The sequence below is a fragment of the Poecile atricapillus genome, chromosome 29, assembly GCF_030490865.1.
Source record: "Poecile atricapillus isolate bPoeAtr1 chromosome 29, bPoeAtr1.hap1, whole genome shotgun sequence".
NCBI lineage: Eukaryota > Metazoa > Chordata > Aves > Passeriformes > Paridae > Poecile > Poecile atricapillus.
Genome location: NC_081277.1, coordinates 2,723,154 through 2,988,716, shown reverse-complemented (window position 1 = coordinate 2,988,716; position 265,563 = coordinate 2,723,154). Strand labels below are relative to the sequence as shown.

Genomic DNA, 265,563 nt, shown 5'->3' with positions numbered 1-265,563 from the left:
TGATGAAATACCCTTCATCTCCTCTTGAACAGAGGCCCATTCTCCTGAAAAACCTGATTCAGCTCTTTCTTCCCCCCCCTAAGAAATCCCAGCAGTGTTTTAAGTGATGACTTTGGTGATAAAACCCCCAGTTCCTGTGAAAGGGATTCTCAGTCTTTAACAGGGCCCTACTGTTGGGTTCCAGAGAGGAAATGTGCTGGGCAGATGAAAGCTGGAGATCTGCTGTTCCACTCCTGCTTTTATTACATCTCTTAAGGACTTGGTGATGGACAGACACAAACATGAGCCTGGGATGTGTCACCCTCCGAGCCAGAGCCTGAGCAACTTCCAAACAAAATGCTGAGGGAGGGAAGAAGGAGATGTATGAGGGTTTCAGACCAAAAAAATCAACTTCTTAACTCAAATAAGCACATAGACAACTCCCTCCAAGCACAAGTAGCTCAGGTTATCAAGGATCATCTGCACAGAAATGTCTTTAAAAACAAAAATAAATCTCTAGGATCATTGCCATGAATGTATTTCATTACCAGTCTTACTCCATTCTTTAAAAAAAAAGTGTGAAAAAAGGTTTTTTTGGTCAATGTTAAGACCAAAAAAGGCTTGAAACCTCCCCCCACACTAAATCCTTGGCTCACCAGCTTTTACAGGAAGATCAGATGTTCAACCTTCCCTGCAAAGTTGCTGCCACAATTTGGAAGAGTTGAATGACCTTGGTCACATCAGACATAGAAAGCAGCTCTTTTCCAAAGGCAAAAGTGTCTGGGGGGCTGTGAATTTGTAGAATATCAGGAAGAGCAAAGGAATATTCCTCCTAAGGGCAGTGAAAATAGGAATTAATGATCCTGCAGGTTGTCCTTCCCCAGGGAGGGGGCAGCCACACCTGGCACGGCCTGCTCACTCTGCCTCGGCTCAGAAAGGCCTTCTAGAGTAGCTCATCTTCTCCCAGCCCAATTTTTGTTTCTTTCCAGGTATTTTCTAGATTTAAAAATCTGAATTTCACTTCAATAAACGGTGAAACAAAAGCCACTCCTTTAGCCACTGGTGCAGGACAGGCAGGGAATTGCCAGCCCGGTTCAAATATTTATCTCTGTGACAACACACAGCTGCTGAGGTGCAGGGAGCTGAAGCTTTAATGGCAGCAGGTTATTTGGGCAGGAATGTCTCATTAACTCCAGCTGGAGATGGAGCTGAGGGTGCCGACAGAGCAGGGGAACAAACACCCCCGAGATCAGGGGAAACCCAACACTTCTCCATCCTGGAGGGAAAGGCACCGAAAAATTTCCAGCGGAGGCAAGAGGAGAACGCTGGGGGAAGCACAGCAGGGAGGGTGGGAAGGGAAATCTCTTGTCCTGTGCTGGGTCTGGACAAAGTTTCATGAGAAAACACAAGCCTGGCCCTGGAGATGCAGATACAAACCTCCAGCCTCTGCAGGCACAGGAATTGGACCTCCTGAAGTCACTTTCTTTGGCAAGGGAAGGTCCTTGAAAATATGGTGCAGGTTTTCAGACAGGCATTTTACACTGCTTTTACAGTGTGACGTTAATAATTTTAATGGTGGTTATTCCTAATTGAAGTTGCGATTTTTAAGATATGACTCAGTTATTTCTAAGAGTAATAGAGGGAAAAAAATATTTCAAACAGCAAGCAGCCTTTTGAGAAAGCTTTGGATCAATTTTCCTAACCTGGAAGAGAAATTCAAGCACCTCTCCTTTTCTCAAGACTCCCTGCAGCAGCAGCACACCACGAGAGTGGGGTTTGTGTGGGGTTGGGATGGAGAAGGACTTCTCCCAACACTTCCCTGCCATTGCAGGGACTTGATTGGAATTTACCAGCAGGGTCCCTTTGACACTGAAATTGCTGCAGTCATTTCTTTGTCTTTAAAATGCCATATAATTGCTAATGTAATTAGTGATGTATACAGAGGGGGCCCGTGCAATTACCAAGTCCTAAGATCAAGTAATTAATGTTCTGTCAACAAAACAGCAACTGTTTCATTAACAACTGTCTGGGTTTGAAAACAGATCAACTCAGAACATACCCACTTGGCTGAGTTTGGCAAGAGCAGTGAATTCCAGCCCAGAACACACCAGCCTGGATCAGCAGGGTGTGGAAAAGGGGATTGTGCCATTCCCACCTCCAGCTCCAGTTATTCCTCCCCCAGGAAGATGAGGATTAACCACCACTGCCCATAGGGACAGCTGGAGGTCCCAGTTTTAGGGATAATCTCTGGTTTTAAAAAATTTGCAGAGGGTTTCTAGGACCTGCAAAGGTTCATTGGATTGCAGGACCTGGAATTTTGATGAGGCCTATGATTTTGCTGACCTCTGAATTTCCTTTGTATTCCCAAGGTTTTCTGAGCTACCACCACCCCAAGCACCTCCCTCTAAGGGACAGGAGTGGGGTGCCCACCCTGGTCTGATTTCTCACTCTCCTTCCTTTACGAATTTGAGTTTTACAAAGGTTTTTTACCCAGGTTTTCACCTGATCCTTTTCCTGCAGAGCCCATTCTGCAGGGTGAGACCCTGAAAGGTGCAGCCTGGAAGGAGCTGTGCTGGTTCCTCCCCAACTCCAGCCTCTGCTCCATCCCCCTCAGCACCACCCACTGCTCCTGCACCTCTCACTTTGCTGATTGAATTGGGTATTTGGGGTCTGAATTTGGTATTTGGGGTTTGAATTTGGTATTTGGGGTTTGCATTTGCAGTTCAGGGAGGAATCCCAGGACACAGCTCAGACTTGGAGTCCTGATGCATCACCTCCAATTTCCAGGACTGGAATGCTCCCTGTGCCCCCAACACCACATTTGCTGAGCCTCCAACCCAGGATGAGCTCAGTGCTCCACCCCATTCTGTCTGTTTAGGGACTTTTTGATTTGGGTTCTTTTTCCCTTTGAACTGAAGATTGATGAGAGGGAGGCAGTTTTTTCTCTCGTTCGGTCTCAGTTGTTTATTTTTTCTTATCAGCATTACAAGGTACAAGGAGCTATGTGCACTATGATAGAAAAGGGGTAAAATGGCTAACAAAGATCTTCTTCAAGGTCTTTTATATGTCCATTTACCCAATTAACAGGTGCCAACTAAATTATTTTTCTTAGTGACCCAATGACCCAACACCTGTGTGCTGCACTGTGACATTTTCTACCCAATCACCTACTACTACCCAAACACCCCTAGGAGAAGAACATGAAGAAGAAAGAAGGACAAGAGACAACACCCTAAATCCTCCATCTTGTCTCCTGTTCTCTAAACTACTTTTTCACCCAGTGATTTAAGAAACTTTCTAATCTACACATTTACACATTTCCTATCTAACTTTAACATTTGTTTTCATGTATCACCATGAAAACATGCACATGAATTTCATATTATATGAAATTCAGTGTTTCTTTGAATCCTGGAACTAAATATTAAAAGCAAGGGCACACAGTCTGTATCTCAGACTCCAACACCATTCCTCAGAGGATGGAATTCCCAATCCTCCAGCTGCCGTTCCTGCTCTCCCTGCCCACTTTTCCCTCAAACAGCACAGGGCCAGAGCACAGCACAGGAGCTGTGGCAGGCTGGAATTAAACAGCAGGAGCAAGAGGGATCAGCGAGGATTTCCGGGGAGATTTGAAACATAAACAAGCATGAGGAACTCTAAAAGTACACAATTTTTTCCTCCCGCTCTGTGCGTGTCGTTTTATTACAGGGTAATTAAAGAACACTTTAAAATTGTGATTAATGGGCTTTTTAGCTTCAGAGAAATCACATCTTTGATGTCAGTTGCTTAAACATTCAGTTTACTTTGCCGTTGAAGAATGGAAATAAATAAAGAATGTCGAGGATGCTTTTTTCCCCTTTCCCTCTTTCTACAGGGAAGGTTTGTAACACTCACATGGATAAAAATGGGATTTATGCAAGAAAAAAATGCCTTCCCAGTCTGACTGAAGGAAACCCTGGTAACAGGGCTCAGCTCTGGTCCCACTCAGTGTCACAGTGGGACTCAGCTGCACTTGGTGTTTACACAGAATTTGGAAGTTCCCTCTTCTGGGAAGCTCCACACAGCAGCAACAATTCAGACTATTGGATTTTAAAGTGGGTGGGGGAAGCAACTGTCGTGATGCAGATCCCAAACCAGCACCAGGTACCTTCACAGCCCATTCCCTGGGGAAAAGACACTTCCCTGGATGGAGGGAACAAGCTGTTCTCGGTCTCTTTAGCAACACCAGCACATCTCAGGCACCCAAAACCTGTTTTGCTGCTTAGTTTGAGGAACTGATTGAAGCAATACCCCTCTAGGGTGATTGTTTTTATTTCTTAGGACTATTTTTAACCACAGGTGCATTTGCACAGAATGGGGAGTTAAGGAAGTGATCAGTTCTAATTGCTCTTATTTCTCCTCCCATTTAAGATCTGGGCTCCAACACCACCCACAAACCCTGAACCCCACACTTTTTATCATAAACCTTATGGAGGTGCTTAGTCCCATAGTATTTTCACCCCCCTGGCAGCCTATTTAGGCAATATTTTTTTCTTAAAGACTAATTTCCACCCTTTTTTCTCCATTTCTCCTCTCTCAGCCTTTCCCTTTACATCCATAATTACAAAAAAAAAGAAAAAGGGCAGGTTTTGGGGTTTGAGGAAATAAATTAATCAGTTAGCCTATATTTAAGCACCACTTTCTTAAAATATTTTTTGAGCTTTATTGGAGTTCCTTAACATATTTTTGAAGGTTTATTTTATTTTTTTTTGGCATAAATCCTGCCCCACACACATGCACACACACACACACACACACTCTTCCTTCCAAATATCCTCCTCTAGGCAGATTAAAATTATGGATGCTTTCATTCAGTTGCTTTTGGAAGAAAAAAGGAGGAAAGGAAAGAGGGGAGGCAGGGAAGAGGCAACTTTAATACTCTACAGTAGCACAACCCCCCTGGGCACGAGGCAGTGCTCAGGTAGACACATCTGGTGAAATGCATCACATCAAATTAGTATCAAGGGTATTGAGATTCCGAGACGCCTGGCAGACAATTCCCCTTCTAATGTACTGCTTTGGAGCTTGTTGAGGAAACTTGAATCCCAAATCTCCAGTGAAATGAGTGATACTAAACATGCCTGCTCAAATACTGAAAGTGAAGATCAAAGACGCAGTGTCCAAATTGGCTTTGCAAACAAAGCAAGCCTGGGGATCCCCAGGAGGACATGGTGCTAATTTTATCAGATCTCCTTGACTTCTTCCTCCCAACAGTTTGTCATTTAAGAAAAAATAATAATTGTAATAATGAGAATGCATTTCTGGCTGGCTGGCAGGAACCTGGTTGTGAGACAAACAAATTCAGTGCCTCTTAAGGGTGTGTTTTGCAAGGCACCTTAATCCAGATAAAGTGAAAAATGAGATTTCAGATTTCCCTCTGAAATCTGCCCATGCCTCGGTCCCCAAAGCTCACAAAGACAAACACACAAGGCCATGAATATTTCAGTACAGCTCAGCCCTTCAGATCAATACAGGCAACTCTCAAGTTCCATTGATTTTTCAGAGGTTTGGCTCACGGGGGTGATAAAATATTTCTCAAGTTATGAAACCCTAGCTGGGGAGTTTTTTGCTGATGCCTCAGCATTTACCAGACACATCCCTCTCCCCTGCATGTGGATTTATGACTAAGCAATAAGTCCTGGAAAGGTGGGCACTGCCATCCCAAAGGGCCCACTTAAGGTCAAAAAGAGAAATCAGGGCGGTCCTTCAGGTCACCAAAAATTCTGTTTTCTCAGGTAATCACTTATTCTTTTCCCTCCAAGTCCTCACTCCAAGATTCATTAGGCAGCGAGTGAAATTCCCTTTCAGCGTCCCCTGGAAGCTGTCAGAGAGAAAGGGACACCAAAGCAGACACCAAATAAAGCAACTCCCTGCTGAGGCAAGGGAGTTAATCCTCTCCATATGGAAAGGAAATGCACTTAATTATGTATTTATGCATGTCATTGCAGGCTTATATCTTGTTTCACTTTCATCCACAATGATCCAAACCTATTTCAATATAATGAGTAAACATTTCTGGGTTTGCAGTAACAGAAGCACTCACTCACTCACCATTTCCCGAACGTTTCTTTGCAGCTCAGTGCAGTTTTTATTTGTCCTGGAACAGCACCCAGGGAATGCTGGGCTGGACTGTGACTGTAAAGTGTTTATAATTACAAAACCCAGAAGAGCCGGCCCCAAAGAGCTTAAAACTGAGCCGGAAAAGGATTTTGAGAGAGGAGAGGGAACCTGTGGATTCTGCTTGCAGTATTTCAGTTATTCCCTCCCAAAATGGGTATCTGTGTATAACCAAAACTCACTTTTTTAACCCAGTGGGTTCCCCACAGTCCAACAGAGTCACTTTGCCACTGAGGTCATTTGCTGGTCCCACCAAGAGACCAAGTATGTGAATTATTTAAGTTGCTTTTTGGTAGTTCAGGAGGAGACTCCTCTCTGCTTCCGTATTTTAAGCTGGTTTTATTATTATTAATATTATTAATATTCGGGGTTTTTTGCAAGGAGCTTTAAGGCGCTCCCTGTTGTCCCTCAGGTGGCAGGACTATGTCCCAGCCAGCCCCTGCCAGCTCCAGGGAAGGTTTTAGGGGGAACAAATAGCAGAGGAAAGACTTGTTCAGATCCACAGGACAAGGTGAGGAGGGACCCTAAGAGACATCACCAGAGCTGCAGCCTGCAATCAAAAAATGGCAACAGAAAGGACATTTTCCAAGTGTTTCACAATAAAAGAGGATTTGTGTGCTTGGACAAAGACCCACTGACACAGTTACACTGCCCTGATCTGTGCATGAGCTCGAGAGAGCACCTGAATTGCACTGAGACACCCAGAAAAACTCATTTAGAGAACCTTCCCCAGGTGCCAGAGCTTGGCATGGGAGTCTAGCTTGTCCAACTCTCACTTTTCCCCTGGGTGGTGGCGTTTTAGGACTTTCAAGGAGTCAAAAACAAAAAACAAGCCCTTCATTTCACTTCTTCAAACCAAATTTGGCTTTCATCCCTCCCCCTCTTCCTGGCAAAGAGAATCCATCATCCCCCTCATTTCCACACGTTCCAGCGGGCTCTGCAGCCCAGCCCGGTGAAACTCTGCTGCTGCATCCCAGGCTGGCACTTTATAAATGCAAGTTCACATCATCCCATCCCCATCCAGCCCTCCCCTGGCAGCAATACCTGGGAAGAACCCTCAGTCAGTTAAAACCCACCTCAAACCCCCACATCGGCCATCTCTAATCCAATTACACTTCTCAAGCTGTTCACTCCCCAAACCCCCTCAAATACTTTCTGATATTTTTCCCACAACTGGTGTTAAGCTGTAATTGCTCACTGCATCTTTTTGCCCCTCTTGAATAATTGGTGTTAGATTTGCCACTTTATAGTCCTTGGGAATGTGACCTGTCATTATAAAGCTTCTAAAAAATCTCCGTTAACGCTTCCCAATTTTCTCTCCTTTATTTCCTCCTGCAGCAATGGATGTGCCCTCCCTGGACCAGATACCTGATCTGCCTTTGGAGCATAAAAAACCTTTCAGCAATAATTTTTGCAGTCATTTACGCAGTAACACCTCTAACATGCCTGGGAATAGAGAGTCGGGTCTTTAACGGATGTAAACTGGCAAAGCTCCACAGATTTAATGGTTACCTCGGTTTGCACCACTTGGAGGGTTCACTGAGAATTTTCTGCACATTTACAAGCTCAGACAAGTTCATTTCTCATTATTTAAAAGGCTCAGCTTGAATACTGCATAGAAAATCAAACTCAAGTGATGAGAGCAGCTCTTATTAAATAAGAGATTTCCAGACTAAGTGGAGACTGTATTTCAGGACATGCCCAGTGGGAGGTTTATTGAGGATCAATATCCTCAATGATCTCCTTGATCCGGACCCTCAGTGCCTCATCTTCCAATTCCCATCTTTCCATTTCCGGGAGGGCTGGGAGGTGCAGGAGGTGGGATTTTGACAGCCATAGCCAGGAGGATCCCCCTTTAGATGAGACACATGCAGGGTTCCCTTTGGAGAGGAGGGATTTGGATACAGAAGATGTTCTGGAAGGCTGTGATTTCCTAGTGCAAGCACAAAACTTCCCTTCAGCAGGTTCTTGTAGAGTTTCAGCAGTGCCTGGTGTTCTTATTCCCATCTCCCAAATCCCTGGATCTCAGCTGGTATTTATGGTGCTCTAACACACACTTGCTGTGGCTGGCTGGACCTTTGCACACTCACTCTCCAAGCCCCAGTGTCCAAGAACACTTAAATAAAACAATATATAATATAAATATATTTTACAAGATAGAATTAGATATAATAATAAAAATAACACATTTAAAGCACATTTCTTGACCAAGGATGGCCCAAACTCTTTATAAAATGGATGGAATTCCTCAGCCACGCTGGGTTTGTCCATTCCTCCTTCCCAGGCTGGTGTCCAGTTTTCCCAGCTCTGGGCAGGGGAGGCAGCTGCACCCAGCACTGTGACCCCCTGGCCCCTTCCAGCAGCCCCTAATTCCCGCTGTTACACGATTCCTAATGGCACTTCTTTGGCGCTGGACAGGGCAGAGGTCAAGGTCTGGAATGTCACCAGAGCCGCTACTTAACGGGGACAGACAATTAGGGGATTGTCTGAGGAGCTGGGCTGTGATAAGCTGCCGTCAGCCTGGGAGGTGATAAGAACAAGCTGCCGAACCACCGGCCTTCCCTTCCCAGCCTCCTCATCCTCATCCTCATCCTCATCCTCATCCTCATCCTCATCCTCATCCTCATCCTCATCCTCATCCTCATCCTCATCCCCATTCTCATCCTCATCCTCATCCTCATCCTCATCCTCATCCTCATCCTCATCCTCACCCCCATCCTCATCCTCACCCTCATCCTCATCCTCATCCTCATTCTCATCCTCATCCTCATCCTCATCCTCATCCTCATCCTCATCCTCATCCTCATCCTCATCCTCATCTCACCCCCATCCTCATCCTCATCCTCATCCTCATCCTCATCCTCATCCTCATCCTCATCCTCATCCTCATCCTCATCCTCACCCTCATCCTCATCCTCATCCTCATCCTCATCCTCATCCTCATCCCCATCCTCATCCTCATCCTCATCCTCATCCTCATCCTCATCCTCATCCCACCCCCATCCTCATCCTCATCTTCACCCTCACCCTCACCCTCATCCTCATCCTCATCCTCATCCTCATCCTCATCCTCATCCTCATCCTCATCCTCATCCTCATCCTCATCCTCATCCTCATCCTCATCCTCATCCTCATCCTCATCCTCATCCTCATCCTCATCCCCATCCTCATCCTCATCCTCATCCTCATCCTCATCCTCATCCTCATTCTCATCCTCATCCTCATCCTCATCCTCATCCTCATCCTCATCCTCATCCTCATCCTCATCCTCATCCTCATCCTCATCCTCATCCTCATCCTCATCCTCATCCTCATCCTCATCCTCACCCCCATCCTCATCCTCATCCTCATCCTCATCCTCATCCTCATCCTCATCCTCATCCTCATCCTCATCCTCATCCTCATCCTCATCCTCACCCCCATCCTCATCCTCATTCTCATCCTCATCCTCATCTCACCCCCATCCTCATCCTCATCCTCATCCTCATCCTCATCCTCATCCTCATCCTCATCCTCATCCTCATCCTCATCCTCATCCTCATCCTCATCCCCATCCTCATCCTCATCCCCATCCTCATCCTCATCCTCATCCTCATCCTCATCCTCATCCTCATCCTCATCCTCATCCTCATCCTCATCCTCATCCTCATCCCACCCCCATCCTCATCCTCATCCTCATCTTCACCCTCACTCTCATCTTCATCCTCATCATCATCCTCATCCTCATCCTCATCCTCATCCTCATCTTCATCCTCATCCTCATCCTCATCCTCATCCTCATCCTCACCCTCATCCTCATCCTCATCCTCATCCTCATCCTCATCCTCATCCTCATCCTCATCTTCATCCTCATCCTCATCCTCATCCTCATCCTCATCCTCATCCTCATCTTCATCCTCATCCTCATCCTCATCCTCATCCTCATCCTCATCCTCATCTTCATCCTCATCCTCATCCTCATCTTCATCCTCATCCTCATCCTCATCCTCATCCTCATCCTCATCCTCATCCTCATCCTCATCCTCATCTTCATCCTCATCCTCATCCTCATCCTCATCCTCATCCTCATCCTCATCCTCATCCTCATCTTCATCCTCATCCTCATCCTCATCCTCATCCTCATCCTCATCCTCATCTTCATCCTCATCCTCATCCTCATCCTCACCCTCATCCTCATCCTCATCCTCATCCTCATCCTCATCCTCACCCTCATCCTCATCCTCATCCTCATCCTCATCCTCATCCTCATCCTCATCCTCATCCTCATCCTCATCCTCATCCTCACCCCCATCCTCATCCTCATCCTCATCCTCATCCTCATCCTCATCCTCATCCTCATCCTCACCCTCTTGTGGCACCCCTGGAGTTCCCCCTGCCCTGTGCTGCTCCCCACCCAGCTGTGGGCACCCAGCTGCACTCAGAGCCCTTCGCCCTCCCGAGGACTGGGGCTGGGCCCTTTTCTTTGTCATTTATTAATTAATTTGTTGTTTAGACTTATTATGATGTTATTTATGCAAATACAGAACTCCTGGTTTGAAACTGACAGGCACACACACCCCACTGCCACTTGCAGAAAGGAGCTGAAACTGCATTCCCAAAACCCACATTAAGCCACTCAATTACTGCATTTTAAATATTATTTAAATAATATTAAAATATATTTATTCTATATATATTTTATTTTATTTTATATTATTTTAGGTTTTTATTATATATTTAAAAATATCTTTATTGTAAATAACAAAACTAACCCCCTCAAAAAACCCAGGCAAACCATTATTCCCAGGCATCTCTGCTATTTGTCACATCTAAATTATATATTTAAGATGACCAGGCCCCATTTATTCCTGGTTGGAGGTGGAGAATAAATATTACCTTTTTTTTTTTTTAACTGCAAAATACTGATAATGACATTACACTTTTCCAACACCTCTAATTCCAACAATCTCCCAGTATTTTATTGTGGCCCTGGTTCACAAAAAAAAAAATGTAATCACAGAATTAAAATCCCATTTACTCCAGCAGAATGTGCTCAAGTGCTTTGCTGAACTGGGGGACTAAACTATTAAAATTTCCATGGCCACAAGGCAGGAATTATCTACCCTGGTTCAGAGAGGAGAGGAAAGGAAACTCACAGAGAAACTCCCCCAGACCTGCACTCGGTGATTGAAGGGATGCCCAGATCAAACACAGGGGTGCACAAGGATCCAAAAACAACAGACTGGAGGCAGCCCCTGCTTTAAAGAGTTTGATGTGCTCATCCCTGAGCCACAGAGACCAGGCTCGAGTGGGGAAGAGAGCAGATGGGAGGGATGAGTCCATGGGCACTGAATATGAATAGTCTGGAGAAATCCCATTAATTGCTCTTTTCCCTCAGAACGGGCACCCAGCTCTCGCTTTAGACCCGGCACCAACTCAACATCTGAGATCCAAATCTTGCCTCTGGCTTCACAGGAGGGTTTATGGAAATGGGAGCCTTTTCAAGCTCTAGAGCCAGCAGGAAAAGCCTTGTGGATGTGTGTCTTACCCAGAGCTGTTTTCCAGGACCTTCCCAAGCGCCACAAAATGTCCTGGGAATCCTCCCCCCCGATTTCCGAGTGGGACCAGGGGAGAAACCCCGAGGATCCTGCTGGTGTTTGACACTGAACCCACCCACACGTGGAGGGAGGGACTCTTCAGCCCCTGTGTGGGCACAAGCCATAAACTCCCAGCTCCCTTCTGCCTGCCCAGCTTTACACAGCTCCTAATAAACTCCACACAAAGCCAACATTTGGGCAAACTCTCCCTTACATAAACCAAAGGGAAGAGAAAATCCAGGATGTGTTTTACTTACATCCCTCAAATAAGGCACTTGGGGCTTTGGGGGTTTTGTAGTTTGTTGGTTTTTGGTGGTATTTTTTTTTTTCTCTTTTTGTTTCAAACCAACTTTTGTCAGATGAGTTTGTCTGAAAATTTCTTGTAAAGCCCTGAACAAGTTCTGCTGAGCAAATCCAGGCCTGCATTTACTATTCTCAAGCTTCCAAGGCACTTTCCTGCACCATAAATGCACCGTCATGGAGCAGTGAGGGGAAAAAAAAAGGAGGGAAATTAATCAGGGCTGGTCATATCCAAACTATTAAATGTAAAACTTCTGTTTGTGAGCCTCAGAGGCTTCTTAAAGTGTGGGGAACGTCATCAGTCTGCCCGTGCTGGGGGCTGTGGGTTGTTTAAAGCTTGGTGAAGCACGGTTTCTTTGAGGTTCAGACCCACTTAAGCCCTGCCTCATGTGAAGTGAGAGGTTCTATAAAAACTGGGAAAGAATGGCTCACTTGGAAAACATCTGTTCCAAGGTTCTTTGTCGTCTGGACCAGTGACAGACTCAGATCCAACCGGTGCTAATGAAAGGGTTGCTCAGGACTGAGAGAATGGAGATGTGGAAGTTGTTACCCACCAGCTACAGCTCTGTCTGGCCCAAATTCTGGAAGAATTTCTTCATGAAAAAGGGGCTGTTAAACACTGGAATGAGCTGCCCTGGGAGGTGTGGAGTCCCCATCCCTGGAAGTGTCTAAGGAAGGCCTGGGTGTGGTGCTCAGCGCTCAGGGCTGGGGACAAGGTGGGGATCAGGCACACATTGATGACCTTGGAGGGCTTCTCCAACCTCATTTTTTTCCCCATGATTCTCTAAAATGATTCTGGGAGTCAAAAGACCAAGTCAGAATCTGCCTTTCCTTTCCTGAAATGCCTGATGCAATTGGAACCTACTCCATGATAATTTCCATTGCATTATAAACAATTACAGAGGAGTGTTTGTACAGCCTGGGCAGAATTTAGAGCTACGCTGGGTAAAAACCTTCAGCTTCTCTTGTTGCTTCTGTGCTGGGTGTTAAATCAGCTGCCACTGGTACAATTCTCCTGCAGAAAGAGGCCTTTCCTCCTCCCCTCATATAATTTGACCCCCGGGGCATCAGAGCTTTCTACTCTGCAGCTCTTGCCCATCAGTGCATCTCCTTTGCATCTCTTTTCCCCTCCAACTCAGTCACACTCTCTTCTAAACTCAGCTGGAAGCATCTCTTTTCCCCCTTGCCCATGACTCTTAATTTCTCTCTCCCTTGGCAGTTATTTAACTCATTAACTGAATTAATTTTAACCCTAAAGCACTTCGGGTGAATAGATTTTATGAAAGATCTGATGCAAAATGAAGTCTTGGGGGCCTTTTTTGGCACTGTAGGTGCACAAAGGAGCCTCAGTGTGCCTGAGAAGCAGACCCTTATTTCCCAATTTTGACGTGGAGTTGAATCTCAGAGTGACTCCCAGATTCCATTTAATGACAAAGTGGCTCTTTGATTGATAAAAGTCCCATGCCTCTGATGCAGACTAAATAGCCAAGCATCCTGAACGGTGGAAAAATTATTCTTGGATCTGTATGAAATGAGGCTCTCCATCATTTTCCCTGCTTGCTCCTTAGAAAAATCCCTTTTCATTTTAAAATGCTGTTTTATTAGGAAATATTAAGAGCAGAGGAGACTCCAACACAGTGGTTTTGCCTTTTGCTCTGAGAGGTGGCTGTTTGGCAGGGAAAATAATCCCAGAAAGTCAACAGAGAAATAACATGGAAGTTGCCCTACAGATTGTTTATTTTGCTTAGGTGCACTGGTGGCTTTGAAAAGCAGTTTAGTTTCTCTTTCAGGTCAATAACACATTTGTTCACCAAAATTGCGCTGGAGACAAGAGTCTACCAACAGGAGGTATTGATTGGAGGCTGCCAGCACCCAAAAAGGAGCATTTTCAGCTGGCTGGGCAGAAGTGGCTTCTGAGGCTGCAATTTTCCACATAAATGCCGGCAGGAGAAGGAGGAAGGGAGCCTGCAGGAGTGTGAGGGAAGGAAAGGGAATTAGGGTTGCTCAGCACTGTTCCCATAGAAATTCCACATATTCCATGGACAGGAACACAGCTCCTGACTGGCAACTTCATGGGATTCAGACCATCTGAACCCAGATACACCCACAAATTTATACATTTCTATATCATTGTCTGCACTCTAAAATGATGATCACTGTCCACCCTGCTCTTTGGAGCTGGGAAACTCATAGCCAGACCATCCTTCCCAGAGGCTGCCAATTTTCCCTGAAATTTTCCCTATTCAGGTCTAGCATAAATCTCAGCTTTAAAGAGCGTTTGTTCATCAATACAATTAGAGAACAGAGAACTAAGAGTGGCCCATAAAATCATCTTCTGTTTCCCATCCCTGCCACTGAATCACCTCGAGCAAATCACTTCCCAAATCCTTTTTTATTCCCAACCCTTCCCTGCTCAGACCAACAGCTGCTTGGGACAGGGACACGGGGTGTGAGAGGTGAGCAGGTTTCATGTCATGGTGGCTCTGCAGATGAACAATGTTCCTATAAAAATATAAATACACAAAGTGCCTGGAATGTTCCCCATCCCAAGGGTGCCCAAGACCAGGTTGGACAGGGCTTGGAGCACAGTGGGATAATGGAAGGTGTCCCTGCTTGTGGCAGGGGGTGGAATAAGGTCTCTTCCAACCCAAATCATGGTTTATGCTATAAATAATGGGATAAAAAGGGTCCTGGTTGGCTGCTATCCTCTTATCCTGAATGGAAAATCAGCACCTATTTGAAGAGCAGTCTGGCACACAAAAGCTTCAGCCCATTTTTTATTATAACATATTTATTTCAGTGTGTTTGAAAGCTTCATCAGCTTCTGCAGCAGGACCAAACTTCCAGGAAAAGGGATAAAAGTAGCCAGAGCACACTGCTGATGGGTTTGGGAAAAGGGGGAAAAAAGGAGGAGCAGGGGGAGAAAAAAGGAGCCTGTCTGCAGCTGCTGCTATTTCCTCCCTCACAGCCTCTCCCACACTTTAATCACCCTGCTCTGATCCTCTCAGCACAGGTGACCTCGCAGCTCCTTCCTCACCTGTAATTCCCGGATTTCAGCTCATTTCAGAGACTGCTCAGAGCCAAAGAGGAGCCCCTGCACCATGGACACGTCCCTCTGTCCCCGAGCCACAGAGTACATTGACCCCAGCCCTGGAGCTGCTGCTGGTTTTCCCTGGGAGCAGAAAATCAGGAGCAGGGCTGAGGAGCTGAGCCAGAGTAATTTGGGCAGTTATTCTTTGCCTGAAAGGTGATCCTGAGCGTTTATCCCCTTCTCGTTAGTGGCATCATTCAATCAGGACGACTCAGCCTCCGAGTGAAGGGATTGCAGCCACCCAGGGAATTCCTCACTCCAGCCAGGAAATGTGGGGTTTGTTAGTTCAAACAGCATCTGTAGGAAGCTGGTAAACAACAGCTGAGATGATGAAAGATCACATCAGCTCCTTGCTTTGAAGTAAAAGATATTAAAACCACGAGTGCAGGAGCTCTTATTCTAGCTCAGCCCCCCCTGCCTGCTGATCCCCGAGAACCTGGCATGGCTCTGGCTGCTGCATAACAAGCTGGATAATAAAAATCCATAAAAATATCAACAAGACTCTTGGAAGTGACATGAAAAAAGCGAGGGAGGCCTATTTCTGGTGATGCAGCCATTAAAGGCAATTTGTTACTCGATGCCTGGAATGAAATCAAACATCCTTCCAGGCCCAGACTGACATTTCCAGTCTGAAAAACTTAGGAGGCGTCGTCACCTGGCTGGGCACGTTGTGGATATTCCAAGGCAGAGCCATCAGCATCATTTGTACATGCAGTCAGCATCAGGAACAAGGACAAGGGGTCACATTTTAACAGACTTGTGAGGCACTGAGCTGTGAATTCTCCAATTTGCAAAGTCAGGTGGATTTTTGTTATTAATTATGAAGGCACAAAAGCAAGTTTAGGAGCTTCTGCAGGGTTGCAAGTCAATAACTACCATGGACTCGATGACCCTGTGGGTCCCTCCCAGCTCAGCTCGTTCTGTGATTCCCTAAAGCTGCTGGAAAAGCCATGGACACAGCTGCTCCTGGAGGTTCTTTCCAGCTCCCAGACACTACCTGAGATCCAGAGCACACATCCCTGCCATCCTCACCCTCTCCCTACCCAACATCTGCTTTTCCCACCTCTCCCAAACCCCCTCAGCCTTTGCTTCTGTGCTTCCCATCTCTTCCCACACCACCAACCTCTCCACCTTGATTTCTTCTCTGAGCTAATTCATCCCCTCATGTTTTCTACCCTTGAAAGAAAAGGCATCTCCAGAATGCAGAGGTTGAAGCTCTGGCCTGGGGTGGTGGAGGCTCCTGGATTCCAGGGCTTCCGTGCAGTTTCCCTCTCTCAGCCATTCCTCTATAAAACAAGAACAATTTACATCTTCATTTGAGAAATGCTTTGAGATCTCCACATGAAAAGAGCCAAACAGCAAGAATGAATAATAGATGAGAGCTACAGGACAAGAGACGGGTTTATTCCTGGTCCTAACATGCCAAGTGCAATATTTTTATCTGTGTAAATATTTTTCCACAATAAATTATTGTTAGTAACTGCTTTTTCCCTGTTTTTTTGTTGTGTTTTTTTGTTTGTTTGTTTGTTTGATTTGATTTTTTGTTTCTGTTTTTGTTTGGTTTGGTTTTGGGGGTTTTTTGGTGGTTTTTTTAAATTTTTTTTGTGTTTTTTTTGGGTTTTTTAATGGGTTGTTTTGTTTTGTTTTGTTTGTTTTGTTTTGTTTTGTTTTCATTTTGTTTCGAAGCCTTGAGCTTTCAAAATTTCCTGGTCAGGGAGACCTCAGAAAAACATAAGCTTGAAGATGTGGAGTCTCTTTCTAGTGCTGCTGTACAGCCCCTTGTCCCACAGAAAAAGACCCCGAATTGTGTATTTAATACATATCCAGGCATCATTAAAAGGGTGCAATAAGCCCCTAAAGTCGAATTCAAACACTCACGTCCATATGTCAAGAGATGCCTGAAAGCTGAAATACTCAGAGGCATTTTGCCACCTGTTTTGTTTGATTAGATGCCTTTCAGCACATTAAAATACATTTATTTCTGATGCCATGAAGCTTACAGAGAAAAACACAGCGCAGAAAACAAACATCTCACAATAAACCCCACACCAGCAGCTCTGGCTCTTCAGCAGAGCTGGGTTTGTGATTTTAATGTAACAAATCTTAAATGTAGCTGCTGTTCCCAAATGAAGGAGGGATAAAGGATGTGGAGAAGGGGCTGGGCAGGGCTCGGAGCAGCCTGGGACAGTGGGAGGCGTCCCCCAGGCAGGGATTTAACCATCCCAACCCACACCAGTCCATGATTCTAGGGTTCTGCAGAAAGCAGATGTTCCAGAGGCTCCAAACAGCCACCAAGGAGCCTCATTCCTCTGGTTTTGTGGGGAATATTGGGATGGGAGGCTGCAGGAACTGTGTGAAGCCCCAGGGTGGGTGGGAGCTGCAGCCAGCAGTGCCTGCTCCCCTTCCCCTGTGTCCTTCCCTCAAGGACACCCCAAACCTCCCCAGGTGCCTGGACAGGGACAGAAGCCCAGCCTGGCAGCAGGGGAGGGGTTGTTAATCCCTGGTGATGCTCAGCCTCCCCCAGTTCCCACTGGACAAGGAGGAATTTTCCCTGCTCCAGCCAGGGGCTGCAGCAAAGGCTGAGCACACAGAACACTCAGGTTTTCTTCTCAGTACAGGGCACAAGCTCCAGGGGCTGGGAAAACGGGGCCCAGCTTGGGTAATCCTGGCCCAAACACTGCTGTTCTCTGAGATGTCTCTTTTTTCCAGCATCGGGTCTGATTCCATCAGCCTGGAAACGTGGGATGTGAAAACAAATCTGTTCAGGTTCCTTCTCTCTGATTGCAAGACTTAGCACCTCTGCAGAACGAGCAGAGCAACACACGCTCTGCAAATGAATTAATTAGACCTCAGGAAAGAATGTGTGGGCTTGGAGGAGAGTATGAGCGAGCAGTTTGCAAAATAATAATGGGTGAAAAAAAAATGGAATTGCATTCCCCAGCGCCCTGATCAGGACAGATGGGAAGAGCCAGGGCAGAGAGAAGGGTGCTGGATGATGCTTTGGTCACCAGGAATCTCTCTGAGATGGCTCTGGGATGTCAGAACGTACTGGGCTTCAGTCACCCCCTTCTCCAATCCAAAGGTATCTGCCTGCGTTATGGGGCTGCAAGTAATGCCATAAAAAGAAAATTTCAGTTTCATTTGACTCCTGTTGCTCTGTACACCAGGGCTGCCTGCTTTACAAGTCTACCAGAGTGAAATAAAAAGTAAGACTTCCTGCATGTCTGCTCCACTTCTCAGGTTATGAGGCAGGGAAAAAAAAAAAATCATCAGTAACTGCTTTACATATAAATGTTAAAACAATTTTAGAACTCCCTGGCCCTGCATCAACATTCATGTGCCTTTTACCAGCTCTGAGCTGGTTGTTATCCTGACTTTAGAGCAATGATAAGGGGAATAGTTCTGCTCCACAGATCTAGGTTAACCTGTTTACATCCAAGTATTTGCAGAATTCCTCTTCTACCCTCAAGGTGTTGCTGGGGATGCTGAGCGCTCTGCAGTTTGTTTCATTTGGTGAGGGGTAAAAATATAAAAACCTGGGACCACCTGGATCTGCCCTAAAGCTGTGGAGAGGAGCAGGAGGAGGAATCCAACACTTGAATTACAGCAGCCACAGGTGTGGACATAACATCTGTGTGCGGTGCTGCTGTGGTTTAAATTAATGCAGAAAGTAGAGTGCAGAAAGAGGAGGACGCTCAGTTGTGTGTATTTCATTAAATCCATTATGGAAAGCCAAATTCTGTGTGTCTCAAAGGCAGGAAAACTTGCCCCAAAAGAACTGGGTGGTGTTGGAGTCTGAGATACAGACTGTGTGCCCTTGCTTTTAATATTTAGTTCCAGGATTCAAAGAAACACTGAATTTCATATAATATGAAATTCATGTGCATGTTTTCATGGTGATACATGAAAACAAATGTTAAAGTTAGATAGGAAATGTGTAAATGTGTAGATTAGAAAGTTTCTTAAATCACTGGGTGAGTGAAAAAGTAGTTTAGAGAACAGGAGACAAGATGGAGGATTTAGGGTGTTGTCTCTTGTCCCTCTTTCTTCTTCATCTTCTTCTCCTGGAGGTTTTTGGGTAGTAGTAGGTGATTGGGTAGAAAATGTCACAGTGCAGCACACAGGTGTTGGGTCATTGGGTCACTAAGAAAAATAATTTAGTTGGCACCTGTTAATTGGGTAAATGGACATATAAAAGACCTTGAAGAAGATCTTTGTTAGCCATTTTACCCCTTCTCTATCATAGTGCACATAGCTCCTTGTACCTTGTAATGCTGATAAGAAAAAATAAACAACTGAGACCGAACGAGAGAAAAAACTGCCTCCCTCTCATCAATCTTCAGTTCAAAGGGAAAAAGAACCCAAATATAAAAGTCTAGAAATAAGACAGGGTGGGTTTAAGCCCCAGTACAATTTTATTATTTCAGAGCTGCTCCATCCACACACACTGGCCCCACGTTCTGCTGCATCCATCAGCAGCAGAGCACACGCTCCACCAAGGAAAGGAGAAAATCAATACTATGCAATTAAAAATATTTCTTCTAAGTAGCAGCAACCTGTCTTTTCCTTTGGCAAAGACAGCCAAAAGCTTGTACAGTACAAACACAACAGAGGTAAAGCGAGTGGACATTCTCCTTCAGCATTCATAAGCAAGCCCCAGGGAGCTGAGTGCCACTTGAGGGAGAAACAAAGCACTTACCTCAGTGTAATGCACTGCCAGAAACCATTAAAAATAAAAACCCAGCAGCATCCAGCAGCCCAGGCACTGCAGCTCCTCACCCTGCCTGCTGGGGATGGCCCTACATCCCAGCTCCTGCTCTGGGAGCTCCAGTTAAAGCCCTCATGGAGCCCTTGGAAAGAGGATTGAAATTCAGAAGTTGTATTAATGAATGCATTGGCCAGTGCAGGGCAGGACAGGGTTGGATTCTGGCTGTGGAGGGAGTCCTGGAAGCCTGACCTGGTGTTTTTTGGCCAGGCCCTGTGCAAACCCACTTTTATAATTTCTGCAAAATTCCTCCCATGGGCCCAGGAGCCTGTGGAATGATGTGCTGGATTTTAGGGCCAGCAGTGCCATGATTGAACTCCCTCTCCTGTGCAGCACAGGCTAGAGAATTCTCCCAACACCCTGAGCTCACCAGCTCCTGCTCCTTTCCAAAGAGTCACTCATCCAAACAGGGGAGAAGAGGAAAGGCTGAGATTCCATCACAGTTGTTGTCCCAGGGGCAAAGGCTAGGTTTAAATATGAGACAAACTAAACTCCAGCCAAAATAATTCTGTCCAAAAAGAGGATTTTTTTTCTCCTCTCTGCTCTCTATGCCCCTACAACATTCCCCCAAAAAAATCCCCCTGAGCCAACTATTCTTTTCCAGGTTAAAAGAAGTGAAGAATTAGAAAGCTAGACATGGGACACATGTGGAACAAAAATACATGAGATACTTGTAATAGGTTTGATGTTCTCCTGTCCTTTTACACTGGGCTTTCATTTCTAAAGGGAACAAATCCCAGATCCTACTCCACGAGGAGGGAGTCCTGACTCTGGATGTGGCTGGTCACAGGTGCTGAGAAGGAATTTTCAGTTCAATCAGTAATATTTGCACACACTTGAGTTATTTTCTTCCCCTTCATCACCCCCCTCATTCTTTAACTCTTCTATTCATTATATCACATCTGAAATTAAAAATAAAAATGCACCGTGATAAATTTAGGTGTCTGATCCAAAGGCAAGGAAAGGCTTCCCTGGAGGTGTCTTTAGTCTTGTGGAGTTGCCAGCCCAGGATTTAACAGTTTTTGTGTAAAGTTTTTGTGTAAAATCTGGAGGGGCAGATATTAAACCCTCCCACCTTGAGGAGATCAGAAACCATAGGGAAATGGGGAGTGTTTCATTCCTAAGGAGAGCAAAAGATCACGAGTAAAACCAAGCTGACATGGAGCTGGGCCATCAGGAGGCAAAGGACTCAGCCCCAACCCTGGCCTGGATGTTTAAGGCTCTGATTTAGTGCCCAGTGAAATCAATTATTGATTTCCTCAGGAACTGGAAGATGTCTTCTGCGAGGTGCCCAAAGGGACACAGGAAGTTTATGGCAGAGCAGAGCATTAGCCCAGCTCCCCAGACCTCCCATGTAACCATATGTCCATGTGTCCTTTCACATTTCCCTGTTTCGTTTTCAGGAGCCATTTCCCCCCAGCTCTGCCCCCCTGCTCTGCTGGGAGGGAGGAGATGGCACTTTCTCTCTCCCAGCCGCTCTCTGTCAGCTCCCTCTGCCACTTGGGATGTGCTGTCGCTTCCATGGAAACAGAATCATGAATCTTTTTCCCAGGAAATGCCTCCACACTGCCTTCATTTTGTTTTCTTGTTCTTTCTAGACAAGTCTGCTGCATGTGCACGCTGAGGCTGGAGGACTTCTGCTGTTGTTTAATGTAGAAATGTCCTTTTGGGGAACCAAATCGGGTGCAACATTAATTTAAATGGAAAATATCCTCTTTTTTTTTCCAAGGATTTCCCCTCTTCTGCCTGAGGCTCCTTTGCCAACACTGGCCTTGTGGTTTGCATGGCACGTGGGTATTAAAATATTCACTGATTTCCCTGCATCTGTCATGGTCAAGAGAAAAGAGAATCACAGGATCATGGAATACCCTAAGTTGGAAGTCCAGCTCCTGGCCCTGCACAGACACCCCAAAATCCCACCCCGAGCATCCCTGGAGTGCTGTCCCAACACTCCTGGAGCTCTGGCATTTGGGAATGTGCCCGTTCCCTGGGGAGCCTGGGCAGTGCCAGCATCCTCTGGGACAATCCCAAGGATCTCTCCCACAGCAGGTCCAGGTCCAACCCTGTAGTTCACCCTCAGCTCTCCCATCAAGGTGAGGATGATTTTCCGTGACCTTGTTAAGTGCTGGGGGCTGGACTGGAAGGATGTGGAGCTGCTGGAGAGAGTCCAGAGGAGGAACCAAGGACAGGCAGCACCTGAACGTAAGAAGTGCTCCTATTTTGGGAAGCATCTGGAAGTTGCAAGTTAATCCTAGAAGGAGGTATGTGGATTTAGCAGAACTTCAAAACTCAGTGTGATACAAGTGCTCAGGAGGGCAGACTCCTGGTCTGAAAACATTGCACAGAATTTTCACGGAATCCTGGAATCCTGGCATGGTTTGGGTTGGGAAGGGACTTTAAAGCTCATCTTGTTCCACCCCCTGCCATGGGCAGGGACACCTTCCAGCATCCCAGTGTGCTCCAACCTGGCCTTAGACACTTCCAGGGATCCAGAGACAGCCATGACTGCTCTGGGAATTCCATCTCAACCCCTCCCCACCCTCACAGGGAAGAATTCCTTCCCAATATCCCACCTAACCCTGATCTCTGGCAGTGGGAAGCCATTCCCCCTTGTCCCAGCCCTTCAGGCCCTTGGTAAAAACTCTCCATCGTTCATTTTGGCTCCTTCATGTCCTGGAAGGCCACAATGAGGCCACCCCAAAGCTTCTCTTCCGAACAATCCCAGTTCCCTGAGCACTTCCTCCCTGCAGAGCTGCTCCATCTCTCTGATCATCCTCCCCTCCTTGCAGCAAAGAGAAGCCAGGATGAGGACAGGAGTGAGCAAGGTGACACAAACCGCTGTGGGAGCAGCTTGTGGAGCCGACCCAGCTCTGACAAGGGCTGAACTATTGGAATCATGGAATCGTTAAGGCTGGAAAAGACCTCAAATCCAACTTTCAACCCAACACCATCATATTCACTGCTAAACCACGTCTTCCAGTGCCACATCCCCACATTTTTTAACACTTCCAGGGAAAGAGAAGCTGCTGGAACAGAGGAAACTTTGCTTTCTCACGTCCTTGGACCAACTTGCCATGCACAACAAATTATTTTGGCTGCCAAGGGGAATTCTCCCACTGCTCCATCTGCAATGCCGAGCGATCCACAGAAACCACAGTGTTGGTTTCATGTCTCACAACAGCCTGGGGGAAACTTTACTCCTTTCTTTTTCTCTAATTCCATTCCTATTGCTTCCATTTCCCCTCCATCTTGCAAACAATTAATTATATCTCTACACCTAAATTATAAATTACTAACTTTTGGGGGGCACGGGAAAAAAAAAAATAATAAAAGACTTAAAAATTCTGAGAGGCTGAGATGTCAAGACTGGGGAGAAGCAGCTGTTTTGGAAATGTTGCCTTTTTCTTTGTTCCGAATGCTATTTAAACATTGGCAGGGGGCCTCATTAAAGATGAATCGATGAATTAGTAAGTAGTGTTGTAGCCAGAAGAGACAGCATGTGCTCCTGTGGTGAAAACAGATTTACACAAAAGAAAGGAAGGGGGGGAGAAAATACCCCCCTCTCAACGTGCAACAAAGTCGGTGTTTTACAATATTCTATCAGAGCTGCGCCAATCCCGGGCAGGATCCATCAGAATTTCCAATCTAAATTCATATTTGGGGGGTTAGAAGTTGGAACTGGCTGCGAAGTTTCCTCTGGGCTAAAATGGAATAGATAAGTTTGGAGCCCCAGAGCATTTTGGTTACCAAAATGTTATGAAGTGTGAAATAATAATAATTAGGGGTATGGCATGGGAATCACAACCCAGATATAATCCAGCTGCAAAAGCAAAGAGAGATATCAGCTCAGCCACCACCACTGATGTCTGCAGGCATTAATATGGAAATGGCACCTCACTTTTGGCACCAGACTTCAAGGGAAGCCCTGGAAAAAAGGATCAGCCTCAGCCATGGAACTGCAGGGGGAACCCACAGGGTCCAGGATGGTGAGGGGAGAAATATCAAGGGACAGACCCCGAGTGGAGCTGCTGTCTGACTGAAATGCAAAGAGCTCCAGGACAAAAGGCCTGTCACAGCTCCTGCCCCCAGCACAGGACCTGTTCCGGCCTTTCCCTCCCGCTCCAGCTCCAGGAGCTGTAAAACAGGAGCAAGGTGGAATTTCCACGTCAGAGTAACGGGAATGGAGCTGCCAAGGTGCCTGTGATGTCACCTGTGTGTCCCCACCTGGCCCTGGGTGTGGCATCCCCCACCTGGGCACCAAGCTCCCCGTCCATGTGCCACCAGACACCTTCCCATGTCCCACCTTCACAAACAACCTCCCCAGGTTCCCCAGACAACCTCCCCAGGTGCCCAAATCACCTCCTCAGGTGCCCAAATCACCTCCTCAGGTGCCCAAATCACCTCCCCAGGTTCCCCAGACAACCTCCCCAGGTGCCCAAATCACCTCCTCAGGTGCCCAAATCCCTCCTCAGGTGCCCAAATCACCTCCCCAGGTGCCCAAATCACCTCCCCAGGTGCCCAAATCCCTCCCCAGGTGCCCAAATCACCTCCCCAGGTGCCCCAGACACCTCCTTAGCACCTCAACACCAAGCTGAGAGCAAGCAGAACCTGAGCTCTCATTTTGGTAGCACAAAAGCTCCAAGCACCACCTGAATATTTTTTCAAAAGCCCCAAGATGTCCCTGAGGAGCATTTCAAAGAGAAACGTGAGGTTCTCCAATGCTTTGCCACTCAAAACCAAACCACAACAATTCCAAAGTCGCCAGAAGTTGCACCTGTATTTTAAATTGATGGAGAAGAAGGAGCTTGCACAGAACCACACAATCCCAATCCCGTATTGCTCCATGAGACTTCATTTCTCTGAGAATAATTTGACCTCTTAAGAGAGACCTGAAATTTTGGGTTTTTCTGGAAAATTGTAGGAAAAACTATAGGAGAAACAATCCATTATTAATAAAAAATTAACTGCTGATAATCCACTATCACCTATGTGCTACTAATTCCTCTCCCTTTGTGCTGGGCACAGTAGGCAGAGGACAAATGAAACATTTACACAGCCCAGAGAATATTTTAGATAATTTAGTGCTTATATTTGCTCTGATTTTTTTGATCTGAGTCCTGAAAGGGGAGAATTGAGGCCCAAAGAGGTTTTGTGATTCACTCAAGGTCACCCTGGGAGTTTCCAGCTGAAGCCAGAGTTCCCATATTCAATATCCTGCATCTCTGACCTGTCCTGCAAACCACAAAATGAAGGAAGACCAGAACTAGCCCCTAAGCACAAGATTTCTGAAGGACTCCAGTGCATTTTAGCTCACATATAAAATACATATATAAAATACATTGCTCCAGCTTCCAAGACCCTGATTCATTTCAGATCTATCACTATTGATAAACCTCAAGAAAATTCCTAAATTCTTGCAAGACATTAGTTGGGTTTTTTTTTACCAGAGATCCATTTATCCTACTTTATTAAGTGTGAAGAGTCAAAATGTTCAACTACGTTAAGTTTTTATCCACACCAAGGATTTGGAGCAAATAAAAATTAGTGTCATTGGAGTTGATTCCTACAAGTCGATTCCTCCTTTGTTGTTTTGTTATTTTAAATAGTTTACTGTTGTAGATCTGGTGCAAGACACCTTGAATTTGAAAGATTTGGGGGTTTTTAAAGAAAAAAATAAACACTTTGTGCTGACCATCACCTGAATTACTGACCCTGAGGCTGTAAGTAGGGACTGGCACTGCCACAGGAACATCCTGAGTGGGTGCTGGAATGGAGAATTCCTGCATTCCAGCACTTGAAACTTTCCTACCACCCCCTGCTGCTCCCTCAGGACCCCAAAGCTGAAGAACACACCAGGTTTTTCCCCTTTGTTCTATCTCCCTCCTATGGAATCACAAGATAATCAAGGTTTGAGAAGACCCTTCAGTTCATCAAGCCCAAACATCAACTGTTCCCCACTGAGCCATGTCCTCCAGAGCCACATCCACACGTTTAGTGGAAGTGCTCAGTTTAGGGATGTCCAGGATATTGGGAAGTCCCAATAAGAGGCTGTTGGAAAGTCACTTTCAGAGGGAATGCCCTGATTTCCCCCTCAGGTGCTCCCAGCTCTCACCCCATGCCAGAGGCGGCGCACGAACGTTTCCATTTCCCCTCTACACCAACCACTGAGACCTTGATGTCATTTTACATTTGTTATCAGGGATATGAAGAGCAGATTTTTATTTTTTTTTTAATTAACTTTCTGTCCCCTGACTCCTCCCCAGGTGCTCCATGCACATCATTATTCCCTTTGCCTTCCCATGACCGTGACCCAGATTGGAGCTGGGACCATCCAGGAGGGGCAGGATCAGCTCACCTTGGGCAGCCACACCAGACCTGACTTGATGGCTTAAGTTAGAGCAGCCCAGAGAGTCCTCCAGGACACCTTCAGTCTGCCTGGACCCCACAGCACAAGAAAATCAGGTGCCACCAGGTTTCTTTTGTCTGTTTTATAACTCACATCTCTACAGGAACACGTTAATTTAGAGCCTCCTGATATTAATATTCACCATTGACAGGTAAATTCCCATCACTTTGCACCAGCTGGGGAAAAGAAAACTGGTAAAACATGGGAAAGTTTGAGGAGTAAATAGAATTTCATTCCCTAAAAAGCAAGGGAATTGCTTGCAAAATGAAATACCACTCAGCAGAAATAAAGAGGAGGATATTTAGACTGTAAGCCACATCATGATTTCAATGAATTACTGAAAAAAAAGAATATTGGGGATGGGGGAAATTCTCCAGCAGGTTGTTTTCTAGCTCAGATTGGCAAGCACCAAGAGAAATGCCAAAAGTAAGATGAAATCTGAATTATTTAAACCAAGGGGACAAAAATGTTAAAAAAAAGCTGAGAGGAAACAGTGAGAGAGAGGAAATAATTGGTGGAGAAATAATTGGTTTTTTAATGTCTGAGAAATATTAAGGTTGCAGCCCCGAAATTTTTAAAAATTCCTGCAGCAGAACATGCCTTCAAAATAAATAAATAAATTAATGAATGAATAAATCTCAGCTCTCTCTTTTCCTAAACCACCATGGCTCCCACTCAAACTGTTTGTTTCATCCCAGGGCTGCTCCTCTGCCTTCACTGCACTTTTCTGAGGTTGGATCATAAAAAAAAAAAATATTGTACCTTAAAAAAAAAAAAAAGGAAAAAAAAAAAGGAAAAAAATAGAAGTACTTGGATCTATTGATTTGTGCTGTAGCAAAGCCCCTGACATTCCAGCACGATGAAGATATTGCTCTGGACCCTGTGTGCCTCCTCATACTTCTCCTCTGCTTATGAGGGTCTCCAAGGATGGTATTAAAGATATTGTAGTTCCCACTTTCCGACTCTGGGATATCAGCGAGATTCTCCTGTGTAAAGAATAATTATCAGCACTGCTGTTACCTCTAGTAAGTGTGTAATTACATGCTCTGTTTTGTGGGCTGTAGGCTGTGCAATTTTAAATTATACAGTAATGACAAATTCTCCCTTTTTCACCACCTTCTTCCAAATAATAATAATAATCATCATCATCATCATCATTGTTATCAACGTCATAATGAAAGAAAGAAAACTGTCTTCTCTGGTAGCATTAGCAGCTTGTGTTTGCTTGAGGATTTATTTTAAGGCTGAAAGGAGCCTTGAAATCTAAAATTTTTGCTGAAGAATAGAAGCAGGTTAATATGGGGAGAAGGGGAGAGAATAAAAGCACAGAAGTGCTCTGTGCCTGCACGAAGAAAGGAGATTAATTTATTGGGAGTGCTCAGAAAACAAGGAGTAAACCCCAAAATCATTTGCAGCTCTGCAAAAGCAGCTCAGAAAATGAGAGAAGCTCTTCAGCCACTTTATTCGTCTCGAAGAGAGTTAAAAGAGTTGATATTTGCTGCAAATTTGGTTCATGGCTCTATTTTTATTTTCCTGCTCCCACCAAGGTTTACATATATTCATGTTCCCTTCAGGGAAAGTTTTATAGTGATTACTGAGGAGAAAGCCAAAAGGGACCTTTATAAATACACCTCTAAACACTCCAGGATTGAAATCAGATAATTTCTGTGGGTTATTTCAAGGATGGGGCTTGCAGAGTGTCCTGGGGAATGCAACGGTTTGGATCCAATCCTCAATGAAATTCTGTAGGAACGTCACAAAATGGAAAATTCATTATGGCATTATTTACTAATTTGGTTTCTTTTTTTGTTGCTTTTCAGCAGATTTCATTCCCAGTATGAGAAGCTGTAATTGCAGCACCATTCCCAAGTAAATATTCACAGGAAAAAACCAGGTAGGGTCAGGTCCTGAGGGCACCCAGGGGCTTGGGGAGCATTCTATCAAGTTAATCTTGCCTACAATGGGGACAAATAGATTAATAATTTGGGATTTTGGCTTGCAAGCTGTTCTTTGGAAAGGAAAACTGGTAGCTTTATTTGCAGAGCAATTACATGAGATTAACTGGAAGCCCAGGACTGTGTTTTATGACTCAGGCAGTAAATAACTCTAAAGGGATGGAAACAACTCGGGCTTTACTTCTACTCCATTCCTAATATCCTGCTAGGAATCAATTCTCCCGCTGCTGCCAAATTCTGAGGCAACATCCCAGAGCTTGGAGCGAGCTGGACTTTGAGATCCCTCCCCAAACCATTCTGGGACTGTGAAAACTAATGAAGAGCGAGAGAGGTGAATGAAGGCCAGAGAGGGGAAAGGCTCCTGCCCAGAGTCCCGAGGGAACTGGGTATGGAACCAGCCCTGGAATTCGAGATTCCTGACTCCCAGGAGTCCAAGGCCTGGAGGGATTGAACTGCCTCAGCTTTTCCAGTGGAAGGACAAACCTGCCTGGACACTGGTACAGCCAGAGGCACTTCAGGTGTCAGAAAATATTTGTAATTTTTATACTGTTTCAGGTCACCTCTGAGGCAGAAAGAGTTTAACAGATGAGGCCAATTCACTGAATTTTGGATCAATTTGTGACTAGATGCTGCTTCTCCAGAGTCTGTGTGAATCTGCTGTGGATACACAGCTCAGCAGTCCAGGGAGGAGCTGGCTCCAGTGCCAAGGGCAATGATGGGATGTGTGTAACTGGTGTGGAAGTGCTCAGCCAGAACCACAAATCTGGGCTCACATTTCTGCTGCTTGGAACGAGGGAAGATCAGTTCTTCTCTCCTCACTCTCCCCAGGCTGGCCTGTTTCCAGTGAGTGGGAGAAAAAGTACTATCACTGTTTCATTAGATTTTTATTTAACAGAAAATAGTGAGAAATCGTCTCCTTTTCCACTATTTCAGCGTGTGGGGTTTAATACAAGATCCTAAAAGGTTTCAAGCAGCACTGAGAGACATTTTCTCATCCTGTTTTGCAGCTCTTTTAGTCCCTGTGCCATGGTTCTGGTGTGGAAGAGAAGGAGGGATTCAGCTGCCTTTGTAATCCCAAGAGATTCGGGGACCAGCTCACCTTTGAAAAATCCTCTCTGTTAAATCTGAGGGAGAAGATGCTCGAGGGTGTTCTTGGATCAGCCTCAAAAGAAAAGAATCAAGCCCTAAAAGAGCAAGGTGAGGGAGAGGCACGACTGGGACGTGAGAAATAGGAATTAAGTCAAGCATGCAAAATTGTCATTAAAATTTACCAGGCCAGGGACTAAATATCTGCCTCTCCCTTACAAAGCCTGATGGAGAGAGTCTTATAAAAATTAATAGCACTGAGTCAACAGCAGTCTATAGGAATAAAGCAGGATGCCATGGAAATTACTCCAAAATCTACAAGGACAGGTGAAGTTTTAAATACGTTTTCTTTTCTCATATGCTCATATAAACAGCGGTAAAAGCTTAAAAGAAGTGTAGAAGAGGAAATAATTCACCATTAAATGCTAGGAAGATGCAGGGGGAAACACACTGTTGTGTGAAATACAAATATACTTGTTTACATACAATTATTGATATATAATTTATATAATTTATATTGAAATATAAAAGCACTTGTCCAGAGCTGAGAGAATTTTACTCCTGTGTTACATCTCAGATGAATCTGAATGGTTTTTACTGTACCTGAGAAATGTTTGAGGAAGTTCACGGGAATGGCATCTTTAATCTGTGGTTTTGGTGTTGTTTGTTTTATTTTGTTCTGGGATACAGGAAAGGCTCTGCCCACATTTAACAGGTTTTTCACAATAAGAAAAAACAAATCCTTCATAAATCAAGGGATGAGACCTAAATCAAGGAGTGAGGCAAAGGGCTGAGATGCTGATTGAGGTAATAAGGAAACAAAAATAGAAATTTGGGCTACAAAAAAAAACAACAAAAAAACCTCCAAACCAAATCAAACCAAACAAAAAAGCCCAAACCAAAAAACAACACCAACCAAAACAACAAAAACCCACAAAAGAAAACAAAAAAACCCACAAAAAGACTCCAAAACACCCCCTCCAAAAAAAAAACAAAAAAAAAACAAAACACCATAAAGCCCAACCCTACAACCACAAAAACAACCTCAACACAAATCAATGCCTCCAAAAATCCTCAAACAAAACCCAAAACACTTTGCCTGGTGCTTCAACTCCTCTTTTCCCCCAGCCTACCCCTGTATATCCATCTGACCACCCCAAGGATGAGCGATTTGCTCCCCCAGCTCCATCAACAAAAGCCTCAGTTCGGTGTCCCCTAGTGAAAGATGCCTCATAACTGCTAAAATTCATTAATAAACACCTTCTCTATGCATATGAGAGCTTTTTAACCCTTCAAAAATAGCAGGAGGTTGTTCTCCTGTGACTTCCACCATAAATCCATATAAACGTTAAGTGCAGGGTTTTTTCCCTGGCAGCTCTTCCAAATTTGTTAGGACAGGTTTGGTTCTTCTGTTTCAGCTCAGTGGGGAAAAATGCTGTAAAATTTCAGCTTCAGATGATTTTTCTTCTCTCAGAGGTAGAGAGAAGACAATCTAATTTCTTTGTTACTTACAAAGACAGTTTTGAAAAGCATCCTCAGGCTCCCCATCCCTTTTCTCGGGGCTCACATTTTGGATTTTGAGCAGATCTCTTTTCCCAGCCTCTAATTGACAGTGAAAAGCTGATTTCTGGAGCCAACCTAAGGTACTGAAGGTAAGTGATCAAAACACTGCCCCTGTAATAAATCACTGGAGCCCAGGTCAGGGGCTGGAGTGTGAATGCAGCGTTCAATAAAGAAACACTCTGCACCTCTCAGCTCCAAAGTGACCCAGCTAATTGACCTTGTTGTGCTCCCCCCATTAATCATCCTGGCACGGGGGGCAAGAGGCAGCTCCACTGCACAGGGGTGGGGGTGGAAATATAAGGTGAGATGAAATCATAGACAATTCTTCCTTAATTAACTCGTTGGACTGCCTGGTCTGGGAGGTGTCACTGCTTTTCTGATGGAATATCAGAAATGAGATGCTCGGTTTGCCCAGCTTGTGGTCATTTAGGCTGTGGGTGCCCAACACAGCAAATTTAGGGAAATGTGAATAATTGCCTGGATGCAAAATCACAGAATCTGCGGGGCTGGGAGGGACCCACAAGAATCACCAAGCTCAAATGTTTGGGTTTGCAGTGCAAATCAAACCCTCCATCTATAAAAACTTCATATATTCACACAAATCCCGTGTATCCAAATATCCCTGAGTCATTTACACAACACCAGAGTAAATGGAATTACTGATACACCTGCCTGGGGCTTCCTGCATGGGGTTTTCCATAAGAAAGTTGTGTGAGAACATGTTGGAAAACCATAAAGCCAGTCCTGCATCCCTTCATCCTTTATCACTCTTCATTCAAGGTTTAAAACCATTGTTTGGCACCTAAAACTCATCAGCTCAAAATTTATCTCATTGTCTGATAATTTAGAGCCATCTTCCAGAGACTGTGGCCATGCTCATGTGAGGAAATCACCTTATTAATTTTGAGTTAAAGTCTGGGTGTAGACTGGGAGCCTGTGTTGCATTTTCCAAAGAAAATGAATTTTTGGGTTCCAAAATGGTCGAGTTACCAATGCCATTCAAAAATTGGGGAAAAAAAACCCCACAAACCCAAACAGTGAGAGACAATGGAATTTAATCTCTGAAATCTCTGTTGAAAAAGGAACACATGAGCACTTCCGAATTTCCAGCCGTTTGAGGTTTGTGCCTGATTTATTTTCCTTTGCTCTAAATCTATTTATTGGCTGTGAACAACAAGATCTAACTTGAAAGTGGCCCAGCTTGGAGTGGGGAATTGGAGAAATGACCTCCACACATCCTTTCAACCCAGATTATCCTACAGCTCCATTAGAAAATGTTAAGGATGGACTGAAATCACATTTTTAAACACTGAAACTGCAGTGATCTTAACAGGAACAGATAGTTATTTGTTAAATCACCAAGAATTTCTGGGGAAATAACCACCACAAAGCTGAGGTTTTCAAACCCTGAAGGACTTAAAGTGAATGAGGAGCTCAGAGCTCACGTCTGCATTCACAAATATCACCCATATTCACAAACCACTGGAAATTTGGGAAGAGGATAAAATATTTAGTCCTGTCTTCATACAACACCGCACTGAACCTGCTCATCTAGACAAAGAATTTCACAAATATCACCCATATTCACAAATCACTGGAAATTTGGGAAGAGGATAAAATATTTAGTCCTGTCTTCATACAACAGCGCACTGAACCTGCTCATCTAGACAAGGAATTTCACAAATATCACCCATATTCACAAATCACTGGAAATTTGGGAAGAGGATAAAATATTTAGTCCTGTTTTCATACAACACCGCCCTGAACCTGCTCATCTAGACAAGGAATTTCACAAATATCACCCATATTCACAAATCACTGGAAATTTGGGAAGAGGATAAAATATTTAGTCCTGTTTTCATACAACAGCGCACTGAACCTGCTCATCTAGACAAGGAATTTCACAAATATCACCCATATTCACAAATCACTGGAAATTTGGGAAGAGGATAAAATATTTAGTCCTGTTTTCATACAACACCGCCCTGAACCTGCTCATCTAGACAAGGAATTTCACAAATATCACCCATATTCACAAATCACTGGAAATTTGGGAAGAGGATAAAATATTTAGTCCTGTTTTCATACAACACCACACTGAACCTGCTCATCTAGACAAGGAATTTCCCAGTGGGGTGTCCCACGGATGCACAGTTGCTCCAGCCCAAGGAATTGCTTGTGGTACCAGGGAATCGCAGGATTTACAGGGAGTGTTTGATTTACAAAGACCCTGAGCATTAAAACCAAGTTCCTGGAAAGGGAACATCCCTGTTTCTGCACAGCCTCACATTTCTAAAGCCACACTCCAGCCTTCCCTGAAACCCTCTCCTCTCCTTCCCCATTTTTCTCCATTTACGGGCTCTGAATGCTTGAATGCTTCCCTGCCAGCAATTCCAAGGCAAGGACAATCCCCTTGGAGCACGAGACACAGAAGCTATTAATAAGCAAATGGAAAGAGCTGGCATATATTTCTCATTGTTTAATTCAGCAGCCACCAGAGCCCAAGCACTCCTCTCCGGGGGCTCAAGCAGGCACGGGCAGTGTGGGAGATGACTCCATGCTCAGCATGGAGCAAACAGCCCCAAACTCATCCCACATCCCACAGGATGGAGGTGTTCCTTTAGACAGCCAGCTCTGGGTTTGTGGGGGAAGGAGCCTTTAATCTCCCCCAAGCTGCCCACACGGTGCTGGGTTTGATTTTGGGGGTGGGAAGGATGCAGGGCTCTAGGGGAATGACACACTCTGCAGAGCTGAGGGGCTGTGGGAAAGGGGCTGGGGAGGGGAGCAAAGCCTTATTCCCAACTGGAAAACCATCCTTCAGCTTGTGCTTCTGGGGCTGCCTTAACCCTCTCCCCTCCCAAATCTCATCCTTCCCTCCTGTAATCCTGAAGAGAATTCAAACCACCCCTCTCTGAGATACCTTCCTACCTGCCTTCCCTTGCTTTGGTGACAACACCTTTGTATCACATCAGGATTTGCTGAATTATTCCCATTATTATTAGAAAAAAAAAAGATATTTTTCCAGTTCCTGGGTTTTTTTTTCTCCTCATACACTACAGATTCAGCACAACCCCTCCAAGGATCAGCACAAACATTCCCTGGGAAGGGACTAAGTTCTGGGTTCTAAGTAAGGCTCAAGGGAGCAACGTAGATTGTCCCCAACAATCTGCACTTCTCCATCCTAAAAGCATTTTCACCTCTGCTGCTCTGTATGAAAGGATATTGTTCTGCCAAGCAACAGGAAATATCAACTTTGATACAACAAAATGCAGGAATCCACTGTTTTTCCTTTAAACTGAGTACATACAGTTGCTGGGCCCAAGAACACATTGAATTTTCTGCCCCAGGCTTGTCTTCTCTTCCCCAGGCTGAATTCTGCAGTTTCAGTTCCTTCCAGCATCTCCAAGTTTGTTGCATTCCTGCATTCAACACAACCAATTTGCTCACAGACACGCCAGAAATGTCCTGTGAGGAGAAAAAAGCAAAAATCCTTTGGGATTTGTGTTTGGGGACAGAGGGTGTCTGTCCCCAAAGCCCCAAACGCAGCAAGCTCTGGATAATTACCCTGGTAAAACACCTCTCCCACCTCCACTTCCCCAAAACTCTGATCCCGGCCCTTCCCAGCCTGGGAATGTTGTGTGTTTGAATTCCAGGTGCTGTGACAATCCTTCTGGGTATTTCCTGTACTTAAATCATTGACTTGTCTTTGATATTGACACATCCTCCAGTGCAGCCCCATCGCAGCAGCGAGCGTTGCACATGTTCCAGTGACATGTGGAATACAGAGCAGGCTCAGTGGTGCTCAGAGGGCATTTTAATGTTGTGATCCTCCTTCCACTTTGCTGCCTCTGCTCCTCCTAAAAAAATAAATAAAATTTATAAATAAATAAAAATAAAATTTTTATAAAAAATAAAAATAAATAAAATAAAAATAGAAATGAAATAAAAATGTGAATAAAAAAATTTAAAAATTAAAGTAAAATAAATTAAAATTAAATTAAAGTAAAATAAAATAAAATAAAAATAAAGTAAAATTGTAATAAAATAAAATATAAAATAAAAAAAATAAAATTTTAATTTTTTTTTTTTAAAAAAAGCCTATTTCACTACTGCTCTGATTTATATATCAATACAAATAAATACAAAATATATACAAGCTATATATTATACATATATATACATATTCATATTATACATATATATACATATTCATATTATACATATATATACATATATATAATATATAATACATATATATTATACATATTATACATATATATATACATATATATATACATATATATTATACATATTATACATATATATACATATATATAATATATAATACATATATGATATATGATGTATAATATATGATATATCATCTATATTTTATATTATATTTATATAATACATATTTTCTATATTATATATTTATAATATATATACTATATATAATTATATATAATATATAGAATTCATAAATAAAATATTTTTAAAGATATTATTAATTGATAAAATAATTAATAAATACAAAAAAAAAACCCTCTTCTTTAGGAAATCAGCTCCCCAATTGACTCTGCTTGGATGCAATGAAAGTCTTATGCTGTGAAAAGTGACCAATAGGAACAACAATTCCCAGCCTCAGAGATGAGCATTTTCTGGAAATGCCTGCTCTGACCTGGGGAAAGGGATGGGAAGCAGAGCTCTGTGAGTGCTCTGTGATACCCAACTTGCACTTCAGAGCTCCTGAACAACAGCAGAGCAGAACCAGCCTCTGCTGGTGGGTGCTCACTGCTGTGATTCACCAAAAAACAACTTCTGATAGTGAATAAAAGACGTGTTTTAAAATAAAATAGTACAAATATAATATTTACTATTAAATAATTAATATTAATATTTAATATAATATTAAAATAAAACAGTACAAACCCACGCTCACACACAGATGCCCAAACAGTAAGAAATTCCAACTTTTCACATGATTTCCCTGCAGCTCCAGGAAGAGCTGGTGCAGAGTCCCCTGGAACAGGAGGGTTTGCCCTGTCTGGGCATGACACGAGTGTCACCAGCACGGTGACAAAGGAGCTCCTGATGCCCTTCTGCTTTCCTGGGTGATCTCCCCACGCTGCCTCCAGAAATGTTGGAACATGGAATATTTTCCAAGTCATTTCCACGTCCCTGGTCAGCCAAAAACCAGAAGAGTAATGAATGGCAGCGCTGCCCTTTGGAGGACCAAAGTTATTATCCTAATGCACAGGGAGGAATGATGCATTAAGGCATTAAAGAATCAAAACAATCACATTAATGCCTGACAGCATAAGCAGGAAACAAAAGATGAGAGCTGTAATCCAAACCATATGGCTTAATAACTAATCTCTCATTTAAGCATCGTTATTAAAACACCTCCTGAATGTTGGGGCCTTACCAGGACATCTCAGTGTTGTTATTTTACATATTCAGTCTTCTTTTTTCTCTCCTCTCCCTGCTCTTTCCCTCTCTAAAACTGTTTTGTTGTGAGTTTTTTTTGGTTTTTGGTGGGGGGAAAGATTTTCAAACTGTTTCTCCTTTCATGAAGTCCAAATCCTACATCAACCCAATTAAGCCTCCACAGTCATAACAAATGAGGGTTGTCAGTTAGGCTCACTTGAGACACAAACTGCAGCTAATATTACTCAATATGCAGATGTTTTCTGTCTCTTTCCGTTGGAAAAAAAATAATAAAGTATTATTCAAATGGATTAATGATGAATTGCTGTTAATCTGAAGAGGATATGCTGCAGGATGACACAAGGTTGCAGAAATGTCAAGTGGAGGAGATGTGTGTGAACAATGAAGAGCTCTCCATGTGCTGCTGGGTTTCAGTAATTCCCAAATTGGTGTGCTGTTGGACCACACCAGCTCTCCCTTAACAAAACACCCCAAAAAATGGGTTGCATTAAAATGTTTGGCCCTCAAATGATGCTCAAAGAGATCCAGCTGGGGATCTGTCACAGCGAGAATTCCCAGGAAAAGCACAGGGATCATTTTCAACTCTCACAGAAGTTTCTGGCAGTCAGGAGTCCTTTAAATGCCTCAAAATCAGATCACACCTGACTTTGCCCAGGTGTTTTATCCCCAAGCTACACCCAGTGGCTGCAGCTCCAATGACTTCAGTGCAACCACCCCATAAAGTGATTAAAAATTGTCTCCAATCTGCTTTAAAGATAATAATTCCCAATATTACCAATGTCAGTGTGAAGCATCGAAATATATTTAAATGCCGGGAAGAAAAAAAAAAAAAAAATTAAAAATCAGCATCTGTCTTACTCAGCCCCTGTAACTCTTTCTGTGAATTTGTTTGAAAGAAGGAAAATTTTGGTCAGAGGAAAGAAATTTCTCCCTCTGAGGGTGGGGAGGGGCTGGGATGGAATTCCCAGAGGAGCTGGGGCTGCCCCTGGATCCCTGGAAGTGCCCAAGGCCAGGCTGGAGCAGCCTGGGACAGTGGGAGCTGTTGGGGTTGGAGCTGGATGATCTTTAACGTCCCTTCAACCCAAACCTTTCCATGATTCCCTGATTCTTTTCTTTTCATACCACTCTTTCTACAGCTTTCAATATTTTTATGTATTTATTTCACAGATTGACACCAATGACAGAAAAAATTGGAGCTAAATTTGAAGCATTTCAAAGCTTGGGGAAGCTTCAAATCCTGAGCCAAGGACTTATCCTTAAAATAATATTTGAACAACAGGTGCAGAAAGGAGCTACCCAAGTGTAGGTGTGGGAAAAGGCTTCAAAAAAAATCTCCTAATGCAGCATCTTGAATTTTTTTTGATTAAAGAAAAGGCTTTATGGAGGAACTGGAAGAAGGTAGAGAGAAGAAATAAAAACTAATTTGTATTGAAGCAGAATGCAGGGTTAGGGCTTAACTCAAATGCTTTACTGCCCTATGAGTTTTCCAGAAAAAAAAAAAAAAGAGAATAAAAAAGTACACGGAGAGTTTTTCCTCCTTGAGCACCAGCAGCTGCACTTTGTGCTTCACCAGACACAAATTCCTCCTGAGCTGCTAAATAAATGCTAATGATCAGGATCATACTTTTCTTTGAGGTTTTTTTCCCTCTCCTTTAAAGATTTCTGTGGAGTGACTGAATGCTCTGATTTATCTCCATTATAGCCAACCTTACACTGAAGACAGAACACTGTTTTCATTCAGGAAGAGTTTACTGGAAAACATCCAGAGCTGGAAATTTTGATGATGGGTGGGTTTTTTTCTCTTTCTTTTTTTTTTTCCTTCTTCTTCTTCCCTGTTTTATTCTGCTTTGTTTTCAAAGCAGATTAAGAGGGCGAAACACTATAGAGAAATCAAAGTTGCAATAAAAATTAGCATGTGAATAACTTCGAGATGTAACCAGCCTTAGCCTGAGAGCAGGTACATGTGGAAATTCCAGTTATATCTACATTACCCAAAACAATCTTTTTATTTTAAAAGACTTTTGTTTCTACAAACCAAACTGCTTTGAATGAGGTTACAAGAATTACCTTGGGCTGATACTCCTGTGGCTGCACTGGGATTCATGAGGAAGAAATCAGGAATTACCAGAGCTGCTGCAGATTCTGTGATCTCTGAATCAGATGTCAGCAGAATCAAGTAAAAATCAGCAAAATTTTAGTTACTTTTTTAACTTTGCTCCTGCTCTGTGGTGTATTTACAACCCACACATTTGTTTCCACAATTAATAATCTGTCTTTTGATATCTTAAGCTTCTTCTGCAGATCTGAATGCAGAAATTGGCTAACATTAAACATCAAACATTATCTGATGCTCTAAAAATGAGATACTGTAAATCTGATCTTAAGTTACAATGGAGTTACAACAACATCAATTATCAATTTCAGAAGTTTTTTAATTTACTTCAGGCACAGAGATAAAGGGGGATCAAGTCCTGTAGTAAAAGAATTTAATGGTTATCCACTGGATCTTGGACTTTTCCACCACTGAGCATCACCTGTGCCCTGGAAGCCAAACCAACCAAACTCCCCCACTGCTTTCTGCATTCATTGTTCACAAAAAGAGGCACGAAAAAAAGCAAAGCACAGAGGAATTACAGTTCCAGGCTGTGGGAGAGAACACAGAGAAGTTCAGGGTATTTTATTTAATTTTTTATTCCCTCATTTTGCATCCTCTGCTTGGAAGGAGTTGGCAAAGTGTGTCAGCTTCCTGCCTTAATTGGAGTCTCTGTCTACCGAGATCCACAGTAAGTAATAAATAGATTCTCACCTCCCTACTTTCCAAAGCTATTCAAAGCCCACCTGGGCTACTGATGTTCCTGCTTACAATGGAGAATAGAGCAGGAGCTGAAGGATTTGACACTGCCTGAAACAGACACTTAATAAATAGTGTTCTCTTGGAATGATTAAAACCAGCTGGCCACGGAGAAACAGTGTAGAATTTAACTTGGGAGAATGAAATAAAGATAAAGTCAGAATAAATTCATCTTCTGCTTCTCAGCCTCGCTTTCCTCAGCTCCTCTCCCTTCCCCCAAGGCAGCAAACCTGGTTTTCATAACTGCAAAGAGAAAAGAGAGGGGGGAAAATCCAAGAATTCCTGCTAAAAGAGATCAGCCAAATGTAAACTGTTCCAAAAAACATGAAAACCATTTGAAAATCTTCCGTGTCTCTGAGAGACCAGTAATTCCCAACGTTTGGCTGCTCAGCTTCAGAAATTGAGAGGGAGGGGAGGAAAAAAAAAAAAAACCGAAAAAGAGGGGAAAAGGAAAATTTAAAGCACAGGAACAAGATTTCCAGTCACGAGTAATGATTTTCAGGGACCCAGAGTGAAATCCAGTGAAAAACACCTGCCTTGCTGATAAGTGATTCCCTTTCAGATAAGTCAAACTGGACAGCCCTGGAACAGATTCACCTACAGTCAGATTTTTCACTTTGGAAATAAAACTCAGCTCCCAGATTTGCCATTAATATAACATCAATCTTGGTTTTTTTATCCCTAATGGAGTCACAAAGTGTTTCAGAGGGAACCTCAGTGCTTGGCTGAAGTTCAGCCCTGGGGTGAAGCCACAGCAAAACTGCACAAACATGGAGCAGGTTGGGGCATTCCAGCCAAGGGGAAGGGCAGGGAAAACCCAAAATCCTTTCCCCAGCAAGACAGGTCCAGGAAAAGGTTCAGAAGTCCTCCAATGCCCACATGGTTGGTGCTTTCCTGAATTACAGTGAGGCACTGTTGAATTTACAGGGAGAAATTCCTCCCTGTGAGGCTGGCGAGGGGCTGGGATGGAATTCCCAGAGAAGCTGGTGCTGCCCCTGGATCCCAGGTTGGATGGGGTTTGGAGCAGTGGGTGATGTTGGGGTTGGAACTGGACAAGTTTTAAGGTCCCTTCCAACCCAAACCATTCCGTGATTCCATGAATTCTTCCAGAGCTGGATGGACACACTCCATGCTGCAAATCCCACTGGGACACCTCGCTGCAGTGTCCTGCAGGAGCTGGCTTCTGTCAGCACCCACAGACACCCAGACAAACATCAACCACTCCAACCACTCCTTGCCTGACATCTCTCATCCCTCTCCTGAGCCCTCCCTCGTGGGATGTGCCCCTGCCCATGGAATTCTGTATCCCTGCTGGCAGTGCAAGGATAGACCTTTTCCTTTTCCATTCCGCTTTACAGACAACTTTAACAGTTCAAGGAGAAATAACCTCAGTTTGAGCAAGGAGAGGTTCAGGGGGAACCTGAATATATCAGGACGATAGATTCATATCAGAATATCAGGATATCAGGAGGAATTTCTTCATGTTTTAACGTTGTCCAATGTTGGCAGGGGCTGCCCAGAGAGGTTTGGAGTCCCCGTCCCTGGAGGTGTCCGAGGGACGCCCGGATGTGGCACTTCCCAAAGTGATTTACTGGGAGTGGTGGGATTTAGTCAAAGACTGAATGGATGAAGCTGGAGGTTTTTTCCAACCTTAATTAATCAATAAAATATTCATCTTCAGAATCAGCAGCTAAAAAGGTGCATTGGGGTGAAGTGACACTAAAAGCCACTGCACAGCTACAGGCAACCACTGCAGCCAGAAGGATTTTCTCTACCTCAGCTTTCTGGCCAAGAACAAGAGGCACTGAGTTGTTTTTCAGACAGAGCAGAGTGAAAAAGAAGACAAATAATATTCTTAGAAGTTTCAGTGCTCCAGAAGCTCATTTGTCATGTGACACATGATAAGTGACTTGAAGAAACGCAGGCACTGGCTTGAAAAAAGAGGAGAAAATCATTAATTTTTGAGTTTGTGTTCAGAGGTCACAAGCCTGAGGCTGAAAGTTACTGGAAGAACATTAATGCACAAACACAGAGGGAAGAGCCTGATCTTTCTTACAGGGACAAATGCAGAAGGATTCCTATGATTATTTAACAGACACATTATGTAATATATTTAACATGGATCTCTTCAGGAAAGTCATTTCAAAACATTCGAAGTTGCAACCACCCCTTGGAAACATCTCATTCACAGAACATGAATTTTGGGGGGTTTTGTGTTGGTTTTTTTCCAAGATACCAGAGAAAATTATGTACCAAATTCTACAGCTGAAAGAAGCAGACCTGGGATGGAAAATTCTACTGGTCTGAGGGGGAAAAATGATTTTGTTAACCATCTTAAAGCATGTTTTGTTTGTTTCCTAAACAGTCTGATTCACTAAGGCTGAAAGACATTAATAGGCATATCCCAAATACTGGAATGTTACCTCCCAGTGAATTCTCCCATCCTGACTCTTCCCACTCCCAAAATTCAATGTAATCCTTGCAATAGCTAGAAAAGTCTTTTTTCTCCAAGTGTCCAAGGCCAGTGTGGAAGAGGCTTGGAACACCCTGCGACAGTGGGAGCTGTCCCTGCCCATGGCAGGGGTGACACTGGATGGCTTTTAAGGTCCTCCCCAACCCAAATTGTTCCAGAATTCCATGATAATCAGGAATTACAACGTATTATCCTACTTATCTAAAAGCACATGAATTTTCCCTATTTTTCCCAGAAACACAGGTGGACTCTCTGCTAGGATGCTGTGCTTTACAGAAAGTCTAATAAAAAAGGTTTGGTTCATTTTTTTAAAGCACAAAAGCTCTTTTAAGATCCTTTTATGAAGAGAAAATGTCCCTTTAGCTCGCCAGCCTGCTGTTGTTGGGGAAGGCCTGGATGTTTTTCAGTATTACAACATTTAGCTTGATTTAAACCCAGAAAACTTCTCAGGAACCAAGGAGTTTATTTGAACAGAGGGCCCTGCTCAGCTCCTTTACCCCATGTCCCAGTTTTGCAGCGTTGTTATCTAACAAGACCAAGCCCCCAACACTAATTTTTACTGCAGCCACCAGGGTTTAGATTCCAGTTGCTTCCATTTTATGGGGGACTGGCTGATCAAATTCCTTGGGCTGAGCAGGGACGTCCTGAAAGCGGTGTTTTCTTCACTGAATTAAAACCAGAATAAAAATCCCAGTCGGTGCAAGTAAAATCCTTGTAAAGGCCCTGTCACCTCCTCAGCTGCTGCAGGGCTTGGCTGGGGGAGTCTTTGGGAGGTGAAACAACACCTCCAGCACAGGCTCACCCAGGGCCCTGTTCTGCTGGCCACCTGCTCCAGGGGCTTCTTTTCACACTAAATTCTCAGGTTTGGCCATTTAGGGATGAATTTATGACCTATTCTGCACAATTTTGTCAGCTTAAAGCCAACAGGCACAGAATTAAGTCACAAGACAGATCAAAATCAGGTCTTGAACATCTCTGTTCTCATTTAATTGGAATAAAATGGCACTCAGCTCTGGCACCAATCTCTTTGTTCTGGACATTTGGGACAGAGGTCCTCTCTCTGTGTCAGAGGAAACGGACTCAAGTTGGGGCAGGGAAGGTTTAGATTAGATATTAAGAATTATTTTTGTCATGAAAATTGTCCTAAAATATTGGAATGGGCTGCCCTGGGCAGTGGTGGAGTGACCAAGCCGGGAAATGGCACCTGAGGATGCTTTTTGATGGTGACCATGGTGGTGCTGGGCTCCCAGTTGGACTTGGTGGTCTTAAAGGTCTTTTCCAGACTTACCAATTCCAAGATTCCTCAAAATGGAGGCCTGGAATGATCCAAAGTCATGTATGAAACGTGTAAAAGGAGCAGATCCTGAGAGATCTCTGAGAGATTCCAGCTCTCTGCAGCAGCTCAGGCAGACCCCAGAAATGTTTGAAGTATTTGGAAACCATAAATCCACACAGAACTGGTGGCCACTAAGAGCTGGGCAAGCGCTGGGAGGGAGTGTGCTTCTCCTGGGAAACAGGGGCTCCGAGGAAACTGGGAGGAAACAGGGAGGGAGGATTCATCAGCAGAGGATTTGGAACAGGAATCACAGAATCAAGAGGTGGTTTGGGTTGGAAGGGACCTTAAATCCCACCCCGTGGTTTTTACAGTCCCTTGCAACCCAAACCATCCCATGATTATATAATAATTAGCACCAAGGTTCTAATTGCCCTCAGCAGGCTTTGAACCAGGCTGAGTGGGTTGAGAACCAGCAGTTCCCCAGAGCAAAACCCTGGAATGGCTCCTGTGAGGTGGATTCCCTTCATGGACTGCAAATCCTGCCTGTGGGAGAAGCATTTTCGACCTTCTTGCACTTGCCATGTGTTCTCCCTCTCCACCAGGAGCCTGAGGACCATGACTGGGCTTTCCACTTTCAGAGAAGCCCTCAAAGCTGCCCATGTCTGCTCCAGAAGGATAATTCCTGTCACGCAGACAGCACAGATTTGTTGAAGTGAGAGAAGATTCTCAGTCTAATTTTAGGGATCTGAACAGAAGGCGACACTCCAGCTGGGAGAAGATTTCCACCGAAAACAGTTTTCTGATGCAAACCAGGGGGTGAGGGGAGGGGGGAGTTTCACAACATTATTTCCCTGCTTTTCCTAAACCTGCTTGGTGGAATCCACGTGGGACATTCCTTGGTAACAGCGATTATCACTGAGGGAGCTGGGATGGTCCCTGCAAAGGCTGCCAGCACAACCAGGGACCTTCTGGAAGGCACAGAGATCTCTCCCAAGAAATTTCACAGGGGGATGGGTGGCAGAGTGAGGCAGAGGAGGCTCTGTGAACTGATCACATGAGTAGCCTCAAAGAAGGGACACTGGACACAATTCCTCAACAATTCCTTTTGTACCTGGGCACTGGGAGTTGCAAAGAAGCAGAAAGAAAAAGTCCTCAACCTGCAGAAGTGGTTATCCTTCCCTTCCTCCAAAGAAACCAGACTTGGAGAATCTACCTGGGATTTCTAGCTGTCGGGTTTTTTTGGCTTTTTTAAGGAAGGCAGAGTTTCAACTCAGTCAAACCAGCAATTTTCTGAGAAAGAGTTTAAAAGCAGGGTGGTTTTAATCAACCTCAGCTCCAATTCACCTGCCCCACAAGTAATGCAAAATTTCCTCCCTTTAAGGACAACAAAAAGGTAGGAAATTTTCTAGCCAAGGCAGGACATTTATTCATTCAAAAACACAAAAGTCAGACCTTGCCAAAATGCACATTTAAACTATATAAAAAAGCATTCAGAACTCAGGGTCACCCTTAGAATCGATCTTGTGGGAATAAGGGAACTTGCAGGGAATGCTCAGAGGAGAGGCTGACAGACTCCCCCTCGCTGTCAGACACTGCTCCGTACCCCGTGTCTTGCTCTCCCTCTCCTTGGGATGCTCTGGGAAGGAACCAGACCATGGACCTGGGGCTGATGTCCCCTGGTGCCCATCCAGCTCAAAAAAAACCCCCCTCAAGCTGTTCAAGAAACCCAAACAAGTATTTATAACTTCCTGACAGCCCTGAATCGCACAGAGCTTTAATACCCCTGTAAAGTCTGTCTTCCCTCCTTTCTCTCTGACGATAAAACTTGTGGCACTTTGGGGTGAGCTGTTTCTCCCCCAGGTCCAGAGCCAATCCTGGAGATGCCCTCACTCTCAACACCACCTTTCCAGCACCTCCAGCTGCCAAATCTCCCCTCCCATCCCACAACCAGCCCGAGGCTCGACTCCATCCACAAATTCCAGCCCCAATTTTGAAGATAATGGAAGGCACCAGAGGAAAATCCTCCAAGTGGCAGGTTTAGGTGATAGAACAAGCAGGAATCCTGGCAAAATCCACAGTGGGACTGCCAAGAAATTCTATATGATGCAGGTGCAAAGCAGTTTGGTGGTTTGGTGGTTTGTTTGGGGTTTATTTTGTTGTTGTTGTTTTTAATTCAGACTCATAAAAATATGCATTTTGCAAAATGAATTAAATTCAAACATCTGGGAGTGAGGAGGAAAGAAAGGAGCCGGAGAGCAGAGCAGGGTTGGTCTAAATACACACACAATTACTTTGTTCCCAGTGAAAAAAGTGGACTTGAAGGCCCAGGACTTCATCAGAACCCATAATTGTGGGAAAGTAACCTGAAGATGCCAAACAACAGGAAATTACCAGAAGAATCTGTCAGCACAATCAGCTGCTATTTTCATTGTTCTTTGGCAAATTTATACACAGTCGGGAACACCTGGGCTGGCACCCAGCCCGGCCCTGACTAATTGCCAGGGGAGAGGAGCAGTCATTTGTCTTCAGTGGGGTTTCCTATGCTCGCTCCTCCAAACATGTGGTTTCACTTTTCCCCTCTCTCTGCAGGAAATGGCAGGACAGTGAAACGCAGAATAAATGAGCTCGATTCCAAGAGGTTGCCTCCTCAGAGGCCACTCCAAAAATAACTGTCTTGTGAGAGGCTGTTAATAACCGAGATTCTCTGCACTGTCTGCAGCAAACTGCATTTCAAAGGCACGGGGCTCCTCTGCTCCCCCAGCCCCTGCGTGCTTTAAAAACACGGTGGGGGGAAGAAGAGGAAGGGAGGGAGAGGAGGAAGAGTTGTGGATCCGGTGTATTTTTGTGGGGAATTCACACTCTCTCCAAATTGCACCTCAAAGAGGTTGATTGAGTTTTCCTTCAGCAGGACACCACTGCTTTCCCAGGTTTATTCCGGGATTGAACAAGGCTTTGTTGAGCAGCTCTGTGGTGGCTCCTCAAGGACATTTCCCTCTCTCCATCTCACACCTCCATCCCCTTGGAGAACGTGGAATACCTAATCCCAGTGGGATCACAGCCATTTACAACAGACAAAGGCTCCTTCCCAAGAAATCCAGCAACAGTCCCCCCAGCAGTTGGTGTTTTGATCCCCCTCACCCCCAGGGATATCCCAAGGTGTGCAAAAGCAAGGCCGTGTCTTCCATGCTTTACATTTCCAGGGTTCGTGTCTGTTGGAAGCAGGTATTTGCTGCATGTGTCTTATATTATAAAAAAATAAAAAAAAAAAGCAAGTGCCTCTCCAAATGCAAGTTCTGAATGGGATTTTAAAGCCCTGTGACAGACACCAGAAGAGTCCCAGCACTCACCTGTGTTATAGCTTTATCTCTGCCCAGACTCTGACATGCTAAGAGTGCACTTTAAAAGATCACCTTTTTACAAGAACCACCTGTCTAAAGCGACAGCTTTTTCCTTTAACCTCACAACAGATTTTTAAGGTTAGCATACCACTTAAAACAAAAAAAAAAAAAATGCCCCCTCCTCCCATTACCACCAATTCTCAGCAAATCCAGGCTGTGATGTCCCCTCTGTGCAGCAAAAATAGGTTTTGTGTATTTTTCTTTTAAACATGGAGTGCTTTTAATTAAAATTGCACAGTATTTACCATTTGGGATGGTCCCAGCAGCAGCATGCTTTATATTGACGTGTTTAGCCACATTTGGGATATTTTCACCTGCATCTTGTCGAGCCCCTACAATGATTTAGCATCTTGGCCCTCTGACAGCAAAGAATTACTCAAATGAACCAAGACAAAAAAACCCACCCAAACCCAAACACTAAAAACCATTTAAAACATACAGCAGATGATCATTAGGGTGGGTGAAGGAGCTGAAGGAACATTTGGGTTTCATTTGGCTTCAGTTGCAGCCTCCTGAGCAGGGCAGAACTGGGCCATAATTCTAAACTGACCCAACTTTTCTTCCCTTCCCCCCAAAAGAGGTGGAAAACCTGATGGAACATTTCACAACACGCAGCACATCGGTTACGCTGCAGCACTGAGAGGGCTCAGACTTGGCTTATCTTCTCTAGGACTGAGATGTTTTGACATGTTTATTTGTTTAATTTGTTTATTTTGACTAGCTCTGATTATAATTGGCAGCAGTGAGCAGCATTAACATTAGGCAGTGTCTTAGACTTGTCGGTTACAATAATGCAAAAGGCATTTGAAGCCAAATTCTCCAAAGGAGTGACAAGAGCTGGAGTTTGGTTCAGCAAAAAAGCAGGGAGAACAAATAGGACTGGAATTTCATCTTCCCACTGATGGCAACAACACAGGACCGGCCCCTTAAACAAAATTAAAAATTATTATTATGTTTAAAATAATAAAATCTGTAGCCTCTAAATTGGATTTTAATAGATTTTTAATCAGAACCATCTATATAATCTAATCATAACCTTATCTAAAATCTATATTATCTATATTCTATATAGATAATATAGATTATATATTATAGATATATTATCTATACTATAGTATTTGCAAAGTGCTTTTGCCCTCAGATGCACTCCTTTGGTGCCACAGACAGTGCAGAAAGGGCTCATGATCCTTCATAATCAGACTCTTCATCATTTATTCCTTGGAACTTATTCAGGCAATGAAGACTCATTGACTTCTCTTCCCCCAAACTTTCATTTACTTTCTTGCATTGGAGCTGCTCTTTAGACCAACAAACTTTTCTGGGTTTCTCTTGGGGTTTTTTTGTTCCTTATTGCAGCCACAGAAACACAACACAAGTTGGGATTGGGAGGGCAATCTCTTCAAGACATGCACCGCAGAGCATTCAGAATTATTTTTTTCCCCCCCAATCCAAATGTTTTGCCTCCAAGAGCATGTATTTAAACTGACAAAAACAGGGATATTTTCTGAGCTGCTGCTTCCCTCACACAGGCTACCGTGCTGTGATGTTGCAGCCCATATGTTCCACGACCTCACACTTCCCAGCGATACCTGGGCGACGCCAACAAATCCCCGTCTGTGCCTGGAGACCGAGCAGAGGGTGGGGGATAAATCTGCACCCAACTGCCAGAGCTTCCTTTCCATGGCTGGCAGTGCTCTGCACACCTCATTCCCCGTTTTACCCCTGTTCCCCACCCCAAAACACCATTACAGCCTCAAATCACAGTCAGGTTTTAGCACCCCCACGTTCTCCAATGAAAACTTGAAATGAAAATGCCAGAACATTGCTCTGCTCCATTATTGAGCAAATAAAACACCCCCTGAACTGTTGAACCTTAAAACACCATCCTCAGCCTCTACCAGTTAATGACTAAGACCAAATGCTCAATCCAGATCTTTCCCAGGATTCAAAAAAATCCCCTCACAGAGTCCAGCTGCAAAGTGCAGATTCTACTGCACAATTCCAAGAGCCTGACAGCTTTAATTTGGGATCCAAGCATCTCCACAGAGCAATGGAGATTCTGGCCAGATGTCAATGGCATATTCCTTCCCAGAAGGAACATTCAGATCATCAGAGATAAACTTCAGACTCTTCACCAGCAAATCCCAGAGAACTTTGAAGGGAAGGGAAAATAAAACCACAGCAGGTTTTCAAGACAAGAGTCTGAGGCACAAAGGAAAAAAAAGTGATGTCAAACATAAGTAAGAAGCATAGGATTTAACTGTACTTAGTTTTTGTTATTATTTTTCTTTTCCCAGAGATTATTTCCAAGGGGTGGATTGACAGGAAAAGGGGGGAAGGCTTTAAACTGAGAGTAGGTTTAGATGGGATACTGGGAAGAAATTCCTCCCTGTGAGGGGGGAACAGGCTGGGATGGAATTTCCAGAGAAGCTGTGGCTGCCCCTGGATCCCTGGAACTGCCCAAGGCCAGGCTGGATGGGGCTTGGGGCAATCTGGGACAGTGGAAGGTGTCCCTGCCCATGGTGTTCACACTGCACAGTTCACCACACTGGATGGGTTGGTTTGACACTTTTGTCTACTTGTTTTGCATTTTTAAATTATTTAAAGTGGTTTGAAAACACATTCCCTCCACCAGGCCCCGTGTTCAGTTTTGAGGATTCTCCAAAATTGGTTAAAATACCAACAACATACAAATACAACAACAAAATACGTGGAAGTGCCCAGGACTTCCCTGCACAAGGTGAGCAGCTTCGGGCCTCGTGGTGGAGAGCAAGCTCACCAGCTGTGTGCATTCAGTTTAAATATTCAGCCCATCTTTCAGTGAAGATTCATTTGTGGTGTCCCTGGGCACTCTCCAGTCTAATTATTGAAGGCTCCACTCTCCCCTCCCCACTCCAGAGCCTGGTTTTAAAGCGATAACACACGGCTCAATCCACGCAGGGGAAAGGCACAAGGTTCCCTCAGCTGCAGAATTTGTGGAAATGGGCAGAATTTCCCATTTCTAGCCTGGGCTTGTGTAGATGAAGGTATGAGAGGTGATGGTGGCAGACCTACACTGAAAATGCTCAAGTCCACCTGAGGAAAACACTAAAAATGTTTTCAATCTACCCCTTGGCTCTTGTGGTAGAAGATCTTGGAAGGTGTTTGTGTCTCAGCAGAGAAATTCCTGCCAGGGTAGTGGCAGGGAAGGTGCTGCTCACACTGCTTTGGGTTCTCAGAGATATACAAGCCTTGAGTATTTACCATGCCACAGAACCTTCTTAGCAAACCAGGCCTTTCAATTTCCTTCCCACGACTTTCAAAACCACAAGGCAAACAAAACCTCCCCAGCACACACCCAGCAGTCTTCCTCATACAGCAACATTATGGAATCACAGAGTCGTGGAATTAGTGAGGCTGGAAAAGCCCTCCCAGACCATGGAGGCCCAGCTGTGCCCGATCCTGGCCTTGTCACCAAGTGCCACCTCCAGCCCTTCCTGGGACACCTCCAGGGATGGGGATCCAAACCTCCCTGGGCAGTTCCATGGCCTGACCGCCCTTTCCATGGGGAAATTCCTGCTGCTGTCCACCCTGAGCCTCCCCTGGCCCAGCCTGAGGCCGTTCCCTCTCCTCCTGTCCCTGTTCCCTGGGATAAGATCCCAAATCCCCCCGGCTGTCCCCTCCTGTCAGGGAGTTGTGCAGAGCCAGAAATTCCCCCTGAGCCTCCTTTTCTCCAGGCTGAGCCCTTTCCCAGCTCCCTCAGCCTCTCCTGAGGCTCCAGCCCCTTCCCAGCTCCCTTCCCTTCCCTGGACATTCCAGCCTTTCTCACTCTTTCACAAAGAGGAATTTTGAGCACCCCGATTTTACAGGTGGGAAATGGAGGCTGGGCCAGGAACCACCCCCAAAGCCAATCCTCAGGGCAGCCTTTCTCCCAGAACCAGCCCTTCCCAAAGCACCCTCAGTGTGCAGGGGGATAAAACACCTCCCAGGAAATCTGTTCTGCTGGAGATGTCCCCCAGGGGTGGCAGTGACAGACGTACAACACCCTGGCAGGGTCTCCAGCAAAGGCAGCACATCGGACACGGCTCCGACATTTCTCCACAGAGTCCGAGGCAGCAAAGGTCACTCCGAGCTGACCCTTCCCAGCAAATACCCGAGAGAAAGGAGGGAAGCCCAAATCCCTGCTCTGAGGGCTCTGGAAGTGGCTGGTTATTGCCATCTCGTGGATAAAAAATATACACCAAAATCCCAGCTATGAGCAAAGGCCCCAAATCCCCTTCCAAGCCCAACTCGGTATCTTTCCCTTTGGATTATCTCTGAACTCCTATTCCCCTGTGTTATCAGCTTGTTGTTTGCTTTTCAGATAAAGTGATGATTTTTTTTCCTGTTGACTGAAAAATCCAGTGAAAGGACAGCCTGGGTCAAGTCTAAGTTGCTTTAATTAGTTTGAAGAACTGGCTGGAAGATGAAAGAGAAGGGGAAAGTAGATGAAACCTGTGCCAAATGGCAAACAAAGGGTTTGCTCTGCAATTTCATGGATCAAGCAGTGGTCAAGGGGTGAAAACCTGAACTGAGACATTTAAAAGGGCACTAAATTAACATTTATTGGGAAAAATAAAAGTTTTCCTTTGTCATGAACAGTGAGATCCAAGTTCCCTCCTGACCCTTCCTCTCCCAGTTTACCCAGGGATGAAAGTGTTTAATGTCATTTATTCAATGCCACGCCATGGGACAGTGCTAATTCTGAAAAATGGGAGGTTTTGTGCCCCTTTTTGAGTCCCCAGTTCACAACAGCGAGAGAGGAAAGCAGGAGCTGGGCCTGGAGGAGTTGTTATGCTCAATCCTACCCTTGGAGATTTATGGATATTGGGTTGAATCACACATTGCCTCAGTGTCTGCCAATACAAACAGCTCAGACCTTAACATCACCTGCCAGATGACCGCAGAAAGTCTCCCTGCCTCAGTTTCCCCACAGAAAAAATTGCAACTCATCCTTGGACCTTCAGTTATTAACCCCCCTTGAACTTCCCAAGTGGTGACTCCTAGTAGAATTTAACTATTATTAACATGTTATTTAAAAGAAATCTTCTGAATTTTGTTGCCAGCACAAGGACAAAAAGCTCACCAAATCAATGATAGCATGTACAGAAAAATAAGGATTGAGGAAGTTATAGGGAAGATGCCATGAGTCAAGCACTGAAATAAATTCCAACAGAGAGATTCATTCTTATTCAGTCAATCAAAATAATAGGAAACCAACCAAAACCATAGAAAAAAAATCTACATTTAATGAAAGAAACACTATAATAATAAACATTAAAAAACATTTGAAGAAAAAAATCAGTTGCAGAAAAATTCATTTCAAGAAGAAACATTTCAAGAAAAAAACAAGAAAAATGTTTAAAGACATTTCAAGAAAAATATTTAAAGAAATAAAGATTTAAAGAAAAAGTTTAAAGGAAAAACATGTAGAGAAAACATTTAAATAAAAAAAAAGTTTATAAATAAGATTTAAAGAAATAAAAGAAACATTTAAAGAAGAAACATTTAAAGCTTCACTTGAAGTGACCCAATCAAGCCCTGTAGCCCCACACTGAGACCCCCAGGATCTCCAGAATGAGCACACTGATGTCTGACACTATTTATTCTTTAAACAAGGTGTCAGAGAAGTCAATCCTTGTCCAATGGACGGTGTTTAAGGAGCAGGAAGATGCTTCCCCATTATTTTCTGCCCCCAGGCAATGGGGATGAACATTTTCCACCCTGCCAGGGAGGACATCCCACGTTAAATTGTGACAGATGAGTTTGGGGTTATGAGATTTACTGGCCCTACATGGTAACTAAAATGCTGTTGTTTGACAGCAAAGCCAATCAGAAATGGTTCAGATAAAGTGGCAAAGCTGATAAAATCAGTTCTGATAAGCAGTGGGACAGGCTCAGAGAGCAGGGGCCACTCCCTGCTCAGTGCTGGACCAGTGGCTCTCCCAGGACATCCCAGCTCAAAAATCCCCCAAGTTCCCAGCGAGGGCTCATCAAAGAACATTTGATTCAGCAGAGGCTGGACTTTGGTTGATTTCCTCTGCCACAAGGCTGGAAACACCTGAAAACACCAGAGTCTGACACATAAAACACCGGAGCAAAATCTCTGGAACTGTGTATTTTCCTAGCTTTGCTCTATGATCTTGGGGAAAAAATGGAACTCAACATTCTTTGTGCTTCCTGTATCCTCCAAAGCATTTCTTGAGGTGCTGTTTGGGGAAGAAAAGCTTCTTAGTGTATGAACAAATCAACTTTTCCTCTCAGACAGACCCTCCAAGGCAGGGAACTACCCCAGGTGTGGGGCTGGAAGTGGAGAATGGCCTTGCAGTGCTACAGCTGAACAGAGAAACCTGGGCAAACAGCTGTGGCAACCTGGAGAAGTCACAAAAAGCCTTCATTTATAACCATTTCTTTCCCAGCTGCCACTATTTGTGGGCTCTAACCTGGGAAAAGGCTCCCCAGCTCTAGCTCTTGGTTTTGGAAATCTCCAAATATCCACAGAGCAGCTGTTGAACCAACAGAGTTTCCAGTTCATCATTTTAAGATTACCCAGGCCAGATTTTGGATTACCCTCATACCTAAATCAGGCAGTTTGAAAAGGGAATTATCACAGCTATTTCAGTTTAAATCCATCACTTGGAATCCTGGCTTGGCCAGAGGGGACTGGAGGATTCCTGGCACACTGAGTTCCACGGGCTTGAAGTGTCCAGGAACATTTTCAGTTGGGAGATCAGCAAAGTTGTCCCGTTCCCCCCGAGCTCAGGGAGTTCTGTGAGCCTCTGCCCCAACCTGCACAGGAGCAGGAACCCACCTGCACAGAGCCCCAGGGGAATGGAGCAGGGAAGCTCAAAATCCCCAGGAAAATGTGTTTTGGTGGCCCCAGGGAAATGGGTTTTGGTGGCCTCAGTGAGTTCCTTGGTGATGATGCATCCATTTCAGGCAGGAAAACACACCTCAGGCAGCACTTCAGGGCTGGATGGTGGCACTGTACCCCACCAGCTGATTTCCCATGTGCTGGAAAGACAAGAAATCCAATAAATAAACTACCATGGCAAGATGCCCCACTCCATTCCTGCAGATGTCCTGATAAATATCCAAACACTCAGGCAATCCTCCAAACTCGTGCTGAATTACAAACCTTCTCCGTTTTATTCTTCAAAATTCCATCCAGTTCCATGAGGGACTTGAGAACATTTTTTTTTTTTTGTTAAAGTGCAAAGTGAGTGAACAGAAGGGAGAACAAAAAGTCACCAGCCTACCCTGCCCCGTTTATTCTGCTTTGTATCACTTAAAAAATGAGCATTGAAGGGCTGAGCCGGGGGCTCCCTTTTTTAATGTACTGTAATTTCTCAGGAAAACTCTTTGTGAAAAGTAAGCAATATATCCTCGTGGATAAGCCTGGAACCACAGTTTCCCCCACCATGCAAAACATCTGTGCCCTTGCCCAGAGGTCATCGCTGCAGTGGTGTTTCTCTTTACTTTTAAAGAAATGTCAGGCCATTTTTTATCCCAGACTTATGACAGGGTGCTGTTTATTGTATCACAAAGCCACTATAACTCCAGCCCAAGGAAACTGCTATTATTTGGAGAGTATATATCTTCCTGACTAGCAGTAAGGATGAAAATAAGAGAGCTCCTTTTTTGGAGTGTAAAAGTCAGAGTCTCACCTACTGACACCAACATCTTCTGAAAATTCGAATTTCTGGGTTGCTCAGCCTGATCAAGGCTCACATTTTAGGCTGGGTGTTTCTATCAAGTCACACAGCTTATCTTCCACTGAAAGTGGTGCCAAAGTCACAATTTTTGAGGTCCCTCACGTAACTATCAGATCATTTTAGCTACCAGACTTCAAATTTTAGCTCCCACACCATCAACTCTTTCTTGCTTCACGGGAAAGCGTGGCAGAAAATGTCAAGGACAATTTGGGGCAGAATAAAAACCATTCCCAGTTCTCCTCTATTTCCTTTTGACCTCTGTCATGGAAAATTGCTTGTGGTTTTTCTGGTGGCTCTGCTCAGTGCTGGGCGGGTGCTCTGGGCAGGCACCAGGCTGTGAGAGCTGCATCTCCTAAATCAGGATTTGACTGAGATCCCAACTCCTCGTGTTCATTGGAGCTCCCCCGGTGCTCTTCGCAAGAGTAACCCCCATGTCCTGGCCAAATTCCAGCTCAAGTAATTACAATCCAGTTTCCCAAACATCTCTCCTCTCTTCTCCCTGCAGCACTTCCAATTGCATATGAAATTATTCTATTATCTAATTAGAATGGTGCCCGCAGCCTCCTGCCAAGCCTGGGGACTCACAGGGGCTGTGGGTGCACCTGGAGCCCTCCCCTTCCCCAGCAGCCAGAACCAGGGCTGGCACTGGGAATGACTGGGAATGACTGGAAATGACTGGCAATGACTGGCAATGACTGGGAATGACTGGGAATGACTGGCCAAACTGGAGGACAGGGCCCAGTCTGAAGGGCAATAAACCGGGAAAAGAGAAAGAGAAGTGAGAGGTAGCTGAAGAAAGGGAAGCAAAAGGACAGCTCGTGCTGGTGCTTTGGTTCCCTGGTGTTTGGATGCTGGTTCTGTTTAATCAGCAAAACAAAACCCAGAACTGCCCAGGGAACAAATCAGGCGCTGCTAAAAAGGAGGGAGTGGGAGTTGTGATAGGGACGCTGAGAGACAGGACAAGGAGCAGAGGTTTTAAACTACCAGAGGGCAGGTTTGGATGGGACTGGGGAGAAATTCCTCCCTGGGAGGGGTGGAACGGGCTGGGATGGAATTCCTAGAGAAGCTGGGGCTGCTCCTGGCAGTGTCCCAGGCCAGGCTGGACAGGGCTTGGAGCAGCCTGGGACAGTGGGAGGTGTCCCTGCCCATGGCAGGGGGTGGAATGAGATGAGTTTTAAGGTTCTCTCTGAGCTGAACCATGACTCCATGATCTGGGCCCTTCACCCAGGTCTGTCTCACCTGAGGCTCCTCATGTGCCAGCTCTGTCCTGCCAGTGCAGTGCCTACCCTGGCTACAAATCATTTTCCTTCCGATGCAGGGGGATTCCATGGGGTTTCCTGTACCCCACACACCTCACCCAGCTCAGCTGAGGCCTCTCCCAGGCAGGTAAGAGCCAATTGTGCCCCAAACAAGCCAAGCACTGCCAGTGCAGCTCCAGGTCAGGGCTAAGAAATGCTGTCAAAAGGCAAAATTAATCAAATTGTTCTCAACACCTCAGGAGGGTAGCCACCAGCCCAGGTGCTTCATTGAATTAGGGAGCCTTTGATTTCCTGATCAATCACCTCCCTCATTCCATATTTGCACAAGCAAACATCAGTGAAGCCATTAAATGGGAAAGACCAGACTTTCTAGGAGCTGCACTCCCACCTAAGCAGCCAGACTTTAAAACCCAAGCAAATACAACTCGAAAAATTCATTAAAAATTTTAGATGTTTTTTCCAGTACATTCAGTGAAATCAACTGCTCAGAAGCATTACCCAGTTTAAACTCAGAATATTGCACAGCTTGAACTCAGAGAGATGAACTTTAGGACTATTGAATTAAATGGAACATTAAGAATTTTCCCTGGCCATTTTGGGAAACAATTTTTGAGATATTTAACACAGAATCGACCACAGAACATTCATTCTCCACAAACTGCATCCCAGCACCCGGCAATAAGAACACCAGAGTGAAATAAAGAAAAATGTCAGCATTTCTTTTGAAACATTTGTTTGTGGCTCATTATCATTAATTGGGAAAAAAGGATTTATGGTTCTCTGGGGAGAAGAATTTTTTGATCACTTTGTTCTGCCATCCATCATAAGCCTGTATTTGGGTAACAGCTACGAGGACATTTCAGTTTAGGTTGTTGTTGTACTGTTAAGCCAAATTTTTGATGGTTTTCCTGATAATGCTATAATTTAGGTCACCATTTTTAAATGGCAATGGCAGCAGGATGCACCAGCAGGTGCTGGGTAGCCCACAGAGGGCAATTATTCATTTCCCAGGGAACACCTTTCCTTGTGTTGATTGGCAGTGGGGGTTCATTCTATTATTATTATTATTATTATTATTATTGTTATTATTATTATTATTACTCATGGTTTTTATTTTCTCCATGTCTGTATCCCCACACTCCTGCTGTGCCAGGGATTCTGGGGTTTACTGGGGTGTCTCTCCTAGAAATGTCTCAACAAAGAATTTCTGAAATCCGCACTGATCTTCCCTAAAACCCTAAACCATCATTACAGGCCAAAACCCAGGGACAAATTCCACACTTGGGCCAGGCTGACAAACCTTGGGCTGGGAAAAGCAAAGGAAAAGCAAATTCACAGCTCTGAAGGAGCTGCCTGTGCCTTAGCCCAGCCTGACATTTGGAATTCATTCTTCACCTCCAAAACGCCACCAGTGGAGATGGATTTTTGCTTGTTCCAAACATAAATTCTTGAGTTCTTTCAGTGGAATACTCGGCAGGTAAAGAAATCACTCAGATAATACCAAGAGCCAGGCTTAAAACAGAAGGAAAGCCCAACCAAGCTTATTTGGGATGAAGTGTGAGCAGGTCAGGGACTCATAAAAAATAAAAAATAAATAAATAAATAAATAAATAAATAAATAAATAAATAAATAAATAAATAAAAACCCAAGGGGGTTTCACCCATTCCTGAACTTCTCTTCCAGCTCTGATGTTACAAATTCCAGCCAAATAATTAATAGAATATTAATAATAATAGAATAATAGAATTAATAATAATAGAATGGAGGTAAAGATTTCCTTCTCCTAATACTTGGACAACTCTTTATTACTTCAAAAGCCCCAATATTCATTAACTCAGTAATTTCTAAGCAGACTCATGTAATGCTTGAGGCTGAAGTAGTTACTGAAGAAAGATCAAGGGTTAAGCTGCATGACTTTAAAAGAAATAATAATAATAATTAAAAAAAAAAAAAAGAAAAAGGAAGAAACAAAGAAAAAAAAAACTTCATCCAATTTTTTTCCCCAAATTAAATCAAGAACATTCCTAATTAGTTTTTCCACCGGAGACATCTAGTGGGAAATGAAAGAACTGAAAGAGCCATAAGCTGCCTTCCCCCTTTCATTAATATTTGCTCCCAAATGCAGGTCAAATAAATCTAACTCACAGTTTGAGATGAGCAGCATTAAAACTGATGTATTACGTTCTGCTCGGGTTTATGCCACCCATTTTGGATAATTACTCCCAGTGCTTTTTCCCCGTTGGATTCAGAGCTTCTTCATAAGAATGAAATGAAAAGTTGGGGTCCTTGAGAGCTCTCCTGCTTTTAATAACTTTTCATTTCCCCTCCACCCTCAAAGATCCTTTCCAGCTTGGCAGTGTGAGGAGCTGGATGGTGCCGTCTCTTATTTGGGCGGGTTTGGCTCCATCCAGGCACACAGCAAAAGCAAAACCGTGCCCTCTAAAACTCAAATTCCCATTTTCAATCCATCCAAAGCTCTAAGTCACCTCTGGTTCATGTCCTGGATGACATGAGATCATCAAAACCAAAAATCAAACGAAATCATCAAACACCAAACACCCCAATCATCCCTGTCCTAATTGCAGAAGGCTGAAAGGAGAGCTCAGGTTGGAATTTGGGGGGATCTGAAGGCGAGCTCAGTGGTTTGCTCTGGAACGAGAGACTGGGAACCCAAGGGAGTAAACTGGGACTGCAGAATCTGGGGAATCAAGGCTTTGGAGAGAATCCAAGATCCTCCACAACTTCCAGGAAGAAAATCAGCCTAAAACGAGCCCCAGAGCAGGAGCAGGGCAGCACTGACCAGAGTTGGGTCCTGTTTTTATGACCAGCCAAACCAGCAGACAGCTGTGAGCACCCTTGAGCAGAAACACTGCAGGGCAGGACACAAATCCCCTCACTAACACCTAAAATCATTCATTTATTCACACACAAAGCCGTACCATGGCCTCTCCATCATTTTCCTTCCTGAATTTTAGTATATCTGGGGTTGTAGCCACCTCTGCTGTAAAAATGAGGGTTAAAACTTGAATTTTGGAATCTGTTTTGGGTTCATCAGAGTCATTTAATCACTGCTATTGATTTCTCTGCCTGTGTATATAACATTTCTAAATATTCCTTGCTCCCTGACTGGGAATGCCACCTAAAAAGGACTGGTCAGCATGTCCCAATGTCCTTTTTCTCAATATTTAACCTTTCAGAGGGTTCTGTCTGCAGAGATTTGCCAGCTGAAGGTGGTTTCAGGCTGCACATCCCCGAGGGAGGGCAGGCCCTGGGCACTCCTGGAAATTTAAATTTTATCCTTGTCTATCTCTTTGCTTCCCTTCAGCACATCCAGTAATTGTGAAGGGAAAACCTGTTCTGGAGAATGAGGAGCTCCAGGATATCTGAAACACTTACAAAGACAAAATAAAAATTTGCTTACTTCTCTGGAGAGCTGAAGTCTTGCCAGATAAAGGGAAAACCTAAAGAGGAAGAAGAGGCTCCATGGAGGGGAGTACTGGAATGTGAATTTCAGGCAGGAGTGCAGACTTGTTCCACCTGCTGAAGAGAGGAAATTAAATTAAATCCTCTTTGCTTTGTTTCATTCCCCCCTCACAGCAGAGTTCAGGTCTTGGATTCCCTGTCCTCATTTGCCCAGAGCAAAACTTGCCCATTTTCTCAGCTGGATGGTGGAGAAAAGGTTTAAAATGAAAACCCAGGTCAGGTGGTGATGGAGGAAGGGGGAAATCTGAGCAAGGCAGAGCTATCAAGGCCCAGCTAAAGCAGAGCTGGGGCAGGTGAGAGGAGAAAGTGGCACCAGGACCCAGTCCCCAGCCCAGCTGGCCCTTGGCCACTGAGGCAGCTGCCCTGGAAATTGCACTTCTGCTATTTCTAAACTGTGAGAGGAACAGAACATGAAAAGTCAGGGTTTGCCTCTACCCAACCCCATCTGAGGGGTTTAAGTATCCTATAACCCAAATAATTGGTGTTCCTCACCTCTCAGAAGGGCACTTTCCTCCTCCCAGAGCACATTTCAGTGTCACTGCACTGTGACACCAAACTGGCTAAAGGACATTTTGGGGCACTATACAGCTCCAAAGTGCCTCACTTTATTTCAAGTTTTTTGGAAGAAGGTGGTTTATCTGCGCTCCCTTCATCACAGAGCCCTGACAGAGCTCCACATCCTTTACAGCTTCATTTTGTGGAATTATTCACACTTTGGACCTTCCTGTGTATAAAATTAACAGATAAGAACAAAGCAAACAGCCTCAGGTGAAGTCAGCCTAGCACAGCAAAAATTGATCCCAAATTAATCCAGAGCCCAATGCATAAATATCTCAGGAAAAGAAATCTACCTGATTTGGAAATAAAAAGGGGAAAAAAAGGGTCTGCTTCAACAGTGACTGTGGGGTTTCTCCTCCAGACTGATAACAAAAATCCCTTCCTGCTACAAACAAACATTGAACTTAGGCCAGTTTTATAGCAAAATGTATAAAAAGAGATTTTCTGCCTTGTAAAGCACAAGTTCAAGTTACAAGCAAGACTCTTTTATTGTGTATTTATTCCTTTATTTCTGTTCATTCCCATGTCCCAGCTGAGGCACCTGTGAGAGTTTCCAGGAAAGCACAAACTCACCCCAGTGGGTTGTTCCAGCAGATTATGGTTTGTAATATTTCCCCCAGCAGAGCTCTGTTAATGGGAGATGCTGGTGCTGCACTCACCAGCTGGGAAGAAATTCAGTTTCTTCCAGATAGTGTGAGGTTCAGCTTTTCAGGGCAGGGAAATTCCCACTGGGATGGGAAAAGCTACAGCTGATGAGCACATCCATAAAAATAATAAAAGAGGCGCTCATGATTGTACCAAGATAACGACAGGAAATAAAAAGATTTTGTGCACTGAACACTCTGGAATATTTAATCAGAACTCTGCTCCAAAGGGGCCTCCAGAGTGAGAAATAACTGTGGCATTTTGGAGCTGCAGGGATGGGATCCCTGTTGTAGGATCATGGAATGTCCTGAGCTGGAAGTGACGTGGGGTCACTGATCCAGCTCCTGACCCTGCACAGACACCCCAAAATCCCAGTCTGGACATCCCTGGCAGTGCTGTCCTGGACACCTCTGGCAGATTTGGGAATGTGCCCATTCCCTGGGGAGCCTGGGCAGTGCCAGCACCCTCTGGGGGAAGAACCTTCCCCTAAAATCCAGCCTTTCCCTGCTCTCCTGGCACAGCTCCAGCCCTTCCCTTCGCACAGCTCCTGTGGTGTCTGGAATCAGCTCCAGAGCCTGGGCAAGGCTCAGATCCTTTCAAGCAGGGACCTTTTCCTTCTCTGAGGTGGCTCATTTGGGCTCACCCCAGAGGGAAATGGCCACTGCAGGCTCAGGGCAATGCTCCCAGCACTTCTGTTCCCAGCACTGATAACTGCACCTCTCCAAATGTGTGAGTGGCTTTTGCAAAGCAAGTGCAGACACTGCTGGTGCTGAAGGAATTTGTAAACTGAACTCTGTGGTCGTAAGTGGAGGGAAATGGGAGAAAGGGCTGAAGGAAAGGAGGTATAAAAAGGTATCTCATGGCACACAAAGGGTGAGGAAAACTCCTTGTCAGCTGTAGGGCTGAAAATCCAGCCCTGAGAGCGCCCAGAGCTCCCCCAGCAGCTGAGCCACTCACCTGCCCTGGGTACTTCCACCCTGAGTAAACTTTCCTAACAGAAATCCAAAGGTACCTGCAGCCTCTCCCTGTTGGAAAGGTGTGAATTCCTCTAGCCTGGATGTTGTGTAGAAATTCTCTCCTGTGAGGGTGGGGAGGGGCTGGGATGGAATTCCCAGAGCAGTTGTGGCTGCCCCTGGATCCCTGGAAGTGCCCAAGGCCACGTTGGACAGGGTTTGGAGCATCCTGGAATAGCTGAAAGTGTCACTGGGGGCAGGACTGGAGGGGCTTTAGGACCCCTTCCAACCCAGCTGGTGCACAGGACAAACCAGCAGCACCCAGTTCCAAATTTCACAGCCATTTAGCAGGGAAAAAAAAACCCCAAAAATCCTTCAGTGCCAGGATTCCAACCCTGGCCAGCAGAACATGCTGGGGCTGAGCCTTCTGGATACTCCTTCAGAGGGGTTAGATCAGAGTCCAGCAAGGAACCATCCCCTCCCTTCACTTAAACATCAATGCTTTGCTAATAAAGTATCCCAGGCATTGGGTTTCAGGCCCATGTTTTCAGGGATACACGGGTTATTTCCAAGCCCAGCTATTACCAGTGCACGCGGTGACATTAATATGAGTAAATGCAGGAAAAAGGATGAAATAAAACATATCCTATTGAAGGAAATGAGAGCTCCTTAAGAAAGAAAAACACACATAGGAAAGACGTGGGCATATCAGGATACAAATGGGACACTGGGGAGCTCCAGATTCCACAGGCATGATGTTATTGGAGTGTTTGATACCAGAGTAAGCACCTGCAGATATGAATTACATCCTTGTTCAGACCACGAACATCGCGGCCCTGACATCTCAGGAAGTGCTTATGTTATATTTCAAATCCCCCTGCCAACTGCATAAATATCAAATAAATCAATCACGGATCTAAAAGGCATTATCTTAAGGACTTGCAAAAGCTGAACAAGCCACCTCTCTTCTAAAAGTAGCCCCAGACCTGAAATCGTCAGGGTTTTTTTTCTGTGGTTGCACCTGAGCAGCAGGGATGGGAGTGCTGTGACTTCACCTCTGCCCCCAGAGACAGGAATGGCACAGAAATGGTTCAGAGAGTGACAGTAAAAGAGGTTTTACATGAGTTAAATGTAATTTCTACTGCCTTCAAGAGGGGACACCTGATTTTGCACAAGGCACTGATGTACAAATTGGCTGTGCAAGATTCTACAGAGGGCTCTGGAATGGTGCGAGCAGAACAAGGGAAGGACCAGGAGTCCTTGTGATGCCCATCAGACCATGCAGATTTTGTTTTCAATCTATTTTGAAAGAGAAAAATCTAAATTTTGTACCTATTTCTGTGTATTCTGACCAAGACAGAAAATGCAATCCAGGGATCAAATGTTTTTGTGATAAAAAGACTTTTTGTCACATGGATCAGGTAAAAAGCCAATTAAAACCAGACCACAAACATAGTCCATATCATAGAAATTTAACTGACAATGTTAATTCTGCATTGAAAAATTCAGATCTTCATGCTGATTTTTTAAAAAAAGTTTAAAAGTAACAAATATCAAAATATAAACTCCAAGTCTGAGTTTTTAATAATGCTGAAAGCCTTAATAAACTAAAATTTTGCCAGAATTTGGGATTTTCAGAACACTTCTCAATTTAAGAGTTCCCCCATAAACTCTTAGATTAATTTGTTATTTTTCCTTGCTTGCCACTGGAGTCTTAATTACAATTGCTCCAAATACAGCTCCCATCCATCTTAATCAACAGGGACTATTTGGCCATGCTGTTAAATCATCTGGTGTAATCACTTTGAAAAAGTTTGTTCTGCACTGAAAAAACGGCTGAGAAAGGAAGAGAAAGGAAATCTATCTTTGCACATTCATCTTTTCCCATTCAGCTCCCAGCAGCAAGAAGATGAAGTGGCCCTTTGGCTTCTCATCCACAGAGCTCAGAAGTTGAAAAAGTGGTTTTTGAGCCACAAATTCTGGGAAATATTCAAACAAATTCAAACAGAATGAGTTTGGGAATTAAAGTGGCAGGAGAATCCAAACGTCACAGAACCCTGGGATGGTTTTGGTGGGAAGGGGCATTAAAGCCCATCCAGTGCCACCTCTGCCATGGGCACCTCCCATTGTCCCAAGCTGCTCCAAGCCCTGAACACTTCCATTAAATTAAATTATCCACTCCCCACTTTGTCACGGGATGACCTCAGAGCCAGTAATGAGCAGCAGTAACGAGCACAGGGTAATTACGGTGTGTGCAGCTTCAGAACTTGGTTTGGCCAAAGCCTTCCCCAGCCTGGGCCAATTCCAGTCACCAACTCCAGCACCAGGCCCAGCTGCCCCAGCTTGTTAGGACCACTTAAAAATCTGTGATTTTTTTTTCCTTTAAAAAAAACCCTACAAAACTCCACTTTTTAGAAAGATTAGATATCAAATAAAAATGGAGGAAACACCTGCAGGGCTTGACCTTCACTTCAACCTCTTATGATTTTCAAGTGTCAGAACCCTTGAGTGAGAAAATCAAATTTAATTAAGTTTTGCCCGGCTTTGTTTTCTCCAAGTTGTGATTGAAGGTGCAAAACAAAAGGTTTGGATATGAAAATTCTCTCTGTGCCCATCAAACCAATCTGGGTCACACAACAACAATTTCACCCACTCCTGAAACACTCGGTGTCCTACCCTGGGGCATTTTTGCCCAAGGGAGTTTTTCTTCCAAGTTTTATTCCACTGGTTTGTATTTTCATTGCATATCCACTAAGGAAATGGTGTGAGCTGAAGATGAACAATTCAAAACCTTCCAAATCCAACTTGCTCTCAGGTCTTCGACTGCCTTCAAACCAAAGTGTGAATTGCAGCTTATCAGCTCTCAAAGAATAATTTTGCAGAGCAGAGCTGCCATAGGAGGGAAAAAATGTCATAATAATAAAAACCCTGTTGACCTGCACTACTACATTTATGGAGTACATTTTTCCCCATTCTGAGAGTTTCATTTGATACGGGAAACCTTATCAGGAGCCTCCATGGTTGATGGGGAAATGCTCCCCACACAGGAGGAAACACAATCCTGTTCCAGCTCAACATTGTCCCATTAATCCACCCAAATCCCTCTATCCTCTGCTCTTCTCAGAGGTTCCTCTCCTTTTAATCCTCAAAAAGCCTCCTAAATCCAGAGTTTCCAAGGAAGTTTCCCTAATTAAGATTTCATTAGCAGCTTGCACACAGACCCGGAGCACCTTCAGCAGCGTCGCTGTCAGAGGAATGAGACAACCCATCACCCCGGCTCGGATCACAAGGAGAGAGGGGGAAATGTAATGACAAAAACAAAGAAGGGTCAAATTTCCTTAAAAAAAAGTCCAGCCCCCCTTTCCCTGTGCTCAGCTGCAGCAAGGTGAAAGGCTAAATGTGGACAGAACGGGAATACGTGAGTGCTTGCCGAGCTTCCTGGGGGGAATACTTAACAGCAGAAATATGTTTCCCCTGGAGACCTTCCCCACCATTTGGTCCAATTTCTTACTCCAAGAACTGAACCAGCTCATGATGTAATGCTCCAGGGAAAACATTCCTCTTGAAAAAGAGTATCTTCCTAGGGAGAAGTTTGAAGAAAACATCTTAATATTGTTTAAACAGCTTTTGGCACAGGCACGCTGGTTGTGCTGCGCTCAAGGCTGAAAGCAAAGCAGGCTAAAAAGATGGAAGTGGAAAGTTTTAGGATTTCGTTTTAGGCTTCTCCTCGACTACCAGCCCAAGTCCCCCTTAATGGAATGAGGAAAAAAAAAAGACATTTTCAGAAGCAGATACTTGCCTTGCTAATCAAAGAGGAACAATTTAAGGCTTGGGCTGTGTGTCAGAAGGAAACCACGGGTTTAATTCTGCCTAAAGCCTGACCATTTTCTTAACTCCTGCACAAAGGGGCAGTTCCAAGGCACAGAACACCACAGATCTGGCTGGGAATGAGGCTGCCTGTGGCTCTTGGAGGGGGCAACATTCCAAGGACCAGGAAAAGTTCCTGCCAGCCAACCCTTCATCGATCAGCTTTTGTGTACACATCTTCCCCCCACTCCCGACTGCTTGGGTCCCTTTCTGGACCACCTCTCTGAACAAATTTGTCACTTTTGTGACTGGAAGAGCTGGACATTGGTGTTAAACAAGGGCAGGAAGCACTGGGGACAAAAATTCAACAGAGGCATAGCAGGAGACTCCAAACCCGAGGCAGGGGGTGCAGGAAAACCCAGGATAACAGAGCTCTGTGAGGAGCAAGCAGGGTGAGATCTGGGAAAAACCAATGGAAAATGAACATTTAGGGATTCTATTCCATAGCTGGGATTATGTCATGCTTAGCACTGATATAAACTCCATGTACACATTACCTACTCCTTACATAAACCTTACAAAGCTTTCCTTGCAAAACACACCCAGGGTACTTTAGGGTTTTTTCTTTTCCTTGAGGAAAGAGTAAAATGACCCTTTTATTCCTCATTAATATTTGTACCCACACAATTACTTTTTCCTCAACGGCACACCCGAGGCCACTCAACAGCTCCAAATCCCTGTTCAAATGTGAATTCCCTTAGAACCTTAATAGATTTGCATTAGTGAATATTATTTACTGCCAGAACCCAGCATTTCTGACCTGCTGATCGCAGGGGCTGAAGACATTTGTTTGTCCAAACATTTGGGTGCCACAGGCAGGTTATTTATGGCAGGGAGAAGTTTCTATCTCCAGTGTAACCAGGTGATTTAAGGGATGGGGATATTGGATCCCTGATTTCCACCCTGATGTTCCAGGAGCTGGCAAGACAAAGAGCAAGGAAAACAAGCAACAACTCAATTCAAGGACAGCATGAGCCCAAACCCAGAGCACAGAGGGGATAAAACTCCCAATTTTCCAATTCTTACCTTGTTTACTTTTGTGCATCATGAGGGCTTTCAAGGGACAAGCACCGTTTGTGCTGCAGCTTCTCCTCAGACTTTGAGGTGCTCAGTAACTTTTAATGATTTCATCATCAGGATTTAAAAAGCACGCTCTTTTGTCTACTTTGAAGTGTTAAGTTTTGCATTTTATCTCTTCAAAGGGGTTTTGCTTGTGGAGAGGGAGAGTGAGGAATAAAAGCTTTGTAGGGTGGGGAGGTGGCTGCTTTGATAATTCACTCTTGCTCCTTCACTGAAACCCTCGAGACACCTCTGGGCAGAGTGACTGAATTGAAAGGTGGCGTTGTTGTTATTATTATCAATAAATAGGATTGTTCAGATCATAAAACATGCTGCACAGCATGGATTAGTTCAGCTACAGACTGCCAGGGCTTCGCTGCCCTGCCTGGCAATGCTAAAACCCAGCAGTAAAGGCTCTATAAAGAATTTAAACCCAACTCAGTGCAGTTGAAGGCCAGTCATCTGCAGGCTTCTATCAAGAGCTTTTACTGCTCCTTTGCTGAGGCTTGTGGCTGCAGATTTTTCAGGTTCTTGGTAGACCCTAAACTCTTAAAGCCTTGAATCACAACAATTTATCACCCATCAGGGAGCTCCATAAAATGTATTTTCCTTCAGAGTGACTATTCTCATTAAAAAAACTAATTTAAAAAGAAAAAAAAGACAATTAAGAATGTTTTTTAAAAATCTACACTACAGCCCAACTTTACAGGGATCCTTAAACCTAAAAAGTCTGACCCCCAAAAAATTAATGCCACCTGCAAGCTGTAAATATATGTATTATTTAATTTTTTTCTCCCCAAGTATTTTCTTTGGCTGCTACATTCAGCTGAACAAGGCCTAAAAATTGTCAAACTAAATTCTTGTTTAAGAGTGGAGCTCTAACTACTGCCAGTTTGAGTGAAACACACAGCCAGGTTTAGGGAATACATTTTATTTATCTTGGCTGCGGCGCGGGGTGGAACATTTTCCATCCCATCCGAACGCAGTCAAAAAGGGGTTGAAATATTGCACAATAAAAGCCATTCATTATATCTGTCTCCTCTGCCTTCCAAAAACAGAGCTGCCTGACCAGCCCCGAATCCGGGCAGGGGGCAGGAAGATGGGAGTCAAGGGGTCACTGGAAATAACCCAAGACTAACACCAGGATTTTCAGGCCTGGCTTAGAGAATCTGTTCCATGCCCTCGCTCCCAGAGCACACAGGTTTCCCTGCTCCCCCCTCCCAAGCTGGCTAAAGTAGTTAATTGCTCTGTTATGCACAATTTACAGGAGTTAATTACTAAACTAATACATTAGGCTGCTTGTCTCCCAGTCCAGGCCCAGCTCCAGCTCCTCCACTGGGACACAGGGAAATTGGACCTTACTTCAACTTAAAACATCTTGATTTTACCTCCTCACTTTAAAACCACATTGAAGAAATACCCCACCATTTCTTTATTTATTTCCAGTGCTCATGTACCTGTTGGCAGCTTGAAAATACAATTTCTTCCCCTGTTTCTTGTGTTGAACCCATCCCTGCCATTCTTCAGGGGAATTTCCCCCTTTCTCCATCTCCTTGTCCACAGCTCTAACAATCCTTTGCTGTTTGTTCCCCTCTTCATCATTAAAGTCTCTCCAGCTCTAAGAGTGAGAGAATTCACTGGGAGGAGCCAAGCACAAACTTTCTAAACATTTCTGAGCAACAACTGGCCCAGACAAACCCACACCAGTGACATTTCTAGGAAGCCCTCAGGTGTTTCAGCACCTTCTATTGCCCATTAGTCAGGAGAAAGTAGAGAAAAATCAGCTGAAAACCCCATTTATTTACAATTATTTTAAAGTGAAAGAAATGAAAATGGTATATACAGTTTGTGTATTTTTTTCCTCTGCTTATCAGGTCAGGATGAGGAAACTTTAATTTTTATTAACTCATAAGGGAGACATTTGGTTCATCTCATCCCCACTTTCACCATTTATGTGCACATTAATTAAGGCAAAATATTGGCATAAAATAATTCCTGGGAAACATGAACACTTTCCAGTGAAAAGCTCCTGGAGAATTCAGGGATGAGGACTGCTCTCTGTACCTTGAGCAAAGTGAAGCAGAGACTTTTCCACTGTGAAATAGCTGCCAGATATCCAGCTCTGAAAATCTGTCACCACCGCACTTCACACAAGTGATGTGTAATTACTCTTACTTATTAACAACATCATAATTACAGAGTAGCAAAACAATCAGCCTTTCCAGGCCCCAGCACTTGTCCTCCCTGCCAGTCAGAGCAGTAATTACGTGGTGAGCTGCTAAATGCAATTATTCAACAATCCACACCCAGGGCTGGCCCCTTCCTGCTTCAAGTCCGTACAAATTAAAGTAGGGAAGTATTTTAAACACAAATTCATCGTTATAAAAGCCCTCCAAAGGAAGAAGAGCCTCGCTGGGGAAGAGGAATGGCAATGCCGTGGATTTTTAGGTGCCACTATAACACAGGGTCTGAACTGGAGCTGAGCACAGAAAAATGGGATAAAACCACTGGAATCTCCTTTGGAAGCACAAACTGATGAAGTCCTGACACCTCTCTGTTGTCACAAACGTTGATTTCATTTCCTACACCACAGCACAGCCACTAAGACAAGACACAGCTCTAGAGCAGCTGCTGGTACAGGGAGAAGGAAGCTGCTGTCATTCTGAGGGAAACATGGGTTTTGGAAAAGCTGATGTGACAATGGAATAACGCTGCTGCTCCCACCCCCTGTGTGACACACAGCAGGTGGAGGCCCCACAGTTTCAGGAGTTTAGGGAGCTCCAGCTCCAAGGCAGAGCAGGGACTTGGGTGAGATCTGGGTGTTTAAACCCTGAGATGCTGCACAGGCCTTGCATGAAGAGCTCTCCCAAATTCCCCCAGCTGAGCCATTCCCCAGCTCCATGCTCCACCACAGAGCCCAGTCTGGACAGCTCAGCAAGCCCCACATCAGCTCCTGCAATCTCCACCATCAGAAAACACAGCCAGAGCCTCCAGAGGCCACCCCGGCCTATCCCTACCCCAGGAAGGATCATCTGTCATTCCTGACAGATATTTGTTTAATCTGTTCCTGAAGGCCTCCAGTGATGGAGATTCCACACTGCCCAGGCCCTGGATTCCCCTGCTTGGCCATGGCTGCTGCAAGAACTTTAATGTTTAACAGAGACATTTCCCTCCGACTTAAACACATTTCTTGTCCTTCTCAGTGCAGATATGGAGAACAGATCATGGCCCCCCACCTCTGCACCTTCTGCACAGCTGAGGACTTGTTCAAATCCTCTCCAGATTAAGGAGACAAAATATTTTGAGGATAAATTCCATCCAGAGAAGTAGAATAGGAACTAAAAAGCACCATAAAGTAGCAATCTCTCTTGGAAAGAACTGCATCCTCTTCACTTCTTGTGAGGTTTCCTCACCCTGCCACTGCCATCAGGCATCCACAAATGATTCCTAACAACCCTTTTCTACTCAGCTGTACCAAGAAGAAAATCCAAGCTTTGTTTCCCTCTCCTCCAGCCTTCAGTCCCAGCTGCAGCACACTCAGGGAGCCCCTTGGGGAACCTCGAGGGAGAGCTCTCTGTGCTGCTGTGTCTCAGCACCCACAGAGCTGGGATTAGCTCCTCCTGGATCAAAAAGGACATTTCCCCCACAACAGCTCTTGGCTGTTACTATTCCAGTCAGATATTCAGGATGTGACAGCCCCAGTGTCACCAGTGATTTGGTACCTAAAAGCTGCACAAACACACCCAGACAGCTCAAGTACAACTTGACTCTCTCTAGGCACAAAGTGATTTCCATCTAAAACTCACACCTGATTCCAGTCCATCATCATTTCACTCTCCCAGTTTAATGCCAGTTCAGTTGCTGCTTTGTTTTGAACAGTAAAAGGAGCAGCTATTTTTACTAATCTACTCATTTTTCAAACTCTGCATTTTAACCTCAGTCAGCCTCTCAGAATTTGTCCATGATATTCTTTTCCATGTCCCTTCCAAGCAGAAAGCTCAGCCCAGCCTGCCCTCTCCTGGCAGCCAAGCACAGCATCCAACCCAGGAACTCTCCCAGCCTGTTTCCAAACCTAACCCCAGAAGCAAATCCCCAGGTCAAACATTAAGACAACTGTTTTTGGAGGGATTTAAGACATGGAGATGTGGCACTTGGGGCGTGGTTTATGGGCCACAGGACAGTGCTGGACTCTGATCTTAAAGCTCTTTTCCAACCCCAATGATTCTGTAACTCAAACAGCACTTAAATAGCAACTCTTTCAAGTTGCTTTAGGAATTCTTGTCTTGGGAGAAAGCAGTATAAAAATCCAACTGCTCTGGTTACTTTCAAGCTCTATAAAAGCAGCCAAGTACATAAAAGGTTTTATCACACATCACTCATGGTAAAAACCAGGTCACAGAAGGGACAGTGTTGGACACAAAGCCATTTCCTCCAGGCTGGCATAGCAATGCCTCTGGGCTGGAACACCCCAGCATGAAAAATGAGAGCAGCAACAAACCCTGGAGCAGAGCACCTGTAGTCCTTGCTCTTGATTCCATTGCTCCAAGCAAGATGACAGGGGATGGACTCAGGACACACACATGGGAGGGAAGGGCTGGGAATGAATCCTGCTGAGGAATGCTTCTCTGCCCTCAGCCAATCTCATTTTCCCGATGAATTTTATACACAATCAAGGTTTAAAAGTATTTTTTTTTCTTTAATGACCACCCTTTACATCAGAGAATTATTCATGAACTCTAACACAAAAATCTTACTCTAAGGAACTCCACCACTGTTCATGCCCAAAGCCTCTTCAGAAGACAGAAAAGTTTCCCACATCTTCCTCTTCCCTTTCAAGCACAGGGGAAACAAACCCTTGGAGCAAGTGTAGCTGGAAGGACACATCTGACACTGTGGTTTAATGTCTAAAGACAAGCCCACATTTATCACGGAGAAGAAATTTTTTATTCTCTTCATTACCTACCATAACTGTACCAGACCAATGCTCTGAGCCAGTCTGCCACACAGCTCAGATCTTCAAGCAATTTAGGCATCAAGGCAAGGAAAATGAGTCCTAAGTTATCCAGAAAATGAATAAGAAAATAAGTGTGGAAATACAAGTGGAAGAGAGAAGAAAACTGCACTTGAGAGACAACACAAGGCTCTAAGAAGCACCTTCACTTCAGAAAATCAGAGATGCCTGAAACATCTTTCAATCTTAGCTCAAGAGTTTCTGCTGCTTCCGAGTGTTTTTGGTGACTCCTGTCCTTCCCACACCCAGAATTTGTGCTTCTCCTTCTCTGGGTGGGAGCCCAGGGCATTTCTCGAGCTGTGGCTTCAAAGAGGCTTCTCCTCCTCCACCTCCTGCCAAGACCAGCAGCAAGAGGAGCAGAGCCCTCGTTCTCCTTCCCTGGGGCTGGCAAGGGGAGGAGGTTTTGTTCCCTGGGGTGAATATTCTCAGATCCTGCCAGGATGGATGTGCTGAATCTTCTCCTGACTTTGGGAGCAGCTGGGAGGGGAGGCTTGGGAATCTCGCTGGGAAGTTGAATCCATGCAAGTCCCTCACTCGCTGCATCCTTGCTCAGCCTCATGCTGCGCCTCACCCTGACCTCAGCACTGGCACTGCTCCTCCTGCAGGCCTGCAGGGATCCCTCCTTTGCCTGGGGCACTGAGAAAAATTCTTCCACATTGTAAGAGGAAACTGGAAGATCAGCCCCAGTTATTTCCAAGTTTTCAGCAGGAGGGAAGAAGAAGGTGCGGCTGCTTCTTCTTCTCCTTGCTGGATCACCTCTGGCAGAATCCTTTTGAGGACACTTGGTTCTCTGGGCAGCCTCCTGTACATCCTGTCGTTCCAGAATTTCCATCCCAGTTAAGAGATTTCCTTGTAATTGCTCCTTTTCTATCAAGGAACTGCTTTCTTTTGCTTCTTTTTCACATGGAGTCTCTTTGTCTTGCTGGAAATATTCAGATGTATCAAAATCACCTTCTGCATCTGGCACAGTGTTTGAAAACTGGGGGGACAAAAAATAATAATTCTTAGTTTTTTTTAAAGATAGGCAAGAGGTAATCCATAAAAAAACTGGTTCCAAACAGCTGAACTGGCTACTGTTGTCATGTCAATCTCCAAAATCCCAACAACTGATAGGGAATCCTGCAGGCTGGAATCTGTTTCCGTGTGAGGGCAAACTTCGGTCGCTTGGGAAGCGGAGAATGCTCAAAGGGCCAGGGCTGGAAGAGACCTTAAAGATCATCCCATTGCACCCCCAGCCACAGGCCCAGGCTGCTCTGAGGCTCAGCTGAGTTCTGAATGCCCAAGAATGGAGATTCCATGGCTGCCTGGTCCCCAGTTTGATCACTCCTGGTGTTTTTCCCACAAAGATCCCTCCTGTGGTCCCTCAGCCCAGCAGTTACCTCAGGAGCAGGGCCAGGAGCAGCCTCCAGGCTCCCTGGCACCTCAGAGTCTCCAGGCCCAGAGCTGGTGGCCGCTGCCTCCTCCAGGAGCCCGGGGCACACAGCAGCTGCACGGAGCTTCCCACTCCTCCTCCCAGCCCGGGGCTGCTGGGGAGCATCCCTGCAGGCACCCCTGGCTCTGGGATTGCCCAAAGCTGCATCCTCTGAATGAGAGCAAACACGTGGTTAATCGCATACAAAACCTCCCAGGTATTACAAGAAAAGCTTGGTGGTATTTCACTTCTTATAGAAATTATTTCTTATACTTCTTTACCTATATAAAAATAACTTTCTAAATGAGCATCCCAGATAAACAGTGGGGAACAAACCCAACAGAAAGCTCTGCACATCCCTTAACTCTTCATGCCCAACTCAGCAGCTTAAAGACTGCGAAAACAGCAGTACCAAAGTAAGGATTTACTTTAATAAATTGTCAGATTTACACTGGAATCCAGCAAGAACTGAATTTATCAGATGGACATTGTTAATTTATTAGATCCTCCAGACTCTGCTATTACAGAAGCAATTAAAAGTTAAAAAAAATATTTTTGTGTGTGCTCTTGTGTTGAAATAAAGGAACAGAAAGAGCAAAGTAAAACAAAACTAAAACCCAAATTACCTGTAAGAAGTGCGGCTGCCTTTGGTGAGTTTGGAGATGAGAGAGAAGAGAAAACCTCTGGAATTTCAGGGATAGGGCTGAGAAGGGGTTTCTTGGAAGCCATTTCTCTTTCCCCATACAAAGATTTCTTGACTTTTTTCTTTCTTCTTCTCCCAAAGCTTGGGTATTTTGTTTTCTGAAAAGATTGAGAAGGACAATAAAACAGAATAAAGTGAAATTTTAGTAATCCTCTACAATATTTTTGAATAAGTGATGTCATGACTGGATTTTGATGGATAACAACTGTTTCCCCTAAAAGGAAGGTTCCACTTCTTTTGCTAGCTACAGAACAATCTAAAAACTCAAAAGCAAAAAAGAATTACTTTTCTAACATGGCTCTGCAAGAGCCTGGTACGGGAATAACCACAAACTAATTTGTTGGCCCTCAAGTCTGAAAAGTAACACACAAACACCTCTCTCCAAAAAGATCCTTTTGGCCCTACAAGTATTCAAGCCCTCAAGTCAGTAAAGAAGAGGGATGGGACAGGAAATGCAGGAAAACAAGATGGGAATGAAGAAGAAAATATTGGCAGCAAAAGGAAGATCAAAATAAACCTGTAAAACACAAGGAGAGACACTTTGAGAGAGAAATAAATAAAAATAAGAGCAGAATTCAGCAACTGCAGCAGCTGGCACTCACCTTGGTCTTCTTGGGAGCAGCTTTGGTTGGATTCTCCTGTCTCTGAATCTTGCTCCTTCCTGGGTTTTTAGTGTCTTTGTCATTCCCAGTGTTTGTGGCTCCCAAGCTGCTGCAGTCAGTGTCCTCTGCCACGGCCCTGCGCTGCTGAGGAACGGGATTTGGGGTGCTTGGGGGAACCTGCTGCTTATAACACCCCACCAGAGTCCAACAGGCATGAGAATCAAGTGGAATTAATCTCTATCACCTCATTAAGGGTTGGCACAACTGGAAATTAAATATTACGGACTCATTTCACCCAGTCCTGTTTGTATTATAATGAAGATACAGTAAATTTTCATCTTCAGTTATTTAAGAAAACGGGTTACTGTTTTTATATTCCTCTGGTTTTTGCCCTCCCCTCCCACCAGAGCTGTCCAGCACTGAAATCTGAAAGCACTTCTTGTACAATCAATTGTGTGCCTTGAAATTCCAGCAACCAAAACATTTTGTCAGATTATCTGGAAAAGCACCTGGAAAATTCAACAGAAATTGTCAATTTAAGTATCAGGCTTTATTTTTAATAACTGGAAAATAATTTTCATTGAAAAATCTCATTTCCTCAAGGCACTAACAGGAGGTATTTCCATACACCTGGATATAGATAATCCTCATACCTGAGGCTGGAAAAGCTTTTTTAAGCATCAAGAGGGATAAAAAGAGAACAATTCTGCCTGAAGAAGTTCAAAAAAACAAAGTAAATTTGTTTATCCTTATCACTAAGGAAACTCACCTTCATTTCAGTAGACCGAGTTATCGTGTCAGGTTTGTCAGTCTCTGCTACTATAAATGAAAAAAAAAAAGGGGGGGTTTTAATCAGTGTCAATGCAAGTTAATCACATTTGGAGGAAATTACCTACATAATTTCTGATATTCTGCACTTCAGACACTTTAATCTGGAGTAGAAATTCAGGTCTTGAGGACTACGAAACATGGCAAGATAAAAAAATTCTACCTTGCTCTACAAAATAGAGGAAAACTCAGCCTGGGAGGATTTGGTAACAGTAATTAGAACATCCACAGCTTTCACAGATAAATATGCACAACCCACTTTCAATTCTTTTCTAGTTGGGTTGCTGTTTAAAAATAATTAAAATTACAGTATCAGAATCAAGATTCTCAAAAAAAAAATTACTTTAAGCAGTAAAATTTTCACAGAAAGATATCACAAGTCTAAATAAGATCCAGCTACTGCTATGAGCTTCAGAAGAAAACCTTTCCATTTAAATGCTAGCATTCAAATTTTAGCATGATTGAAAAATATCCCCTTGTATTTAAAAAAAAAAATACAAACAGAAAAATGAACCAAAAGCCTCAACTCTTAATTTTCAGGTACAAAAAGATTCATTATCTACTGAGCAAAAGACAAGTTGGGGTTACCTTCTGCATTTTCGACAGGTGAAGGGGCTCCTGCAGCAACAGAACCTTCCAGGAATTCTGGGAGAGGCTCAACACCTTCCTTCAAACAAAAAATTACATTTTTTGGCAATAAATTACAGCAGATATTTGATGGACCTTCTCCATCAGTGTTTGTAGACAAAATGGTTTTGTTTCCTGAAAGAAAACACCTTTGCTCTGTGTGACAAAACAAAACACGGCAGCAAAACATAAGAAAAAGCAAAGGGAAAAACATTTCAAGATTCAGAAACCTCCTAAAACAGCTCTCTAAGCCAAAGTGCTGGTCAAAATTCCTAAAAACTCAACTTCTCAGTGTGATCCTAGAACTTCAAGCAGACTCTGCTTCAATATTTCAGCAATCTCTTTATAAAACCAAGGAGGCTGGGGGTGGAATGAACCAAGAATTGACCATTCCCAGGGAATAGAGAACAACAAACTCACATCATCCCAACCAAAATCCAGGAGGGGCAGAGGCTCCTCGGAGAGGCCCGGCCTTGCCCAGGGGCTCTGCCCTTGGGGACAGCCTGGGGAGGCTCCTCTGCGTAAGGGGGTGTTGGCAGGAAGGCTTTGGTCAAAGATTTCAGGGCTCAGAACTTCCCCAAAAGTCACTTTTTTCTTCTTTGGTGTTTTGCAGCTCTGGCTGTCAGTTCTCTCTGTTGGAATAAAATGAAATAAACAGCTGAGTGAAGGGGGATTGGCACAGAGCAGAGGATTTGTAAAAGATTGAAATATTCTCCTAAAAACCATCACCCAAACGATCAGCAAAATGCTACTTTTCATGGCCTGTGAGGCCAGCCAGGATTTTCACTCTGGATTTATTAAAAAATTAAGGAAGAAACAGACTAAAAATGACCATCTGTTCCCCAAGTTGCAGTTGAAAAAGTGTAAAACTCCTTTAAAAATCAGAGATTCTATTCTAGTGTTCAAGGCTTTCTGAAGTTTTGGGGTGGGATTAATTTTTTTTTTTTTGATAGATGTTCCTTTCCTTGGCAATCTTGTTTTCCATGTCATCAGCAGGATGCCAAAGGAAGTCATTCAGTGGTGATTAATACCAAAAACCAGATTTTGCAAAGAGGCAAAAATTTTTTCTCCTACACAATACTTTAGTTAAAAAAGAAATAAAGAAAGCCAAGGGGAATCTGACCTGCTTGCAATGTTTCAAAGGCTTTTACACAATTGGAGACTGCAGCAGATTCACCTCCTCCTCTGTCACTGGCACTGTTTGAGTATTCCTGTCAAATTTAAGAGATACAGTTCAATGAAATTTAATTAAAATATTGTCCTCTAAGCAGCATTTAATAATCAAGCCTTTTGTTTAGCCAAATCTACTTGTTTGGTGCATGAATAAAGCTCAGTAACATTAATTTCATGGATTCATGGAATGGTTTTGGTGGGAAGGGATCTTAAAATGATCCAGTGCCATCCCTGCCATGGCAGGGACACCTCCCCCTGTCCCAGGCTCCTCCAAACCAGCCTGGGACACTTCCAGGGATCCAGGGGCAGCCCCAGCTCCTCTGGGAATTCCATCCCAACCCTTCCCACCCACTCAGGGAACAGTTCCTTCCCAATATCCCATCTAAAACTGCCCTCAGTCAGTTTGAAGCCATTCTCCATGTCCTGGCACTCCAGACCTTCGTAAAGTCTCTATTTTTCCTGTCACCCCTTCAGGTCCTAGAAGGTACATTTGGGTCACCCCAGATCCTCTCACACCACAAAACCTCCAAGCAAAGCTCCCAAGATGGCCAAGCAGCATTAAATCATTTCCAATTCCTTCCCAGTCAAATCAGTCAGCACAGCAATCAGTCAAATCAAATCAGAGCACCTTTGGGCTCATCCTTAGTGCAAACACTGAACCAACCTTGGGGCTGTCCATGAGCTCCCTACCCGGGGTTTTCTTCAGGATGGATCTCAGCAGGGAGCTGCTCTGGGAGAGGTCACTGCTGGGAATGTTCCCTTCTCCCAGCGGTGTTCCAGGGGCTTGGCTTCCCTCCAGCATTGCCAGGCTCACACCTCCCACAAGCTCAGCCTTCCTGGCACTGGGATCTGAGACAGCACCACTGTGGGCACAGCTGGGAACTGGAGAGCAAGCACAGAGCTCTGACACCAAAAGGTTGAAGGAAAACTGACAAAACTTTAGTATAAAAACGTGAGCTATAAAACTGCACACATCTCAACAGATCCTGTGCGGAAACATCCCACAAAAATTTATCAGCCTGTGAGTTCTGATGCTTTCTGAGCCACACGTACTATTTGGTGTTCTTGGAAATTTATAAAACAAATTTACAATACAAAAAAGGAGCAGTACATGAAGGAAAAGTTACATCAGGTTTCTACAGCGTCCTAAGTTGTAAACAAGATGACAAATGCCAGCTGAAACAGTTCTTGACAAATATTCCAGTATTTTTATTCCTTAATGAGGGTTTAACAAAGATTGTAACAGTGCTGAATCCTCTTACCATGGCCTGTTTCCAGAGTATCTCCAGTTACAACAGTCTCCAAGGATTTAATGGGATTTTGCTGCTCATAAACCCATTCCTAAAGAAAAAGTCACAGGATTTCTACAACAGCACAATCTATGGAGGGTTTTAATCCCACCGACAAGGATTTCAGCATTTCCCCACCATCCACTCTTTCACCTGAATTTATTTTCCCAAAACACCCAGGGAAATGTTTAGAAAACGCTTAATTAATAAATAAATGGTCTATTTTAATGTCTAACTTAGAGGTTTCTCCCCAGTTCAAGGCACCTTTGCAGCAGCAGGGCCAGCAGCAGTCACAGCTTGGCATGGGGACAGGATGCTGCAGATCCTGAGCTCACTCCTGCTGCTCTTGGTCCCATTTCCATTTAAATTTTCTTTCAAAGCAGCTCCTCTGTTGCCCAACACGAACTTTTCTCTCCACTGCTCCAGGTTTGGCTCTTTGTTAAGAGGTGCTTTATTCAGAGCTGCATCAATTAAAAATAAAACAGAACCCAAACAAACGGCAAAGAGAAACTTCAGGTTTTTCAATGAATTTTCCTTTTGTGTTTCTTTATCAAGCGGTGCAAAAAGTCAGGTAATGTTCTAGGCAGGGAGAACACATTTTTTAGATCTACTTCAAAAATAACATTTCCAGCCTTCAAAACAAAATAAGTGATTCTTTTCATATAAATGCTATTAAGACCTGCAATAGCAGAAAAGTAAAATGAAAACCATTCTCCGTTTCATGCAAAAAAAGCGCAAAAACATTAGTGCTCAGTAAGAAATCTATCAAAGAACACAAATCTAGGAACCAAAACTAAGGAGTCCCAAAAGTACAAGTTTTTGGAGAAACCACTAATCAGGGTGCATTAAGATGGTTTAAACAAACAAACCAAACCTTAAACCAAGCACAAACACCTGTGCTGAGCCTTATAAAGGAAGATTATTCTGTTTTTTCAGAAATATTTCTGGTTTCATACTTTCAGCCTAAAGGAAGAGCTGATATTGAAGGTAAATCACCGACCAGGATATTTAATCAACTCACATGAACCTCCTTCCTGGGAAGGCTCCCCCAGGTGTGAGAGCCCAGCCTCCCCCTCAGCTTCTTGCAGGGATTCAAAGCAGGCTTGGAAAGCTTCCATCTTGTCCTTCAGCGACCTCACATTTGCAGGTTTAAAAGGACTGATCTGCCAAAACAAAATTAACCCCAACAGGCATTTCTTCCCTCACCATTTGAGCTTTAATGTTTTGAATTTCCACTTTGACCTAAAAGACAAAAAATCTGGCATTTAATCTGGCTTCAATTGTATCTGTACAGTAAAAATACGGGAAAAAAGGAACTTCATGCAGAAATCTGGTACATTTTATTGCATTTGATCTGTTCTTCCAGTCTACAATTTGCTTTCTGACAGCCCAGCATGGTTCAAGTTATGAACACATCTGATTAACTAAGTCACTCACACTTGAAGTCACTTCATTTGGAACAAGCAACAGTTTAATTACCCAAAAACCAAGTGTAGCAAACACAGGAATGTAACAAAAGTTAAAATACATCAGCAAGCTTAACATGGAGAAGAAATTTCAGCCTCTACACAGTGCAAACAAAACCTAGAACATCCCTTTGTCAGGTGACCAAGGGACAGCAGCAAATCAATGCCACAGTTATCCCCACTGCTGGATTCTTCCCACGACTTGCCTCCCCTTCTCCCAGCACAAGGTGGCTCCTGGAGGGAGTGGAAGTTCCCCATCAGATATTTGGGAAGAATTCTCACCTGGGTGAAAGCTTCTTTCTGCCTGCTGCTCCTCTGCTGGGCCAGGTACCGGATCAGGGTGTTGTTTTCTGGTGATCCCCTCAATCCAACTGTTGACCTTCTCCTAAATTTTAGGGAAGTTGGAGAAGTCCCTGAAAAGGGGACTAGAGGTTAGAAAGAAAAACAAAGCACAAAACCACAAAAATGTTTTGTAATAGCTAAAACTCTAAAATGGTAATTTTTTATTCTTTTTAAGGTTGATTAATGCTACTTATTCTAAGACAAAATTACCTGCTCAGCCTAAGAAACCTCCCTGAGCACATCACATCAAGGGCCTTAAAGCAATTAATCACAAACCAAGTCTGCCTTTTAGCTTTTCAATTGCTTGCTAGTATTTTTACCAATACTTGCAAAATTTGTCTTGCAATTCCCTTGTGAAACTCAAACACTTCATTAACTCAAGAGAGATAAACAGGGAGCATTTACCTGTGTAGGATATAGCCAGTTAAATGGTATCATTATCTTGTATATGGGATATCCTATAAATATGTTGTAGCAACAGCCTCTCAGAGTGTGCTCCTGGGCATACTCAAACTCTGATCACCTGAATCTGCCCTAAATTAGAGCCTTTGGCATGAGGCTGGACTAAACGAGCTGCAGAAGCCCCTCTGAGAAGGACAAAAGTCATTTGTCACCCCAGCCTCACCCGTGGGCCGTTTGCCAACACTTTCCTGAGCGATCCCGAACTCAGCAGTTACCACAGCGGCAAAATCAACAGGTTTGTTCCTCTCTTCGGATAGTCTAAACTCAGGTTTTGCTTCCACTTTGTCCCTCTCAGGAGTGGAGAAGTCATTTCCCAAAGCTTGGCTGCTGGAAAAATCCCCCTTGGTGTGCAAAGGCAAGGGGAGCTCAGTGAGCACATCCCCCCTGAGCGCCCCAAAACACCTCCCAGGGAGCTGCCAGCTCACATCAACCCCCTGGGGCTGACACAAATCCTCCTCGGGGCCTTTGGGGCATTTCAGGACACGTTTTGGTGGCTGCGTCTGGTTCCCATCAATGAAATTCTCCTTCTTGGATGGTCTGATGCCTTTGGGTTTGGTCACTCTGCAGCTCTTATGGTCTCTTGATGGAGGGAAAGAGGTCTCTTCTTTCTGTTCAGGACAACCACACTCATTTTCTTTAACTTTCAGGGGAGTTTTAGATCCTCTGAGCATTGTTTGGGAATTATTTGAAGGAACATTCACTCAGCCTTTACTCCTGTAATTACAGATTCCTATTAAAAAAAAAAAAAAAAATATTATTTGCTAAGAGCAAGAGCTCACTACCATGCTCAAGCTTCTTCCAAATCCACATTTTTCCTGGAGAAGGTGTTTAACAGGAGGGTGGGAAGGGAAATTTATCCCCAAAAAACTGCAGGGAAAGGACCCACTGGGCAGGGACCAGAAAGAAAAACACAAGAGCACTAAAAACCTGCATTATAAACAGGCACAGGAGTGGCTCAGGGTAAGGAGCCACAAGGCTCTGTCAAACCTCACATTAATGTAAAATACGTGTATAAAATATATTAATCACAATCACACTGCGGCTGTCTTACTCCAAGTGTCACAACAAATATCAGCAGTTTAACACAACACTAATTAGTAGCAGCAGAAAGAGAAAGAAAGTCTTGGAAAGAAATCAGCGGAATTAAAACCACTAGCAGTATGTATCTTTTTAAATATCACGAGCTTTTGAGTAGAAACTTTGAAAGGCTAGGGCTATCTTTGCAGTTAGTTTCATGAAGTTAATGACGGACAACTCAATAACGTGACTCTGCAACTTCGCTCCTGCAAATGCGCCCACTTTTAGAAACAAAATTACCGAAATTAACCTTCTTAACAACGCCTGGGCAACCTTTTTCTTTCTTATTTTTTCTTTTTTCTCTGCTCTCAGGCCCCAGCGGAGCCCGATGGCCACAACCACAGCCACCAGACGAGGGAAAAGCACCCAAAGCAGGGCTCCCCCGGTCTGTAGCACCCCTTGGGCGCTCGCACCCCGAGACCCCGGAGCTCACCCCAGGTACCCGGGTACCTCCCGCACCCACCCGGCCAGCCCAGAGGATCCGCCGCACCCACCCGGCCAGCCCAGAGGATCCCCCGCACCCACCCGGCCAGCCCAGAGGATCCCCCGCACCCTCCCGGCCCCGCCAAGGGTTCCTCGCTCCGGTTCCCTCCGAGCCGCCCTCACCTGGGCCCGCGCCCGGCCCGCCTCACGCTTTCAAACCGCGCCACGCCCCGCGGATCCCTCCGCGCCCCCGCCCCTTCGCCCAGCCCCAGCGCCCGCCGCAGCCAGCCCGGCCTTGGCAGCACCGCTGGGAAGGCGGCTCATGGGGGCGACTCCTCGCCGCTGCTCTGCCCCGGGGGTACCGGGGATCGGCGGGGACAGGGGGGATTCTTTGAGCCGGCGGAGGGATCGCGGGCCGTTGAGACGTAGCACCGCTTTGGTACGGGAGGAAAAAATAACACGATTAAATGGACTCATTCAACGGACCGCGCGCACGTGACGGGCGACAACCAATCCAAGATCGTTTATGCAAATATAAACGCTCCTTCCGGTCGCGATTGGCTGCCGCCCTGATTTTCCCCGCCTCCTCGCTGCCCATTGGGCGGGCGCGCTGTGCCGCGCAACGCTGATTGGCCGTGAGGCCTGCCCGTCAGCGCCCGCCCCTTCCGGGTGTCGGCGCGGCGGCGGGCGCAGCATGAGGCGGGTGACGCTGTTCGTCAACGGCAGCGCCCGCAACGGGAAGGTGAGGCCGGGCCGGGGCCGGGTCCCGCTCCCCGCACCGCCCCGCACCGCTCCGCCCTTCCCACAGCCGCCCCGGCCAGCCCGAAGGGGCGCTGGGTCTCCCCTCGCTGCCTGGGGAGGGAATCGCCGGGGAATCGCGACAGGCGGGATTTGTCGCGAGTGGAGGCGCTTGGTGGCTTTGGGGAGTCGCGCCCGGCTGCCCGTGTGAGGCCCAGCTGTGGGATGAGGGATCTGGGGGGAGACTGACCCTGCGTGGGGGTAACCTGGGAATAATCGCATATAATTGCTCAAATCGTCTCAAGACCGAAAATAGTGATTTTTAGGCCCAAGCAGTGCTTGTCCAGCAGAGCAAAAGGCCTCGGGATGCATTTCCACTGAGAGTCCGTGATCTTGGTGTTTCCATCCACATTCTGAGTGTAATCTTGGTGTTTCCATCCACATTCTGAGTGTAGACGTTGACGTGACTGTGCTTAAATGTGTAATTCTATTAATTCTGGCCATAATCCCGCTATTTCCAGCCTGGCCTGGCGTGCAGGAGTTCATGTGACCGCATTTCAGCCTTGCACTTCTGCTAAATTTTGTCTGTGATCTTGATTTTCCCATCCACATCCTGAATGCAGACAGTTCATGTGCTTGTCCTTTAATCCTTGGTTTTATGGAGGGAAGTACATTTGGGAGAGGCTTGGAACAGAAGAAGTAACAGTGTTTATTTAGGGAAATAAATAACTGAATTATATTCTTACAGCAACAGTTACTCCCTCGCTGCTCTTGCAGTGAGTTTTGGTGGGAGCTGTGCGAAATCACCCTGTTTTTGTGTTCAACAGCAAAATTGGTCTTTTCCCTCGTTTCTTGGTCAGGATCCAAATGGATTTTGCTCCTCCTAATAGCCCTGATAACTCTGAAGGGACAGGGCTTTTGGAGCACAATTTCAGGGGTTTGTTTTTATTCACAGCCTCCTATCTTCTCTCCTCCCCCAGGTCGTGGCTGTGTATGGGACTCTCTCAGATTTGCTCTCTGTGGCCAGCAACAAGCTTGGGATAAAAGCCACCAGCGTCTACAACGGGAAAGGGGGGCTCATTGATGATATTGCTTTGATTAGGTGAGAATCAGCCAGGAAAAGGCAAAGCAAGGCTGTGGATTAAGAGGCTAACCTGTTAATCACCCTTAATCAATGCCCAGTGCTTTCCCTAAAAACATTTCCAGCCAGGATGCCCAAAGGTCCTTTTGTGTCTTTTTAACTTCAAAGCATTTATTGATTCAGAACTTGATACAAGCTGTGTTTGGGGCCTTTTTAGCTCCTCCTGTGTTGATTCCAGGACAATGCTTGTGCCATGAAATCCTCACTGTTCCAGTCAGTCCTGGAATGGGGGGGTTTCTGTAAAGGAGACAAATTCTGTCACTGCTTTGGCTTCACAGAATAGTCCCAGACTGGGGAGAAAAGCAATTATTTTGTAAGGATTAATTGATTACACAAGTGGTCCCTACCTGGCTGCTGCAGATAAAATCTCTGGAGAAGTCAGTCCATTCCAATCCAGTAGAACCTGCAAAATACAGGTAAAAATCAGATTCAGAAGTTCCAACTAATGCCAGTGGTCATAATGTATCTGAAAGTAATCAGGAGAGGTTCCACTGTTGATTAGATGAACAGTAAGTTATGCTTAACCTTCTTTTTCTCTTCCCTCTGCCCCCTCCTGTCTCAGGGATGATGATGTTTTGTTTGTCTGTGAAGGGGAGCCCTTCATTGGTGAGTCTGTAATTCTTATATTTAACTTTCTATTTAATAGAGTTGATTTTGATTTCATCTAAACTTAAGATTTTAGTTTGTGGTGTTTTCAGAAGATACCTCTTTGTAATTAAAGAATATTCACAATTTTTCCAGTAATTACTTTGTTTCTTCTCTGCAGATCCTCAGACTGATGGGAGAGCTCAGGAGGAGCTGACAGGGTCCCACACAGACTGGCTGACTCTCAATGTGGGAGGCAGATATTTCACCACCACCCGGTAAAAATGGTCTTCAAAAACTTCAAAACCTTCATTTCAGTAAAGCAAAAGACCTTAAAAAGTAACTTCCTGTGAAGGTCTTTGACCCCTGCAGCTTTCTCTGTATTTTGTATTTGCCACCACAGTTTTGTAAGAAATTAATTCTTAAACATTTACAGATGAAGGAAAAGTAAAGCTGGGCTGCTTTTGTTTTCTAGGAGCACTTTGGTTAACAAAGAACCTGACAGTATGTTGGCACACATGTTCAAAGACAAAGGTGAGTATATTGAGATAAACTTTATTATTTTTACGTAATAAATGAGCAAAGTAGGCAAGCTGTCAAGCTGAGGCTATTGTTCATAAAGTAAAATATCTAAAGTGTATTAAATTACCAGAGCAGAACAGAGATTTATTTTTAATAACTTTATTTCTCTCTGTTTGTCATCTCACCACCTAATGTAATCCTCTCAGAAGCTGCAAATACAGCTCCCACCCATTGTCAGTAGTTTGGGTCCTTTTTTTGTTTGTTTCTCTGATTTGAGGTTTTCATCTTGTTGCATCTTCCTCAGTTTTGTCAGCAGAGCCAGTGAGCAAACTGTGCACGAGGCAGCCTTGGGGAGACAATCAGACTAAAATTTCAGTGCTGCTTTTGTCCATGATTCTTTGTATGTGGTAAAAATTCAGTTACTCAGAGCAGGAACAAGTTCATTTTAAGCTGATTTTTTTCCCCCCACTCCTCTTTTCCTTCCTTCTCTCTCCGAACCGCCCTTCCAAGTGGAATGTTTGCTATTCCAGTCCCCTTTGGTAATAACAAACTCTGAAAACTGAAGCAAATGCTCTCCTATTACTACATCAAAAGTAATTTTATATATATATATGTTGTGGAAACAGATGCTTGGGGGAATAAGCAAGATCCTAGAGGAGCTTTCCTCATTGACCGCAGTCCTGAGTATTTTGAGCCCATTTTGAACTATTTGCGTCACGGACAGCTCATTGTAAATGATGGCATTAATTTGCTAGGTAGGTATTACCTGTCTGACATCTCCTAAATTATTCCTCCTTGGAATTAAAGCTTTGCCCTCAGGTGCCCGTGGTGAGGCCAGGGGGAGCTTTGTGTGCTTATCCCCGTGGTTGGGAGTTTTCCCTTTGGTGGATTGAGTCTCAGCGGTGCAGCTCCATGTGCTTGCTTTAACAAGGATAGGCTGGTTATTTCCCTTTGGAGCATTAAAAATCTATACTGGATTAATATCTGGAATTCTGGAGTTGATCTCTTTAACCTAATGCTGGTGTTGGAACTGTTGTGTCTTGAGTTGTTTTTCCTTTTAGCTGCAAGCAAACTCTCTCCCCAGTTACATCCAGTATAATGTGTGTGTGTTCTCCAGTAAGGGGAGAGAAGGGTGCTGCTCTCTAGATCAGCAGTTCCCTGCAATAACCAGCACTGCTTTGTTTGTAGGGGTTTTGGAAGAAGCCAGGTTTTTTGGGATCGACTCCCTCATTGAACACCTGGAAATCGCTATTAAGGTACCTTGCTGTCTGTCAGCCCTGGATGAACGTCCTGCTCTCCCAGGGAATGTGTAACTCAGTCCCTGCCTGCTCCTCTCCCCAGAATTCCCAGCCGGCTGAGGATCACTCTCCCATCTCTCGGAAGGAGTTTGTGAGATTCCTCCTGGCAACACCCACCAAATCCGAGCTGCGCTGTCAGGTGAGGGAGCTCAGCCTTTGTCTTTCCAGCAAAACTCCAGGAATTGCTTCCTAACACCAGATCCAACCCTGCCCTCTTGCACTTTAAAACCAGATTTTAAGGAAATCCCCAAATCTCAAGAGCTTTGCAATTACATTTCGTGGTGTTATGTAATAGAATGAATGCTCTTGTGAGTGTATGTTCATCTAGAACCCTGGAATGGTTTGAGGTGGGAAGGGACCTTAAGGATAATCTTGTTCCTATCTCAGGGACACCTCCCACTGTCCCAGGACACTCCAGCCTGGCCATGGATGCTTCCAGGGATGAGGCAGCCACAGCTGCTCTGGGAATTCCATCCCAGCCCCTCACCACCCTCACAGGGAGGAATTTCTTCCCCATATCTCATCAAAACCTGATCTCCAAATCCATTGCCCCTTGTCCTGGCACTCTCTGTCCATACAAAAAGTCTCTCCCATCTTTTTACCAGCCCCTTTAAGGTACTGGAAGTGTTTCAGTACATCTGTTTACACACAACTACCCAGACCTGTTTCTTTTAATTCTTCTATGTCCAGACCTCCCCTTTCCCTTCTGTGACCATTTTTGGGGTGTTCACTGGCTTTTCCAGGGTCTGAATTTCAGCGGAGCTGACCTTTCCCGCCTGGATCTTCGCTACATCAACTTCAAGATGGCCAATCTGAGCCGCTGCAACCTGGCCCATGCCAACCTGTGCTGTGCCAACCTGGAGAGAGCTGACCTCTCTGGATCTGTGCTGGATGTAAGGATGCAGCACCCTGGGCAGCCTGGGCTGCCCTGCACTTGTCTCAGGAAACAGGAATTGGAACAAAAAAAAAAAATCAGTTTCCCAATATTTTCTGTGATTGTTCTGCTCACAGTGCTTGCTCACAGTAACAGGGGGGTTGTGCTTTGGTGGGGGTTCAGTTGCAATTCTAGAATTTAAATCTGTGTTCTGCTGATTTTTGGTATTTATCTTCACACCCTCATGACTCACATCCTGTCCCTGCCAGTGTGCAAACCTGCAGGGGGTGAAGATGTTGTGTTCCAACGCAGAGGGAGCATCCCTGAAAGGCTGCAACTTTGAAGATCCCTCAGGCCTTAAAGCTAATTTGGAAGGTAAGTTTCTGCCTGTTAATTATTCCCTGGAAACAGCCCTCTGCCTGTACATTCACGTAGCAGAAGTTCACTGGCCTGCTTCTGCCAAATAACATGAAATTCCCAATTCTGCTGTGACCTCTCCCAGCTTCCCCAGCCCTTAGGAAGCATCACCTGGAGCTGCTGCATGTCTGGGTTTCCCTCCCAGCCCTCGCTGTGGGTGTGTTGCAGGTGCCAACCTGAAGGGTGTGGACATGGAGGGCAGTCAGATGACAGGGATTAACCTCCGAGTGGCCACACTGAAAAACGCCAAACTAAAGAACTGCAACCTCAGAGGAGCCACACTGGCAGGGACTGACTTGGAGGTGAGTTAGCATTCATTTTCTGTACATATTACATATATATATATATATATGTGTATGTGTACAAAAAGATGGTAATTTAGGGGATTGCTGGCTTTTCTCCAGCTGCAAAGTTGAATTTGAGTTAAGGGAAATGGAGTTAAACTTTTGAACAGAGTTCTGTCTCTATTCAGTTAATATTAATTTTCCTTTCCCCCTTCAGAATTGTGATCTGTCAGGTTGTGACCTACAAGAAGCAAATTTGAGGGGATCTAATGTGAAAGGAGCCATCTTTGAGGAGATGCTGACACCCCTGCACATGTCCCAGAGTGTCAGATAGGGGCCAAAACATGCTGAAGAGGAAGAAATTCAACCATTCATTGTGACTTTCTTCACCTCCTCCCCTTCCTGAGTTAAAGTCCTGGTTATTAGCCACCTTACATTTGCAGTAGTGCCTAGGTAAACTTTTTGATCACTTTTGGGGAGGGAATTTTTGTTTTCAGAGGTACCAGCAGAGAGTTTGTACCTCTGTGAGCAGAGTGAGGAAGTGGACTGGTGCTGAAACCAGACAGTGTGGCCGGTTCTGGGGGGGAAAGGGTTCAATGGTTTCATTGTTTAGCATTGCCTCACTTTGGAATGCATTTTAATTTATAAAGCACAATATATGCAATTCTATTTATTAAATCTGTAGCTGCAATATGAATAGAAGATGTTACTCCTGTACAGTAGCAACCAAGTTGAGGTTTACAGGTGTATTTCCAGTCTGTGTCCATGCCAGGGGCAGCTCGGTGTCCCCAGGGGTGCTCAGGTCTCTGCTGGGGTGGAAGCTGATGGGAACATCCCTGCTCAGAAATTGGATGTCTTTAATTAATCCTCTCCAAAGCAGTGTGGAGGTTCACAGTCAATCACAGCTGGTGAGAATAATCCTGCTTTCACACATCCTGAGCACTCCAGGCTGGAGTTCCTCAGAGTTTTCACCCTTAGTGGTGAATTCAGTGCAGAGAGGAAAGCACAGAGCTGTCACCAAAGCAGAGAGAGGGCAGAGGGGCCCCAGCTCGTGCTCCAGCCTCCCCTCATGCCCTCAGCAGGTGAATCTTTCCCTGTTTCCCCCTTCATGTACTATGCAAAAAGACTCCCTGAAAGCTCCCTGGGCATCATCCTTTTCCCAGCTGGATCTCCCTGTTCCGTTTGGGCTGCTTCAGGTGCCTGGGTCAGGTGCCCTCCTTGCCCTCCCACACCTGCTGGAAGCAGCTGGAGCTGCTTGTAAGGGGGAGTTGTGCAGGGCAGAGGCCTCAGCACCCCTGGATGTGGACAAGGAGCTGCTTCCCTTGAGGATCCATGGAGTTCTCAGCTCACACCACCCTTATTTTACACACAATCAAAAAGCACATGAAGAAACTATACCAAAAAAATAAAAAAATAAATGAAAAAAAGGTGCATCAAGAACTTACCTCAGATGCTTAAACCACCCCAAAGTTAAAACTAATCTTGAATTTAAGGAAATCAAGCTGTTACTGTAGAAGTACAAAGGAGGAATAAGAACCAGTGGATGCCAGCTGGAGTTCCACAGGAGCTGGAGTTCCACAGTTCTTCAGGGGGTTGTCTCTCCCTTGCAGTGCAATTTCTGTTGTCTTGTAGTCTCAGTTGTTGTTACAAAAATGCTGCTTTGCCACCAGTCTGGGAGAGGCTGTGTCTTGGGGGAATTGCAGGATTCTCCCTCCTTTTCAAGTTCATTTGACTCAGGCAAGTGATGTGAACTTGGCAAGGCTCAAAATCCCAGAGCCACAAGGTTCAGAATTGGGATTATTTCCTGCAGATCCCTCTGGATCAGGCTCTAGGACAACACAATATCCTTGGAGAAATGGCCTGTAGGTTCCAGGGAAATATTGCAGTGTGACTTTGGAGTCCTTTCTCCCACCTCATGGCTTTCAGTGGGAATGTTGTGTCTGTTGCAGTAGAAGAAGATTCCTAGGGCTAGAAAAACAAATGAATTATTTTTCTTTATCATATTTTGTAGCTGGCAGAAGTAAAACTATTGTATGGGAAATATATATATATATATATATCTATTTTCATAATCACTGTGTATAAAATATCTTTGAACTTTCACTGAAGCACTATGGAATAATCACAGCATGTGGCACCATTACTCACAGCTGGATTTTAGGTACCTCTTTTGCCAGGACAGAGCTGTGTGAAGAGCCCTGTGCAGAATTTGCAGGTTCCAGCTAATTTAAGTTGCATTAATAAAAAGTGTGAAAGAGAAAAGTGGCTTGGTTGTTTTCATTTGAATAAAAACCTTAAATCTTACCTGGCTCGTGTGAAAAGAATTTTTTGGTTTAAAGCATAAAATACCTGCTGGAAAAACAATTGTGCTGTGGGGGTTCTGATCCATTAATTGGGAGAATTTGCATGGAATTGTTTTTGGTTTGTCATTCCTCTCAAAGACTCCTCACCCTTTTTGTGCCCACCTTTAATATTTGCTTAATAAAATAATGGGAGTCAGAATAATGAGAGAATCATGGAATGTCCTGAGCTGGAAGGGACCCATAAAAGTCCAATTCCTGTGGATGCACCAGAAACCTGTGGAGAAAAAGTTGTTCAGGGCAGACTCATCAGAGCCAGGGTAAGTGGTGGATAACAAACTGCAATTATTGGGCAAAGCTCTCTTTAAATGTCCGAACCAAATCTGCTTTTACCTCTAAATAACTCATTTTTGCAAGGCTGAGCAGGGGAGGAAGGAGGCTCCAAACGGGAGAATTCCTGGGTAAATCCACACGGACAACAGGAACATTTCTCCCCCTGACCCCAACTGATTTCTCAGCTTGATCACCTGAGCTGAGCTCAGTGCTGGCTGTCCCTGCAGGAGTGGGAGGAGCACGGGGGCAGGAAGAATGACTCTACTAAGAGTCACCAAATCCTCCCTGAATTATTTACTTATTAAATCACTTTAATCCATTAAAGCTCCAAGAGGTCATGGGAGCCAGAGCAGAGGATGTTTGGAGAGCAGGGAACACGAGACATTATCAGGTGGCACAGAAGAGCTCACAGCAAGGCAGAGGAGCTGCCAGGTGGGGAGGAATCCAATTTCTGCAGTCAAAATTACTGAACTGAACTCCTGCATGCGAATAAATATAAACCTGCAGTGTTTAGTGTTCAGTCTCGAGACTGAAAAACGGGGAATCATGGAATGGTTTGAGTTGGAAGAGGCCTTAAGGATCATTTCCCTCAATTCCATCCCCAGGGACCCTTTCCACTGTCCTGGGCTGCTCCAGCCTGGCCTTGGGCACTTCCACGGATCCAGGGGCAGCCACAGCTGCTCTGGGAATTCCATCCCAGCCCCTCCCAGTGTAGGAATTTGTCCTAATAAAACCCAAATTATATATTTCTTCCAAATCTAAACCTCCTTTCTTGTCGATTTAAACCCATTCCCCCTTGTCCCTGTCACTCCAGACCCTTCTAAACAGGATTTTGGGATCCTATTCACACCAGAGACTCCATCATGCCAACAAAGTACATTTACAGTCACAGACTCATCCAGTTTAATCCCACCTGGCATTTCACAGAGCAAAGAACACCAAGGCACCTGAATTTAAATATTAAGGAGGAGGATTTCAAACTGCTCTGGGCACTTGAGCAACCACAGGCTCCATTTGAGCACCCAAGAGTTGTTTCCTTCATAAATGAAGATGGGCATGAGGTTTTGCCTGGATCATGAAGTCTCCATCCCTGGAAGTGCCCAAGGCCAGGTTGGAAGGGGCTTGGAGCACCCTGGGGTAGGGAAAGGTGTCCCTGCCCAGGGCAGGGGTGGAAATAGATGAATTTAAAGTCTTTTCCAACCCAAAATATTCCAGGATTCTTAAAGAGCTCAATTCCTCACCCGTTTCACACCCTCAACAAATTCAAACTCACTCAAGAATGTTCACTAAAGAAGCCAGAACTCACTGACAGAAAAACTCCTGTGATTCCCAGCAGGACCAGCTGGATCCCAGTGTGGGATTTACAACCTCTTAAAAGCAAGGCTGTTACTTTTATGGCTCTTAGAGAAAGGAGCTGAATTTAATTGCTGCGCAGGGGTGTTCCAATTATGGGCTTTGCTTGTGCTGCATGACAGCCACTGTAATACCAAAATTGCAGCCTGGGAGGGAGAAGTGGGAAAAATCTGCTGGGAAAGAAGTGGCACTGGGGTGCTTGGATATAAAAAGGGAGGTGAGAGCACATTGACAGACATTTTCCAGAGCAGAAGAGCTGCTGGACTTTACTCCTCAGCTTCTCTCAGGCAGCAGGTAATGTGCTGGAATAACATCCCACACTCCCTTTTTATTTATTCAGCGCTTGCAGATGCTCCTCTTAAAAAGAAAAAAGAAAAAAAAAGATTAGGAGAGACTGCAAAGGGCAGTTTTTAAGGAGCAGGGACACCAGAGCAGGAACCAGCTGAACACGTCTACCAAACACCACCAGGGAATGCAACCTTTGAGGTCCACACATGCCGGGAACTCAGAAATCCTAATTTAGATCTTCAGCCAAATTTTCCAGATGTCCAATCTCTTTCAAGTGAGCTAATCCACACTTCTGGAGTGGCTGAAAATCCAGCTGGGGCTCCCGCCCAGGAGGTGCAGATCAGAAGAGGAGCAGGCAGAGGGTGGGATTTTTGGGGTGTCTGTGCAGGGCCAGGAGCTGGAATTCCACAATTCCTGTGAGTCCCTTCCAGCACATTCCACCATCCCATGACTGAAAAATGCCTCGTTTCCATCCCTCTCCAAGGTGCAAATGGAGCTGTCGTGCCTTTGTGAGCAGACAGGTACTTTTTTTGTCTCTGCCAGGATGGAGAAGGCCAGGAGGATGGTGGCCAGTGTCCTGCTGTGCCTGCTGGCCATGGGGCTGTGCCTGGCGCAGCACTGGTCCTACGGCCTCCAGCCAGGGGGCAAGAGGAGCGCCCAGATCCTGCTGAGACCATTCCAGGAGGTGGGTCCTGGGCTGGGAAACAACCCTGGCCTGCAAAAATGCAGCCAAAAAGGCGACAAAATCTTCCCTCCACACCTGTCCCTGTGTCTGTCCCCCAGGCGCCACCAGGTCTGGGGATAAACGCTTTGTTTGAAGTAGGGTTTGGGAAATAAGGGGTGAGGTGGTATTTGTCAGCCTGGCACAAAGAACAGCACATTGTAGCTCTGTTGTATGGAGAAAAAAATAATGTATATATTTTTTCATAATCACCGTGTATAAAATCTTTTTGAACGTTCACTGGAGCACTGTGGAATAATTTGGGCAGCCAGCTCCAAGGGAAAGATGGAGGTCTGAGGTCCAGGTAAAATCTGATTCCATCCTCTCCCTAAATTCCAACGTTCTGTTGGGTTATTTTATGACAACTCCTCCAGTTCCCTTAGAATTCTGGCAATTTGCACGTGGTGGATGCTCAGCAATTAAATGACAAAGCACTTGTGGAAGGTTCTGTCCACCGGTGGTTTTCCCCTCCTTTCCAATCTATACTTCATGTCCAGCTCCTCCTCATTCCAGCATTCTGGAGTTCCTGAGGAAAAGGTGGATTTCAGCTGTGTAGTGGAACAGTTTCACTTCCACCTGTAACTAGGGTAGAGCTGTTTTTGGCAGAAAAATCTCCCTTCCTACAGCTGGTATCACCTCCTCGTGTCACTTTTCCAATCCAGACTGCAAATGAAATGGAAAAATTAGAGGAGGTGCAGCAGATCGAGTGCCCAGGCTCGCAGCAGAGTCCCAGGATCAGGGATCTCAAGGAAGCCATGGTGAGTAATGTGGTTTTTCTGTCATCACTATGGGAAAATTTAAAGAAAATACATGAGGGGAGGGAGAAAAGGGTGGTGGAGGAGGAACAGGGAGTAAAGTTTAGCTCACATGAGGAAGGATGAAAAAAAATCTCTGTCCTTATTATGGAATCTCAGGTCAGTTTGGGTTGGAAGGGCCCTAAAATCCACCTTGTCCCATGGGCAGGGACACCTCCCCCTGGACCAAAATTACCTGCACAGGTCCTTCATTGTCACCTGTTCCATTCCCAAATCCCTCCCTGGATACTCCCTGCTGCTGCCCCAGGGCTGTCCCAGGGCTGTCCCTGCTGTCCCAGGGCTGTCCCTGAGCTGTCCCTGAGCTGTCCCAGAGCTGTCCCTGCTGTCCCTGAGCTGTCCCTGAGCTGTCCCTGAGCTGTCCCAGGGCTGTCCCTGCTGCCCCAAAGTTGTCCCTGAGCTGTCCCAGGGCTGTCCCTGAGCTGTTCCAGGGCTGTCCCAGGGCTGTCCCTGCTGCCCCAAAGTTGTCCCTGAGCTGTCCCAGGGCTGTCCCTGCTGTCCCAGGGCTGTCCCTGCTGCCCCAAAGTTGTCCCTGAGCTGTCCCAGGGCTGTCCCTGCTGTTCCAGGGCTGTCCCTGCTGTCCCAAAGTTGTCCCTGAGCTGTCCCAGGGCTGTCCCTGCTGCCCCAAAGTTGTCCCTGAGCTGTCCCAGAGCTGTCCCTGCTGTTCCAGGGCTGTCCCAGAGCTGTCCCTGAGCTGTCCCAGAGCTATCCCAGAGCTGTCCCAGGGCTGTCCCTGCTGTCCCTGAGCTGTCCCTGAGCTGTCCCAGGGTTGTCCCAGATTTCAGGCTGCAGGAGCAGCCAGATGGAAGCTGCTGCTCCCAAGGTCCCAGAGTGGGAAATGCATTTCCAGCAGCTGCTGCAGAGCAGTGACAGCACAAACCTCCCGTCTGCCTTCCCTGACAAACAGGGAGCCCTCTCAGGCAGAAATGGCTTTTTCATTAACCCAGCAACACCTTCATGGCCAGATGGACACCACTTCCCAGGCAGTGTCCCTGGGCCATCCCAAAAGCTCAGCCTCTGCTTCCAATTTGAAGCCAAACCCCAAAGCTCCAAGTGCTTGAAAGTCTCTCCAGCCTCTCACCGAGGAGCCAGGCCTAGAAAAGGCTCATAAAATCAGGAACAGTCATGCAGAGCCCAAATTCCACTGGATTTTCATGCAGAAACTACCTAAATAAATATGGTTTGACCTCATCTTTAATCCTATTTGTACTGAGCATGTATTGGAATCACGGCCCATGGCTGCCAGCAGCAGTAATTTACTGTATTTAAGTATTTTTTTTACTGCAAGAGATGAAGTTAAGCAGGAAAGCACACTGGAATAATTACCAGGATATTTGAAATGAGTCCTTTCTGGCTCGCTGAGGGAAACTTGGCCTGTCTTTGTGCAGCTAAAAGGACCAAACCCCACCAGACCCTGGGGTTTGCTCAGGAACTTCTTGTTTCTTGCTGCTCCATAACACTGAAAACAAGGAAGTTTATTCCACACCCAGCTTTTCCAGCCTAACACATTCCTGGAGCTGCTACAGGAATATTAAACAGGGAAAGAAAGGGGAGTGGATGGAAATGTTCCACCCCATGGAAAAACTCCAATTATCATCATTTCCTGGGGAAAGTGGGAGGGAGCACAAAAATCCCCCTCACTGAGGGGCTTCAGGGAGTGAACCCCCAGATATTAACCCAGTTCTTTTCCATCCAAAGCACCCCAGGCCTTCAACTCTGCGGTGTTTTAGCACCCAAAAACCCCATCCTCAAAGTCATTTCTGGTCTTTAAACCCAGCATTTGGTGTGTGGTTACAGGAGAGGCTGATGGAGGGAGAAGGCAGAAGAAAGAAGGTTTAAAAGCCAAATGGAGCCACAGAGCCAGAGTGAGGTTCCAAAACTGTGTAAACATAAATTCCTCCTCAAATGCTCAATATGTGAATAAATACCCTGAAATTGCATTAAATATGTTAAATAAATTAAATAAATTGCATTAAAATAGTGGAAAATTGTGGTGTAGATTATTGATTTATGTAAAAGAGAATATATCCCAGTCCAGAGTGGGAGCAGCAGAGCAGGGTCTGCTTTGAGTCCTGCAGGGAAAGTTTGGATGTGACAACTTTTGTTTCACATGTCCAGACAAAACCGTGGCCTCTTCTCACTCCTCTCTGGGTAAAACAGCAAGGAAATTTGGATAAAAGGATAAATTTACTTTTGGAATTAACTCCCCTCTCTGTCAGTGGTCCATGGAAGAAAGATTTTTACTACTCTTTTTTCTGGTTCAGTCATAAAAACTACATTTATTTAAAAAATGTATTTACAAACTTTACAACAGTCATTACATTTAAAAAACCCACGAAAATTTGTACACCTTGCTTTACAGATTTAGTGAATCACATGGCATTTACCCAGAGAGCTGCAGTCCCTTCCCAAAGCTCCTGCTCTCTCCAGAGCCACCTTAAAACTGTATTTTTTACCGATTAAGTTGCAAAAGACTGGAAAAAAACCCCAAACACCATATTTCCAGTCTGCAAAAGTGAGTTTGCAATGAAACCACCAACTTAGGATATCCCAGAACACACAAAAACGCCTCCCACAACACCCAAATCCTCCTGAATTCACCACAAACACGGCCCAGGGTTTCGAGTGATTAAATCTGTGTAATACCACAGTGAGAAAAATTGATCAAATATACATTTATGATTAATTGAGGCGCTTCCACCTCTGCCTAAGAACACAAACCAGCACCACGTGGACCTGAAAAACAGGTTAAGGTGTGAACCTCCTTTGAGTAACCGCTGGAGTGCCCAAACTCTGCTAAAGGTGCTTGAATTAATGTTCAGAGAGAAGAATCAGGTGAACATCGTGCTTTTGAATACCCATAAAATCACATTATTTGGTTATTTTTCCTCCCTGCTGTAGTCTTTGGAAAAGCTCACCCTGGTCCACCAGAGGATTTGGTCTGCAACAGTAAAAATAAGGTCAAGTTTTTTAACTAAAAATAAAAATAATCAAAAGAAGGTTACAGAAGCAGGTCAGGAATGCTTTCGCTGTATTAAAAAAATAATTAAATTACAGATTTAAAGTTATTATTTCCATTTACAATGATAAAAATAAATAAGGAGAGGGAAATCTGGGGAGTTGTCACTGCAAGTCCTACTCAGTGTGAACCTGGAGCCAACACTGGGCTGGGAGGGGAGATTTTCTGGGATGTAGTTCCCAATAAACCTCTGCACATCCATGCTGGAGTTGTGTGTCACTGCAAATCACAGAGCTGCTCTCCCTGGAATCTGTGTCCTTTCCTAATCCAATAATCCACTGAAAGGCAAAGCTGCTGCTCCCCTCTGCCCCTGATGTGGATTAGAGCCTGTCACATTTTTAAAGGAATTTATCACAGCATGACAAATTTTAATTAAAAGCTCCAGAAAACAAGTGTTGAGCACATTTCTCCAAAGGAAAAAAACTGAAATCCTCAAAGACTTAAAATTTCACAGCAGCTTTGAACAACTTGGCTCTGAAATATGATTAGGTTTTGTATCCTCTGCAGAGTGGATGTTTTAACTTTGAGAGTTTATTCAAAATCATGAATTGGGCAGAAATTGCTGTAATTTGTGGTGTGCAGAGATCATCGTTATGGACTCCTATTCCCATTTTTAACCCTCCAGTTTAAAGCACATTAGAGGCATTTCCTAAAGCACCTAATTAACCTGAAGAGATGATCCTCGTTTAAAAAAAACAAGGAAGAGACACCTTAAATTGTCTCCTGAAAATTAAATCTCACAACTCAAGTCAGGCAGGTTCCCAAGCAAAGAGCAAACACTTTAAAAAATCAGGGTTCTGGTGGGATTTCTCCTAAGAGTGGGCACTTAATTCCACTTATTTAAAATGAGTTGAATGCCCAGCTCTTCCTCACACAGTTAAATGCCCAATTATTGCCTTTAAAAATCTGACATTATCATCCTGGATGATTTTTTTCCCTCAAAATTGACCCAAAGCCCTGAATCCTTTGGGCACAGAACAGAAATTCTACCTTGCACCTCTGAGCCAGTGATACCAACTTTTATCAGGCAGGTACGAGAACCGGACACCAGTTTGGGGACACTGCCAAAGGGAGGAGGAGTGGACAAGTTTACAAACTCTAGAATATAAATAAAGGTGAGAAGGGGGGAAAAAAAATTTAACCAAATTTAGAGCCCTTCCCGGCACATTTGCCAGTGAAAATGCCCAAAATGTCCTGGGAAGGGAAAACTTGTTCTGAACTCTTTAGCGTCAGCTGCTGCCTCTGATTCCAGGTCAGAGGAAAAACCTGAACTTGTGAGCAGCAAAGCCAGGACAGCTTTAAGGTGAGAGGAGTGATTTCCAGGCAGAGCAGAGCTGAAGGTGACAACTGTTCTCACCCCTGGCAGGAGAATTAACCACGGACATGCGGAGGATTCTGTTTGGAATCTGCAAAAAACGCAGCCAGAGCCAAATCTCCCAGAGTAAAAGAGTAAAAAGCTGGTTAAAGATCAGCTGAAAAATTCTTCCCAGCGTCAGAGCTCCTCCTGTCAGTGTTTTGTGCATGGAGTGGTTCCCTTCTCCAGGAAAAAACCTGGATGCACAAGGTACCTCCACATGTTAAGGTTGTTAAAGCCGAAGAAAAAGGCTGGGAAAGAGGACTCCAAAGTGACTTAGAACCAAAACACCTGAACCTGACAGCTCAGTCTGTTTTTCCACACCAGGGAAATCATTCCTGGGACCCCTCCTGTGCTCCTGCTGATTCACGCAGGGAGTTAAACCCAACCTGCCCTGCAAGCACTGAGCACCAGCGGCAGATGCAGAGTGGGGAAAAGCACTGAATTAACAATATTCTGAATTAATAATTGGTGTTGTTGAGATGTGCTTCAGACAGCTCAGACCACATCCTGTTGTTCTGCCCGAAGTTCTCAGCCCAGACAAGAAGTTTCGTTGGGTGTCAGAGGATGCCGGGCTCGGGAGGCCACGGTGACAGTGCCAGGGAGGGCAGGCGGAAAACGCCAAGATGAGAAAACCCAGTGGCTTTCAAGTCAAGCAGTGCCTGTGCCCAAGAACACAACGAGGAGCTGACATGTCCTGCAAAGCCCCAGAGAGGGGGAAAACCTGGCAAGGGTGTCCAGGAAGATTCCCAAGATTTCTCCTGAGAAGCAGCAGGCTGGAGACAGCTGGAAGCGCAGGCAGCAGTGAGGCTGGGGATGGATGGGATGTGACTGCAGTGCCACCTCCAGAGGAGCTCCAAGCCGGAGGTTTGGGAATCTGGGATGACTCTGGGATGAGGACAATCTGCTTACAGAGCTGGGCAGCAGCACAGCAGCTCCTGCAGTCACACTGACCTCAAAAGAATTGGGAAGAACGAAAGGAAGTGACAACTTCAGTCTGAACAAAACCCTCCTGGGGGTGGTTTTTGTCGGGTTGGGTTGTGTTTGGTTTGGTTTTCCTTTGCTGAGGGAACTTTTCATTTGGTTTAACAAACTTTGGTTTTTCAGTAAGGTCAGAAACCCATTTCAGTCAGGGGAGCACAATAATGGCCTGGGAACCCCCCGCCCAACAATAATTGTCATTCCTGCTGTGAGCAACACCCTCAGCAGGGTTTTAGTGGCTCTTCCCAACTCCTACAAGATAATCAGAAGCAAAATGACAGAATTAACAAACAAAATTATTTCCTGCAAGACAAAGCAAAATTTTCATCAAGATTGATGATAAATAATAAACAGGCCACAAGCTGTTTATGGATCTCATACCAGTCCTGGTATCAGTGCACGTGCCACCAGTCCAGCCCTGGCAAAAGTACAGCTTCTGTCACCTCAAACATTCCCAGGAGCAATTTTTTCCATGTTAAAAAACACAAAATGAGATCAAACCAAGCACAAGCTGAGCAGAGACCCTGACCCAGTCAGGAAACTCCCAGGAAACCACCAGTGAGAGCCCCCAGGATTCCCAGTTACACTGGGAAGGAGCTGCTGGGATTGCAGAAACTCCGGACAGACAAGACCAGGAGAGAGAATTCCAGCAGGGAGACATCTGGATTAGTGTGTCAGCACTGCACAGGCAAACAGAGGGGAGGGAATCCAGTCCCAACAACATGTCCTTGGTGGCATTTCCCAGGAAAACTCCAGGTGGAATGGCAGGAGAGATCACCAGGCTGGCTGGAAATGAAGCAACCGCTGCATGCTGGGCGTTGCTGTGACCCCAAATCCTCACTGCAGCCCCTGCTCCGAGGACACCACGCTGGATTTCCTGGTTTTTGGGGGTGGAGGGGGAGGTTTGGCCTCACGTCTGCTGGGCAGCGGCGGAGCAACCTGAGGAGGTGGAAACACTCAGAAATAAAGCACTGCTGGCAAGTGGAAGCAGTTCTGCTTCCCAAATGAGAAACCCAAAAGGTCCCGATGGTTCTTCTGGGAGCAAACCCTGGAGCTTGGCCTCAGCTCCACGTGGCAGGGCCAAGCAAGGACAGATTCTCAGCAGGAAACAGAAGCTGAAATGTTTTAGCTGCTCAAGTATGCCTAGGACAGGTTTTAATTGCTCCTGACCTGCAGCCCAGCTTCAGCTTTTATCCCTCCTTTTGGTGATCAGTGAAACGGCAGCAAAGCCATTTCCTTCCAGGGTTCAAAATTCAGTTTTTTTCCTGCTGCTGGCTGGACAGGCTGCACCGAAAGGATGCAAACTGTGTTCAAATCAGAATGGCAAAACATCCTCAAATGGGAGCAAGGGCAGCTCTGATTGAACAAGCCTCATCCTGCCTGCCTGCCAAGGGCCTGGAGGGTGTTTCTTGCTCTTGCAGAAAGCTGCACTAAAGGGGGGCTTTTTCAAATTGTCTCTGCCTGTTTGAAGGGGCATCCTATAAATAAATGAGATGGGAAAGGCCAGGAGTGTGAGGAGCTTGTGTGGTTCATCACTCCTCAGCCAAAACTCAAGTTTCAGGGTCCCCTTCTCAGGAAAAACAACATTTCAGCACAGTTGTAACCAAAGGAAGACAGACCCAACTTTACAAGAGCAAAGTAACAAAACCCTTCAGAAAAATCCTTCCCAATCTCCCTCTACAGCCCTGTGAATCCTTTCCCTCTGGCTGCCAGCCAAGGGGGATGCTACAGGCCAGGACATGGCAGTAATTAGTTTCCTTACAAGGCTCAAGGGAATGAGGCTCTTTGATTCATCCTCTTGATCCAGTGACTCCCAGAGCATCCCTGGAGCTGGGATGTCCCTGCTGGGCACAGCACCACAGCAGCCACAGGCACTTCCAGCCAAATGAAGGGCAAAGAAGAAAAACTTCCTCCCCCTCCCGTGTTTCAAGGCTTTATTCCAGTGTCACAACACAGAATTAAGTGCTGAGCTGTTTTCTTGTCTGCCCCTGCTGCTGAAATCATTAAGTGTGATCACTTCTTTTTGGCCAAATCCCAGTTTATCTCACTCAGACACTCACAAATCCTCTCTGGAAACTGAACTGGGAGAGGCATCCCTCCCTTCCAATGGCAAAAGGTAATTCCTGATGGGTTTTGGGAAGGCACCATCCCTCTCACAGTCACAGAAGGATCCTTTCTTTGGTCCCCCCAGTACGGAATTAGTCTGGCATCATCACCAGCACCTTGGTGTCACCTGAAACGATTCTGACTCAATGTTTGCATGTCAGGGATTCCAGACAGCCTGGAGACACCAAGGTGTAACAGAAACATCAGTGATGCAGCACTGAAACAGGGGCAATTTGGTGTTCCTACAGGCAAATCACTCTATGGAATTGAGGCAAAGGGCAGGATTTAAATACAGGCTTTTGAAAATCGCTAATGGCTTGAAAAATCAGATTCTGCCCAGCTGAGCTTAGAAGGAGACATTGGAGACCTCTGAAAATTGAGATTTTTTCCCCCACACTTCTTTTTCAGCCCAAATCATTGCACTATTTTAGGCTGATTGCGTTTGTGAAACTTTTGTTGCTGGTGTGTTTTCCGTATCTCTTCCCACCCCGCCCCCCCACCTTTTTCCTGACCAAGGACAACACAATTCCCACTTGGAAAAACCAAATAATAAAGGCACTGCACTGCCTTCTCCCGAAGCAAAAAAAAAAGCCCCTTTTTTGCCTTTTTTTGTGGTTTCAGGGAGCAAAGCAGTGAAATGATAAGACAGGTTTCAAGCAGCACCACCCTAAGAGCAGCTTGGAAAATTCCACTGGTGCCTCCTGCTCCAAAGCTGCTCTCCAAAATCCCGTCTGTTGGAGTCTGAGACAGAAGTGTCTGCCCTTGCTTCTGATGCTTAGCTCTGAGATCCAGAAAAACACTGAATTTCATATAACATGAAATTTATAAGCATGTTTTCATGGTGATACATGAAAACAGCTGTTGAAGTTAGATAGAAAAAGCTAAAAATGTGAGTGTATAGATCAGAGAGTTTCTTAAGTCACTGGGTGAAAAAGTTTAAGTTTAGAGTTTAAAACAATTTAGAAATCAGAAGGCAAGATGGAGGATTTAGACTGTTTTTCTTTTCCTTCTTCTAGAGGTTTTTGGGTAATAATAGGTGATTGGATAGAAAATGCCACGATGCAGCACACAGGTGATGGGTCATTAAGAAAAATAATATACGTGTCTATTGTTAATTGGATAGGAATAAAGAAAAAAAACCTGCATAGTTCAGGGCCATTTTGCATCTTCAAAGGCCAAAGCGAGCCACAAGGCCATTCTGTATCATCAGAAAGAAATGTGCCAGGTTGCAGTGAATTGAACTTGTGCAGAAAGTCTGGAGAGACCTGCCAAGTTTTGTGATAACATCCTAATAAACACAAGAAACAAAATCCTGACAGGCTTTGGAGTTTTTATCCTGACCCAGAGAACTGTGATAAGCAGGACTCCCCATAAGGGAGTAACCCCAAGGAGCTCAGCTCAGAGAAGCTGAGAAATCCAGGAGAGAAAAATACGGAAGTGCAGCAGAATCGAGAAAGAAAAAAGAAACAAAAAGGAATTTTTAAAAAGTTACACCGAGTTACAGCTCCCATTTCCTCACCTCCACCGAGTTCCTGGGGGTGCTGCTCTCGTAGGGTTTGCTTTTGGGTGGAGGGGGGGGTGGCGTGGCCAACCCATCAGTCTGCAAAGAGGGGAAGCCTGGAAACAACAGTGAGAGAAGAAACAACAAAAAATAAGGGAAAAAATAAGAATAAATAAAAATTAAAAAAAAAAAAAACAACAAATAAAGGTGGGAAAGGGACAGGAAATGGGACTGCACACAGAACTTAAGGGAGGTTCATTAAATATCCTGTTCTTTCCAGCTGGGAGCAGTTCCCTGCCCAGATGTGCTGGGTCCCAGCTGAACCCCCCCAAGTTCCCAGTGCCCTGAGGAGTTTCCCCTTCCCCAAATGGCTCTGAGCTGCCCCTGAGAGCAGAAACTGCATCCATCAGCACACCTGGCGTGTTCTGGGGCTCCCCTCAGACCTCACTCTGATTTTAACCCCAGCTATGGAGGAGATAAAACCCAAACTGCAGAAGGATTCCAGCAGTCAAACCCCTTGCTGAGAAGAGAGAGGTTTCACTTTCCTTTTGCAGATCTTTCTTCACAGAGCTCCTGAATTTGTTTCTGGTTGTCTCCCCAGCTCATCCCCTGCCCTGGTATTTTTTTGGTTTTATCCCCTCACGACAATTTTTATGCTGGTTTAGATCATTCTCTGCACTGGATTCTGACTTAATACCCATAGAAAGACAGCCAGGTCCTACCCAGGAACTTCTGTTCCTTTCAGAAAAGAGCAGCAGGCTGAGAAATGCAGCAGTCAGGGAGTTCTAGGGGTGGAACTGCCCAGGGAATCTTATTTTTACCTTAAACCACACTTAAACATTGCTGCAGAATTAACTACAGAACTTCCTGAAGGAAAAAAGACCCTTCGCCCCCCCCCCCTTCTTTTCCAGGATCAGATTATTGTGCTGTTTTACATTCAGCCTGTTTTTGTAACCTCTGAAATGATTCATTTTGTTAATTCCTGAAGATAAATTCCATCTCCTTCAGGTGGAACATTTACAGCTGAGGGTCCCAGCGAGCTCTCCTGGAACTCTCTGCCATGTGATGGGAGTTATTGCTAATTAGTTAGCAGAACCCCCAGCGCTTGTATTGATAATTTAGGCACAGAACTGATCCCCAACACCACGGGATGGCTGCAGCTCCCTCCTGGGGACCTACTGGTGATGCTCCTCCAGACCTGACTCGATGACTTTACAGCCATCCACACTGCCTGCACATGCTGTTCTCCTCAGGGTTCATCAAACCTTCCCAAAATTCAGAGAATCACAGCATGGGTGGGGTTGGAAGGACCTTAAATCTCAGCCAGTGCCATCCCTGCCATGGCAGGGACACCTCCCACTGTCCCAGGCTGCTCCAGCCTGGCCTTGGGCACTTCCAGGGATCCAGGGGCAGCCCCAGCTGCTCTGGGAATTCCATCCCAGCCCCTCCCCACCCTCAAAGGGAGGAATTTCTCCCCAAAATCCCATCTAACCCTGCCCTCTGGTAGTTTAGAAGTGTTCCCCTGTGTCCCATCACCCTGTGCAAAGTCCCTCCCCATCCTTCTTGTCCAGGCCAATACAGGAGAAAACAAGAAAGGAACTGAAAAACCCAGAAACTGTTCCCTGGAACTCCTCTGATGCACGGCTTCAACAAGTGATGTGCAAGTCACAGATCTGATCTTTGATACCACAGGAAAATTCTGTCATCTGACAAAAACAACAGCCCCTGCTTTCCTGGGAAACAGAGGCAGGGGGCACCTGGAATGTGCTGGGGCTCCAGAGGCAGCAGCTGGGGCTCAGCTCCCACTGTTTGTGCCCCAAACCCCGTCTGTAAAATGGAATAACAACATCGAGCCCCGGTAACATTTTTAAACGCATTCCTGTGGGATAAACCTTGATTTTCAAGATTTCCAACAGCCCCGAGGCACCGTGATCTGACTTAGAGCAGCTCCTCTCTCCCTCCCTTCCTCCTCAGCACAGAGTGGTTCCCACAATATTCCAGCAGCAGGACTTACTGTGGGTCCGGGGGGTTTTGGGGGTGATGGGGGGAGGGCTGCAGGTGGCTGGCTGCAGCGAGGAGCCCTGCAGCAGGCTCAGCCTGGTGTCCCCCAGCTGCAGGCTCTTGGGTCTCTGCACCTTCCCCACCGGGCCCTGCTGGGAACAGACACACAAACCTGCAGGTGAGCACAGCAGGGAACTCAGAGCTGGCAGTGACACTAACACCCAGCCTGGGACAGGTGAGCACACCCAGCCTGGGATGGTGAGCACACCCAGCCTGGCACAGGTGAGCACACCCAGCCTGGGACAGGTGAGCATCCACAGCCTGGGATGGTGAGCACACCCAGCCTGGCACAGGTGAGCATCCCCAGCCTGGGACAGGTGAGCACCCCCAGCCTGGCACAGGTGAGCATCCCCAGCCTGGGACAGGTGAGCATCCACAGCCTGGGATGGTGAGCACCCCCAGCCTGGGACAGGTGAGCACACCCAGCCTGGGACAGGTGAGCACACCCAGCCTGGGACAGGTGAGCATCCCCAGCCTGGCACAGGTGAGCACCCCCAGCCTGGGACAGGTGAGCACACCCAGCCTGGGACAGGTGAGCACACCCAGCCTGGGACAGGTGAGCATCCCCAGCCTGGGACAGGTGAGCATCCCCAGCCTGGCACAGGTGAGCACCCCCAGCCTGGCACAGGTGAGCATCCCCAGCCTGGGACAGGTGAGCACCCCCAGCCTGGGACAGGTGAGCACACCCAGCCTGGCACAGGTGAGCATCCCCAGCCTGGGACAGGTGAGCATCCCCAGCCTGGGACAGGTGAGCACACCCAGCCTGGCACAGGTGAGCACACCCAGCCTGGGATGGTGAGCACACCCAGCCTGGGACAGGTGAGCACACCCAGCCTGGGACAGGTGAGCACCCCCAGCCTGGGATGGTGAGCATCCCCAGCCTGGGACAGGTGAGCACACCCAGCCTGGCACAGGTGACACTAACACCCAGCCTGGGACAGGTGAGCATCCCCAGCCTGGGATGGTGAGCACCCCCAGCCTGGGACAGGTGAGCACACCCAGCCTGGGACAGGTGAGCACCCCCAGCCTGGGACAGGTGAGCATCCCCAGCCTGGCACAGGTGAGCACACCCAGCCTGGGATGGTGAGCATCCCCAGCCTGGCACAGGTGAGCACACCCAGCCTGGCACAGGTGAGCATCCCCAGCCTGGGACAGGTGAGCATCCCCAGCCTGGGACAGGTGAGCACACCCAGCCTGGGACAGGTGAGCATCCCCAGCCTGGGACAGGTGAGCATCCCCAGCCTGGCACAGGTGAGCACCCCCAGCCTGGGACAGGTGAGCATCCCCAGCCTGGCACAGGTGAGCACCCCCAGCCTGGGACAGGTGAGCACACCCAGCCTGGGATGGTGAGCATCCCCAGCCTGGGACAGGTGAGCACCCCCAGCCTGGGATGGTGAGCATCCCCAGCCTGGGACAGGTGAGCACACCCAGCCTGGGACAGGTGAGCACACCCAGCCTGGCACAGGTGAGCACCCCCAGCCTGGCACAGGTGAGCATCCCCAGCCTGGGACAGGTGAGCACCCCCAGCCTGGGACAGGTGAGCACCCCCAGCCTGGCACAGGTGAGCACCCCCAGCCTGGCACAGGTGAGCACCCCCAGCCTGGCACAGGTGAGCATCCCCAGCCTGGCACAGGTGAGCATCCCCAGCCTGGCACAGGTGAGCACACCCAGCCTGGGACAGGTGAGCATCCCCAGCCTGGCACAGGTGAGCACACCCAGCCTGGGACAGGTGAGCATCCCCAGCCTGGGACAGGTGAGCACACCCAGCCTGGGACAGGTGAGCACACCCAGCCTGGGACAGGTGAGCACACCCAGCCTGGCACAGGTGAGCATCCCCAGCCTGGGACAGGTGAGCATCCCCAGCCTGGGACAGGTGAGCACACCCAGCCTGGCACAGGTGAGCACACCCAGCCTGGGATGGTGAGCACACCCAGCCTGGGACAGGTGAGCACACCCAGCCTGGGACAGGTGAGCACCCCCAGCCTGGGATGGTGAGCATCCCCAGCCTGGGACAGGTGAGCACACCCAGCCTGGCACAGGTGACACTAACACCCAGCCTGGGACAGGTGAGCATCCCCAGCCTGGGATGGTGAGCACCCCCAGCCTGGGACAGGTGAGCACACCCAGCCTGGGACAGGTGAGCACCCCCAGCCTGGGACAGGTGAGCATCCCCAGCCTGGCACAGGTGAGCACACCCAGCCTGGGATGGTGAGCATCCCCAGCCTGGCACAGGTGAGCACACCCAGCCTGGCACAGGTGAGCATCCCCAGCCTGGGACAGGTGAGCATCCCCAGCCTGGGACAGGTGAGCACACCCAGCCTGGGACAGGTGAGCATCCCCAGCCTGGGACAGGTGAGCATCCCCAGCCTGGCACAGGTGAGCACCCCCAGCCTGGGACAGGTGAGCATCCCCAGCCTGGCACAGGTGAGCACCCCCAGCCTGGGACAGGTGAGCACACCCAGCCTGGGATGGTGAGCATCCCCAGCCTGGGACAGGTGAGCACCCCCAGCCTGGGATGGTGAGCATCCCCAGCCTGGGACAGGTGAGCACACCCAGCCTGGGACAGGTGAGCACCCCCAGCCTGGGACAGGTGAGCACACCCAGCCTGGGACAGGTGAGCACACCCAGCCTGGGACAGGTGAGCACACCCAGCCTGGCACAGGTGAGCACCCCCAGCCTGGCACAGGTGAGCATCCCCAGCCTGGGACAGGTGAGCACCCCCAGCCTGGGACAGGTGAGCACCCCCAGCCTGGCACAGGTGAGCACCCCCAGCCTGGCACAGGTGAGCACCCCCAGCCTGGCACAGGTGAGCATCCCCAGCCTGGCACAGGTGAGCATCCCCAGCCTGGCACAGGTGAGCACACCCAGCCTGGGACAGGTGAGCATCCCCAGCCTGGCACAGGTGAGCACACCCAGCCTGGGACAGGTGAGCATCCCCAGCCTGGGACAGGTGAGCACACCCAGCCTGGGACAGGTGAGCACACCCAGCCTGGGACAGGTGAGCACACCCAGCCTGGGACAGGTGAGCATCCCCAGCCTGGCACAGGTGAGCATCCCCAGCCTGGGACAGGTGAGCACCCCCAGCCTGGGATGGTGAGCATCCCCAGCCTGGGACAGGTGAGCACACCCAGCCTGGCACAGGTGACACTAACACCCAGCCTGGCACAGGTGAGCATCCCCAGCCTGGGACAGGTGACACTAACACCCAGCCTGGCACAGGTGAGCATCCCCAGCCTGGGACAGGTGAGCACACCCAGCCTGGCACAGGTGAGCACCCCCAGCCTGGGACAGGTGAGCACACCCAGCCTGGGACAGGTGAGCACACCCAGCCTGGCACAGGTGAGCATCCCCAGCCTGGGACAGGTGAGCACCCCCAGCCTGGGATGGTGAGCATCCCCAGCCTGGGACAGGTGAGCACCCCCAGCCTGGGACAGGTGAGCACACCCAGCCTGGGACAGGTGAGCACCCCCAGCCTGGCACAGGTGAGCACCCCCAGCCTGGCACAGGTGAGCACACCCAGCCTGGGACAGGTGAGCACCCCCAGCCTGGGACAGGTGAGCACCCCCAGCCTGGCACAGGTGAGCACACCCAGCCTGGCACAGGTGAGCATCCCCAGCCTGGCACAGGTGAGCACACCCAGCCTGGGACAGGTGAGCAGGAGTAACCCCTGCCCTGGCTCTGTGTTCCCACCACACAGTCCAGATTCCCCTGGCACTTCCTGAGCAGCAGCAAACTGCTTTTAATGGCAGTTAAATTAAGTCAATTGATTAAGGAGGGAAGATGCCACACTGAAAATCTGCTGCGGTTCTGGGAATAAACTTTGGAAGGGGGTGAGGGTGAGGTCTTTCCAAAAATAAAGAAAAATGAAATTCTGGTTGCAGGTCAGGGCTGCTGGTGTTGACTGCATCCTGCAGCTCCTGAGGGCTGTGAAATGAGTCTATTTGAGGCTTTACAGAGCAAATCCTTCTCATTTGGGAATCTGTATCCAGCTCCTTCCAGTGTAACACCCTTTGTGCTCTTCACTCAAACCACGAGGTCACCTCAGTGCGGCCCCAAAAGTTCAGTGCATGAATACTGGGGTCCTTTTAAATATCAGTTCATTGCTTCCCAGGGCAGGCTGTCACGTGAGCACATAATTAAACTCTTTTCCAGGGATCAGCAGTTCAGGATTTAAGGGACCACACACAGGTGGATGTAAAACACACAAAGCCCAGGCGGTCTTTGCTTCCCTCTGGCTTTCCAGAAAATTCCTCTGTCCAACTCCTGTGCTCACTCTGGAGCCATGGAGCAGAGCAGCCATAAAAGCAACTTTTCCTGGGCTTTGCAGTGTCCTGAAGCAGGACTGGAGCCCTGGAGTGCTCCTTCTCTTCAGAGATACTGGGGATTTCATCCAACAGCAATTCCAGAGGCAGAGGACCAGGCCTCCTGCAGCACCAGCACCCACAACCCCAATTTTCCTGGGCTGGAAACTCTGCCAGTACCACTGACAGCACCCTGGAACCACAGAGCCCCTTCCTAGAAACACTGCAGCCACCAAGTGCTAGCAGCATCCTTCAGACCTGATAAGAACTCCTGAAAATGGATCAGCATCACCTGCCCCTGCCAGATCCAGCTGGGAATTTGGGAGAGGAAAGGCCAATACAGGAATTGGTGTTTCCTCCTAATTGAAAAATGAGCCTGTGTTAAATCAGATTAGCAACCAAGTTAAGTGAGATTATGAGCGCTGAAATACCCAGGTGCCCAATTCCCTCGGCCTGAGGGTGTAGCACAAGTTTTGCTGAACAATATTTCAAACAGTAACATAGTTTCTATGTCCCTCAGGAAAATATCCCAGGGTCCAACATGGTTTTTACATCCATCAGGACAATATCCCAGGGTGTAACACAGTTTTTACGCCCATCAAGACAACATCCCAAGGTGGCACACCTCTGCCTGGGACTGGAACAGAGCACAGCCTGGCAGATCCAGGCTGACTCAGATGTTGGTCAGATCAGATCAGATCTGAGCCACCAGACCATCTCTTCCCAACTCCTAGGTCCATCCAAGGGGCCTGCACCTCCCAGGACATTTGATCTGTGCAGTGGTGCTGCCTGACAGCCACCCAACATCTGGCTGGGCAGCTGGATCCCTGCCTGCCCGAGGTTTTCCCTCCAACAGAACTGGGGTTTGCTGAGAGCACCCTAGGGCTCTGCTCAGCCCCTCCCTGGGCCACCAGTGCCTCCATCTGCACCTCCAGCCAAGCTGCAGTTGAGGCCTGTGACACCAATTTTCCAAATTAAAAAAAAAAAAAAAAAAAAGGGAATTACTCAGATGACAGAGGCTCTTTGGTATCTGAACCCCTCCCACTGTTTAATGAAGCTCCCCCTGCCCAGCATGGCTGAGAGCAATGGAAACACTCAGCTCCTGCTGTGGGTTTTATTACTGCTGTCATTATCATGATGGTTTTCTTACCATTTTGGAAGTCAGTTCTGTTTCTGGCTCCTTCTCCACAATAACCTGAGACTTGCTAATGCTCCACTCCTTCCTCTTGAGTTTGCTAATCCTGTTGTCACCGTCGTCTTTCATGGGCAGCTCCTCAGCTCTGGAAGATGTGGATATTCTCCTCTCCAAGAGAGGCTCCAGGGTAGATCTGTGGCCCAAAAGAGAGAGGAAAAACATGAAACATGAGTCCATCAGGCATGGAAAGGGCTGTTTGTTAAAAAGCTGTGATCTCTCAGCTTGTGTAAGGGATTGTTGTTAAAAGGTTGAGGCAGGACCATGGATTTTTCAGCAGGATTTGTGCTGTTAGCCCTGGAATTCTGAGTATTATGTGGTTTTTGTCCAAGGTGAAGTGTGATCTGCTTGCAGAGAGACCCAGAGCTGCAGTTCATGCTCAGCCATGAGTCTCACTGACCCTGAACATATCACCTGAACTCTGGTTATCCCAGCTGGGAAGTCAATGTGCTGCCAAGTGACAGCAGACAACGTCCAGGCGTGGCAGCTCCTTTCCACGCAGACAGGGTGAACCAAGTGCTGGGTGCCTTATTCACCTCCTGGCTGACCAAAATAAACCACCCTGGGGTGCCTCATCCCTGGGAAACAGAGGCAGGGGGCACCTGGAACGTGCTGGGACTCCAGGGGCAGCAGCTGGGGCTCAGCTCCCACCGTTTGTGCCCCAAACCCCGTCTGTAACACGGAATAACAACACCGACTCCCAGAAACATTGTTAAACGCATTCCCGTGGAATAAACCTTGATTTTCAGAGTATCTGATCCTGCCTAAGGCACAACCCCCCCGCCTCAACCACTGACCCGTCCGAGCCCGGCCTGGAGGAAGCGCTGTCGGACGAGGTGGACGAGGTGGAGGCCACGGATGAGGCCACGGAGGTGACCGAGAGCCTCCTGAGGGTGGAGGACATGATGTAGGGCAGCACCAGCGAGCCCGACCTGCTCGGCTTCCTCTCGGTCAGCGCTGGGGGCTGCAGAGAAATGAGAGGGGGAACACCCATGGCTATGAAAATTCAGAATTTTAGAAGCCTGTCGTGTGCTTAAACAAGTAGAGGGTACATAGAACACCCAGCAGAAAGAGTTTGTGACAAACCACACAGGAACTCAGCTGCCAGGTGTGAGAGATATTGCCAAAACTCAGCAGAGCAGGACCTGGTTATTGTGAAAACCTGACAAAGCAGAAATCTGTGGCTCCAGAAACCAGCCAGGACCAGACTTGTGGTTTTACTCTGGACAAGCTGACCTGGGAGAAAGCCAAAGCCCCACTAAGCCTGCCCAGAGACCAATCAGCAAACACTGAGGAAGATGTTCAGCCTTCATCCCAAAAGACCACCAAACCAGGAGGCATGGCAGCTAATTGTAATTGTATGAATTGTATGAGGCAAGAGAAGGTGGAGAATAGTGGGCAGGGAGGTCTGGGCCTGTGGGATCACTGTGCATTTACACCTGGAACCTGCCTTGAGCAGGTCCTCATGGTTTGGGTCTCCCCGTGCATCCCTGGTGCTCACAGCTGATGGAATAAAACACATTTCTCTACAATTCTGGTTGCCAAGTCCTGATTCCCGAAATGGAATGGTGGCTGGGAAGGCCAAAGGCTGTGATCAGGAAGGGGGTGGCCAGCAGGAGCAGGGCAGGCTTTGTCCCCTGGGCCCAGTTCTAGGCCCCCCAGTTTAAGAAGGGCATGGAGGGGCTGCAGTGAATCCAGGGAAGGGAACAGAGCTGGGAAGGGGCTGGAGCTCCAGGAGAGGCTGAGGGAGCTGGGAAAGGGCTCAGCCTGGAGCAAAGGAGGCTCAGGAGGAATTTCTGGCTCTGCACAACTCCCTGACAGGAGGGGACAGCCGGGGGGATTTGGGATCTTATCCCAGGGAACAGGGACAGGAGGAGAGGGAACGGCCTCAGGCCGGGCCAGGGGAGCTCAGGGTGGACAGCAGCAGGAATTTCCCCATGGAAAGGGAACTTGGAACTACCCAGCGAGGTTTGGATTCCCATCCCTGGAGGTGTCCCAGGAACTCCTGGAGGTGACAAGGTGGGGATCGGGCACAGCTGGGACTCCATGGTCTCAAAGCTCTTTCCCAACCCTGAAGATTCCGGGGCTCCATGACACCCCCTCACACCCACCCACGGGTGGAAAAGGGGGAGTTGGGTTCCTCTGGGGCAAAACGTGGAAAAACCAGGTTTCCTCACCAGACTTATGACCCCGTACTGCGTCTCCACCTTCCTCCTGAGCTCCCTGAAGCAGGCTGTGAGCCTCTCGTGCAGGGGCCTCAGCTGCTCCGTCAGCTTTTCCCCATGGATCCGGATCCCCTCTGCCAGGAGAGGCATCTGAGGGAGGGTGGGAGGAAGGAGCATGATGAGCTGCAGGAGCACAAACCAGCCCTCCCGCTCCCCACAGTGCCAGCGGAACAGCTCAGATAGAACTAAAAATTTGAAAATTAGAAATTTTTAAAGTAAAAATTAAATCAGATAAAAAAATTAAAGGCTTTAAATCAAGGTGGTTTGGGCTTGCAGAGGGGAAAATAAACAGCAAGGGAGCTCAGCTGCTGACTCAGAGCTGGTGACAGAGAGGGGACTTCAGTGCTGGAGCTCAAGGTGTTGAACAAACATCAACATTTTCCCCAGGCCGGGTTGGATGGGATTTGGAGCAGTGGGAGCTGTCCCTGCCCATGGCAGGGGTGGCACTGGGTGGGATTTAAGGTCCCTTCCCACCCAAACCATTCCAGGATTCTGTGATTCCCTCTTCCCCACTCCCCCAGCTCTTTCCCAATTCCATACCTGTATAGCAATCTGCTGCTTGAGCAGCTCGATTTTGTCTTGATCTTCAGGATGTTCTTGGAGATATTTCTCTGTGAAGAAGGCCTGGAAGCACAGAGAGAAGGTGACACAGGTGACACAGACACTGCTCCTCAGGCAGCTCTGAGGGGAAGAGCCTTTAAAAGCAATTCACTGCCATTATTCTTCATATTAAACCCAAGTTCTGCTGCACTAAGCTGAGGGACAAAGAACCAGCTGGGAAAAGGGAACAAAACCCACTTTTAAAAAGACATTTTTTTCCAGTGAAACATGTGGAAAAGCAGTCACTGCATCAAAAAGGTTTTGCCCAGTCCTGATCCCCTTCTCACAAACCAGCACAGATTTGAATAACTGAGGTTCCATCACTTCTACTCCTCACTTAAATGCAAGAGGCAGGCCCAAAACCTCAAGTTCTGACTTGAAAAAGCCTCTTTTATTTTCCAGCAGTCAGTGCCCCACAGCACACAAGGACACCCAAACCACCTCAGCTGCTCCGAGGAGAGCAGGGCAGCTCCTGCTACAATTTCCCTGATTTCAGCCCTTAAATCCCTCATTTTCACCTGGGGCTGGTTACAGAGAAATAGAAATAAAGACCAGGCTGGGATTTGGGCTCCCAGCTTCCTTCAAAAAAGCACCTTTAATCTCCACTTCCACTTCTTAGGTTTTCCTTTAATCAGCAGAATCTGGTCTTGGTTTGAAGTTGAAAAAACACAAATCCACTTTCCTGGAGTGAAAATTTTAAATTGTGCCAATTCCCATGATGCATGCCATTGAAATGGATCCCAATTCCTGGTCAGAATATTTATTTTTTTTTTTCCTAGATAAACCCCCTAATAAGTTTTTCAATTGCTTCTCTGAGCTATTTTAGCCTATGCATATATTTTTTTTACTTCTGTAAAACTGGACTGTGGTACAAGTTTATAGGGCTGGGGGTTTGATCCTGAACAGGATGGAGGTTGCCTGGGAAAGGGCTGCTGGGTTGGTCTCAGAGGATTTTCCTTGAAAGTGCTTAATTATTGCAAGAGGAAAGATGTTAAAAACCCCAGCTTTGGCTTTTGGCTACAATGAAAGAATTAAAACCCAGATTTTAGTCTCCCACAAAAGCCGAATGTTCTGCACTGAGCTGCAGCTGAAATAGGAAAATATGAACCAGAAATGAGTATTTCCAGATGTGGCTGCAGAGACTTCATGTTTTCTAGTTTTAACTGCTTTCCCACTTTCGTAATGCTAAATTTGATGTCAACCTTAATTCAGAAAATGGGAGGATTCAGGGCCAAATTCAGCCCTGGCAAAGCATCCAGATTGCTCTGGAATCAGCAGAGTTAGGCCCCAGAACAATCAGCCCCTCTCCCAATTAACTCATGCACCTCATTTCATGGGGCTGGGGCACAGCTAAGGAGGGTTAAATGTGTTTTACCACATTTCACCCAGCTCGTGGAAACAAGCAGCACATTCTGTGCTGGGAATTCCATCAGTAGGTGGAGGGAATTGACAGCTCAAGTTAAACATCACAACAAAAGAACAACCTACAATGCTCAAGTGAAGTCAGCTGAGTAAACCTGTACAGGAAATGCTGCTTTTTTCCTGAATTGTTTGCTCTGTCGCAAGGCTCCAAGGACAGAGAGGCTGCTGGCGAGAGGAAGCCTCTTTTGCCTTGTCATTCCCTGTTAATACAGGGGAGAAACGCCAAGTTCTGCCTGTTCTCTGTTACCGGAGCTGCCCGAGCACCTCTGTGCCCCACAGGGCAGGAACAGGTTCCTCTCCCACTGCAGAGGGGCTGGATCCTGCCCTGGCCCCGAGCCTGAGCCCTTCCAGCTCGCTGCAAACCTGTCTTCTGCTCTTTTCTGCTCCTGTCCGAGCTGTGCACGCCCAGAGCCAGCAAGAGCCGTGTCTGGGACAGCTGGAAGTGGAACTGATCCCAAGCCTCCCTCAGCAGAGAGGAACAGGAGAAGTCACACAGTGTTGTGTCCTCCTTTAAGGACCAGGCTGCTCCAAACCCTATCCAGCCTGGCCTTGGGCACTTCCAGGGATCCACAACTGCTCTGGGAATTCCATCCCAGCCAGGAATTCCTTCCCAATATCCCATCTGACAGTTTGAAGCCATTCCCTGTGTCCTGTCCCACCATCCCTTGTCCCCAGTCCCTCTCCAGCTCTCCTGGAGCCCCTTCAGGCCCTGCAAGGGGCTCTGAGCTCTCCCTGGGACTTTCCCTGCTCAAGGTGAGCTCTCCAGCCCTGCAGAGGATGTGCCCAGACCTTTTCATAGTTGGTGTAGCCACCCATGACAGCGGGGTCCACGATGCCATTGAGCAGCATGGACAGGGGGTGCACGGGCAGGCTCCGGTCCCATGTGTGCTGCTGGACAATGTTGGTGATCTTCTCATTGGTGAGCTCCATGGTTTCGATGGCATTCTCCAGGGGGCTGATCTCCTCCTGAGGGAGGGAAGAAACAGAATGAACCTTCTGTAGAGTCACAGAATAAACCTTTCAAACCTTCATTCCATTTTTAGGGAGAAATCGTTCCCTGGGAGGGTGGGGAGGGGCTGGGATGGAATTCCCAGAGCAGCTGTGGCTGCCCTTGGATCCCTGGAAGTGCCCAAGGCCAGGCTGGAGCAGCCTGGGACAGTGGGAGCTGTCCCTGCCCATGGCAGGGGTGACACGATGATTTTAAGCTCCTCCCAACCCAAACCAATCTGGGATTCCATAGTTCCGTGATTTATTCCTCTCCACCGAGTAAGAAACTAAATAATTTGCTTTTATCTGTGCCACATCCAACAGTGCAAGGACTGGCATTCCCAAGTGTTCCAAGGCTTTATTCGATGGGGATTGGAGAGGAGGAGATCCAGCCCCAGTGGAGAACTCACCGTCGTGACCTGCTTGACCTCAAACCACTTGAGGATGCCTGGAAAGGAATAAGCTGTCGTGTAGGTTGTCCTTTCTATCCACATGTTCTGCCCAGAGAAGGAAAATAAAAGGATATCTGAGATGGAAGGGAAATATTGGTTTTGCAACTCAGCTCCCTCCTGAGTGGAATGAGGCTTCCAGAACAAGCTGTCAGGAATTCCACGGCCATTCCCACCTTCCCTGGCTGGGATGAAGCCCCATGCTGGGCTCACACAGCACCACATGGGTGGATTTCTGATGGATGCTGGATGTTAAAATTCTATCTGTGGAGCCCCTTGCCATCACCCCCAACCTCAGGGCAGACTGCAATTCCCTTTGTGCCTCCTGCTTTTTTAATTCCCAAGCTCTGTGGCCACAGGGAGAGGGAAAAGATGAGTTTGGTCAAAATGCCACCAACAAAACAAACAAAAGGCAAAGGACTGTCATGGGGTAGCTTCACCTTTAAGACAGAGTAAAAAGAGGGGAAGTTGAAGCTACTGGTGGCTGATGAGAGTTTTTTCTTTTGACCAATTATCAGTCATTTCCAAGAATTGACAGCAGATTTGACCATTAAAAAGTGAATTTAACTTGTAAACACCTCCTTAAGAAGTACACTCAGAGCTCTCTCGTTCTCTTTGGTTTCTGGATTTTGAGAGGTAACAAGCTCTGTCAAGGCTGCAAGGAGGGGGGGGAGGAGAGAAAAGCAGAGCCTGGCAGCTTAGTTCAGTTTTCAAGGTCTGCTGCTAGACTGAAACCTGACACTATGAACTTTTGCAGCTTTCTTAAAACTTTTAATTCTTTTACTACCTATATAAACAAACAGATTACTTTTTTTCTCTTAGAAAAGACAGAAAAAGAGAGACAACATGTAAGACATCATAAAACCACTAAAAACAGTGAAGAAAAGAGTTAAGTTTAAATAAGAAAGAGAGAAAAAAGATTCTTGCTGCTGAAAAGTCTTTCTGTTACAGCTATGGAGATGGACAATAATAGTTTAGAAGACTCTTTTAATTCATGACTAGAGTATGGGAGGAATAGAATATTCAAAGTGTAGACTTTAGAGAAAAGAAAGAGTGGTTGTGATACTGTGAGTTGCTGGAACTTACGAGTGAAGTGAGGATTTTGAAGCCTTAAAGGAGCCAAGGGGATGGCTGTTTTCCAGGAAGGCTCACAGAAGCAAATAAAGAAGATTTCTACCTTTGAATAACTTATCCTTAAAAATAACATCCCTGGATTCATTTGACCCATGCACACCTCAGAGTAGTGTGGGATGGGAGGAGTGGACTCTAGAAACTCCACAGATTGGCAGAAAGAGACTTCTGTTTCTCTACAGGGACTGATGAAAAGACTCCAGAAATTGAGACTGTTTTTGACCACCAAGATTCTAAAATTTTTTGTCTCTATGTTGTTATGTGTACAAAGAAATAATCGGGTAGTAAGAAGTAAAAGAGTTTTCTGCAAGTTTATTTTGGTATTCTTATTGTAATAGTTTGTTAATAAACTGTCTTTATTCCTTTTAAGTTTTAAGCCTGTTTTGCTCTTATTTTAATCCATATCTCACAACAAAAAATAGGTAATTTTTGTTACTAGTTTAAAACCACAACAAGGACTCACAGCAAACTCGTTGTCTGGATCCTTCTCTCCTTTCCTGACGGGTCTGGAGTGGGTGAATTGCTGCACTTCGTTGGCTCTGTAGTAGCTGGGAAGAGGCAGAGTAAAAAGGGGATTTTTCCAGTTTGTGGGGAGGAATTTACAGTTTACACGAGGCACGGAGGCACAGCACCTGGTGCCCAGGTTAGCAGGGAAAACGCAAGCAAAATAGTGAGGGAAAAGAAAAATAAATTACTTTAAGATCTGTTCAGGAACAGGTTTATCTTTGTAATGAGGTGGCAGGTTCATCACAGGCTTCACAATGAAGCACTGCACATCTGAGCAGCACAGGTTAAGGATGAAAAACTAGGAACCCTCTTGGGAAAACAGGAGAGGGAGAGAAAAACCCTTCCTGCTTCCATTGTCAGACTTTTCCACAACTCCCTGTGCTCTTGTTAAGTGTTTTCCTTCAAACCTGGCTAATCCATCACCCATCACAGGCATTATGCTGCCTCTTGTAGGCTCCTTGTGAATTAAAAACCCAAAAAGAAAAGGACTTTATATATATAATATATAAATACGTCTAATATATAGAAAATATATCTATTTATATATATATAATATATAAATATATATTATATACTTCTAAATATTTCTATTGTATATACTTATATTTATATTATATATTTATATAATATAAATAAAAATATAATATATATTTTATGTGAAGTATTTATATATAAAATATATATATAAAATATAAATATATGTATAAATACAAATATATAGATAAATGAATAAATAAATGAAAAACTAAATAAATAAATAAATAAATAATATATAAATATTATAAATATAAAAATAGTAATCCCAGAATGGTTTGTGCCACTCCCTGACATGGACAGGGACAACTTCCACTATGCCAGGGTGCTCCAGCCTGGCCTTGGACACTTCTAGGTGCTGCAATTCCCTGGTGAAAATGCCTGGGAATCCTGGGCACCACTGATTTCTACTGTGGGAGACCAGAAAAAGGGCAATGGGGTTCTGTGGATGCCTCTGGCTCTCCTCTCACCCCACAGTTTTTTACCAGAGGCTGCAGCTCCTTCCCTCCCACTTTTTAGATTCATGAAGCCAAGTGAACAAAGGAATTGCTTCACCCTCAGCTTTTGCACCTGTGAATAACAACAGATGTTAAAAAAATCTTAATAATTGCATCCCAAGCACAGCAGTTTATCATGTTCCACTAAAATTCTGCTTTAAGGACTGCACTGAGGCTTTACAGGAGCGAAAACCTGGCTGGAAAAGCAAAGCTTAGCCAAGGTGCTCAGGAGATGATTTCTGTGAGTGCCCTGCCTTCTGAGGTGGCACTGGGGGTCTAAGGCAGCCCCCACACGTCCTTTAATTCACTGAGGCTGCTCTGAGGAGCATTTTGAGAGCCCAAGTCACGCTGCCCACAGAGAGGAGCCAAAGCTGAGCCCAAAAGCACAGAGCCAGGTTAGGTCAGGCTCAGAGCCCCAGCTGATGAATTCTGTGTCAGGAGAGCTCGGTGCCCCAGCACAGCTCCCAGTGCCTAGAGGGGCAGGGAACCTCTGAGGCTCAGGACAGCTCACCTGGCAGCCCCAAAACATTATTACCAAAAAATGAACGAGGTATTTTGTCATAAAAGAGCAGAAAAAACAACCTAAAGAAATATAAAAGAGCCTGAGGCAACGGAGGTTAAAGGAGCCTGAAAGTTAAAGCAACCCCAGAAGCAGCAAGGTCTGCCTAACACAACAGAGATCTGGGCACTCCTCATCTACTCAGGAGGTGTTTGTGGGAGTCCAAGGAGAACCTGTCCCAAATCCAAGCCCTGCAGCTGGCTCCCTCCATCCCAGGGCTGTGCCAGAGTCCCGGAACCCAACACCCCCAAACCTTCGGGACGGTTCAGATCTGCATCCAAATTCTGCAGCTCGGGTTCATCCCGAGCCAGAAACATCAGAACAAACACAAACAGATGCAAAGGAAGCAGCTGAAACAAAGCAGCAACAGAAGAGGCATTTTTGATACCAAGTTTGGTCTTGAATGGATTTTAATTTCCCATGTGGATGCAGCACTTGGCAGCAGGATTGCAGAGGAGCATCTGCTAGCACTGCCTGGGCTGGGCCTCTGTGCACAGGGTTTGAGGGCCAAAATGGACCTGCAGATCCTCCAGCCTGGCCTGGTGAGCACAGGCTGCAAGCCCAGGAATTTGGTTTTCCTGGCGTGCATCTTCCAGGAGCCACAGACTGAAATCTCTGGCAGGAATCTGGAGCATCTCCACTGGTTCACACAACTCAGAGGATCTTAAGGCTGGTGGGGAGCTTGGGACACAGCTTGGAGTCCCACCAGCAAGGGGGAAAATAGGAATTAAAAAATAGTTAGGGCTCTGAACCCAACAACTTTCAGTGACATCATCACTTCACACTTTTTACAAAGGGACTTTCAGGGGAAAAAAACACACAAACTCCAGCACTTCATAAATGCTAATGGAGTGCAAGGAAGAAGGGAATACCCTTTTCATCCCACTTTCACAGGCTGCATTTTACATCTTTCACCCAGAAATACCCAGCTGGGTCCCCACATGGCCAGAGCAGTCAGCACCACCGGCGTGAGAACACGGGAAATCCTCCCTGCAATCTGCTCCTCACCCTGACAGCAACTTGTTTAACTCTCACAGCCCCAAGCAGCCTTTAAATCCACCCTTACAGCTCTGGACAGCCCCATTTTCACACCCAGGGCCTGCCTGGAGCAAGAATCCCCTCACTCATCATTACTGCTGTTCACAAGCTGCCTTCTCGTGGGGAAGAGGCAGCTCTGGGCTGCTCCAAAATGCCCCAGACCCAAAAGATACACTGTTTGGGGGAAGCCTTGATCTCCTCTGCTGGAGGGGCTGTGCTGGTCATCTTCTCAGCACTGGGGAACTGGGTCAGCAGCTTCAGGTTAAAATCCTCCCTCCGCTCGTACTCCTTGCCACGGTAGATGAACATCTTGTTCTGTGGGCAGAAGAAAAAGGGAATTAAAATTCAACAAAGCAGTGGGACAGAGCACTCCAAATCCCTCCCTGCCCAGAGCTGGTTTAGGGGAAGGGTTGATCCCAGCTGGGCAGAAAAGGTGAGGGAAGGAACATGATCTGGAATGAGGGCACAGCAACTCCCAGGAGCCAGGCCTGGCAAGGAGAACCTCAGATTTGTCTAAAAAAATCCACTGCTCCACAGAGAATCATCAAACAGAGTTGGAAAGGAGCTTTTAAAGGCCACCTGCAACGAGCAGGGAAATCCTCAAGCAGGTGCTGATGGCCACACAAACACATCCCAGAGTCAGTGAGCTGCTCACACCTCCCAGCACTCATGCGTTCAACACAGGCAATCTCAGCCAGGAGCTGGGTTTTAGTAACAGAATAAATGTGACAAGAAACTCCTAAATACAGGGACCTGCCTGCCAGCCCCTGCTGGGAGCTCCCTGAGGGGTGTCCCTGGGCACAGGTGAGAATTTTACCTCCACCCACAATGTCCAGTTTTGCTCTACACACCCAAAACCAGACCATGGCCGATTATTTTTCCACCTGGCGGTGGTTTCTGGAAGGGATGGGTTCCAAAACATGACCTGGAGTTGAAAGCCTTCCATGCCATCTCCTCACACAGTTCTAACTTAATACTCTTCTCATTTTTTAAGCCTGGCTTCCGCTGAAGACCAGAACTTCAAACAGTTCCAGTCTGAGAAGGTAAAATGGTCCTGGGTTTTAAATAAGAGGAATATTTTCAGCCTTGCTGACCCTGGACCTGAGTTATTTCTGTCCTCCACACAGGTCCAGCAGTGCTCAGCTGCTTAAATAAGAAGCACCTTTGCACTTGAATTCTTCTGTGTGGGACAAACTCTCCCTGATCACTGAAATGATCCCTGTCCTGAAAATTTGGTTGATTGAGGCTGAAAAGCAATGGGATAAATTCTTAACAGGCTGAACATTTTCTAACAGCAACAATCACATTTCAGAGGGAGCACAAATACGAAAGGTAAATTCTGTTTAAATCCATAGATTAAATCCATATCAATCGTCTAAAAAACCTATTGTAACACCCCAACCCCACTTGAGCCGGTAACACACAAAATTTCATCTCTGACTCGTCTCTTTTTAGACTCTGAAATGCTCTGAAACACTCCTGGGATTTAGATCTGTCAGTGCCACTGCAAGAAAAAAGAGTTTGGCACTGGATTTTCTTGGAAGCTTTGCAAAAGTTGTGACTTTTAGGGTCTCCAGCAGTGCAGAGGTTGGGTGGGGAAGGATCCTTACCCGCAGGAAAGAGGGAAATCCCTGTCCATAGTATCCCACAGCAAAGTACTCGGGCTGAGGTCTCATGGCCTTCATGATATTCTCATAAAAAGTAGCTCTTTTTTTCTGGAAAAGAAAACAACACCACACTTTCACTTTGGAATACTCCAGGACACTGCCAGCTCACGTTCCCAGGGACAATTCCTGATCTCTGAGCTCTGCCCTCAGAACACACTTCACAATTGCTTTTTTGATGCAGTCTCTCATCCTTATCCATTTACTTGATTAAATATTTGCTTTGTCTGGGCCTGAACCAACTTCATTTCCTGGTCTGCAGACATGAGAACAACGCCATGGCTTTTAGGATTCCAGGATACTTGAAATCCTTCACTGTGGGAAAACAAATGAAATATAAATATATTCTGAATGTGAGCAGACACAAATGGTGACAAATGTCAGAGAACTGGCAGAAATAAAACTGGGCAGATGATTCTGCTATGAAAGAACATAAAGACCATCTGCTTCCATCCTTAACCACTAAAAAGCAGAATTCAGAGCCAAGAGGATTCTATAGCTCTGTGTTCATGCCCAGCACTTTTACCACAGAAATAACAAGGTGATGAGATTTATGGAGCCTGAAAACACACCTTGGCTGTTCCTTCACTTGGTTAAAATCAAGAATTCTAAACATCTGCACAAAGCATTATCATGCTAATTAGAAACGATGAAAATATTTATTCTACTACTAGCCTCTACAAAGCCACGGGGTTAAGTTGGTTTGTTTGTCTTTAATATGAATTTATTTTAGGCTTATCCTGCTTGAACAGTATTAATTTAAGCAGTCAGCAGCCTGCTGGAAATGGAGAAAAAAAGTCTTACCAGGAGATTACCAAGTCCCTCGTAGTCAAAGACCTTGTTTTCATACATGTCAGCCAGCTCCTTGCTCAGCTGAATGGCTTTTTCCCACATCTCCAGGGAGGGTGAGGATGGGCAGGAGGGGGAGGAAGAGCACAAGCAACATGAAAGACTCAGTTAAAAGCCTTCATTAGCGCAGATAGGTAAACAAAAATGCAGCTGATTTTAATTCAGGCACTCCTTTCATGCTCTGCCAGGTTTCCCTCAGACTCTACTGTGCATTTTTCCTTTTGCAGGGATTATTACAGTCATACAGATCTCGTGGTTTGGAGATCTGAGAGTGAGTTACAAAGCCAGGTCTCCACTGAGATCCTGACAGGACAAACGAGGCACTGGCAGGAGGAATGACAGGTCTGAACAGCAGAGAGAGAAGCCCAGGAGATCTTGGACAGGGGCTCCTTGGGTTTGTCTCATCATGGAATCATGGAATTCGGGTGGAAAGGGACTTGAAAGCCCAGAGCCACCCCTGCCATTGCCAGGACACCTCTCACTGTCCCAGGCTGCTCCAGCCTGGCCTTGTACACTCCCAGGGACCCAGGAACAGCCACAGCTGCTCTGGGAATTTCATCCCAGCCCCTCACAGGGAGGAATTCCTTCCCAAGATCCCATCTAAATTCCCTTGCAGAACCCTCTCTCCAAGGAGCAGCTCCAAGGTCAGTGCAGCCAGGGAAGCCTCTCTCCCTGCAATCCCAAAAACCTGAGCCACTCCCAGGGGCAGGAAGGAAAACACCTGCTCTGTTCCCATCTACCCAGAACCTTGAATAGCTTCACTTTCCAGACACTCTTTGGCCATTTTTTAATTCAGTTAATTTTATTAATTATTTAAATATCTCCAGATAAACACGTGCCCTGCTGATGGCAGTGCTGGGATTCCCATCAAAACCCCAGCCTGGTGTGGAACCACATCTGCTTTAACCAAGCCCCGCCACAAGCCCTGAGCCTAGAATTCACCAGTAAGGAAATCCTAAATGCAAACCAAAGCTCATTTGCTGTAGGAACAGGGTGAGACCCTCACCTTGCCCCTGTCGAAGAAGGAGATGATCTCCTGGTAGAGTTTCTCCTTGAGCTCCTGCTGGGAGTACACGTAGTAGGTGTCCCTCTGCAGCAGGTGGGGGACACAGGGCTTCTCTGACCACTGGAACAGGGAAAAAGGCAAATGTGAAAGAACTGGAACATTTCCAGAGAAATTCTTACAGTGGGTGACTCAAATCTCCCATTGCTACAAAGAACTTTGGCAGGGATATAATTCTCTCCCAGCTCACTGCAGCAGGAGGATGTAACAAACTGATGCTAATAATTGCTTTACTTTTATCATTATTATTTAATTATATAGTATTTATTATAATATATTTATGTAATTCATTATAATTATATATCAATATATTAGTATTAATATAACTATTAATACATTTCTATTAATTCATTATAATAATATATATAATATCTTTATTATGTCTATATAATTTATTATTTATTATTATTCATTCTAATGAATAATTATTTGTTTACATATTATTTTAGATATTTTACTATATACAATTATTATATATTATATGTACATCATTATTTTTCATCACAATTCTTATATATTATATGTCTATTATTATTTCTCACTATATGTAAATATATAATTACATGTATAATTATATATTTTATATATATACATATATAAATATATAAAACTATATAAATATACAAAATATATATTTTATAAAAATATATTTATATGTATAAAAACATATAAATATATATAGAAAATATATAAAAAATAATCATTATTTTGCTGTGGAATCTGCAAGACTCTGATGCCCCTCAATGACCACTGGTACCTACATGGTTCAAAGTCACATTAAATACAGAAGACAAAAAGCAATTTGATTATTCTGAGCTGTTTGTGCCTCATTTCACTCCAAGCCCTGGGATACCTGGAGCAGCTCAGCGTGCAGGAGCAGGGTGTAGGCAGCCTCAGTGAAGTTCTCACAGTCTGTGTGCAGGTCCCTGAGTTTGTACAGATACCTGAGCAAGGCAAAAGCAATTCCTCGATGGGAAGGACTCCTGTATCCAAGGGAGCACTGAGGGGAAAAAGGGTTTTTCCAGGCTCTTGGAGGGACACAGCCTACCTGATGTAAATGTCCTCTCGCTTCTTCTCCTTGTAAAAATTCTGCCAACAACAGAAAAAGTCAAACATTGGCAATGTAGAGCACACAGAGCTGCAGAATTATCTCTAGACAGAGCGGTTTTAGGTATTTCAGGGATATTTGCTGTCATTTTGGCAGCTCAGGTGGATCCAGCCCAGAGACCAGCCCTTCATACTGGGGGGCACCAGCACTGCCAAAAAAGGGACAGATCAGAGAAATCACTTGTCTCAAGTGGGAACAGAGATCCCAACCATCAGCCAGGCATCTCCTCTGCCCGTGCTCCAGGCTTCCAGATTTTGGACTCTCCATCTTTCTGTGCTCATTGCTCTGGAGCTTGACTTGGGCACATCATTAACAAAAAATGGCAGGAGGAATTCATTCAAATCCTCCCCTTGATCAAAAACAATCCCAAGGGGGTCTAGAAAAGCCATGGGGAGGAGTCCCTAGCCCAGGGGAGAGGTCCCCAGCCCAGGGGACGGGTCCCCAGCCTGTACCAGCACGTTGACAGTGCAGCTCATGCGGTTCTCCTTGCTCTCGTCGTGCATGATGGTCCTGTAGTCCAGCAGGTTCTCCAGGAGGCTGCTGACCAGCAGGGCAAACACCTCTCCCGGGGCTGACAGGTACTTGTGCTTCCTGCAGTGCTCCAGGAGCCTGTGGGGACACCCGAGGGAACTCAAGGGAAAGGGGATTTCACTGTGAATTACCCAAAAACTTGTCCCTGGATGGGCACTCAGCACACGCACACCTGAGACACCCAGCTCAGGCGGGGCAAGTTGGTCAAAAAAATTGAGTTTTTGTTGCCAAAAGCTCCAGTTTTGATGTAACTTTGAGCCTGCTCTTCCACTTGCAGCCCCCTTGCCAGTTTGGCAGCTGACTCTGAATTCCAGCTCCAGTTTAGGGCAGTTAAAAGTGCAGAATAAACCCCTCATTTTTGGGCGATCAGCCCCAGAACAGCTGCACAGCACTAAGATCACAGCACCTGCACCAGCTCCCTGCTCACTGGAATAATTAATGAGTTAGGGCTCCTTTACATTAGAAAAGCAGCCCAATAAAGGGTAAAAAAAAAAAAGATATAAGAAGAGCCTGCAGGTGCTCTATAAAACTCACAGTTTCTCCAGCAGGACCTTGTACTGCTCATCCCCTCGGCCCCCCTCCACCTCCTGGTCCAGCTTGGTGATCAGCTCATTTTCAAACTGGAAAGGCAAAAATAAAAACCCCCAATCAAGCAGAGAGCAGCTCTCAGGAGCAGGGGCTGGGACCAGAACAGCCTGGGCTGCTCTTGACCCAGCACAACAGTAAAAAGCCCAAAATGAGAAGGGCGGAGTAAGGAAATGCAAGGCCTCCCTCTCACACCCCTCCCAGCCTGGTGGAATTAAGCAAGCACAGAATCCTAATATTTGATTCTCTGCGGAGTCACAGGGAATTTATGTTGTTCTTGTCAAGTGAAATAAATAGCTAAAATGACATTGGACACCCTCTGAGGGTCTCCAAATGGTTTCCCAGTTTAGAGGTGGGTACTGACACCTCTGCAAATGCAGGGAAGGGTGAAAAAAGGGGAATTCAGGGATTATCAAAGTCATGGAAAGGCTCAGTCAGGACAGATCTGAAAAGTTCTGAACCCTCCAAACCCCAGGTACTTCCCAAGGGGTTTGGCAGAATTTTAGATAGGGATTTTTTTTTGTTTTGCTTTGTTTAAATATTCTATTTTTCTTTTGCCCTATGGACAATGTGGAATATTTGTAGTGAATATACCAGTATTGTGTATATATTGCAAACGCATGTATTTATGTACTATTCTATATTAATATTATATTTTATATATAATATATATCTATATATATTTAATATAATTTTACAATATATATTATGTATTATAATATAAATATACGTATCTGTATATTTATATATTAATTATATATATAAATATTTATATTTATATGTTTATATATTATATATTTATATATTTTATATATTTAATGTATTTTATATTATTTTAAATACATTATTTTATGTCAATATAGAATGAATACAAGATTACATTATATATAATACTGTATATATTATATTATATATTAAAATATGGTGTCTTTTTTACATATTGTAAAAAAGATATCTATATATTATATTGTATTAAATACCTATATGAGATTTTTTAATATATTTAATATATATTTATATATTTTATATATGATATATTTATATATAATACATATATAATAATATATTTTATATATTTAATATAGATATAAATATAGATTTAAAATATAAATATAATATAATTAATATATATATTGGTTATATATGGAATCCCTTACCTTGTGGAAGTTCCCGTTCCCACTGAAGTTGAACTCACACTGCATCATGTCAAAAAAAATGGGAATAGTTGCTTTCCTCAGCTCAGGCTCTGGGACCAGGGTCACCTCCAGGATTGGCCCCACCATTGCTGGGATGAATTTTATTTTGTGAGGACCTGCAAGAAATTTAAAATCAAATACATCCAGTGGCAGGATTTGGATTTCTCAATGTTTAAGCACATTATTCACACAACACACACTCTGCTCAGAGCGTGGATTTTACTCAAGGAAGAATTACCAGGTCACAACACCAAAATTCAGGAACAGCCCAAGGAAATAATTGAGCTGAATTGTAAATCACAAGAAAAGGCTCTCTAAAAAATCCCACTCATCCTTTACACGGCAGAACATCCTTTAGAGGGAATCTAAGAAATTATCTCAGCAGCTGATGTGAGGAAAAAAAATCAGCTTTTCCAAGTTATTCACAGAAAAAAGAGGTTTTTGTGTGCTGAAACGGCTGAACTAGAAGTGCATTTCCCCACATTAAACACATGCAGCTTTTATAAGGAAATAACAGATCTGAAAGCCATTTTGAGAGCTGGAATAAAGATAATTCTTTAGCTGGAACTCACCCAGGTTATACCACATATCCCTGATTTTGAAGCCAATTTCTTTCCTCATGTCTCCATACCTAGAAAAAAGTATTAAAAGGAAGAGGTGAGAAAGGCACAAGCAGTGAAATGATCCTTGGAATGAAGATCCTTGAAGAAGTGAACGGCAGAACCACAAATGTTCATGTCTTGCTCTGACAGGGGACTGAATTCCCAGGGAATTTGGATCTCCTGAAAGCTGCAGCCCTGCTGCTTCCTGCAATTCCACCCCACTTTGGTCGGATTTGGGTGTTCTTTCCTAAAGGTAATGCAAAAAGATTTCATTATCAGGCTCCTTCAAGCCACTTCTGCAGAAAAAAGGGGACAAATCCTAACAAAAGTCCCTGTCAAGATGCTCAGAGATATCCAGGCACCTGATTCCAAGGAAATGAAGAGGTAAAAGCTGCTCAGAGACTAAAAATTGCTGGTTTGGGGCTATGAATGGCTCTGAAAAATATAAAAGTAAAAGGTGGGGGACTAAAAAGCTGGAGGACTTTTAGGATTCCTCTGACCTACCTTCCACAAAGGCTGAGGAATTGCACAGGGGAATTTTGGGCATCATGACGACTTTTCCATTACAGACCTTCCAGTGGACAGAAGGTGCTAAAACAGTTCAAGATCTGCCTGGCCAAACTTAAAGCAGCCATAATTTACAGCACTGGCACCTTGGCCTGGTCAGCTCTTTATCACCTTGCCTTTATCAGCATTTCCACAGCAGCTCCTCCCACCCTGGAGCTGCCTGGAACAGCCCAAACGGAGCCTCCAGACACCAAAAAAAAAGTGTGAACTCACTTCTTGATGATTTTGTTGCGTTTGGCCTGGGAGAAGGTCTCCAGCTGGAGGGACTCGTGAGTGAGGAAGGCCACTGCCAGGTGGAAATAGTTATTCCAGAGCTGGGCGAGAGAAAGGAGATGAAAATGGCAAAAAGGAAAAGCAGCAACGGGCACAAAAAAAAAGCTGCCCAGCCCCAAATGCAGAGCTCCCTCCATGAGGAGAGGAACCACAAGGAGCTGCAGCCTGCTAACAGTGGGATTTCGGTGTTCTGTCAGCTCTGGGATCCATAAGAAAATCCAAGAAAAACAGGACAGTTACCTGAAGCTCAAAATGAGCTTGATCCAGGAAGAAGCGGTTGAGGACAGTGGTGAATTGGTTCACTGCACGCAGGAAAACCCTGAAGAGATAAAAACATCAAATAAAGGTGATTCTGTAAACAAAATAAACAGCATTGGGTTTACAGCTCCCATGTGTAAGCTCAGGAGACAGCAACAGATGCTCCCAAAAGAGACAGGAATTCCTCTAAATCAGGGAACATCCAGGCAAAGTTCTTCCCTGGTTTAACAGCCTCAAGCTGCATTGGGGAGGCTCAGGTTGGGTATCAGGGAAAATTTCCTCTCTGGAAGAGTGGTTAAGCATTGTCCAGTTCTGGCTTTAGGTTTTCCATGTGATTTCCCCAAAATCACAAAAGAAGAGCAAAATGGTTTCTCTGGCTGAAGCTGTAAAGGAGAGCCTGGGGCTCTCTGGGCAGCAGAGAGATTTCCAGTTCCACCAGTGGAAACGCACAGCAGCTAAAACTGGCTGAAATCTGATTTAAACCAGCCTGAAGTAGTTGAAGAAAATAAACCTCCTGGTGTGAGTCACCCTCCTATCGGGCCCAGGGAGGCTCCAAAGCCAGACTTAAGCCAGGCTTAACCCTGTACCTGCTCTGCATCATGTTCATGACCATCCAGTCAGCTGCGTACACGTTCTTCCCAATCAGGTCCTTGAACATAATGAACGTTTCCATCAGGAAGTCCTGTTGGAAAAACAAAGCCCATCAGGTGGGTAGTTCTGTGTCTGTGGAACTGCAGGGGGATGATGCTGTGACCTCATGAAATGCAAATGTTTGGGCACTGCGTTGATTAACGACCATGCTGATTGGCAATCAATCCCCTGCCCTGCCTAAGAGGGGTCTCTCATTGTGGGGTGCGGCCCAATAATGAAATTATTCCTGACATCTCATCCATCCAGCTGCACAAGGAGAAATAATTGCACAGAATGCTGGTCTGTTTAATTAAATCTGTCTTTGCTGTTTTGCATTAAGTTGTGCTGGAGGGAGTCCTGTGCACGAGCTGGATTAGAGAGGAAAACCAATATTGCTTGTTCCCAAATCTCTGAGTGGTGACAATGCAACAGAATGATCTAGAAAGCCTGGAATTACAATGTATTTTCACTGACTAATCAGTTAAATCTTTCCTGGTCCAGTTTAAGGACAGTGTAACATCAGAGATGTGATTTAGAATTATTCTACATTATCGTAGAAAAGACACTTTTTGCACAAACACCCTCCAAACAAGACCTCAAGCTCGGAAAAAACAAGGTTGAATTACAGAATGAGGGAAAAAAAAGAAGGAAAATGAAAAGAGATGAGCAAAAGAAGGGAATATCAGGAATATTGATCTCCTCCTTGTGGTCTCAGCAGATACAAAAGCCACTCTGAGCTCTTAAATCAATTCCATTCTCTGCAGCAGTACATTAATATTCAAAAATGAGAGGGACACAAAGAAGGTCACAGGAGGAGCCATCCCCTTGAAATGATCACCAGCAAAAAAATCTGTTGAGCTTAACAGTTTGGGCTGAAGAATTGGCAAGATATTGACGGAGAAATGGAGCACTTGGTGCTGCCTCAGTAAAAATCCTTTTGGCATTATTAAATCAGAGCCTGATGGAGAGGGCTGGACTCGACATGGGCACCTTGAAGATATGAATTAACTCCTAAAAGTGCTAAACTAACCAGGGAATGATGCCAAGCCAGGGCTGGAAATACCAGCACAAGCAAACCCAATAATGAAGAACAAAAATAAAAGTAGTTATTGCAGTAAAACAGAATTTTCTGTTGGTATTAACAACTACCACACAACTACAAAGGAAAGTTTGCTCCTGTAGATTTAAAGGTGTACAAAAATCAGATCAGAAATTGTTATTTTCCATAACCATCCTGAAAACCTTCTCACTGGATGAACAATTCCAGAATTCCTGAATATACCTAATTTTGGAGTTTTTTTCCTTCCTTCCTTCTCAAGAAATCATTTGGGCAACTTAAAACCAGTCCTAAACCCACACGAAGCATGAGTGACCGTAGATGGCTGTGTTGCTCCACGGTGGCTCAACAGCTGATTTTTGCAAGCGATTTTCTGTGAAATTCCGTAATTCCAACTGCACAGGGCAAAAAACCAGATCGCCTTGGCTCCCCAAACTGAATTCCAAACCTTCTGGTGGGTTTTGGTACAGGAAGAACACAACTCCAGGCCCTTCCCCAGCTGGTATTTCAATAAACAGCCACTTCTCAATTGCAAAATAAGGAATAAAGGGACAAAAAAAGCTCCAACAGTTCTTGTGTTGTGTCTTGCTAAAATAATAGTTTGGGCCTTCTGGGGGAGTTCGGGGGAAAATCTGCTGATTTTAAGCAGAAAAACCCTCAGAAATGTCACGTTTCACCTGGTTTCATACCCAAAGTTTTTCAGGATGTGAATTTTTAACATTTTGGGAACTTTTCTGCATTGCTGCCACTCAAGCAAGATTCAAGCATTTAATTAAACTTCATAGGGGAAAAGAATTGGATAAAGGTAACAGGGGCACAAAGTGAGAGCCAGGTAAATGCTTCTCATTTCCCTTTTCTGCTTCCCGACTGGAATCAAACATTTTTTACCCATTAAAAATGTTTTTCCTCAATGCTGCAAATGCTGAGACCCCCTGATGCCCAGCAAGGGTGACACAAATAAATTCCCCAAAATTGTGGCACTGCTGAGGGTTTGATCACCCCAAGCTTGGCACAGAAATGGCCCCGCAGAGCAGAGTGTGCTGATGCTGGGTGGGCTGAGCTCATTCCCCAGCCAGGCTGACTTACGATGATGTCCTGCCTGGTTTTGAAAGTGTTGATGTAATGGCTGTAATGGAAATCATCCATCTGCCTCAGGATGGCTGTCATGCAGGCCACGAAAATCCCCTGGAATGGGAAAAACACAAAATGCTGGATTATTTTCCTAGGTTAAGCACTGTAACTCCTGAGTGTGGCACCTCAGTGTGACTTAATCAAACACCACTGATCAGAATCCTCCTTATCTATGTCCCGACTTCAACCTGAGACTGTTTGGTCCTCTAAACCTGTCAAGAATTCCTAAAATTCAAGCTTGAAATCTTGGTATTGTTTTCTTTCTCCCCATGGATCACAAGAGAAACACATCCTCCAAACACAGAATTTTATTTTCTATCTATATTGATCCACCCCATCAGATCTTAAAGGTCTTTTCCAAGCTGACTCTCTGATTCTCAGATTTAGCAGGGATTCTGCAATTCTCATGGGTGGTGCATTAAAGTGTCCCCAGACTTAGCAAAAATCAGGTAAATCCCCAGCTCCTGGCTTTCCCATCCCTCTGTACACGAAATCTAGGGTGAATTACAGCACCCCAGCTGCCTGTACCCCCTCAGCTGCCACACAGGGGTCAGAAATGCCCCTGAGGGGGGTCTCACCCCTCAGCATTTCATCCTCTTGAGCCCAGGTGACAAAACACAGTGAAGATCCTGTGCCAGGCACTGCCCTGACACAAAATTCTGTGCACAGGGGCCCAAAGGAAATGAAATCACCCCCAGTGACTCAGCTCAAAGTGGAATAGGATAACCTGAATCCTAATCCTCAGAAAAACAGGAGCTACGGGCACAAAAGCCCCGCAGGGAAAGGAGAGATGAGTTCATCAGGCCACTGAGAACTCCCAGGGGAATGAACCCCCAAGTTTGGGAATGCTGGGAAAGAGGGGAGACAGGGAAAGGCACCCAGGGGAATGAACCCCCAAGTTAGGGAATGCTGGGAAGGGGGGAGACAGGGAAAAGCACCCAGGGGAGTGAACCCCGCCGTTAAAGGGGGATGGGGAGGGAGGGAAGACAGGAAAAGGCTCCTAGGGGAGTGAACCCCGCTGTTAAATGTGCTGGGGAAGAAGGGAGCGGCTTCCAGGAGAATGAACCCCACTGTTAAAGGTGCTGGGGAGGGAGAGAAGACAGGAAAAGGCTCCCAGGGGAGCGAAATCCACTGTTAAAGAGGGCTAGAGTCAGAGGGGAGGCAGGGAAAGGCTCCCAGGGGAATGAGTCCTGTTAATGTTAAAGTGCTGGGGCAGGAGGGAAAAGCTTCCAGGAGAATGAACTCCACTTGTAAAGGTGCTGGGGAAGCAGGGGAAGGGCAGGGGAAGGGCAGGGAAGGGCAGGGGAAGGGCAGGGGAAGGGCAGGGGAAGGGCAGGGGAAGGGCAGGGGGGAGGGCAGGGGGGAGGGCAGGGGGGAGGGCAGGGCAGGGCAGGGCAGGGCAGGGCAGGGCAGGGCAGGGCAGGGCAGGGCAGGGCAGGGAAGGGAAGGGAAGGGAAGGGAAGGGAAGGGAAGGGAAGGGAAGGGAAGGGAAGGGAAGGGAAGGGAAGGGAAGGGAAGGGAAGGGAAGGGAAGGGAAGGGAAGGGAAGGGAAGGGAAGGGAAGGGAAGGGAAGGGAAGGGAAGGGAAGGGAAGGGAAGGGAAGGGAAGGGAAGGGAAGGGAAGGGAAGGGAAGGGAAGGGAAGGGGAGGGAAGGGAAGGGGAAGGGGAAGGGCAGGGAAGGGGAAGGGCAGGGCAGGGCAGGGCAGGGAAGGGAAGGGCAGGGGAAGGGCAGGGAAGGGAAGGGGAAGGGCAGGGGAGGGCAGGGGAGGGAAGGGCAGGGGAGGGAAGGGCAGGGGAGGGAAGGGCAGGGAAGGGAAGGGCAGGGGAAGGGCAGGGGAGGGCAGGGGAGGGGAGGGAAGGGCAGGGGAGGGAAGGGCAGGGAAGGGAAGGGCAGGGGAAGGGCAGGGGAGGGAAGGGCAGGGGAGGGAAGGAGGGGCTCTCACGATGTGCGGGGACTGGCGGCTCATCCCGATCACCGTGCGGTTGACCCGGCGCAGCAGCCGCTCCATCATCAGCTGGGTGTGCAGAGCAGTGGCACCCTGGGGACAGCCAGCAAGGGACATCAGAGCCCGTTCCCCGGGCACAGCCTGCCAGGGACAGCTCCCTGCGTGGGAGGACTGCCCTGGCAGTGCCTCACTGTCATCAGGGGAATCAGAAAAAGGAGATTTAAGTGCACGAGTTGTCGATTCAAACACTCTGGGATTCACTTGGCAGAGAATTCATTTAATGGATCTGTCCCAGCTTCATCAGGTTATCCTGGGGCTTTCATTTGTTTTCTCTGAACAGTTCAAATAATCTGTTCACAGCCACTCCGAACAATTCCCACGGCCAGAGTGGGAAGTGAATTTTTCTGGCTGAACAGTGATTGTTGTCCCTATTCCACAGCAGACAGAACAAGTGAGCTCCTCATTTTTATACCATATAATACTGCTTTGACTTGCTCCAAATTACTGAACAAGCCACCAAAGCAGTTGGGATGACATTTTGGTCCCTAGAAAGGGAAGTAAATGCTTCTAGAAGTGATAACAACTAATTCAGCCTTTCCTGGCTCCTTTTCAGGCAGAACCACTACAAAGAACTGCACAGCAAGGCATCACAATTTCTATAAATATCACAATTCTGACTCATTAAGGCATAAGTTGAGGATGTTTCTTTACTGTAACTTCTCAAAAGAAGAACTGAGCTGAGCTAGCACCCCTGAGAGTTCGTGCTCACCACATCTTTGCGGTCCAGGACCTCCAGGACACTGCTCAGGAGCTGGGAGCTGGCCTCGTGGTCAGGCTTGCTGGAGTTGTCATCCAGCTGCCCACTGAGTTGATCGATGAGCAGGGGCAGGAGGGCATCTCTGCACTCTGCAAAGGGACACACGGACAGAGCAGAGCCTCAGCACGCCCTGGACATGGGCACCCCACAGGAGTGTCCTGCTCCTGACCCCATCCGGGACACCAGGACTTGCCTAAAGCCACTGGAGTTATGACAAAAGGGACTGGATAGAGTCACGTGAATCATGGAATCCCAGAATGGGCTGGATAAAGTCACATGAATCATGGAATCCCAGAATGGGCTGGGTTGGGAGGGACCGAAAAGATCACCTCATCCCCACCCCTGCCATGGCAGGGACACCTCCCACTGTCCCAGGCTGCTCCAGCCTGGCCTTGGGCACTCCCAGGGATCCAGGGGCAGCCACAGCTGCTCTGGGAATTCCATCCCAGCCCCTCCCCACCCTCACAGGGAGGAATTCCTTCCCAATATCCCATCCAACCCCACCCTCTCATTTATAAATTCTGCATATTCCATCAAACAGCACACTCAGCTTCTCTGTCCCTCTAATCCCCCACCCTGCATCAGGATCCCACATCCTGGGCACTGTAGAATGACTGAACAGAAAAAAACTCCTCCAGGTCTTCCATGGCAAGGAATGTTTCTAGAGCTGGATTTAATGGTGGATTGCCCCAATGACTGGAATGTTTCTAGAGCTGGATTAATGGTGGATTGCCCTGATGACTGGAATGTTTTTAGAGCTGGATTAATGGTGGATTGCCCCAATGACTGGAATGTTTTCAGAGCTGGATTAATGGTGGATTGCCCTGATGACTGGAATGTTTTTAGAGCTGGATTTAATGGTGGATTGCCCCAATGACTGGAAAGTTTCTAGAGCTGGATTAATGGTGGATTGCCCTGATGACTGGAATGTTTCTAGAGCTGGATTTAATGATGGATTACCCCTGTTGACTGGCAGGGGAACTCGTTTGGAAGGGCGTGTGGCCCCTGGCAGAACCCAAAGCCTTCCCAGTGCCACTCACCAGCCTGCTTGAACAGGTCACTCTCCACAATCTTGGTCAGGCAGTTCAGCTTCTGCCGGACCAGCTGGTTGTCAGGGATGCTCTGGATGAACTTGCTGAAGAGGATGCTGTGGACAGCCCAGAGGAAGCAGAGGGTCAGCATTCCCACCCAGCATCAGCCCATCCATCCCACACGGACACTGCCCTGCACCTGCGCCAGACACGGAATCACAGGATCCCAGAATGAGCTGGCTTGGAAGGGACTTAAAGCTCATCAACTCCACCCCTGCCATGGGCAGGGACCCCTCCCCACTGGCCCAGGGTGCTCCAACCTGGCCATGGCCACTTCCAGGGATCCAGGAGCAGCCACAGCTTCCCTGGGAATTCCATCCAACAGGCAAATTACTAGAGACCTGAGTTATTTTCAAGAAACTCAGCACAGGACTTGGAAGTAAAACTGAGAAGTGTTCAAGAACTGCAGGCTTAAACCTCTTGAAATTAAGCTTTTATTCCAGGACACAGCAGGTGTATCACAAACCCTCTAAACAGGCACTGCTCTGTCCCTCCAGTGCCAGGCAGGATAATCACACTGGCTGTTACACCCAAGGAAAGCAAGAGCTTGGAAAGATTCATTTTGAACCGACCCAGCAGCCCACAGGTGGAACTTGGAACAACCACAGCTGCTAAGGCACATCCTCCTTCCAGATGCCCCCTTCATCAGGAGTGATGACTCATTCCAACCTGAGATTCCCGTAAAATTAAATTCCGTGGACATTTGCTGCCTGTCTGCTGCTTCCCAGCAAATCACTTGTGTCAGGACAAGGAGACAGGGCTGGGCAGCTCTGGTCAAAGCTCTGAGCACCAAAACCAGGAGCCCACAGGGCTGAGAATTTCCTGGATAAACACAGCTTTTGGTTTCCCAGCTAAGGCTCTGCCTTTACCACACTTTAAGAAGTATTCACCAAGAACCAGTGGAAACATGTGCAAGATTTCAACACTTCACTGCCCTCAGATGTTTCCCTGAAAACTCAGCTTCTGAGCTTGCTGCCATGGTTTTCTAAGGACTTTCCCAGGACAGTAACTATAAACATAGATATGTGGACATTCTTTCTGTTCCACGTCTTGTGATGGACATCTCTCATGGCCAGTGCTGTGAGAAAGTGTTATCCTGACCATCCAATCCCTGGCTGTGGTCAGGAGCCTATAAATCCTGGGAGGAAAAATAAACTTTCTCTTTCTCTCATGGCCAGTGCTGTGAGAAAGTGTTATCCTGACCATCCAATCCCTGGCTGTGGTCAGGAGCCTATAAATCCTGGGAGGAAAAATAAACTTTCTCTTTCTCTCACCACACCTCGACCTGTGTCCATGTGATCTGTTCATCTTCAGCGGTAACACTCAGATTATGCTTTTCAGTAAAATCTCAGGGTGCCTGTAAGGATCTCAGAGTCCTAAAATGGTTTGGATAGGAAGGGAGCATAAAATCACCCAGCTCCACCATGGACAGGGACACTTCCCACTATCCCAGGTCACCTGTCTCACCTGGCCTCAGACACTCCCAGAATGAAAAACTGGGATGCACAGAATGCTCTGAACTCCACTGACTTCCTTTCAAGCTCTACAAGTACTTCCTCGAGTCCATGCACCATTAACAAGAGTGGCTTTTTTTTAGCCAAGTTTCCAAAATTCTCCCCACCAGATGAGCTGGATTTAGAGGACAAACAAACGTAACAGTTACCTGAGCTCAACGGGGTCAAATACCAATTTGACATCATTGATGATGCTCGGCAAATACTTCAAAGCTGCCCCCTGAAAGAAGAAAGAAACTAAGGACATGAAATGCATGTGGAAAACAGCGTTTTTGTCAAAAGCAAATATGGGGACAACTGCAGAGAACTGGTTTAAAATCAAATTTATGCATCTGCAGAGCCTCCAGCCACCCCAGATATGCAGTGCAGAGTGGGAAAGGTGGAGGAGGAAGAGGGACTAATGGGTAATTCTCTCATTCTTTTTTCTGGCCCAGCCCCTTCCCAACTGCACCGGTTGATCTAATTAAAGATTTTTACTTTTCCCTGGAAATCCTGCTCACCTTGATCTTGACAGCCTCCTCCAGGGGCCGGTCCATGAGGATGTTGAAGGAGAGGAACAGCTGGCGAATTGCATCATTGAATTCATTCCCATCCTCACTTTTCCCATAAACACTGCAAAGAACAGGGCCAGTTACACACAGAAATCCAGCAGCTGAAACAGGATTTCACCCTGTGGAACAACATCTTAATGGCATCTCCTTCTACAAAGACATGGGGGTAAAAATGGAATTGGAGATTTTGCAGTCATTTCCTGCTGGAATCTGTTGTAGGGGGGAAATTGCATTTTTTAGGCTGCCACTGCAGCAAATTCTGCTTGAGTTCCTAGCATTAAACAGGAAAATAATCCAGAATGGCCATGAATAAAAGGTTTCAAACCCTCACTGTGAATCTCTGGAAAGATGTTTTGAAACTGCAATTAAACCACTGTCATTGATTTTACCCCAACTGGAGAATAATTTAAGTGTCTGTGTACTTGTTTCTTACAGTTTCTGAAAACGAGGAGGAAATTCCATTATATACTTCATAAAAACGAATATTTGGTTCCTTTTCAGCTCTACCATAAGCTGCTTGCTGCATGCTAGGGGCGACTAAAAGGTTTTTCTCCTTTCTAATCTGGTATTTTAATTTTTGCTCAACTTATTTGTTCCAGTCACAGACAAAGGGCAGAAAGATCCTCTTAATCAGTCAGTGATAGAGGATTTGGTGAAGAATATCCCCTTTAGTGATATTTACTTGAAGCAACTCCAGTGGGTTTCCCAGAGGAGGCCCAGGGAGGGAAGGGCTGAACCCACCTCAGGTACAATACCCGCGACTGCACGATGAATCTGAACAGGTATTTCAGGGCTTTCAGGGCTGCAAAGAGCAGCTCTGTCTTGCTGGAGTCCTCAGCATTCCCCACGTAGCAGTTCAGGACTTTGGTGAGTTTCCTTCGGAGATAAAACCAAGAGGGGAACTGATACAGGCAGGGCTCAGTTCAGAGAGGAACTGCAGCCCCATAAACACCAGAGCTCCTCCTCGCAGCCCATTTCTTCCTGAAATCATGGGCTGAAAGACTACAGATTCTACCCTCTCACTTTGCTTTTCTTCTGCCCTACAAGGAGTTGTCCAGGAAGCTGCAAAAGCCATTCCCAGGGGAAGGGGCTGAGGCCTTCTCCCCATGTGAGAATTGCCAGGTGCGGAGCAGGAGGACACAAGAAAATAGTGTGGAAGCATTGATTGCATGGCAAGGAAGGGAAGGAGGTGTTCCAGGAGAAGGGGACTTCAAATTATGTTTCCTTTAGGGTGACAGGCAGGAATTCATGAGGATCAGTAAAAACTGAGGGGAGATTTTTAGAGAGGAAAAGCAGTTTGGTTTCTGGGTTTGACTTTTCACTTCTGTTACCACAAGGGTGATGACCTCTGCCTGAGGGGTGCTTGATCAAGGGGCTGGAAAGATGGAAACCCATGATAGAAGTGTCTTTTCTGTCTGCTTTGACAGAAAAAAAATCTCACACCAGGATGTTTTACAGAGCAAAAAGAGCAATAAGAAGGATTCTTTCTCTCCTGAACACAGAGAAAGGATGGAACTCTGCTCTCAGCTGCCTTTGTCACATTCACATCATCAAAAATTACCTCATCAAATACATCAGCAAGAGCTGATCTCATCCCCAAAGCCCTCAGTGACACTGCTGGGTGACACCTGAGCTTTGGGATCAATACTCACACATAGGCTAGGGTTGCACTGAAGTGTTTGTAAATGTAAGTCTCAAGCACGGTGTTGAAATGCTGGAACTTGATGTCTCCAATCAGAGAAATAATAAATACCTGCCAAAAATCCAGAAGGAGACAGATGCACAGAGCTGCACAGTAACTCAAATAGAACAGTCTCTAATTCCATTTATTTTGCTGGGTTATCATTTCTGTTTTACCAACAGCATTAATGCTACAGAGAGTGTTATTCATGTTCTAACAGTCACTAAACACTGTGTGTGTGCAATTTATTATTCTTTTCACTGTGGCTACTAAAAACCTGATGTGTATTTCAGTCCTGGCTCCTGAAAAAGCCGTAAGAAGTGTTTAAATATCATTTATTTCTAGAGTAAAATACCAATTGCTCATTGCAATCACCAGGAACGGACTGGGAACGTGGCTGAAAACAAAGATTCACTCACCAGGGCATCAAACACCAGGAAATCATAGGTTTCATTTTCTGACATTTCCATCATGATGTTGAAAAGAGCATCAAGGGTGTCTGGCAAAAACTAGAGGGGAAAAAGAACAGTGAAAGGGTGGGGAAAGGTAGCTACTGCTGGCATCCTGCACAGGAGCATGAGCTGGATTTTTCTTCCCCTTCCAGCCCAGCTGAACTGTAAAACTTGTCCAGGAGAAAGGGATCCCAGCCCTGTGTTCCTGCACAGGATTGTCAGGATCGGCTCTGTAGTAAAGATGATCTTTTCTCCTCAGCTCTGAACAGCCCCACTTTGCTGTTTTATTGCCTTTTCAGCCCACAGGATAAAAATGCTGACCTTTCCAAAGCAGCCTGGCCCTGTCCCAAGGCAGGACACTGCACTCAGCCTGTCTGCAGTGACACAGCACCAACTTCACCTTCAGCTGCTCCAGAAGAAAATAGCCTTGCACAATCCCAGCACAGTCACTCTTGGGACCCCTCTCTGCAGGTAAGATTTCATCCCAAATCCTTCAGCAGACCGTCTTCTGCAGGAATGCCCCCATTTCTGGCCCCCTCCCCGCAGTATTCTGTGAGATCTCTGGGCTGTCTCTGCTCCCAGATTCAGAGCTAGTCTCTCCTCATTCACAAAGGAGTTGAAAATTAAAAGTTAGGCTTTGGATGTATTTCTTATTTCATAAGGATAAAGGGGAAAATAAAGTCACCACCCTCTCCTTGATCCCTGTAATATTTAACTTCTGTAATTCTGGTGAATTCCACTAATGAGAGGTGGAACAGAAGTTCCCAGAGCAGCTGGGGCTGCCCCATCCCTGGAAATGTCCACGGCCAGACTGGAGCAAGCTGGGACAGTGTAAGGTGTCCCTGCCCTTGGCAGGGGGTGGAAAAAGCAGATTTTAAGGTCCCTTTGAAGCCAAACCATTCCATGATTTGACGATTCTCCCACTGCTCAGCACCCAGACCTGCCCTCCCAACCCAGCCAGACAGTTTTTGGGTCCAACACCAGCCTGACACACAAGAGTCTGTGCACCAAGGAGCCTCAGATCCCTGGGAATACCTTCACGATTTCTCCTCCTTCCACCTCCATCAGCTTCCTGAGGTTGTGGGCAATGTTGTGGGAGTTGGAGCGCCAGTTCAGCAAACCCAGCAGGTCAACTGCAAGGACACAAAGCAGCAATTACAGCTCACAGCTGCCTGCAAGGCTGCAGAGCAGCCCCCAGCAAGGCTGGGGGTTATTTTTAGAGTCAGTACACAAGGAAAAGTCACCCTCAGGTACAGAACGTTACCTTGAGGTGTTTCTTTTGTCTTGGCATGAGAGAAAAGCTCTGCTATAAATGGAAACCTGGCTGCCATCCGACAGCACATTTGGAGACCATTTTGCAGGAGATTTTATGGACTCAAGAGTAGGTATGCCAAGCCAGGAATTTTATTAGAGTGCATGACTTAGCCCAGGAGCCTTCCAGAGCTACTGGAAGTCTCCCATCATTTACCAGCACAGGCTGGGCTTCTGCACATGTGTCTCCTCATCGTGACCCCTTCGGCAGCACAGCAGAGTTACTGCACATTGTCTGTCACCTTGGAGAGCTCAGTCCTAACTGCTGCTCTCTTAACAGGCAGAGGAAAGGAGGCAATCAACCTTAAATATTTAAAATTGTGACAAAACACAGACACTGTCACTGATAGGTGACATTTCCACGCGTGCCAGCAAACTTTTTGGGTTTAACGTTGGCAGTCTGGATCAAATATTTGCATGAAAGGCTTGCACAGACATTCTGGGAGCTTGTTCTGGCAGCTTGACAGGACAGGGCTGCCACTGACATGGGAGCAGCTAAATGAAACCTGAAGCTCTCTGCCCACACACAAAAACCTGCCTGAAGAAAATGCCCTGTGTGTTTCAGAGTCCCAGAACCAGCCCTACCATTCTGGGTGAGTTTGGTGGAGCAGATGACGGTGGCAATCTGGAAGCTGTCCTTGGTGCTGTCCTTGGTGGGAGTGAAGTTGGCCAGAGGGTGCAGGTTTTTTCCTGAGGGAGCCTCCCTCTCCTCCATTTCTGTTTTGGTGCAAGGAAGGGTCAAATAACTCCTGGCATCTTCCATTTTCTTGTTGTCACCCTGTTGGATGGACACGGCAGAGAGAAGGGTCACACAGTGACAGCCAGAATGGGTTTGAAACACTTTTTCATCTCTTTCATTGTTTGAGTTTCTGATTTCAGGGATAAGCTGTCCATACAACAAATGATCTGAGCTATATGCAAAGCCACGGAGTTTAGGAGGATTCCCCCCCTCCCCATTCTGCAGCTTTCTACTGCTTGGAAAATCAGCCAGGGGAGAGTTTTGATGAGTTAAATATGAGACAAGGCTGGAAATGCCCAGGTTACCTTGTAAATGATCAAATTGTGTTTGCCATCCTGCAGCGTCGTTCCATCTGCATTCATCAGCTTCACAAAGCCCATGCCAAAAGCTCTCTCAGACCTATCCCTGGCTGCAAACAGGAGAAATCTTCATCAGCAATTGTCTTATTCGTGTCCACACAATCCAAAATGCAGCCCTCTAACCCCATCAGCAGATTTATTTAACTGGTAACTTCATTATATTTAACAGGTAACTGCAGCTGCACAAACACATCCTCCTGGAGCATCTCCCACACACAATTTTAGTGTTTTTTGTGCTGATACACTGAGAGATTAATGGTTGGACTCCTTAATCTTCCAGGTCTTTTCTAACCTTAAAAATTCCACAATCCTCTGATACTGAATTCTACAGATATTTTTGGTTGGGAGTTTGGTTTGTGAGCTGTGGATGTGGAAGGATGTCACTGCCTTCAGAACCAGATGCCTTTGAGAGCCTTTCAGTGGCTGAGCCTCACATTATTGATCTCATTTCAGGGCTCTGAAGTGATTTGATGGATCTTCTGGCTCCAACCCTCTCATTAGCCTTTCATTAGCCTAAATAAAAATCCTCCTATAGGAAGATCAAGAGAAGCCCATCAGGCCTTGTAGTGAATTTTGTGAAATAAATTGAAAGCAACACCCTACACTGAGAAACCAAAGCAATAACAAACATTGATAATTTCCTTTTGGGGGAGGATAAAATGTGGATCCTTATCAAATTTCAGTTTCAGGACAAAACCTGCAACAAACTTTGGGTGCAAAAAATTTGAATGATTTTTGGGTTTTTTGCTTTCCACAAAACTGGGAATAAGTAAACCAAGCAATAAGTGAAAAAGCAGAAATGTAGGTTCTGCACTCAGTGGGAGGAGCACAGCAATCCTGCAGGGGAGTCCCTTCCTGGTACTCACACTCCTGGGACGAGCGGTGACGGAAGGTGAACCTCAGGTGGCAGCGACTGACTTCTTCTATGGCAATGGCCACCTGCCAGGGAGAAGAGGATGGAAATGGCATTTCCCGTGTCCCCAGGTGTTGGAGTCTGAGATACAGACTGTGTGCCCTTGCTTTTAATATTTAGTTCCAGGATTCAAAGAAACACTGAATTTCATATAATATGAAATTCATGTGCATGTTTTCATGGTGATACATGAAAACAAATGTTAAAGTTAGATAGGAAATGTGTAAATGTGTAGATTAGAAAGTTTCTTAAATCACTGGGTGAAAAAGTAGTTTAGAGAACAGGAGACAAGATGGAGGATTTAGGGTGTTGTCTCTTGTCCTTATTCTTTCTTCTTCATGTTCTTCTCCTGGGGGTTTTTGGGTAGTAGTAGGTGATTGGGTAGAAAATGTCACAGTGCAGCACACAGGTGTTGGGTCATTGGGTCACTAAGAGAAATAGCTTAGCTGGCATCTGTTAATTGGGTAAATGGACATATAAAAAACCTTGAAGAAGATCTTTGTTAGCCATTTTACCCCTTCTCTATCTTAGTGCACAGAGCTCCTTGTACCTTGTAATGCTGATAAGAAAAAATAAACAACTGAGACCGAACGAGAGAAAAACGCCTCCCTCTCATCAATCTTCAGTTCAAAGGGAAAAAGAACCCAAATCTAAAAGTCCCTAAACAGACACCCAGGCATTCCCCAGCACATCCTGGAGCTGAGGAGCTGCTGGTTTTACACCAGCAATGGTTTGTGCCCAGAGGAAGAACACAGACAGAGCCATACCTTGACAGTTTCATACCAGCAGGGCTGCTTGACCTGGTAATAAACCACAGACTTGTACTCCGAGACTCCCTCGTAGCCAGCCCCGGGGTGGATGGCTTTCTTTGGACAAAAAACACAAGGCACAGGTGGGGGAGAAAGGTAAATCTGGAGTGTTTGGGGTGGTAAATCTCCAGAGGGTGCCAGAGGCCGTCCTACCTCCTGCAGGTTGCCATCCTCGTCATGCACGGACATGGTGACCTCAACGTTCTTGGGGGTTTTCTTCTTGCCTTTGTCAAACTCGCCCTGGATCAGGGTGACGTAGATGTCATTCCGGACGTCACCTGCAATTCCCAGTGTTTAATGAGCTGCTTTCTCGTTCCCAGCTTAACAGTTAATGCCCCTGGGTACCACATTATCCTTGTTTTCCTTTCAGCCTTTAATTAACAACACCCACCATTGCACTGTTTTCATCTCCATCTCAAATGACACAAAATCTTCTAAAATGAACCATTTTTCTTTCTACAAACCTCTGTCTGTATGTTTTCTTTTGTTTCTTTTTTATTTAACAAGCTCTCTAGGGTTAAATCCACTCTGAATGGGTGGGTCAAAGCCCTACAAAACTAAAATTCCTCTGACTAAAGAGACATTTTCTCCATAAACCATCATTTTGCCATAAGAAAGGAAACTCATGTTTTCAACTGCTTGTGACAAAAAATAAATATAATAAAATAACCTGGAAATTTGAAGAAAAATAAAAAGTTTTCAGATAAATTTAAAAAAAAAAAAAAATTAAAATAAATAAATCTTTTTGGGAGAGAAATTCTAGAGTTTAAGCAGCTCTTTTACTCCATGGAATGTGGAGGCACATGGAACCTACCAGGAAGGATGATCTCAGGGAACCCCATTTTTCGAGCCACTGCAGTGGATCTGTCTATAAGGTGGGAAAAATCCTTCTGAACCTGAGCCAGATCCCCAGGGAGCAGCTTCAGGGAGACCCAGAGACCTAAGAAAAGGGAGATGACACTTGTTCACTGAAAACAAAAAGGTACAAACCTGTGAAATTTAAGCCTGTCCTTCCAAAAAATCTGTGCTTTCATGAAACCTCCATGTCCCCATCTGGTTCTCTCTTGCCCAGCTCTCCATGTCCCTGAATCTGAGTAAGGCTTTGCTGGGCAAGATTTTCTGAAGTAAACCCCGAACTTTCAGAGATGAATCTCGAGTGTCTTTGAGCCAAGGAAGGCCAGAAAAATCCAAAATAATGTGATTTAACGCCAAAGCCATTTGGGACACACAGCCACAACCACTTACAAATATTTCACATCCATAAAACACTTTTATTTTAAAGTGGCCTTAAACACATGACTAGCAAGTGAGGAGCTGCTCTCATGCAAATTTTGTCTGGTTTCACTTAGATTTTAGCTCTGTGTGTGATGGAGGGACAAAGTGACAACGCACTGGGCTCGGGGAAGGGATTAAACTCCACCAAACCTCGATCTGGAGACTTTCAGCAGCCATTTATTCCCCTGGGAACTCCCCCAGCCCAGGGTCCCCCCAGGCTGCACCTTGGCCTTTGTGGTTGACCTCCTTGGCAGCGATGACTTTGTTGAAGACAGAGGTGAGTGGCTCGTTCTCGCCGATGCCATGGGAGGTGATCAGGGGGGACATGATGAGCTGCCGCTGCCTGATGTAGGTTTCCATGGCAATCCTGGGCAGGGGGCCCAAAAAAAACGGGGTCAGGGACTGGGACAGACACCAAGCACATACGAGGAGAGGGCTGGCTGTTTTCCAAATACATGTGGGGTTTTTTTCAAGGATTCCAAGGGGATTTTCGTTCCTTCACCTGCACAAAATCCTTCTAAACCTTCCCATTAGAAGATGCATCAGTTTATCCCTCAGGCCTAAGGTAAGGAACACTGACCTCAGGATTTAAACCCTGACTTCAACTTTGCCTCAGAGTTGCCCCTATGCAGATTAACTATTGGTAAACTACTATAAATTAATATAAATTAATGTCTGCTGTGACAACCCCTAAGTGATGAACCCATCCCTAGTCACAAACAAGACTGTTGAGGTCTGGACCTCGACCCTGACTTCACTCCTGTACCCACAGCCTCAATAATGAAGGAGAAATGAGGTCTCCACAGGTTGCCCAGCCTGGTGTCCAGCTGGGGGTCGGAACTCAGCCCCATTAGAGCAGAATTAAAATGGGAAAAAAACCCAAACCAACAAAACAAAAACCAAATCAAACAAGCAAGTAAAAAAAAAAAAAAACTCCCAAAAAAACCCACCCCAACCAAAACAATTAAAAAACGAACAAACAGAACAAAAACCCCTAAACAAACAAATAAATAACCAATTAAAAAAAAAAAAAAAAAGTAGCAGACTAACATTATTCTGCAAAGGCAAAGCCATCCTTCCAGGACCTGAAAGGGAAGGGGAACAAACCCAAATGTCCCCTGAAAATACCCTGTAACAACAAAAGGCTGCAGCCAATGATTTGCTGTATTTAGGGCTGTAACAACAAGGCTGGTTCTACACAAACAAGCTCAGTTTTCGTTACTCTAACGTGCCAAAAAAAGTGAGCAAGCAGAGCAGGCAGAACAAACACACAAGTCTAACTCTCAGAGCAGAAATGCAGATCTCATCGGGGCTGGAATTTCTTCCCCGGGAAGAGGGAGGAATCCCTTCCCTAGGACTGACCCAGACAAGGCAATGTGGGAAGGGAGGGGCAGCAGTGACAAAAAGCTGTGTCTCTGCTCAGTCTCGCTGAAAATCCTGCCTTGCAACCCCACAAAAATTTTGCAAGTCACATCCCCCCAGGCCCCAGGACATTATTTTGCTCTGTGCTCCTCTTCCTCACCCCGAAGGTACCCAGAAATTCCAGCTGCACTGCCAAAGTCCCCAGGCAATCGAGTCTGTCACAGAGCCATGAGAACGGCACAAAGGCTCCTGGGGGTGACAGAAAGCTCTCCCTGCAAAGAGCTGACTGCTGCTATCAGCTGATCTATTTGTAGAGCCCCTGGGGCTCTGCCAGGCGCCCAGACAGATCTGTCCTTCCCAAAGGAAGGGCTTGAGCCAGAGGTGGGGTGAGCTCTGGAGCACGGTACTCACTGCTGGAAGGGGATAAAATGCTGCTTCTCCTCGTCGTCCACCTTCCCGTGGATGATGTCAGTGATGTCCATCACTGCAATGACACCAGAGCATTCATTCAGATCTGCCAAGAACCCAGAAAGAGCTTTCCCCTCTCAGAATGGAAACAACAAGGGGTTATTTTGGGCCAGTGTCGCTCAGAACAAGAGCTCTGAGTGATCTGGGACAGGAAGGAGCTCATGGCAGGGATGGAACTGGATGGGATTTAATTTTATTTCCAACCCCCAAAAGATCTGGGATGCTGTGACAGCAATGGGGGGCATCACTCTCATTTTAACTTTTTTAAAAGCACATTTACATTGATGTGCAGATCAGCCCACAGCAGTGAGTGTGAATATACTGAATACACTCTGACAAAATACACCCTCCAAGAAAACCCAGGTGGGACTGAGGCACTTCAAGGCAAGGAAATTCCACTTATATCCAAATGCTGCTTCTTTGGAAATCGATTCCCACCAAGGCTTTCAAGCAAGTCCCTTCACAAGAAACCCCAGGAATAAAATAAAAATTGGGAGTCTGGTTCACTAAGGTTCCTTTAAAATCTCCCATTAGTCCTGAGGAGCAAATCCCACTCTGATAAGGCCCTGATGAGCCTGCTGCAGCTGTGGCAGCCTGTTAAAATGTTAACAAACCTGTAAGTTTAACAGGTTAAAAGAGGTTAAAAGCCAGCAGCGAGCACTTGCTCTCCAGCCAGAACCTTCACGAGAGATCTCAGAAGGGACAATCTGCCCTGGAGCAGAGATGCTGGCTCTGGGACATTTCCCAGCACATTTCCCAGCTCCCAGACCCGTATCCCAGTCCCCCAGGGGTTTTCACGGGTGTCCCCAGGGAGGCAGTCCCCACCTGCCACGCCGAAAGGCCTGCGGAGCCCGCAGGTGTGCTTCTTGCCATCCTTCAGCTCCATGCGCCCCACGCGCACGATCTGGCACACCAGGCTGATCCGGGGCCGGATCAAGTCAGAACTGCTCAAGTCCTGAAAAATAAAGAGTTAAAATTGAGTTCCATCAATGTCCTTTGTGAGTAGAGAAAAAGGGAAAGGGAAAGGGGAAAGGGGAAAGGGGAAAGGGAAGGGGAAGGGGAAGGGGAAGGGGAAGGGGAAGGGGAAAGGGAAAGGGAAAGGGAAAGGGAAAGGGAAAGGGAAAGGGAAAGGGAAAGGGAAAGGGAAAGGGAAAGGGAAAGGGAAAGGGAAAGGGAAAGGGAAAGGGAAAGGGAAAGGGAAAGGGAAAGGGAAAGGGAAAGGGAAAGGGGAAGGGGAAGGGGAAGGGGAAGGGGAAGGGGAAGGGGAAGGGGAAGGGGAAAGGGGAAAGGGGAAAGGGGAAGGGAAAGGGTTTTGTTGGGCTATACACAGGTAAAAATTGTGGCCTTCTGGATCTGCAGGGAGACCACGAGGGAGATGGAGACATTTATAGTGAAAGGACACAGAGAATGGCTTCCCACTGCAAGAGGGCAGGGATAGATGGGGATACTGGGGAGAAATCCTTCCCTGTGAGGGTGGTGAGGGGCTGGGATGGAATTCCCAGAGGAGCTGTGGCTGCCCCTGGATCCTGGGCAGTGCCCAAGGCCAGGCTGGAGCATCCTGGGACAGCAGGAGGTGGCCCTGCCATGGCAGGGGTGGCACTGGCTGGGATTCAGCTCCCAGCCCAATCTGGGATTCTCTGAACTTACAGTAAACACTGCTTGGAGGTTGTTCAGTTTCTCAATTTCTTTTGGCATCCCATTGCTACCCCAACGGACCAGGTAATTTTCGCTGCAAAGAAAGGGAGAAAAAGTCAATTTTAACAAATCAACACCTGACGCCTCCATTTTCTGGCAAAAGCACAAAAGCATTCTGATCTTTGAGGAAATTTTGACCCATCTTTTATCCCAAAATGCCTCTGAAGTGACTCACTTACTGGAGGCAGGATGGGGTGAGCCCTGGCAGCTGCTCCCCTGGCCAATTCCCACTGCATAGCCACACCTGATAACTGCAGTGCTGGACACAGAGTGTTCCTGATTAAGCTCCTCATATCCTCCCCACCTCTTCAGATGTGAACTGGCACTGACTGGATAGAAAACACCATTTAAATCCCTGATTTATTGAAAAACAATTAATAAAAATGCTTAATCAAGGCTTGCAGCCACAGCAGGGAAAATTAAGATACAAAAAGACAATGTGGGATCAAAGAAATACCCAGCTTTAGGAAGGACACTGCCTGGACTTCCTATCTCTCTGAAATTCATTCCAAAGTTTTTAGAATTCATTTTCCCCCACTGGGGCAGCAACCAACAACAGAACTGGAAAACTTCTGCTGGATCTCCCTTTCTAACATGCTGGCATCTTCAGAATGAACACTTTGATGACTAAATTGCTTAAGAATCTCCAAAAAAGCACCCACCTGATGAATTTGGAGAGGTCAGGGTCGTAGAGGCTCATCAGCAGCTCTGCATCTTCCCCAATGTTGCAGACAAAGTTCTTGAAGTTCACATAGAGGCTGTAAGTGTGCGTGGAGTTGAATATTGGCTGCCCCCGGAGGTCCAAACTCTGCTGCAGGGACTGTAAAGAATTTCACATTTTCCATTAAATTTTATATTTCCTCTACAAACACAGGAGAATTTAGTTCTGCTGCCAAGGGAGCACAGCCTTAAGGGGAATATAAAAAACACAGTGACTGAAGAGGGAAAACCAGAGGTACCTTCTCCTCCTGGATCCTCTCATCAATCCTCTTGGATGCAGTTTCATGGGCCTTGAAGAGGGAGATTGTGCTGGTCTCATCTGGGTCCAGGATGTTCCCGTTGTCATCTCGGACTACCAGGTCCAGACCCAGGATCCTGGACAGCCCCAGGAGACAAAAAAAATGCCAGAATGTGGGAGCAGCAAAGATCAAATCACTGCCTGTGATCAACATCCCACTCCTTGGAATAACCTCACTCACTGCTGGTTTTCCTGCCTTAAAAAACCTTCTCTCCCATTTTCCCATTCAAGGGAGAAGGAATTAGTCAGGTAACTCAATCCTAGGCTGACATCTCCCTTATTCCTGCCTAAATGGCTTTCCTTCAAAGGTGGATGAATATCTACCAAGCTCATGGATTGCAGCTGATTGTTATTCTCTCCCACAGGCTCCTTAATTCACTTACTGGACCTCAATCGCAGCTGACATGCAGAAAAATGAGTCCTGGAGACTGCAAACCACTGAGGGCTGGAGTGTCTGTGGAATCCTGCCCTCAGCTGCTGATAAAGCAGAGCATTTCCCCACCAGCATCCAAATCCAGGCACAAGCTCTGCTCCAACAGAAAGGCTGCCCAGTGCCAGGATTTGTGCAGAATGAAGAGAGAATTCCTGCCAAGGCACAGAGATCTGTGCCACACTGAGAACCAACACACCAGGTGGCCATGTTGTCATGGGGACTCAAAGCTGCCATTTCACCCCTTCCAAGGAAAAATTTAAGCCTAAGTCAGGGCCTGATTTTGCACTAAGAGCCTTCCCGGGGGTTTGGGAGCCTCCCTTGTCCTCCAGGCAGAGTTTGGAGCTCACCTGTTGCCATAGTCAATCTTGGCAGTGACTTTTTTCTTGAGCTCAGCCAGTTCATCCTTGGGCAGGGTCCCAGAGAGGATTTGGGATCTCCACTCTATCAGGCTGTAGGTGAGCTGCTGGACATGCCTGAACTGCGTGGTTTTGTTGTTCTGAGGCAAAAAAAAGAAAGGGCAATTTTAATCAAGGAAAACCTGGAAACCTTAGCTCAGCAACCCTTCTGAAATGTGTGCAACTGCAGAACCACATCACTTTTATTTAACTAAAAATACCTGGCAGTTTGTGACACCACAAGAGCCATGCAGTAAATTCTGCAGCACTTGGCACTGCCAAGGTTTAAGTGCCTTTAAGATCTTTAAGTGTCTTGAAGGGCTTTACCTTTCCCTGGGACATTATTTCAGAAAAACCTCACCTGCTAAAAATAAACCTCTGGTGCTTTCCAGCACTTCCAGACTGTTCTGATGGAGGCTTTTTATGAAAGGGACAGAGAAACTATGTTAACAACTGAAGGAGGACACTGAACAAGACATCAAAACCTGCCTGGTGATGAGTCCCCTCCTGCCATTCCTTCTGTTATCATCTCTAATTAATGCAAACACTTCCCACGCCCTTTGCTGCTTCCACCTTCATAAAACCACTCCTGTCCCCACACCTCGCTCCTGCGGCTCCAAGGCTGTAATTACACATGGATATGTGGCAGCCCACCCTGTTTGTGCACTTAGATAAGTAAATTCGCTTTTCAAAGTGCCAGGGAAGACATTTAAACCATGGAAAAGAGAGCCCAGGCCTCACTCTCCCTCTGCCACCACAATGGGGCAGCTCCTGGGAGGATTCCGACTCTTCTCACAGGGAGGTGCCACAGATCTGGAGCCACTGGGACAGGGATTGAGTTATTCAGCTCCAAAGGAAGAATGCAAACTGAATTCAGGGCCTGGTTTTGTATTAAGAGCTTTCCCTGGGGTTTGAGAGCCCCAGGATGTTTGGGTCACATTTTTCCCCACTGGGACCAGAGCTGTTAATGGTGAGCTACAAAACCCCCCTGCTCCCACACAGCACAAAAAGAACCTAAATGCAATTATTTCCTCATCCTCATCTCTGCAATGAACAGCAATGATATAAACTACTTCTGTTGCCCTCCGATTTAAAGGTATGGAAAAAATCCTCCCTTTGATTTGGGTGAACACCAAGGTACTGGCAGGGGCTACTTGAGTTTCTAGCTCTATAGAAAGGATATTTGAGATATATTTAATAAACACAGAAAAAACTTGTGTTCTTGTGTAAAAAGTTTGCAAAGAAGAGGCAATTTGTGGGAATTTTCAGAGCAGACCTCAATTTGACCTGAGTTATCTCCACAGCTAATTCCTATTACGGCAACCAATTAAAAACTCTCCCCGTTTTTGTATTTATTTTGCAGTGGTGATAAAGCCACAGCTACAATGAAACCCACATAAATTAAAGAAGTGAAATTAAATGCTGCCGAAATAAAAAAATCCCCTTGTGTTTCCTTTTTCTCCTCAAATGCCTCCCTTCCTCCTTTAGCTTTTTAAAAAATTCTTTTAATACATACTGCAGGGAAAATAAAATAAACTCAAATCCATTTTAAACCACAACATTTTCATAAACTATTTTAAGACTTACAGTGGTTAAGCACAGGAACATGAAAGATTTCTGCTTGTTAAAAAAGCAGATTCTGAGGCTGGGATCTGAAAGTTATTCAGGAATAAAAAATGCTGGGAACAAAACTCTCTTTTCACACAGTAATACCATCACGTAGAGCTTCTCATTAAATTGAGAGGGTGGAACAAATTCTTGTGGTTTCGTGGCACACAAACACAACGTATTTCTGGCCTGGTGAAATTTCCAACAGGAAAACTTGCTCTGGGTGATCAGAGCTCATTTAAACTCACTCCCTCTTAATTAAAGCGCTAGAGCACATTTTGTGCAGGCTGAACTCGCTACTGCTCAGAGAAAAATCAAGTTTGACTCTTTAATGTGCTTTTAAAAGAAAACTACTCACTGTGGATTCATTTCTTTGAGCAAGAAGCATCCACTGCAGGACAACCCTGAAATCCCTGCAGTGCCTTGGCTTGCCTCACCACTGAGGTGACTCCTGTGCTCAGGGATTTAGGGCATGAGAGCTCCTTCCCCACCCTACTGAGAGCTCCAGACATGGGAGCAGCCAGGAAAATCCTTCTGGGGGCAGCTCCTGCTCTGGGGCAGGGACAGGACCTGGGGGATGGCTGGAGCTGTGGCACAGAGGCTCAGGTTGGATTTTGGGAAAGGTTCTTCCCCCAGTGGGTGCTGGCACTGCCCAGGCTCCCCAGGGAATGGGCACGGAGGCTGCCAAAGCTCCAGGGATGCCCAGGCTGGGATTTTGGGGTGTCTGTGCAGGGTTGGATCAGTGACCCCTCCCAGCTCAGGACATTCCATGATGTGGTTTTTGATAAGTGCCATCTCCCCCCACAGCACATCCCCGATTCTTCCCCTTTGCCTGCTTCCTGTTTGGGCCATGGGACTCCTGCAGCATTCCCAGCACAGCAGAGCTCCCCCCTGCCCAAAGCTGTGTCCCAACTCCACAGTTTTGTGCTCAGCTGGCTTTTCCTGCCCTCACACAGGCAGGTAAAAGGGGCCTCTATTTCCCAGGAGGAGCTGTGACTGCCAACCAGCCATGGCACAGTGAGCTGTGCCCCAGAGCAGCATCACCCCAGCCCTGGGAGCCCCATTCTGCAGCAGCCAGAGCATCCTGCAGAGCCCAGCTCAGCTCCTGGGGCACAGGCACTGAGTGAATGAGGAGAACTCACCACGTACAGCCTGTGCCAGATCACTGCCCACTCCCGCAGCGTGGACGTCAGCTCCTGGCCCAGCGGCAGCTCGCTGGGAATCACCGTTTCATGCTGCCTGCAGAGAGAGCATGGAGGAAATCAAAGAAAGGTTTCACACTCAGGGTTAAAGCTGAATGGAAAACACCCTTTTCTGATGAACATATAAATGGAAGTTCCAGGGGGGTTGGTTTTCACACAATCCCCTCGCACATGATGTCAAGACCCTTAAGCTGTTCTCAACACACACATCCACATCCTGCATCCATTTCTAATGCAAAATGCTTCAAGCTCCTTTCACTCCTCTTATTCTCAGTGGATCCGTCCCGAACCAGGATAAAGAGACAGAAATTAAGTTTGGAAGAATCCCTGCTTGCAATGGCAACAATCACTTGAAAATAAGAGCTTAAAAAAAAGCGTTTTATAAAGCTCCTTCCTTTGCAGCCGCTGTTTTGCTCTCACATAACGAGCACGGACCCAGCTCGAGGAATCCAATGAGGAGTCATTTCCTCCAGGGTTTTCCAAGACAGGAAGGAATCCACGCTCCTGCTGGGCCAGCAGGAATCTGTTATGACTTGCAGGAGTCCCCAGAGGAGCTGCACTGACCCTCCCCACTGCTGACCTGTGCAGCAGAGCTCCCTCAGTTCTGCAACTCATCTCCTGCTGCCCCTGCTCCCCACTTTGTCAGTGCTCTGAAAGTGGAATTATGCAGTGCTAGTCCAGCACAGGAGGTACACCCTGGGTTTGTGACAACCACAGCTGCTTCAATTGTTTATTTTTGGGTTTAAATGGAATGAAATTCGCTGGGTTTCGCTGCCAAAGAAATGCCAACCTACCCCCGGTCCTTCACGATGGCCTCTTTTAAATGGATGTAGGTTTCTGGGAAAATGCCCTAAAAATATAGAGAGAAATGAAATAAATCAATCCTACTGTGGGATAGGAAGTGACAAGAAGATTATTTAACAAAAAAGCAGGGGAAAGGAGTAAGAAATGTCCCAGCACGCAAGAAAAAAAGCACAGGGAGGAGCAGCAGGTTCCATATTGGCAACTCAAGAGAAGCTGATTCCTTGTTTTACTCCAATGACCCTCATCTTCCTGCAGGAAATGCTGGAAATTCCTGAAAATTATCAGTCACTGCCATGAAATATTCCTGGAGTCCTCTGTCAGGCTACCCAGTGCTCCCCAGAAAAGCTCCCACCACCAGCATCTACAGAAATGCCCAAATTTTTGTTGTTACAGAGAAACCTTCTGGAAATGCTGTAATCCTTTTCTGTTCCCTTTACCCTTTTCTCCCTTTACCCCTAGAACCAGATGTTGTGGGGGATGTGACCACATGAGAGGAGCCAACATTCCTGGGGGAACCCAGATTTCCAGGCAGCTTCCAGCCCAAGCTCCAGCAGCTTGGCTGAAGGCCAGGAATGTGTAATTTCTGGAGTATTTTCCAGTCAAAACACTGATATTCCCATTGAACAGAATCATGCTGGATGTGCACGGTTCCCAGAGCATCACAATAAAGCTATAAAGTGGTGTATGGAGATGGGAACAGGTAATTTGGGAAGTTCCAACTGCATTCCTCACACTTCCAACACACAACTCTGGACTTTCTGCTCCAGGTCACTGATTTCTGTCACTAAGGACAGGACACCGTGGCCAGGAGTCCTGTCTGATGTTAAGATAAGAAAAACAGGAATTTTCAGCACCAGACAGGGTCTGGCAAGGTGTGAAATTAAAATGGGAGTCACCCAAAAGTGAGGTCGTACCTTCTTGGATTTATTTCGGAGTGTGTATCCTCGGTACCAGCCTGGCAATGCAAACACAGATATTTACATTTAATTATTTCCTGCTGACAGCAATTAAATACAAATTGTAATCCTCACCACCTTTCTACAACACCAATTTATTGATCTCCTCATTTGGGATCCACCCTTGGGAAGACACCTCTGTTTGTAAGAGCTGAGTTCCCTGCCCTGGTACAAATCCTGTTTTACCAATCTTACCTTGGTAAGACCTCAAAATTGGGAGACAGAAGCAATAATTGTGCTGCCCAGGCCTCAGGAACAAAAGCCTCTGAGAGAACATTTCTCTTCTCTTCAGCAGCTGGGGTTTAACCAGGATTTCCATGGAATGGTCTGGCTTGGGAGGGACATTAAAGCCCATCCAAGGCGATTATGTCCAGCTGAGTGGCAGCATCAAAAAGGCAAAAGGGTTTAAGGGAATAATCAGGCAAAGGAGAGAGGAGGCTGGTTTCTTTGGGTTTGTTTTCAAATGTTTTTTGGTGTTTTTATTGTTGCTCCCCCCCCATATTCCTCTATTTATCAAAGAAAGTCCCATAAAGAACCATGGATCTGGCACTCCTCAACCATAAATTGGAGCTTAGAACTGTTTCATTTGCATTTTATTGAGTATTTTTATGTGCACGTGGTTGTATTTCCACTCATTTATTTTCTGAAGTGCAGTTTTGTGCCCTTCCTCCAGCAATGGGGAGGTACCACCACCTCAAAAACTCCAAAATTACAGCAATAAATTTGGAGGAAAGAAGAAACTCCATTTTTTTTCTACAGGAGGAAAACAAGATTATCCATTGCTCATGGAGCCATGGATGAGGTCCTGGATTAGGGATGAGAAGATTTAGGTTCTATTTCTATCTAAGTTGTCATTAATTGAAGGGGAAAGCACAAATTACTCAGGGTGGGAGACAGAGCTCATGGAATTTAGGAGGGATTTCGTTCCCACATTCAGCCCTTCAACAGCACAACTTCCTCCTGTTTCAAAGGGCCCCTTGGCCTTCCCCCCATTCCTGTAAAATATTTTGCAATCGTTGCATAAAAACATGTTGGGCCTGATTGTGCAAAGCCATTTCTGCAAGCACCTCGTGCAACCTCTGTCGGAATTCTGTTCCCACTTTCAACAACTTTATCCATCACTTTAACAGCAACATCAATCTTTGGGCAGCAGTCAATTAATGATATGATTTCTCCTCAAAAAAAAACCAAAATCTGCTTAAATCTTCAGAAGAATGAGAGACTGTTTAAGTGCTTGAGTGTTTTCCCCGAGCAGAGATGGGCTAAAAATGGAGAAAGGTTTTGCAGTTGATGATGACATGGAAAATTTCAGCTGCTCCAACACTCAAACTGAAATCTGAGGGAAAACAAAAAAATAAGCAAACTTGAAAATAAATGGCTAAAAGTTTGGGGTTGCTGCTTTGTTGGGGTTTTTTAATGGATCAGGTCCTCAATTTTACCCTTCATTAAGTGGATTTTGTGCAGTATGGAAGAGAAAAATCTAAGGACAATACTCCAGAGATGATAAAGTTCTCCCTGGTGATGCAAGGCCAGGTCATGTGTGGCACCACAGGGTCGTTGTTCCTCCTCCTGCAGAGCCCTGTCCTGTCCCACAGCACTCAGGGCATTGCTTCACCTTCCACAGGGGGGACTGAAACCAGGAACAAATTCAAGGTAAACTTCTTTCCAGCAGGAGCAGAACCTGCCAGGGGTCAAGGGATATGAGCACACACTCCATCCACTCCCAGCCTGGCTTTTCCCACAGCTGCCCTGAAACACCACAATTAACAAGAATAATGATAAATCCTGCAGATGAGGAGAAATTCCCCTCAAATTCAAAGTGTCCTCCCAGCTCCCTGCTCAAGGACAGACTCCCTGCACTGGAAACAGCAAGTTTCCCTCTTTTCCTTGGATTCTGCAGCATGTGCAGAGTGCCGAACCACAGCAGGCGGGAGGAGCACGCCCTGCGCTCTTCTTATCAGGGGAAGGAGAAATCTTTGTACAAAAAGCCCGTGCCCTTCTGCAGACGGAGAGAGGAGGGGAAAATAAAACCTTGCTCTGCAGTGTGGGACCTGAAGTGACAGCCCTGGGCCCTGCAGTGGCTTTGGCTGTATTTGTTTAAAAGGGAAATGGATCTAAGAAAAGAGATGTGAGAGCTCTCAGGTGTCCTACACAGATTGTTCCTGGCACAGAGAAGCATCCCTGGGTTCCCATCCCTGGAAGTGTCCAAGGCCAGGTTGGAGCAACCTGGGTAGTGGAAGGGTTGTCCATGCCTATGGCAGGGGTGGGACAGGTATGATTTTAATGTCCCTTCCAATCCAAACTGTTCCATGACTCCATGGACATCAGCTCATACTGGGAATAGTGGAACCTTCAGCTCACACTGCTCAGCCTGTGGCTCCCCTCTGACCTCCTTCCCTATGTCCTCTGTCCAAGCTGGAGCTGAATTTCCAGTGGGGTCACCCTCTGATGAATCCCTGGCACAGGGGAGCTGCAGGTCAGAAAAATTAATCAATCATCCCGTGTGTGATCCCAGGTGTGACCCCAGGTGTGATCCCAGGTGTGACCCCAGGTGTGACCCCAGGTGTGACCCCAGGTGTGACCCCAGGTGTGATCCCAGGAGCGATCCCAGGTGTGACCCCGAGTGTGACCCCGAGTGTGACCCCGAGTGTGACCCCAGGAGCGATCCCAGGTGTGACCCCAGGTGTGACCCCAGGTGTGACCCCAGGTGTGACCCCAGGTGTGATCCCAGGTGTGACCCCAGGTGTGATCCCAGGTGTGATCCCAAGTGTGACCCCAGGTGTGACCCCAGGTGTGACCCCAGGTGTGACCCCAGGTGTGACCCCAGGAGCGACCCCAGGTGTGATCCCAGGTGTGACCCCAGGTGTGACCCCCAGGTGTGACCCCAGGTGTGACCCCAGGTGTGACCCCAGGAGCGACCCCAGGTGTGATCCCAGGTGTGACCCCAGGTGTGATCCCAGGTGTGATCCCAGGTGTGATCCCAGGTGTGATCCCAGGTGTGACCCCAGGTGTGACCCCGAGTGTGATCCCAGGTGTGATCCCAGGTGTGACCCCAGGTGTGACCCCAGGTGTGACCCCAGGAGCGACCCCAGGAGCGACCCCAGGTGTGATCCCAGGTGTGATCCCAGGTGTGATCCCAGGTGTGACCCCGAGTGTGATCCCAGGTGTGACCCCCAGGTGTGACCCCAGGTGTGACCCCAGGAGCGACCCCAGGTGTGATCCCAGGTGTGACCCCAGGTGTGACCCCGAGTGTGATCCCAGGTGTGATCCCAGGTGTGATCCCAGGTGTGACCCCAGGTGTGATCCCAGGAGCGATCCCAGGTGTGACCCCGAGTGTGACCCCGAGTGTGACCCCGAGTGTGACCCCAGGAGCGATCCCAGGTGTGACCCCAGGTGTGACCCCAGGTGTGACCCCAGGTGTGACCCCAGGTGTGATCCCAGGTGTGACCCCAGGTGTGATCCCAGGTGTGACCCCAGGTGTGACCCCAGGAGCGATCCCAAGTGTGACCCCAGGTGTGACCCCAGGTGTGACCCCAGGTGTGACCCCCAGGTGTGACCCCAGGTGTGACCCCAGGTGTGACCCCAGGTGTGACCCCAGGAGCGACCCCAGGTGTGATCCCAGGTGTGACCCCAGGTGTGATCCCAGGTGTGATCCCAGGTGTGATCCCAGGTGTGACCCCAGGTGTGACCCCAGGTGTGACCCCAGGTGTGACCCCGAGTGTGATCCCAGGTGTGATCCCAGGTGTGACCCCAGGTGTGACCCCAGGAGCGACCCCAGGAGCGACCCCAGGTGTGATCCCAGGTGTGATCCCAGGTGTGATCCCAGGTGTGACCCCGAGTGTGATCCCAGGTGTGACCCCCAGGTGTGACCCCAGGTGTGACCCCAGGAGCGACCCCAGGTGTGATCCCAGGTGTGACCCCAGGTGTGACCCCGAGTGTGATCCCAGGTGTGATCCCAGGTGTGACCCCAGGTGTGACCCCGAGTGTGATCCCAGGTGTGACCCCCAGGTGTGACCCCAGGTGTGACCCCAGGTGTGACCCCAGGTGTGACCCCAGGTGTGACCCCAGGAGCGATCCCAGGTGTGACCCCCTCGGAATCTTCTCAGGTGCACTCATGTCCACCCCAACTGCACCAGCCCAACTGGGGCTTGGAAAACAAGAGGCAAAGCATGCTCAGAGCCTTTCCCCCAACCTGGGTGGGATTTCTGGGGGTCTGTGCAGGGCCAGGGGTGGCACTGGCTGATCCCTGTGGGTCCCTTTCAGGATATTTTGTGATTCCAGCCTCTGCAAGAGGCCTCTGGTCGGCAGCAGCAGCACAACCCAGCAGGGATTTTGGGATTTAAAGAAGTTTCCTGGCACTGCGAGGAAGTGCAGGAGCAGCACCTGACTGCAGGGACTTCCTGAGGGTTTGGGAGCCACCTCAGCAAAGGTTTGTGCAGCCCAGAGCTGCCCCAAAGCGCATCCAAAATTCCCTTTATTGCCTCTGCCTGCTCCGCAGCAGCTCAGCTCCACCAGGCTCGTGCCTCCAGGCCTGGGAGCAGGTAACATTTACAGCAAATCCCAGCACAAATCCCGGGATCCCTGCAGAGCCAAAATCCCAGAGCACAAAGAGCTTCCATGTGTGAGACCTGGCTGAGGAACCCGCTGCTGCTGCCTGGGAACAGCAGGAAAAGCAGGAATGTTCTGGATCTCCAGGAAGCAACAGCCCTGGGGACGCTGTGGGAACTCATGGGGTGAGCCCCTGAGCATCCTGAGCTGGGCAATGACAGCGAGATGTTCCTGGGGCTGCTGCCTCTACATGAGAGCCTCTGGACAACCCCAAAACTCCCCTGAATTCCCTAAGGAATGTCACTGACAGCCTAAGGAAAACCCTTTGCTATGGCAAGGTAAGGTGACCCAAAAATTACTCCATAGGGCATCTCCCAGCCCCAAAAAATGCCTTCACAGGGCTTCCTTTTCCCAACCCCAATTATTTTATAGGGGATTTCCCAACCCCCAAAAAATGATTTCACAAGGTTTGTCCCAACCCCCAAAAAATTATTTCACAGGGCATATCCCAATCCCCCCCCCCACCAAAAATGACCTCATGGGGAATCTCCCAACCCCAAAAATGACTCCACAGAGCATCTCCAGCCTTTCCTCCCACAGAGCCCCTACCCTGGTTCCATGGAAACTTTTCCTAAGTCGAGGCTTGTGTGTCCAGATAAGAGCAGTGATTAGAGGAACAAAACCCATTTTTATCAGCAGGCAGCATTAGCATGAGAAGGAGCAGAAAAAGCCTCTTGTGAGAACATTTATCCCCAGAAACAGACCCACAGAGAGCTGGGAACACAGCTGAGAGCTGATATCCCAAAAAAGAGATTTGGGAAGACATGAGAAGCTCCTCCCAGGCAGGCAGAATATCCGAATTGGGAGGGTTTGAGGTGAATTGATGGGAAATTAGACCGGACCCACAGCAGAATCACCATCTCTGCATCTTCTGTGCACTCACAACTGTTTGGCCTGGATTTCTGGCTGCTCGTTCTGGGAAAAGGGATTTTTTTGTTGCCCTGCAGGAATTCTGAGATGCCTCAGCCATAGATTTCTGTTCCCCACTGGTGGCTCAGCGAAAGAGAACAATCATTTTCCTCTTCACACATGAAAACATTCACCTAAACGATTCACAGGCAATTTTCTCCTGACAAAGCTCCAAACTGGGAGATTTCAGGCCAAAAATAAAAATAATGGTAAAAAAAGAAGGATGTAATTTATGTACTCATTCCCTATTCCTCTCTCTGTCGAGCTGATTACAAGAAATAGGGGATAAACAATATAAAAAATTAAAAATGGAGAGAAAGAAGTTAGTCCTCCCCACATTTTGGGAAGTACAAGATGCCTCCTCTTCCCGAGGGAGTTTTCCTCCCTCTTCCCTGTGTCTTTTTGCAGAACCAGGTCATAAATCAGTGATTTCCACAGGGATATTTCCCTTTACCCCCTCTCTCCCCACCACAGTGGGATAAAAACAGGACAGGATTGCCAGGATTGGGAGCTGCTCCCAATCCAGAGGATGGAAAGGGAACAATGGACCAAGAACAAATTGCTAAAGGAGCAGCTCTCCAATTCTGGGCATGGAGTCTTCCCTCAAATTGATGCTGCTTGTGAAAATAATTGGAATAAGGGAAGCAGTGACCTGAGCATTCCTTAAAGTGACTAAATGGCTCTGTTCCAGTCTTAATATTGAAAGCTTTGTCAAAGAGTCAAATTTGATAGGGAGCTTTGAAACACTCAAGTGTCATTTTAATCTTTAAAATAAGAATTTTGTTTTCTTTGTGGTTTGCATTAAGGTATTATGAAAAATGTCCCAGTGAAGGACTGGGATAAACAGCCTAAAAAGGGTGTGGAACCTCCATAACTGGAGCATTTTAAGAACATTTCATGCCAGTTCGTGATATTACAACTCAAAACAACATAAATTATGAACTAATCAGCCCTTTCCTCTGCTTTTTTGTCATCCTCTCAGATCAAAAAGTAATTCAGGTTAAAAGCTAGGGTTTTTTTTTATTATTATTCTTATTTTCCAGCAGGATCAGCTCATCCCATGATCACAGAGGCCTGGCCTGGCCCAAAGAGTCAGGCAAAGGAGCCAAAGCAAAGAGGTGTGGGGTGAAAACAGCAGCAAACAGCCAGAATTAAACATTTCTTTCTCTTTCAATGCTGCCTTGAGAATACTGGTGAAACCTTACCTTGATAAACTCTGCCTGGAACAGCACAGAGATGAGAAATCCTCTGCACTTCTGCATTTTCAATGCTATTTTAAAAGTTAAGGGGCTACGGCAACCACTACACACCAGATTTGTGCTTTGGGGCGTAACAGAAGTTGAAAATACCAACCTAAAATTTGAAAAAACAATCTTGATTTGTTCCTATTCCACTCTGAACCCCCCCTGTGAGCTGCACCTACCTTCGTACATTTCCAGGATGTGAACAGTGTCCCCCACCTGCAGGGACAGCTCCACGTCCTGCGCAGCCTCGTAGTTGTAGATGGCTGAAAAATGGGGAGAGAAAGGGAAAAAACAGAGCCATGAGGGGATCAGGCTTGGGAATGGGCTCTCCAAAGGCAGGGGGGGATTTGGGAAAAAGGAATAAAGCCATGAAGTCACCCTGGGTATGGAATTCACTGGGAAAGGCCATCATGTATCAATTTCCAGATTTTATTGTAAAGAAATATTATTAACAGATGACAAATTGGGGTTTTACCTTCCAGACAGGCCTGTGACACTTTCTGGAGGAGCTGCACATTCCCACTTGGGCAAAAACCTGCCCACAGAGGGCAAAGGTTCCATAATTGGCATTTTTTAGTCTTTCGCAGGAGTAACTCCAGCATCAGACAACATCAGAAATGGGATAATAAAAACCACCCCTATTCCAGACTAATCCACACCCATTTCCAAACCAAATCACACTTATTTCCTGCTAAAGGCTCTGTCCAGCCAGGAACCAATTTTAGCACCAAAACTTAGGGATTCTGTGCAAATTTAATCCCTCCCAAAGGCAAAGTTAAGCTGGATGCTTACGGGATTTCCAGGGGGAATAGGATTAAGTGCAGGACTGTCTTTTCCCTGGGACTTGCTGGAGCTTCACTGGGCAGAGCAGAGCCTGCCCTGGAAGCAGATGAGAAAGTTTAAATTGAATTTGCTTTCAAACTGAGTAAAAAGACATCAAATCAGTGAAATGCTTTGCTGTAGTTCGAGGAATTCATCAGCAAAGTCACAGCAGACCAAGGCCAGACCACCTGATTTATTTAAAATACTGATTTAAGGACTGATCACATCCTAAATACAGCAATGAAATCTTTCCAGACACAAAATTCCCATACTTATGTATCCCTGAGCAAATCCACTGGTGAATAACCACATTTGTTTTTAAGAACATTTTTCAGAGGGGAATTCTTGAAACTTCCCAAAGTTTGTGTTTGAGGAGCTCTGGACTGGAAATAAAATCAATCAATAAAAATCAGAGATATTCTGCCAGGAAATTCCCATGAAATGCCTCCCATTCCTATCGGGATGAGGTGCTCTGCTTCCTGGCTGTGCTCCAGCACAGCCTGGGGGTTTCACCACCGGAAATTCTCTTCAAATACTGGAGCTATAAATATCCCAGGCCGAGGATGTGAATCCCCAAAGGATCCCTGATCCCAAGCAGGGACATCTTCCTGTGCTGCAGGGCAAGGTTTGCTCCCAGGGAAGCTCCATTTGCTTCGTGCCACAGACACACAGACACACTAAATCCATGATTTCCACAGGATTACAGGAATTTCACTGGATTTCTGCTCCTAAGAGCTGCTTCCACACCCACTTTCCTCTCCCTCCCCACAAAGGGGCTGTAAATCAGGATTGTAAAGCTGGCTGGTGAGCTGGGTGTGCAGCTCAGACACCTGAAAGACTCCAGAGCTGGCCCAGAAGTAAAAATTCCATTCACATTCTAACAGAAACATCTGGATAATGTTTGTGGCCAAAGCTGAACGTGAAGTGTGGAATGGTCTGGGTTGGGAGGGGATTTAATCCCATCAATGCCACCCCTGCCATGCCCAGGGACACCTCCCACTGGCCCAGATCATCCCACCTTGGCCTTGGGCACCTCCAGGGATCCAGGAGCAGCCACAGCTGCTCTGGGAATTCCATCCCAGCCAGGAATTCCTTCCCAATATCCCATCTGACAGCGGGAGCCATTCCCTGTGTCCTGTCCCTCCATCCCTTGTCCCCAGTCCCTCTCCAGCTCTCCTGGAGCCCCTTCAGGCCCTGCAAGGGGCTCTCCCTGAAGCTTTCCCTTCTCCACGTGAACATTCCCAGCTCCCTCAGAATCCAGAGGGGCTCCAGCCCCGGAGCATCCCCGAGCTCCCCTCTGGCCAGGTCCCTGAGGTGCTGCAGGGCTCTTACACCCAGGGATTCCCACACACACAACTCCCACATGCCCTGCATTTTTCTGGGACAATCCCTCATTATACAAATACCAGGCTGCACTTTTCCCATAAATTGTTGTCCAGGGAAAGGTGGGTGGACACAGGCCCAGCCTTTCTGCTGGGAACACAGAGTTAATTCAGCCCAAAGAGCACCGGGAGGACACAGCCATTCCCTTCCCCTTCCTAAAGGTCACAGCAGCCACAAGACAGAACCAAACCCTGCACTCCCCTTCCCCTTCCCTGCTCCACCAGGCAGGTTTCACATCCCAACATGAAGCATTTACAACCTGGAGGAACTCCCACATAAAAAAAAAAAACCACGAAAAACAACAACAAAAGTCAATTTTATCCTTCCTTGCCTTGCCAGACTGAACTAAGCCAGAACAGAGGGTCACTGTCTGAAACCTCCTCCCTCACGGTTATGTACAAGATTATAAAAGACAAATTGCTGGCATATTTTCCCTGGGAGCTTTGCTGGTTGCAAGTGATGTTTCCTGCTGCTGGAAGTCAGAGTTGTCCCCATCCCATCTGCAGGGATTTGTGCTGCTGAGCCCCCTCCGTGACCCCTCTTGGACTTGAAAGGAAAAGGAAGCTTCACATCACAAACATGGGCATAGCATGGAAAAATAAAACCCCTTCACTTAAATCCTGACAGAGCAGCAAGAAAGGAAGAAGGAAAAATAATACAGAGACTTTTGTATTCAAATTTGCAGCAATATCTGAAGTTAAGTCTTTTTGCTCCGAGCTAAACTTCAACCCTGATTTTGTCCTTTGAAATTCACTTCAGAGTGTTGATCCTACTCCTTTTATCATCCCAGATGAAAAGCTGCGCTGAAATTGAGGAAATTTAACCCAAATAAAGAGGTGGAGGTGGAAAACACGAGCCTGGGTTTGTTTAATGATAATTTCTTCAAGCATAACTGGAGGCAATGTCTCGTTGAGTTTGGTTTAGCGCTCCAGTTCAGTTAAAAGGTGAGGAATGTGTTTTCCAAGCGCACCCAGCCTATGGAATCCATCAGGATTGGAAAGGGCAGCAGATAATTCCAGGAACAGTCGATTTTATGGCACAGCCAGGGCCAGAAGGTGAAGATAAGCAGCAATTTTCGTGCTCCAGGGCAGAGGGTGATTGCTCAGAGGGGCTGGAGGAGGAACTCTGAGGCACAACCTTGGGGGATGCTCTGCCCCAAAGCCACCCCACAAACAGGGAGTGCACGGGTGACAAAGGCAGAGCTTGGGCTCTCCAGGGCTCAGAGGGGGCAGGTGTGGCTCTGTCACTGTCCCGGGACATCGGGCCAGCCCCAGCACATATTCCCGAGCCCCAGCACACATCCCCGAGCCCCAGCACATCCCCGAGCCCCAGCACACATCCCCGAGCCCCAGCACACATCCCCGAGCCCCAGCTCACATCCCCGAGCCCCAGCTCACATTCAGGAGCCCCAGCACACATCCCCGAGCCACGGAACACATCCCCGAGCCCCAGCTCACATCCCCGAGCCCCAGCACACATCCCCGAGCCCCAGCACACATCCCCGAGCCCCAGCACACATCCCCGAGCCCCAGCACACATCCCCGAGCCCCAGCACACATCCCCGAGCCCCAGCTCACATTCAGGAGCCCCAGCACACATTCCCGAGCCCCAGCGCACATTCAGGAGCCCCAGCACACATCCCCGAGCCACGGAACACATCCCCGAGCCCCAGCTCACATCCCCGAGCCCCAGCACACATCCCCGAGCCCCAGCACACATCCCCGAGCCCCAGCTCACATCCCCGAGCCCCAGCACACATCCCCGAGCCCCAGCACACATTCAGGAGCCCCAGCACACATTCCCGAGCCCCAGCACACATCCCCGAGCCCCAGCACACATCCCCGAGCCCCAGCACACATCCCCGAGCCCCAGCACACATCCCCGAGCCCCAGCACACATTCAGGAGCCCCAGCACACATTCAGGAGCCCCAGCACACATCCCCGAGCCCCAGCACACATCCCCGAGCCCCAGCACATATTCCCGAGCCACGGAACACATTCCCGAGCCACGGAACACATTCCCGAGCCCCAGCACACATCCCCGAGCCCCAGCTCACATCCCCGAGCCCCAGCACACATCCCCGAGCCCCAGCACACATTCAGGAGCCCCAGCTCACATCCCTGAGCCCCAGCGCACATCCCCGAGCCCCAGCGCACATCCCCGAGCCCCAGCACACATCCCCGAGCCCCAGCACACATTCAGGAGCCCCAGCACACATTCAGGAGCCCCAGCACACATTCAGGAGCCCCAGCACACATCCCCGAGCCCCAGCGCACATCCCCGAGCCCCAGCACACATCCCCGAGCCCCAGCACATCCCCGAGCCCCAGCTCACATCCCCGAGCCCCAGCACACATTCAGGAGCCCCAGCACACATTCAGGAGCCCCAGCACACATCCCCGAGCCCCAGCGCACATCCCCGAGCCCCAGCTCACATCCCCGAGCCCCAGCACACATCCCCGAGCCCCAGCTCACATCCCCGAGCCCCAGCACACATCCCCGAGCCCCAGCACACATCCCCGAGCCCCAGCTCACATCCCCGAGCCCCAGCACACATTCAGGAGCCCCAGCACACATCCCCGAGCCCCAGCACACATCCCCGAGCCCCAGCACACATTCAGGAGCCCCAGCTCACATCCCCGAGCCCCAGCACACATTCAGGAGCCCCAGCACACATCCCCGAGCCCCAGCTCACATCCCCGAGCCCCAGCTCACATCCCCGAGCCCCAGCTCACATCCCCGAGCCCCAGCGCACATCCCCGAGACCCAGCACACATTCAGGAGCCCCAGCACACATTCAGGAGCCCCAGCTCACATCCCCGAGCCCCAGCACACATTCAGGAGCCCCAGCACACATTCAGGAGCCCCAGCACACATCCCCGAGCCCCAGCACACATCCCCGAGCCCCAGCACACATCCCCGAGCCCCAGCACACATCCCCGAGCCCCAGCACACATTCAGGAGCCCCAGCACACATCCCCGAACCCCAGCACACATTCAGGAGCCCCAGCTCACATCCCCGAGCCCCAGCACACATCCCCGAGCCCCAGCTCACATCCCCGAGCCCCAGCACATCCCCGAGCCCCAGCACACATCCCCGAGCCCCAGCACATCCCCGAGCCCCAGCTCACATCCCCGAGCCACGGAACCCGCGCACGGCAGCACCTCAGTGCCATGCCTGGGACACAACACAAGGAGTGCAGCTCTAGCGCCAGCAAAAAAACCCAAAACGCACTTTAAAACCCACGAGTAAAACTTTTAGATGCACTTTAAAGCAAAGCTCCGCACTGGGGAAGAGTGCAGCCTCAGTTTGCAAGAGGTGTGTGGGCCCCTCACAGAGCCTGGGCTGGAGAGGTCGGTGCAAGCAGGGACAGGGAATTTTCAGGGGGAATGGCTTCCCACTAGCAGGGGGGAGGCTTAGATGGGACATTGGGAAGGAATTCCTCCCTGTAAGGGTGGTCTGGAATTCCCAGAGAATTTGTGGTTGCCCCATCCTTGGAAGTGTCCAAGGCCAGGCTGGAGCAGCCTGGGATAGGCCATGGCAGGGGTGGGACAGGATGAGCTGTTAAATCTCTTCCAACCATTCCATGATTCCACCGTTCTGTTAATTCTTCGACTCATTTTCTCCATAGATTAACTCCTTTTCAAGACTAGCCCTAAAGGCCGAGCTGAGCTGAAACACCTCAAAATGAAAAGAGAATAAAGCAGGAACTGTCCCACACAATTTCTGTGTAATTCAAATCAAAAGGAAAGGGAATCTTTCCCTCCATCAGTGCACATGAAATGTGGATTATTGGCCTGGGAAACAGAGCCCCTGCAAGATCCATTATCTCTGAGTTGGCTCTGGACCCCCCCTGCCCCACCCACCACAACCCCTCCAAATGCCACGTCCTGCTCCCGCTGCCCTCCCATCCGAGAGCTGAGGCTGCTCCCCAGAACAAAGAATCCCTTTCAGGGCTCTGCAGGAACCCAGCTCATTCCATCCCTCAGCCCCACAGCATGGAACCAGAGAGATCTGACTGCAGGACTCAGGAATGGCCTTTCTGCAGGACAGCCCTGCTTGGAGGAGCCTGGGATGGTCCCCGGTGCCAAGATCCAGCCAAAAAGACAGTGGCTTTATTTAAAAAACAAGGAACTGCCCAAGGAATTAATTCTTCAGAAGAACAAAGTCTTTTTGATGTTTGGAGCAAAAACATTCTGGTAACTTCCCAGGAATTTGTGTCTGACAAACTGAGAATGGCATAATTAAGATTTAGATGTCAGACTACTTCTGCTTCAGAAGAAGAAAAAAAAAAAAAAAGTAATTCATGGTTTAACACTGGCAAATACGGGCATTTAGTCACTGTTATGAAAAAAAGAGATAATACCCGTATTTTCGTGTCTGCAGGATCCCTATTAGTCACCTTCCCCTCAAACATTTGTTGCAAAGTGTTTACACCACGGTATCTGCATAAAAATAAAGAATATTCTCTTCTCAGAGCATCTGAGCTGTACACAGGACACAGATACATCCTAAACACCCAGATTTGGGCTCCAGCATTAATTTCACCCCAGCACAAACTGTTTTGTCTCTGAGTGTGCTCAGGGTGGAAGGAGCCAAACTTTGGCTGCTCCCATGCTCTGACCCTTACAGACAACTCTGCTTTATTTTCCACCCAAGGAACACTCACACACAGACCTTCTGCTGTGTCATTTTCTTCACTGGCCTCTCCATTTCTTTTATTATTTTCACTCCAAAGGGCCCTTGGGGGTTTTAAGCTCAGATAAGGAATTAATCTACATGAGCTGTCTCAGCTCCTGTCTGGAGTAAGGAGTGCTGTGAGCCAGACGAGAAATAAATCAATGCTGCCAGTGGAGGAGCCAACCTACTCCTGAATTTACAGCACCCTACCAGATCTAGGCTGTGATTTCAGAAAAAAAAAAAGCCAACCAAAACACCCAGACCTGCAATTCCAGTCCCCTTGGAACACCAGGAAGTGTTTCCCTCTGCAGGGGCACAGCTGGAAAAACAGCCTGGCCTCTCTTCATTCACACTTCTGTAAATTTTACCAGGTTTGATGCATCTGTTTGTGGTGCTCCCCAAGGTTTTGCCAGGAAGGGTTGGGCCAGATGATACTTGAGGTCTCTTCCCATCTGATATTCCCTGATGCTGCAATTCCTCAGGCTGTGACTGGGGGGAACGCCCAGCTTTTGCTCCCAGTGCACCCCAGTGAGAGCAGCACCTCCCTAGCAGTGTCCAAACACCAAAAGGGCAGATAAATAATGAAGCTCAGCCTAAGCATCCAACGCTTTTTAAGGCTGCAGAGTGTTCCAGGTCTGGTGATCCCTGCCAGGGATCCTGTCAGGGTTAAAGGCGCTGATGTTATTGCTCCTCCAAGCCCTGCAGTTTTGTTCTGCCTCTTTGGGATCCCAGCACCAACACCCAGACTGAAGGATCAGTATTCTCCCAAAAATACATTAAAACATTTAAAATAATCACCCTGACCCCATGAAATTGTTCCAACATGACCACAGAATAAACAGTTTTGCCAGTGGTTTTCTAGGGAGCAGAAACTGGTTTATTGTTGAGCCCAGCCTGCTGGCATCACTGCAATTCAACACACCTCAAATATTATGGTTTCCCTTTGTTCCTTTGGACTACGAGACTTGGGAGAACACAAAGCCATTCTTGGGGCTGTGCCTTTCACAAGAAGGGCTTTATTCCCCACACTACTGTGGCACCAATTCTGATTTAATAACTGCACACCCCTACTAGGGCTTCCAAATCCAATTCCACAAAAGCAACCTCTGATTTTATTCCCATTTTTACGGCCTCTGAAGATGCAGTGTTTGTTTACAACACCCACACAACTGCAACTGGATTTTACCAAGTCTGTCTGTAATTACCTTTTCTCCTCCAAGCTAGAAGTGCAATTTGTGCTTGTGTACTTTAAGTACAAAAAAATAACTTTTCCAATGAAATTTTCAGGCAAATTTGTAAAAGCAAGACCCCACCACTCCATAAATTGGACTGCTCAGCTCATTTCCAACTTGAAAGCGTGTGGCACTTTCAAAAGAATTAATTGAATTTGCCACTGGCTTGAAATTACTGTCCCAGTTCTCACTGGGCAAAGCATCAAAGCAGGAGTAGGAAAACTTGGAAATGCCCATGCCCGGAGTGGAGAGCGCTCCCAGCCTGAGCTCTGCTGTTTGTATGTTCCAGGGACAGGGAAGGGGCAGAGGTGAGGGGTTTCAGGAGTGAAACATTTGAGGACAGGGTCCAGCTGTGCCTGTGGGCTGAACCTCACCCTGAGCTCAAACTCCAGCGCTGTCCCTCACTGGCATCACCACCGAAATCACCACTGGGGCCAGGCCGAAGCTGAGGGACTCCCTTTGCCAGCAGAACCCAGCCCAGTCACAGCTGGGAATTTGAAACAAGGGCTCCAACACATTTCCCCTCCCAGACAGGGGCTCGGGGGGAGATGGAGCAGCTCTCCCACAAATTGAGAGAAGAACTCATAGCACGGCTCATTTGGAGAAATTTGGGATTCAGCGCTGAGGAAGTTTTTAGCTCCACTGGGAAACACCGTTATGGAAACCCTGGAGCTCTCTGGAGCTGGCTGGGGGAACACAAGGAGAATTTCTGACATGCAGAAGCACGGGGTTTCAATTCTGCACCTCCAGTTCTGCTCACCCAAGGCGGATTTCGGGGCAGATTTACCTTTTCTGAATGGCCTGCGGCTCACTGACCCCATTCTGCCGAACAAACCCCATCAGAGAGCTGCACAGACAGACTGGTTCTCATTTCCACAGAAATGCCAATTCCAAGGCCACCTATCCCAGGTAACAAGAAATGGGGGAATAGGATTAAAATGAGGAGCAGGAAATCTTGGCTGGGAATGGGGTGGGGGGGTCTTACACTGAAAGCAAAAAGCCAAACAAGAATATAAATCCCTTTGTTGCCAAGAAAAGTGAAGAACAAACTGCTTCAAAATTTGCAGTAAGTTTTAATTAAACTGCCTGAGCTGCCAGGAGATGAAGAATTAACCACTGAAGCCTTCCTTGCTTTATTCCTTTACATCAAACTTGAAGCCCCCACGGCATTGTCAGAGCAGGAGAACGGAAGTGCTGCAAGAATCATGTGAAATAAGCGAAAGAAATCAAAAATTAAAAATCACTTTTCCAGAACCAACTGGCCACTACTTGCCCATGACATTCTGAACCATTCTCAGAACTTTAGAGCTGAAACCATAAATGGTTTTACTGCCATGAAGGATCAAAGTTCCAGACTTCCCAAGAGCAGGAATCATTGTCTACACTGCACCTTAATGAACTTTTGGCTCAGACTCAGCACCCTCCAGGATGAGGGGCACTTGGATTGCACCAACACCTCCTAAAAATTCAGGGTGAGTGAGCAGAGAATCCTCCCCACAGCACAAGCACTGCTGGCTGTGTTCTGTCACAAAGTGCCAGGCACCATCTGAACGAGGCTGCCACAGAATTGCTCCTTTAAGTGGTGCTTCCCCCTCTATCCCAGGGAGATCTCCCTGGGAAGAACAGCTTGTACTGCACCAAAAAGACATTTTTATCATTTTAGCAACTGCTCCAGCTACAACTCCGCAACATCATTGCTTTATGGAGGCACCCACAGACTGCCAGCCCAAAAAGCTGTTTAATAACTTGGGTTTATGGGCTGGTTTTATTAGCACAGGTTTGCTGGTGAAAGCACCCAAATCCATTGCAGGATTTCAGGTAGCAGCAGCTAAATGGGCTTGAAACATCCTCTGAGCTCCAGCAGCAAGCGGGGAAATGTGTTTATGGCTTTGGGCTGACGTTTTTTAAGCCTGGCCATGGTCATGTCTTTAATGTCGTGGCAGAAATAGGACTCCTTTATTCCTTAAAAGCAAGAGTTGAGAGAAATGTCCTACCAGTCACGTAAGTGCAAGTCAAAGAGCAAAATATGTAGATTTTCAATTAAAGTTTGCAGGTAGAAGGGATGTGCATTTTTCAGCAGCTGAATGATAAAGATGATTATACACTATGAGAAAGAATATTACACAGTTGCTATTACACTATTACACAGTCGCTGTTTCTTGACCAATATATTTAAGTTTTTCCTCAGTTCATGAGTGTTTATTTTGCTTTTCCTCTCTGTAACTCCCATTTGCAGTTGTGCTGGCAAACACAGTCCCTATGCCAGAGGAAGAACCACCAGAATAATCAAGAATTGGTGTGAAATTCAGCCCTGGCCCCACACCCAGCTCTGGGGGAAGCTGGTTCCTACGATCTCTTGACACCTCAACCCAGATTTAGTCAGCAGGACAGAGCTCAGCCTGAGCTCCAGAAGCACCCAGCAGCTCTGGATGCCTCTTTAGAGCTTCCTTAAGGGGATTTCATTGTTAAAAAGAAGAACTGTGGGACAGTTCCTGAACACCACATGATGTCAGTCACAAACTGAAGCACCCACAAGTCACAAAACTCGGGGAAATATTTCTTTTCAAAGTAAGGGTGAGATAAGGAGCATTTACTAGTCCTGTTCATGGCAGTGAGATGCTTTGAAGTCCATAGGATTAATTTCACAGGGAATGACTTAAGCAATGGAAATCACCAAAAATAAGAGAAGACAGGCCCTAGCTAATGTGGATTAAAAAAAATAGAAAGGACTATGGAAGCAAGAAGCAGCAGGGCCAAATTTCACATCAAATCAGCTGCAGACACAGCAATAAAAGTTGGGAAACTAAATCAGAAATGAAATGTCGTTTTCTGGGAAGATTCAGTTCAGTGCTGCTAACAATGCCAAGGTTTTGCTTTTCCCCACTGGGAATTTTGTTGGCATTGCCATCAGGCAACTTCTACCCATAAATGATAATAAAGCAGGAGAAATGAGCAGAGTGTTTGCATCCACGAGAAGGGAGGTGGTCAGTTCTGCAGCAGGAATGGAGGGATTGGCTTTTCCATCCCTCTGGAGCCCCTGCAAGCAACCAGAGGCACAACAGTGGATGTGAGTCCCAAGTCAGAACAGAAATGGAAAAAGCAAGGAGCAAGTTGAGACAAATATGGATTTTGCCTGAATTTGGCACAATGCACAACTCCCAGCACTGTACAGGGCTTTGATCCCAGACTGTCTGGGGAGGGAGCCCTGCAGGTGCCTGGCATGGGGACAGGACACCAGCAGCTGGTGGCCCAGCACCCCAGGTGATGCCTTAAGTTTTAGATTTTATATTTTTCAGATCTTGTACTGCATTAGTGCATAACTGTGAACTCCACAGAGAGTGTTAGTAAGCCCTCTTTACATTTTGGGCAGACAAAACAATCCTTCCAGGCCTGAGAACCAAGGACACCCTCTGCCTCAGGCCTTAGAAGTATAAACAAAAGTGAATTGGGGGGAAGAGAACTGAGGGTGAATTACTTCATTACCTGAAGTTGTAATTAGAGAATCAACCCCTGATAGGACAATGGACCAGATTTGTGTGACAAACTGGTGACCAGTGTGCATCTGTGAGGCTCTGGCTGCCCCAGGGGTCTCTGCTGAAGGCCTTCAATCAATCCCTGCTTTATTCTCTTCATCTTATCTGGGGAGCCAAACCAAACCATCAGTGAGCAGAGCTGGTCCTGCAGCTCCCTCCCTGCTCCATCAATCATGAAGGGGCTGGCAGGGTTTGAGGAATTGCTGCCATTCCTGAGCCCTGACAGAGCCACCACCTGACCAAGGACAGACCTCAGCATTTCTTTTCAAATAAAGCAGCCCAAGGCTCTGGTCCTGCCAGCCAGGACAGGTGCCAGGGGTGTGAGAACCCACCAAAACCTGACAGTACCCCTGTCCAGGATTCCTCCCCAGTCCCACCACACAAACTCTGTGGAACAGCCACACTGACCCAAAAATGAGGGTCAAGGAATCATGGAATGACCTGAGCTGGAAGGGACCCACCAGAATCATCGATCCAGCCCTGCACAGACACCCCAAAATCCCACCCCGGACATCCCTGGCAGCGCTGTCCCAATGCTCCTGGAGGTCTGGCTCTTCCCTAGGGAGCCTGGCCAGTGCCAGCATCCTCTGGGGGAAAAACCTTTCCCAAAATCCAACCTAAAACCCCCTGGCACAGCTCCAGCTGTTCCCTCAGGGCAATGGAATCCCCCCCCAGCCCTCCCAGTGCATCCAGGTGCAAGCCACCACCTTCAACAAAATGCAAATTATTCTGGTTTTCACATCTCAGAGCTCTTCCAACCAAGCCTGAGTTAATAATTCCTGATTCTAGAAGTTCAGATCTGTGTATTCACTGAACAATTGGTGCATTTTCAGCTGCACAAGGATGAACAAACACTTCACATCCTGTTGGTTCACAGTCAGAGGTGCCACAAGAACCTGGTGAGCCTGATCCATCATCCCTGCAGACACCTGGAAACCACCCTGGCCCCAAACCCAGCACTGCCACTTCTGGATCACTCCGGAGCTGGGGCAGCTCCCAGTGCTCGGCCACTCCTGCAGAAAGAGTCAAGAAAAGGGATCTGGCTGCTTGTTTATAATGGATTTATTACAGACTAATTTAGGATTCCACAGACTCCAGGTTCTCTCACTCCATTAACAGCCTTCACAAAGTGAAGAGCAGCTGATGAGCAATGACAGAATTGCTTTTACAACCCAGGTGTAGCACTTGAGTTAAAGGCACTGCAAATCCAGTTTACTGCCAGCAGAAAAAGAAAGTAAGGAAATTATTGGTTCCTTATGCTCTAAGTTAATAACTTTAAACAAATGTAAATAACTTTAAAACAAATAGATAATAAAAGTTAAAAATCTTGGGAGTTCATAAAGGTGTTCTTTCCCTCAGAGCAGAGTTTTTTGACTGGAAAGAGTCTTTGTGAAAGGATTTCTGCAAATAACTTCTTTTCGAGAGAAACACATGACCAGAATAGACTATTTTATTCAGTGTGGCCCAAAAACTGATCAGCTTCCCAAGAAGATGCTCTTTCATTCCGACAGCAGAGGTGAATCTGTGGCAAGGAGGCTCTGTCAAGCCTAGCAAACCCTGTTGCTCAGGGAGGAGATGCTGCCCGTGAACTCCTGTCCCTCCCCAAATCCCATCTGTCACTTGGTTGAGAATTCACTGCGAGGGAGAAGCTGCAAGAGCTGCAAGCTGCTTCCCTTCCCTAAAAACACTGCAATTCCCAGCTTTGCCCTCCCTGCTGCCGCCACTCCAAACTCAGCCCTCTGCCATCTGTGGGCAAGGGAGCGCTCCCCAGCTTCCACCAGCTCAGGACAGAATTAAAACCCAGCAAATCCATTTGAACTCACAATCCACGGCTCTGTAAAACCTAACCCAGAACAGAAACCCTCCTCAAGGGCAGGAATCAGACAAGTGACACTGAATCACACCGCTGACTTCCTGGAATTCCCCGCTTCATTGCCTTGACTTCCAGGGTCGTGTTTTAAATAAATCCGAGGAGTTCTACAGCAGTTTCCAAAGCAGAGATCACCAGCAGCTACAATTTGGGTGTTCTTGTGCAGAATCCAGAATATTTAGGGGTAGAAGAGACCTCTGGAGTTCATCCAGTCCAAGCCCCTGCCCAGGCAGGGTCAGCTGGAGTAGGTGACACAGGAATCATCCAGGTGGGTTTGGGATGTCACCAGAGAAGGACATTCCAGGCCCTCCCTGGAGCTGTTCCAGGGCTCTGCCACCTCTATGGCAAAAGTTCCTCCTCATGGGGAGGTGGAACTCGTGTTTTGTTTTATCACTGGGAAGGGTCTGGCACCATCCTGGCACCCTTTGGAGATGTTTAGACAGATTGGTGAGATTCCCCCTCAGTCTCGTCTTTTCTTTCTGAACAACAGTGGTGTCCTTGCACTCCACGCCTGGCTGGGATTTGTCACCATCCCACACAACCCTCCCATTCCCCTCCTTGCAGCCACTTCACCGCTGCTACAGCCCCAGCCCAAAAGCTCAAACCTCCCTCTCCATCCTCATCAACCCCTCCCAGGTAACCCCAAACCAGTTGGGGCTGGGTCTTCAAGCATGGCACGGGATGCACTTGCAGATAAGAAACTCATCGAGCCTGCAAACACCAAATTGACAAAATCGCAATGCAACTGAGTCAAACACTGTGTGACAAAGCCAGGCAGTGCCTAAATAATTCTGTCACTGCCTGTGGATCAACCTTATCGGTCCTGGCTGCAAATTAAACCCCAGAGCTGCAGCAGAACAGCTCCCATGTCACTTTGAGGGAAAAAAAAACCACCTTTTTCACCCAGCTGATCACCCAGGAGTCAGAGGGTGCGTCCCACCACACACTTTTTGAGTGGAAACATGCAGGAAGAGGCATTTTTTCCCTCCGCCCTGCTTACTCACAGCCCAGGGACAGAAGCTGTCACAAGGAGCAGCCGGCACGGAAAACTCACCCCGGAAGGTAATAAATAAAAGGGAAGCCAAGGAGTGCCTGTGATTCATCTGCTGCCCAAGGCCATGCTGAGCTGGGGAACAGCCTCGCTCAAAGGTGTGCTCAGAACACGCCAGCACAGCCAATCACCCCAGCAGGATATGGGTTATCAGATTATCCACCAAAGTTTGGGAATTACGGATGCCCCGATCTCAGCAGGCCATGCACACGCTTCCGCGGATAAACAGCAAGAAACAAAGTTCAGGGTGTCAGCGCTCCACACCCTGCCAGTTACCTGGAGAAACCAGATAAGGCTGTGCGGTGTAAAATGTCTCCTGCGAGGAGCTGAGCTGCCTCCCTGCAAAAGCTGCTCTGAAGTGGAGGGGTCACCCAGCTCCAATTCGCTGTGAAAATCATGCAGGGTGAGGTTTTTCACCTTCAAACTCGCAGGCTGAACACCCCCGTGAGAGCTGGGGTGATGAACACTTCGCAAGCACGAAATTAGTAATTTTTTCTCACTTTGAGCAGTCCACTGCTGAACACCAGTGGCACAAAAGATCGCTCTCAGTAAAATAAATTATCAAAAGCTCTCTGTGTCATTAGTGGCTTCCTGCCAACTGTTCCCTGCCCAGTTCTCACCACCAACCTCAAAACTGTGGGTTTAAAACTCTCAAGCAAAGCGGAATTTTATCAGCAACACCACAGGTCTCTGTTCCTATTAGAGACAAGCGACCAAGCACTCAGCAAAATCCTTTGAAACAGAAGACAGGGTAGGAGGTACAAGGTGTCAATCACAGAATCACAAAATGGTTTGGGTTGTAAGGATCAAGTTTCACTTTTGACACGGGCAGGGACACCTTCCACTATCCCAGGTTGCACCAAGCCCTGTCCAACCTGGCCTGGGACACTTCCAGTCAAGTTTTTGCCATCCTTCACTCTAAATCAAGATTTCCAGCCCCTGGCAAAGACCCAGAGCCCTCAATTTTCCCATGAAACCCTCCTTATCCTTTTCCAACCACATCTCCTTCCAGCCACACCAGCAGACACGTTTTTTCCGCTGTGTTAGAGCTTAGTTCGGTGCAAAACATGCTGGAGAAGCAAAATGCTAAAAGTCAGCCCTGAACTTTTGAGGGATTCCTGAAAGCCACACACAGCACCGCCTCCATGCACCCCGATGGATTCAGGAAGCACTGTCGGACTTGCGAGGGACACAGCCCAGACTGGGAATGGGGGAGAAGCCGAAAAGGGATGCCCAGACCGGGACGGAACCGCCCGAGCGGTGCAGGGAGCGCGGGGAAGGCTCCGGGAAAGGAAGGGATGGAAGGAGAAGGAAAGGAAGGGAAAGGAAGGAAAGGGACGGGATGGAAAAGAAAGGATGGGATGGAAAAGAAAGGATGGGATGGAGCGGGAGAGAATGTACAGAAGAGAGAGAAGGCATGGGAAAGGGTGGGGAAGGGATGGGAAGGGGCGCACAGGTCCGGGGCATCCCGGCTGGCACTCACTCACCGACCCCGTACTTCTCGCGCTTGGTGGGGATCCAACGGGCCATGCCGGCGAGTTCGGGGCTCCCGGGGGTCCCGAAGGGGTTCGGGGCTTCGCTCAGCGCCGCCCCTCGCCCGCCGCAGCCCCGCGCTGGAGGCGCGGGCCGGGCGCGCCGGGCAGCCCAGCCATGCTCTGCTCCCGGCTCCCAAACTCGATCCCAAACTCGCTCCCAAAACTCCCCAACACACGCCCAACTTTACAGCTTCCCCCGGCGCGCCGAGCGCAGGAGCGGGAGGGGAAAGCGGCGGCGGAGGAGGAGGAGGAGGAGGAGGAGGAGGAAGAAGAGAAGCAGGCGGCTCTCCCCGCCCCGCCCGCATCACCTGCCCCGCACGGCCCCGCCCCGGAGCGGGACGCGGCCGGAACCGGGGGAAGCGCTCGGGACGGAGCTGGGTCACGGTGTCCTTATTGCTGCTCGAAAGGTTTGGGGTGCGGGCGTGCAGAAATGGCCCCGCTGTCACCGTCACCGAGGGGTTTCACTGCCAGTCAGAGGGGGGAGATCAGGGAAAGCTTGGGGAGCAGAGAAAGGTTGGATTTTAGGGAACGGGTCTCCCCCAGAGCGTGCTGGCACTGCCCTGGCTGCCCAGGGAATGGGCACGGCCCCGAGGCTGCCAGAGCTCCAGGAGCGTTTGGACCAGAGCGCTGCCAGGGATGCCCGGGGTGGGATTTTGGGGTGTCTGTGCAGGGCTGGATCAGCGATCCCAGTGGGTCCCTTCCAGCTCAGGATATTCTGTGATTCTGCAGAGTCACAGAATGGTTTGGCTTGGAAGGGCCTTCATACCCTTCTCATTCCAGCCCCTTCCACCGGCCCGGGCTGCTCCAAGGCTGTTAAAAGTCACTCATTAATAGCTAAGAAAACAACGAGGTTACTCGAAAAGCACTTCAGGCATTTGGGAAGTGGCCACAGGGCCGAACTTCGCAGGAGACTCGATGTTCTCTGCCTCGGCTCTCGGTGATGCAGAGCCCCACTCCAGGAAGGGCTTGGAGTTAAAGCACCTCGAGCTGGGGCCATGGGGAGCAGCTCAGAACCTCCTGGGTCCTTCAGCACCTGAACCGGGCTGGCTGGATCCTCCAGGTGTGTGGGCTGTGCTGGCACAGGGCCCGGCATGGGGATGCTCAGTAACACCTAAAGAGGTGTTAAACCACATTGTTCACCCAGCCTTAGGGCCAAACTGGGGAGATCCAGGCTCTCCCCATCTCTCCTGGGCTGTAGAAACTGGGTTTGCTCTGGATTCATGGAGGATACTTTAATCTTACCTGCTTCCAGCCCCCTGCCATGGACAGGACACCTCTGTCCATGAACAATGGTCATTCCGGATATTTGAACATCTGCCCCCTTCCTTAATTGCACTAAAGAATGAAGATCTGGAGAGCTCATCGTAATTTTGGTTGTTTTACACTGCAAGTGAGAAGCACCAGGGCAGTTATTGCTCAGCAGGGAAAAACCATCTCTTTCTTTCCTGAGAAAGGCAGATTTATTTCTTTCTTTATTCCTTTTTATTTTACTTGGCCTGGGCATTGATTTCTGCAGCACAACCCCCAAAAAAGAGGAGAATCCATGAGAGGTGTCCTGTAGGGGACAGGAGGGGGACTGAGGAACCTGCTGAGATCTGGGGCCACATCATTAAAGAGGAAAAGTTTTCATGGAGACACCGAGTCCTTTTCAAGGCCTCTGGAATTCTGGCTGCCAATTTTCTGCCCAGGAGTGGAACTGACAGCCCAGGCCCTGATTTTACTGTAAGATCCCTGATTTTTAGATAAGCTGCCTGAGCTGTGCCAGTGTTTTTCCAGCCCAGGTGAAACAAATTCTTGGCAGCAAATGAAAAACAGAGCAAAGCATGAAAGGCAGGCAAGTAGCAACTGGAGTGGCTGGTTTTACCCAAGTGGGGGAACTTGGGGAATGTTCCATCAAATATCAGGATTTGCAAATGTCAGGAGGTGAGCTCAGCCCTCACTGAAAGGTGGAGTTATTTTAGAAAGTCTTTTATTTCATTTTTTATCACTAAATCTGTGTTTTCTTTCTCGTTTTCTCCGTTGCTTCACACAGCCATCGATGGGGAGCCTCCTGAGCTGAGGATAAAAAATTAAATTCCAATTGAGGCTACAGCAGAAATGAACTCTCAACCACATCAAAGCCCCAATTCTGAGGTCATGAGACAGATCAGAGCTGGGGAGAATTTGGTTGACTGAGGTTCACACATTTTTAATGCTCTAAAAAAGTCAATGTTACTCCTGGGTCCTTTATAGCTGAAAGAGCAGCACATTTACAAACGATGAGGCTGCAAAAATACCACCTTTCTCTAAATTTCTAAATGTCTCTAAGTTTCTACATGAGAAGTTAAAGTCATTAAAAAGATTCCCGTTCTTATAGACTGAAGTCCCTTTTTTTTTTTTTTTTTTGTGGCACAACTGGAGTTTAAGAAATGGAATTCTGGTGCCCTCCTGTGTCCAAATCAAAACTGCATCACTAAAACGATGGGAAAAAAAGAAAAAAGGGGTTTTTTTGCTGGGGTAACGCTTAAGAACACCCCTGGATCAGTGTGGATCCTCTCAAGCCAGGTTTGGTGCATGTACAAACACAAAGAGGGCCCTTGAATAAACCAGGCCAGATTGATATTTTATATTTATATTCCTATAAATATATATATATTATGTTTTTTATATATTATGCATATTTTATAAATATATTTATTTATAATTTAATATATATATATTATGTTTTATATATATTATGCCTATTTTATAAATATATTTATTTATTTATAATTTATATATTACATGTTAATTATATTAATATATATTTATATGTGTTTATATTTATATTTGTATGTGTATTTATTTATATTAATATTTTAGCAAGAGAAAGGACATGGAAACTGGGGAAAAAATAAAATAATGAAGCCAACAAAAAAAAATCGTACAACAAAAGCCATCTGTTCATTAATGTAAAAATTCAGTTTCTCTAGAAGATGGATGATCAGCTCCAATACCAATTGAACTCTTAATTTTCAATCCCCAGCAGAAACCATACAGAAAAAGCAGCAGGGTAGAGTAGATAACTCAAATATGCAAATACCCCAGCAAAAGGAGGAAACAGTGGCTCTGTCCATTGGCCTGAACGTGTTTTATCATGGAACAGAGTTTAAGATATTATCTGACAATCTCATTGCCCAGATAGGTCCTGTCTGAATACTCCACTGCACTTTTTGTTCCCCAGTTGTCTGATAATTTTGATTTTGTCCCTTGGTTTGCATTACCCTCTTGGCAGTTCCTTTTGTGTTCGGTTGAGGTCTCAAGACTATTTCTAAATATTTTTTCAGCAAAACCACTCTGTACCTGCCACCAGCTCCGCTGGCTCCAGCCAAGCAATGAATGTTTAATTCATTAATTAAACTGAATTTACAGGTGCTACAACCCATCTCTGGTGGAGCCAAAGTGTGACAAACTTGTTCCCATCTACAGCTGGACAGGGGAGAGAAAAATTGTTGTTTCTTCCAGTAAAGAAATGATTTCTTTCCATCCCTGCAGGAAGGTGAAACACACTGAAATGGGTTTGCAGGAGACACAAACCTTGCAGCAATGCATGAGCTGCTGTGGGTTTCACTGTGCTCAGCTGGAAATAGGATATGTGCTCCTGAAAATGTTGTTGCTTTTGTGTAAAACTACCAAAAATTGCAGGATTTGGACAGGAGATTTTCTGGGGACAGATCTGTAAAGATGTTTAGGTGCTTAATGGTGCTGAAAGGTGCCTTGTAGGAATTTAAAAGTAAATTCCTGCTGGAAGTGATCCAGGAACAGCAAATTCCCAGGAATTGCTCACGTTTGGGTTTGTTAGTGTGCAGCAGAGTTCATCATGACCTGGCTTTGCACCTCCCCAGCACTCTCAGCTCAAACCCGGGAGCTGCAGAGACTCTGGCATGGAATCACTGAGGTTGGAAAAGGCCTTCAAGGCTGGAAAAAAATCACCAAACCCAACCTCAGCCAGTCCCAGTGTGCCCAGCACATCCCAAATCCACAAATCCTGCCCTTCCTTTGGACACTTCCAGGGGTGGTGACTTCACAGCAAAACCTCCCAGTTTTAGCCACTTTGGGATCTGCATTCCATCCACAGACAGGCACAGACTTCTTGGAGAGGTCCAGAGGGCTTTAATTCCCTTTATCAGCAGGACCTGGCATGGAATTCTATTGAAGGACCCCCGAGCTGTTCACCAGTCTTCACAGAAGTAATTGTGAATGCCAATTTATTTCTATCTTTAGCACACCTTTTATAGGGTTCTACAGGGTCTGCAGGCAGAGCAAGTTACTATTGGCTAACACACACAGTTTACATTTTTTCTCTTACACACAGGGATATTGTTTTGCTTTACTCTCTCTTCTGCATGAAGGTTTCAAGGACTTTAGCCTTTAATATCACGACTGATGTCAAAGGCTGGCTTGTGCATACAGGCCTTTACTAATATATAAAATATAGCAACAGAATTCTGCCGCAGTGCCACAGAATTCCGTGGATTCCCAGTCAGCCCTGCATTCCCTCAGCCTGAGTGGGGCAGAGCTGTTGGCTCAGGACAGGATTCAGGATTTTGCCTCAGCAGGGCAATGATTTGTCAGACGGGTTTATGGCTTTTCCTCCAGAGGAATATTCCCTGAAATGTCATTTTTGCCATTTTGTGATTCCTTGTGAATATTTTCAGAGCCACCTGACTCCAGAAACCTGACTCCTCTCAATGAAACAGGAACGGGGACTGCAGCAGCCCTCGGAGAGATTCTGCCTTGATGTACAGTGCAGTCAGGAGAGGTTTCTGACCACTGCCAGGTGCCATTTCCATTTCTGTTGCTTTGCATTTTATGGTTGAGTTTATTAAAATTTCAAAGCTTGGCTTCCCTGCCCTCCTCCATCCTCTTTTTTCTAAGGAAAGACAGGAGAACCTTCCCATTCCATCAGCACTTTGCCCAGGTGGTGATTTCCCTTCGTTCGGGCACGAGTTCACTCCGTGCAAATGGAAGCATCCATCGCACAAATCAGCTTTTGCTTTGGGAGCAAAGCTCGGGGGAATGTTTGAGGTGCCCCAGCAGCACATGACAGCGAGATAAATGCTAAAATCCTCATCTGCACGAGCACAGGAGGAAGGTGTGAAGTCCCAAATCCAATATTCCTGAAGGGAAGGGTGATGGGAAATGAGAGCTCAGCTGGTGAAGCGGGCAGAGATCTCAGCTGGGAATTGTCTCCATTTATTGCTGCCCCAGGCGCTGAGGAGCCCTTGGGCTCCTGCCTGAACTCTGCAAAGCCAACCTTTGTTCCTCGCATCAGCGACTCCCTCAGGGGGAGGAAATGGGCACAGCTTCACTAAAAGGAACCGTTTTGCCTTCTTTTTTCACACTTCACACACCAAACCTTGCTCTCAGCAGTGTCAGGGAGGGCTGGGACATGAATTCCACCTGGCTGATGCATTTGAAGTCGTGACGCCAAGATCCTTCCCTACAGCACAATTGTTCCATCTTCCTTTCAAGCCTCCCATACGCAGGGCAGCAAAGGTTGTGCTGCAGTTCCCTCTGTCTGGAAGGCTGCTCGGAGTCTGATGAAAGGTTCTGTCAGTCAGTGGCCTTGGGTAAAATCTCACCATCAAAACTCTTGGGCTGGAAATTGTGACTATTTCTAGGAAATAAAAGAGTGAACAGGCTTGGCAGAAAGGGACTTTTAATACTCCCAGCTTTTATTACAAAATGTTTGGAGATAAAGATCACTGTCACATCCTTTCCTTTCCTTTCCTTTCCTTTCCTTTCCTTTCCTTTCCTTTCCTTTCCTTTCCTTTCCTTTCCTTTCCTTTCCTTTCCTTTCCTTTCCTTTCCTTTCCTTTCCTTTCCTTTCCTTTCCTTTCCTTTCCTTTCCTTTCCTTTCCTTTCCCCTTTTCCCCTTTTCCCCTTTTTCCCCTTTTCCCCTTTTCCCCTTTTCCCCTTTTCCCCTTTTCCCCTTTTCCCCTTTTCCCCTTTTCCCCTTTTCCCCTTTTCCCCTTTTCCCCTTTTCCCCTTTTCCCCTTTTCCCCTTTTCCCCTTTTCCCCTTTTCCCCTTTTCCCCTTTTCCCCTTTTCCCCTTTTCCCCTTTTCCCCTTTTCCCCTTTTCCCCTTTTCCCCTTTTCCCCTTTTCCCCTTTTCCCCTTTCCTTTCTTTCCCCTTTCCCCTCTTCTTACCTTTTTCCTCCCCATGATTTCTAGAGAACTAAAAGGTCACAGGGTTGGGTTTGACCACGTTTCCTGCCATATTAAAAATCCCACATTCACACATTATCTAATATTTTTTTCTGTGCAGGGAATTCCACAGAGCAGCTCCATGAATGGTTTGGATCTGTCCAGAAGCAAAGGAATCGGGGAATTCTGCTGGATTTGGAACAGCAGCAGTTGTGCCTCCAGGACAGGATGAGGTTTATGACACTGAGAATGTGCCTGGCTCCCCCTGTGCTCTCTGCCTCAGTAATTCCTGGGGACAGAAATGATTTGAGGGAATTTATTGCTGATAAAATTCTGAATTTCACTGCCGAGGTTCTGTGGGGCTTCTTCCGCTGTTCCCATTTACCTTGGAAATTGAACTGGGTTTATAACCAGAGCCATAGGACAGAGCTCAGCTCATTTCCTGATGGAAGAACAAACTCTGCTGTTGTGGCATTTCTCACCCACCTGGGGGAGGAATTTCTCTGGAAAAAACGCTAAAGGATGAAGGAAAAGATAAGCGAGTTCCTGATTCCTGCACAGCAAGGAGAGCTGGATTTGGTTTAGCACTAAGAACAAAAAGGTGTTTTGCCAGAACATGAGGAGCTGAGATGGTCAGGAGTGATGTTTGGGCTAATAAGGTGACATTTCAGTGAAATTTTTGGCATCTTGGGCAGAAACTCTGCTTATTTACACCAGTGTGAATCCAGGTGGAGTTTTCCCAGTTCCCCCTCCTCATTCCTGCACCTCTGTACCCTCAGCCAGGACCAGGGTGGACCCAAAACCCAGGGGTGCCATGAGAATTCCAAACCCTGAACTCACATTTTCCTTTCTGTGCCAGTAATTCTGCTCCTCCCTCCCTTCCCATATCACGGGGAAGATTAAAAGGAGGACGTTCTGGCAGGATTTTCATTAATAACCTCTGGCTAATTCTGAAATGCCTGTTAGGAGGAGCCCTCTCGCAGTGCCTATGGTGTCCATCCATCACAGCTGGGTCCTGGCTATTGATTATTTTATATTTAATGCAGCTTTTACATCTTTAATGCCTTGTTCCCGAAAGTGTCCTCAGCAGGGGGGTGGTGTGGTCAGATTTAATAAACATTTCCAAGGCTGGAAATGAACTCCCAATAATTCTTGGGACGTGTCTTCAGCAGGTGGCAATCAATGAGTCCCTTTTTAAAATCTTTCATTTTATTTTATTTTATTTTATTTTATTTTATTTTATTTTATTTTATTTTATTTTATTTTATTTTATTTTATTTTATTTTATTTTATTTTATTTTATTTTATTTTATTTTATTTTATTTTATTTTATTTTATTTTATTTTATTTTATTTTCTCCCGTGCTCCTGGGAGGTCTGTGTGAAAAGTGCTGCTATAAAATGAAGCCTCTGATTTTGGAGAGGAGAGCAGAGAGCCAAAATCCAATGTTTAAACCGGGATTGTGCTTGGAATGATCTGGGTTGGAAGGGACCTTAAACATCATCCAGTGCCAGCCCAAAGTCCCTCTCCAGCCCTATGTGGGAGTAACGTGATTTTCCAAAGGAATTCAGATGCATTTTATAAAAAAAAAAATTATTTTCAGCCTTGCTTTAGGGGTTGCTTCTTACAAGAAGTCACCAATTTTTGGTTTGGGATATGAATTTTAGATTCCTCTGGCCGGAGAGCAGCAGGAGAAGGACCTGGGTGTTCTCCCAGGATGTGCTGCTTCCTTATCCCTGCTGACAAATCAGTGCTGGTAAAAAGAAAAATAAAATCCAGATCTTAGAGCTGATGCGCTCAAGCAATTTCTAGGCCTAATCACAGACAATAAAGGACCTAAAAAAACGCACAAAAAACCTGATTTTGTGTTTCAGACTGATCTCCACTTAGGATGGAGCTACAAATCTCAGATGGGCTTGATTTTGCTGCAAATAATAAGTGCAATCCTTCAGAAGTATTAATTTACAGCTTAAGGGCAGCATCTTCCTTGCATTCTCTCTAAACACAAATTCTCTATTTGCATGCAGGGTTTGATTTATTTGCATAAGCAGCTTAATGATCCTTATTAGAAATGCTCTGAAAAAATTTTAGAATTAAAAGAAATAAAGTCTGTCTGCTTTTTATGACTCAGCTGCATTTGCATAGGAATAAATGAGCACATCAATGATACATTCAGAGCCCTCAGAATTTCTCCATTCATTCGATGCTGGCTCTTTTCATGAGTTTTATCTTTCTTTTTTTTTTTTAATTTAACTTTATTTCCCTTTTGTCCCATTGAGAAAGAGGAAAGAGACACATTCCCAATACAGAGAGCCACAACTGAGAGACAAAAGCAACACAATAATCTCTTTTCCAGGATAGTGCTGCTTGCAGCGCTGCTGATAAGAGGCTTGAGAGCTTTCCATGTCCTCTATAAATCAGTTCTCCCTGGCCTGGAAAGGGCTTTAATTTTTAAAGGAAATTGATTGTACAGGCGCGTTCAGGTTGGATTCTCCAGAGGTTGGATTCTCCTGGGAGCTCCTCCATTCCAGAAATCCAAGTTTGGGTAATATTGGGTGGTATTGGATGATATTGGGTGACACTGGGTGATATTTGGTGATATGGGGTGATACTGGGTGATACTGGGTGGCACTGGGTGACACTGGGTGACATTGGATGACACTGGGTGACACTGGTGCTCCCTGCTTGCAGAACTTTTCCAACTGCCCCAGGCAGGGAAATCTCTGCTGAGGGCAGTGGAGATGCCAAAGCCCCGAGAGTGAGAATTAATGATCAAAATTCAATAAAGGACTCACTGAATACCAAAACCAAAGGATGTAGGGAAGAGAAGAGAATTAGGAATCACAGAATCAGGAAATGGTTTGGGTTGGGAGGGATTTAAATCCATCAGTGTCACCCCTGCCATGGCAGGGACACCTCCCACTGTCCCAGGCTGCTCCAGCCTGGCCTTGGGCACTTCCAGGGATCCAGGGGCAGCCACAGCTCCTCTGGGAATTCCATCCCAGTCTCTGCCCACCCTCGCAGGGAAGATTTTCTTTTTATGCAAAAAAAAAAAGATTGTTCAGCCTCTTGTGGCTGTCTAAAGTTTTAGGAATGACAAATCCCTGGGTTTTTAACCCCAAAGCTGCCAGCCCTGTGCCAAATCCCCTCAGCAGGCTCCCCTCCAGCCCCACTTCACTTTGAGGACGCCAAACACAAATATTTATGGATGTTTTTAGTAAAATCATCTATTCTGAGTCATGGTGGGAGCCCAGAAGGGCAGGGGGCACTGGGAGGGGGCAGTGGGAGGGGGAACTGCCAGCTGGGCCAGTGGCTACTCACTCCACAGGTCCTACAGAACTGGGAGCCACCAGAACCAGCGCCTGGCTCACAACAGTGGGAGCAGTGGCTGTGCCCCAGAAGGTGCCAAAGGTGACAAGCAGCGACTTTCTCCTGTCGGGAAGCAGCTCCTGATGCTCCCAGCCCACCAGCAGCACTAATTAATCACACCCCATCCAAGCAGAGCACGCTCTTCCCACCTCTCTGCTCCCAGGGAATGTGAAACCCAGCCTGAGCCTGCAGGAGCTCAGTCCAAGAGGTGCAGAGGTGGCTCTGTCCAAGGACAATTCCTGACAAAACTCCATTTCTGAGGTTCAGGAGCGCTGGGCTGATGTCAGCTCGCTGCTGCCAGGCGTTTCAGAGCTGTACCCACTGCCTGGAGCAGGGAATCAACCCAGCAAGCAAAAGAAAATGGAATTACTTTCTTGCAACTTGTAACTCGCTGTAGTGGGTGAGGAAAAGCTTCTCCGTGTCTTGGCATTTGTTGGGATTTTAATTATTGAGTTTAGTGTAGATATGGATGAGGAACAGCTTGGCAATACCCGGGCCCAGTAATTCAGCCCAAATAAGAGTTATCTCTAACACAGCAGCCTAATTTCACCAAAGCTGTGCAGGGAAAAGCAGGAAGGCTTGATTATATTATTGCTTTCCTAATCCAAGTCTGATCAGTGTAAGAAAAAGTGCCTGACCCAGCAGCAGCAGCTTTCAGGGTGGAGGATTATGCTCTGTGAGATTCCTGATCCAGGCACATCCTTCAATCAGCCTGTGGGGTGAGAGAAGCACAGAAACGAGAGTTTACAGCCTGGAATATTAACTCAGGGCTCAGATATGAATTACAGACACGCTACTTAAGAAACAGGCAAAGAACTGCACAAAAAGGATGGAGCCTTTTGTGCTAAGAGAAAATAAACCCATTTCTTCCATCAGCCCCTAATTACTGATCCAAAGCATGCACTGGAAAGCCACAGAGAGTGGAGGAGCTGAGCTGCTGTAAATCAGCCTCACTTTGCCTGCTCTGACACCTCTCCCACCTCTGAATGTTCCTCACAAGACACAAATCCATCAGGTGCAGCCCAGCCCTGACTCAGCTCAGGGCTGTGATTCAGCCCTGGCTGGGAGCTGGGCTCAGCCACATCCTGGATGGGTTCAGGGCAGGGAGGCAGAGCAGAGTGGAGCTGGCATTTGATGTTCCCCAGCTCTGTGAACATGGAAAGGTTTTGTTCAGCACTGCAGGAGCTGACTGAGCTCCTGGGGAGGTTCTTGATCCACTTTGCCAGGACTGAGGGACTCTGTCCTTTCTTCTACAGCAGAGGAGGAAAATTCAGAGAGCCTTATCTGTCCTGTGGCTGCTTCCAGTCTTCACTGACTTGGGAAATGTCAGTGAAAATAGTGATTAGAAAATCCACGGTGGGGGGAAATTCTCCACTGAAGTCCCCATGCCAGCAGGGATGTGCTGCAAACACTCAGAGCTGTCTGCTAACATAGGTTTAATTTCATCTATAAGCATTCCACTCTTATTAACAGCACTGCTGTAGTAGTACACCATCCTTAGCCAGTACAAAATATTCCACATTCTGTTCAAAAGGCATTAAGGGATGAAAGAAAGACCCAGCTGCTGGAGGTGATGCAACTGAGCAAAGCTCTGCTGATGGAAAAAGAACAGTAGGATTTTGTATTTCTGTATTACCTGAGCTCTGAAGCCCAGGCATGACTCCCTCCCCAGAGCACAGCAGAAGGAATGCAGGACAAGGCTGAATCACCTTGAATGGCAGAGGAGAACAAAAGCCAAGCAGCACACAGAGTGCTGGCAGAGCCAGTCCACTCGAGGCTCAGGAGTGAATACCTAAAAATGTCCCAGCTCCCAGTTTACGTCAGTGCTGGCACTCTTGGATCTGACATTACATAAGATCAGTGCATCCCCAGGATCTGCCATTGTCTCACCCAGCAGAGCTTTAAAGCTACCACAAGTTAAGGCTGTACCTTCCCTCCTTTTCTGCTTCAATTTGGCTTTCAGAGGCCAACAGAATAATCTTTTTCCAGCTCTTTCCCTGGATGCAAAGCCCAGCCCAGTTTGGCTCTCAGGCCAGCCCTGCACATTTCTGCTGAGTAACCTGCCCAGGCTCTGGCTGGGGAGGAGGACAAACATCACAAAGGGATGAAGGACATGCTCAGGAATGAAGCATCTGGCACTTCTTTGGGTCTAAACTGTGCTGCAGGATATGCACCTGCTGTGCCAACTCCTGAATTACTGCTTCTGGCATTTCAGTCACCACATTTAAGCAGAGAACGTGGCTGAATCCCTTATTAACCACTAATTTGCAGTCAGGTTTAAATCCCTGGAAGAATCCATGGTGTAAATGTCCACTTCAAGCCTTTCCAGTGCTATTTCAGGGTTATTTTAGCTCAGGTCCCACACAGATGGCTGCATGCCCTGCAAAGGATCAGCTGGAGCATGAGGTGGGCAGGCAGGGCTGGTTCCTGGTTGGGGAGCTGGCACTTGGTGGCACCAGAGCTCGTCTGAGGGAAGGGAAGGCACAGATGAATCAGCAGCATTTCTCTGCTGATGCTCGCTGGGCTCCAGAACGCTTTGCTCTGTTCCACCCCGAGCTCCCAAGGCTGGCTCTGCTGTTCCTCTGGAAATGTCAGCGCTGCCTGATCCTGAGGGAAATGCTTCTGCTTCCTGCAGCCCCTCTGAAGGCTCCATGGGGCTCCAGAATTGTGAATTTTCACGGCATCACAAGGAACAGAACAGCTCCTCCCGTTCCCAGTGCCAAAAGTACACAGAGCCCTTCAGGGGCAGGCAGAGGTGATGTTTGCCCTCCCCTGAGTGCAGGGGTTGATCCCACAGTCGGCCCTTGCCAGGGGCAGGGAGGTTTTATCTGAACCCCACACATCCTGCAGTAGCTCATGAGCCTCAGACATGAATGTGTGAGAACGTGCAAGCTGTTATTAAAGAGCAGCAAAATTACAGTTTTATTGTGGTTAAGTATCACTCTCGGATTTAGGTTAAAAAAAAAAAACATCTCCAGCTTCTTAGAAGGAAGATCAAGTCTCAGATGTGTTTTGTGATCAAAACCTCAATTAAAAAAGATGGGATTTGGAGCAGTGAGTGCAGCTGGTGACATTGGGATTGTTCTGAGAGCAGCACTTTGTATCTGAGCAGCGAGGAATTACAAGGTGTGCCGAGGAAATGTCTCTAAAAATAACTGTGACCACTGTCTACCAAGTTTAGAATAAGCAAATCCCCCAGGATTTTAATATGATACTTCTGTCACAGTTGCCAGTTTTTATATAGAGAACGAGCCCTCAGGAAAGCTTTGGATCACCAAACCAGCCCATGGAAAGCTTTGGATCACCAAACCAGCCCATGGAAAGCTTTGGATCACCAAACCAGCCCATGGAAAGCTTTGGATCACCAAACCAGCCCATGGAAAGCTTTGGATCACCAAACCAGCCCATGGAAAGCTTTGGATCACCAACCCTCACAGCACCAGGGCTGCCCAGCCCAGCTGCCACTGCAGTTGTGAAGGCATAATACACAGTTTCAAAATCATTTCTGTCTTAATCCTCTAAAAGATGCTTCTCAGGGCTTTCAGAAGCCACAGCCTTTCATGAGCACACATCAAATGAGCTGAAGGGACTCTTAAGAATGCAGAGGAAACTCAGCAGCCCAATAATCTTTTTGGAAGTGCCTGAGCCAGCAGATTCTGCGGGAAGTGATGAGGGTGTGAAGCTCTAACAGGGCTGAAATCTCTGCCTGGCTCCTTTCTGTGCCCTGTGATTCCCTAAAGCACAGGGTCAGGGATGGTTCCCTGGGCTGGATGTTGGGTTTCCCACCCTTCATGGGCTAATTTTTGTTTCATATCAAGGTGCAAATTCTCTGTCAGCAGCAATTGTCATTAGCTGAAGAGGGTTAAGGAGGCAGCAGAGCCCTCACTGCAGCAGAGACTGCAGCAAGTGGCTGGGCACACCCAGTTAAAGATGCAGCACATCCATCCTGCTGCCCTTCAGCTTTGCTCCATTCCCTTGCTGCAGTGCTGGCATCAAACCCAGAGCTTAACTCTTTTCAGGACAAACTGCCTCAAAAAAAGAAAGGGAAAAAATAAAAAAGCAGAAAAATGCAGGGTCTGAGCCAGAAACTCCAGACAGGAGCGAGCTGTGTGTGTGAACTGCCCCTTTCCTCCAAACAAGGTTTCAATAGATATTTATGTGTATGTGGGCATGGAAAGTTTTTATTTGTTGTTTTTCTCTCCTTGCTGCAGGCAGCAGGGTTTGAAATGCCTGCCTGGGAATCCGAGTTCCTGGATCCTCCCTGCAAAGCTCCACTTTGAGGCAGGAATGACTCTGCAATTTCCCCAAGCCTGGCTGGTTTATCTGGTAAACTGAGGCAGGGGCTCCACAGTAATCCTCTCACAGGCTCTGATTCGGGGGGAAAAAACAGATCTTTGTAAATTCAGCTCTGCTTCAGATTAGACTTTTGGCCAGAGGGGTGAAGCAAAAGTGGAACTTTGCTGAAGTTAATCAGAGAAACATCTCCTAAAGGAATATCTTTGACTTTTAATTTCACAACTGACCTGAATTTCTTTCCAGGATAAGAATCTGTGTCAGATCACCAAATAAACCCATCTACTGCACACAAATATTTCACTTGGATTGCTACTCTCCCTTGGATAAATCCCAGTGCCAGGATCTGAAGGAACTTGCATGGGATATTCTGCAGTCCCCTACTCCTGATCAGTCCCTTGCTGCAGGAGAGCTGCACAGACCATGAGTGAGAGCAGTCCCCGAGGTCAGAACCGATCTGAACCTGGGCAGAACCAGAGCAGGATTATCCTCAGTGTCCTGTGAAGGGCAGCCCAGGAGCTCTGGGATTTATTTATTAATTATTGCCCATTTATTGCTGCCTGTGCAGCAGGGCCAGGAGGATGCACCACAAAACCAGCCCCTGCAGCAGAGGGGAAATGGGAGAGGCAGGGCAGGGGGAGGGAAGGGTGAAATATGGAGGCTAGCTTTGGAGCAAGCTGCAGGCCCCATGGCCTGCCAGCCCTGCCTGAGAAGCTAGCCTGGGAAATTCATGGGAAGATTCAAAACAATCCTCAAAGACAGAAAACAGCCTGCAGGTGCTGTTTGTCTGTTCCCGTGTTTTCCTTGCAGGAGAGGGTCAGGGGGGTGGTGAACCCCACTGACCAATGATGGTAATGTAGCACTTTACTAACCAATAAGAGTTTCCTTTCTGTACTTTCCACGAACTAGTCTATATAACATGACTGTAGCAATAAACTAGAGATTCTCTCCTGTTCTGACTCCTTTGAGAGTCCGTGTCGTTCTTCCTGCCGTTCCCAATTAGAACGACAGGTGAAACATCCCCAGTGAGGGAGGGAAGGAAGGAGCCAAACCAATGCCCTGGGAAGAGGCAGGAGAGGCCCTGAGCCCTCCAGCACAGGGCAGGACAGGAGCCTGGTGCATCAATCGGGGCTCTCTTGTGTTCACTGCAGCTCCAGCAGTAGAAATAAAAACCTGGCAGGGCGTTTGGTAGGGTTTTGGGTCTCGGGGTGTGTCTTGGTTCTAGAAGACAGGTGTCTGCTAGGGAGAGCAGGAGCCTCTCTTGGGATGAAAGAATGTAGACCCCCTCCCTCTGAATTATTATAATTTTGAAATCAAGGGGCTTTCAGGCAGAGATCTGCGGATAGGAATAACAGTTCTTTACTAGTATAACCAGGTAAACAAACAAACAATAACTACAGCATTAACAAGAAAACAGAACCAGGGACCCCGGGACAGCTTTCTCGGCTGAGACGGGATGGAGGAGAGGCTTTGTTTCACAAACCCCTCGGGCAGTCAGTCCCGGTGCTCCTGCAGGGCTCCGAGGAAACAGTCAGCTGGGACAGCAGGGATGAGCTGAGATCCTGGGCTGGTGGATGAGGTGGAACAGCAGGGATGAGCAGAGATCCTGGGCTGGTGGATGAGGTGGATCAGCAGGGATGAGCTGAGATCCAGGGCTGGTGGATGAGGTAGATCAGCAGGGATGAGTTGAGATCCTGGGCTGGTGGATGAGGTGGATCAGCAGGGATGAGTTGAGATCCTGGGCTGGTGGAACAGCAGGGATGAGCTGAGATCCTGGGCTGGTGGATGAGGTGGAACAGCAGGGATGAGCTGAGATCCTGGGCTGGTGGGTGAGGTGGATCAGCAGGGATGAGTTGAGATCCTGGGCTGGTGGATGAGGTGGATCAGCAGGGATGAGCTGAGATCCTGGGCTGGTGGATGAGGTGGATCAGCAGGGATGAGCTGAGATCCTGGGCTGGTGGATGAGGTGGATCAGCAGCTCCACGGCGATGCCTGGCAGGACAGGGGGTGCGAGGCCACCAACCAAGAGGGGAGAAGGAGAAGCAGCAGCTCCGTGACCCAGCACATGAACGTCCTTCCCCGAAGCCGAGGAAAAGCCAGCTAAAAACTGTCCCCACCCTCCTTTTCTGCCCCCTTCCCCCCCACCCTGAGCCTGGCCACTCTTTGTCCTTTGTGAGCACCCCTAAGTACCGGTAGTTAGGTTGTCCCAGCACATAATGGGTAAAAATTCCCACCTAACCCTCAACAGGGTGAGCCCAGCTGTCGCTGCTGAGGCAGGCTGGGGTGACAGGGGAGCACAGGGAGTGCAGGAGTGTCCCAGGCAGGCCAGAATAACCATGGGAACAATCCTAGGTTCTTTCATGGGTCCCACTCAGCTGAGACCTGCAGGGCTGCCCAGGAGCTGCAGGAAAAAAGGAGCTGGAAGGAGCTGGAAGGAGCTGGAAGGAGCTGGAGCTGCTGGAGAGAGCCCAGATGAGGCTCCAGGACGATCACAGGGATGGAGCAGCTCCGCTGGGAGAGCTGGGAATGTTCAGCCTGGAGAGGAGAAGTTTTGGGGTGACCTCAGCGGGGCCTTCCAGGACCTGAAGGAGCAAACAGGGAAAAAAAAAAAAATCCCAAAGAAACCTCATGGCTTGATGTAATTCCATTTAAAATGGCAACTGGATGAGGTCAGGATCCTGAGGAGGCTGGAACAGGAAGTGTGGAGCACACAGGACAAGGAAAAAACGCAGTGTGGTAGGGAAAGAGTGAATTTGCACTGCACAAAATAAATAATCTTTGCTGGGAGTCTTCTGGAGATGAATAAAGGACATTTAAAAAATAGTGGAGGGCAAAAAAAAAAAGCAGGAAGAGGAGGAAAAGCAGGGAAAAAAGCCAGAACAGAGTGGTTTGGTGCAGTGCCACACGGGATACACGAGGTCACTTTGTTTGCTGTTATCTGTGTCATGTTCTGCTGTCACTGGCGATCTCCAGACAACCCAAGGCACTGTCACTGTGCAGCTGTGCCAAGCCAGGCTGGGCAAAAAATGGTCTCAAGAAAAATGAAAGGCAAAATTCCATCCTGCATCTTCCTTTACACAACACTCTGTGGCTAAAATAGAAGGGAAATAAGCAGGATTTGGTGCTTGGTAACAAAAATTTAAATTGTATAGGAGGATTCTTATATTGGAAGGAATTCCTCCCTGTGAGGATGGGGAGGGGCTGGGATGGAATTCCCAGAGGAGCTGTGGCTGTCCCTGGATCCCTGGAAGTGCCCAAGGCCAGGCTTGAGCAGACTGGGACAGTGGGAGCTGTCCCTGCCATGGCAGGGGTGGGAATGGATGGGATTTAAGATCCACTTCCAACCCAAACCATTCCATGATTCTTGATTTTTTCCCATAGCATTTTATAGCTTTTCAGGGTCTGATGCTCCCTTTCTTTAATGCCAGGATCAGTAAGAAATCAGGATGGAATTCAGTGTACACTGGGAGGGCTCCGAGCAGGTGTGGGTGAGAAGAGGAATTTTCAGCAGCCTGGGAAGGAAGAACCAACCCCCACTTCCAGCAAAGCTTTTCATTTCATGTCTGTGAACCCCCCCTATTAAAATAAAAATTCCTCAGCTACAGAGTCAGGATTCTCCCCCCACCACAGTTCCTGCCACTGGTCTGTGTTTTGAAAGAACAAATCTGTTAGAAATGGAAAGAGGGATCTGGAAGCATCGGCTGTGGAGCAGCATGAGGGCACTGGGGCTTGGAGGAAAAAGGATCCCTGAGCTAAAACAAGGTGCTAAATAAACAGATATTTTGGTTATTTTAATGTCTGTGGAGCCCAGCCATGGCTGTTACTGATTTAAAAACACTTGGCATAAACCCCCAAAAGTTTGTCTTCATTTCTGCCCCTCTCAGAGGAGATGGGGATGCACAGGGGTGTCCCCATTCCACAGAAAACTCCTGCTGGCTTGAGGAATCAGGAGCAAAAATATTCTCCTGAACTGGGTGGAATTGTAACAGACTCAGGCACCTTTGTGTCCTTAATTAAAGGTGGATCCCTAATTAAAAGTCCAGAGAATTCAAGAAAAGAGTCCCAATTTCTTTAGCTCCTTCAGGATGCAGGGATTTATTAGGGGATGCTGTGGATAAAGATGGAGTGAAGCACTTCATGGGTGAGATCACAACACTGGAGATGTTTTCCTGTATGGAATTATGAGGAATTTCCTTTGTCATTACATGGTAAATAATAATAATGAAGGAGAAGGAGAAGGAGAAGGAGAAGGAGAAGGAGAAGGAGAAGGAGAAGGAGAAGGAGAAGGAGAAGATGATGATGATATATAAATATTAATTATTAATATTATTTTTTAATTATTTAATGTATTATTTTAATTTAATGATTTTAACATTTGATGATATTTATTTAATATTAGATTAAATTAGATTATTAAGACAGTAATTAGGAGATAACTGGGAAGAACGTCCAGGTTCAAACTGCCTTTCCTCACTGCTTCGTGTCACTTGGGGCAAATCTTCCATTCTTTACTTGCCTCATAAATTCTCAATATCTCAGGGGGAATCAGTGCTTGTAGAGTTCTCCTCCAAAACTCCCCCAAACCTGTATATTTCATCCTCAGATTTTTAATATCATCTTTCCACTGGGATGAGCCTCCAGAAAAATATTGGTATGTCAAAATGTCACGTCTGAGAATGGGAATAAGCGACAAAAGAGAGGCTGGTTGGCAAAAATAAAATGCACATTTTTGCACATCAAATGGAAGGAAATGAGCCCTGGAGGTGGCTGGTAAAAGATCCCCTGGCTTGCTCAGCTGCACTTCCCCAACCCTGCTCAGTGCCTCCAGGATGGGAACCAAGCAGAATCCTGGGAGTTAATTGCTTTGCTGGTGGATATTCAGTCAAAATCCAATCAATTCAATTCTATCAATCAAATTCAATCAATCCCTGCATGCAGGGATATTGATCAGTGGAGGCAGAGCTGAAACAGCTTTGTCCAGGTGAAATTCCTTTTGTTTTGTGCAAGGAACAGGAGGGCAAAACCCCCCCAAAATTCGTGGTTGTGCCAGAGGCAGGGCACAAAAAGGGCTTTGGGGAGAGGATTCCCAGCAAAAGGGAGCAGGAGAGCCTGGCTCATTCCCAACCCCATCTCCCTGCCAAATCCCAGCCTGCAGCCCTTGGAACCTGCACTGATCAGCTGCAGGGCCTGATCCTATTGATTGATTGAAGATTGATTGATTGATGATTGATTGATTGATTGATTGATTGACTGACTGATTTGGGCCGGAAGCTGCACACTCCATCAATGGACCCAAAAAATCAGCAAATTTTCCCTAAAGCACTGCAGGTGGGATTTGCCTCAGGGGTGAAATGGAGTTTTGAAAGGGATTCCAAATGAGGTGGCTGAAGGCAATTCTCTTTAGCCACCTTCCTGCTTGGTTCTATCCATTATTTATCCTAGGGAGGCTCACCAGGGTTTAGCTCTAGGCCAGAAAAACATAATGGGAGCTGCACAGCAGCTCTGAAATGCAAAGCAAGGTCAGGGGTCAGGCCTGAAATGGATAAAAAGCATTTGGAGGAAAATGTATTATCAAATAGCTGGAATATGGGCGTGCTGGTAAAAAAATAATCTGAATTATCTAAAAAAAAACTCAATAAATCTGGATTTTATTCCCAGTTTTTGAGAAGTAAGAATTAATTAGAGGAGCCTCAGAACCCCTTGATTTTGTTTTGCTCTCTGGGCGAAATGTTGCTCTGCTGGTAAAAAAAAATAATCTGAATTATCTAAAAAAAAACTCAATAAATCTGGATTTTATTCCCAGTTTTTGAGAAGTAAGAATTAATTAGAGGAGCCTCAGAACCCCTTGATTTTGTTTTGCTCTCTGGGCGAAATGTTGCTCTGCTGGTAAAAAAAAATAATCTGAATTATCTAAAAAAAAATCTCAGTTAATCTGGATTTTTTTCCCAGTTTTTGCCTGAGAACCCCTTGAGTTTGTTTTGCTCTCGGAGCTGCAATGTGGCTCTGCTGGTAAAAAAAAAAAATAAAAAAAATATCAGAATTTTCTAAAAAATCTCAATAAATCTGGATTTTATTCCCAGTTTTTGAGAATAAAATAGAATAAAATTATATTATAAAATTAGAGCAGCCTGAGAACAGCTGATGTTTTGCTCTCTGGGCAGGAAGGGACTGTGTGGGGGAAGTGGAGACAGGACAGCTGATGGATTTTTGCAGGTGTGGGGTTTCAGTGCACCAAACCCTCCCCAGCCAGGCCCAGCACTGCCCTAACAGCATCCCCAAAACCCAGCACGGCTTTCTCCTGCCAACCCACACCCCAATTCCTGCTGGGTGCAAAGGCAGCTCAGCCTCACTGAATTTGGACTGAGCCCAGCAAGATCCTCCTCTAGCCGGGCTGAAATCAGGAATATTCATCCCACCCCACATCCCCAGGAATAACAGAGGTGCCTTTGAGCCCCTTCCCTCTGGGTGAGCACAAATGGGGGCTGTGTCTCTGCTCATCATTCATCTGCCCCTGTGGCCAAATGGAATTTGCTCGTGGTCCCTCCATCTCTCATGGGCAGATAATTTAATAGAGCTGATGTCTATATCCGCAAGTAAATTGAATTAAAAACCTTGCAGCAGCTGCACATGGGGTAGAATCTCCAGGCTCTTCAGCAGGAATTTATTTCCTTATTCCTGGTTGTTCTGGTGCATGACAAAGTGGGTCAGATCTGGGGTAGTGGGTGAGAGCCCCCCTGCCTCACGCCACATCCAGGAATGAGTCCAGGGAAATCACAAACCTGGGCTCTGGGGGGCTGCAGCTGGGCCGGTTTTTGTGCTCTCTCATTTTTTATTTGAGTCACTATTTACATTCTAGGAGAACTGGGGATTTCTTGGGTCACAGCGGGGCTGAATCCAGGTCCCTACCCTGCTGTGGAAGTGCTCAGGGAATCCCCTCCAGACATCTCTCGTGCTGGTCCTAAAACTGTTCCTGACTGGATTTTGGGACCAGGTCAAAATTTGCTCTCCTGTCAAAGCTGTAACACTGCCTGTCCAGGGAGAGCCTGACCCACAGGAACAAAGCCCCACTGACACCAACCTTGGGACCAAGTTCATTCCCTGGCACCTTGAAACTGCCAGGGATTTTATTTTAAAGTAAAATCACCCTGATCAAGGCACATGCAGTGACAGACAGTGTCGTATCCATAACAGAGATGCATCTTTCTCCTTCCCCTTTTCCCCAAAGCTGCACATTTGGACAATTTCTGAGAGTTTTACTGAGCTCTTTTGCAGGAATCTTGGAAGAAAAATAGGTTAAAGGAGTAACTGTGCAGCAGGCAGTGCAAAGCAGTAGCAGAGAGCTTTTCATTACTGCCAATTCCTGCAAGAAATAAAAAAAAACCCCAAGTTTTCCCCAGCCCAGCCCTTTTTCCAAGAAGTGCCAGTGATGGAGAATCGCTGCTGACTCATTCCATGCCCTGGAGGGCTCCTTTAAAGAAGAAAATTGCTGCAGCATTCTCTGTGTGCATCAAAGAGTATTGCAGCTCTCCAGAGGAATGGGAAGATCCATTACCGGGAGAGAAAGGATTCAGCAGCACCTCCTGGCAGCTGCAGCCGTAGATCTTTATTTTAAAGCAATGATTCCTTTTGACTGGGCCCGGGAGAGGTGGGAGGAACCGAGAGGGGAAGAGAGAAACAAAAGTCAGGTTGTGGGAGAAGAATGAACTGTTTCCATCATTGTCACTGCAGGAAGGGCTCGGGCGGAGGAGCTGCAGGAGTGACTCAGCATCCTCATCCTCCTCAGCATCTTCCTCCTCCTCAGCATCCTCCTCCTGCAGCAAACCGGGGCCGGGGCACTGCCTGCCTTTCTCCAGAGGCAATCCCTGCGGGACAGACAGACCCCCAGCCACGCCAGACCCCTGCCCGTGGTAGCTGCTCCACCCCTGCCCCAAAATCTCCCTGCCAAAAGCAGTGCCCTCCAAAGGCAGCCACGACCCTGGGGAAACTCAGGCTCTGGGTCCAGGGATGGCACCAGCAGAGCCAGGATGTTCCCAGCTCCCACTGCCCTACCTGGGACCCTGCTCGCTCCTGCTCTGCCATTTCACCTCCCACTCACCAAGAGCAGCTGATCCCTCTTGCCCTGCACCCCTCCAAGTTCCCACAGAATTGTAATTGGTTTAATAATTGTCATGGGAACAAAAAAAAAAAAAAAATGGGGGAAATGGGACAAATTCCAAGAGCTCCACAGCTGAGGCTGTTTTCCTGCAGCAGCAACACAGGAAGGTGCCTGTGGGACAAACACCTGGGTTTGTTCTGTCAGGGGTGTGAGGGCAGTGGGGAACCCCAATCCCACAGTGGGAACCCCAATCCCACAGTGGGGAACCCAAATCCCACAGTGGGGAACCCCAATCCCACAGTGGGGAACTTCATCAAAGAGTGGGGAACCCCAATCCCACAGTGGGGAACCTCATCCCAGTGCGGGGAACTCAATCCCACAGTGGGGAACTTCATCAAAGAGTGGGGAACCCCATCCCACAGTAGGGAGTCCCATCCCACAATGGTGAACTCCATCCCGGAGCGGGGAACCCCATCCCACAGTGGGGAAACCCCATCCCAGAGTGGGAAATACCATCCCACAGTGGGGAACTTGATTCCCAGAGTGGAAAACCCCATCCCAGAGTGGGGAAGCTCATCTCAGAGCAGGGAGCCCCATCCCAGAGCAGGGAACGGGGCTCTTCCTGCTCCCACTGCCCAGCTCCTTCAGCCTGGCTGTGCTGTGGAGAAGCCCTTGGTGGCCACAGGTTCTGCCGTGTGTCAGTGCTTGGGAAAGGTGTCAGGAGCAAGGGAGAGGAGCCCCAAGGCTTCTACAAAACCCACTCTTGATTTTCCATCTGTTCCCATCCTACCTCTCCATTTCTTGTTTAACACCTTCCTCCTGACTGTTGTCGATTTGGGGTGTAAATGGATTTTTTTTCCCCCCTCATCCAATTTTACCTGGCCCCTTCTCTCATTAAAATCCAAACCTTTTCCCTGGGACAAAACTGTTCTGCTCCCATGGACATCCCAATCCTCCTGCTGCAGCATTTTTGCCTCGTTGGGGCGAGTTTTATGTGGTACGAAACCCAGAGTGCAGCTCTCAGGGTGAGGCCTGCGGGTGCTGAAAGCCTGTTTAACCCTCTGGAAGTCGGGACACAGAAGGAATTGCTGCTGGAAAAGGGAAGCAGGCTCTTTGCAGCCCTTCCCCAGCTTGCAGCAGTTCTGCTGCTGCTCAAAGGTGGCCTGGAGCACCAGAGCTCCTCCTTTCTGCAGGGCTCTCCTCCTCTCTCCCTCCCTTCCAAGCTGGTGCAGCGTTGAACTTTTGCCAGGAGCTGGACCTGAAGCTTTCCAGAGGGAGCAGGAACAGGCAACTGGAGCAAAGGCTCTGCCTGGGCTCCTCCTGACAGCAGGGCTTGCACAACCCCTTCTTCCTCTTCCTCAGAGCATCCACAAATCCCTGGCTCCCACCACCACCTTTGGAAAGAGCAGAGGGCACTGCCAAGGACTCCTGCAAAAGAGCTTCCCGTCCTTTTCCACTGGAAAAAGGCCAAATCCCTCTTTCCCATGTGCCGTTCCTCCCTAAGGACATTCGGCTCCACTGCCCCTGGAGCTCTCCTGACACACTGGATCTCCTGCAGGAGCTTTTCCCCTCAAAAAGTCCAGCAGAAGGAGTTTCTGCTCTCTCTCTGCCCTCCCTTACCCCCCAGATCGCCTGGAGGAGAATTCCCAGAAGGAGGCGCTGGAAGAGCCCCAAATTCCCGCAGTTTTATCAAATCCAGGATTAACCCTTGCTGCATTCTCTTCCTTCCCCTCCCACAGCATCTCCCAGCTCCGTGCAGGCTGCTCCAGGCGTGACAAGCTCCCGAGGGGTGATTTGGATCACAAGAGAGGGATGGCAAGTCCAGATTTGGACATTCTTGCCCAGCCCAAATGAGATCTGCAGGAGGTTTTTGGTTGTTGGGGTTTTTTTCCCCCCCTCCTCTGAGCTCAGTGGATGCCTGGTGTTTTATTCACCAGCTGCATTTCTGTCAGGAATAACTCCTCCCTTCCCCTTGGGTCACCCCCAGCTCTTCCACACACACACACACACACCCCTGGAGGAAGCAGCCCCAAAAACCACCTGCACCTGCCTGTGGCTGTGCTTTTGCTCCCTCCTGGTTGTGCAGGAGCTGCCAAAACATCTCCTCCTCCAGCCAAAGCTGCAGACTCAGAGCATCCACCCAGCTTTGGGGTCTTCAAACAAATATTCAGGTGTTCCCAAAATTAAACGTGATTCTAGTCACCTGTTATTTCAATAATATAATTTATTTCTATAAAAGCCAAATTGATGCTGTAATTTCTACCGACCTGAAGGCTTGTAAAGGGTCTGAAATTGTCACAATGCAAGTGCTGGAATACTAAAAAAATACTGAGTATCCTTAAGATCTTCTCCAGAAAAACTGGCTCTGAACTCCTTTCGGCATCAATTAAGTCTAGAGGAAACACGCTGGGAATGGGATTGGACAGAGGGAAAGATTGTGGGAAGAATAATGAATGTACATTTAACAAACCAGAAAAATATGATTATGGTGATCAAGCCAACTGAAAAGAATTGGTAAAGACTTATTAATGTGAACATGATTAAAGGACCCAAATAAAATGACTGAAACAGAGGTTTCAATACTCAGATTTTTACCATTTAAGTTTTTATCAAGAGTTATAGAAGGGACTAAGAAAGAGAGATGTTAAAGGGGAAAAAGAAAAGGGAAAACCCAACTGCAATTGTAAATGTAAGTGAAGTATTTGTCAAAAAAATTGCATATTATAATATACATATATTTAATATTGCATATTATAATATACAAATATTTTGTATATTATAATAATATTCAAAAATCTTTCCCTCAAAAAAAATTGCAAAAATTAAAACCAGCCACTCCTTATCTTCACTTATCAGTAGTGCCAATAAAAGCCCTGATTCTCCCAATAACCTCTGCTGGGAGAGACTCTCATCCAGGCTGGGTAATTTATCATTTCATCTCTGCCTCAGAGTGGTGCAAAACCCTTTTGTCTCCAGGAGGAGAAGTGCCAGGGATGAAACATCTGAAATGGAGTTGAGTATTTGCAGACCTCTGCAAAGCTTTCAATGAAGTGATGATGCTAAAATAAACCCAGAGCAATGGAGGTGGTTCCTGTTCCATCCCACAGACAGCCCGGACTCCCTAAGGACAGCACCAGGCATGTGCAGCCTGCAGGAAGGGCTGGGCGGGGAGCTTTGCTGCTTTTGGCTGCAGAATTCGGGGATTTTTATTCCCAGCCTGCAGAGCTGAGCACAACCTCAATCCACCTCACTGCAGCACAGCTCTGCCAGCTTTATTTCTCCCTAGAATCGGTGTTTTATGGGCTGTGGCTCATGCCAGGCTGGGAAATAAAGGGGTTTTTACATCTTCCCAAGAAATGCTTTTCACTTATGAGCATGGGGGAGATGATTCACTCACCCCAGGGTGGCCTTGGGAACATCCCACGTGGATTTTATTGCTGCCTCTGCAGCAAGGGGGAAAAATATCCCAAAGACTGAAATAAGTGAATTATAGGGCAAGTATACCTCAGCTGTTCATCCCCTTTCTGTGACCAAAGAGCATTCTCTGCTTCAGCTCCCTGCAGATAAAACCACGACTCTCAAATCCCTCTGCTTTTTAGTTGTCCCTGCAGCCCACAAATAAATGCTCTTTTGGACCCATGCTTTATCTTTATTTTTGTTCATAGTGGAAAATTTTGGAAAGGAAATGGAGTCTCTGGCTGCATTAGGCTGTGCTCTAAATGCAGTTTTCTTGCTTCATCCTGTCACCAACAGGACTTACTTCAGCTGGCACGGCAAAAATGGGAAAATAGGGGAATATTCCACTGCTTTCCTCTGGACATTGCTGCTACTATGAGGCTACAACTCCCAAAACACGAGGGATATTAAATTTCTCCTGTTGAACCAGCTGCACTTGCTTGAGAACATGTTCCTTCAGCATCCAGCCCTTAACCAACACCACAAAAATAGAATTATTGTTAGAGACCACTGAAATCTTCACAGCAGGGATGGGGCTGGTTCTCAGAGCAGCTTTTTAGGGCACAACAAAGCTCAGCTCAACTGAGATCACCAGGTTGCCTTAAGTGGGGGACTCCAGTGAGGTTTAAAGTCAGGGCCAGCCTAAACCCAGCTCCTGGTGCAGCCTGTTGGGTCCAACCCCTGCTCCTCACGTGGGCAGAAACCAAATTAAAGCAATGAGACTTTGCAAATTAATAAATTATCCCCTTCCAAACGGGCTGGGAGGGTTTTTTTTCAGGAGTTTTATTTGTCTGGAGAAGCTGCCCGATCCCTGGGAGTGCCCAAGGCCAGGCTGGAGCAGCCTGGGCTGGAGGAAGGTGCCCTGCACATGGCAGAGGGTGGAAAAAGGTGATTTTTTTTTTTAAGGTCCCTTCCACTCAAACCACTCCAGGATTTGGCTCAAAACCCTCTCAGTTGGTGTTTGATTGCTGGAACCAAAAGAACATTAATTTAATTGATTCTGGGAGATAAGAACCAACCCTGGGTTCTGCCATCAGATGTTGCGGCCTAGTTTGCAGGCCTGATCCAACAAGTAAACAAACCTAATTAATGAATCTTCTAATTAAGCGTTCCCTGGTAGAGCTCAGATGAAAGAATTGGCTGCCTGCTTCCTCCAGCTCCTGTAATCAAGAGACAGAATGAACTCAAAGTGAGCAAATTGCTGCTACTGTGTGCAGAAATTGGTGTAAACAACAATAAAATCATGTGAGCTGCCCAGGCCCTTGCTATATCTGGCACCAACAAAGCAAATAGTGCTTCAAAGGAAAGAAATTAAACACTTATTTGCATTTCTTCTGAGTCTCCCAGAGACTGTAGTTCAGTCCTTGCAGACAAAATTCTACTTTGGTTTGGAAATTCCTGTGAGTGTTGTATTAAAAGGAGCGTTTGGAATATAAGAAGAGGAATTCCTAAAATATGAGATTTTGTTCCAATTCATCAAAACAGATCAGAGTTCTGATCTATTCAGAATCTTAACAGATTCTTCTGTCTGTTTTAATTCAACTCGTCCAGACGCTTTGATATAATTTTAGACAAATACATAAGACCTGACATCAGAGCTACTGAACATTTTTAGCAGGGGGAGTGCCTGATTCCCCACTCCCTCAGAGCTGGGCTTTTATGTGGTAGAAAGAAATTTTTTAAAAGGAAAACCAATAATTTTTCCCTTTTTTGTTTTTTTTTTTTTGTTTGTTTGTTTGTTTTGACTCAGGACTGCTTGATTTCTGTGTAAATCCCAACTAAACAAGCAACAGCTCCTTCTGTGCTTCTGCAATAAAAGCAGCAGCAGACAATGAAGGCTCCACCCAAAACGTTCCTGATGGGAAATTCTTGGATTAAAAAAGGCAAAAAAAAAGGCAAACCCCACCAGAGTTTTCAGTGGGTGCATTCAGGTAATTTCCTGGTGCTCAGTGAGGCCCCAGCACAGGGCTCAGGTCTGAGCTTTTCCTTGAGGAAATGCCGGTTGCAGGTTGGGATGTGTTTTTTATGGATGCAGCAGTGAAGGAATGAACAGCAATGTTTTGCCCTGGAGTTGCTGCTTCTCCTCGGGCAGCACTGGGATTTGGAATCCTGGAATGGTTTGGGTTGGGAGGGACCTCAAAATTCATCCACTGCCATGGGCAGGGACACCTCCTGCTATCCCAGGCTGCTCCAGGTTGGCCTTGGATGCTGCCAGGGATGGGGTGCAGCCCCCTCTCCATTTCTGTATCATCCCTCAGAACAATTTGCATTATTTAGGTCACCCAGGGAATGTTTTTGTGAGGTGAACCTGGGTTTGAGATTCTCTGCATGAAGTGTTGATGGCCTGGGGATGCTCACACCCAGTTAAACCAGTGAGGGAACAGCTTCAGCTGCACCAGGGCCAAAGGGATGAGCTGCTGCAAATGAGACAAGTGGCCCAGGCCACTCCATCCTGGCTGGAACCAGCCCTGCTTCCTCCCCTTCCCCTGCTCACAATATTGATTTTTCTAACAGTAACACATCCAGGGCCTTGATTATCCTCTGCATTATGGCAGAAGACAACAAAAGGGACACAAAGGGAATGATGGAATCGCTCAGCACTCCCCTGTGCCTGGAAATACAAGTCTGGGGATCAGGATGCCTTCAGGAGTGGCTTTCTTTTCCTTGGAGTACCAAAGCTCCATCCTCACCCTGAGTCCCACGGAGGTTCCACACTGCAGGGCTGTCTGCAGACAAATCCTCCTCCCCATCCTCCTGGCACACAGCAAAGGGTTTTCCACTCAAAAAACGCATGAGAAGGGATATGAACAGCCTACAGGTATGAGGCTTGTTTTGCTGGGATCTGAAGCACAATGGTTTTTACAAGCTGAGGTACATTCCTTTATTAATACATGGCATAATAAATGATAGCATTAATAATTAAATCTTGTGCTCAGGCTGCTGTAGGGCAGATTAGCATAAATCCATTGGCATGAAACAAGGTATTTCAGTTTGCAGGAGCTGAGTATCCCAGAAAATATCAGCTCCCTAAATCCCTTACCAACACATTGGGAATCCTCCTCTCTACAGTGTCTCTTCCTTATTTCTTCCCCTTTCAAGCCCAATCTCTGCTAAAGATAAAACAGATTAGCACAGAATACTTCACCTGTGCTGCTCTCCTTTGCATATTCTGAATAATGGATGACTGCTCTGACACGAATGAATGCAGCCACGACTGGAATTTAAAAAACAAACGGTGAATAAAAAACGAGGCAGGAGCCGGGCTTGCAGTGCTGGCTGCTGAGAGCAGCTGCACTGATCTTCAGGAGGACTCTGTAGATTTGCAGAATAAAGTCTCCCAGCAGCTCTGCTGGGATATAAGTGACACTTAAGCCTTTATGAGCTTTTGGTACAGTTGATTCTACCCAGAATGAGCTCGGATGAGCAGGGACTGCAGCTTTGTACCTCTGAGAGGCCTTTGCCCTTCACGGCTCAATGATCCTCATATTTAAATACCCTGAAACTTATGGAGAATCTGCCAGAAAACAGGTGATGTTCCCACTGGAAAATACATTAAATCCAACCTGCTCTACCTTTCCTAAAAGGCTGCTATAAAAGAAGCATGTATTTGTGCCTGAAATACCCAATTACCACTGCAATTACTGGCAGGCACATTAATTCATACATGTTACTAAGTCTTTCACATTTCTTTGGGAAGCACCTCAGCATTTTTGTGATATCTGTCTAATAAATGTCCCCCAGTCTGTGCTGGCTTTCATTCCTTCCTTGAGAAAACTCTGAAGAGTCTGTTTTGTGATATATTTGCCCTCCTGACTCCAAGAAGCAAATTCTCATTGTCTTTTTGAGCCTCCCATGTAGTCTGTGCTCAACACATCTCTAATTTACGTCTGATAAATCTCTACTACATAAATACTGCTTTGTTCTAACCAACCAGTGGTAATAGCCTAGCCCAGAGGTAGCTGCAATGCAGCTGTCCAATTTAATCTCTGTATTAGCCAGATTAGACAAGGATAAATATCCTGTCCCTGTGATCCATGTCTCAGACAGACTTGGCTCCAGGGAATCTCAAGGAAGCAGGTAACTGTGTTCCGCCCAGACTGAGAACCGCCCTGTGTCTGCTTCTGCTTTCGTGTAATGAAAGGACAAACATCACTGCCAGGCTTCCTCTGAAGTGCCCCAGGCCAGGCTGGACGGGGTTTGGGGCACCCTGGGACAGTGGGAGGTGTCCCTGCCCATGGCAGGGGTGGCACTGGATGGGCTTGAAGGTGCCTCCCAACCCAAAACATTACAGGGTCCCATGATCCTAGAATTTCCTGGTTATTAGGGGCCATTTGTTACAAAGGATGTGGGGAGGATGCAGGGGCTCAGAGAGCTCTCATGCCTTGTGAAAACTGCAAACTGGAGGCAAAAAAAATATGCTATTTATACATGTCTGAGGGTGCTGAGCTGCAGCCATGGCTGGGTGTCCCCCAACCTCACCGAGGCAACCTCAGCCACAACCTGGGGCTTGCAGCACATTCCGAACCTTCTGCCAGGGCAGCTGTGGAGAAGCAGAGCTGGGTATTAAACACAGCCTGGGCGGGTTGGGGGTGCAGATAGACCTGAGAGGAGCTGGATCTGAAAGGGCCAGAGGGGAGCCTGAGGGGGAGCCGAGAGATGCCGCAGGAGGGTTCGAGGCTGTGCCCAAGGAGAGCTGAGACGATGAGGGGGAGCCGAGCCGGGGCCGCTCCAGAGCGGACCGGTCACAGCCCCCCACTCCCGCAGGGATGCTCGGAGCTGTCCAGGCATCCTTTCACTGTCGTGATGGCCGGAGCTGTCCAGGCATTCCCTCACTGTCGTGATGGCCGGAGCTGTCCAGGCATTCCCTCACTGTCGTGATGGCCGGAGCTGTCCAGGCATCACCGGGGCGAGCTCCAGCCCGTGCCTCTCAGGGCATTACAGCAGGGAGGCAATGGACCACTCCGGGCATCACCTCCCCGCGGCGATGTCGTCGCGCCCCGCCCCGTCCCCGCCCGGAGGCCGCTCCGCCCGCCCTCCCCGCCCATAAATATCGGGGTGCGGGCGGCACCCACCGCAGAGCAGCCGCTGGAGTACCCGCAGCCATGAGCTCGTACGGCTACGACCCGTTCTTCCCGTCCTACAAGCGGCGCTACGCGGACAGTCCGCGCATCCATGTGTCGGTGCGCAGCAGCGGCGGCTTCGGCTCGGCGCGCTCCGCGTACTCCAGCCTGTCCGCGCCCGTGTCCTCCGTGTCCGTGCGCCGCAGCTACGCCACCTCCAGCGCCTCGGGCTCGCTGCTGCATTCCGTGGACAGCCTGGACCTGAGCCAGGTAGCCGCCATCAGCAACGACCTCAAGTCCATCCGCAGCCAGGAGCGAGCGCAGCTGCAGGACCTCAACGACCGCTTCGCCTGCTTCATCGAGCGCGTCCACGAGCTGGAGCAGCAGAACAAGGTGCTGGAGGCCGAGCTGCTGGTGCTGCGGCAGAAACACGCCGAGCCCTCCCGCTTCCGCGCGCTGTACGAGCAGGAGATCCGCGAGCTGCGCTTGGCCGCGGAGGAGGCGACGAGCGAGAAGCAGGCGCTGCAGGGCGAGCGGGAGAGTCTGGAGGAGACGCTGCGGGGGCTCCAGGCGCGCTACGAGGAGGAGGTGCTGAGCCGAGAGGACGCCGAGGCGCGGCTGCTCGAGGTGCGCAAGGGCGCGGACGAGGCGGCGCTGGCGCGGGCGGAGCTGGAGAAACGCGTGGACAGCCTGCTGGACGAGCTGGCCTTCCTCAAGAAGGTGCACGAGGAGGAGCTGGCCGAGCTGCAGGCGCAGATCCAGTACGCTCACCTGTCCGTGGAGATGGACGTGTCGGCCAAGCCCGACCTGTCGGCAGCGCTGCGAGACATCCGCGCTCAGTACGAGAAGCTGGCGGCACGCAACATGCAGAACGCCGAGGAGTGGTTCCGCAGCCGCTTCACCGTCCTCAGCGAGAGCGCGGCCAAGAACACGGACGCCGTGCGCGCCGCCAAGGACGAGGTGTCCGAGAGCCGCCGCCTGCTCAAGGCCAAGACGCTGGAGATCGAGGCCACCCGCGGCATGAACGAGGCGCTGGAGAAGCAGCTGCAGGAGCTGGAAGAGAAGCAGAGTGCGGATATCTCCGCGCTGCAGGTGGGGGCTGGAGGGGTCCCTCAGGGGAGGGGGTGATGGGATGTGCAGGGCAGGAGAAGTTGGGTTTTGAAGGGCTCTGAAAATGCGGGGGTGGTGGGGGTTGAAGGGCTCTGCAGGTGACAGGGGTCAGGTTTTACAGGGTTCTGCAGGTGAGGGGTTTCAGCGTTTTCTGGGCTCTGCGGGTGATGGGATGGATGTTGGGGTTTGAAGGGTTCTGCAGGTGAGGGGTTTCAGCGTTTTCTGGGCTCTGCGGGTGATGGGAGTTGGGGTCTGCAGAGTCTCACAGAAGAGGGGATCAGGTTTGCAGGGGGGGTTGTCTGGGGCATCGCTCCTGGTTTGTGCTGTGCCCGTGTTGCAGAAAAGGCATCCTAAAATCACAGTGCCGAATGCCACAGAGCTATAAAGCAGGATGTGGTGTGGAAATACAGAGACAAATCAGGATCTGAATTACCAAAATCATCCCAGAGGTGGGGACTTTGCTTCTGGTACTGCTTATCTAAAGTGTGAGGTGTTATAAAATAAGAATGCAAAATGCCCCTGAAAAATCCCAATATCATGTGTCCATGTACTGATACAGCCTGAATTATACTGTCCCAAAAAATCACGGAATCATAGAATATCCCAAGTTGGAAGGGACCTGCAAAGATCATCAGTGGATATCCCTAAGCTAAAATTAGAAAAAGCTCTTAAAAGGCCAAAATCCAAATGAAACAATATGCAAATTTTACAGATGCTTTAGCACTTGGGTACCAGAAAATTGAGTTCTGTGTGTTGAATTGGGCTGGAATAATGTAGAGTAGAAAATCTGCCAGGAAGGTGTTAAATGATGCTTTTTTGGCTGAAGGTGGAGTGGGAGCTGTGCAATGTCTGTCTGCTAGAGCAAGATTAAGTTAAAAGGGTTGGAAAAATTCCTTGTGATTATTGCTAGACTCGAGAGAACAGAATTTTATGCTGTCAATTCCATCCAACAGGATACAATCAACAAATTGGAGAATGAGCTGAGAACCACAAAGAGCGAGATGGCTCGGTACTTGAAGGAATATCAGGACCTGCTCAATGTGAAAATGGCCCTGGACATCGAAATTGCAGCTTATAGGTATGGTGGGGGATGTTCTAATGAGCTAGAACTCAGAGCAGTTTCCATTCTCCAGGAGAATTCAGGTTATTTATCATTCCCTCAGCAGAAAATTTTATAGATTTGTGGCAGAGTTTAATCAGCTCCTCTCTATGTGCACACAGAATTTTTAGCTTGGCAATAAATTATCTCAGTTCTCCATCCTTACAGATAAAAATACTTGTTCTGTACTTAGAGAAGAGATTTTATATCACTGGAATTCTTCAATACCAACGGCTCATTCTCAAAATGGGAAATCCCTCAAGAACAGGGATTATTTTTTTTCCTAATTTGCAAATCTACAAAGTAAATATTTTCCAGTAGAATTGCTGCTAAATCACTGTGATGTTTTGTCTCAGATACTGAGAGATTTCAATGCTAGAACAGAATTTCTGTGGGAGCCACAAGGGGGAATACTGGGAGAGCAGCTCCAAAACTTGTCTGCCAGCTCAGTAGCAAATTGTTCCAGCCACACTGGGCTGTGCGAAGGTGGCAAAATACACCTCTAGCTTCACCTGCCAGAAGGACCTGGGTCTAGAGAGGTTTTCCTGTTCCTTCCAACAAGGAAAAGTGTTAATTCACCCACAGTGGATGCATCTGAAGGAATTATTCCAAGGAAATAGTGTAGCAGTGGTGCATAGTGTGAAAGGAGCCCTTAACGAATAACCACACGTGCAGTCTGCAGGGCTCATGATGCCGAGTCCTGCTGCAGCACAACCAACTCCTCTCTCCTTGCTTTTATATTCTCCCTGCTAGGAAATTGCTGGAAGGGGAGGAGACCCGGCTGAGCTTCACCAGTGTGGGCAGCATCACCAGTGGCTACAGCCAGAGTGCCCCCACCTTCGGCAGGTCCGCCTACAGCGGCCTCCAGTCCAGCTCGTACCTGATGACCGCCCGCTCCTTCCCCACCTACTACTCCAGCCACGTCCAGGAGGAGCAGATTGAAATCGAGGAAACCATCGAGGCTGCTAAAGCAGGAGAAGCCAAGGCAGCTCCTGCAGAAGAGGGTGAGGAGGAAGAGAAAGAGGAAGGCGAGGAAGAAGCAGGAGAAGAGGCTGAAGAAGAGGAGGAAGGTATTTAAGAGTTACTTTTAGATCCCTTTAATTCATGCTGCACCCTGCTCCTATAGGATAAACTCCAAAAATCCCAGTGATTAAATCTAATGATTAAAGCTCTTTCCTTTTCTACTCCCATGAGCCAAAGGATGGTGGGGTTAAGCCCATGGAAAGTCTGAATATTGAATGGAAGATAAGGTCAAGTGGTCAAATCGGGCAGATTATAGGTTTCCAAAAACCCCAATGATAATGTTCTGATGTTACAGACATCCTCAAAAAGAAGGATCAAGGACATCCTGAGCTAAATATGAATTCCCAGGGAGCAGCCTGAGATAAAGGGAACATCAGCTGATGTGTGGGGCTGGAATTACTGGGTTCAGTGCAGGGCAACATCGCTTCTCTGCAAGACATTGGTGGCCACTGAACTATGAGGGGTTCATTAATGTAAAGTTTAATTACAGTGAAATTACAGCTAAAGAGCCAATTGGAGAGCAGTGAAAGATAATTCAAGTCTTTGGATAAGGCTTTAAGCACTGAATCCAGAACTGGTATTTTTCAAGGTCATGATTTATGAAGTGTTTCACTCCCCCTGAAATCCAGGAAAAATTGGTTGTGCAGTTTTTCTGTAGCTGGCCAGAATGCCTGGGGTTGGAGGGGATTCCCACTGAACTGGGATCAGGAATTGTACCTGGATGTGAAATACCTTTCTGTCCTTCAAAGGTGCTAAGGAGGAATCAGAAGAAGCCAAAGAGGGTGAGGAAGAGGAAGGAGAAGGGGAAGAAACAGCAGCAGAAGAAGGGGAGGAGTCCCAGGAAGCTGCTGAGGAAGCTGGTGAGGAGGAGAAGGAAGAGAAAGAAGTGGCAGGAAAAGAAGAGAGCGAAGGCAAGAAGAAGGCTTGATCTGAGGGCAGCTCTCCATCAGAAGCGACTGACTGAGCTCCAGCTGCAGTCTCACCTATTTAATTCAGTGACCACTGAGGTTCCAGTTCATGATTATGATGTTTCTCCCTGTGCAGAGTCTGAGTTTGCTTGCAGAGCACCCAAGGCTTGCTCCCCGAGTGCCGCATGGTTCCACGTATGAGTTCAGGGCTTTTGTCTTCCCTGGGTGACCCAGAATCTTAACATTTAAAAATGGGGAGGGGGGGAAATAAGTGGTGGGAATGAAAGGTTACCTTTAACTTGCATTTACAATAATTCTGGAAACGGTGGGTGGGGGAAATGATGGAGGCTTCATTAAGTACGTGCAATAAAGCAGTCAATAAAGTTCAGAAATGCTTACACAGATTCCTCGTGCTTGTCCTGTGTCACTGATGCCCTTAAAAGGTAGATAAAGGGGTTTGTTCCACTCGTCCTGTGAATGAGAAGTGGGAAAAATCTCTTGGGGGTGTAAAGTTTAACACATTTTATAAAAATACCCTGGGGTGTGGTGGCGGCTGGCATGGGTCTCACTGGCTGAGGGTGCAACAAGCACCAGCTCCCTTCTGAAAAACAGGAATTTCATCAAACCAATGCAGAGGGGAGAAGCAAATGTGGCTGTTAAATTGTGGCAGAGGTTGTTTGGTGTCTGGGGGGTCAGTGGGGAGAGGGAAGAACAACTGAGGGTGCAGGTGAGGCTTGGAGCAAAGAATATCTTCCAAAATAACATTAAACTCAAACCATGCTGAGCAGTTAGAAGGATGGATGGTGTGGGGGAAGGAGCTGCCTCCCCCAGGTGCTGTCTGAACTCAACCTTCTCTGGGCTGGAGAGACTCATTTCCTTCTGAGAACTTCCCAGGGCCTTTTAAAGCTTAAAAAATGTATAAAAAAAGGAGCATCTCAATAGCAGCACAGCCTGGTGATTGCACAAGCAGTGTCCTGTGTTCCGAGCCTGGCAGTGTTCAATTACCTAAAGCTGATATGTAAAATTAAACCTTGTAAAGGGCAAGCACTGGGCCAATGCTGCAAATTAATCCAGTTTCAATAAAATAAACCCACGGAAATTTGAGTTCAAATAGGCATTAGTGGCTGCACTAAACTTTACAGAAAGATTTGTCCGGGTGAATTTTTGCACAGGATTGCGGGGTAACTTGATTTTATGCACTGATGATGTGTCAATGATGTGTCATCAGTTGATTTGTGTTCTCCTCAACGGCTTTGTTCAGAGAGGAAGGAAATCTCTTTTTTATACAAGTTTTAGGGGGGTACCAAAAGCATTTCCCTTTTCAGTGTTTAAAGCGTGATAAAAAAGATTATGATGAATGAAGTAAGCACTTTAAATTATTCTTTTCTTCCACATTCCCAAGCAGCAGGAGAAAGAAAAAGAAGCTTGGTGAAACCACTCAGAAAAGCAGTAATTCCAGTAGCTCACAGAGTCTCAATAGCATCTCCAATCTTTTTTTCCCTTCTGTCCTGGGATTTTGATGCTTTTGAGAACCAGAAGGAAAACAAGTAAAATAATTTTCACTTCCTTCGACGGCACCTCTTGAAATACTTCTTTCCACATTTCCCTCCTGCTTTTAATGGGAGCTTTTTCTCCCCGTGTCAATGATGAGCAGTTGTTACAGAGCAGAATTCCTTTTCCCTCTCCAGGGCAGTGGCAGGGAGAGCTGGGGGAGCTTGCAGTGCTCTCTACAGAGAGCTTTCAGAGCTGTTGGGGGATGGAGGGGAGCTGCTCCGGGGTGTGCCAGCTCCAGCTTCCCCTCGCAGACTGTTGGGGCTGCTGCTCAGAGATAAGAAATGAGAGCTGGTTCTCAGAAACGAGCGCTGCCTCTGGGGAGCTGCCCGGCTGCTCCAGCAGGAAGGGTGCCTGGCCAGCCTGGGACAGAGGGGCTGCTCCTGCAGACAAAAGTCCTTTTCCAGCCCTGGCCAGAGCCCATCAGGACCATTAAAGGTAGAGCAGAGCTGGAGAGCTGGGCTGGAGAGAGCACTGACCAGGGGTGGAGGGGCAGGACGAGGGGGAACCGCTTCAAACTGACAGGGAGGAGGTTTAGATGGGATATTGGGAAGGAATTCTGTGTTTAGAGGATCTTGAGAGGCAGGGATAGAATTCCCAGAGAAGCTGTGGCTGCTCCTGAATCCCTGGAAGTGCCCAAGGCCAGGTTGGATGGGGTTTGGAGCACCCTGGGACAGTGGGAAGTGTCCCTGACCATGGCAGGGGCAGCACTGGATGAGCTTTGAGGTCCCTTACAACCCAAACCATTCCATGATATATCAAATCCTGCCTTTCTCCAAGCACTCTGACCTCCTTTAACTCTTCAAAACCCAAATTTTTGTCTTCTTTCACAACTTTTTCTTGCTGACAAACTCCTTCTCTCAGCCCTTTGCATCCCTCTCTGTTTTGGGAAGCAAAGCTCCCTGTGCAGCCAGTGCTGCTCCAGAGCAGCACCTGCAGAGCTCCAGCAGCTCTCCTCTCTCTCCTGCTGCCGTTCCCAGGCTGATCCCTGCTCCCTCGGTTATTTTTAATGCATTGCAGCTCCGCAGGGCTGAGTCAGCCCCAGCAGGAGCTGCAGCAGGGCTGACTCTGCAGCGAGCACCTGCTGGGGCCCCCAGCCCTGCTGCCCAGGCTGCTGGGGGGAAGCCTGGGCTGGATTTTGGGTTCACGGGTTCCCAGCTGCTCCCAGGGCTGTGGGATGGATCCTGCTGCCAGCACTCACCTCACCTTGGGAAATGCAGGCGCTGCTTTTGACGCAATGCAGTACGAGCTGGCAGAGGGAGGCTTGGGAGGAACTTTCAGCAGAGTTGCAGCTGCAGCAGCAGCTTCACCTCTGCCAAGCCAGAAGGGTCCTGGGGGCTTTTCCTGCTCTTTGGGTCTGGCTCAGGCTGAGATCTCACCCCAGGGAGCACCCAGGGAGGTGCTGGATGCTCTCCCTGAGATGCACACACACCCCCTCCCCTCAGCAAGGGGATCACCTGTACAGAACCTCCACGTCCCAGAATATCACCTTCTAATAACTAAATAATTAACAAATCATCATTTGCTGCCTTCCCATATTAGTTAAGGAGACTTTAATGGTGAGAAAGCAGGAATAAAGCCCACATGTGAATGGGGAGAGCACAAGCCCTGATGACTGGAGAAAATTCTGGTGCCTGACTCAGCTCCCTGACAAATGCATCTTATTTGTGTTTTGTAATGCTTCCCAGTTTGTTCCCACCTGGAGTTTTGTTCTGGGATGCTGTAAAATAACTGTGGCATCTCCACAACCTAGCACAGGAAAAAGAACCTGGTTTAGAGCCCTCCAGCTCCTGAAGTCACAGTGGTCTGAATATCCCACCTTAAAAAATGCAGAAGTCTTCATTGTAAATTCCTTTAATTATTATTTTTCCCTTCATGGATTTTTTTTTTTATTGTTTAATGAACTTCTCTGTCTGAAAATAATTATTCCCTTCACTGTTTCTGTGCAGTCTGGAAGAGTAATTGGTGCAGAACAGGCAAATAACATCCTATTTATGCTTCTCTGCCCGGGAATTGTGATCTCTTTTGAAACTGTTTGATTGCAGATGTCAGTAGACAAAACCTCTTGGCACCATTAAATATTAATCAGTTCTTACAGATTTATAAACATTTAGAAATGTGTTAACCACTTGCTTGTTCCTCTTAGGATTTTCTGGGAACATCTGCAGTGGGAAATGGGCTAAATTCACAAATCCAGTGTTTTAGAGCAGGGGTGGAAATACAGTTGTGGATGATAAGAACAAACTGTGAGATATTTTGGGAGGGTAATGGGGGAAGTGAGGATGTTGTGAAACACATCATGCCAAGAGTTTGCCTCCCAAAGCCATCCAGGGAATGCATGCACCCTGGGCTTGGTCCAGCTGCAATCCTGGACTCCCCGACTGCAAGCAGGAACAAACCCACCCAAATCACGATTTTGGGGGTCCCTGGAGCTGTGTCCTACCAGGACTGAAGAGAAAGAAGCTGGAAAGGAATCCCAGAATGAAAAATAGCTGGGCTGGGATCCCACCTGCACACATTAAACGTTCCCAAGGCTCTTGCAGACACCAGCATTGAATCCACGGTGCAAGGTGACCCTTCCTCTCCTTGCTGAAGATTCCTAAATTTCAGTTCTGAGGGAGGGGTTTTGCAGTTTGGGACATTTTAGTGGCTTCTAGAACTTACCTGGAAGCACACACATAATTCCACATTAAATATTGGTCGCTGGTTTAGTCGTGGTGTTCTCTTGAAAATTTTGTTTAAATCCAAAGGGAAAACACTTTCAATTCTCTGTGCACCTTGTGTTTTAACCCAGTTTGGTGCAGATACCAAAAATAGGGGAGTGCTGAACTCCTTATTTCTAAAGGTAAAGTTATTTTTGTGTCACACCCACACATGACCACGGAGAAGCTGCCGTGTAATTTTTTAATTCTGCTTTAATTAAACGTCACTCAGCAGCCAAGCTGAGAAGCACAGATTCCCATTATTGATAGCAGCAGGAGAAACATCCTTTGGTTGGCTCCACAAAGACACCCAGATTTATTTGAAAGCCTTATCTGCTGTGGACTCTCCACCATTTCTCCAGTGAAGGACACGCTGAGCCCTTTCAATTAAAAACTCCTTGATCTTCAATTATTGATGGGGCAAAGAATTGAAAGCACATGGAAATCCTAGATTTTGATCAGACCCTCAATTAGGCAACAGATTTCAGAACAGATTCAGTCCATGACCTGAATCCAGGGTTGAAAATTATTTACATTTCTTTGTGAGTTACGGGAGGTGGGGCAGCAACTACAATCTCCATTTTCCTTTCAAAATGAGAAATAAACACAAAATTAATGCCAAAATGACCAATTAATTCCCACATTGGAGTTGGGGCTTTTATCTTCTTCCTTTTGTTTCATTTGTCTCCATTTATTTTTCCACGTAGAGCAATTTTCGATTGGCTTTGCCCTTTACAGAGCCAACCTTGGCTGCTGGAAATTAGAAAGTGTTGGGTTTAAAACCCGTGGGCTAATTTTTAATTTTCAAATTTTGTGTTTAGAGGCACATTGGATTTTTTGGATCATTGGAGCCAGAGAGTTAATAAGGAGGTTCCCATACAATTAAAGCAAGAGGGGGTAAAATAACCAGAACCATTTTGAGGACCTCGTGGTGGCTTGGTTGAGTTCCCTTAGTGGGATTTTGCTCAATTCAGTGACAAGCTGGTGCCACACCCAGCTGTGGTTCATACAGCCTCTCTCCAGCAGGAAAATCAAGGAATTATTTGGAATTTGACTCTCTATGTGTGGATGTTGGGGTGTAAGGAGGAAAACCATACTTACAGCAGGTTTTAACATTTTTTTGGCTCAACATGAGCAGGACTGAGGGTTTAGAGACCATCCTCTTCCTAAAAAAGAAATCAATTGCAACCCCTCTAAGCACCTCAAGGCCAGGCAGAGGTGTTCAATGGATTCCTCTTTCCTCTAGAAATTTTGGGATAAAGCTCTTATCTTCTTAATCCAGCCTTTGTGTTGGTAGAGGAAATTTGTCCATCGTATCCAATTCCCAAGCCACAGAACATCCTGAGCTGGATGGGATCCCCAAGCACCATCAAAGTCCAGCTCCTAGACAAATGAGAACACTAAGGGGAAAAAAAACCTCCAGCAGTTTTCAACCCACTCAACTTCATTCCCATTCAGGAGTGAGCATACAGCTCAGGGGAGGGTTTCAACTGGGGAAAAAGTCACCAGAACAAGCCACATTTTCGTATTGACCTTTATTGAGCAAGAACTGCTGTGACTGTTTTACATCAAACAACAAAACGTTGCATACTGTGCATGTCAACAAGGTTCTCCCAGGAGCAAAAGTCCACCCTAATTGCACCAGTGAGGTAAACATAATTAGTTATAAGTAGCTTTTTTTTTTTATTTTTTTGGTTTTTTTAAGGCTAGGAGAGTTCTGGTTCTCATGAATACTCTATTACTGTTTTGGGTTTGGTTTTGGCTCAGTTGGTTCTTTGCATAATACATCTGAACTCGTTCCTCAGATACATCCCTCCAACAGCTCAGGAAATTCAGAAAAGCTTCCTCTGCACATTTCATCTCATGCACTAGTAGTAGGAGTATTTTTTTTTGTAGATCCCCAAGCTCTGTGGAGGGAGTACATCTTGAGCCTGCATGCATTCCCCCCCCCTTCCCTATATTGCACAAAAAAGTAAAATACTGTGTGTCTGGAGCCTCCGTGAGAGAACCCGATCTGCTTTGAAGCCGCCACCCACATGCATTTTGCAGCTGTCTATGGCTTAACCTTTTGCACCGACCCAAGCTCTTGAATTGGTTTGAATTTTAGCTATGGTTGGTTTTATTCGCTCTCTTTAATCTCCTTTACTACAGCGTGTGAAGTGACTTTCTCCACTTTCTTGGTGGACACCAGCTTCTCCTCAAAGCTTTCTTCATGCTCCTCCACCTTCTGAGTGACGGTCACTGATTTTGTGATGAACGTGGTGCCACTGTCCCCACCCTCCCCTGTGATTTTCTCCACTTTTTTGGTTACTACGATTTTCTCAGCCTTGTCATCCACGGGGCTCACATCGAGGCCATTAGTGACCACTCCCTTGTCCTCCTCCTCCTTCTCTTTGGATTCCTCCTCCTTCTTCTCCTCCACCTCCCCGTTGACCGCAATGTCCTCTTTCCTGGACTCCTTCTCGGCCTCGGCGCTCACTTTCGTTACTTTGGTGACAGTGATGGTCTCCTCCACCACAGCCTTGGCATCCTTGCCAGGGGAGGGAGGCTTCTCCGGGGACCGGGGTTTCTCGGGAGTCACAGATTTCTCGGGAGTCACAGATTTCTCGGGAGTCACAGATTTCTCGGGAGTCACGGGCTTCTCAGGAGTGCGCGGCTTCTCCGGGCTTGCCGGCTTCTCAGGGGAGCGCGGCTTCTCAGGCGGTGCCAGCTTCTCCAGGGCCACAGCTTTCTCTGGGGTCACAGCCTTCTCTGGGGTCACAGCCTTCTCTGGGGTCACAGCCTTCTCTGGGGAGGTCACCTTTGGTGTGGCAGGTTTCTCTGGAGACGCCACTTTCTCCTCCTCCTTGGCCACCTTCTCTGCTTTCTCCACCTTCGGCTCCTTGGCTGCTTCTACAGCTTTTTCCTTCAGGGCGGCCTTGGCCGGCTCTGTTACTGGGGATTTCGGGGGGGACTTTATGGGAGGTGTTTTGACCTTCTCTGCCTTTGCTGGTACCTCTTCAGCTTTGCCCTTGGCCTCAGGTTTTTCCTCCTCTTCCTCAGCTTCCTCCCCTTCTTCCTTTTCCTCAATTTCTTCTTTTTCAGAGCCACCTTCTTCCGCGGCATCAGATTTTGCAGCTTCTTCTTCCTCCTCCACTTCCTCTTCCTCCTTCTCTTCCTCCTCAGGTGCAGCTTCTTGCTCTGCAGGAGCCTTCTCAGAAACTTCTTCCTCTGCAGCTTCTTCCGCTTTTTCTTCCTCCTGCTCCTCTTGCTGTGCCTTGGCTGCCATTTCTTCTGCAATGGCTGCCAGGGCATCTTCCATTTCAGACTTCTCGTCCTCCACTTTTGTCTCTTCAATGATTTCTTCTACAAACTTGTGCTGGACCTTCAGCTTTGGTGGTTCGATTTTTGTTTTCTGGATTTTGGTGGACGCTATTGTGACAGATGGTTGTCTGTGTGTGAATATGGGACCAGTAATGCTTCCAGAGAAGGCACTGAATCTTGTTTCTTCACCCTCCAGCAGCTTCCTAAAGGAATCAGGAGGAGAGAGAAAAAGAAAATTAGTTAAAAAAAACCAAAATAAGGGACAGCTATGGGCATATTTGTGGCTGTCCCATCCTTGGAAGTTTCCAAGGCCAGGCTGGATGGGGCTTGGAGCAACCTGGGATAGTGGAAGGTGTCCCTGCTTTGGGATGGGCTTTAAGGTCTCTTCCAGCCCAAACCATTCCAGGATTGTACAATATTTCCCTGCTGTATTATTCCCCTGCCAGCAGGATGGAACCAGTTTGCTGTGGAATGTGCTGGAACTGACCAGGGCCATCCACTGCTCACAGCCCCAACTTTCCTTGAATCTGCTTTTTTGCAAAACTCACGTTCAGAATTTTTTAGCTTGGTTTTGCTTATGGCGAGTGTGGCACCTTCAGTGATCAGTTAAAATTCATCTTTACTGTCAGAAAGCTTCATTAAGGCGTAAATCAGCAGGGATTTGGACAAACTAACTAATTTCATAGGATTCATTATGACTTAGGCAAACAGAACTTGACACAGCCGACAGACCCAAATCAAATATTGTGTCTGAGCCTGTCACAACTGGTTAGGGAACATGTTCTAATTTAATAATTTGGCATCCACCTTTTCTTTGTGGGAATATGAGAACTGGAGACTTCAGCTGACTTTGGCAGCAGCCAGCTACAGCCCCCGGGGTGTCTGTGTGTCTGAACAACCTCAGGAATTTCAACAGATCTGGAGATGAGGGAGTTTTTGTGTTGTTTTCACTTTTCTTCTATTCAAGTGTTTTTCATCTCAGCCTGTGACCCAGAAAAATCAGGAGCTCTCCAGCGAGAGTTCTGAAATGATATAGGAGACTAAAAGAACCTGCCAGGTGATGGCAACAGCAAGCAACGCTCAGCTCCAGATTAGAGCAGATGCCTCTGAAGGAAAGTTGAGCAAGAAAAGCAAAAGTGTTTGTGACAGGCAGATCAGCACTCGCTGCCTCAAACCATGATCAAGCAAATTCACTGTCTCTCCCAGGCGATAAAAGGGAACTCTGGTGACAAGCCCTGCATGCCTGGCATCTGCAAAGCAGGCAGGAATTAAAAATAACCTCGTCTTTCACTGCATCTCCCGCTCGTGCAGCCAAGGACAGAATGCGGCACGGGAGCCGCCGCACTGAGTCACGCTGTGCTTCTGCCCACGGGGCTCGCTGGCAGCTCTGCCCCTCATCAGCTGGTCCCTAATGACCTTCTGGGCTCTCACTGGGCTGCCTAATGGCTGCAGCGATTTAGCCAAGCTCTCATTTTACCCGTGCTGGCTGCACGCAGATATTTCTTAGCTGTGGCAAAGCTTCCTGAGGCAGCAGCAGCTGCAGCGCTATTAATATTCCAGGCACGTCTGCAAAGAGCCCACCGTACCTGTATGCAGCAATTTCGATGTCCAGGGCCATCTTGACATTGAGGAGGTCCTGATACTCCCTCAAGTGACGAGCCATTTCCCACTTCGTTCCTCTGAGCTCGTTTTCCAGCTGGTGAATCGTGTCCTGCAAGGGAGACGCAGAAAACCCCTGTGACACGGAGAAACGCCTCACGCGGGGACACAGCGGGCAGAACTTTTCTGAGGGGACTTTTAGAAACTCTTCCCACCGCTCGGGGAGGCAGGGCCGGCATCAGAGCAGGACCCACCCGCTCCCACCGCCCTCCGTAGCATCCTTCCCCCGCCCTCCGCATCCCTGCATCCCTCGCTGCGGAGCCGGCACCGGGCACCTCTCGCATTTCCTCCTTCCACAGGCGGCACCGGGCACCCCCCGCCTCCCCGCCGGGTCTGGGACAGCCCCGCATCGCCTCCCGGGTACCTGATAGGTGCTGAGGTCGTTATTGTGGCGCTCCTCGATGTCGCTGAGCTGCCTCTCCAGCGACTCCTTGGTGCCGCGCACCGACTCGAGCTCGATGCTCTTGGACTGGAGCTGGCGGCGGTACTCGGCGATCTCCTCCTTGGCGGAGCGGATCGCCTCCTTGTTCTGCTCGGCCGCCTCGGTGAGCTTGGCGTAGCGGCACTTGAACCACTCCTCGGCCTGGTGCATGTTGTGGTCGGACTGGCACTCGAGCTGGGCACGGATTTCCTTCAGCGCCGTCGTCAGGTCTGTCTTCAGGTAGTCCTTCCTCTCCACGGTGGCGTGGGACGCCTGCAGCTGCGCCAGCAGCTCGGCCACCTCCTCCTCGTGGTTGCCCCTCAGGAAGGCCACCTCGTCCTGCAGCGACTGCACTTTCTTGTCCAGCTCGGCTCGCATCAGCGAGGCCTCCTCCATCTCCTTGCGCAGGGCGCGGATCGTCGCCTCCGTCTCGTCGCGGAGCCGCGCCTCATCCTCGAAGCGCTCCCGCAGGCGCTGGATGTCCTCCTCGATGTGCTCCGAGTCCAGCTGGATCTGCGCCTTCTCGTGGCTCACCTGCTCCAGCGCCCCGCGCAGCTCCCGCAGCTCCTGCTCGTAGGCGTCGCTCAGCTGCGCCCGCCCGGCGTGTTTCTGCCGCAGCGCCGCCAGCTCCGCCTCGATCTCCTTGTTCTGCTGCTCCAGGTAATGCACCTTCTCGATGTAGCCGGCGAAGCGGTCGTTGAGCCCCTGCAGCTGCTCCTTCTCGTTGGAGCGGCTCAGCTTGAGCTCGGCCGCGCCGTTGAGCAGCGAGGACTGGCTCACGTCCAGGCTCTCGGCCGAGCTCAGCACCGTGGAGCCGTAGGCGGCCCGCGGGCCGCCCAGGTTGGGGCGCTTGTAGGAGGAGGACACGGTGCTGCCCGAGCCCCTCGACCAGGACTGCGAGCGGAAGCCGCTGGACGGGGACGCGCTAGCGCGGCTGTAGGTGGCCCGGGTCTCGGTCACCCGGCGGTACGAGGGGTTGCCCAGGGGCTCCATGGTGTAGCTCATGGTGGGGTGATGGGGGCGGCGGTGCGGGGCTGCTCCGGCCGCCGCCGCCCCTTTTATAGCCCGGCCGGGCGGCTGCGGGGCGGCCCCGCACACGTGTGCGGGGGGCGGCTCCCCCCGGCCCGCCCCGAGCCCCGCCCCGGCTCCCCCTTCCTTCCCCGCCGTCCCTCGCCTCGTCCCGGCCGGCTCTGCCCGGCCCCTGCCGCCTCCCCGCTCCCCTTCCCCTTGCTGCCCCTGCTCTCTGTCCCCGCCTCCCCTTTCTCCTCCCTACCCACCCCGCCCTTGTCTCCCCTGCCCCTACTTCCTTCTTTCTCCCCCCTGCTGCCCCCTTCCCTTTCCCGTGTTCCTTCCCTCTCGCCCTGCTTCCTTCTCCCCCCTTCCCCAGGCCAGCACCCTCTTCCTTTCTTTCTTTCCTTCCTTCCTTTTTTCTTCCCTTCCTTTCCATTCTTCCCTTTATTTTCTCCCTTCCCTTTCTTTTATTTTTTTTTCCTTCTCTTGCTTTCCTTCCTTTCACTTCTTTCCCCTCTTTCTTCAATTCCTTTTCGCTCTTCTCCCTCTTTTCCTCTCTTTTCTCTCCCGCAGCGCCCACGGCAGAGCGGAGCGCGGTGCCGGCCCCGGGTACCGAGCAGGGTAGGGCCGGGAACGGGGAACCGGCAGCGGGATCCGGGAATGGAGATCCGGGAATGGGAATCAGCGGCTCCATCACCACGGACAGCTCCCGCCGGGCGGGCTGGGGTGGGGACCGGCCAGCCGCGGGGGCTCGGGGGGTTCCAGGGGGCACAGGGAGCCGTAGATGAGTGGGGAGGCTCCTGTCACTCCCTGTCCCCCCTGTCCCCAGGCGGGGTCTGGCGTGTGAAGGTCGCAGCGGGCGGGGGAGGAGGCGCTCGCCGGGGCTCTGCGGCACCGAGCGCTCCCCGCACCGGCTCCGGCGGCTCTGCAGGAGGAGCGAGGGGAAGCCCTGGAGCAGCCGGGCAGCCAGCAAGAGTTTGGGAGACCCCCCTGGCATCCCAAATCCTTGCTCTTGGTTCTTTTCTTCCTCTCTTTCTTCCTTCCTCTCTTCCCTTTCCTTTTTCTCCCACCCGCCCGCTTTGATCTTGGTGCATTGCACAGAATGAATAATAAATTGTTTGAAGCCTTGTTAGAAATTACGTTTATGGGGGAAAATAGACTTTGTATGGGCTGCATGACCGTGCCTGACTGCCATGCAGGCTCTGACCTCCTCCTGGAGAGATTACAGCTATGGAGGAAATGGATTAGTGAACCGCAAAGAGAAAAAAATAAAATAAAACATCCCCCACCCCCCCAAAAAAAAAACCCCAAAACCCCTGCCACAGCTCTCATGGAAAAGCAGAGAGGCGCTGTGGGGGGAGAGTGAATTCCTCACTCTGAAGGTGCAAAACAGGCTCTGTCTGTGTTCACAGCCTGAATTTCTGAGCAGATGATCTGGCGAAAGGCAAAGCCCTCCTGACAATTGCTGGTGGGATGTGTGCGACTGCCGAGAGTTGGGGAATTCTGAGGGCCAGGGTTAAACTTTGCCGAGCACATGGAGCCTCGCACCTCTGCTGGCTCATTAATATGACGCTGTCATAGGACTGCAGCACTGCAGTCAGAGCAGAGCTCGGGTTTATCCCCGGGCTCTGCTCCCAGAGACAGCTCCAGCCTCTGCCTCACCTCTGGAGTCTCGGATTAGCCACACAAGACAAGGATTTTATGTTAATGAAGCAATCACGGATTCTAAACTGGCTTCATTAATTTTACTGAAAGTTTCTGCCACATGCATAAATCCCTTTGGATTTCATGGGGAGTCAAAATAAAATTGCTGCCTGTCAGGGCATTGCATTTTCTTTGTTTTTAGGGTAAAAGATATGTTATGATCTGGTTTATTAATGTTATTTTTTTATTCCCTGATAATAAAGACTGGGAGGGGGTAAGAGATCATGGTTTTATCCATAAGGAAAACTCGCTGTATAAGGAAACACACAGTTAACAGAGGTGCTTGGGAGGTTTTATTATCCTTTTAATCTCCTGAAAACAAGGACTGGCAGATGGAACTTTGTAATAAAATTCCCTTTCATTAAATACCTCGGTATTTAAAATCCATTTACCTCATATGCAAAATAAATTGTTGCTTTATAATCAAGCAGGGCTAGGTTTGATTTATTTATTTAATAGTGATACCAAGCAATGCAAACTTTTATGGAACACAATACATCTCATATATATATATATATTGCTTTAAAAATCGGGATGTTTAGAGGAGAAAAAGTTGGCATTCACAGAGGTGTTTAGTGCAGAAATTCTGAAATAAAATTAATTGTTTTAATTAAAAACAGAGCCTTGCAATGCGAATTTCTGCTCTCTAATCAGATGCAGGGGCACAGGGCTCCTGCTACATTATCCTGAAGGTGGTTTGAAGGTTAAAGTGAGTCAAGGAAATCAGTCTGAGATGTTCCCCCTTTTCTGATGAGTAATTAATCCCTTTTCCCTTTCTGCCTGTCTCCGCTCTGGAGATTTTGAAATGCAGGCTGATATTTCTGCTTAAGGAGAACTGGTTTTGCCTCAAAGTTGACCAAACAAGAGCTTCTACCTGGGAGCAAAGCTGATGTCTCAGGATTGAGGCAGGACGAGGGAAGGAAGGGGCACTCCCATGGAATTGATTTTAGTCTCAATTGTCAACTATTGACAAGCCTGCAGTGATGGGAGGGTGAGATTGAGTCTGCAGCTTCCTTAAAAAAATAAAGAAGAAATGAAAAAAAATACAGAGGGTGGAGTAGCACAACAACCTGACTGTTCCCAGGGAAAGGAGATCAAAACAGAGCCAATGATAATGAATAAATTTGAATATATTAAGAAAATACTGAGTCAGATGGGTGGAATAAAAGTGAGATTTGGGCAGGGGTTTTTATGTTGTACAGAGGCAGCAGAATGAAGACAGTGGACAGGTAATGCAACATTGTTGGAACTGTTACAGATTATTTATCAGCCTAAAGGGGGTTTGTCTTGGTGAGTTTTTAATATAAAACCTGGTTTAAGTTTAAGCAGTTCAAGCCTAACTAGATCTTGGTGATACCCATTTAAGGAGGGCAAACAGCAACATGGGATGGAATTTTGTCAGAGAGGGAAAAGAGTCAGGAAATCAGGATTTGGTCCATTTTTCTGGTCCCCACCAGGCAGTGATGTGGCTCGGTGTGACTGTCCAAGCTGCAGGGTTTACACCCATCCTGGAGCCCTGATGTCCTCTGGGGTCACCCCAAACCCACCATCAGCAATGTCCCAGGACATCCCCTGGTGGAAATTGCTCTGGTTCCAGCTGAGCCAGGAGAGCAAGGACACTTGAGCCCAGCTGAGGATGTGTCCTGAGATATTTTAATAGCCACAGCCAGGGAGGAAAAATGGGATTTATGGACCAAAAGCCTCATCCTGGACTGCTGGATGCTCCTTGGAAAGGGATTTCAACCTTAAGGAGTGCCCAGCACAGGGCAGGACAGCCCAGGGCTGAGCAGGGCTGGTGTCCTACTCCCTGCGAAGTGGATTTTTTACTTTTTCCTTGTAATTTGTTCAGCATCGAAATTTGAAGGATCAGGTGTGGTGTGAGTTGGTTGATAATGGATTATCCTGTCCACTAAAGATCTTCAGGGTTCCTCAGGGACTTGAAGCAAAGACAGGAGAGGATGGAGAGGACAGAATAAACTGTGGGAATTTTAGGGCTGGAATGGGATGATCTTTAAGGTTCTTTCCAACCCAAACCATTCCAGGATTCCATTTCCCTTCTGTCCTGGGGTGCCACTGCCACGGAAAGCCCGGAGCACCGCGACTTCTCCAGAGGCAGCGCTGAGAAGGGCTGGGCCGAAGAGCGCGGGAGCGACTTCGGGCAGGCGAGTGATTCCAGCTCAGCAGGCGACACGGGAAGCAGGGATGAGAAAGCTGCTGTTGCTGCTGAAGATGAACAGATCACACGGACACAGGTCAAGGTGTGGTGAGAGAAAGAGAAAGTTTATTTTTCCCTCCAGGATTTATAGGTTTCTGACCACAGCCAGGGATTGGATGGTCAGGATAACACTTTCTCACTGCACTGGCCATGAGAGATGCCCATCACAAGACGTGGAACAGAAAGAATGTCCACATATCTATGTTTACAGTTACTGTCCTGGGAAAGCCCTTAGAAAACCATGTCAGCAAGCTCAGAAGCTGAGTTTTCAGGGCGACAAGCTGGTCCAGCGTTCCGCTGAGCACAAACCTTTATTCAGGCAGAGCTTTGGTGAAGGGTGCCAGCAACAGCGAATCTGCTGAATGGGGGAAAACCCAGGATATTTATAGGAGAGGAGAGGGGCGGGGGGAAGCCCGAGATACCTGTATTGGGGTGGGACAGCAGGGGGGAACACCAATGGGGCACTGCAGTTTAACATAACTAACTCAAAGAGCCCTGGGAGCAAGACATTGTGTCTCTCTTACAGAGAAATATCTTGTCTCTAGGGCAGAGCGAGGATCTCGGGCTGGGCAGGCTCCTCCGTAACCACACTGGGGAGCCTGAGCTGAGGTGGGGATGTCACTTTTTGGTATCACAGCACAAACACAAACACAGTCACTGGGCAGTGCCTGTGCTCTGAAAAACTGATGTGTTCATTTGATTTCTGCTGGAAACCGGCCTCTGATGGCAGAGCTGTGGCACAGCAGCGTTTTCCTAATGCAGCCCCCCCTTCCCTCATTCCCTCTGAGCCACCTGAGGCACCTCAGGACCTTAAATCAAACACTGCCAGACACTTGGGTTATTTTCTTCACACAGAAATGTCCTGTGTTGCATTTGAGGGTGAAATATTCCTGAGAGCCCAGCCCTGAGGCAGAGTTTTCATTCCACTGACCAGGGAAGGAAAAGTTCTTGCAAATTCCTACAAATCATCACTGAGCTCATTGGCTGCTTTCACTTTCCTCAATTCATCTGCTGCTAGAGCCATTCATGGAATGATGGAATGGTTTGGGTTGGAAAAGACCTTAAATCCCATCCTGTCCCATCCCATCCCATCCCATCCCATCCCATCCCATCCCATCCCATCCCATCCCATCCCATCCCATCCCATCCCATCCCATCCCATCCCCTGCCAGGGCAGGGACACTTTCCACTGCCCCAGGTGGCTCCAAGCCCCATCCAGCCTGGCCTTGGGAAACATTCACCCCAAAATTTCCTGCAGTGTCAGCACCAAGAATAATTACACAGCTCCAGACATTGCTTCAGTCATTTACTCACTTCAAAAAACGAAATTTTTACCAGACCGCCCACACTTTTCTGGGGTGTTTTCTCTGCATTTTAAAAGCCCTGCATTGCACATTGATTTTATAACTCCTGGGGTGGGATGTTCTCTTTCCTGGCCACCACCTGCTGTGCTTCCATGGGCCACTTCTTTAATCTGGAGGAATTCACAGAGGAGCAGGATGCTGAATTATTCCATGAAGGGCTTAGCCTGGAGTCTGCTGATTAATAATAGAAATAATAGAAATATATTCAAGCAGATTCCTGCAGCTTTGTGTGGTGTTCTTGGGAATAACAGGGACAGGGTGACAGGGACAGTGAGATCTTGTGTCTCCAGCTCCCTGCTATTCATGGCTTTGACTTTCCACCAATAAATTCCAGCAACTTTTGGAATCCTTGGCCAGGAAAAGCTCTGTCCATGCTCCTTTAACTGGGTGTTGAACTCCTTTGCACTGCTGCTTTGAACTGTCCTTAAACCAACAAATTCCAGAGCTGCGATGAACTTGTCATGTGAATCATGGAATCACAGAGTCCTGCAGTGCTTTGGGTGGGAAGGGACTTTAAAGATCTTCTGATCCCACCCCTGCCTAGCCCAGATTATCCCAGCCTGGCCTTGGACACTACCAGGGATCCATGGGCAGCCACAGCTTCTCTGGGAATTCCATCCCAACCCCTCCCCAGCTTCCCAGGAAAAAATTCCTTCCCCATATGCCATCTAAAATTGCTCCCCTTCAGTTTAAAGAGCAAATTCAGCACACAAATGACCTGTGACCCTTCTTAGTGACATTCCTGAAGTGATGGCCACGTTCCCTGGACAGATATTGGAAAACTTGGCTCTTACCAGAGAATTCTTTTGTAGATCCCGGTGCCAGAGAAGCCAAAACCTGACAGGGCAGAAATGGGACAGCTGGAACAGCTTTTTCCAGGCAGGAAGAGTTTGGAGGTGAAGATTAAGGGTGCAGAGGCAGAACAAGCTCTCATTTATTCAAGGAAAAGAATGAACTCCAAGGAATCCACTGACCTCAGCTTCCTTTCTTCTGCAGCATCCTCTGCTGGATTCAGGCACAAATCCCTGCCAAGGATTGGCTCCGAGCCACGGAAAACTGGGATTTAAGTGGCCTGGATGAGAATCAGAGGCAGCCCCGTGGGTTTGCCCCTTGCTGTCCCCATGCTCAGCCGGGGTTGTGACTCTCTGCTCCTGTTGCCACATGTGGTGCTTGGTGTCTCCAGCTGAAAATTGCCACCTGGAAAAGCACAAATCCAGGTCAGGGTAGCAATTTCTGGTGAGAAAGTGAGCAAAAATAGCTCTTCCTACCTCATTTGGAGAGAGGTTTTTTGTAGCCTTCCCATTCTAAAAATATCACTTTGAGAAGTGGCCACAATTGTGCTTTTTCTGACCATTTTTCCTGGAGTTCTGCATCCCCCATGACAGCGCTGCCATAGGGCAAAGCTATTTTTAGGGTGTTGCTTCCCAGGGAAAATAAAGGAGATAAATTGCAGCATGTTGGAAATTAGAGGCAGTTAGCCACAACAACTGTGACATTTATTGTCGCACACTTGTGTCATGCCAGCAATGATTATGGGAATTATTGGGGGGAAAATCCAATTTTTCAATCCATTGGCAGCACCTGAATGGGGAAATTCTGCTGCCTGGGCTGGTGTGCAACAGCCCAGAGATTTGGGATGTCTTTGTCCAAATGACCTCCTCTACAGACTGGCTTGCTCAGAATATTCCTGATATCCTGAAAACTCTGGAATTGGTGAATTTTAACACAGCAAAACTGCTGGTGGGGCAAATGGAGCTCAGAGCTTTGGGTCATGTCCAGGCTTGGAGGTTGGGGAGCTTGGGAAAATTGAATTTCAAACCAAAATTAAGATCAAATTTAAAATTTGATTTTAATTGAGTAATATAACAAATATATTTCAATTGATAAATCGATAAATTGATAAGTTGAAAACAAAGTGAGTGGTGCTCCCCTAATTTCAGGGAGTCTGATAAATGAGTATATTATTCAGGGATAATAAATAAATAAATAAAGTCTAATATAACGTAACGTAACAATGCTTTATTTGGGAATAGACCTTGGAGCTGTGGATTTGGATGGGATTTGGGGATGACATCTTTCCCTGGGAGGGTGGTGGGATGGAATTCCCAGAGCAATTCCTGGATCCCTGGGAGTGTCCCAAGCCAGGCTGGAGCACCTGGGACAGGGGAGGTGTCAAACACTCCTCAATGTACCTCCTACCCCAAACATTCCAGCATTCCCTGTCTCCCAGCATTTCTGAGACACCCAGCTCCACAGCAGCTCCTGGTGATGGAGCAGAGCTCCCACTGAATTGTTAAAAACCAATATGATCACGGACAAAAACCTTCTAATTAAACTAATTAAAGTTAGTGAGGGATATGTTTATTCATCCGTGGGGGGGACAGGGGTCCTCCCCAAAAGGCGAGACCACCTTGAGCAAGGTTTTTTTCCCTCTATTTATTTACATCCAATCCATATGCATAACCCCAGCTCCTCTCATCCTCATTCAGTATTAAAATCAGGCTGTTAATCCTTCACATGTGCAGTTCTTCTCTTGATTTGGGTGGGTGGTCTCGACTTGGGTCAGTGGCCTCAAAGGATGAAGTCAAGAAAGTCTTCCTCAGGTGTTTGTGACACTCTGGCCTGATCCAAGGCCCCTGCTCGGTGTATATAACATAATAATTAAATAAATTAATAGATAAAGAAATAAAATAATAAATAATAAATATTGTGCAGAGCCCGGGTGCTGCCATTGCTCTCTTGGCTTCAATCTGTTCTCGTAATGGCTTGCTGACTCCACTTTTCTCTAAACCTAATATAACAATTAGCTCTGGCTAATTGGCTAATTGCTGATGAGCATCTAATAATCATTAATTTACCATTTGCTCATCTGACTTACACCTCGATTGTCGCACTGTATTTGGAACAGCGCAGCAGGGCATGGATTCTCTCTGGGCTGCACAAGTTTTATTCTTCCAGATGTTTTATGGACAGCTCCGAGCAGCTCCAAGAGGTGAAATATGGATGCTAAATCTGAATCAGAGTGCCTGTACACATTACAGGCCGCATAGCTCCTCAGGCTTGCCTGAGAAAGTAGCCTGGGAAAAACATGAGAAAGAATTAAAACAATCCTCAGGGAAACAAAACAGCCTTGCAGGTGTTGTTTTGCTCTCCTTGTTTTCCTTGCAGGAGAAGGTCAGGGGGATGGTGAGCCCCACTGACCAATGATGGTGATGTAGTAGTTTACTAACCAATAAGAGTTTCCTTTCTGTACTTTCCACGTATCTGTCTATAAAACAGGCCTGGAGCAATAAACTGAGAGATTCTCTCCTGTTCTGACTCCTTTGAGAGTCCGTGTCGTTCTTTCCGCCGTTCCCAATTAGAACGACAGTGAAACTCTCATGGTCGTGAAATCAACACGTCACCATCACTGGGCAGTTGGGAACACCATCCCTTGAGTGTTTCTTGGAAGTAAACAAGGAGCAAACACCACCTGCAGAGGCAGTTTTCCCTCAGTTTTCCCTCTCCAGTGACTGGATTCCTTCTGATGATTTCTCAGGCTCCACTGAGAACCGGTTTTACACAGGCTCAAGCTAATGCCTGAAGCCTAAAAATCTCTTATTTGACCATTGTCAGTTCCTATGATCACTGTGAATTGCTTCTAACCCTCAGCTAAATCTTAACCCTTTAAAAGTCACGATTCACCACGGGTTCAGACCCTCCAGGTAAATTCGTGCTCCTCTGTCCCTCGGGGACATTTCCCTTTTCTTCATTTTATTGTCTCCCTTGGAGCAGAGGCAGGAGAAATGCACTTAAATACGGACGGTGCTGCTGTCTGAGGTAAAACATCTCTCCTTCCAGTCTTGTTTGGATCTGGGTTAATTGCTCTCCTGCCAGAGTTTTAATTGATGTGTGAGGAGGGAGCAGGGAGAGGCTGGTGACAGCTCCACACGGCCACAGAGGCTCCCAATTTTTCTTTTTTAATTAGTACTGAAGGAAGAGTCCACCTTGCTGCTGTGCCCTCTGAGGATTAGTTCTCAGTGAGATGCTGAACATAAATATCATTTCTTTTCCTGATGCACATCTTGAGCAGAGCTAGAGATGTTTTTCCAGGTGAGAAAGTTTCACAATGGAATTAAGAAAGAGGGGCCCATTCAAGGGAGGGTTCACCTCGTGCTTTATTGTGGGGAAAAAAAAGAGAATTTAATAATATTAATTATTACTTTGGCCCAAGAGCTCAGAGGAGCCTGGGAAAGCTTTGTACAAAAAACCTGAGCTGGTTTTGGCTGGAATTTCACTTTAATTTCTCCAGTCTTGTCCTCTTAACATCTAAAGAATATTCTTAGCAGAAATAACAGTAAGCTGATTAGTAGGGAAGCAATAAATACAAATCAAATCGAATCATGCAGAGACTCCCAGCAAGAAAATCAATAATTTCAGTGATGTATTTTTAAACTCGTGTTATTAGGAAAAAACACATGCAGCTTCTTCAAATGTTGATTAAGCCAGAGCTGGGAGGTTTCATTTTTGCCTCAGGGTCCTCAACTAGGGTAAAAAATCAGAATTTTAAAAATAAATGTCAAAGAAATGGTGTGAATTTGCACCAAGGCAAAGCTGGAACACACAGGACAAACCCAGGACAGCTTGGGAAAGCCATCCATCCTGAGGGAGAGGGATGATTCCAGGGAGCTGCCTGTGGCAATCCTGAAAGTATTCTATAATCTGATTTAAAAATGGCAAAACCAAAGGTAATTTTTAGTACTCATGCCTGTATTTTTTAAATCAATGCCTGTTCTGGGCAGCTGCACATCGGATTAGCTCAGAGACTCCACATTTGTCATAAAACAGGAGCTTCTTTTCCATTTGGGATGTAGGGAAAAGCCATCAAAATGTGCTTTTCTGAGTTCACCAGCATCAAACGCAATTCTACACCCCTTGAAATGGCATTCCCTGATTTTCACTGGAGTCCTGGACTCATGGCTTGGAGCCATGGATCCTTTACCAGCACATCCCCCACTCAGAATTCCTTAAAACCCCAATGGAAAAGGAGCATGGGAAGGAGCTCCAGGGGTAGAAAACATCCCAATATTCAGAATTTCAGCACCACAGGACCAGGTGATGCCAGCTGGGTGCAGTTTCCTGCCTTCCCTCCTTTTCCATTCCAAGCCTTAGACCGACCTCGAGCCATGAGGTGGCTCCATGGCAAATTAACGGCATCCAGAAAAGGCTTTGAGAAACAAATTTTATTTCACAATAAATGCCAAGATCAGCCCATTCTCATCCCTGGAGACACTCCTGGTCTTTCAGCTCTGGGGTTTAGAACCAAACAGTGAAGTGAAAAAAATAAATAAAAAATAAAAAATAAAAAAATAAAAATAAAACTCCCCCAGCTGATCCCTGCACCGCCTTAAACGTCCACATGGAATTTTTTGGTGTTTGTGGAGAGCTTCAGCCAAGGAATCTTCCCTTCCAAGCCAGACTGGGATGAGGAGCTGTCCAAGACACACCACGCTTTACCTTCCTCATTCCCGCTCTGTTTTCCTGCATTCCCAATCCATTTCTCAGGAAATCATTCCACTGCTCAACACCCAACAAAAGGATTTGTTTATTGTGTGATGCATTTATTAATTTTAACATTCTCCACCTCTCTGCTGCCCTCAGTTACGGGAATATTTAAAGGAACTTCTCACCACTGTTGATTTATTGTTGGGAGGAGTCCCCATCCTCTTTCCTTGGTGCTTCCCTTAATCCCAGACCTTTTTCCATTCAGAGGAGATGGGTGGGATCATTTTAAACATTTCCCTTGTCCCTGGTACCACTGGGATTGTCCCCCCAGGTACCTCCACTGCTGCTTCCAACCTGGAATGGTGCTGACACAGCCCAAATTCACTGACACAGACACCCAGCCTAAGAAAATCTACTTTTAGCATTAAAATCCAATGCCAAGAACAGCTTTTCTTTTCATTCCCATCTGCATAAAGGGCTGGAACCCTTTCAGATTTTGATTTTTCCCCTCACAGGAACGGAGTTACCTCCTTTAAGCAGGGAAAAGAAATGTTCCATGTGCCAGGGCTGATCTTCACTTGGAGATTTTAACAACCCTGTGAGTGGAAAATATCTTTTAGTTGGGAGTGGAATGGGAAGGGAGTCGAGGCAGGAGCAGCCACAAGAGAGAACCCTGTGGAGGGCTAGATTTAACCTCCAGCTGCTGATATTTGTCAGCACAAATGATGCCTGAGTTTGTTCTTCTCCAAAATAATACGAAATTAAAATTCTGAACGATTCAATACGACAAAAAAAATAAAAAAACAAACAAATTGTTCCTCAGATTATTCTCATAAAGCTCTACACCCACTTCTCCTTCAGAAAAATATGTCCTGGGATGGGTCCAACCCTCCGCCCTGACCTGAGGCTGTGGCCAGCAGCAAAATTTTTATTTCCCCACCTGTAGGGCATTAGAGGAGCTCCCTTTTTGTGAGGCTTCGATATCTCATCTCCCATCTTTTCCTATTGGGGTATTTTAAAGCAATTTGTGTTTAAAATCAAAAATAATTTGGCTTTCTCTGTAGGGAAGGAAACAAAAAGGATTCCCCTAGGTTAAGGGAGACCCCAAACAGCAATAAATTCACTTCTTCCTTTCCGTATCTTTGGGTGTTGCCGTCACCGCGGGGGGATTCGGGGCCAGTCCTTTCTCTCTCATTTTTGGGTCACTCCTCTGGTTACAGATGGATTTCGGACTGTCCCATTCCCTCTCCCTCTGGATGGATGAAGGGGTGGCTTTTCCTCCCTCTCCCTGCCTGAAATGCTCTCCTGAGTCAGCAGCACCGTCTGCTCGAGGCTGCTCCTTCCAAAAATCTGCTGCTGATGAATTAAACATGAATTAAGCGCTGCCTCCCCCCGCTCCCACCACGCCGCTTTCGAGGCTTTCCTCGCCTTCCACCTTCGGAAATCCCGGGAAATCCTCCATGGAATTCCAGGGAAACGCTGCTTTCAGAGAAGAGGCAGAGCCACGCTGGGGGCGAGGGGGGGATATTCTGAAATTCCGCTGTTCTAAAAGGGTTTTTTTTTCTGCATTTTATCCTGGGGAAATGTGGAGAAGTCCCGGAGCGAGCGGCTGGAATGAGCTCCGCACATTCCAGAGGAGCGGAGAGAGGTGCGGAGGCTGCTCTGGGTGCTAATGGGTGTCTGAGCGATGATGGGCTGGAATTATAATTACACTATAATTATAATGATAGCGCTTCCACGGAATGCAAAGAACACGTTCTGAGAGGCTGATACAAAAATAGATCTTTTTTTTCTTTCTTTTTTTCTTCCTCAAGACATGAAGTTTAAACTCCGAGGAGCAGACACCGCTGTTACCCTGCAGTTCTTTTATCCATTTGGGCTCTAGAGAAACCCGGTTCTTGAGGAGCACGTGGGGATTGGGAAAAGCGTGGCCTGGTTTTTATTCCCATCCTGACAAACGAGTGATGCTCCTTCCATGTGGCCAATATGGAGAAAAAAAATTGCTTCTTTTCTTTTGTTTTTGAGCATTGAAATGCAGCAGCAGAAACTGAGCCAGAAAAATAAAATTACAAATAAAGGGCCGAGGGCACAAACCGAGGAGCACTCACATTCCCAGGCCCTCCTTTTCACAAGGACAAAGATCATAACGCCTGGATCCTTAAAAAATCCCAGCCCCACTGCAAAAATACTGATTTCCTGCCCTGGTTTGCATTCCTTGGGCATCAATTTATTAATGCTGCTCCTTCATCAAATGTGCCATGGCCTGCAACTTGCCAGGAATATTCTCACCCGTATTCCAGGCTGTTTCCCTCCTGTGGCAAGCATTACATCACCTGGAATTTTGCAGCACAGTGTGCAGGGTTATGGATTTCTCCAAAGGAAAAATGGTGGAGCTTTATGAGAATATTATGAGGAATGGGGTTATTTTTTTGTTGTCTTGAACCCTTCAGAATTTTAATTTCATATTATTTTAGAGAACAAACTCAGGAGTTAATGATTTGTCCCCTTCCTCAGGGACTGTGTGCTTAAGCAAGAGTTCCCCTTTATTTCTGGAAGGACTTTGAGAAAAGGGCTGAAGAGATTTTTTGGGTTTAAATTGAAACCCAGGTGCTGAGCGCTGGTCCCTCATGGACACAACCATCCCAAAAGAGCTTTTACTGCTGTGTTAGGGCATTGGAGACCACAAAATTCCATTTCTTCCTCCTTCTCCCAGCCAACCCCATGGGAGAAAAGACATTTTAGGGTGCAAATCTTCCGGACACAGAGGAGGGTCCTGCTGGATTGGGAGAGCTGCTATTAAAACACAGAGAAATGAATGAGATATTAATTAAAGGTAAATAATGAAAGGATTAAATGGCCCAGGAAGAGCAGGTGATGCAAATAACAATGAAGATATTTTTATAAACAATAAGAAATCAACAAACAAACAAAAAAAACCCCATAAAGATATTAATAAACAATAATTTTTTTTTTAAATTTTTTTTTGTGGAGGCTGAATCCTATTCCTTGGACCTTTACCCTTTCCATGGATGGTTTCTGACCATAACCATTTACAGATCCCCCCCTGCACTGACCCTACGGAGCAAAGCTTGAGCTATGATTAACTCCAGCTCAGATTTAGCATGAGGTGAGCTCAGTTTTGCATTTTTCTTAGTTCCCACTGACCCTGCTGGTGGTGCTGACCTCCTTCTATTTATTTTTCACCACTCAGCCTCAAAGAGATTTAAATGAGGGATCAGTATATTCAAAAAAGGCACAAAAAACCAAGAAAAAGAGAATTAGGAAAGAAAGAGTCTCGTGCCCTGCCCACCAGGAAACATTTCCATCTGTTCGGTGGGGAGCCAGGCACGGATTTTCCAAGCAGAGGAGCCTCTTGGAAAAGCTTTCTTGTGTCAGTGCTGGCAGGTTGGCAGGGTTTGGCTGGCACTTGTCTTGGGAATCTCAGGCAGGGTGGGAACAGCTCCCTCTCCTCTCCTCTCCTCTCCTCTCCTCTCCTCTCCTCTCCTCTCCTCTCCTCTCCTCTCCTCTCCTCTCCTCTCCTCTCCTCTCCTCTCCTCTCCTCTCCTCTCCTCTCCTCTCCTCTCCTCTCCTCTCCTCTCCTCTCCTCTCCTCTCCTCTCCTCTCCTCTCCTCTCCTCTCCTCTCCTCTCCTCTCCTCTCCTCTCCTCTCCTCTCCTCTCCTCTCCTCTCCTCTCCTCTCCTCTCCTCTCCTCTCCTCTCCTCTCCTCTCCTCTCCTCTCCTCTCCTCTCCTCTCCTCTCCTCTCCTCTCCTCTCCTCTCCTCTCCTCTCCTCTCCTCTCCTCTCCTCTCCTCTCCTCTCCTCTCCTCTCCTCTCCTCTCCTCTCCTCTCCTCTCCTCTCCTCTCCTCTCCTCTCCTCTCCTCTCCTCTCCTCTCCTGTCTGGAGGCACAGCCCGACTCACACGCTCTGGGTTTTATTTCTCCCATTCTGCCCCATCCCTTTCCCTTTCCCTTTCCCTTTCCCTTTCCCTTTCCCTTTCCCTTTCCCTTTCCCTTTCCCTTTCCCTTTCCCTTTCCCTTTCCCTCTCCCTCTCCCTCTCCCTCTCCCTCTCCCCTCTGGAGGCTGGCGAACCACAAATTCAACCTAAAATCCCCAAACCCCTCAAAATCGCCCCAAAAAACACCACAAAAAAGCCTCCAAACCCCACAGAATCCCCTGAAATCATCCTGGGCCGCTGACCACAGGCAGCTGTGGGGACACTCCAGGCCTCGTGGTGGGTGAAGTGAAAATTTAAGGAAGAAAAGTCATTCAGGAGCAGCTTCGATGCTTTAAATATTTATTTTAATTTTTATTAATAATAAGAAAAAAAATAAATTATTTTAAAAATAAAAATAAATTAAAAAAAAAAACAAAAAACTTTTGAGCAGGAAATGTGGAATGTTTCACCCAGAATGTTTTGCACTTATTAATTTATTTGGATCTTTGTGGGCTTTCAGAGGGGTTGCTGGGAGCAAGAATAACTGGAAAATACAGAGATGATGCCTGAGAAGAAAACACCCCACAAAAATCCCCGTGGATTTGTTTTAAACGTATTTTTAAGGAAGAAACACGAGATTTAAGCCAAAGCAGAGCACTTTAACAGGTGAAAGCATCGGGGGCTGCTGCTCAGCTGTCCCTGTCGGGGCTGGTGTCCGCTCCCCAAAATTGCTGCGGCAGAGCTGCTCCAAAATATCCCTGCCTCGGGAATATCCCTGCCTCGGGAATATCCCTGCCTCGGGAATGTTCCTGCCTCGGGAATATCCCAGCCTCGGGAATATCCCAGCCTCGGGAATGTTCCTGCCTCGGGAATATCCCTGCCTCGGGAATATCCCTGCCTCGGGAATGTTCCTGCCTCGGGAATGTTCCTGCCTCGGGAATATCCCTGCCTCGGGAATATCCCTGCCTCGGGAATATCCGTGCCTCGGGAATATCCCTGCCTCGGGAATGTTCCTGCCTCGGGAATGTTCCTGCCTCGGGAATATCCCTGCCTCGGGAATATCCCAGCCTCGGGAATATCCCTGCCTCGGGAATATCCCTGCCTCGGGAATATCCCTGCCTCGGGAATGTTCCTGCCTCGGGAATGTTCCTGCCTCGGGAATATCCCAGCCTCAGGAATATCCCTGCCTCGGGAATGTTCCTGCCTCGGGAATGTTCCTGCCTCGGGAATATCCCCACCTCGGGAATATCCCTGCCTCGGGAATGTTCCTGCCTCGGGAATGTTCCTGCCTCGGGAATATCCCTGCCTCGGGAATATCCGTGCCTCGGGAATGTTCCTGCCTCGGGAATGTTCCTGCCTCGGGAATGTTCCTGCCTCGGGAATATCCCTGCTTCGGGAATGTTCCTGCCTCGGGAATGTTCCTGCCTCGGGAATGTTCCTGCCTCGGGAATATCGCAGCCTCGGGAATATCGCAGCCTCGGGAATGTTCCTGCCTCGGGAATGTTCCTGCCTCGGGAATATCCCAGCCTCAGGAATATCCCAGCCTCGGGAATATCCCTGCCTCGGGAATATCCCTGCCTCGGGAATATCCCTGCCTCGGGAATGTTCCTGCCTCGGGAATGTTCCTGCCTCGGGAATATCCCAGCCTCGGGAATGTTCCTGCCTCGGGAATGTTCCTGCCTCGGGAATATTCCTGCCTCGGGAATATCCCTGCCTCGGGAATGTTCCTGCCTCGGGAATATCCCAGCCTCGGGAATGTTCCTGCCTCGGGAATGTTCCTGCCTCGGGAATATTCCTGCCTCGGGAATATCCCAGCCTCGGGAATATCCCTGCCTCGGGAATATCCCTGCCTCGGGAATGTTCCTGCCTCGGGAATATCCCTGCCTCGGGAATGTTCCTGCCTCGGGAATATTCCTGCCTCGGGAATATCCCAGCCTCGGGAATATCCCTGCCTCGGGAATATCCCTGCCTCGGGAATGTTCCTGCCTCGGGAATGTTCCTGCCTCCGGAATATCCCTGCCTCGGGAATGTTCCTGCCTCGGGAATATCCCTGCCTCGGGAATATCCCTGCCTCGGGAATGTTCCTGCCTCAGGAATATCCCTGCCTCGGGAATATCCCTGCCTCGGGAATGTCCCTGCCTCGGGAATGTCCCTGCCTCGGGAATGTTCCTGCCTCGGGAATGTTCCTGCCTCGGGAATATCCCTGCCTCGGGAATATCCCTGCCTCGGGAATGTTCCTGCCTCGGGAATGTTCCTGCCTCGGGAATGTTCCTGCCTCGGGAATATCCCAGCCTCGGGAATGTCCCTGCCTCGGGAATGCCACCAGGACACCCAGGACGAGCGCGGGGATCCGCCTGGGAGATGGATTTTCCTTTTTATCCTGCTGTTGGCTGTGAAACAGCTTTTCCCCCACTTTTTAAGAGGCCAAACGCACAAACAAACAAACAAATCAGGCGAAGGTGAAACGTTCTCCTGCAGCCCTTCATGAACCCCTGGCACTGCAGGAGGCTCCGGCCCCGCACCCGGGATGCTTTTAAGGCAGGATTTCAATTATCCAAAGTGGCTCCTGACAGCGTTCCAGGCGTTCCCGGGGGCAGAGGCTCCCCCAGATCCTCCCCCCGATGCCGGGAGCTGCAGGGTGGGCTCGGGGAGGCTCCCAGAACTTCCCGCGGGGATGGATTTGGGGAAAATCGGGGCTTGGGAGTGCATGGCCCCTTCCCTGGGGCTCGGGGATATTTATAGGAAAAGCTTTTTAATAGCCTGAGCTGGAAAAAATCTGGTTAAACCCGAACTCATCCCCTCGTAATTAAATAACCCAGCTATGACTAAGAATATTGATCAGGCCCTTCCTCCCCTCCCTTCCAAAGGAAATTTCCTTGGGGAAGATTTTCCTGCTGTCTCCAGCCCTGTGGCTGTGGCGCCGCAGCCAGACCCATTCCCTGGGTCTGCTTTCATCCTTTTAAAATGCTCTGCTTTGCCTTAAATCTCCTGTTTCCTGCTTTAAACATGTTAAAAAAAAAAAATAAATAAAAATCCACAGGGATTTTTATGGGATGTTTTCTTCTCAAGCATCATCTCCATGTTTCCCAGTTATTCTTACCCCCAGCAACCTCTCTGAAAGCCCATGAATATCCAAATAAATTAATAAGTGTAAAACAGTCCGTGTGAAACATTCCGGATTTTCTGTTCAAGATGTGTTTTCATTTTGTTGTCATAAAACTGATTTAAAACAAAGTATTGAAGGCGCTTTTCTGGTTTAAATTCTCACTGCTTGGACTCATACCTGGTAAAAATGTAAAAAAAATAATATAAATTGGAGGTTAAAGCATCTTTGCAGCTCTCCTGCAGGTTAAAATTAACTGTCAGCTTTGCCCATTAGACTCCACATCCTTCAGTGATCTCAATTTTTATTTGGTACTAAATGTTAATCACCAGAATTTCTGCTCATATTTTAATATTCCTTTTCATTATCCAGGCTCCTGCATGCAGGAATCTGAATTTATCTGAGGGGCTGTAAACATACACTTTTAATACACTTTGTATTATTTATGCCCCATATTTGCAAAGGATAATACAGAAAAAAAAACCTCTTTTATCAAGAAATTCTGTACTTGGTCCAGGTACTTCCAGCATCAATAAGAGCTTTTTCATAAATATTAATTTCAGTTTCAATCCTCAGATGGGGAGCATATAAAGCATGGAAAAATAAATGTGTTTGCAAAATATCCCAGCTAATTTGGGCTCTGGTAGTGGAAAGTGCCAGAGCTGCTGTGAGTTCACCCCTGCAATGAAAAACAGGAACTGAACTTTGAAACCTGCATCTGCTTGGTGGGTTTTTTTCCCCCATAAAATTAGAGAATGGAGGAAACTTGTTCATCTCCACTTTATGTTTCAGGCTCCTGAAACAGAAGAGGAATAATAGAAATAAGAGAACTTATAGAAATAATGGAAGCAATAGAAATAATGGAAGTAATAGAAATAATGGAAATAATAGAAATAATGGAAATAATAGAAAGGAGCTTCTTGGACGCCTGTTTTCCACAGGCAATGGATTCCAGCTGCTCTAAAATAAAGACACTGGGGAGTGTTTGAGGCAGGCTTTGTGATCCTTGATTTTCCTTTGTGTGCAGAATTATCCCTGAGATCCTGAGGAGGGGAAGGGCTGGGGCATCCCTGAGCTCCAGAGAAAGGAATTGCCTGGAAGTTCTGATGGGAAGGGCTGATGTTCACCCAGGGACAGCTTGAAGGGCAAAACACAGCTCGTTCTGCTGGATTTAGGGGGTTTGAGGTAAATAAAGCCAGAAAAGCAGGAGCTGCTGGAAAAGCAGGAGCTCCCAGTGGAGCTGCAGCTGGGCAACCAGGAATCCCAGTTTTCCCACTTTCCCCTGTTGCTGTGCTGGGGTTGAGGGTTCTTTTGGACCCCTTCCAGCTCAGGATATTCCCTAATTTTGTCATTCTGGGCTGTTTTCTGGGCTCTTCCAAGCCCTTTAGTGCCACTGGAGTTTGGGCTCCTCTGAAGCAAAAGGAAACCTGGGATCACATCAGGGACAATGGAGGAATGAGAAACCCGAGAAACATCTGCATTCTCCTCTTAGTGTTCAGAGCTATTTATTTTTTTTATTATTATTTTTATGGAATTCTGGGATGGTTTAGGTGGGGAAGGACCTTAAAGCCCACCCCATTCCATCCCCCCCGCCAAGGGTTTTTGTGCCTGTGCCAAGGCCTCTCCACCCTCACAGGGAAGGATTTCTTCCCCATATCCCACCCAAACCTCCTCTCTGTCAGTTCAAAGCTGTGAAAAGCATCAGGAATTCCACACAAATAGCTGGAATCACTCCATGCCCATCCTGAAATGCCCTGGCAGCCCCTGGGCCTGGACATCCTCTGTTTATCACCTGACTTCGGGGAAGGCAGAGCCCCTCCAGGTGCACCAGGTGCTCCATTTGCCAACATTCGATCTTATCTGAGCAACATTTTGGGCTCAGAAGCTCTGCACCCCTCCGAGGGGAAATTTGAACCACTGGGACCTGCAGCCAGGCTCTGAAAATTTGGATTCCAATCCATCCTCCTCCCCCTGTCAGCTTGAACTGCTATTTCTTAATCTGCTCGAGTCCTCTGCTGCTCAGACTCAGCTTCGTTCCCCCTTCGATGGAATTAGGGCTCAGATTGACAGGCAGCCAGGAGAGGCTTCTAATCCTCGGGAAAAGCTCTGGGTCACCCCCTTGTCCCCTGATGTCCCCGTGTATTGCAGTGTAATAAATTCTCGCTCGCGGTGAGAGACTTCTCCAGGGTCAAGCTGTTCAAGTATAACAATTTATTATAAGAGTAAAAGGAGGGGAGACCCGTGTCCACCACCTGCCTCGGCGTCCACATGGTCCAGGGGAGGGGAGAGAGAACAGGTAGAGCAGGGGAGGAGAGGTTGGATGAGGGAGGGAGGGAGTAAGAGAGCAGCAGGGGGAAAGAGGGAAAAGGCAGAGGGAGAAAGCAGGGAAGACGAGAGGGGTAGGAGCAGGGAGAGGGGGCTGAGAGTTAGGAGTGGGGGAGAGGGGGAGAGGGGTAAGAGTTAAGAGAAAAGAGCGAAGAGGTCAGAGTAAAGAGAGTAAAGAGTAAAGAGAGCGAAGTTCTTGTTACAATTCAATATATCTTTTTCTATCGTGAATATTCTAATTCTTAGTAACCAATCACCATGAGACACACCCACTAAAGAATCTACATTCAGCCTATGCGCTTCCCTATATTAACATACAGTGTTGCATTTTAGATTCTACAAAACCTTACAAGTTCTTTCCTTGCTTCTTGACCTTTGCATTCTTTATCAGCAGAAGGACATTGTTTTATCAACAGGGATTCTCCTCTAGCTGGCTAAGCTATTGTTCTTTGGTTAACCAGTACTCAGTATCCTATGACTCAAAGCAGGCTTTCATTTCTACTTTGATTCTAGCCTTCATATTTCCAGAATCTTTTGTTAAACCATCACATTCATAAGGTTTCCCTGTTTCACCTTCCCCAACACCCGTGACTGCAGCAGGGATGGAGAATCTGCTCTCCTGGTGCCTGCCCACCCCTCTGGTGATTCATGGCACATCAGCAGGGAGCAGGGATGAGTTTGTTTGTTGTCCTCGGGATGTGGAGCTGGAGGGAAGAACTCCACAGCTCCTGGGCTGCCAGGATGTACCATTCATCTCCCACCTCCTGCCCTGACTGAGGGGCTCAGTTCAGGAGACAAATTAGACACGAAAGGTTTGGGTACAAGCAGGGCATTTGAAGATCGAGTTGTAAGTGAGAACATCGAGGTTCAGCCGCTTGTTCCTGCTCAGGAGGCACAAATTGCAGTGGGTGTTTGCTGCAGGATGGCCTCTGGGCTGTGGTGGGGTGATCCACAGGCTCCCCTGGGCTCTCACTTCACTTCCATGCAGTCCTTCCCCTGGATCAGATCATGGGCAGGGACCTCTCTCTTCTCCCAGTGGGAATTTGTGTATTATACCATAAAAAAGAAGGAAATTGCTTTTTTTTTTTTGCACTGGAGGGGTAAAAGCCCCTCATGGTCTGGCACTGGCACACAGGAGATGTCACCATGAGTTGGCAGGTGACAAATTTGGCCAGGGCTTGGTCAACCTGAGCCCAGGAAGAACAGGAGCCACCAAAGAGCGGTTTGCCAGGAGCCAGCTGCAATTTAAAGGCCAGAAAACTTCACTGAAGCTCTGTCTGGAGAGCCTCTATTCCAGAATTGTTATTTCACCCTCGGTGAGCAAATCCATTGAGGAAAAAGGTTCATTTTCAGCTGGAGCTGCCCCTGACTGCTGGGAACATTCAGCTCCTAGGGCTTGATTTATGGCCCTTTTTGAAGCCTGTCAAATAATTTGTTTCTATTAATACCCCTGGCTGCCTCACTGCCACTTCAGCAGGGATAAACCTGCAGTCACAGATGGAGGAAGATGAGGAATTAGGATAACCTGAGGAGCCTGGCTTCAACCCTCCCTACCCCAGCTGGAATGAGCCCAGGGATGCTCTGTGAGGTGATTTTATCCCTGGCAATTTGGGGCCAGAGGAAAACCATCCCTGGCGAGGGGGATGACACTTAGAACCTTTTCCTGGGGGTGATAAAGGAGGATCGAACAGGGATGAAAAGCAGGGGAGAGATGGGGGCTGTGTGTGCACAGAACTTTGGCTGCTTGGAAAAACACAAAAGCCCAAACCTTGTCCCAAGTGGGATCTAATGTGCTTTGGGTCAGTGTAAAACCAGATCAGCCCCCTGATGATCATAATATGGGGTTTGCCAGAAAGCCTCAAGTGTTCCTTGCACTTAATTTGTATTCTAGGTAATTTTAATTGCACTTCATTTTCATTCCAGGTGACTTTCAGCAGAATTTCAGCAACTTTCAATACTCCAATCCTTTCTGATTCTATGGAGAGGCCTCAGATATCCCACAATGAATGAGCTTGGTGCAATTCTGTTCCCCACCAGGAAAATGCACCTCTGCAAACATTTCATTTCAGGCCTGGGGAAATGCAAATCAGCCTAAAAACCCCATTTTCCCCTGCTCTTTATGCAGAGAGCCAAAACCCTTCATTTTGCTATCCAATTGATCTGCCAGGACCCAGCCTCCAGCTCTGAGTGGATTTGTTTATCGTTTCCAAGTTTAAAGCAGCACAATAAAGAGAGATGTGACACCCTTGGGTTGGAGTGAAAGGAGATTGAACCCAATTGCTGTGCTCAGACCGAGTTCATTTGGATTTCTGAGCCAATCTTAAAGAAATAAAGCAGAGAGGCAGTTGCAGCTTCCCCTGTCTGTTTATTTGTGTGAATGTCACTTAAGGGTGGCTTTTTTTTATCCCCTCTCTTGTCTGGGCTGGCTTAACACCCAAAGGGTTCTGAGTGAGCCGTGAAAGCTTTAAAAAAAGGTGATTAGAAATAGAACAAAGGAGGTTCAGATCGTCCATGGACTCCTGACCTTGGAAAATAAAGCTCCTCCAGGATTTAAATGTAACTTTTGACTCCAAGATATTTGACGGATGTTGGTATTCTACAGCAATTTGAAGGTGTCCATATAAAGAGCTTGATATTCCCTGAGGTTTATTTTTAAAAATCTCCTCACTGCAATCCCATCTCAAACCAAACCTCACCATTTTTAACTCCAACCCAGTGCTAGGACAGGCAATTCTGACCCATCCAACCTTCCCACCTGCATTCACCCCTGCCCCTCATTGTTCCAGGGTATTTAATTGCTCTGCATGGGTGGGAGCTCATTGATTTCACCAACCCCGGGGTTTTTTGGGATGCTGCACCACCACTGAGTGTTGCTGGGCTTTTCCAAGGTGATTTTCACTCTTCACTGCCTGGGAGCAGCTCCAGCCCCTCACCTCAGCCTGATTTTGAGCAGTGATGTGTGATTTTGGGGGCAGGGAAGCATCCCTGAGGGTCTGGGGTGTTTTGGGTGCCTTGGGTTATCTGTGGATAATTTTTATAATGTAAATTTTGGAGTCTAGATAAAACATTAACCCAGATCTCCAGCTTGGTGACTCCAGAACCTTGTGGGCTGTCACAGAGGGGGAACCTTGGAGACAAGGCCAGCCCCTTTTCCAGCAGTGCCCAGGGGTGGCGGAGGGCAGGATTCTGGAGCTCAGAATTCTATATTCTACTAAGAATTCAATATTCTGGGGTAGGAGAACAGAGGAGAAGGAATTTCTGGACTCATCACCTCCAGGAATAACTCACCCTGCCCAGCACTGGCTTCTTAAACACCCAAAATTCATCATTTCCCAGCAGGACCCAGAGACTTCTCTGGTTTACATTGCTGCCCCAAGACTTCTGTTCCCATCCACTTTCCCCCTAAAACCCTCCAGCCTGGGCAGCTGGGATGTTGGGATCTTTATGAGCAGCCAGATTAATTCTGATTTCAGTCCTGACTCTCAGCTTGCAGCCTGGGTTTGAGGGCTTGTCCTAGTTTAGGGCAAATTTGGGAGAAAAACTCCAAATGGGGATTTCCCCAGAGAGGGAAAAAAAATTCAAATGACCCCTCTCCCCCCACCCCTCCCCAACTGATCTGGGAAAGGAAAAAAAATTTCCTTGGAGAGAAGTGGAAAAAGCTGTTTATTTAACAGAAATTGAATAATATTAAATAATAAAACCTCTGGCTGTTCGATGGGATGGCAAATCCAGGAAGAAAAGTCCTTTTCATGTGGTGAACGGCTCACTCAGGTTCTTATCAGTCCTTTTGGTGCTGGAAAGTGCCAAAGCCCAGGCCCTGGTGGGTCACAGGCGTGAGCTCCCGGGGTTTGGCTGGGTGTTCAGTCCAGAGCAGGCTTGAATAGATCCAGGAAAAAAGGGAAAAAACAAAGGTCCAGTGAACTCCTCTGCCTCAGCTAGCTAAAACTAACTAAAAACCAGAGAGAAGCTCTGTCCCGCTGTCTGTCCGTGCTGCAGACACCACAATCCAGGAGCGAGATGTGGGGGAGTGATGTTTTGTTTTAACACAAACTGCAGCTTCTTCTTCCCCCTCTCTTGCTCTCAGAGCCAGTCTTAAAGGTGCAGTATTGAGAGACCGCCAGCTCTTCACCAGTCTTCACAGAAGTAATTGTGAATGCCAGTTTATTTCTATCTTTAGCACACTTTTATAGGGTTCTACAGGGTCTGCAGGCAGAGCAAGTTACTATTGGCTAACACACACAGTTTACATTTTTTCTCTTACACACAGGGATATTGTTTTGCTTTACTCTCTCTTCTGCATGAAGGTTTCAAGGACTTTAGCCCTTAATATCATGACTTATTTCAAAGGCTGGTTTGTGCATACAGGCCTTTACTAATATATAAAATATAGCAACAGTGCAGAACTTAATATATAACATAAACCAGATGATTGGGGATACCAGTATCATAAAGTCACCCCAGAAGCAGCAGCTGGAGCTTTTCTGAGAGATAGGAGGGGTTTCCAAGGGTTAATGAAGGTTTTCTTCACAGGTCACTGGGGATGCTCTTGCTGCCTGCTTTAACTTGGCTTTTTCTCTCTTTACCAAGACAGAACTCAAACATTAAGAAATTAAAAGATGGTGGAAGAGAGATGCAATAATCAATCAAAGGCTTTCCCAGGCTGGGTCAAGTGGCTCCAAGGGAAGCTGAGAAAACAGAAGCAGCTTCTTTCCTGCAAGAAAGGAGAAGGAAAAATACACTTTTTTGGCAGATTTTTAATGGGCTTTTGGCTGAGAGCTGATTTCCACATGTGCACTGGGCAGAGAAGGGGCTTGGCTTTAATTCAAGCTTCAGTAAGTGGCAGGTAATTAATTAAACCAGGGCTGAGCAAGTGCAAAGTCACTGCATTTGAGCCTGGATCCAAACTCACCCAAAGCTCAGCCTGGATCTGATCCTTGTGTGAAAAAGCTCTCAGCCCCTCCTGCTCACCTGCAGGTCGAATAAAATTGCTTTCATCTACACAAACCCTTTCTTTTTACCTGTTCTGAATCATCCCACAATAACTTGTGGGAGCAAGCAGCAGTTTCCTGCTCAAAATCCTGTGCGGAGATGGAAAAAGCAGCAGGGGGAGAGGAGGGGAGGGTTCAGAGCTGATCTAAAGCTGGGCCTGCCCAACATGAGCACTTATCCAAGAATAAAGGATCCCTAACCAGATGCTTGGCACACACAGGCAACCTGTCGGGCCAGGAATTTATCCTGTTTCTTGAATTTCGGTGATCTCCGGGAGCGTTTTCATATTCCCATCCTCTCCTGGAGGGGTGAAAGGCCTTTTTGGTTTTGGACGCCAAGAGCTTTAACCTTTACACACTTTTAACGCTCTGGTTTTCAGAGCAGAAAGCCCCAGGGTGATCCCAGCTGATGGACGGGGCTCTTTTCCAAGAGGATTTCACACTCCAGCCCTTCCCATCTCCCTGTGCCAGCAGGGATTTCACCATGAGGGAATGGAAGTGATGCCCCTCCAGAGCAGTTTCACTGCTGGCACTGCTGCCTGGGCCTTTCTGCTTTGAGGCAGATGATCAAAAGCTTCTTGTCAGCGAAGATTTGTAGCTGAGGGGGGGTAAAAAAATAAGAAATTCAGGCTGGAGACAGGCTGATAGATGGAGGTTTTTATTTGTGGCTCATCCATCCGATTGTTTCCTGATCGCACTCGTGCGCAAGATGGATGAAGTGGTTTTTCTTAGTTTACTTGATTCGTTCTACACAAAGTATCAAAGTGTGGCTGCTGCCCTTGGGTCTCAAATCAGCCAAAAAAATGTAAATTAATATGAATAAATGATCCGTGCTTGGGCCCCTTCATGGGTGTGCAAGGAACTCCCCTGAGGTCATTTGGAATGATTGAAGAGCTTGGGGTACAATTGGGAACTCGGCTTGGGCCACAAACCATCCCAAATCTAAACACTGATCATATTTTTCTCACTTGAGATTTGACAGCTTTCTTTAGCCAATAAAGTCCATAGAATGCAGAAAACAGACACTCCTCTGAACAGTGAGTGGAACTGCAGCCCCGATTGGAATTTTTTTCCCCTCAGGAAAATGTGTGTCATGTTTGGCACCTGTGCTACCACTCCAGCACTCAGATAACAAAACCAAGCCCTAATGCAGAATATTTTTGCTCCATGGCTTCCCTCAGCTGCCTCACAGCTGATGTCTTTATTTGACATGGCCTTCAGGAAGGATTTCTTTAATTCAGTTCTAAATCTCGCAGTGTAAAATTGATTTTTCTGCCTGTTTCTGCTGCTTCTCAGCAAACAAATGCTCCTTCCCCCAGGAAAGGGCTTTATACTCTCAGGTTAATGATATGTGGAGTTACAGAAAGTCTCCAGTCAGCACTCTGAGGATGAGGCTGGAGACAGGGCCGGTTCCTAAGTAAGGAATTAATTAATTAGATTGAGGCAGGCAGGAAATGTCGTGTTGTGATGTTTATCTCCAGCAGTGCCCTGTATCTGGCTGCTGATAAGGGATTTGGTTATCTCCAAACAATAATATTCATGTCCTCCACCAGCAAACGGAGGTCACTGCACGGGGGGAAATCCAGGCTGAGCCATTATTGGAACATTTTTCAAAGGTGATTTGTGCATCTGCAGCTCTTTTCCTTGTTAAAATAGGGAACACTCCCTGCCCTGAGTGTTCTGGCCTCTCAGGGGATGTGATTTCCTCAGGAATAACTCTGGGAGATCATAGTCCTTGATCCCTTCTGGAAAAAGCTGGTCCCACATGCAAATGGGGCCCAGCCCGCCCCAGTAATTGCAATATTTGAGTGTATTTTTAACCCCAAAGTGCAGCTAAAACCTGCAGCCCTCCATCTGCGCTGAGGTAAAAACAATGTCCTCAAGGTCCCCAGCTGTCTACTCCACACTTTCCTACACATCCATCAACCTCAAACCTCCAGGGAAAATATTCCTCTTGTCCATCAAAACCCTCTCCAATCTGGCCCCACTCGGAGCCTGGCGTGGGCTGGAGTGTTGATGTGGAAATCGGGATTTGATGGAAGCGTTCTCTGCTGCCAGGACGCAATCTGGGCTCTTTTGGCTCCTGGGTGGGTTCTTCCCTTCTGCAAGCAGCACATGTGAGTGGCAAGGAGATGCTGGGCAGCGGGAAAACCCACCCAGGAGAGGGGGGAAAAAGGTTAAAATCAAATTTTTTTTTATTTTTGGATGGATTTTTTTTTTATTTTTTTCCCCAGGGAAAAGCTGGAAGCTGCTTGGCCGTGGAGGGTCAACAATGGCACAGCACGGGCAAACCCTGCGTGGCAGATAATTGACTAATTAGCAAATCCAGAGGAAAATGTCAGGCACAAGCTGGGAAAAGAGCTGATATCCCCACCAGCCACAGGGACAGAGGGACAAGGTGGAATTTCACCCATGGGGGTGAGGAATTGGGACATTTCCCAGGTGTTGGGGCAGCTTTGGGGGTGGCCAAAGGGACTGGAGTGTTCTGAGCTCAACATTGGAGCTGGGGGGCAAATTTCAGAGAGGGAAGCAATTAGGGGCGAAAAACTTCAATTTGGGTAGGAAAATTATAATTATTCTTCTCCAAAATGATCAGTGTCTGGGAAAAGATGGAGGGCACCAGGTCTGGCCAAGCTTTAAACTCTTGGGTGGTGCTGTGTGTGTAAAAGTCATGTATTTGGCCTGAAATCTCAGATTTTGACCAGCATCAAATTCCAGAATCCTGACCAGGATCAAACCTCAGATTCTGGACAATCTCAAATCCCAGATTCTGACCAGAATTGAATCTCAGATTTTTGACCAATCTCAAATCTCAGATTTTTGGCCAATCTCAAATCTCAGGTTTTCCAACAGCTCCACCCCAGCTGCCCCTGGATTGCTGTGTCTGATCAGGGCAAGGAAAAGTCCTGGAATGGAACAGAGAGAAGGAAAAAAAAAAAAAAAAGGTGAATAATGAGAGAGGCAAATGGTGCCTCTGGGAGTTGTTCAGAAGGAAGGACAGATGATTACTAAATCCAGCAGTTTTTCCCTTTAAACCAGAGATTGACACCCAAACCTATCAGATTAATGGCTGAAAACATAAAAAAAAAAAAAAAAAAGTGCTGAATTGGTAATTTTAGACAAAGATTAATTTTTTTCCCAAGTCAGGAGGAATTTTGCATTTGTTTTCCAATGGAACATTCTGGTTTTTTAGGATTTCACTCCAAAGCTGAGCATGGATGGAGCAGGGTCCCCCTGAGCACAGGGATGCAAGGTGGGGGCTCAAGCTGAGAAATCTCCAGGACAAATTTACAGAAAGGAAAAAGAAACACTTGGAACCTTAAGGTGATACAAAAAACCTGAGTCTGCTGCTAAAAATGACTGTGGTTGGGAGAACAAAATTTGATTTGGAGATGTTTGAAAGAGCCAGAGGGGAATAAATCTTGCTTTATTTATTTTTTATTTTCAGAAAATGATGTAACTTCTAAATGTACACAAAAGCCCAAATATTTGTTGGAAAAATTAATATATCAACATAAAGCTTGGTTTAGTTGTGATGATTTTCAACCTTAAAAGTTTGTTTAATTCTAATATGAACAACTGTCCCAACCCTAAATTCTAAAAGACACAAAACTTGAAATTGTGCTGCTTTATGACAGAAATTTGTTTTATTTTCTTTTACTTTATAGGATCCATCCTGAAGACCTTGAGTTCTGGGAATCTGGAAGATTTAGTGTTACAAATCCCAACACTTTTCTCTCTTTTTAACGGAGAATTGTGGCGCAAACACAAAATGTTTGATGGTGCTCAGGTTCCAAATTTCTGCCAAATAATTTTTACTGGGCTGGACACAGAATTGCTGCTGAAATGATTGAAAATGAGAAGTTGGCAAAGTCCTTCTGAGGCAAAAATGTGTATTTTGGTTCCTTTTGCTCCTGCAGAGCCAGAAAATCTGCTTTGTGCTGCAGTTGGATTGTTCTGGAAAACACCAGAATTTCAATTTTTCCATTGTTTTCTCATAAATTGATCCTGTCCCATCTTGTCCAACCCAGCCTTGGGCACTTCCAGGGATCCAGGGGCAGCCACAGCTTCTCTGGGAATTCCATCCCAGCCTTTCCCCACCCTCACAGGGAGGAATTTATTCCCAATATCCCATCCAACCCTACTCATTTAATGGCTATTTTTTTTCTTCTCTGTAGAATTAGATGCAAAAATTGATACAATTTTTATATCTTTTATAAAAAGCCAATGAAAGCCAATCTTTCTCATTTGAACTATCAAACCCAAACTTCTTCCCCTGTATTTTTATATTGTGTTACATTTTTATTCCTGGGTGATATTTCTCCCCAGCATTAAATTTATCTTATTTGTACCTCCTTTTATTTTTAATCTGTGTACAATTCAAGGATTTGAAGAACATTTAAACCTGTTTTTTTTCTCCCTGGTTTTGTTCTGGGTGGAATTCAAGGATTTGAGGAGCACTTTTAAATAAAACCTGTTGTTTTTGTTCCTCCCTGCTTTTTTTTTTTTTTCTGTGTGGAATTTAAGGATTTGGAGAGTACTGTTAAATTAAACCTTTTTCTTTTTTCTGTGTCTCTATTTGCTTTTTTTTTCTCCCAAATTATCTGTGTAAGAGCATCTATAAATACCAGAGCAAATCAGGCACTGAGCACTGAGATTAAATATAAAACCTGAGGAAAAATACAGTAAAAATCCACCATGAAGAGGAGAACACCTGGATTTTATTGGACAGATCCCATTATCTATATGGGATCTGTGGATGCCCACGGGCCAGGCTCAAACCTCCTTCACCAAAGCAGAATTTTCAAAATATCTGAGTATCAGACACCAAAATGGGGTCAAATTTCCTGAAGAGCCTTTTAAAATTCCAATAAATATGCCAAGAAATGATGGAAGGGGATTGAAATCCTTGTTATGACTCCAGGATCCACCTGGAGCAGATGCTTGGGAGGTGCCTACAGCTGTGTATTCCAAAAGCAATTTCTTTTTCCTCAGAAGTCGTTGTCAGAAGTAGAAAAATATCCAAAACCTTGTGGGATCTGGAGAGGGGATTGGAATCACAAAGATTCCAACAGGGGATGTGCTGCACTCAGGAAAATCAAATGGAAATCCAAATTACTCTGCTGCACTCAGTAAAATAAAATTAATATCCAGACTGCCCTAGAGAGGTAGAAGAAGAAGCAAAGCAGGATTTGGGATCTGGGGGGCAGGTGGTACAAGCAATCCAAAAAATCTGGGGCAGCTGCTGCTTTTGGTTTTGTAATTGTTCTTAAGGCCATTAAATAAAACCCTTGTTAGAAATAAATATCCTAAAACATCCTTCATTCGTATGCTCAGCCTTGATTCTAAAAATGTAAGGGAATCACAAGATAATTTATCCAATTCCTGTGATCCTAATGGGTTTTTTGTATTAATAACAGAAGCAAAGCAGATTGATGTGTATCCCACCACCTCCTAAACTCCATGGGTTTGTTTATACCAGGAATAAATTAGCAAAGGCCTCATATAAACAAGGTGGTGGAGTTGGCAGCTTGAAAGGAAAAAAAAAATAAAATCCATGTACAAGGGAATTAATTTGCTTTTTAACTTGTCTGGAAGACTCAGATGTTCAATGGATCAGTTCACCTGGGATGTTCTTGCCCAAAGGGATTTGAAACCAAATCATCACAAGGAAGATTTTTGTAGAGGTGGGAACTGGAGACAGGCAGGACCTGGGGAAGGTGTGGGATGAAGGGGAGAGGAGTAAAAACAGGATGGGGAAAAAACCTTGGAGTTGGAGATGGAGGCAGGAAGATCCGTGAGGCAGCAGTGCCGGGGGCAAACGGGCTCAGCCTGGAGAAAATGGATGGATTTTCTAGCTGGATGGTGGGAAGCAGAGGGAACACTGAAATACCTTCCCTTCCTCCTTGGCTGTGGGTTTCACTCCCTTTCCCACCCCTCTCCCCATCCAAGGGCTGCAGGAATCAGGGAAAGGGCTCCTGACAGCCCCTCTGTGCTCCCCTCCTCCTCCTCACTCCTCCCCTGCCCTTTCCCAGCAGCTGAAGGCTCCCAAAGGAGATTCTGGAGCACTCCCTCCTCGCTGTTCCCAAGGTTTTTTTCCCACTTTTTTCCTCAGCATTGCCCACCCTGGCGAAGCTGCCCTCTTTCCCCAGTAATCCCTGGAAGGAATTCCTGCCTGGAGCTTCCAAAGCCACTCTGATGAGCTCACAAAACACACAATCATTTTTAATTAAACGGCCAGAAAGGTAAACACGGTCCTGCTAATTTATTCAGACAGATAACTCCTTCAGGAGGAGTTGGTGACGGACAGAGAACGTTCTGCTGATGGATCTCCCTGGATTCATCTAATTTTGCAGGGAAAATGAGAATTTGCAAGGAATTTGGAGGATGAGTTGCAGCACAGCTGCTTTACCTGTTGGGAGTGGTTCGGGGAGCTCAGCTGCTGTGCACTCACCTGCTCTGGGGCCCAAAGAGCCCAGCAGCCCCTCCCACACTGCTGCAATTAACAACTTGCAGTTATTAAAGCTGTTTAAGGCTTTAATTACCCCTTAATTCCCAAATAAGGAAATAAGGGGGGGGCAGCTCCTGCACTAATTGGTCTGACCTGTCTCATTTAAGTCCTAACCTGGATGAGCTTTGAAAAACCAACTTTTCCCCTGGATTTTCCCTATTGTGTGGATGGCAAAGGCTCAAAGACAGAGGGCAGCCCCTACCTGCAGTGTCACTACTTTGATTTCATCCCTGCTTGCCTGGAGGCTGAAAAAGGAGCTCCAGGGCCAGCAGTCTCCCTGGCTTTCCTTTCGTTCCCTGGGATTTTTGGAGCTGCTCTGGATGGTCCTGACTCATGAGCAGAGAGGTTGCAAGAGGTGAAATTGGTAAAATCCAGTTCCCAGTGCCCTGCCTGCTCCTTTCCTGCCTGTCACAGCTGCAAAAGAGACTTTTTGGAGAAAAAAGTTTAGTGTCCCTGCTCCAGCTCAGCCTGGGAGGGGTTTGAGACATCCTCTGTCAGGATTCTGCAGCCCTGGAGGGACCTCTCAGGTGTAGAAAACAAGGAATGAGCCGATTCTGCAGCTACGTGGCCAGAGGGAGCAGCAGCATGGCAGGCACAGGAAGGAAAACGCAGAAAAATCCCGTTATTATTCTCCTCAGAGCCAGGTTTTGCACAGCCCAGCCCTCACTGTGACCCACAGAAGTTTTCCCTGAAGGAGCTGGAAGGCCTTTCTCCACTGGATTTGGTTCTTTAATACTTTTGGGAGGCTGTGGCCAGAAGGAGGGAATGCTGGGGAGAGAGGCTGATGAAATCAGCTGGGATGTGTAATTCCAAAATCAGATTCTTGGCTGTTCTCGTGCCCTGCTGAAGCGCTCTGAGCAGCCAGAAATCCTGGGAGAGACAATAAAATAGGATTAGAGATACGGTGTGGTTTGGGGAAGTGGCTAAAGCTCCAATTTTTCTTAAGGGTGAGGAGGGAGGGAAGCTTAGGAAGAAAACTTTCTGTCAGTGCTGCGAGGAGCTTTTACTGACACAGAATTTCGGGGTTTATTTGCACCCTTTGTATTTAAACACTGATAAAGAAGAGTCTGAGTCAAAGCAAACTCGTTGTTATTGATCAGGAATATTTTAAACCCTGATTTCCAGCACTGTTAATAGGCCCAGGAATTTACCAGCTGCTCCCATCCCTCGTGGCCCTTTGGGGAAAACTCTCAGCTGGTGCAAAGCAAGGAGCATCTACTCAAGGAGGCTGGGCAGGATTTCAATGGGAACCGGGTCCTGGGTCATCAGAAACGCGGTGGATCCACTGTAATCAGCACCATAAAATCCCAGGATTGGTTGGAAAGGACCTTAAATCCCATCCAGTCCCATCTCCTGGGACCTCCCACTATCCCGGATTATCCCATCCTGGCCTTGGGCACTTCCAGGGATCCAGGGGCAGCTACAACTCCTCTGGGAGCTCCATCTCAGCCCCTCCCCACCCTCACAAGGAGGAATTCCTTCCCAATATCCCATCTAACCCTGATCTCTGTCAGTTTAATGTCCTTCCCACTTGTCCTGCGCTCTTGGCTCTGTAAAGAGAGCAGGAATTTAATCCTGATTCATTCCAGTGATGGAATGCCAGGATCAAGTTGCGGCTCTTTTGTCTGGGCTGAATTCCTCCTCTGGCCAGCAAATCTTGGATGAGATACAGAGGTCTCAACCCCTGGTCCCTTTTGTACCTTTTCCCTGTCACAGGTGACCCTGCAGCACACGGGTTCAGGTGGAGGCTGGGATTCTCTTCAGGAGGTTAATTTGGGCAGCCAGGAGAATAAAAACAGACTCAGGATGTGTTGGAAGAGCTGCTGTGGCTCTGGAAATACACCAGGGCTGTTCCCAGTGTCTTTTCCCTGTGTTCTTGCTGTGCAGGGATGAAAGGCTGGTTTGGGGTGTGGGGTGGTCCTGGGGCACCCCGGCCCTGGTTCACATCTCCCCCTGCTGAGACGCTCCTTGGCCACGTCCTTGTGCCCCAAATGGGCTGGGAGGCAGCTCCAGAGGAGGGATAACAGCCCTGGAGAGATGGAGAGTGGGATGGAGACATGGGAGAAAGAAAAAAAACCTTCAAAAAATGGATTTAACTCCTGCCATCCCACCCCAGTTGCTCCAAGGCCCTGTAAATATTCATTTTCCTGAAGCATCCATGTCACATCCCCAGGGATCACTGCCGAATTCCCTGCACAGCGGTGACTCTGCCTTTGCACGGAGCTGAAGTCCATTAATGAGGGCTGGGCTCCTGGTCTTTTTCCAGACATCATCAGAAATTAGGGATTTTTTGGCTACAGAGCAAATGTTTGGAGTCCTTCAAATCCTTCAAAGGGGCAGCAGTGTAATGAAGCTCTGCTGGAAACTTCCTTTGGGGTCCTGATCTAATTTTTAGTCTAAATTTACAAACAATAAACCTGAGAGGTCTTTCACTGAGATTGGGGTGGCTGTGGAGTTCTATATTTGGGGGAGGGAGGGGGGATGCACTCTTGTTTTCTACATATATAAAAATACATATATAGTTCCATAGTTTTATATTTTATGGGGGTAAACTCTTGCTTTCTACTTGACATCAGGGGCACTTCAGAGCCAAAGGATTTTTGGGGCTGTGAGCTTCAGTTCTATATTTAGTGAGTCCTATATTTAGTTAGCCCTACGTTTAGTGAGTTGTATATTTAGTGAGCCCTACATTTAGTCCATATTTTGTCCCACCTGTACTTAATTGATCTATAAAATCATCCCCAGGAAGTTCCACTGTCCCAGCCATCCCACCTGTAATTCCCTGACCTGTTAAACCTCATTGTCCTTTGGGGGAAAAATTGTTCCTATGGGTCAGGGTTTTTTCCCAGCAGTTTAGGGGTGAAAACTCCTTTGTTGCTGTAAGAATTTATCCTCCAGGTCCACCCAGCGCTGCTCCTCAGAAACATCCCAATGCTTGGCACCTGAATTACTGTGTGAGATTTTTGTCCAATCCATGCACCTGGGAGGTCAAATTTTCTCCCTGGATAAGGAGAATTTTTGTGTGAAAAGGAGTTTTTTGGAGTTGTGTGAGCAGGGATTCTATGTAATGAATGCACTGCAGCAGCAGTGACTCCACACTTCTGCTCCATCCCTCTGCTGAGCCCAACATTTTCTCACCCTGTGGATGCCAGAGCTGAGGATGGGGATTTATTGACTGCTCGTGCAGCAAAGTGATGCTCAGCCCAGCCAAAGCCATTCAAGGAAAGCTCATTTTGCTGAGCCGTGGGGATTTTTCACCTTAAATCTGAGCTCTGTCTGCTGCAAGAAACCTTCAGCTGCATCAAGGAATTCACATAAATAACATTTCAAGTTTTCTTTCTAGCAGTGGGTGAGGAGATCTGGCACAAAGAACTGCTGGGGGGAAAAATGGGCAGAAAGGTTGACGTCGCAAGTTTTGCATTTTCAAAGTGAACTCGAGTGAGAACATCACACAAATAAAATCAAATCCATGGAGCAAAGAGTCCATGGGAGTTCTCCCACCCGTTTCTGTCACCTTATCCTGATTAATATCTACAGATTTTGCCTCTGGATTGAGGGTCAGCAGGGTCTGGAGGGGACTCTGGTGTCTCTTGGTCTTTTCCTTGTGTGTGCAGTGATTTCCTGCCTTTTCCTGAGGTAAAATCATGGAATTCCAGCTCACAGTTCAATTGTGGTGCACAATTAGCTGCCGTTTCAATGGCAAAATGAACAATTAACACAATGACATGGGAGTGCTGCCTAATTAAATGATTCTATCGCTTCTAAACATGGATTATTTACATTAATGTAAAAGCAAAGCTGGGTGGAACAGCCAAAACCCCCTGAGATTTGTGAATTACTACAGGATAATTCCATTTTAAAGCAAATTTTTAGTATTTTTTTTTTTAAAAAGGGCTTTTCCTGGGCTAAGGAAAGGAGAAGAAGGCACATGTGTGTTCCCACCCTGCTCCAGCTCGTGCCAGCCTGAGCTCTCCTGATCTACATTTTATCTGCAATGCATCAGGAGTTTGTGCAACCTTTTTTTTTTTATTTGGCACAATGCCTGTGGCCTGTGCAGAAAGGCAGCCTCACCAGGCAGGTGCTGCATTCCCTGTAACCCTTGAATTGCTGCTCCAGGAAAACCAAAGGATGCATTCCTGAACCCAAAAAGCTTCCTGTGCTCAGGCAAATTCAAATTACTGAGAAGACTGCTGAAATGTAGAAGGATTTTTAAAGATTTGTTTTTTAAGGCCAGAATATAATTATTTGTAAGGTGTTTTTTATGCCTAGAAAACTCAATTATTTACAAGACTTTTAAATCCAGAAAATTCAATTATTTTTAAGCCTACAAAACTCAATAGATTTTAAGTTTTTTTAAGCCTATAAAACTCAATGGTTTTTAATTGTTTAAGCCCAGATAATTGTTTTTTAAGCCCAGATAACTCAGTGCAGGTACAGGCTCAGTCTTCCAGGGTCATGGAATTTATGGTCCTGCCAGATTTCCTGGGTTTTTTAAGGTTCCTCTTTTATAAATGTTTACAGTCCATCTCTTGCCTTGGCCTCACATGACTCTGGTTATTTTGTAGTGCGGAATTAAAAAAGAGTTAAAAACAAATTATAAAGAACTCTTGGGTGTATAAAGGGAGAAGTCTCTTGTCTACACCAGTATTTGAGGGTTTTGGACACAAATTATTTTATTTTTTCCATCAGAGGGGACCTCGCTGTACTCAAATCCCTGCAGGAATTGCAGGCAGGGTTTGGCAGGTGTTGTCTCCTCCCGTCCCGTGCCCTGTTTGGGTTCATTTCTCTGACTAAATGGGCAATTTTAGGGCTGTTTCTAAAAGCTCTTCAAGTCTAGGTAAGGAAATCAAGGCAGAATCCTGGTTTTTACAGGCAAAAAAAAAGGATAAGGGCAGTAAGATTTATCAGCAAAAGCTGCAGTGAGGGTCTGCCTCTGTGGTTTGGTATTTATAATTTGGATTTATAACCCAGTGAAATAATTGATGACAGATTTAAATTCATGTGTGAAGTCCTGAGGTTTACTGAAAGCTTTTGTTTTTCAACACAAACTGGAGTAGCAAAATCTTCCCTGAGAGTCCCAATCCCCCTCTGCGGCTGATCCCAAAACTCAGAGTCTTTTACAGAAATTCACTAAATTTAGTAAGGGAAGTCTAATTTAAAAGGACGAACCCAAATCCTACAGGAGGCTGGAAAAGTGGGAAAAACTCCTCAAAGCCCTGACTAATGTTGTCTCCCTGTGCTCAAGGTTGGGTGAGGTGCAGGTGGATGAATCTGGAATAAATTGGGTTAATTTAATGGGTTTTGGGGCTGCTGCAGGTTTTCAGTGTCAAGGATGACTTGGAAAATGTTACAGATAATCTGGATCTGTAGAAGGGGGAATATCCCAAAGGGTAATGAATCCCTCCTGATAAAGATCCTTCACTTGGAGCATTTGAAATGTCCTTTTATGGGTTTTAATTATTTATATTTTATATTATTCTGATATTTTTAGATGTTATTTTTATATATATATTCTATATATTTATATTTAAAGAATATTTTTCTTGTGTGTCACTGGTGACCAACAATGACAGTGATATCTCCAAAAATGCCACTTTAGGAAGAAGCAATTCCCATGAAAACATCCCGTAGTCTCCTTCCACCTGCAGCTCCTTGATCTTCCCAATTCTTCAGCATCTCAAAGCCAAACTGGAATTAATGGTAAAGAACCCTGAAGAACAAAACCATTTAAGATTATGAAGATGTATAACAGTATGATGTATTTAAAAATGTGTTTTTTGCACACTTAACATTTTTCCTGACTGGAAGCCTTAATGTCTGATTGAAGGTTGTTCATGAGACATCTCTGGAGATGGAAGAAACAATAAAAGTGATTTAACAAGAAGGGAAAAAAAGGAAAGGCAGCAATAAATTTGAACATTGTCTGGGTTTCAGCTGCCATAGATTGTGGGGATAATGGCACATTAATGCACAAATCAATAGCCGGAATTAAAGCCAGTTCCCAGTCAGGCTCCTCACAGCTCTGCCAACCTTAACCCTGTTTTTTCTCTCCTGGAGAAAGAGTGAACAGTGTGGATGTGAAGAGTTTTGGATATGCTGCTGGTGTGGAATCTTGTAGAGAGCAGCTAATCCTGTTTTCCTGGGAATTCTGTCAGGAATGAAGCAGGAACTGTCACCCTTTGCTCAGAGCCTTTGCTGGGAATTTTGCAGCTCAGTTTTGGGGCTGGCAACAGAGAATCCTCTGGCTCTCCCTGGATCCCATGGAGCAGGACAGGGAGCAGCTGGAGCAGGAATGGGAGCAGGGAATCCTCCAGTTCTCCCTGGATCCCATGGAGCAGCTGGAGCAGGAATGGGAGCAGAGAATCCTTTGGATCTCCCTGGATCCCATGGAGCAGCTGGAGCAGGAATGGGAGCAGGGAATCCTCTGGCTCTCCCTGGATCCCATGGAGCAGGACAGGGAGCAGCTGGAGCAGGAATGGGAGCAGGGAATCCTCCAGTTCTCCCTGGATCCCATGGAGCAGGACAGGGAGCAGCTGGAGCAGGAATGGGAGCAGGGAATCCTCTGGCTCTCCCTGGATCCCATGGAGCAGGACAGGGAGCAGCTGGAGCAGGAATGGGAGCAGAGCTGTTAATGCCTGGCCTGCCATCCCCTCCAAGCTGGGCAGGTTCATTTGGGGCCAGGAGGGCCATTTTTGGGGACACAGCTCATCAAGGCTCAGCTGCTTAACGGGTTGTGACTGAAGCGCTGCTCTGCTCCGTCCCTGAGCGTGAGCACAGGAGGTGAAGTGAGGGCCCAGACAGAGGAGCATGATGCTGAGCTTTGTCTGCCCTTCAGCACCAAACCAGCACAGGCAGCTGTGAAATGTCTGTCAGGGGCTGTTGCACAAAACTTGGCTCTGGGATCTGCACGTTTTGTCGTGGCATCCTAAAAAATACGAATGAAACCTTTGGGGAACCTGGTCTTGAATGCATGAGTTCATCTCAAATGTCTGTTTCATGTTAAAGCCAGGCTGGGTGGGCTTGGAGCAGCCTGGGACAGTGGGAACTGGCTCATGGCAGGGGTGGTGCTGGCTGGGATTTAAGGTCCCTTCCCACCCAAACCACTCCATGTTTCACATTCAGGCTTCTGGAGATGCATCAGTGCCTGGATGTGGATCCCAAAAGGGTCATCCTTGTTCAGGCACAGCTCGTTTCTCCCTCTCCACCTCCTGAGAGGCTCAGTTTGCTGAGGATGGGTGACCTGGGCAGCCCTGGGACCTGGTATCAGTTTGGCTTCTGCTTCCAGAGTTTCACAGAATCCTGGAATGGTTTGGGTTGGAAGGGACCTGAAATCCCATCCAGTGCTGCCCCTGCCATGGCAGGGACAGCTCCCACTGTCCCAGATTATCCCAGCCTGGCCTTGGGCACTTCCAGGGATCCAGGGGCAGCCACAGCTGCTCTGGGAATTCCATCCCAGCCCCTCCCCAGCCTCCCAGCCAGGAATTCCTTCCCAAAATCCCATCCATCCCTGCCCTCTGGCAGTGGGAAGCCATTCCCTGTGTCCTGTCCCTCCATCCCTTGTCCAAAGTCTCTCTCCATCCTTTTTCTTCCTGAGACTCCTGTCCTGCTCCCACCTGGCTCCTGCTCCTTACCTGGGCAAGGAAAGAAACCCCAAACAAGCTGGATTTGGGAAATCCAGATCCCTCCCTGCCACAAACCAGAGCTCCACTTATTTCTATTTTCCAGTCTCCCTACCACAAAAACTACTTTTGCTCCACTCTTCCCTCAATTTTTTTGGAGTTCCCCATGTAATTCTGTCCCTCTGTGCTGATCTGGCTCCTGCGCTGCCGGAGCTCCCCCAGCCCCATCTGCTCCTGCCCTGGGACTCTCAGGTTTCAGTTTTATTTCAGTTGGTCCCTTTGGCTGCAGGAAGAGCTGGGCTGGTGGCAGTAGATGGCACTGTCTCAGTCCTGCTCAGCCTAGGCTGGGCGTGCAGGGGCTGGAGCCACCATCGGGCTGGAGGAGCTGCAAAAGGGGTGCAGGTGCTGAGAAAAGGGGTGGAGGTGACAGAAAAGGGATTCAGGTGCTGGAAAAAGGGTGGAGGCGATGGAAGGGGGGGCTCAGGTGCTGGGAAAAAGGGTGCAGGTGCTGGAAAAGGGGTGGAGGTGAGGGGAAAGGGGTGCAGGTGCTGGAAAAGGGGTGGAGGTGAGGGGAAAGGGGTGCAGGTGCTGGAAAAGGGGTGGAGGTGAGGGGAAAGGGGTGCAGGTGATGGAAAAGGGGTGGAGGTGAGGGGAAAGGGGTGCAGGTGATGGAAAAGGGCTTCAGGTGGGCTCTGTGAGGTCAATAACTGGATCGTGTGACAGGGATCTCAGATGCTTTGTTTCAGTGCTATCTAGAACTGTAGCCTCACCTGCAGCATCTCACAGACGGACTAACCAACTAATTATAGATTCATCAGGTTGTTGAGTGTAATTTTTTTCAGGCCACGAAGGTCTTTCAGGGAGAAAGGTTCACTAGAGCCTTCTGATTTTTGATCAGTTGCTGGTCTTGAGGGTTCTTCTCCTGCATTGCTATTATTATCATCGCTATTATTATATTATTATTATTATTATTATTATTATTATTATTATTATTATTATTATTATTATTATTATTATTATTATTATTATTATTATTATTATTATTATTATTATGTCCCACTGTCTGTCCATGCTGCAGACACCACAGTCCAGGCACGAGATGTGTGGCAGTGATGTTTTTCTTTAACACAAACTGCAGCTTCTTTTTCTCCCTCTCTTGCTCTCAGAGCCAGTCTTAAAGGTGCAGAACTTAATATATAACATAAACCAGACGATTGGGGATACCAGGATCATAAAGTCACTCCAGGACTGATCTCCTCGGCCCCACACGAGCTTTTGCCCCTCTGGGCTCTGCCAGGGAGTTCTCTTTCTTTCCCTTTATCCTCAAATATATTCCAGCTCCCTCCCCTGTGGACTGCCCTTCAACCTACCAGATTTTCCTTTTGTTGTTTATTAATATCAACCCCTGCAAATGCACTTTTGCAGCTGGTACAACCCCCTCAGCACTTGTTGGACATCCAAACCTCTTCCTGTGCTTATCCTGAATTTATTCCCAGCCATGGGCATGTGGAGCTGAAAAAACTCGATGGTGAATTTGGAAGTGTGAGAAATTCACCAGTAGGGTCTGATCTCCAAAAACACCAATTCAGCATCGCTGGTATTGATAGAGGAAAAGCTGATCATCAAAGGGATGGCTGGTGAAACTGGAATTCTTGTTTCATCCTTTAAAAACCTCTCAGAGGTTTTCAGCTGTGTCTTTACACTGAGTTTTTATTTGTTTTTTATAGAAAAGGCGCTCTTGAGGAAATTAGAAATCATTATTTCCAGCAGTGGGTTTGTCCATTGTCTCCTTGTGAAAAATCTGCAAACTGGGAGAAGTCTCCTTCCCCTGCTGAATTCCAGAGATTTCAGATAAAAAGTAAAAATTGTAAATATTGCTGGTTTGTTTGTTTTGTTTTTTTTTTTAGTATTTTATTTTCTTTTAATAAGAAACCCAAGATCAGGGACTTCCTGAGGGTAGAAACAGTGACTGGCAAGGATCTCTCAGCTGAGGCAAACTGTCACCAGTGAAACATTTTTTACTGGGAGGGGAGAGAATTTCACGGGGGATTTGTCACTTATTTTGGAGTTTATTTGCACACTTTCAAGGGGGAGCCATGAAAAAATTCCACTGGAAGATTAAAAAGCTGAAGGAAGTGGAAATGAAGCCAAATTCTGCACTTTGGAAGGAGATAATCTGCAATCATCTGGCCAGGGGAAGGGAATTTAGTTAATGGGAACACATCAGCTTTGTCCCTGAGTGACAGTGACCTTCAGGGACAGGGGACAGCGATGTCCACGGCTTTTATCAGCACTTCCTGAGCTGCTTTCCCTACCCAGCAATTCCAGGAGAGTCCTGCAATGTTCTGGGAATATTCAATGTGGAGCTGGATGGAATTTCAATCACCACAGAGGAGAATTTGGGATCAGGGTGCTGCACTTAGGGGATGATTCTGTGGATTTAGTTCTTCCCTAACTACCCAGTAAAACCGAAAATGCTGTGTTTGTGCAGGAATAGAAAATTATAATTTGTGCAGGAGCTTGTTGTGAAGTTACCTCAAAGCAAGGTGGGATTTAACAGCAGAGTTATCCCAGAGGGGATCTGGGCAAAGAGCTGTTCCCAGCATTTTAAGGGATGGATTTGGGAATGATGCTGAGTGAAATTCCAGTCCTCTCCACTTCTTTTGTGCTTGTTTTGTTGAAATGACGATTTAAAATCCCTTTTTGAACATTGACAGTTCTATTATTCCAATTATTCCCAATTTAGGACTTGCTTTGTCTAGCTTCCATTCTCCTCCCCCTGAAAAATACTTGAAAACAATTCTTATATCTCTTTTTTTTTAACCTAAGATCATGAAATGTTTGTAAAAGGTGATGTGTGAGTGTCAGGGGTGCAGCAAATCTGCAGATTTCCTCCATCAGCTCTTGGCCAGCTCCTGCTTCCCTCACACCTTTTGCATTATTGATAATAAAAGCTCAGCCACCCAGTATTAAAACCAGCAAGAAAGGGAGGTTTAATTGTAGAAAGGTCAGAGTCAGCTGAAAATAAATGTTACTTTACAGTTTCCAAAGGCAATTCCAGCCTCCTGCTCCCCCATCTGCCACCCCAGCCCTGCACAGAGCGAACAGAGTTCAGGATTTTGTCACAGATTTGGGGGGAAGAACCCAGACTGGAGAGATTATCTTGTAAAAAAATAAAATAAAATCATTAAACACAGAAATTTAGCATAACAAAAAAGCAAAGTTCAGGATTCTAGGAGATTTTCCCTACTCTGTTGAATGCTGGCTTTGCCTGGAAGTTTCAGCACTTGGAATTTTGCCTGGCTGAAATCCCAGCCCTGTTTGAGAGCTGACAAAACAATACCTGTTAATCATCAGAAATGGGCTTGTTTGCTGGGAGACAGAGCAGATTCCTTAAAAATCATTGAAAATCTGTCATGGCTGCCTTAGGGGATTGTGTGGTGGAGAATTCCATGCCCAGAAATGAAGTGGAAACCTGTCCTTGATGATTAAATCCTGGGATGGGGTCGGCTCGGAGGGACCTGCTGCCCATCCCTGGCAGTTTGCAGCTGGGAATGAACATTCATGGAATCTGGGAACGGTTTGGGTTGGAAAGGACCTAAAAAATCATCTTTTTCCACCCCCTTCCATGGGCAGGGACACCTCCCACTATCCCAGGTGGCTCCAAACCCCATCCAGCCTGGCCTCAGGGGTGGGGCAGCCACATTTTCTCTGGGGATTCCATCCCTCCCCACCCTCATCCTGGGAATTCCATCCCAATATCCCATCAAACCCTGTGTTCACTCCCATTAAAGCCATCCCCCCTCATCCTGTCACTGTTTAATGCTACATTGCTGAACACAATGCAACAAAATTTCTTTCAATTCTGGAATATTTGCT

General features: G+C 46.9%; 6 protein-coding genes across 7 annotated transcripts; 3 read left to right on the top strand and 3 right to left on the bottom strand.

Annotated features, from left to right (window-relative positions):
* Positions 1–70,593: 70,593 nt before the first annotated feature.
* On the bottom strand, positions 70,594–81,717 carry CDCA2 (cell division cycle associated 2). The gene is made up of 15 exons (XM_058859082.1): positions 81,482–81,717; positions 79,962–80,528; positions 79,277–79,407; positions 78,550–78,691; positions 77,793–77,989; positions 77,502–77,580; positions 76,904–77,121; positions 76,190–76,277; positions 75,487–75,698; positions 75,028–75,106; positions 74,381–74,430; positions 73,612–73,755; positions 72,933–73,107; positions 72,275–72,477; positions 70,594–71,874 (listed from the first exon to the last, which is right to left on the bottom strand). The coding sequence occupies exons 2-15, from the start codon at positions 80,467–80,469 to the stop codon at positions 71,041–71,043; spliced, it is 3,060 nt and encodes a 1,019-aa protein (XP_058715065.1). The 5' UTR covers positions 80,470–80,528; positions 81,482–81,717; the 3' UTR covers positions 70,594–71,040.
* Positions 81,718–81,952: 235 nt separating this feature from the next.
* On the top strand, positions 81,953–89,461 carry KCTD9 (potassium channel tetramerization domain containing 9). 2 transcript variants are annotated; one of them, XM_058859084.1, is made up of 12 exons: positions 81,953–82,040; positions 83,017–83,138; positions 83,740–83,783; positions 83,944–84,040; positions 84,238–84,296; positions 84,911–85,039; positions 85,473–85,540; positions 85,626–85,721; positions 86,326–86,475; positions 86,726–86,831; positions 87,042–87,175; positions 87,375–89,461. In XM_058859084.1, exons 1-12 carry the CDS (start codon positions 81,993–81,995, stop codon positions 87,489–87,491), a joined length of 1,170 nt encoding a protein of 389 aa, XP_058715067.1. In that variant the 5' UTR covers positions 81,953–81,992; the 3' UTR covers positions 87,492–89,461. The 2 variants fall into 2 exon arrangements, with proteins under 2 accessions (XP_058715067.1, XP_058715068.1); XM_058859085.1 differs by lacking the exon at positions 84,911–85,039.
* Positions 89,462–91,386: 1,925 nt separating this feature from the next.
* GNRH1 (gonadotropin releasing hormone 1) lies at positions 91,387–94,904 on the top strand. The gene is made up of 4 exons (XM_058859087.1): positions 91,387–91,437; positions 91,975–92,116; positions 92,815–92,910; positions 94,762–94,904. Exons 2-4 carry the CDS (start codon positions 91,976–91,978, stop codon positions 94,801–94,803), a joined length of 279 nt encoding a protein of 92 aa, XP_058715070.1. The 5' UTR covers positions 91,387–91,437; position 91,975; the 3' UTR covers positions 94,804–94,904.
* A 4,100-nt stretch (positions 94,905–99,004) lies between these two features.
* DOCK5 (dedicator of cytokinesis 5) lies at positions 99,005–177,365 on the bottom strand. Its single transcript, XM_058859080.1, has 52 exons — positions 177,162–177,365; positions 161,282–161,365; positions 154,300–154,340; positions 153,376–153,431; positions 152,522–152,618; positions 149,724–149,872; positions 148,885–149,020; positions 148,588–148,745; positions 147,878–147,959; positions 147,056–147,185; positions 146,174–146,246; positions 144,625–144,767; positions 143,940–144,065; positions 143,279–143,403; positions 143,084–143,182; positions 142,270–142,342; positions 141,350–141,453; positions 140,891–141,083; positions 140,030–140,127; positions 138,962–139,051; positions 138,514–138,614; positions 137,603–137,737; positions 136,811–136,922; positions 136,460–136,530; positions 134,746–134,852; positions 133,658–133,794; positions 132,886–132,981; positions 130,898–130,996; positions 128,712–128,806; positions 128,107–128,185; positions 127,807–127,907; positions 126,997–127,055; positions 126,386–126,540; positions 125,178–125,263; positions 124,565–124,721; positions 124,053–124,093; positions 123,858–123,948; positions 122,948–123,067; positions 121,897–121,986; positions 121,039–121,143; positions 119,602–119,743; positions 116,989–117,070; positions 116,757–116,841; positions 115,124–115,210; positions 114,516–114,692; positions 112,245–112,328; positions 111,657–111,794; positions 110,277–110,443; positions 109,438–109,615; positions 103,940–104,078; positions 101,944–102,041; positions 99,005–99,257 (listed from the first exon to the last, which is right to left on the bottom strand). The coding sequence occupies exons 1-52, from the start codon at positions 177,202–177,204 to the stop codon at positions 99,156–99,158; spliced, it is 5,616 nt and encodes a 1,871-aa protein (XP_058715063.1). The 5' UTR covers positions 177,205–177,365; the 3' UTR covers positions 99,005–99,155.
* A 30,298-nt stretch (positions 177,366–207,663) lies between these two features.
* NEFL (neurofilament light chain) lies at positions 207,664–212,190 on the top strand. Its single transcript, XM_058859400.1, has 4 exons — positions 207,664–208,741; positions 209,713–209,837; positions 210,612–210,928; positions 211,631–212,190. The coding sequence occupies exons 1-4, from the start codon at positions 207,692–207,694 to the stop codon at positions 211,807–211,809; spliced, it is 1,671 nt and encodes a 556-aa protein (XP_058715383.1). The 5' UTR covers positions 207,664–207,691; the 3' UTR covers positions 211,810–212,190.
* Positions 212,191–217,562: 5,372 nt separating this feature from the next.
* On the bottom strand, positions 217,563–222,451 carry NEFM (neurofilament medium chain). The gene is made up of 3 exons (XM_058859262.1): positions 221,369–222,451; positions 220,932–221,056; positions 217,563–219,548 (listed from the first exon to the last, which is right to left on the bottom strand). Exons 1-3 carry the CDS (start codon positions 222,428–222,430, stop codon positions 218,162–218,164), a joined length of 2,574 nt encoding a protein of 857 aa, XP_058715245.1. The 5' UTR covers positions 222,431–222,451; the 3' UTR covers positions 217,563–218,161.
* Between the last annotated feature and the right edge of the window lie 43,112 nt (positions 222,452–265,563).

Excerpts from the sequence above, each read along its gene's own strand:
- CDCA2 (XM_058859082.1), bottom strand. The coding sequence starts at position 80,469 with ATGCTCAGAGGATCTAAAACTCCCCTGAAAGTTAAAGAAAATGAGTGT. Across the intron at positions 77,581-77,792 it reads CTGGCCCTGCTGCTGCAAAG|GAATGGGTTTATGAGCAGCA; the intron begins GTGCCTTGAACT and ends CTTTTTCTTTAG. Across the intron at positions 73,108-73,611 it reads CTGCTCCCAAGAAGACCAAG|AAAACAAAATACCCAAGCTT; the intron begins GTGAGTGCCAGC and ends CAATCTTTTCAG.
- KCTD9 (XM_058859084.1), top strand. The coding sequence starts at position 81,993 with ATGAGGCGGGTGACGCTGTTCGTCAACGGCAGCGCCCGCAACGGGAAG. Across the intron at positions 83,784-83,943 it reads TGAAGGGGAGCCCTTCATTG|ATCCTCAGACTGATGGGAGA; the intron begins GTGAGTCTGTAA and ends TCTTCTCTGCAG. Across the intron at positions 86,832-87,041 it reads CCTTAAAGCTAATTTGGAAG|GTGCCAACCTGAAGGGTGTG; the intron begins GTAAGTTTCTGC and ends GGTGTGTTGCAG.
- GNRH1 (XM_058859087.1), top strand. The coding sequence starts at position 91,976 with ATGGAGAAGGCCAGGAGGATGGTGGCCAGTGTCCTGCTGTGCCTGCTG. Across the intron at positions 92,117-92,814 it reads TGCTGAGACCATTCCAGGAG|ACTGCAAATGAAATGGAAAA; the intron begins GTGGGTCCTGGG and ends TTTCCAATCCAG. Across the intron at positions 92,911-94,761 it reads GGGATCTCAAGGAAGCCATG|GAGAGGCTGATGGAGGGAGA; the intron begins GTGAGTAATGTG and ends GTGTGGTTACAG.
- DOCK5 (XM_058859080.1), bottom strand. The coding sequence starts at position 177,204 with ATGGCCCGTTGGATCCCCACCAAGCGCGAGAAGTACGGGGTCG. Across the intron at positions 148,746-148,884 it reads AGAGGATCCAGGAGGAGAAG|TCCCTGCAGCAGAGTTTGGA; the intron begins GTACCTCTGGTT and ends AATTCTTTACAG. Across the intron at positions 134,853-136,459 it reads TTTGACCCCGTTGAGCTCAG|CATCCTCTTCAGCAAGTTCA; the intron begins GTAACTGTTACG and ends GGCTGTCCACAG.
- NEFL (XM_058859400.1), top strand. The coding sequence starts at position 207,692 with ATGAGCTCGTACGGCTACGACCCGTTCTTCCCGTCCTACAAGCGGCGC. Across the intron at positions 209,838-210,611 it reads ATCGAAATTGCAGCTTATAG|GAAATTGCTGGAAGGGGAGG; the intron begins GTATGGTGGGGG and ends TCTCCCTGCTAG. Across the intron at positions 210,929-211,630 it reads GGCTGAAGAAGAGGAGGAAG|GTGCTAAGGAGGAATCAGAA; the intron begins GTATTTAAGAGT and ends TGTCCTTCAAAG.
- NEFM (XM_058859262.1), bottom strand. The coding sequence starts at position 222,430 with ATGAGCTACACCATGGAGCCCCTGGGCAACCCCTCGTACCGCCGGGTG. Across the intron at positions 221,057-221,368 it reads ACGACCTCAGCACCTATCAG|GACACGATTCACCAGCTGGA; the intron begins GTACCCGGGAGG and ends TCTCCCTTGCAG. Across the intron at positions 219,549-220,931 it reads ATCGAAATTGCTGCATACAG|GAAGCTGCTGGAGGGTGAAG; the intron begins GTACGGTGGGCT and ends TGATTCCTTTAG.